Source organism: Acinonyx jubatus, chromosome A3 (assembly GCF_027475565.1).
Source record: "Acinonyx jubatus isolate Ajub_Pintada_27869175 chromosome A3, VMU_Ajub_asm_v1.0, whole genome shotgun sequence".
NCBI classification, from domain to species: domain Eukaryota; kingdom Metazoa; phylum Chordata; class Mammalia; order Carnivora; family Felidae; genus Acinonyx; species Acinonyx jubatus.
In genome coordinates, this window is record NC_069388.1 from 18530189 (window position 1) to 18818546 (window position 288358).

Consider the following 288358-nt stretch of genomic DNA (forward strand, 5'->3'; position numbering starts at 1 on the left):
GAGAACACCCAAGTTAAAAGGACACGGGGCCAATTTATGTGGCAGTAGATCTTAAGAGGCCAGCACAACTGGCAACTGAGGCCGAATGACGGCAGTGGGCTTGCGTGTGCCAAGTGCCAGCTGTGCCGAAGGGCACCCTTGTGCCCACGGGCCTGCACCCCTTCATGGGGCTGCCTTCCCAACCTTCCCGTCTCCTTTCCGGGGTCTTCTCACCAGCTCAATGGAAGCAGCCAGCTGCATGGTGACTGCTCCCTCACCTGCCCACAGCGGGCCGATCCTTAACCCTTTTCTGTCCCTAAGGGAACGCACACTGCGTTGTCTTTGCCTTCGAACAAAAACCACCTGACCAGAATAGGCTTTGCTGTTTTCCCCCCACCCCCGGCCCGTTCCCGACAGCCTTACCATCTGTAGCACAGCTGTCCCCACGTGTCGGGTGGTCGCCGGCCCCTCCCTGTGGCTCTGCTCCAAGGTTGCCCTCCAAACGTGAGGAGCAAGGAGTGTCACTAACTTTGTTACAATACTACTGAGAAGAAAAATAATACTGCTGTTCTTTTCAAAAGGAAAGCTTTTCTAATAAAATTTACGATTTTTGTTAATATTCTGATTATACACCAAACGTTGGCAGCCATATGTAGATATGTTTGCTATGGACAGGATTGCGAGGTCATACTTGCAAAGACAACTTTAGAATTAGTTTAAATAAACCAATACATTTTCTCAGAAATTGTATAATTTCCTTCGGTTTACAATCCATGATCTGGGAAGTTTAATGTAATGTTAAATAATTTACTTTCTACCCTAAAAGTAAACTATAGAAAACTGAATCACTATTAGGATTGAATAACAAGGCTTTAACGGCTCAGTGGTTTGTCTTAAGAGTATATAAATATATAAATCTTGAAAAGGTAACACTGTTAGTTGAGCTGTAAAATCCATAAAAATAACAGTTCTGCCACAGTGCACAGACCAGTTCATTCGTTTTGCTTCCCCCACCCCCCAACCAAGCAGCTTTCCGGTTAGAAGTGGAAGACAGAAAAAAATCATACATCCTATGTGAAATAATGAACATGGTAGGAAACGGTGTGCAAAAAATAACCTTTAAAATTCCATACTCCAACATCACAGATGCCCAGCAAAAGGACTTTCAACTGGTTTAATGAATATTTGGGCTGATCTCCACATCCTCCCACAGTGCTGTCCGCAGACTCAGAGCCCAGGTCTTATGCTGCAACGGGGAGAGTGGTCTTCGGTCTGGAACAGGACGGGGGTGGGGGGGGGGGGAGGGGTCCCCTAGCCGACCTGCTGAAGGGTGCCTTGAAGAAGGGCCTGTCAGTTGTGTGCAGGAGCTTCCCAAAGGTACTGGGGAAAATCCCCGGCGTGGCCTGCGACCTGCTCCTCCGTTCTGGCCACGCCGGCACCCATCTCCGACAAAGGCCTCAAGTCCGCTGACCTTGCTGTTAGACCTTCTGTTGCTCGGTGGCCTCTGCGTCAGAGCGAGGCACGCCCTCCCAACGTGGCAGGAGCTGCTGTGCTCGGCCAGCACGGCCACACACTCGTCTACCCTAGTGAGCAGGTCCGGATTCCAGGCTCACATCCCGAGTGTCAACCTTGGGCTGCCTCCCGGCTTTGGGCAGCAGGCAGGCAGGGCAGCCCAAGGCAGGGCAGGATATCCGGGTCCCCCTCATCCTCCCATGGTCCTGAGGGGCTGCTGTCCCCATTCCAGGCAGCGCCCTGGGCCTTGGCCTCCTCAGGCCCCTCACACAGTGACCTGCAGGGCGACCCTCCATGGCCCACAGCAGCCTGGCTTGCCCAATGCTGCTATTTCTAACACGATCCCCTGGATCTTGGAGGCTGGGCTGTGTTCCCAGCCACGGGCAACATGCCCTTGTGCTGTGTCCTCTTCCTTGAGCAGGGGGGGACCCTCTCCAGGCAGGTCCTGTGCTCCTCTGCCCTGGCTCCAGGGCCAAACCGTGGGGGCATCTACCCCCACCCCTGCCCGGCTGGGGTTTTAAAGCTACAGGACAATGTAAACTTGGGTTTGTTTCCCTGGCCCCATGAGGCTGCTGCGGTTCCTTAGAGCCTCCTGTGCCACAGGCTGAGGCAGCCTCTCTCCAAGGGGCTGCAGCCATGGTCCTGGCCCCATAGATGGAAAGCTCCATCTCCAGAAGTCAGGACCAGAGGTGTGTGCTTAATTAATTTGAGACACGGTACAGTGTTTGCCTTCCCCCAGAGCTGGGGCACGGAGGCCCCGAACAGTAAAACAACTCATTAATGGCTTGGTTTTGTCTAGCAGTCACTGCTGGAATCCAGGCTCCAGGCTACGGGGCCAGGAAGGCTGCCACGACAGGCCACTTCTCAAGAACCCGGCTCACGGCACTCCACGAGGTGCATGGCACCCGCTGCTCTCAACGAGGCTGGCACACAACTAGAGGCGGTTGTCCCCGTTGACCCGAGTCCTTCGTGGGGCCCTGGACACAAGGAGAGAGTGTCCTTACCAGCGGTGGGGCCTCAGAGTGCAGTGGGACAGCCCAAAGCCAGACAACTGTAACTTCCACCCACCCAGGAGGCAAGAGAAGGACCCGGAGGGGCAGCAACCACTTCTTCCCATCGCTCCCACCATCCCCCGCCTCCAAGCTGCACACTGGCCACCCATCCTCCAGCCCCTCACCTCCGTTCCCGACTGTCAAAATGGTCTGCCAGATGCTCTTGGGAGATACGAAAGTCCTCAAACGGCTGCTGGTAGCGGGCTTCAAAGGAACCTTCCCGGCCCCGGCCATGGAACAGCTGACCCGAGGCATCGGAGCCCCGCTCGCGCAGAGACATACTACTGAAGGGACTGACGTCACCGTTCTCCTGCTTCAACAAGGGCGGTGCACGAGAGATCAGTGCCTCTCCGGGGCCTTATGAGGCTGCTGCCTGGCTCCTCCCCAGCCCCCCTTCCTCGTACTCACCTTGGCAGGGAAAACCTCGATCTTGATGAGCAGGGAGGCCAGCTCCAGGTCCTCACTGTAGTTGTTCTTCAAAGGCACGGCTCTGTATCCTAGGAGAAGGCCTGGCCCTCAGCCCAGGAGGGAGCCAAGCAGGGGCCTGTGCCCCCCCACCCCCACCCCGTCCCCAAGCTAGATCCCGGGCACTGTCTCTAGGAAGGATCCTCACCTGCCTTCAAGCCCTTTACTGGGAAGGTGGCCTGAGCCAGGAAGTTCTGGTCACTGAACATGTCCTCCTCATACACCACAAAGCGCAGGAAGGCGAATTCCGGGTTACTGATCTGGAAGTGGAAGGGCTTGGCGGGCCAAACAGGGTTCAGTCCGTTGTCCACTGCAAAAGTCAGGGCAGAAGGCCTCAGGCCACCACCAAGAGAGGACAGGGTCACTGGCGTGGTTGAGTGGGGAAGGCAGACCTACCCACAAATTCTGTCTTCTGTTTGATGCTGTCATACTCTGCTCCGGCCACCTCAATCTCCACAAAAGGACACACGATGCCTCGGCCATTCTTCGGCAGGTGCCGGGCCCCCAGCACCTGTAAGGCAGGGTAGAGATGGGCTGGGGGACTGTCCTTTCCACTCCCTCCAAGTCCTCACTATGCAGTGGAGGCAGTGCGCCCTCTGCTGGGCCCCAAAGACACGGCCCACTAAGTGGCTTATGGCATCAGGGCCCTGAGCAGTGGTATTGGAAGAAGCTTCAGCCAAACTTCTCATGGGAGTTTCTGCAATCTACTTCATCAAACTCATGTCTGTTTCAATATGCAAATCTTTTAAGTTACTTCCCCACAAGGTAAAAAAAAAAAAAAATCGAAGTCTCTTCTCGGTAAAGCAGTACCCACTCACCTTGTGCTATCCTCACCTCCTTCAACACTGCTCAGCCCCACCCACCCCGCACCCCACAGCTTCTCACCAGGGGGCATCAAGTGCTCAGGGACTGTTCTAAAAGAGAGCTGGGGATGGGGGTCACTCTCCCTCAAGCCCCGTTCCAGTAAGTGCCGTCCCGCTGGCTCCTGCAGATAGCTCACCACGGGCCCTGGTTTCCTGTCCTGCCAGGCAGCGGCTACCCATGGCCTCACTGGACAGCCTGACTCTTCAGTGCCAAGAACTGGCTACATTTAGCCCACCTGCCTCGGGCTTTCGCCACTCTGGGCCCAGCCCCACGGTGGAAACTTGCAGCTGCCTTCCTATCTCAGAGGACGGTCACACCTTCCTCACGCTCAGGAGCCAGTTCGGTGCCCCCCACCAGTCACACAAACTGGTACCCCATCCCTGACTCCAGAAACGAGCCCCAGAAGAGCAACCCCTGCCCACCCTAAAGCCCACAGGCGAGCGCCACCCACCTCGATGCAGATGGCATATGGCTCCAGGCCTCGGAGGCTGCTCTTGTCAAAGGGATCAAAGGCCTCATCCCGCATGGTGCTCGGCTGCAGCACGTAGCCACAGTGGCCACCGGCCATGAAGAGGGCCTGGTTCATCTGCATAGGCTTGTCTGAAAGAGCCGAGTTACAGTGGACTCTGGCCCGATGGTGCCCCTCCCCACCCCACGGGGCACCTTCTCACCTGGGGTCTGGAAGTTGAGAGCCACGAGCTGACTGCCACAGATCCACATGGGCAAGGGGTCGTAATTGGAAGAGTCCAGCCGCTGGCCCTTGGGGTAGATGCGGGAGAGCTGCAGCCGGTTGTACTGGAGAAACTTCTTGCCTTTGGCCTTGTTCACGTATTTCTCAGCCTTGGTTTCCGGGAAGGACGACATGTCCCGGTAGCAGGCACGTTCTGTGCCAATCTCTGGGCCAAACAGGGAGAATGCTTACAGAGCCCACCCACCCGGACAGCTCCCCCACCCCCCATACAAAGGGACGAAATGTACGTCTTCCACCTGCCAGGGAGGGCGCCCAAACACACCCCCACCAGCCCTCGGCCCTTACTCTCTTCATCAAAGGGAACAGGCCGACAGTAGACAACCAGCTCAGAGAGCTCCAGGGCGATCTTCTTCCTCCGCTCCATCATCTTGCCCTCCGTGAGCTGGTGACACACACACATGGCCTGATGCCCCACCCGGAAGGATGCCCCTGCCAGCTTAGGCATACCCACAGTGCAGGTGCTCTCTGGGCCCTGCCCTGTCCCCCGAATCTCCCACACCCCACTGGACAGTACATCCCAGAATCCTCCTTCCTTTTCTCTGCCCCCAAGGCCACACTTGCCCTCCTAAGACTCTTAGAGGCTGATGTCCTCAGCACCCACACCCCAGTGACAGCTCAGGGTCCTGGGGTTGGCTGCACTCTTTGGTGATGCTTTGTGACCATCGGGTACCCAGCCTCCCTTAAGCAAGGCAGCCTCCTGTGACTTCAGTGGGGACTTAGGTCTCTGGCTTGGTCTCAGGTCTCGGTGCTGAGGAGACTCCTCCCACCTTGCGGGCCTAATGGCTTCACACCCTCAGATGCCCCCCTGCCCGACACAGCCACCTACCCACCGTGGCCGCTCACAAGCGCATCCCGTCCTGTCCTCATAGCTCCGGAGGCCCACTTTCTTCCATCAAGGGCTCTTACACTCACATTCTTACTTCCTCTTCCAGCCCAGACCCCAGAATCCATCCCCTCAACCAGCCAGTCTGCCAATAAAATCCTCAGCACCTTCTGTTCTCTGTGCGGCTCACAGGCACCCATCCTCCAAAGCAGCCACAGACCTGCCTTGTCGCCCTCCACCCTCACCAACCACCTGGGGAATGGCCGTCACACAGAATTCCCTTAACCCCTGTGAATACATCCTTCCCTCCGCTCCCCCAGGCTCAGCGGAAGTGGCCTCCCTCCTCTCTGCTGGCTCCTCCTACAGCCAAGCGTGAAAGCTGGCCCCAGCTCTAGCCCTGTGGAGACCCACCACCATGGTTCCCAGTAGTGACACTGGGGCCATTTGCTGCTGCCAAAACCCCGGGCACTTTCAGGTTATCGTGCCCATTGGTACCTCTGCAGCCCTCACACATCAGATACCATCCACCCCTGGCCACCGCCAGCCTCTCGGCCCTGCCCTTCCGGGCTCCCCCTGCCACCAACACCCTCCAAAGTTAAACCCTCTCCCCACTCCACACCACCCATTCCTCCCAAGCCTCTGGGCACCCGCTCCTGCTTCCAGCACAAGACTGCTCTTGCTCGGCCCCTGTGTGTCCAACTGCCGACCATGCAGATCCACAGGGCGGCCCACGGCCGCTATCCATCTCTGTCCTAAACGAGCCACATGGCCTGCTGTGTGTGTGTGTGTGTGTGTGTGTGTGTGTGTGTGTGTGTGTGGTTTCCTCCAGGTCCCAGCCTAGAGGCAGGCCTGGTGCTGCAGGCCTCACCCCCAACAGGTTCACATGCTGCCCACCTGCACCCCACAGATGCCCCTTACCCTGGCGTCTGCCGTCTGGGCCACTTCTCGGATCTTCTTCACCCAGTCCTGCAGCTCCTCTTGTGAGTCAGCAGCGACATCCAGGGACCAGTGCGCCACGGAAGCCATACTGATGGAGAAGACGAACAGCCGGTTGTTCTTGCCCTCGGGACGGATGGCTGGGAGAGCAAGAGAAACAGCGCTTGGAAAGACGTCCCCGTCCCCCACACTACAGCCCAGGCACTGGCTCGGAGCCCCTCACCACCTGCCCTCCACCCCACGGGGTGTGAGGGAGGTGATGCTGCACTGCCAGGAGAGGCGACCAGGGCTCAAACCCCAGTCTCGTGCGGGTCACGTGCCCCACCCTGTCTCCAAGGTCCCGTCACACCGTGGCCCAACCTACAAGGACTGTGGAGGTCAGCTAGCCTTCCGCATCACCCAGTGCCTGGCTCAGGGTAAGCATGAAGGGGGTCAGAGCTGGAGGTGAAGAATCGAGACTGGGGTGTCAAGAGAGTATCCAAGCAGAGGGAGAGCTCAGAGTGAGGACAGCCTTTGGGAGGCCAGCCACTGGCTTCTTCCCACAGAACACAAAGGGAGCCACAAGGGAGAGCCTGACCCTGCAGAACCGTGGGCTGGAGAAAGGGGCGGGGGCTCACCAATCTGACAAGCTGGCACATCCAAGACCCCCCGGAGCAAATCCCCCAAGGGGCTGTTCTCGTCCAAGTGCTGTGGAAAGCAAAGCCCATGGGTCATCAGCACATCTGCTTTATATAGATGCATGGGAGGAGATGTCTGTGTGCGTGCAACAAACACACCTTAGGCACACACCCATGACAACACAAACACAGCAGGTGTACTGGAAACTGCGGACCCCACAGGGGTGTGACAGGACCGCAGGTGACTGGTGGCTGTGCATGCACAGGTACACCCGACACTGTGTGTGATGGGCATATGCACAGGAAGAGTCTGGGGACGGGGATTCTGTCGCACCAACATGGCTCTGCTCTCACCTCCCTCTCAGGCTCCAGGGCTGCGGGGCTGACCATCTCTTCCACGTAGTTTGACGGGAACCACAGCTGCTTCTTCCCACCATAGTCCCCCCGCCACCTGTGGAAGCCACAGGGTGCTGACCCCAGCAACCACTCCAAACTCCCACAAGGAGGGTATCCCTTGTCAGAGTCCCTGCACCTACGCCAGGCTGCAGGAGCAACGCTGGTGCGCAGGTATGTGGGACAGACACACCACGACAGCACAGTGGCAGGTGCACAGGGGGGCCCCCGCCTCCCAGCCCGCCACACATCCCAGAGGCTTTGGCTCTGGGGACCAGGCTCACCAGCCACCTTCTTGCTTCTCCACGTTCTGGATGATGGCGCTCTTAGTGAAAGTCAGCTCATCCTCTCTCTGGGCCTTGTAGTCAAAGAGTGCTTTGACTGCACACTGCAGAGGGGGAGACACTGGTTAGAGCAGGCAGTCTATCCTCGCCACTCTGCTGACATGGGGCAGCCCACCCAGCATAGTCCTCGCCATCAGCCCTACAGGAGGCTCCAGGACACATGTGACCCAGGGCCTCTGCCACAGAAGCTCCTCAGGGTCCAGGTGGAACATTGCAAGCCCCTCAGCCCGGGCCACAGGGAGATTCTTGAATCTCCCCCAGAAGCCAGGGCTCACAGGCTAGGAGTGTCTGTAGGTGCCCTGGGTGCCTCCCCCAGGACTTGAAAGCCTATGGGCATGACTGGGACCCCATCATTCCTCATCTGGAAAGTAGGAGAAAAAACCTTGTCCCAGGCTCCCTGGCTGCTGAGGGACAAAACACAACTCCTTACTCCTTAGAGAAAAAAGCAGAGAGAGAAAGGTCCTTTCCGAGGGATCTGCACGAGATAAGGGAGTGAGCAGCAAAGAACAAAGTTTCTGGCCCTTGTGGCCGACCCCCGCCCTGCTGCCACCCAGGAAGTAAATGAGACTTACCCTGAGGAGCAGTTTGGAGGGGTCAGTGTTGACCCCTAGGGACAGGGACTGGGAGGGGGTCAGCCCCAGGAGAGCTGTGGTCAGACACCAACCACACATCTCTCACAAGCTCTAAGGACTCGGAAAACCACAAACACCACTTCTCCACAACGACCACAGATGCACCCCTCCACCCCCAGCAGAGAAATACAAGCCCAGAGCAGCCAGGAGCCTCTCTAGCTTCCTGTGCCCAGACACCCGAGGACGTACCTTGAAAGTTGGCATAGGATTCGCCTCCACATAGAAGCCTGGGTTGCGGCCCTCATACAGGGCCCCGTAGTCTGGCTCCTGGAAACAGGACCGAATGGTAGACGTTAACACCCAGAGAACAGGGGCTGCTGGCTTCCCTGTGCCCCTCAGTCGGTGAGGCAGGCCTCCACATGGCCTTCCTCTCCAAGCCAAGTCTGCCCCCTCCCCTGGCACCTGGTCCACCGGCATCTTGGACCTTAGCAGCACGGCTTTGCCCTTCTCTCTCTCCCAAGTTCTTAACCCTTGAGGCCCACCCCGTGATTCCGAAACCTCTCTGTTCCCGAAGGCCCAAGGTGCTGCCCGACATTCTTGCTTAGTGGCTCGCTCACTCCCCACTGGGCGCCCCCACCCCACGCTGCCTATCCATCAGCCCAGCCCCAGGCCCCAGTGTGCACAGTCCTCTCTCTGGTCACCTGTGCTCACCAATGCCAAGTCTCAAGCAGACCTCCCGCCCTAGTCCCCATCAGTCCAAGTCCTGAGCCCTCTCTGTCCCCGTGCCGTCTGTGTAGCCTTCTACCTCACATGCCTCACCCTCATGCCTCTGCCTCCTGGAGCCAACTCCCCTGCCCTGGCGACAGTCCAGTTCACACCTCCTGAGTAAGCTTCTGGCCTTGGGCCTACCCTTCCCTGCATGAGCTCCTGGACCGCCTTACCCCACACCCCGGCTCGCGGGGGCTCTCTGCTCGAATGCCTTCACCTAATGCGTGCCCATCCTCGCAGACACGTTCTTGTGGAGGACATTCCCTCTGGGACACCGTCCCGGCACCCACACCATGGCCCCTAGCTGGGCAGAGTGACCCTCCCAGGAGCTCCTACAACATCCCTGGCTTCTGTGTCCCACATACCGACTGTCCTGCCACTGCCCAGCAGCTAGCCCAGGGTCACCCTGTCCACCACGCCCCCTCAAGCACTGGGCCCTCACAGCTGTGCCGATCTTCTCCAGCGCCTCCTCGTTGATGGGATAGCGCAGCTTCATCTTGCGGTACAGTGGGTGCTTCTCATAGTAGCTGATGAGGTCCACGAGGCTGTCGAACTCTGAGTTGCCCAGGACCACCGTCTGGCCCTCCTGCTGGACGCGGCAATGCTTGATCTTGCCCTCAGCCCTTAACACAACAGCCACACAGGGTCAGGGCAGCCCAGACTCAGGCATAACCCCACACCACCTACAGTACCCCGAGGCCACACCCCTCACCGGAAGGAGATGGCGTAGGAGTTGGGCTCATTCCGTTTCCTCACCAGGAAGGCCCCATCCCGGGGGACGCGCATCAGCATGTGCTCGGCCTGAGCTCTGGTCAGGCTGGCATGGTACCACCTGAAGATAGGCCCAAGTCAAGCCCTGGCCATCACCTCTCACGTCCCCCACCCAGCCCTCGGCCCCTCCCTCACTCTTTGCTCTCGTGGGCATTGGTCTGCGGGACTGGCTCTGAGAGGCGCATCTCAAATTCGTTGCAGCGTAGGGGCACCTGCTGGTAGTGTGTGATGAGGTCATAGAGCGAGTCAAAGACCAGGTTGTCTGTCAAGAAGAACTTGGGGGCCCCAGCGTCCTGCCGAGAGTGGATCCGGCAGTGCTGGACTTTCCCATTCCGCCTGAGGGAAGACAGGGAGGCAGTGAGGAGCAGGCCAGGCCCAAGCGAGGTACCTAAGTTGTTCGGGTGTGGGTGGCCCTGCAGGAGGGCTTCAAAGCACCCTGAAAAGTATATGTGTGTGCATGCATGTGATGAGATCACATTCCATGGGAGAGCCTGTGACAGAGACCAACTATGGACCGTGGTGGTCTCTGGGAGGTGCTGCGTCAAGAGTATACACACGCCAGGAGTGGGTTACCAGAAAGAGAGGGTATAGTCGCCCACGAAGGTCTCGCTCTCTCGCACGAGGAAGGAGCCATCAGGGGCCCCGGTCTCGATGCAGTACTCGGTAAGCAGGCGCTCAGCGATGTGCCGCCCATCCCGTCCTGCCCCGAGCTTCCCGTGGAACCATTTCTCACTGGAGTGCAGCTCTGTGCTGCCACTGGCCTGTGGGGGGAGGGCAACAGCAAAGACACTCAGTGGCTCTGACCCCAGCCCAGCCCCCAGCCCTGGGCTGGCCCCTCACCTCCTTGGGCTCCTCCTCATCCTCGTTGCCTTGGTCACTGCTCGTCTCCTCAGAGTAGTAGATTTTGCTGCTGGTCAGGACGAAGTAGTGGGGATACCACTCCTAGAAGACAGAAGTGGGGCCCATGAACGGAGCCCTCCTCCCACGGTGCCCCTCCCCATGCTTGGCCTAGCCTGGCCCTCACGTGGTTCACAGGGTCCTCCAGGTAGAGGATGCCATTCTTGATGGAGTTGCTGATATCGTTCTCGGAGTACATCACTGATGTAGGCACCTCTTCATAGGCACTGCCCTCTGCCAGCTTCTTGTGCTATGGGGACAGGCCAGGACATGGCAGTGCCCCCTAGTCCCAGCGTCCCTCCTCCTCACCCAGGCTGCAATGGCCTGGGAGAGGTGCTGGGAAGTGTGGGGGGCTCACCCCTACCTTGATAAGGATCTTCCTCTTGAGCTGGTTGGGTGAGGGGAGTCCATCGGCAGCGATGTCCACAGGCTTGGTAAGGAGTGTGTCCCCAAGCACCTTCTTGAAGTACTGTGCCATGTTCCTCTGCTGGGCAATGCTGCAATGGTCCTCAATGGACAGGATGACCGGGTACCTAAAGGGTAAGGAGCCAGTGCAGTGACAGAGGCCTTATAATTCTGAGGGATCAATGCTTAGTCCAAACACCCCCTCAGAGAAGGAGGTGTTAGGGACCAAGGCCCTGGAGGCCCTGTCTGTAAGAAAGCTACCCAGAGAAGATGCTGGCCTTGGTTGCTGGAAGGGTTAAGAAGGTTCCACAGGGCACCAAAGGGTGCAACAGGAACAAAGGGGTGGAACCCCTGCAGACAGAGGTCCCCAGAGTTGGTCCAGCTATGGGGGCTCTCCCAGCAGTGCAAGAGACATCCCACACCAAGAAGGTAAGGAGAGACAGGAATCACCCTCCAGTTAGTTGCCAGGGCCCCCGATGATCCCTTCAGTGAGGCATGAGAGACTAGTGAGCACAGGTAGGGGTGAACAGGAATTGCAGGACAGCAGGTAGGGATGTGGACAACTCTCTGGGCTGTGAAGGGAAAGGGGTTGGTCAGACAATGGCCTAAAGAGACCACTGGGGTTAAGGAAGTGTTTTTTGCGGACGGGTAGAGCTTTAGTTTGCTCCACAGGCTAGAGAAAAACCATTGAAGAGGGTGGACCATGGATGTAAGAAACAGGGAGGGGCTTAGGAAGAATGGGTCAAGCAAACGGCAAGAGGACGAAAGAAAAATGGGGCATGGGGACAGGGCACTGGAGGGGACCCTCTGTCACAGGACAGAGCTGGAGCCAAGCTGACCCCAGCCCTCCTCCCTTCTCTCCCACTCACTCTGAGGCCACAAAGGCGTGCTCCTTGATAGTGTGCAGGACGTCTGAGAACTTGATCTTGGTGGTAAGGGTGTGTCCATGGTAAATGACTGGCATCCCATCTGGGCCATCCCAGCAGTCCACTGGGGAGCAACATGACCACAGTCAAGAGGGCAGGCCCCCCCAACCTCCTCCCCCAGCCCTGGCCCTCACGCACACTCAATGCAGCGACAGCCCATCCGCAGGCAGCGAGCGTAGGCTTCCAGGGAGGACTCGCTGGAGAACTGATCCCCGGTCAGGTATCTGGACAGGGAAGGAGAGGCAAGCGTGGTTGGGTGAATGCCTCCCTCCCAAGGGTGGGCCAGGTGGGGCCCAAGGGAGGCACTCACGTGTTGTGGGAGGAGGAGATCCAGTAGTGGGAGAGGGGGTTGTTCATGGTTTCTGGGCACACTGCATCCAGCTGTGAGTTCCACACACTGTTCTCTTTGGAGAACAGGAAGGTGACAAACTGTCCAGGAATGGGCAGGAAAAGAAAGCCAGAGTGAGCCCCTACCCCAATCTGCTGGCATGGCAGTGGTGGGAAGGAGAGGATGCTCACGGTCTACTGTGGTGGGCCAGGAAACCAGTGTGTGTTGGGGGGGGGGGGGGGTAAGGGGAACGAGGTAGCTAGCACCCCTAAGGAGAATCTGGCTCCTGGGACCCGGGTGGGCTTCTGGTCTGCAACCCCCATTCTGGCGAGTAAAAGGCAGGGCTCACCTCATCCAGGAAGAAGTACGGCTCTTCAATCTCTCGCAAGGGGTCTCGGAGAAAGCTGAGCATAAATTCTTGCACCTGAAGCCGGTCGATGGCCCACAGCTCCTGGTGGGGGTGGGGTGGTGAGGAGCGCACGAGACGCGGCCCGTGACGAGCCCAGTCCCTACCCCCCAGCCAGGCACCCTGGCACCGCCGAGCCCAGCCATACCCCCTGGTACTCGAGGAGGAACTGCTGGAACTCAGGAAGGGACACGCGACAGAGCTCCGGCCGTTCCACCGCCCTGTGGGGAAGAAGGAAAGTACCTGGCAGCCAGCTGGCTGGCACAGCCCACAGACAGTGAGGGGCCCCTCGGAAGGCAGAGCCCAGCTCCCAGCCAGCACAGCTGCCCCAAAGGGTCCCGCATGGCTCACCCCCTCCCAATGCCTCCCACCTATACGGGGAGGGACCAGGGGAGAACCCTACCGCCCCACTTCAAACCAAACCTCAGGGCACTGGCTTCCAAGAAGGGGAGGTCCATCTGCAGGAGACAGAACCTGGTCAGAGTGAGAGCCCCTGGGGAGGCCACGTGGGAAAAGGGCTTTCAGGAAGAAAGGCTGGGGCAACAGACAGGGGTGGGCCTCAAGAGGAGAAGAGCTGGAGAAATGGCACCCAAAAGCCCTCAAGCGGGGCAGCAGGGCTGAGGCAAGCAGGGCGGGGGCTGGGGTGGGAAAGCAGGGGCAGAGGGCAGGTGGCTCATGCACCGTCTTCTGGGCGCTGTACATGAGGCTGCGGTACAGCTGAGCAAACTGCCCATAGGTGATGTCACTGCTGCGCTGCTCCAGGTCCTGCATGGCACAGGACAGGGCTCCGGTCAGGCCCACAGCAAGAGGCTCCCGGGCTGCCCCCACTGCCTGCCTGTGGATGGCCTGAGAATTCCCTACCGTCAGACGCTCTCGGAGGAAGCGCATGTTGGGGACCCGGTAGTTGACCTGGGACAGCATGTTCTTCAGGTCCTTGGCTGATATACTGAGGAAAGAGAGACATCCCCAGTGGCATCACCCAACCTCTCATGACCTCTGACCTATGGGCTGAGTCCACCTGGGGTTGGACAGGTAAGCACTACCCTTGGACCTATGTTTCTGATGGGGAGACTAAATCAGAACCCTTGGGGTGACCAAGAGAAGTCCCCTCCTTTCTCTGGGCCTCAGTTTCCTCATCTGAGCAAAGAAAAAGGTCATGATTCTGGCAAGAAAGGAGCAAACAGGCCCAGGGAGGTGGGTCAGGATGGGGGAGGGGAGCCAATCTTTAGGTGTCAGGCACTCAAGCCTGTACCTCTAGTCCCCCAGGTTCTCCCAGAGGCTGTTGGTCCACCCAGAACACAGGGAGGCAGCCTCCCCCTGCTGAACTTCCAGGCCCCGCACAGCTTGCTCACATATTCCCTGTGAGGGGCAGCTCAACAGTGATTCCTCCCCAGTCACCCTGGAATGCTGGGAGTTTGTGCCTCAATACCCAGAACTGGTGGCGGTAGCAGGGGCGGGGGAGGGCCTGCTCAGTGAACTACCACTGCTGGTGACTGGGCACTCTCCTGGGGTCTGACGGGAAAGTGTCCCTGCCCTCCGGGGCCCAGGATTTGGGGATAGGGGACACTGCTGGGCCCTGGCAGCAGAATGGAAAAGATGGGGGAAAGGGGGGCTTTCCCCTCCTCCTCCTGCTCAGGAGCCTGGCAGGCAGCAGCAAAACTTCCTTCCAGGATCCACCTCTGTACTGAGTGGTCTTAGCTGGTGCTGGCAAGTGCTGTTGAGCAAGTGCCTGCTCTCTGCAGGCACCGGCTCATCTCTGACCCCCAGTCACCAGGAGGGAGACTGTCAGGGTCCTTGCTTTGCAGGTTAGGAAACTTGCTGCATCACCAAGCTTTCCCTCTGTGGACTCTTTGCCATTAGCATTACAAGCGAAGCAAGCTATCTCTCTGACCAAAACACTTGTCTTGACCCAGCTAACCTCTCCAGCTACCACCCCCTTCTCTGCTCCCCTTCACAGCAACACCTTGAAGGAGCCATCCACACTCCCTTTCCTTCCCTGAACTCGCTTCTCCACTCCTCAAGGTCACCAACAACCTCTGTGCTGTCAAGTCCAAAGGGCACCTCTCTGTCTTCAACACACTTGACAAGGCCTGGCACAGCCGACCATTCCCTCCTCCCCAGGCTTCCAAAACTCCACCCCACCCCACCCCACCCCCGGCCAGGTTTTCCTCTTACCTCACGAGTTGCTACTTCCCTTGGCCAGCACCTCTTCACCTCTCAAATCCCCAGTGTCCGAGCAGCCTGGGATCAGATGCTAGCCCTCTTCCCTTTACGGGCTATGCTTACCCCCACCCCCCACCTCAGGTGATCTCCAGCCTCATGGCTTGTAGAAGAAACATCTCTATACTCCTGAGGTAACATCTCCTGCCCCAACTTCTCCCTTAAACTCACTCCTGCCAACTCCATGGCTCTACCTGGACATCTAAGGGCATCATAAAACTTAATACACCCCAAATGAACCCGTAAGCTCCTCAAATGTGCTCCTCCCATGGCCTTCCCCATTTCAGTCAATGGCAACCCCACCTTTTCAGATGCTCCAGCCAAAAAGCTTACTGTTATCCTGGACTCCTCTTTCTTTTGCATGCCAAAATCAATGGTAGGAAATTCTATTGGATTCTATCTTCAAAATACAGCAGAGCTCAGGGGCGCCTGGCTGGCTCAGTCAGTTAAACATCCAACTCTTAATCTCAGCTCGGGTCACGATCTCAGGGTTTTTGAGACCGAGCCCCATGTCGGGGTCTGCGCTAACAGCGCGGAGCCTGCTTAGGATTCTCTCTCCCTCTTTCTCTCTCAAAATAAACAAACTTAAAAAAAAATAAAACATTAGAGCCCAAATCCAACCGCTTCCTTCCCCCCGCCCACTCAAACTCTCTCATCTTCTACCTGGAGTGCTGAAGCGGCTCCCTGGCCAAGCTCTCCGGCTCTGCCCTGCCCTGGACTCTTCAGAGGCACCAGCATTCCTGTGCAACTCAAGTCAGGTCACCAGATGCCTCCCTTCAAAACCCTCTGTGGTTTTCCAGCTCTTTCACAGCAGCAGTCAAATGCCCTTACCATGACCTGATCTCTGTCCTCCACCTCTCCTTGGCCCCTCTGTCACAGGACAGCTTCAAAGGCATGAGCTTCAGAAGGCACCCCCTTACACACTACAGGCCCCTGACCCTCTCTGTAGGACACCCAGAGCCAGTTCTCCATGTCCTGTCTCTGTCCCCAGTGGCAGGGCACACAGCTTATAGTCCCTGGCCTCTCTCACCAGCCTGCACCAAGGCCATTAGAGGGCTTACTGCAGGAAGTTACTTGTGCCAGAACCACTCGCCTGCCCCCCAGCTCTGCTAAAGGCAGGCCTCCCTGGGTCCTCTGGTTCTCCAGCAGCTGCTCAGAGACATGGCTACTGTTCTGGCTGCCCCAAACCACCTGCTGGGCTACAGGCACAGCTCAAAACCTACCGATCCTCACGATTCCGATCCACCGAATAGAACTGCTTCCTCAGCCACCTAGAGGGAGAGAAGCCTGAAGTGAGAACACTTCTCCAGCCAGACTAGTTCTGGGGAAGTCAGTAGGCAGTGTCCGGGCACACAAAGGCCTGTGTCCCTGCCTCTGCTCCCTAGAACCTAATGCCTCCAACCCTAACCACATCAGGGGTGGTTCTTACCTTTCAATCTGCAGAGGTGTGGCCGCCTGCAATGTATCTTCCATCAGCCAAGTTAACCCCTTGATCCACATGTTCACTTCATCCTCAGATGTAGCTGTGATCAAGGGGTAAAAAGCTGAACTGAGGACACATACTTCCTGCCGAGCCAGGAGCCAGTAGATATTCCCTCTAACTACCCCCTACACCTCCTCCAGACCCTGGACTCCTACCTTGCAGGCTCAGGGTCTTCAGGCGGAACTCCATCCCATACAGTATGACAAAGCAGTGTGACTGGTCTGTTCGGAAAGCAGGATCCTCTTGGTAGCGATCAAAATCCCGTGAGGTCTTCCCTGGGCGGATCTCCTTGATTTCTCGAATGTCAACTAGGAAGACAGAGAAGAGACCAAGATCAGGCTGGGGTCTCTGAGTCCACACCAAAATGAGGGCAGCCTGGTTTCCTCACTCATTCCCATACTCTCCCTCAGGGAAGAATGACAAAGAGAGACACCCTGTCCAGGGGCAGAGCCAGGAATGCTCACAGTCCCACTAGGTGGTAAAAGAGAGTTGGGCTAAGCCTAAGGACAGGCCTCTACTAAAAGCTGAGCTGTCTGAGGGAGCAGACAGCCCCATCCTGCGTACCTTCCCTTGCTGAGAATGTAGGCAGGTCACTCTGACCTGGAAAAAAGCTGGACTCTAAGAGAGAGAAATGGGGACTAAGGCTGTTCTTCTGTGAGGACCATTTCCTGATACAAAACACACAAACCAAACTGTAAAGTCCCAGGGCAGGGCTAGGAAGACCCAAATTGTCTCAGGATCCATGGGAGAAATGAGGGATCAGGCCCAGGGGACTGATGTACCCCTGAAAAGGCTCACCACCTAAAGACATGCCCAAGCAAGTCTCAGCAAGAGGCCTGGCAGTGGGTATCCAAAGGGATGTTTCCCCATCCTGACTGTCAAAGGGCCTTGGTGCTCCCCTGCCCTGACACAGTACACATCGGGGAAGCACAGGGGCCTGAATGGGAGACAACCTGCCTCAGCCACTAATAAGAGAGATGATGCCAAGTGACTCATTTAACTTCTTCCAGTCTCAGTTTTACCATATATAAGGCCAAGGGCTTGACTGAATTTCTCTAGTAAACAGGGTGGTAGAAAAACATACATGGACTCTGGGATCAGACTGCCTGGACTAGAATCCCAGCTCTACCTCCCACCAGCTGTGTGACCTCAGCACAATGACAAACGCTCTGACCCCACTGTTTCATCTGTTAACACAGGTAACAAGTAACAGTGAGGGTGCTAGTAAGATCAAAAGTCCTAAGAGCCAAAACTGCCCAGCCCTGTATGTGGCACACCGGAGCTCATTCAATGCAAGCTCCCTTCCTCTGCTCCCTCACCAAAGTATGCTTGGGGCACAGGTTCTAGCCCCAGGCCTGGAGAGGGCCCTAGCACTGCGCAGCACAGAGAAGGGCTGCCTCCCACCACACACCCACATGATCGCCCGGTGCTGGCTGCGACCCTGGAGAGGGCAGACTTTCCAAGCCAGATAGAGACGGCTTTAGGGAAGATCTCTTCAAACAGAAGAAGCCTGGCTTACCACCAGAGAGGACTCTCCCTGAGCACTGCCCTGGCACTACAGCCCCTTCAAATGCTCTCAACCCAGACTGGCCCAGAAGATCTGGAGCCCGGAGTAGCTCTAGCACACTATGGTCCACCCCAGTGCCCTCCCAGCTCCAACTGTACACCACTCTGGCTGAATGCCCTAAGGGGTCCAGAACCGGGCCCTCTTCCTCCCCTTCCAGCCACAGGTGTGCCTCATCTATCCCACCTGAAATAGAGGCACTGCTTCTAGCCCCAACCCCAGCTGCTCCCATCACAGCATTACTGGTTCTACCTGGACCTCACTCCCTGCTCCCTTGCCTTCATCAACCCCTTAGGCCTGGTCCTCCTGCTGAAACCCCTGCCCTCACCCCCAAGTCCTCTTTACCCATGAGCCACCCTTCCTAAGTTTTCTGAATCCTTAAAATAACATTGTTCTGATCCTTCCCAAAGTTGCTCACTGAGGAGAACATGCTCCTTCTCTGGCCTTCAAGGCCCTTCTTGGTGGGGCCCAGTGATTTACACCCCCAGCTTCTTCCCTCCCATCTTTTCTGCTCCATCTAAACTCAGCTGGACCAAGCGCAAGAATGGCCAGTGCTTCCTATCACCCATTGCGTCCCAGTCCGTAGGATGGACTGTCTACCTCCCAGGCTCCATCGTCTCCCTCCAAAGACCCAACTTGGAATCCTACAGCAATCACACCCATGACTCCTCGTGGCAATACGTGTGTGTGTGTGACAGAGAGAGAGAGAGAGAGAGAGAGAGAGAGAGAGAGAGAGAGAGAGAGAGAGAGGAGGGAGAGAGAGAACATTCCTCATCTCCCCCTAGGCCAGGCTTGCTGAAGGACTGAATGAACAAATGAAAAAAGCAGGCACACGGGTGGGGGAAGGGGCCACAAAAAGCGGGGGAGGGTTTAGAAACAAGGAGTTACACTCAGGTAGAAACAGGGAGGGTGGGGGGAACTGAGTCACAAAAACCCAGCCTGAGAAGATAGTTGCCAAGGATGGAAGGAGGAGCTGAACAGGGGAAATGCCCAGATCAGAAACTGCAGAATAACCACAAACCCTGCCCTTTGAAACAGAAACCAGCACATTTTTCCGGTGCAGAGCTGCTGTCATTCCCTCCCACACCTCTCACAAAGGCACACAACCTCACACACACAAATGCATCTATGCCAGGGCCTGCATGCTCCACAGCCTGGGCCCTTCCTCTCAGCTGCCCACCTATCACTAGAAGTAGTCCAGGACGTGCCTACTGCTCGGCAGGCAGCTAGAGGGTCAGTTAAAAGCTTGGGGCCAGGCCTCATGGAGCCCTGTGTGGGTGCACGAGCACATGTGCATGCACACGCAAGCACGCACACACACACACACACACTGCCAGCAGGCCCAGGAGAACTTCTGTCCTGTCCTGTGCTCCTGGGCACATTCCCCTGAGACTAGGCTGGAGGCAGAATGGGCTCCTAAGACAAGACCCAGGGAGGCCGAGCAGCTACAGAGCAGCTCCAGGCCAGGTGTCCAAGTCTCCCCAGCTCCCGCTTAGCCACACTTGATCCCTTATACTTCCCCCACATAAGGAAGTGCCAGCCTGGTCCTGATGCCTTCCAAGTGCATCAAGGCAACAGCAGGCTAAAAAGGATGTAACGCCTGGTGAGATGCTCTACTACGTTCTTAAAAGTCATATCCTATGTCACCTCCCAACCCCACTTCCCATCCTCCTGCCTCCCAGACAAACACAGAAAGGGTCTCCTTTCCTAAGAGAGCCAGGACTGGTCCCCCAGGGACTGCCATCAGGCGAGGAGACTCCCTGGGACAGGCATGGCCTCTGCCTTAGTTGGGGGGAGGGGGAGGCCGAGCCACCCCAGCTGTCTGGGTCAGAACTGCAGTAGAACAGGAAGGGCAAGGACAGAGACCCTCCCAGGACCTGGGAGCTTGGAGAGGAGAGGAGAACTACTTGGAAGAGCAGGAGAGTAGCACCCTGCTTCCAGAGACCCATGACCCAGCACTCATCACCCACTCACAACCATGGGAAAACAATGTTCAAGGAACACTGGGGAAAAGAAAAGCAAGGGTACTGAGAGGCCCTCGGTAGGCTGGAAACAAGGAAGTGAGACAGGACGGGGGCAGGATCTCACAACCAGGGGGACTGTGGCCAGGCCAGCCTGCTGCTGTGTGGCACAAGAGAGTGTAGGGCTTTCACCAATGACAAAGGCCCATCTTCCAGCTCACTCCAACCTGAGAGGGCCTGGGGTTCCATCAGCACAATGTGGCCAAGCTCAGCCTGTCCAGAGGCATGGTGTGCTGGAGGACCAGGTTCCTGAGGCCCATGCTTTAGGAATTGCATGAGTATCACCACTCCAAGCATGGCTGTGGTGGACAGTAACAAGATAAAACTATCCCGGGCATTTAATCACCCACACATCCTCACGAAGATATAGAGACTAACCCTTCTCCAGAGAGGCTTTGGGGTAACCTGCACCTGGGCCAGGGACTGGCATCACATGCCAGCTCTGCGGGCTGAGGATCTTCTGATGGCCAGGCTGCCTGGAACTCCGGGCAGAAGCCTGGGGGTCCTGTGGCAATCTGCCTCCTCCCACTCCCTCAGGAAAGCCTGCCCTGACCATCCCCTTCCTGAAGGCTTGCCCACACCTAGCAGAGGAGAACCACACAGGTCTTAAATTGCAGCCCTGGGCAGGCCCTCACTCTTTCGGCCTTGGTTTCCCCATTAGTAAACTGGCAATTCTTCTTACCTCACAGTGTTGCAGTAAGGGCTTTGCCAGGAACCAATGATCCCAGTGAGTCTGAAGGAGCTTTGACCCCTGCCTGCCTATGTGCCTAATGTGTTAACATGGAGTCCAAGGGGCCAGCAGCAGGGGAAACCAATGCAGCCATCTGCCAGGGCTTTGCTGGGAGTGAACCCAGACCTAGGAGAGGTAAAGCTAGGCCGCAGCTGCCTCGGCCAAAGGAAAAGAATACAAGCAGCCATTTCCCTAGCTCAAAAAAGGAGTTCACGGGGATGGGGCACCATGGAGGAGTGGGGCTCCTGGGACCAAAGTTCAGATCAGTGCACGCAGACATGCTCTAAGCCAGGAGCTGCTTCTTGAGCCTGCAGTCCCTGCAGCCACAGCAGCCACAGCACCCCACCTGCACACTCATCAAGAGTCTGAGGCATATGTACCCTATGGTGTGGCATCAGAATGGGAGACAAACAGATCTGAAATCACAAAGATCAATTTTCAAATCCTGTTTCCAAGCGTATAGCTGGGCTTCAGTCTGCTCTCCTCTCTGGCAGACCATGGATAAAATGAAGGTTTTTGTTAGGACAGCCAATTGACCATCACATGCAAACAGACTATGACTTTAAGATATTCACAGAGGAGACTCAACCTTGACCTGCCTTGACCACCCCAACCTTGGATTGATTTTTATGCAGAAGGAAACAGGCTCGTTGCCTGGTGGCAGGGGCCAGCTCTAAGCATTGAGGCAGAATGCCACAAGACTGAATCTGCAAAACCAAAGCTTGCATGACCAGACAAGGAAACCCCCGCCCTTCTCTCATCTTTTGGCCCAGGGACAGACTCCTTGCCACAGAGACTAAAGACCAGCAGTTACTCAATGCTGAATGGCTGGGTCAGGCAGGCTTGAAGAGCAACTGCCTTCTGGACATACCAGTAATGGCAGTCACTTTCCCTTTAAGAGCCTCAGTTTCCTCATCTGAGCCCCAGAACTGATCCCATGCACTTTGAGAGGTGGGTAGCTAGACAAACAACAAAGAGTACTGTTGCTGCTCTCAGGGCCAGCTTAGAACTTGCCTCTGTGGGAAAGTAGGTCCCTAACTCTGGGACAGCACCCAATCTACTGCATGAGGAGAGGAGAGGGTGCCATGAAGGGGACAAGCTAAATGACAGGCAGCCAGTTTGCAGCCTGAGAAGGGGTTGAAGACAATGACCATAGAGGACCTGTCTATGCTAGGCTCTTCTGAGGGAAGAGCTGCTTCCGGTCTTAGAATCCTGCTCCCCAACCCCTCCCAGACATCAGGTGGAGCCACAAGTGCCCCACCAGCCCTCCTCTTGCCCAGTACAGGAACAATAGAGAAGAGAAAGGGTATGGAGGGGAGGGGGAAGGGCGGGGAGGCACCAAACCTTTATCAGGGTATCTTAATGAATATGGCCCAGGAGAACCAGCCAATCCTGATCCATAGCAGATTTCATTCTACCCATGGTAGGCCCTGGGACAGGGAGAAGGGAGCCCAGCATCAAATCCAAGATTCTAAATTAGACCCAAGATTCTTGGTCAAGAACCAGTATCCTAACGTCCCCTGCCCCCAGTGAAGCCACTTTCCAAACAGCCCTACAAAGATAGAGGTCCTCCAAACCTACTGGTCAATTAACCACCCATCGGGCAAGGAGGATGTACAGAGAAGGATCATGAACACCAAACACTGGAAAGGCAGGCAGGAGGCACAGCCCCACCTCTGGGCCTCATTTTTCTCACCTGCAAATTGGGATCACCACTACTGGCCCCTTCTTCATTGGGCTACTATGAGATGTCAATAAGAGACACCAAAGTGATCTCACCAGAAAGAGACAGAAGGACATACTGAAAATTAAACCCCCCAAATGATGAACATATGGCCAAGAACACCAGCACAACAAAAAAAACAGAAGGAAGTGGCCCATATCACAAATTTCTGGATATGAAACATGCTTTCAGTGAAATATTTTTCCTTTTACAAGGCAAGCTAATTGATGAAACTGCAGAAATTATTCATATAGAAATATATTATACACACACACATTTTGCAATTTATAAGAATTACAACTCATGGTAAGTATGAACGTTTTGTTTGTTTGTTTTTCCAAATCCAGAGAGCTTGAAAGAGGTAAGTGAATGTTATCTGGTCAGGTCTGGGGGTTTTCATTACTCCCACCCATGGTATGTGGACTTCCAGATCTCCTCCAGGCCTGTGTGCCTAGCCTGCAGAGGGCGCTGGGGGAAGCTGGGGAAAGTCCAACCCTCCTCCAAACGGGCCAGGTCCAATCAAAGCAGCAAACTGCAAGGACCCCAGCCCATCAGCTCTCAGCCCACAATCCTCCCTCCAAGCTTCTGCACATGCCAGGCCCACCTTCTCTCCATCAGGCCCAATCCAGTGGCATACCCAGTGCTCTGCCACTCTTGTCACACTGTCTAGTGCTTCCAGGTACCGAGGTCACTGGCTGCGAGCTAGCTCCCCAAAGAAGATACTACATTTGGCTCTTTCCATTCCCAAAACCTAGGTCCTAGGAGGACTCAAAATGTTTACAGAGTGCTAAGGAGCAAGAATTAACACATGAGTTAGACTCCAAAGCTCGTTATCTAACAAAGGCAGCAAAGACCAAAGATGCTCCAAGATGGTATCAGGGATGGCTTCCTGGAAGAGGTGGTGCAGTGGGGCAACAGAGGCAGAGGAGCTACAACCAATATGCAAATACAGAAGTTGGTGAGGTTTACTACTGGGATAGAAGAAAGAAGGAGTGGTCACAGTTGGGAAGGAGGGGGGAGACATGGCCCCTGGGGGCCAGTGCTATCTGGAAATACTGGGAAGTCCCTACACAAAGGTTGCTGCAGCTGATGGGAACCACAGGAAGCTAGTGGAGCTCTGAGGAACAGAAAAAGCAGGGCTCCCTCAGCACTCTGCCCTCCTTGGCTCTAAGCCAAGGCCACCAGGAGATTCAGAAGAGCAAGTCCAGAGAGATGGACAATCTCCCCCAGTGGGGCACCTGGTTCATTCAGTACAACATGTGACTCTTGACCTCAGGGTCATAAGTTTTAGCACTGCACTGACTGTAGAGATTACTTAAAAATAAAATCTTTAAAAAAAAAATCTTCCCCCCAAATGCTCTTCCATCATTAGCCCTTCCAAGTACAGCCTGGGGTACACAAATGGGCCATTCCCAGTTGCCCCCACCCCACCCCCTCTTTCATTACCCTCTAAAGAAACTACACATGCAGGGAGAGGGAACACAAATGGAAACACAAATGGAACGGACCCTTCTCTTTCAGAGGATGCCAAGATGGAGGAAGGAAGCCACGAGGGGAAGCAACTGCTCTGTGCCCAATTCCTGGCCCCCTACTTCTGTCACCCCTACACAAGTTCCCGTGCAGCGCCCCAAGGATAGGGCAGGCACTGCAGTCCAGAGCCCCCTTCAGAGGGAGCCAGAGACAAAGACACTCTGCCCCCAGACAGCTGTAACTAGAAGATACAGCTTTCACAGCCTGCAGACCTCCGAAGGGGAAGGATGGAGGTGCCTGGAAGGGAGGCAAGGACAGAACCTAGGCACAGGTGGGAAAAACACCTGACAAAGCTGGAAGCAGGGGGCATGGAATGGGCCAGCAGTCACCACGCTGCTCAAGGCCACTGGAAGGAGAGTTCCCCTCAGATCCCCCAATCCCCTCTGTTCTGAGACTGTGACCTTCCCCCTCTTACTTTCCAACAGAAACAGTCAGAAGCAGCTCCCAGCTCCCACCAGAGAGGAAGTCAAAAGTGGGGATTGGGGGGGGGGGGGGGAGGGGTGGTAGCTATCTACCTCCATTTTACAGACAAGGTTTGAGGCTCGGAAACTTGGGGCCACAGGGTCACTCAACAAAGAAAAGGTGAGGATGGGGCTTATCTCTTCCCATTCCTGTGCAGCAGCTGCTTTCAAACCAGAGTAGCAGGGGAAAGAGGCCACAGCCCCTTCCCAGGGTGTACACAAGGAAACCCTGGTTGAATCTGGGAGTCCAGGATGTACCAGGGCAGAGTTTAGCCTCTGCTTCTGGCTGGGGTTTCATCAGTCACTCCTCCCCAAACACCTGACTGAGAAGGGCAGCCAGGTCTGACTCGGTGTCTGGGCCCTCTCCCACCTTGATAAACAGGAAAAGGCCATTCAGACAGCTGGATGGAGGTCTGCAGGGTCCTCCTACATGGGACCTTGAACCCATATGTACTAACTGCTTCAGGTTACAGCTGTAAAGGATCCTTGCCAGCACATGAATCATCCAAAGTCTAGATTCTAGATGAATCTCCTCTTTGGAGCAATGAGAAAATGGAGGTTCCAAAGGGTCTTATGCTGGTCGCATGGTGGTTCATGGCAGAACTAGGACCCTCTGCATGGCCCATAGCTTTCACACCACCCAGACAGGCAGCCTCTTGCCTATAATGCTAGACTAATCCCATCGATGTCAGAGATGGGAACACCATGCCTAGGCCACAAAGGAAGGAAAGGAAAGGAGGCCCCACCCAGAGAACTCAAAGCTGGGAGAGAGCTGAGCAGTTGCCTATTATGCTTATTCATTCATTCCATCATCTAATCAAACAAGTATTAGACACCTATCTACTCAGTATCAGGGCCTGGGTTGAGTCCTGGGTAAACAAAGATCAATAAGGCACTTGAGTTCCTGCCCTTCAGAAAAGCCCCTGGCTGATGGCGGAAACAGATGTGGAAGCAGATAACTGTAAGGTCGTGCAAAGATGGAACAACAGGGAGATGTCTGTGGTGTTGACAGCACAGAGAAAGTGAGCAGGGCTCTCAGGGACTTCTCAGACTGCTCTGTAGAAGGCAGGTCTGAAGGGCTGATCTGTCTGTGTCAGGCAGAGGGGATCATGGAAGCCAAGGCATCAGTGAAGCAGTTCGGATGTTGGAGGTGGGAGTGGGCATTCAGTTTCATGGAAGAGGGTAAGGGACAGCAGGCCTACACTGGCCTTCAATGCCACAACAGGGGAAAGCTGCACTATGGACAAGGGCTTGCTCCAACTTTCCTATCCAGACCTAAATAACTCCCCAGGCAGCCCATGGGTCAGCCCCCCAAGCAGAGGTCCTGTAAACTCTGACCTGTGCCACCACCACAGGCTGATTCTGTCCAAGTTTTTTTCTAGAGGTCTTGTGTCTGCCAGGCCCCAGCTACAGAAGAAGCTGAGGGCCCAGCAGGGCCAGGTCCCATAACTGTCCAGCACCTCAAAAGTCCAATGAACTGTTCCCCCTAGTATATTCAGGCCACCAGGAGAACCAGAGCACTGAGTTTAAGTCACTTTTCCATCGTCCTCTTTCCTGACCCTCAGAGCAGTCAACAAGGTTGACCACAGCCTGCCTCCTGCTTGGAGCTCTGCCCCTGGCTTCTCCTTCATAACTTCTCCTGAGTTTCCCCCTTCTTCTTGGGCTTCAGGCCTATCCGCATTAAACACTGGCTTTTCTCAAGGCTGAGGCCAAGGTCCTCTCCTCTCCCAATGTTCTACCTTTTCCCAGTTATTGATGCGCAGATTTCAGTTCCTCCTCTTACAGACACCACGGTCCTCACCTCTAAGCTTCAGACCCTTCGGTCCAACTACTACTTGCCATTTCCACGTGCTCACCTCAAAAACAACTCAAAGTAAACCCCTCAAGCCCAAAAACACTCTTCAACATTTCTCTCACCAAAACCCAGGCCTCCTGTCACACCTCATGGGTCAGCTAACAGCATCACCTCCCAACAGATACAAGAACTAGAAACATTGGAACCATTCTTAGCACTTCCTTTTCTCTCAACACCTGCAACCTAATCCTTGGACAAGCCCTACTAGCTTTATTTATTATCACAACAATGTTTACCAAGCACCTAGATGAGTAGGAATCCTATGCGTGTTTTGTCTTCTCCAATGGAGTGTGAGCTCCGTGAGGGCATGGATTGTGCCTGTCAACTTTTAGTCCCCAGGGCCTAGCAGGAAATGGAATGCCTTGGAAGACAAAAAAATCCAGGCCTCCCTCCCCCAAGGAAACAACAGGGGCCTCTGACTGGGGATCCAAACCACAGGGGCTGAGGTGGGAGGGCAGATGGGAGGGGGACAGCAGTGGCCTCCTCTGCGGAGCTCCTTGTGAAGCTCCATGCCAGCCCTGGCTCCCTGCCTCTTTGCTTTCCGTGTTACCACACAAGCCCTATTCCTTCTTGGGGGAAGCGGGGTGGAAGGGAGGTAGGGGGCTAGCCCTTAAACCCCCAGCAGAGTCAACCTTGACCAGGAGGTTGGAAATGTACTAAGTAATGAAAGAAGTCATGAAGGCAAGGCCTGCTCGCCCAGACACCCTCTTCTGAGCACCCCACTAGGCTCTCCTGTTTGAGCCAGCCTCTCCTCAGCATCTGGCCACACTCCCTCTGGGCCATGCCAGACCAAGCCAAGGCACTCTTCTTGTCCTCCTTTTACTTCCTGGGCAGGCAAGGCCTTGAGGCATTTTCTAGCCTCTGACCTCACTCCAAGGTGACGGGAACTCACTGCCTCCCCAGGAAGCCCAGCTAGGGGCTGGTCAACAGGAATGGCTACCTTGGGACCTCCCCCTCCTGATTTTAATTTCCTAGTTCTACCCACTTAAGACGGCTTCTGGCCTCACCTCCCCTAAAGGCTCCTCGCTGCCTCCCACCCCAGCCTGCAGAGTCTCATCCTCCCACTGTGGGCCAGTTCTCAGGCCAGGGACTAGGACATCCTTGTGGAAATGGTTCAGGCACCAGGCATTCTCTGGTCACTGGAGGGGATACTCTCTGTATTTCACTGCTGGTCTCAAGGGGCCCTGAGTAAAGTCCTGGACAAAGTGACATATGTTACCCTTTCTAACCTCCTCAGTGGATATGCTGAGAGCTTCCAAGAAAGGCCAACAGGCACATTATACTCAATTGCTACTTCTTTGGGTAGAGGAAGTGACTAGGGTAGGAAGAGGAAAGTTGCCTCCCAACAAGTGGAGGAAAATTAGCTGGAATTGGGGGAAGTGGTCTGCAGAGCCTCAGAGAATCTATCACCCCCCGCGCCCCACCACTGCCAACCCCACTGCTGAACTCCTGCCCCCAAGCAGGCTGAAAAGCCTTTGGAACCTGTGGCCAGCTCCTCTTCTCCTTCCCAGGGTTAGTCACTCCATGAACTCAGACACACACTCTTGGGCCTGAGGCTAAAGTCACTCAATCCTGTGGGGTTAGAATTTACCCACCACACACCCACACCTTCACAGCCAAAGGCCCAGTGTGGTCAATGCCCTACTCCCCCCACAGACAAGGCCAAGCCAAGGACACTGTGACCTGGGGCCATCCCTTAAACAACCACTTCCCTCAGCTCAGCCATATCTCCAGGTGTCCAAGAAAACAGGAAGCCAACCCCAAAGTGAACGGCCCACCCCTACTGAGTTAGAATTAGATCTCACACAAACAAGTGGTCAAACTTGCTGTGGCCCGGCCCCTCACCAGTCTGGTCAGTGTTCACTGCCAGGGCTTGGAGCTTCCGTCAGACCGCCCACTCTTCACCGTGCCCACGCCTTGCTCCCAGGCACCGCATAGCCTTTGTACAGATTCTCTAACCAATGCTGGCATGCCAGCCAGCAGGAGGAGGGACTCCACCAGGGCAAGATGGGCTGCTACAGAGGAAGCTGACTGTGTCTGGACCCTTGGGTTCAGCCTATAATGCCTTAGGTACAAATTGCCTCTTGCTGGCCCTGGGCTTTCACGGTTTTCTCCATGTTCTAGATTGCAAGCGTCCCAGGATCAAGGACCAAGTCACCTCCTTTACTTGCTTGCTACCCCCAGAGTCCTCTGTGCCAGGCATGGGCTCAGCAAAGGAGATGCCAGTCTTCTGCAGAAGAAAGCCCCACCCATTTATTCTGCATCCTGAGTCTTACTGAAGCCAGGGCCACCCGCCAACACCGGGAAGGGCCCGGAAGGAAGCAGCAGAGCCTATACACAAAGCCTACATGTGGCTATAAAAAGGAGCCCTCCCTGCTTCCCCCAGGATGGGCCCAGTTCCTAGGAGGTGATGAGTGGGGGAGAGAGCTAGTACTTGTGCCTGGGCACACAGCCACTGCAGCCTCTTAAAGGCTAGCCAAGCACCACCTCGAAAGGAACTAGTGTTACAAGGGGGGTGGAGGGGAATGTTAAGAGCTAAGTGAAAATGGTAAGCAGAGACTCTTAGAGTCCCATCTCCTGGGACCCCAGCCCCCTCCAAAGCAACCAACTCCATGTTCTCACTGCCTCTTCCCCCAACCCCAGAGTATTCAAGGAAGACCCATTTCCCACACTTCTTTACCTCTCCTCCTCCTCTCCCTCTCCTGAAGGCTCCCTGTGGAGGTGCCAGCATATCCAGCAAAAGGACTCTAGGAGCATCGGCGAGGAGGCAATGAGAGGCCCTACCTCCGGGAAAACAGCAGGAAGCTATGGCCACAACATCATAGGTTCAGGGGCAGCTCAAGGAGGGCACAGCAGGGAGGTAACAATGAGGCAGTGGCACAGCTATGGTACCTCAACTCTGAACACAAAGGCACCTTACTACAGAGAGCACGGCCACACGGGCAGCAGTCTATCTGCCCCAACAGCAGAGCCACCTGCACCACTGCCCATGCCAAGACACAGAAATGAATTCTTCCCCAGCCTCTGGTCTCCGAAGCCCTCTCCAGCCTGGTTTGCCCAGCGTTCGGGCCCTGCACCAGGAGGCTGACCCAGAGCCACTGAGGCCATTCTCTGAGAACCAGTGGAGCAGCTTGTCATGGTCACACACATATAGTAGAAGTGAAAAATGAGCCTCACTTGTTGTCTGCAACTGAGATCTGGGGTTACTCATTATCAGAACACACTCTCACCTCTCCTGACTGACAGAACAGCCTCTGGTTTCTTTCCTCCACAGCACTCCCCAGGTCCTGCAATTATTTTTTCTGTCTTTCTGGCTGTACCTACCTCGAACTTTACATTTATTACTGGACCCCATGGTGCTTGGCATGTCAGCAAATGCCAGAGCCCAAAGCCAGGGAAGCACGGTGCTGCCTTGCTTGTTCAGTGTGTCACAAGAGCCCAGGAAAGCTGGGGTTTGGGGGTTTTTTATTGTTGTTTTAAGGACAGAGTAGCTATAGTGATAAAACACACTGGCCTAGAGACCTACTACCACTGGGAACAAGGCAGAGTTTGCAGTTCTCACGTCTAGGTTAGCAGGCCTAACACACACCAGCTAGGCAGGCAAATGAAGGAACACCTGGATGAATCTTTGCATTTGAGCTTGTCATCAAGGAGAGGCCCTTCTCAGAGTACCTCAAGCACAGAGCCCCAGGTCCTCATTTCCCTGCAGAGGCTGAGGTGCAGTCATCATCGTGAGCCAGTGACAGCAAGTCAGAGCAGGGCTTTTTTGGCCCCCACCTCACATCACCTGCTATATTCACCCCCAGCCAAGAGTGTGGGAAAGCGTCTGCTGGAGGTGCCATGGCAAGATGAAGGTGGCAGATGATCTAGATGGAGGGTCTACGTCCAGTTTGTCCTCGGCCAGAAGCCTGGGCTGGTCCAACAGCACATCTGGCCAGAGGGCAGAGTGGATCAGATCACTCTGTCCACATTAAAAAACACGTTGGTCCTCCAGAATAGTCTATCTTTTTGTCATTTTCTCAAGAGTGGAAAAATAAACGGAATACTGTAGTGGAAATCAGAGATCCTACACTCTGGTCCCGGCACTGCCACGAACTTGCTGCACCTTACCCTGGCGGCCCTGGTTTCTCATCTATGAGAGAGGGCTAACCATTCTTGCCCTCCATTGATACATGAGCTGTGGCGGCACATAAACAATACCACAGATAAGAAAATGCTCCATAAACTCACTGCACTATTCAAATACCCAATTTTCCTCATTCTCCAGTCCTCCATGCACAAACTCAGAAAAGGAACAAAGAAAACAAGCAGGAAACAGATCTGTAGCCCAGGCTTTCAGAACAGCCACCAGTGGCCATGCTTGGTGGTGGAAAGAACTTGAGCTCTGTAGTTAGCTAAGGCGAAAGAATACTAAACAAATACTTATTAAGTGCCCACAAGTGCCAAATGCTATGCAGGGCACTTTCACATAAAATCTCCTACTCTCATATGCAACTTTATTTGACTATTGCTAATATACAGCTCTATGAGGAAGTGACTTTTACAGCTGAAAATCAGTTTCAGATAGGTTAAAGTAACTTACCCAAGGTCACAGGAAGAGCTGAGACTCGAACCCAAATCTGACTTGAGCCACAAATCTTCAGTCATATGGAGCCCAATTACCAATGGCTGCTCAAGGCCACTCAACACCCTTGGCTCTGCCTAGAGTCTTGTCATCTGTTCCCTTATTGTTCTCAAAGAGTTCCCTCTAGGGAAGCACAGGCACCATGCTTCTCCGAACAGAGCACTCTACACGGAGCACCAGCACATTCCCTTCTTCCTTTGTCACCCCCATTTCTCCCAGGACTCTCCTCAAAGTTGCCACTGACTTCTCCAGTTCTAAGGAAATAGAGAGGGGGCAAAAAGTCTCCTATCCCCTAATATCAGACCTTTGTGACATTAGGCCTCACTTCCTCCCTCTGACTTATTCATCTCTGACCTCTTTGAAGCCATATAAGAGGAAAAAGCACAAAATGGGAAGAGAGGCCATGACTTAACAAAGACTGACAAGAACAGTGACAGCAGAGGCAGAGACAGGCCCTATTATATTCAGGTGGTAGCATTAAAGCACTTCCAGAAAACACGGGTCTCCAATCAATGTGCTCAGATAGTATTTCTCTGGACTAGGCACACAGAAATAGGCCAATATGATACCAAGGCAGCTGCTTTCAGCCAACTACCCTGTCACCTTGCAAAAGTTGGCAGCAGGAAAGAGCCCTAACAACATCAGGGCTGCTGAGAGCTTGGAGAGAGAAAATGGGTAGGCCCCCTGGTCTCCAAACCAAAGGGGTTGGTGGCCAGGCACCACACCCTCAATACAATAGGTACATTAGCTGTCTTCCACTACTGGGTCCTCCTGGGGAACTTAATCCTCATCTTCCTCCTTGTCAGAACGCCCACTGTGCCACACTCCATGTGAAACACTTCATGAAGACTCTCCTCAAATGTTCACAATATCCTTACGAGACAAGTGCAGCTTATTCCTATAACCCTCTTTTGTAGACAAGGACCCCAGAGAGAAAGTCACAAGCTCAAAGTCACAGAGCAAGTTACTTACACAGCCTAAGTAGTGTGAGTTCAGAACCCAAATGCTAAATTATAAACTACTATGCTCCACTAGCTCATCCCTCCAGACCCCCTCCCGTCCACCACTGCTGTATCCCTGCCTTGCCTCAGCAAGGAAGTCTTGCCCCCACTCATCAGCTCTCTCCTGAAAAGTGCAGCAGCTCCACTGGTTTCCCTCAACTTCTCCCAGATAAAATGCAAGACAGCCCTGCTTCAGCCTCTACTGATAGGCACGGCCTATAAGACGGAGCGTAACCTATGACCATGGCACCCTGTGGCTGTCCCGGAACTGCTCCCCACCACCCCCAGCCTTACCTCTACCACACTAAATGCATACCCGACCCCCACATAAGGATCCCCAGTGCCTCAGCGTGGGCACAGGCAAGTTCTTCAATCAGTCAAGGCTCAGCTCACCGGTCACCTCCTCTGGGAAGTGTTCCCTGGCTCTCTCCTCTCAACCCCAGCTCACTTAGCCGAGCTCTTGGTATAGACCTTTATTATGGTACACAGGATACACGGTTATAATTACATGTTCCCAGTTCTGTCTCTTCTGAGAGTGTGGGAGTTCCTCAATGGCACAGTCCATGTGTTATTCACCTTTAGTGCCTAGCACGGGCAAAGAGGAGGTGTTCAAACATTTATTGAATAAATGCTCCTCATTCTAAGAGGCTACACAAAACAAGGTTAGTGGCCAAGATCTCTAACCAGTGACTCAAGCCTATGCATCTGTGTATGTACGTATATATGTACGTACGTATATGTACGTACATGTACACGTACGTGTACACACACACATTACACACACACACACACACAGAGTCTTAAAGTCAGATCTGACTGATTCTAGCCACAAACCTCTAGTTACTGTGGCTCAATTACCATTGGCTGCTCACGCCCATTCCTTACTCTTGTCTCTGCCTAGAATCTTGTCACCTATTACTATCCTTTTCTCAAAGATGTCCCCCCAGGGAAGCATGGGCGCCATGTACAAAACACTCTACAAGGTGCACAAGAACATTCCCCCTCCTCTTATCGCACCACCACGTCTCCTAGGGCTCTCCTCAGCTGAAGGTCTTGCGGGGGTGGGGGGGCCCAATGCTGGGTATGCTCAGCTTCTCCAGTCATCTGTGAAGCAGGCCCTTTCCTACATTCACAGGAAAGAGAGAGCCCCAGCTAAAAAGGGGGCCTGGCAGAGCTGGTCTGGAAACCCACACGTCAGGGCAAGCGTGGGGTGCTAAGGAAACACTAAGAGGTCTGACTTCCCCTGGAAAAACTACAGTCAGACAGGAAACACACAGGCAGGGATGGCTAGCTCTGGAGATCCGGACATGTGTTCTTGCCCATCTCTCACTGGGAGCAATCAGCCAGCACAAAGAAAACCCCCATGACACCCAGCCTGCCCACCTCAGGTGCCTTGGGCCCAGCCATCAGAGCAGGCCTTGTGGTCTGTCTCCCTGCCAGCCTGACAGCCACAGAGGTCAAGTCCAAGATAACTGGTCCCAATATCACCTCCTCTCTGAGCCTCACTGCCTAGTCTGGGCGGTTTACTCTCTGCTGCCACCATACTGACCCCTCCCTCCCTACCCCGGCCAACTCCCATCAAAGGTACCACTAGGAATTATCATTGTCTGTTTTAGTTTCCCTGAGAGCAAGGACCTGTTTTCATTTACCATCTAAGGGGCCTAGCATCTAGAAGGGTAGGCAAGAATCAAAGACGAAAGCCTGAGGCTCCAAAAGTTCCATAGAAGAGCATGGCTGTCATTCAGAGCCCTCCATGGAATCTTCACACAGGCCATTGTGCCCACAATGACCCTTGACTGAACCAGCTCACCCCAGAAAGGCACCAGAAGGAAAAATGTGAAGCCAGAACCTAGAGAGGCTGAGGCTGTCTGTAATGCAGGTCTAGGCACAAAAATCTGTCCTTAGAGGAGCAACAGAGACCACTGGGACATGGAGCCTGAGGCCCACTGTCAGCACAACCCTGGGGCTGAGTCCTCTTGGGATGGCTGGCCAGCCAATGACTGGAGAGCTGGGTCTAAGTGAGGCTGTCACAAACTAGGACTATCACTCCATGGCACAATTCACTCCCTATATTTCCATTTCCTCATCTATAAAATGGGATAGGACTCCAGACACACACACATACCCAGGACCCTTGTGAAGATTAGCCAAGAAAATATGATGAAAAGTCTCTGTAGCACTCAGCAGGAAGTCTATAATTGCTTTGTATTCATTTATGTCAGTATCTGCAACATAAAAAACCAAACATCAACCTGGTTCCTGTCACATCACCATGACAACAGACCCCAAAGCACTTCCCCACCCCTCTTTTTAGCCAAACTATCACCTTAGAAACCAGCAAGTGCCAGGTCCCATTTCACGAGTGGCAAAGTGAGAGAGCATGGAGTTGGGTCAGAATGAGGCCTGATGCATGAGCGGTGTGCATTTTCACTGAACCACAGCATCCCTCCTTCAGGTCCACAGACACCCTGAGGGTATGAGAAGTGCCTCTCTCCTTGGCCAGGCTACAAGCACTATACGGAACCCTAGCAGAGTCAGCAGGAAAAGGCCAGGTGGCAGGGATCACAGCTGGCAGCCCAAACTTCCTCAAAGCCTGCAGAGGGGGCTGCAGGGATCAGAACTCACCAACAAGGTACCCCCATGAATGGGCAGAAGTGGGGCAGCTTCAGCAAGAGGCTCCATTTACAAAGTGTGAACTCTACACAAGCATCTACTAGCATTTTTACTCAGACTTCTTCAACCTGGGCCTCCAAAATCAAAGGGCCTAGACTCCTTCTATAGTCTTTGCCTATGCTCCAAGCTGATAAGATCACTGAATCTGTATTTCTCTAGCTTATCTACCCTTGGGGGCTGGGGCCGTGGGTCCTCTGCATTCCTGCCACCAGCCCCCAAAGACCGGAGACACCATGGACTGGATTCTTCCCTCTTCACACCCCTCCCTTCTGTTCAGGCCCCATCTTACAAATAAGAAAGTCACACCCAGGAGTCAGATGTGCAAATCTCCATAGATTTACTCCGTAAGTTTTACTCTGTCATGTACTGTTCTATACGACAGGTGGGTGGGTGAGGAGAAGAGCTGAAGCAAAACAAAACCATTTCCTCCCTTTTTCCGGGTAGTGATCTAAGTGAAATGTGAACTTGGTCCCCATCCTCCTCCCTTCCTATACTCTCACCCTCTCCTAAAGCCACGCTCCACCACCCTCAACATTTCCAGTCCAGGGTTGAGGAGGACAGTCACAGTCTATTAATGCTATCATTATTAAAACCAGCTCACACTTATTAAACGTTTACAGTGTGTCAAGCACTGTGAGATGTTTTACATCAATTTTCCTATTTAATCCCCAGAGCAACCATATAAGGTGGATATATTACCACTCCCGTTTTACAGATAAGAAAACTAAGCTGAGAGTAGATAAACAATTGGCTAAGGAAAACACAACGAATATACAGGCTTCAAATCCAGCCTTGCCTTCAACCAGTGTGCTGCACTTACCCCTGCTGGTCACACACATGGTTTGAAGTGTTAGTTACCCAGGAAATCTCTATCGAGGAACCTCCAGCCAGTGCCACCAATTCAGCAGAGCAGAGGGAGCACCATAAAAGCAAGGATGGGGCTGTGCCTGGAGTCTATCTCAGCTCCCTGTAGTATCTGTCCTTCCTCTACTTTGGAATCCAGTCTCTCAAATCACTAAAATTTTCTCTTGATGGCTGACAGGGCTGATGGAGGCACAGAGGAAGGCAGCTGCCATTTCTAAGTTCAGCAGCTGCATCAGATCTGGAGCTTGTAGCTGAGGATGGCTGCCTCACCACAAGACTTTCCTTCCTCCCAATCTCCTCACCCATCTACACACGTGTACACCATACCCAAGGAGGTCTGTAGGACGTTCCTGTGGGGGTGTCACTTCCTGACCCCCCTCCTCCACATGGACCTGGTTCTAACACCAGTCTCTGGGGGGGAGGGTCCTTGCAGGAAGCAACCTACAACCTAGGGTAGCAGCACTATCTCTCACACTTGGAGGCGGGGGAATGGAGGGTAGAGCTGGGCGCCCATCCGGCCACAGCATAGGCATGGCGCTAAATGGAATAACATTGAAAGACCTGTGGGGTTTTTCAAAATCCCCTAACTCCCTCCTCCCAACTGAGACCTGCCCCAAAGCAGCCAAGCTCAGTCCTGAGAAGGCAAAGAGGCAGGAAACCAAAAGTAGCCGCTCCCGGCTCTCTGCAGCCATGGAATACAGGACGCAGTACACAAAGGGCTAGACCCCAAACTGGCTGCACGCTCTTGAAAAAAGTACCTGACTCCAAGGCACTGAGGCTGGCCTTTCTGGGCCAACCTCTTGAGAATGTGCTTCCAAGGGCAAGAGGAACCTGGACCCTTTACCAAGAGTCCTTGCCCTGGCTTTGGGTGACTGCCCACCCACGCAGACCTCTAAAATTCAGCTTCAGGACAAAAGCAGCAACAGGGGAAAAAAGCCACTGCCTTCTCTCAGGCTTTTCCAAACCAAACAGGACCACCTTCCACCCTCCCCAAGAGAGATGAGTAGAGCTGGCTCTGATCCAAAACCAACCCTACCCTAACATCTGCCTAACTTCTACTTAGGGAACCCAAAGGTTCCTTTGCAAATGGAGCCCAGCCTGGGGCCCAGAAAGTTTCACCAAGACTGTCTTTTGGGGGAAAAAGGTGGTGGGCGGTGACCGTCTGGTCTGGCCCCAGGTTCTGGGGCTGGGTGGGCTGACGCTGCCTTGGCTTCCCTCGCCTTGGCCAACACCACTCCCGAGCTAGGAAGAACCAGACCCCTGCCCCGCCGATCTTAGACCCACTAGGATTTTTAGGCCTCTGGGCCAAGCGCTTGGAACACTTCCCCCCCGCCCCAACCCCGGGCTGGGGGAGGGGGTGTCCTGTCAGGTGACTGAGGACCCGGATGCCCCCCGCCCCCAGTGACCACCCGGGCCGAGGCGGGGGCGGGGGCGGGGACCGGAGGGTGTGGGGGAGGGCCCGAAAGTTTATCCAAGTCACTCCAGCCGCGGGCCGCGGCGCGCGCAAGAGCCGGGCGCGGACCCCCGCGGCCCCCGCGCGCAGCGGGCCCCGGGAAGGGGGGGGCGCACTTACTGGCCCCCTCGATCTTGTCGGCGCCACGGCTCCACGTGATCTGCCGCGTCTCCAGCTTGACCTGGAAGGTCTTCCGTTCCGGCCGCTGCGACTTCTTGGAGTAGAACAAAGTCATGACGGTGCCCACCTCGAGGCTGCGGCAGAGGTGCAGCACCTCGGCGTCCGAGGGCGCGCCGGGCCCGCAGCCATTGGCGCAGGGGGACGCGGCGCCCGCCATGGCTCCGGCACTGGGGGTGGTGGTAAGGGGGAAGGGGGCGGCGGCGGAGGAGGCGGCGGCGGCGCAGGCCCGGCCGGCGGGAGCAGGCGGCTGTGGCTGAGGCGGCCGGCGAGCGGGCCCCGGCGGCTGCTCCTGCGGGCGGAGACGGGGCGGAGCCTGAGCGGGGGGCGGGGCGGCCCTGCAGGCTCCGCCCTGGCCCGCGCGCCGGGAACAAAGGCGCCCGCGCGCCCGTGGAAAGGACCCTCCGCCCGCCTGCCGCGCCTGCGCCCCGCGACCCCCAGACAGGCCCCGGGCGGGGGCGCGGGGCGCAATGGCGGCGGGAGCGCGCGCGCTGCTCGCGCTCAACCAGCTCGTCCTTCCGTCCCGCAAAGCTTCCTCACACTGCCCCCGTCGGCCCCGTCACGCGCGGCAGCCCCGCGCCGGCCCGTCAGTCAGTCGCACACGCATAGGCGGCTGCCCAGCCCACTGTCCCGCACAGGCCCAGATGCAGCCGTGTCCTCAACCCTGCTCCCTAAGCCCTACCCGCACAGCGGCCGGAAGAAGAGGTGAGGGTGCAGAGCGCCCCCAGGACCGCCGGCCAAACCCGGTTACCTGGGCGGGCTGCCCGGCGGAGGGAGCCAGCCAGGCCGGGCCGGGCCGCCTCACACCCGCGGCGGCAGCGGCGGCGGCGGCGGCGGCAGCGGAGGCGGGTCCTCTGCGCGCCCTCTCCGGGGCGGGGCGGGGGCGGAGCCGCCTGCGGATTGGCCGACGGTTTCTGACGGACAGCAGGCTTGTCCCGCCCCTCCCCTTCGGCCGCGCAGGGCTGGCCCGCAGGCCGCTCCTGCGACTGCCGAGACTCGTCCGCCCCGCCCCTGCGGCCAGTGTGGCTTTTGACAGTCCGGTCTTTTGGAGAAGCCCCCCAGTCCTGGGCGTCCCCTGTAGGGCCTTTAGACCCGTGGCCCCCAGTGGCCTAAATCTCTGCGCCTTCCACTCATCAGTCACTGCGCGCCCCACCTCGCTCTCTGCCTCCACGCGCCCTTGCAAACGCTCTCCGGAGCTTTGGTTATCCCAGACTAACTCCCCGCGTTTTCCTCCTTCCTTTCAGGTCGCTGCCTTTCAGCCCCAGAAATTTTTCTTCCTCTGGGCTGGGTCCTGAACCAGTTCCTAAGACGACCTGACCTTTCCCATGGCTTCACCCCCAGACCCAGGCACCCATAGCGCCAAATCTGTATCTCCCAAGCATCCCACTGCCGGCTCCACGTCCCTCTTCAAACTGCTCTTCCCGCTGTCGTTACTTTCTCAGAACATGGCCCCAGTTCTTCTAAGATGCTTGGGCCAAGACCCTTGGAGGTATCCTTGAGCCCTCAGTCAGCCTCCACCACCCAGCAGTCTTGTAAGGCCTGTTTACCACGGAATATCTCCACTCCTCCCACAAACCCAACATCTGTCTTTTCTCATCCAGACTATTTACCCTCCTTGGTCTGGCCTGCGTCTATTCTTCATGCTTCAGTCTTTAAAAAGAAATTTAAATTGTGATCCCCTACCTTTGGCTTCAAACCCTCCATGACTTCCCATTGCATGTAAAATTCACACTCACTCCTGTCCCAGCTGGTCCTGTGTGGTCTGGCCCCTTTCTTTCCCTCCCACTTCATCTCTCCCCACCTCCTCTTCACTCTCCATTCTCCAGCCACAAGGCCTTTAAGTGGTTATTTGAATAATTCACACTCCATCTTCCGGAAACCATTTCCCTAGACTTGCCCCTGCAATGTGGACACCCCTGTCACAGAAAAACTGAAGACACCTGTGGTCACAGTGGAGCCCATCTGACAGATTTTGAGTCAGGCAGAGCAGGACAACTTCAGAGGCGAGAGGCCCAGCAGAGCACCCAGCTGGTGCCAGAGAAAGATCCAGGCTTCTGGAATTTGTGAGTATGTGTGTGCTCAGACAACCTACCCAGCTGAGTGGTGACTAGTGCCTGGGGCTGCCTCTGACTTTGTCTTGGTGCAGTGGTAACTTGTGTGGGTTTGTGTTTTAATTCCCTCAAGTGTGGCTCCTAAGAAGCTGAGAATCCAGCATGAAGTTGAGACTCTTACAGGCTTCTGCCACTTGAAGGGAGGTGTAGTGGCTGAGATGGACTGCCACCTAGTGCCCACCCTTTAAAGTGGGAGGGAGGGCACTAAAGTTGACCTGGTACCCACCTGGCCTAGGCTTACACTTGTGGTTACACCTGATCCTCATAACCACCCTCTAATCAGGGATTATTGTCTCCAGTTTACTGATGAGGAAACTGAGATTCAGGTAAGTTCTACAACTTGCCCCAAGGCCACGTAAGAAACAAATGGGAATTTGAACCTAGGTCTGTCTGACTTAATACATTTTCTGCTTCACAAGGGAGCCTTAGTGGGTCCTGGTGGTCAGCAGTCAGTGGGCACAGAGGCTAGCTGGCCAGTCAGTACAGATGAGGGGAGGCTCTGGCCATGGTTGGTCCTGAGCACAGGGAACTTCACAGAACATGAGTGCTCCTAGAGTATGGCTTGGGCTGACTTGGGCTTAAAGTAGTGTGCCCCCTGAGCTTCCATGTGCTGGGCCTTGGTGCCATGTGTTGGAAGAAAAAGAGAAATCCAGCACCAGCCTTCCAGGAATTCAGACATTAAACAGAGAAATGGTGTTATGTAGGGACAGTGGTGATGGCGGGTAGGGAGGAAGAGCACATAGGGTTAGGAGATAAAACACAGGGAACACGTACTTTAGATCTCTCTTGGTAGAAATGGAAGGCGTTGCTAGGACTCAGCATAGGCCTACAGGATGTGAGTAGATGGCCAGGTGAATTATTAGGGGTGGGTTGGAGGAAAGTACTTATCAGGTGGATGTGACATCATATATAAAGGCCCTGAGGCCAGAAAGAACTTAAAGAGTGTAGGAATAGAAAGAAGGCTTGAGTTTACTAAGTGAGGGGGAGCATGGGAGGTGATGAAGCCAGGAAGATAGGCAGAGACTGGATGGGGCCTCTTCCTGCTTATCTGATCTTGTCCATATGTCCAGGACGCTCCCTCCTAAGTACTCCTGCCCCCCTCCTCCTTGTACTGACCTGGGCAGCCTGAAGGCTGTGATACACTTTTAAAATCTGTTTCTCCATTTTCCAAGAGCTTCCCAACACAGACCATGCTTCCTTGCTTTTGCTTTTGCCTCCAGGGCCAGGCCCCCAGGGGCTCCAGAAATCTCTGTCAACAGGAGCTCAAATTTTCAGCCTGCTGCCAGGCCCTTAATCAGAAAACAAGTCCCCAATTCCTCCTGGGACTTCTGAACCAGCATCCCAAGCCTCAGGTACCTCCCTCCACCCAAAGAGACTCAGGAAAAGCAGGGCATGCAGAGGGTGTGGTTGGTTTGGGCTTCCCCCAGCTCAGCATATATATGGGTACGTGGGTGTTACTGGCAAGGCGTGCAGCTGTGTTGGCTTGGAGGGAGCAGCCCAGAACCCACACAAGGCACACGCCCTGACATCACCCAGGCTAGCCCTGCTTGGGCCTATTTCTGTCAGCACTCATGCTTCAACATGCCCAGGTCTCCACCATCCCTGTGCCTGGATTCTGGGTAAGAGTCCCGGCTCGATGCCCCTCTGGCCCTGTGGGCCTGATCTGATAGGTGTTTCTTTATCGAAACAATTAGAGCAGCGCTTGGCATATAGTAAGTCCTCTATAACTGCTTTACCCACATTGGCTCACTTACTTATTATAGCATTATGAGATAAGTACTCTTATCTCTAATTTACAGATGAAAAAACTGAGACACAGAGAGATTAGGAGACATGTTTATGGACATAGAACTGAGAGGTGGCAGAGAGGGGATTCAAACCCAGGCATCCTGGCTGCAGAGTCAATGCTATGTTGCCTCTCATGTAGGTATGAACTATTTTGTTGTGTGTTCTCACCCTTTTCCTTAATACCCCTACCTGATGTGTTTTTTATTTTTAGTTATAGATATTCCTTGACTTACAATGGGGTTACAGCCCAATGAAACCATCGTAAGTTGAAAATACAGTAAGCCAAAAATGTATTTACTGGGCCTAACCTCCAGAACATCATAGTTTGGTCTAGCCTACTTTAAATGTGCTCAGAACACTTACACAGGCCCACAGTTGGGCAAAATCATCTAACACAAAGCCTGTCCTATACTAAAGTGTTGAATGGTTCCTGTAATTTACTGAATACTGTAGTGAAAGTGGAAAATAGAATGGTTGTACAGGTGCAGAGTGGTTGTTGACCTTGATCACACAGCTGACTGGGAGTCGTAGCCACTGCCCAGCATCATGAGAGAGGAGCATACTGCGGATGGCTAGCCAGGAAAAGATCAAAATCCAAAATACGGTTTCTACTGAATGCATATCGCTTTTGCACCATCATTAAGATGAAAAATTGTAAGTCAGACTGTCATAAATCAGGGACCATCTATAGTTGGTTAAATGATGTCACAGATTAGGTTCTTTGGGAAGCGGACTCTGGGGCAGAGATTAGTGTGCAGAATGTTTGTTAGGGAGTGCTCTTGGGACCAACACTGTGGAAAGGAGAGAAGGAAACAGGACAGGGCACAGGGAGAAGTTCAGCTGTGATGCAGGCCTGATGACAGCCACAGCCAACCTCCAGGGAGCTGTTTTGTCTGGTGCTGGCTTGAAAATGGCTGGGACTTCATAGCCCCACTTCAGTCAGCCCTGGGAAGAGCACAGCCTCAGTCACATGGCTCTCTGCAGCTGAGGTGATCTTTGAGAGCTGAGAGATCCTCCAGCAGTTGGGGCAACAAGTGCTTCCTTGAAGGAGAATCTGAGGGGCACATCGGTATACCTACCTCAAATGTATTCCTTTCCAGTCCTTTAAAAAAGTTTAGAGTATTTAAAACAAAGGACAAAAATATTGCACTCTAGAAATGGAATGTGCCATTAGAAGGAGGAATATAATATGGTTAGTATGGGTTAACGTGACTGCTGTTACTGAGAATTGAATGTGGCTGAGCTTCCTGGAAGGCAAAGCAAAAACTTTTTATTCTGGTAACATTCCCTGACGGAGAAAAATTTTCTTGGGTTTAAATTCTAAAAGAAGTTTCTTGGGGTGCCTGGGTGGCTCAGTTGGTGAAGTCCAATTTCGTCTCAGGTCATGATCTCATGATTCATGGGTTCCAGCCCCACATTGGTCTCTGTGCTGACAGCTCAGAGCCTGGAGCCTGCTTCAGATTCTGTGTGTCCCTCTCTCTGCCCCTCGCCTGCTCACGCTCTCTGTCTATCTCTCTCTCTCAAAAATAAACATTAAAAAAAATTTATGAAAGAAGTTTCTCAATTGGACACTTACTTGACTGATATAGTGTAGAATGTTCCCAGCAGATCAATAGCAAATGCTGATGCAGTTTTCATTTGTTCCTTGTAATGACTTTGCATGAATATAGAAGATATAATATACCTTCTATAGCTCAGTGAAGCCCTTCCACAATTGAGAGTAGGCAGAGTTATAGACTTGCAATCTTGTTTCCTCAAATAAAACTTTATCCTTTTTCTTTAAAATTTTTGCTTGGTAGTTTCTCATGTTAGGTGTCTGATCAGCCCATCTCTGACTCTGTAACCTGTACCTCAGTATATAGCTGGTACTCCATACTCACCTCAATGCACCCTGAGCTCCACCCCACAACTGCTTTTCAGACTCTTGACCTCTGGCCCCAATATCCATCTATGGCTCCAACTTAGTCGTTGGATCTCACACTTCTTAGGTCATGTTCTTCTGCTTCCCTCCGTACCTGGGATGGACTCCCAGCCCCAAGAGCCTCCTGTTTTCTATCACTCCAGGTAAAACCAGGCCTACCCAAGACTTGGCTTTCACTGCAGATTCTGCTTCCCCTTCGCTGAAGGGCTCCTGACGTAGGTCCCAGATGTTGAGGCAGGAGAGCCGGGCTCCAGATAAGGATTTTTCAGAGAGGTGGCAGGGAAACCATAATTGCTTCTCTGAAGAGAAGGGGAGAGCCCTTGCCAGCCATGGCCCAGGCTGACCTCTGTTTTTCCGCTTTCTCTTCCTTTCTTTAACAGACACTCCTGACGCTCCTCTATAGCAGTAAGACAGCAGAGATGAATCAGACCAAGTTCTTACTCTAGTTGTGGGTAAAGAAATGCCAACAGACATTTGTCAATAGATGACAATTCAGTGTGGTAAGGGCCCTTGGAGCACTGAGAAGGGACACTTGTTGGTGGGTGTGGGGGTAGAGCAAAGTGAGAGATAACATATATGCCTGAAGATATGGCAGCTCCAAATATAAGGCGATCAACTTGTTTATGCAATAAGGGCACTCCAGATATTTTGTGTTTTTTTGCAGCTAAAATATAAACCTTCTTAGAGATGCATGATTCAAATGCCCAATATAACAGTTTAAGAAAGAGGAGGGGGAGGAGCAGGAAAGGAGAGAGTCCTAAGCAGGCTCTGCACTATCAGTGTGGAGCTTGACATGGGGTTTGAACTCATATACTGCGAGATCATGACCTCAGTTGAAATCAAGTTGGACAATTAACCTACTGAGCCACCCAGGCGCCCCTGTGTGTGTGTGTATGTATACATACATATATATATGTATGTATGTATGTATACATATATGTATGTATATATACATATATGTATGTATATATGTGTGTGTGTATATACACACACACATATAGTATTTTAAATCATGTATTATTTAAAATAGTATATTGATGTATGAATATTGATTTTTCCCACTCTTGCCTGTCCAGTAATAAATTTATGTTCAAACTCTTTATGAGTCCTTGATTTCTATGTAAGGTTCACCATTAGGGCCACTTTGACTCATCTAATATAATTTCTGAAAGCATATCACCTTCACTGCCTTCTCAGTTGAGACCATTTTTGAAAAATCAGCTTTGAGGAATAACTTCCATACTAAAAAACGCATCCATTTTTTTATGTGTAAAGTTTGGTGAGATTTGACAAACGGATGCCCTCCTGTAACCTCCACCTAATCAAGATATGGAACATTTCCATCACCCTGAAGTTTCTTGGTGCCTCTTTGTAGTCCATCTCCGCTGCCCCCATCTGGCAGTCACTAACCTACTTTCCATCACTAGAGTAGTGGTGCCCATTCTGGAATTTCACATACTTGGAATCAAGGAGTGTGTACCCTTGGTCTCTGTTCAGCATGTTTTCGAGACTCATTCATGTTGTTGCAGAGAGAGTACTTTTCGGGTCAGTATGTTATGCTATTACTAGAAATTTTAATCTAAGCATCATTATCTTTCATATATAACATTAAAACAGGTTTCATTTCTCCCAGGGGTATATATTACTGCATAACTACTTAACTTTTATGGAAAATTTCAAATGGATCTAAGTGTAGACAGGACAGTATAGTGAGCTTCCTTGTGCCTACCAGCCACCTTCAATTATGAACTGATGGCCACTCTTGTTTCATGTCAAACTCCACCTACTAACCAGCCCCTTCCATACTGACACAAATCTTAATTCTGTTATATGTATTTCAGTGGTTTTCTGAAACTGTTTTAAAAATATATATGTATGATCTCTACCAAACCTAAAAAAAAATCAATACCGTATTGCTATTAAAGTGACCTTTGAGAGGCTTGTTTATACATAATACTTGGGATTGTGAGAAATAATTACTAAGTCTGTGGTAAATTTCTTTGCCTCTTTGTTTACTGATTTTGTCAGGGGACTACTTGTAATCGTCCAAAACTAGCTTGACTGAGGTCATTTCAGGGTAATGTGTTTTCTCCAAAAAGTGCTTTTTGGTTCAAAACAAGTTGAGAGAGCATCCCATTATATGAGGGATTCTGTAAAGACCAAAATGTAATAAGTAAATTCTTTTCTCAGAATACACGTTTGTTTTTTTTTTTGTTTTTTTTTTTAAGTTTTCTGAGGGGGAACTACCTATGTTTGGTGTATTTAGGAGAGGATTTCAGTTGGTAATTTACCAGGTGTGGAAGTGAGAGAAAGGAGTGAAGGATGGTGGCTCCACTAGACTCTGGTTGAGGGGGCAGAGTGGATGGAGGTGCCTTTCAGTAGGATGTGAAACAGCCCAGTGGCCGTGTAGTTGGTACTGAGCCGAGTTCCAGAAATTGGTAGATCTAATAGCCTGGGGACCTGGCCCACAGCTCCACCATGGGTCTGGAGCTCAGGAAAGGGGTCTAGGCTGGAGACAGAGGTCTGGGAGTCATCACCCTCACATGCAAATGAAATTGGCCAGGCCAAGGAGACAGTCACAGCAGCCAGGCCTGGGGGGGGGGGGGGGGGGGGGGGCGGTAACCAAGATGCAGCAGACTGGCGGAGACTGGAGTAAAACCAGGAGAGGGGGCCATCGTGGAAGCCAAAGAGAAGTGCTTGGAGAGGGGAGTGGGCGCGTATTGTACAATTCCATTTGTGTGTGTGATGTCCAGAAAAAGACAAAGGTATAGCGCAAGTAAATTTAGTGGAGGCTGGAGGTGGGAGTGGGGATTAACTCTTAAATGGGCACGAGGGATCTTACTGGGGAGGAGAATATGCTAAAAGTGACTTATGGTGACAGCCATAACCTTCAGTAGGTACAAATGTTACACTTGAAACAGGTGGATATTTATGGTATGTAAAATATATTTCAGTAGGGCTACTAAATCAAAGAATAGTCACATGCCCAGTGCCACAAAAAGCTTAAGATACACGGTACAAGCCCATCTATCGGTCACTCACTTGTTGGCGGTTGTGGTTGGAATGGAGGGAGGAATTGGGGGCAAGGTGGGACAGAAGCTGGTTACAGTGGGTGGGGAATGATCTGGTGGTGTGGATGACTGGCTCCAGGCACTCATATGTGAAATGGAGAGAGAGATGGTGAGGGAGAGGGAGATGGCTGGGAGCTGGGAGCTTCCTTTTTTCTTTCAAACGTGACATAAGTCCAGGGTGGATTTGATGGATGGAGGAGCTGCTGAGCAGCAAGCAAGCAAGCACCCAGGTACCTGGCTTGTGTTCCACTTTGCCTACAGCTGGACTTGAGCATTCCAGAAGACCCTGACAGGAGGGGCTTTTTCGGACCTTACACATCGGGCCTCTGCTCCTGGACAAAGCCAGAAGTGTGAGGAGGGAACCAAATCTACTGGAGGAATAAGTGAGGCGAGTTCTCTCCTGACTCCAGGCTCAAGTATTTCTCAGGGCCTTTCACAGCTGGCCCTCACCTACCTGTCCAGCCTCTTCCCTCATCCCCACTGGACAGGTCAGTTTCCCATCCTCTGGTTTGCTCTCCCAGGCCTGCCACCACTGAGGGAGCCCTTCACAATCGTTCTTGACCAGGATTTAGTTGCCATGCACCTGCCCTCAGAAGACCTGTAGGAAGATCCCTGCTGGGAAAGGTAGGCACGAGTTGCTGCTGCCCATGAATAAAATCTTATGCCTGTGAGGCCTCCTGTCCCTAATTCCTAGTTATGGACTAAGATTTGTCCCCTGGTTGTGGCAGGTCCTGCTCCAGTCCCAAACCTCGGGCCCATGTTCTCATCACTCACCCCCAAGCCATAAAGTACAGTGTACTGATCAGGTGTTGCAAGAGCCTCTGTTGCCATTTCTTATGTTCAATGCTTTAGCTACCTCTACACCACACGATTAAAAAAATACGTGGTTGTAATCTGCTCCAACGCACTGATGGTATATAACCTCCTTTATTCTTGGGGTGAATGCTACCTCCCTCACTGACCGATGAAATGCGGGCTGCCAAGGAGGACCTCCAGGGTTCTCTGCAGTGGGCCAACACCAGACCAGCACCCAGCCCCAGGGAGCTGAGAGACCATCCAGGAGATGGCTCTCCTCCCAGAACATACCTGTGCATGCATGCTAGCAAGCTAGAGGGCCCAGGGCTAAGTGGCCAATTCTGACCACTGACCTTCTTCCTGCTCCATTTGGCCAGGAAAGCTCTCTCTTCACCCTAAATTCCAGACTTAACAGTAACCTAGTATAAAGAAAGGAACAATTTTTTAGGGACCCTACAAATGTGGGTACAGGAGCCCTGGGGAGTGGCCACAGACCACACTTTTTCAATTAACCAATCTACACGAGGAGAAGCCTACAGCTGGGCCTCTGGGATCCAGTGTCCTAACTGGCTTAGTACTCTTAATTCCTGCCATCCTGACTGTAAGCTTACCCAGACAAGCAAACCCAGACAAGCTCCCTACTGCTTCTGGCCAATATGCTCAGAAAGCCTGTCTCCCAAATACATTCACTTTATCTTGCTCAATAAACAATACCTACGCTGGGCTCCAAATTCAGTTCTTGCACCCTCCCTTACTTCCTGGGCCCGCTTTTATCTTAGGATATGGACTTTGGCTCCCCTCTGACCTACACCCAAGGCAGCAAGACAGGTGCAGCCCCTTCCAGGCCCCACCCAACCCCTGGGGAGGGAGCCGCCAGTGCCGAGCTGAGCAATGAGAGCACATCCCACACAGAGCCGAGCCCTGCCCTCTCCCACCAACGCCCCCCACCCCAACTTTGCCCCAGTCAGGTCGGGGACCTTGTGTAACAAAGAGGCAGACACTAGGTTTCCGTTAAGTTGTAGGAATTTATTTTAAATAACCTACAGTTGATTAAAAGGGAATTCATGATAAAAATAGAAGATACTTGAGGAAAGATGTGGGAAATGGACTCTGCACACACGCTAAACTAACAATGCTTCTAAAACTAATGATTATAGCAAAAAATGTCTTCACATTAAAATTCTGCTTTTTATGTTTTTTTTTTCCATTTTTTACACAATTACAAAAGAAAAAATAAAAGCCCTAAATTCTTGATTATTTTTCCTTTTTTTGGACCAAATACTCATTTTCCTCTAAATTATTGACTTGTGGAACTTTTTACACAATAAAATCTTTCAAGTGAAAGATTGGGTTTAAAATGAAAAAGATGGATATATGAAGGGTACAGAGAATGCTCAGAACAAAGAATGATGGGAAAATGGTTTCAGTCACTGATTATTTCATTATCCTTAGACTCACTCACCCCCTCATCCCTCCCCAACCCCAATCTACACGATCTTTAAGATCAAGAAAAAGGTTTAAATATTTTAAAATAATTAAAAAGAAATAAAAATTCACATTTAAAAAGGAACACTCAAGTCAGGAAATATTTTCCCATCATGCTTTTCTGTGAACAGGTGTCTGAACCAAAACACTGCCGATGTCACGACTGCTTCAAGTTTAATGAAAATTGATTCCCATGACAATAGATAGTGACAATTCTCACTAACAGGTGCGCTGGGTTTTTGTTCTACTTAATTTTAAATTCCTGAAATGGGGGAGGGGGGAGGGCGTTTAGGAATTCATTTCTATTAAAATATAGAAGTTATTGCAAAACCCTAACTGTAAAAACGCACCAATATAATCGGACTTCGTATACAGTAGCTAAGAGAATCCAAATGCTTCAGTGAAACAGTGAATTTGCCTGGCAGAACTCTGACAAATTCCTATCCACTTGCTCTCTTGAAAATAAAAACAAAATTCAAAACAAATCATACAGCTAGAATTTTGATATCTGAAATATTTTTAAATAAGTTGTCCATAGGACAACTGGCTCAGCTCTCCCTTATAATATCTCCAGGTTTATCTTTTCGCAAAGATGTTCGTTTGTTAAGACTTGCCGCCTCTCTCCCTCAGCTGTGAGGGTAAGCAAGGCTCACAGTTTATCCACCTTCCCCAAACCACACTGTTCCTTTTCACAGAACCCTGCCCGCCCCTCGAGACTGGCTAGAACTCGTAGTCCTCATCAGCCATGTCGATGGCCCACGCAAACTTCTCCCGCTGGGTTTTGTTGTAAATTTTCTCAATTGGGACCCCCCACTTCTTGCACCTGTACACAAAGGAGAAAAAGGGGGATTAGTGTCTCAGGGAGCAACAGCCCAGACCCAGGGCAGGGACCTGAATATGCTTGCTTTGTGTCCATCTGCTGAGAATGAATTTTAAGAACATGCCAAACATATTCTAACAGTATCATGTGCTCGTGACCTCTAAAGTAGATGCTACTACAGATGTACTAATGAAAAAAACTTAATACAGGGAGTTGAGTAATTTGCTTACCTTGTCATGCAGCTAGTGAGATGGAGCTAAAAAGTTAACCCAAGCTGTCTGGCTCTGGTGTCCATGCTCTCAACCACAATGCATACTGCCCCTTAATCTAACTCAACCTCTAGCACCCAACAGGGCAAAAGAGCAAAAAGGGTACAAGAGCCGGGTGGAATCCCTGACCCATAGGAGCAGGTCAGGCTCAGAAAAATGCACATTAATTAATAAGCATCTTCCAAAAAATAAATAAATAAAACTCACTTATTTTGGATGTCATTTTATGACTGTGGGGTTAAAAGGGGACACAAACAATAGAGAATTTATCTTTGTTATAAGCTCCCTCTAACTCTTTCTGTACGTTGCTCAGATCTGCAGTCTTTTTTTTCCTGCTTGTTCCTTTCTTCCTTTACTTGTAAAAAAAATTTATCGAAAAGTTTTGTTCAAGTGTAGATAGATGGGCTCCTTTTAGATTTTTCCTTTAATAAGGGCCAAGAGTTCCTATTCTTGTCCTAAAGTTCCATAGGGGTAGAGGCTGCAACTGCCTTTTAAAAACAGACAAAAACACGCTCCAAGGCAGTATAACAACATTACTGACCATTTAGGGTCACTGAAGATGTTCTAGTGCAGTTGCAGTGTGCATAGTAGAAAGGCAAGGATTTCCCAAAGGACTTCCAAGTATGAGGTGAAGGGATGGCATGGGAAGGCCAACAGTGCTCTTGAACCCTCCACTACACTCTCAAGCCAGCAGCAGGACCCCAAGAAGGGCCCAAAGATTACTTACCAAGCCACTGTAATCCTTGGGTCCAGATAATTGAGTTTGGAGGTTCCCAAAGCAATTTGTTTATTTTCTTCTCGGTCTGTGGCCTGAACTTCGAGCTTCATTAACTGCTCCTCCAGTCTTTGCACAGCCTTCTTCTTTGACTCTACCACCCTGGAAGAATGGAAGTCATCAAGAACCAGGCCTAGCTTCTGGACAAAAACACTGCAACCCCACCCGGCCATGCAGGGGCAGCAAAAGCAGGAAAACCCTAAATACATACAGAGATTTCCAAAAGATACCACTCAGAAACTCTAGAAAAGCTGGGGCCCCTGGGCCTCTGATATTACCCCTGCTTTTCTCTCAACCAGTCCCCAGCTCTGCATAACAACCAGGTACATACTTCTTGGTCTTTGCATCCTTTAGGACCTTGGCATCAGCCTTAGCACTTTTCAAGTCTCTCCGGGCATCTGCTAGTTGTTCCTTCTTGGCATCAATCTAGGTGGGGAAGAACAGTAAGGTTTAAAAATAAAATCAGCCCGGAGAGAAAAGAGCTCCATCAGACATGAAACCTAGAAGCTGTCTCCACCAGGCAGGCTGCCTATGTCAGTGGCATGCCACATAAACCTCCCCCCTCTCCCAGGGTGGCTTCATGAAGGCACAGATTAGATGCACAGTGACTGCTGAATGCAAATGCTATTTCGTCACTTATGTTCTTCAGTGACCCTTCAAGAAATCGGTGATCCTTCTATAGGCAGTGACCCAGGGCCTGTCCCCTTAATGCAAAAGCTCAGGTTACAGAACCTGCCAGGACTGGGAATGTGAGTGCCAATCTTTCGATCACATAACGCTTTAGTTTTAGACACCTGGGAGGAGGGCTACAGATGAAAACTGTTTACTAAATGGATCCTGTGTCAGGTTATAGCCTTCCTTCTACAAATACTGCAGGAGATAACTCTTTATGAAGCTGAGACAGGATCCTTGCATCTACTGAACCCAGCTCATTCCTCAGATTCTGCCAGCACTCTGGGAAGGAGCTGCCAGCTTCTCAGGAAAAAAGGAAGCACTGGAGAGAATACCCAAGGGAACCCAGGAAGCTAAACAGCTCAGCCAGTCGGCTGAAACCTATATATGGCACAGCCTGGCTTTGGCCTTCTGTATTTTAAATGAAAGGGAGCTGAGACTGGAAGGAAATTAAAGCAGTTATCACTCAAAAACAGAGGTCTGAAAACATTTTTAGCTATGGAGCTCTTTTTTCCAAATAAAATCTCACGGAATCCCGGTTTATAAAGGATGAAACAAACAATTCCATCCTTTCTTGCTTAGAGAACCCTTGGAGGGCCTCTGGAAAACCTCAGTTCTTAGTTCTTGCTTAAGGACAGCAGCAGGCAACACCAGGAAACTAGAGCCCAAACCAGGGAGCTCATGCTGCTGGGGGCAGAACCTCAGATGTGCTATTACCTTTCCTAACCTACAAGGTCAAGGGAACCTCTGCAGAGTAAATAAATACTTGCCTGATTCAACACAGTCTGGGCTGTTGCTCTCAGCCTAGAATTGTCTGTTAAATATACACATATAGCCCAAGTTTGGAAACAGAGGCCACCATTGTGAGAGAATCATTAAATGTATTTTACTATGAATGGCTTACTTCCAACATCCATGTTGTCCAAAGTCAAGCTGAAGGAACTGATTCTATACACAAAAGCATCAGACACCACTAGCTAGATTCTTCTTGGGCTAGAAATTTAACAGACCATAATCTTTTAACCATTTCCATGGATGCTAAATTGGCAGGCTGTTTCAAATTCTCTCAAAGCATCAAAGACTCCTTTGATTCACTTGGCAAACAGGGGCGTGTGTTTGCTTTGTGGGCACACAGGAGAGGGTTCCTGGGCTTGGAGGGCTCGTCTGGCAGGCGGCCCTGGGCTGCCCAAACAGTGGTTCCAGAGTAAGATCAACAAAATACCTCCTCATGCTCCAGGGGGATGGGTAGCTTGAATTGGGTAAACAGCACCTGAATATTCATGCTTTTATTTCTGGCTTGGAACAACAACATGGGGAGAGTAGATGATTCCACATGACCACCATTTAACAGAGTGGCAGCGAACAGGAGCTGCTAGGATGGGTGGCCTATTGGGTTCTTTGCCTGCCAACCATATATTCTAAGGATTTGAGAGGTCTAGGGGTATATATTCATTTACTGTGTGTATGTGCATCCCTCTAGCACCTGTAGCATGAACTGTAGGTTGTGGGTATCTTTTGACCCAGACATACTACTACCGGGTATTTATCTTGAAGAAATTTCGACAGGAGGAAAATATATGGATCTGAAGATGTGTATGGAGCCTCACTTTATAGCAGTCATTTTTAGTTATTTTAAATTTATTTATTTATTTAAAAATTTTTTTTTCAACATTTTTTTTTTTTTTTTGGGACAGAGAGAAAGAGCATGAACGGGGGAGGGGCAGAGAGAGAGGGAGACACAGAATCGGAAACAGGCTCCAGGCTCTGAGCCATCAGCCCAGAGCCCGATGCGGGGCTCGAACTCACGGACCGCGAGATCGTGACCTGGCTGAAGTTGGACGCTTAACCGACTGTGCCACCCAGGCGCCCCTATTTATTTATTTAAGAGAGAGAGAGAGAGAGAGAGAGAGAGAGAGAGAAAGACAACAAGCAGGGGAGGAGCAGAGATAAGAGAGAGACAGAGGATCCAAAGTGGGCTCTGTGCCGACATCAGAGAGCCCAGTGTGGGGCTCAAGCTCACGAACCATGAGATCATAACCTGAGCCAAAGTTGGACACTTAGTCAACTGAGCCACCCAGGCACCCCTATAACAAGTCATGTTTAAACTCCACCTGTCCTAGTACAGAATTCTGTAAATGTGGATGGAAAAGAATTACATCTGTAATTTCACTAACCTCTGTTTGAAATTCATCATTTCGTCTTCAATTATGAATGTGGGCAACAAACCATAGTAGTATCAGTAGTACCTATGATATATTCGCCACCAATATAATACAGATATTTCCGGATCATTAAAATTGTTGCAGAAATCTTAAGTATTGTTTATGTATTCTTTACTACCCTTGAAATTTAGTGATTATTAGACCCACCTTCAGATCTTACTTAATAAGTTAATAAGGAAGCACATCACAGACTTTAAAATATACTTGGTAAGTGTATTTCAGGATAGTTGGTCCTTTGTGACAACCCTATGTGTCTGTTCTAGAGTGAAATACCTGCCAGTTCTCACTGAGAGTTAGTACGTTGGAATGGATTAGTTACGTAGCCATCACTAACACAGAAACGCTCACCACCGAAGTGTTTAGTGCCTTGTGGCTTGAAAGCGCAGTGCCAGACAGAGTCAGAAGGAAGAAAAGCACATGGAAGAGGAATAGCATCTACTTGTTTGCATGTCTCTCTCCCTCTAGGGCAGCAACTCTGGCACACAGCCAGAATTCAACAGATGTTTGATGATGAGCTACATAAAAATATGAGTCATGTGGAATGTGTAAAAATAAAAATAGTTGTGCTAGGATTAGGGGGAAATAAAATATCATTGTTCATCATCTTTTTAATTTGAAGCAATCTAATTTAGAAACAGTTGTATTTCTGGACTGTGGCAAGGAATGGTGAAGACCATCTTTATATCCATTATTCTCATGTATAATAAGGACAATAATATTTCAAAAGAGGGCACACATCAAACTCAGCTTTTCAAAATAGGAAGAGTGGCCAGTGCAGGAGTTCTGTCCACAGAATACAGACTTTATTTAAAAAAAAAAAAAAATTTTTTTTTTAATGTTTATTTTTGAGAGAGAGCAGGTGAGTGCGCACGTGCATGTGAGCCTAGCAGGGGAAGGGCAGAGAGGGGGGAGACACAGAATCTGAGGCAGGCTACAAGCTCTGAGCTGTCAGCACAGAGCCCGACACAGGACTCAAACCCATGAACCGCAAGATCATGACCTGAGCCGAAGTTGGAAATAGACTTTCTGAACAATGAGTACCTGATACTCAGTTATCTTCATCAGGGATAACTCCTATCATATTTCCATTTGTTTATCTTTAGCATGGACGTATCTTCCAGAACAGACCTAGAACTGGCCTTCTCATATCCCAGCCCAGAAGGCCTCTTATTTGCAGCTCATCTATCCACAGCAGATGTGGCTCCCTTCATTTTGTGACCACACCATCCAGATCCACATTACCTTAGACTGCAAGTTCATCATGGACTTCTCAAAAGTTTTGGGTGGTGCCCTCTGATGGTTACAAAGAATTGCAACAGCTCGGTTGGCACGGTTGTAAGACAGGATCTTTGCTGGGATGTTCTCATCAGCTGTGAAGAAAGAAACATGACAATAAAAGAGTTAGTTTGTATATCTGAGGAGAATACACCACATGGCTTCCCCAGCACTTCCTCATGATTCTGTCAGCCCTCATCTCACTAAGATGATCAAGTTCTCCTGAGACACAAGGTCAAAACTGAGAGTCAAGTCATCAGCTTGTCTGAAAGGCCACCCCCTGTCCCCCAATGTAGTCTGAAGAAAATGTAGAATTGGAACAGAAAATGTCTGTAGAGGAGGACAAGACAAAAGGATCACAAGCTTTATGTTTTAAAATTATAAGGTGGTATCTGTTTTACAAAGAAAAATTCAAAGTGTCATTGGAGGAATATTTTACTTATGTCACATGGCATCCTTTGTCCCACCCCAAAATACTGACCCTCAAAATACCCTCTTTGGATTTTCTGGCTTTTATATTCTAAAGCCATTTGACATAGAGGACAGAGGAAATTTAGCAGTGGCTGGGCTCTAGAAAAAGAAGTTTGTGGATGTTGGTCATACCTCCTGCACCTAGTTTTTAGGAGAATACTATCAACTCTTAAGGGGGTAAAAATGGCAGAAACTTCAGGGGAAGGATGTGCTCTCCTTTTGCAAAATAACATGACAACTTTGTTCTCTCCAATTTAACCAAACATTATAGCACTTTCATCCTATTACCTTTATTAACACATATAAAATATAAAATGCAGGCATTTTCAGAACAAATAAAAGCTCCTGTCAGCATTCCATGAAAATAAATCTTGACGTTGGGGTAGGAAAGGTGAAATAGCACTGACCTTCTGTTTATACAACTAAGCCTCAGCATTCTATTAGAGATACGGAAGGAAAAGTTTCCAGTCACAAAGTTAGGGAGAAAAAGCAAAACCGATCCAGGACTTAAGCTAGCTGAGCAAGGGCAATGGACGTACAAATAAGGGTACAGGCCTGCTTGGCCAAACAATACTTACGGGCTGTGAGTTCTTTCAACTGTTGCTGTAGCGTGATGGAGGCATTATATGTACGGAACACCTTGGCTGTCAAGCCCTCCATGAGATCCTGAAGATGCTTATTCAGAATACCAGTCTGGAGGAGACAAGGCACAGAGTATATTGGGATTTAGGTAAAAGCCCTACCACTCTGCCCCTTCTGGCAAGCAAGCCCTAGGACATTTATGCCAGTGCAATCTCAACTCTGCCAAGTTTACTGCCTTGCCAGTGAGAAGTTAGAAAAAAAAAGGAGAAAAGAATTCCAAATTACAGGCTTGCATGATACCTCCCTATGAAGTACTTTAATCTTAAGCAGGCCAATAAAACAAATGTGTCCTTCCCTATTAAGACCTTCCATGATAAGCTATCAGGCTTTGGTCTCCAGCAGAGGTGGCTGGGCATCCAGCAAGAGAAGACTCTGTTAAGAGCCAGAAGAGGATAAAAGGCAGGGTTTGTCTACCTGTCTCAGGACTTTGGTCGTGAATTCACTATGTGCCTGAGGGAGGAAGTGTGTCTAGGATAGGATGGCACAGGACAGACTAAAGGGAGAGTCCAAGCCACCCCTGGGCAAACCTCTCCTTTAGGAGCTTGAGTGGCTCTGGCTGGGCCCCTCCTCCAACCCACTGCACTTTGTCCACTCACATTGAGTCTATCAAAAAGATCATCCTCAGGCTGTTTGTTCTCCATAAATAGCTGTAAGTTCTTAAAAACCTAAAAGAAATAGAAGAACCTATTATTTGAAAAGCCTTTACTTTGGAAATAATTGCAAACGTACAAAAACTTGGAAAACAAAAAAGCACAAGGAACACTGACATCCTTTACCAGATTCACCCATTATTACCATTTTACATGTCATTTGCCACTCACATAGTACACATGTCTGCCCCATTTCTATGTGTGTGTATATACATGTTCATTGTTTGTTCTGAACCATTTATGGGTACTTGTATTATAGTCCTTTACCCTTAAATACCTCAAGGTATTTCCAAGAATTTTCTAAGGATAGAGATACTGCCTTACATATGCACTGTACTCATCAACTTTATAAATCTGCATGAGGACATACTTTAGTGGTCCAGTTTGGTCAGCTGACCTAGTGATGTCCTCTACCTCCCCAGTATGGAACCCAATCTAAGGTAAGGTATTATATTTGTCATGTTTCTTTAGCCTCATTTAATACGGACCACTGCCACAGCCAGCAAAGCCCAATTACCTGATTAGACATCAGGCTGTTAAAGGACTGGATTATGGGGGCCCTGCAGCACCGTCTTCAGCTGTGGGCTCAGAGGTTTGAGGATAACAGGCTACTGCTTTGCTCAGTCAGGAGTTGGGGACAGGCTGAGCAAAGCTACAAAAATGACAAATGTGCAACATGACCAGGGGATACTAAAACATGGTTGCATCATTACAACATGGTGAGTTAAATCTTATGCTGAAATTTGTCATAAGGGCCCACTCTCTACAGCATGCTCTGTTGAATACTACTACAGGATGTGGCCCCCTAATCCCAGAAAGGTAGCATGGAGCAGAGGAGGTGAGGGACAGGGACTAAAAGGAGGTACACAGGACAACCAACAACACCTCTCCCCTCCCTTTCAAATCATTTTCTTCTAGTGCTGAGCAAAATGCAGAGCATACAAAAAGCACTCAGTAACTGTTGAATGACTGAATGGAAGAAAGAAAAAACAGGCAAGGCACAGGCCACAGGAACTTACTCGTTTCTCAACAGGTACTTTGTTATAATATCTGATTGAATCTTTCCCAAGGAAGTCAAACTCTACCACGTATTCCTGACCATCCAACTCTGGGTGCAGATTGATATGCTCCACACGAAGTGAACAGCAACCCACAGTGTCTGCTGTTTCTCCTTCTTCCTTCTCATTGCCTGCTCTCAGAGCAAGCTGTCCAGGGAGGAGGGAAAAATGAGAACAAATGAAAATACTTCAATCTCACAGGATCTACAAGAAACCCAAATAAGTCTCCCAATTCTCTTTGGGACAGAGCATCAGTCTGCAAGGTCTGGGAATTCTGGATTCTACACTAGTGCTTCTTCTTCAAATAAAATGAAGTACAGAGAATCAAAATAGTATTATCCTTTCTCAGAAAACCAAGCTTCTCTTTATTCTGTTCTCTCAAATGGGGATGGAGGAAAGAACCTCTTTCTTTCTCTTTCTTTCTTTCTCTCTCTCTCTCTTTCCTTCCTTCCTTTCTCCCTCCCTCCCTTCCTGTTCCTTTCTTTCTTTCTTTTTTTTTTTTTAAACAAAGCAGGGGCACCTGGGTGGCTCAGTCTGTTAAGTATCCAACTTCGGCTCAAGTTATAATCTCATAGTTCATGGGTTCAAGCCGAGTCAGGCTCTGTGCTAACAGCTCAGAGCCTGGAGCCTGCTTCAGATTCCATGTCTCCCCCTCTGTTCCTCCCCTGCTTGTGTTCTCTCTCAAAAATAAACAAATATTAAAAAAGAAAAGAAAAGAAAAGAAAAAGAGTGGCTCTCTCAGCATTTTTTACTTAAAGAGATATATTTCAGTTTATAAAAAAGTAATAATAATAAAACAAAGCAACATTCCTATTCTGGGCAATCAGACTCAACATGCGAGTCTCTTAATTTTGCTTATTTTTTAGATAACTCAGAATTTGAGCTAATCAGCACTAAAATCTTCTAAAAGATACTGACAAACTGACCTCCCTCACAGTCTTTCAGGGGTGCCTGGGTGGCTCGGATGGTTAAAGCTTCAGACTCTTGGGTTTCAGATCAGGTCATGATCTCATGGTTCATGAGTTCAAGCCCCATGTCGGGCTCTGCATTGACAGTGCAGAACCTATTTGGGATTCTCTCTCTCTCTCAAAATAAATAAACTTATTAATAAAAATTTTTTTTAAACACAGTCTTTCAAACTGTAGTTGTGATACATTAGTGGTTTAACCAGTTTTAAGGGTTATAACCACCCTTTTTAAAAACAAGAAACAGAATTTAAAATGTCAGAATTCACTCCTTGTAGAAAGCTAAACATTGTTTTGTGCAACTTTTGTTTCAGTTATACACAAACACCTATATATATGTATACATATATACATATATATATACACACATATATATACACACATATACATATATATATACATACATACATATATATATATGTGTTGGGTCTGTGATGTAAAATAAAATTTTTTGGTAGCTTATAGTCAAAAAAGAATTTGAAAATGTCACAGTATTTCTGGCAGATTCAGATAGCAGTAGACTCTGAACGCCTCTCTCTCCACTTCTACCTTCCTTACTCAACCAGAGGTTGGTGCTTCTCTAGTACTTAGCACAGGGCCTGGAGGAGTAAACAAGCTCCACATCTTTGATAAGCTGAACATGTTAAGCAATGTGACAGGACGATGCTCACCTTGTCGATGAAGTACAGGGCTACAGCTCTCTGCCGAACTTTCATCTCTTTGGACTTCCAGTCTTCTCGATACTGGTTCCGGATCTTGTCCACACACTTCTTAAGCCGCCGAGCGGTCTCATATTTCTGCCAATCTTTCTCACCCTGCAGAGACCCAACCCCAAAGGTGGATTGCTTAGGAATGGTGGAGTAAAAACAGACTTTGAACACCCAAGTTCAGAGCTGTGAACCAAAGAAAAGAAGCCTGAGCTTAAGCAAGGTAGAAAAAGAGTACTGAAGAGAAACTATAAAGCATTTAACCTGATGAGAACTCATGCTGTCCTGTTTCACTGTCAAGCACACACACGACTCCTTTCTAATTGCTAAATTGTTTATGTTCTTGGGAAAAGCCCACATGGCACATCCCCAAAACGGACTTCTGTCAACACAAAGGGTATAAACATCCCCATTCCCACATCAGCATCATGGCTCTCTCTGCTCCTGAATCTGTGAGCCAATAGCAGTTTTCTGCTAAGACCGAATTTCATTACATTCAAGACAACCATGCACAATTTGATGGAAGTGTCAAGGAAATAGAGCCAAAGATTACAACTTGTAATTACTAAGGAACACAATGACTTCCAGGAACAGCTGTAATCATTCACCATTTTCTAACTTCTGCTTTTTTTTCCCCAATATATGAAATTTATTGTCAAATTGGTTTCCATACAACACCCAGTGCTCATCCCAAAAGGTGCCCTCCTCAATACCCATCACCCACCCTCCCCTCCCCCCCCACCCCCCATCAACCCTAACTTCTGCTTTTAAACGTATTCTTGATTAGATTGAGGAAAGCAATGTTACCAGGAAGACTTTTTTTTTTTTAAACATTAGAGCTTTTGATATAAGATTTTAAGATGGATTTTAAAACCAATGAAATGTTTTTGAAAGAGAGTGAAAAGATGGTCTCTACCCAACAGTGACAGGAGATTAGTCCTGCTGCCACGCTGAAAGGAAATTCACAAGCAAGGGCTGATACTAATGTCAAGTGAGAAAGGTAAGAAAGGGGGAAAAAAAAAATCCAAGGACTCCCAAGAGAGTCAGGGAGTATTCTAAGGTCTAAAACAGATTATATGACATGAATACAGGGACGGAATTCAAGAACCCAAGAATCTCTGCAATTAATTCCCCCACCTATGAGAGAGAGGGACATCGTGATTTTTACCCACATAAGCCTAGTTCCCGCCTATGCCATGGGACACATGGTCCTTGAAGTGTTCAGAACTGTGGTCAAAGTAACTAGCCTTCTGAGCATGCAGGAAAGTTGGCTAAGTGAAAGCAAGAAAGATCTACTTCTAGCTCCACCAGCACCCCGAACTGCAAGCTCACACGGCTGCACTAAGGGTTCATCACTCTGCCACAAATGTATGTGGCCAAGTTGTTTGTAAGTGAACTACTTGTTGTGGGTGGGTGATTTAGCAGTTGTTGATACAATACAGAAGAAATATCAAAGTTCTATTTCCTGACAATGGCAAGCTGAAAATTTCTCACTAGTTTTTCCAAGTATGTACTAACATTTAACAGGGTGAAGAAAAGGTGTGATACAGCTGTCCTCATATACAAGTAATCCATTTCCATGACAATCATGCGAGAGAGACACACATGCACAATCTTCAACAGCACAGCCTCCCGCTCAGGAGTGGGCTCTTGGCCATCACTCTAATGCATGCAGGCCTACTAAAGCCTAACTCCAAGTCTTCAAAGTCCTGTAGGGTCACATTTGCGCAATTCCTTAGTTATGCCACTGAAACAAGGTTTAGAAAAACCCAACAAATAAGCCATTCACAGAGGGTACCACAAGACCAACTTTTCCTCACAGGTTGGCTCGGCTCCTGACCCAAGGATCCAGGATTCTCTCAAGTAAGGACATAAGAGGCGGGGCGGAGGGGCAGAAGCCACCTTGTCTAGATCTGGGGGAAGGAAAGCTAGCCTCCAGGAAGTATGCTTAGCCCTGCCGTCAGTTTCCTTGAACGGAATCCAGACAGTAAAATGCACTTGAACAAGCTTTCTCAGACTACTCCCAGAAAAAAAAATATCCATTTAGGTCTTCCAGACAGGGTCCTCCTCAAAACCATCGCAGTGAAACAAGGTATCCACCACAGGGGAACTGCCTTTAACCCCCTCCCATCTTTCCCTACCCAGTCAACCCTCTCTATGGATGAGAATCTAATTTGATTACTTATAAGTGACATTCTTTGAGAGATTGTTTTTAACTAGTGGGCTCACCATATTTTCTGGTTCTAATATAACTGCTTACTCATTAAGCATACTGGATAGGGGCACCTGGATGGCTCAGTTGGTTTAAGTGTCTCTTGATCTCGGCTCAGGTCATGATCTCACGCTCATGGAATTGAGCCCCACATCGGGTTCTGTGCTGACTGTGTGAGCCTGCTTGGGATTCTCTCTCCCCCTCTCTCTCTGCCCTTTCCCCACTGGCACACTTGCTTTCTCTCTCAAAAATAAATAAACTTAAAAAAAAAAGTCTAAAAACAAAAATATATATATATATATATACTAGGTAAATGGGGTCAGGATCTGAATTCAGGATACAAAGTGGGAAATGAGCTGTTCCTGTTCTCCAATCCTCTCTCAGAGATTTGTATTGGGGAGCGATGACATTTGCCAATATTCTTAAGTGGCTCTTCTTTATTTGTTGGAAGATTTTTTAATTTTTTAAGGAATCTCTACACCCAACTTTGGGCTGGAACTTACACCCCTGAGATCAAGAGTCACACACTCCACCGACTGAGCCAGTCAGGAGGCCCATAAGTGGCTCTTCTCACTTAGCTGGTGATGCACCAAAAGAGGAATGACTAGCATTCTGAATTCCAAACATCTAACATTTAAACAAAAGATACAACAAACTGGCCTCATACATTTAATACCATGTTTAAAGATAAAATCCAACCAACTTTTCATATATGCTCATTTTTAGATGTTTGCCTTATTACTGATATGCAGAGGTTGTTATATATATTCAAATTCTTTTCCACATACAAGTAGTGCATTTTAGTCCACTATTTCCTATTCACCTTTTATTCTGAATAAATCTAAAAGAGATTTTATGTTATACAATTTTAAGTGTACTGTTTAATCCGTTTTAACAATTCATAACCCCTGTAACCTACATCTCATCAAGACAGAGAATATTCTCTATCATTTCAGAAAGTTTCCTCGTGCCCCTTCCCAGTTAATCACCAACTAAGCAAGCACTATTCCTTTAATCTGACTTGTATCATCATAGCTTGGTTTTGCCTAATTTAGAATATTGTAAGAATGGAATCCTACAGGGGTGCCTGGGTGGCTCAGTCGGTTAAGCGTCTAACTCTTGATCTGGGTTCAGGTCATGGTCTCACAGTTTGTGGGTTCGAGCCCCATGTAGGGCTCTATGCTGACAGCGTGGAACCTGCTTGGGATATATTCTCATTCTCTCTCTCTCTCTCTCCCCCCCCCTTTCTGCTCCTAACTCATGCTCATGCATGCGCTCTCAAAATGAATAAAATAAACTTAAAAAAAAAAAAATGGAATAATACAGTATAGGTTCTTGTGTCTGGGCTTCCCAATACGTTTTTAAGATTCATCCATGTTGTTGCATTTATCAGTAGCTTGCTCCTTTTAATTGCTGGTATATAGATACAATCCAGGACTATCCCTAATGTGTTTGATGAGACCATGTGTTTATTCTGTTGATGGACCCCCCTAGGATGTTTCCATTTTGAGACTTGCACGAATACAGCGCTGCTATAAACATTCTTGTACAACTCTTTTTGTGGACATAGGTTTTCAATTTCATTTAGGGCAAAAATACCTAGAACTGAAACTGAGATCTCATTGTGGTTTAAATCTCCTAGTAATTAGTGATGTTGAGAACTCTTTCGTGTGCTTATTTATTGGCCATACCTCTATCTTGTTAAGCATCTGTTCAAATCTTTCGCTTTTTATGGGAATGTTTGTCTTTTTTATTGAGTTATAGGAATTCTTTGTATATTCTCGATACAAGTTTTTTGTCAGATATACATGCTGCCAATATCTTCTCCCAGCCTGTAACATAAATTTAATTAACCTTGTCTTTTGTTGAACATAAGTTTTTAATTGTAATTATTTTTTTTTTACATTCATTTATTTTTGAGAGACAGAGAGAGACAGAGTACAAGTGGGGTAGGGGCAGAGAGAGAAGGAGACACAGAATCCGAAGCAGGCTCCAGGCTTTGAGCTGTCCGCACAGAGCCCAACACGGGGCTCGAACTCACAAACCGTGAGATCAGAACCTGAACCGAAGTCGGATGCTTAACTGACTGAGTCACCCAGGTGCCCCAATTTTAATTTTTTTAATGTCAATTTTTGAGAGAGAGAGAGCGAGCGAGCGAGCAGGGGAGACGCAGAGAGAGAGGGAGACACAGAATCTGAAACAGGATCTAGGCTCTGAGCTGTCAGCACAGAGCCCAATATGGGGCTCGAACTCACGAGCTGTGAGATCATGACCTAAGCCGAAGTCGGATGCCCAACCAACTGAGCTACCCAGGCGCCCCTACAAGTTTTTAGTTTTAATGAAGTCAACTTTATCAATTGTTTCTTTTATCATTAGTGCTTATTGTGTCCTAGGAAATCTACAACAAGGTCATGTAGATGTTCTATCACGATACCATCTACAAGTTCTAGTGTTTTATTCCTTCTACTTTAGAATTCAGAATTTTAAAGATTCAGAATATAACTTTTTAAAAAATAAGCGTTATGTCTTATTTTCCTTTTCTAATAAAACTCACCAAAATCAGAGCTTCCCAAGACTATAAAGTTTTATAAGGACATTTTCCTTCAATCCAGCTCTTTAATCCCCAGATGGTTACATTCAAAAGTTTGTAGGTATATACATCTTTGAAACCCCCCAAAATTATAAGCTCTAAAGATAGAAAAGTGTATTTCTCCCTAAGAATATTTTATTAGGATTGAATGCAATGTAATGTCAACACGGATTCTAAAGTTTGCTGTACTTAATTTAAAGAAAAAATGACAAATTTTGTTCATAAAGTTAAGACCGGTTGAAGAACCTCACTTTTACTAAGGGCTACTTTACAGGTAATGAGACTAGATCATGTTTCCAACCTTGGCAGTGGGCTGGACTTAGCAGTGAGTACCTTAATAAGCAGTCCTTTTAACCTCTGGATCTATGGTTTATCCAGGATCAGAGAGCTTTGTAGAAACCACTGGTTCCAGAAGGCTGACTGTCATTTTCCCGCTATTTCAGATTCCATGGGCACCAAAGTACAGAGTGGAAGAGGAAGGGAATGGAAACACTTGCAACAAGATGTCTATATAATGAAAATCCTGGAAGGTAAAGCAGAACTAACCAAGATGAGCACAGAAAGATGCGAATGAGCTCAGGACAGTCTTTACCTGAAACACACATTCCTGCGGCTCTCAAAAGTCCCTAATGTTTCGACGGCTTGTGAGGCTGTTTGTAGTATAAACCTGACTCTGACTGCAAATAGGCCAATTAAAGTTTCCGGAAAGGGAGACATTAAAAAGATACACTTCAGCTGTGTGTTTTTTTTGTTTTTTTTTTACCCTTGACTGTCCAACTTTAAAAAATTGCCAAAAGTCTCTTAGGGTGTCTGGGTGGCTCAGCTGGTTAAAGCATCAGGCTCAGGTCATGATCTCACAGTTTGTGAGATCTGCGCTGGGCTCTGGGCTGACAAGTGCAGAGCCTGCATGGGACTCTCTCGCCTTCTCTCTCTGCCCCTCCCCTGCTTGTGTTCTTTCTCTCTCTCAAAGTAAGTAAATAAATATTAAGAAATAAAAATAAAATTGTCAAAAATCTCTAAGTCACGTCATGCTTGAGCTAAATTTCTTAATGGAACAGAGATGGGGTAGAACAAAACAATAACATAACACAGGGGAAGTGAATAAGTAAAATAAAGACAAGCAAAAGAATCTCAGAATAGAAAAGTCTCTGGAGGCCGAGAAGAAAGGTATAGAACAAAGCCCCATCATGGTAGCCTCCCATGTTTTGGATCTAAAGTCCCTGATGAAGTACAACCATCAATTACCACTCAACACACTACTACAAAAACTTATTTATAGACTTTTGGGTTAGATGGGGTTAAGTGAAATCATACTTTAATCCTCAGGTTGCTTCACACAGCAATGAAAGTGCTCCAAGCAAGATGGGGAGACCTAAAGCCAGGGCCTGTGTTAGTTTAGGCTAAGCTGGGCTCGAAGACTGCTATGAGGAGGGAGCAGAGAAGTGGAGAGCAAAGAACAAATGAGAATGATAACATGGACAAAAACCACCTCCCAAAGTTTACAGACAGAAATTTCAGAAGACAAAAGAAAAATGACTTAGAAAAACTGCCAACAATAATTAGTACACAAATTCAGTTCAGGCAACATTTTAAAAAACAATCTAACAAAGGTTTCCTCATATATATCAATTATGAATAAAGAGAAAACAGATGTAACAGCCACAAAAAAGGACAAGAAATTATAAAACAAAACAACAGAAATGAAGTGAAATAAAATTCAGTACACATGAAATAATAATTAGAAATTCTGAAAGCAAAAATTAATAATTAAAATGAATTATAGGGGAGATACAAACTTCAGGATGCATATAATCAAAAGGAGAATTAGCAAATTGGAAGGGAGTCCTAAAGAACTTCCCCAAATAAAGACCAGAACTAGAGGTAAAGAATATGAAAATAGAGGGGCGCCTGGGTGGCGCAGTCGGTTAAACGTCCAACTTCAGCTTAGGTCATGATCTCACTGTTTGTGAGTCCGAGCCCCACATGGGGCTCTGTGCTGACAGCTCAGAGCCTGAAGCCTGCTTCAGGTTCTGTGTCTCCCTCTCTCTCTGCCCCTCTCCCACTCCCGCTCTGTCTCTTTTTCTCTCAAAAAGTAAATAAACAGTAAAAAAAAAAAAAAAAAAAAAAAAAAAAAGAATATGGAAAATAGAGCTTTAAAAAAAGTGTAGATGGAGAAGCTCCAATGTTCATCTAAGAGAATTCCAAAAGAAGCAAATGGAAGGAATGATCTAGAAGCTGTGGAAAAATGGCTGAGAGTTTTCTAGAATAAAAATACATTAGTCATCTGATTCAAAGTCTAGTCTGAGCATCTATACAAAAACAGCAAAACCTTGGTTTGTGGGCATAATTCATTCTGGAAATATGCTTGTAATCAAGCACTTGTATATCAAAACGAATTTCAAGAACCACTGGCTCAGTCGTGATCATGTGACATTTGGTGCCACATACTACTACTTCTATTGCAAGACATCGCTTACTAATCAAGTTAAAATTTATTAAAGTTTGTATGTCTTGAGGAACACTCAGAACAATCCAAAGTTTTACTGTATATCCATATTTAGATATACAGTAATAAAGACACTCTTTACTGGAGAAAAGATAGATTGTAAGAATGAAAATAAAGAAATTTTCAGATAAATAAATACCTAGAGAAAGGTATGGAGTGTAGAAACTAATCAAATATATCTCACTGTGATAACTGCTGAATGGACAGAGGGTTAGGATTTTATGTATGATTGTGGGTTCTTGTAAAAAAAAGAAGTAAAACTTAAGCAGAGGAAGTATGCGGTGTAAGAACTGGAAATGATTAGTTTAAAATGCCCTTATTTACAGGTAATTTAATTGTCTATGTAGAAAATACAAAGGACAGATGCTTTTAGAATAAGAGCTCAGCAACGTTGTCATATATTACCACTCTAGGAAGAACAGAAATGTAGTAGAAAAAAATCACATTCAGTAGCACTAAAAACTGTAAGGTCTCTAAGAAAAAAAGGCTTTAAACATAGGAAAAATTTCTGTGGAGAAGATTACAAAGCAATATTAGAGGGTATATTCAAAGACATGAATTAGTGAAGAAGTAGAATATGTTCATGGACTGGAGGACTCAAAATAATGTATCCTCCCACCCCCCCACTAATCTACACATACAATACAATACAAATCTCGGGACACCTTGATGGCTCAGTCGGTTAAGCATCCAACTCTTGATTTCAGCTTAGGTTATGATCTCACCAGTCGTGAGACTGAGCCCTAAGTTGCCTGTTTGGGATTCTCTCCCCCTCTCTCTGCCTCTCCCCTGGCTCATGCGCACGCACTTTCTCTCTCTCAAAATGAATAATAAACATTTAAAAAATTTAAAAAAATCTCAACAGTATCCATTAGAACATGACAGATTTATCTCAAAATGAATGCAGAACATCGGAGAGGAAAGAACAGTCAAGACAATTTTGAAGAACGAGATGAAGGAAACTTGTCCTATGCAGTAAAAACTTACCAAGCTACAGTAGTTAACACAGTAAGCTACTGATGAAGAAACAAACAGGACAGAGAGCCCAGAAACAGATTGACACACATGTAGAAATTTGATATATAAACAGAGAGGGTAATACAACTAAATAGTTCTGGAACAACTGGTTATTCATTTGAAAAAATGCATTAGATCTCAACTTCATACCATACACAAAAATACATCTGAATAGATCAAAGATCCAAATGCAAAAAGCAAAACTTGAGAAATGTTGACAAGGATACATGAGATAGAAATGTGTACATGCTGTTGGGGAAATGATGGTGATGTAAACTGGTTCAGGCACTTTAGAGAACTTAAAAGTATCTAATAAAGAATCTTTAAGGAAAATTTTCATCTATACAAGGAAAATGTGTTTATTCCAGAACTATTTATAATAGCAAAGTATCATAAATAACTCTAAATGTTTCTTGACAAGGGAATTTTTTTTTTTAACATTTATTTATTTTTGAGAGATGGAGAGAGACAGAGCAGGAGCAGGGTAAGGGCAGAGAGTGAGGGAGACACAGAATCTGAAACAGGCTCCAGGCTCTGAGCCGTCAGCACAGAGCCCGATGTGGGGCCTGAACTCATGAACCATGAGATCATGACCTGAGCCGAAGTTGCTTAATGGACTGAGCCACCCAGGCACCCCAAGAATAATTTTTTTTATAAAATAGAATACCGTGTAGCAAATAAAACAAATAAGTTAGAAGTATATGTCAAAAGAAAATCTCAATACAAAAGCTGAGTGAGAGAAGTTGCAGAATGATCTCAATAACTTACCTAGTTTAAAAGTGTGCCTTGTAAAACAATACTACATATTGTTTATGCACACAGAAATAAATTATGAAAAACAAAAATATACACAAGAATGAAAACATTAAGTTCAGTAATAGTAACCTCCAAGGAAGAAGGAGAATGGGGGGTGAGGTTCAATTGTGTTCATCAGAATACTTTTTAGGAAATGAAGTAACTGAACAAACAGGATACAATGTTAAGGTTTGACACAGCCAGATGGTGGACATAGTATTCAATACATTATCTATTCTTGTATATTTGAACTAGTTCATAAAAAATAAGACCCCTAATGCTTGTATCTATTTTTTTTTAATTTTTTTTCAACATTTATTTATTTTTGGGACAGAGAGAGACAGAGCATGAACGGGGGAGGGGCAGAGAGGGAGGGAGACACAGAATCGGAAACAGGCTCCAGGCTCTGAGCCATCAGCCCAGAGCCTGACGCGGGGCTCGAACTCACGGACCGCGAGATCGTGACCTGGCTGAAGTCGGACGCTTAACCGACTGCGCCACCCAGGTGCCCCCCCCCTTTTTTTTAAATTTTTTTTTCAACGTTTATTTATTTTTGGGACAGAGAGAGACAGAGCATGAACGGGGGAGGGGCAGAGAGAGAGGGAGACACAGAATCGGAAACAGTTGTATCTATTTTTTTAATTTTAATTTTATTACTTTTTAAATTTACATCCAAGTTAGTTAGCATATAGTGCAACAATGATTTCAGTAGATTCCTTAATGCCCCTTACCCATTTAGCCCAGTCCCCCTCCAGTAACCCTCTATTTGTTCTCCATATTTAAGTCTCTTATGTTTTGTCCCCCTCCCTGTTTTTATATTATTTTTGCTTCCCTTCCCTTATGTTCATCTGTTTTGTATCTTAAAGTCCTCATGAATGAAGTCATATATTTGTCTTTCTCGGACTGATTTTGCTTAGAATAATACCCTCTAGTTCCATCCACATAGTTGCAAATGTCTCTTTTAAATTTCTTTTTAATGTTTGTTTCTGAGAGAGAGAGAGAGAGCGAGCGCGCGCGAGCGTGCGCATACGAGCAGGGGAGGAGCAGAGAGAGAGGGAGACACAAAACCCAAAGCCGACTCCAGACTCCTGACCTGTCGGCACAGTGCCTGACTCAAGGCTCGAACTCACCAACCATGATATCATGACCTGAGCTGAAGTCAGACGTTTGACTGAGCCACCCAGGCGCCCTGGAGTTGTCTATTTTTATCTAGAGAATGCTTCTCCTACTGGCACTGCATTTAAAGACTATTCGAAATACTGTCAAACCCCAACCTCTGATGTTCTCAGTTTTGGTGAGTGGGAAACAGCCAACAAGGATTGGCAAAAAGCTGGAGAAATCACATTTCTTTTTCCCTTCCAACTTCCCAAGCCTTTAACCATCTTCATGACTCTTAGGATCCCAACCCAGCTGAGGAGAGTCAGCCACTCTGTGAGGGGTATAAGATTCTAGGCAGGCCTACCTGTGGGTGACTTCTAGGTTCATTACCATAACCATCATTCAGAAACTTGCACAAATCCCTACAGTATATGGGGGTTATCTGGATATTGTCAGGAATAAATTGGTGGCTCTCAGCTCTGGAGGGTCTCCACCTGGCCTATCAACAATGGAGATCTCAACCGGTGAAGGCTCTCCTATAATCAACTTGAATCCTGGATATTAAGAGAACGCAGTATACATTTATCTGGAATCTGTTCACCTCTCTCCACCCACACTGGCATCATTTTGTCCAGGCCACCACTATCCATTGCCTAGAATACAACAGCATCTGATCAATATCCATACTTCTGGTATGCATATAATCCAATCTTCACAGAGGTTAGTGCTCAGAATGATCAGTTATGTCACAAGTTTCTAAAATACGAATCTGGTATTGTTCCTCTTGTTAAAACCCAATAGCTTCCTACTGGATTTAGGAGAATATAAACAATTTTACGAAACAGCCTGAAAATCTGGCCTGCATCCCCCTGTAGCCTCCTCTTCCTGCCCCCTTCCTGCTCACTGTACGTCAACTACAATGACCTTCTCTCAGTCCTCAAGACCACCAAACTCTTTCTCACCTCAGGGATTTCAAAAGGCAATTTTCCTTATCTGGAACATCCATTCCCTTATCCTTTCCATGGATAAATCCTATTCATCTTGTAAGTCTTATCTTAAATGTCACTTCCTCAGAAAGGCCTTCCCTCCACCCCGGTCAAATCGAATGCCCTGATACATTCTTATATGGTACCCTGTACTTTCCCTTTGCATCATTTACAAGAGCTCGTGTTTACTGGTGTGACTGTGTGTAAAGCCTCGGAATCTTGTTGAAGCGGGTCTATGTTCCAGACACGCCTCTGTTCAAAGTCCTCCAATGGGTCCTCACCAGATGCAGAGCACAGACCAGTCTCTTTAGCATGGCACTTAAGGCTGGCCACAATTTGGCAGTAGGGTTATCACACGCAGGCAATCAGGAGGCTAAGGATTTAAGTCAGAGTGAGTAACTAACTACTGGATCATGAGGAAGTTTTTTGGCCTCCAAGAGACTAAATTTATTTCGCTATAAGACAGTGGCATTAGTACATGTGGTATGGTTAAGATAATCAAATATAAACTTATGTGAAAATACTTAACAGTAACCTGGTATCATTATTTTGCCTTTTTTTTTTTTTTAAGTAGGCTTCATGCCTAGTGCAGAGCCCAACACGGGGCTTGAACTCACGAACCACCCGAGATCAAGACCTGAGCTAAGACCAAGAGTTGGATGCTTAACCAGCTGACCCCACCCAGGTGTCCCAAATTTTTATTTTTTTTCCATGTGTAAAATACACATAAAATTTAGCACATTCACAATGTTGTGCAAGAATCACCACTTGCTAATTCTTTTTGTTACTTCTTTTTAACACTTCTCACTCTCCATCTATAATGACATAATTCTGTTTGGAATATCTCTCTTTTAACACCAACAGTAACCTAATTTCCTTCATAAAGTTGTTCCTCATCCGTAAGTGCTAGGAAGTAACTGCTGCATTTCTCTAAAGCACGTAATGCTTACCTTTCTTCTAATACAGTTGAATGCTTACCCAATTTGCCCACTAGCCTAGGAGTTGAGAGCTAAAACCACCATTTATCTACCTTTATTTCGGAAGAAAATAACATGCCCCTTTAGAAGACCTGACTTCTGCTCATGAGGGTTTTCTTTCTGATTCTATACTTAAACTAGGAAAAGTGACATTTTCCAACTGAATGGCAGGAAGTATCCGAGATTTTTCATATTAGAACAAAGAACTATGGGGCGCCTGAGTGGCGCAGTCGGTTGAGCGTCCGACTTCAGCCAGGTCACGATCTCGCGGTCCGTGAGTTCGAGCCCCGCGTTGGGCTCTGGGCTGATGGCTCGGAGCCTGGAGCCTGTTTCCGATTCTGTGTCTCCCTCTCTCTCTGCCCCTCCCCCGTTCATGCTCTGTCTCTCTGTCCCAAAAATAAAAATAAAAAAACGTTGAAAAAAAAATTTAAAAAAAACAAAAAAAAAGAACAAAGAACTATAAGCTAGAGAGTGTGCAGTTTATAGTGCTGGCAAAACACATAGCCTTTTTAGGTGTGGCTTTCATGTCTTACCATGTTCAATAACCTATAAACCAAAATTAAGAGTGTCTTTAGTGCCAGTCCTCTGTAAGTTAACAGTCATAGTCTACAAAGAACTCATTTCTTGGCTGCCTTTTTAGAGCTCATCTCTCTTTTAGGTTGTTATGCAAAGTTCCACAGTACATCTGAGGGAGGAAGTTCTCCCAAGCAGGGTATGCCTAGCAGGCTAACAAGAACGGACTGTCCTTCCAAGACAGTTTTCCCCTTTCAATAATAGTATTAACAAATAACAACACAGGGGTATACAATGGTTTATGATGTGCTTTCATATACATAATCTCACCTGGTCCTGGTGGAACCTATCCAGGTGTAACCTTAGGAAGCCGAAGTATGTAAGACTCTAGATTTTACAACTTCTGGATTCAGAGCAATTCTGCTCCCTTCTTCAGAGCCAAGAAAGGGGGGGAAGAAAGCAGCAGAAGCCAATTTACATTTACTGCATTTTTCATCACAACCCCACCACTGGATAGTAAGCAACACGAAGGTAGGGACTGCATCTGTTTTGTTTACCAACACAGTTCCTAACACCATGCATACATATGGTATGCCAGGCACATACTGGGATTTCAGTAAATATTTGTGAATAAATGAATCAGATTATAATGTGACGCAGAAGACAGATACACCTAAGGAAGGCATGAAAATACTTGATTTTGTGGAGAGTTTTTAATTTGTCACAGTGATTCTAGAGACCAGTAACACTACATTTCAACAAGAGATTATCAGCCCCACTAACTGGGGCAGCTCTTAGCTACCTCTTACCTTGATTCGTGAACTGGGGTTCAGCATGATGTATTTAATGGAACCTTGGATGTTCTCTGTCCAGGAGACCAGCCAAGTAACCTTGTTATCATGTCGGACCTCTTTCCATTTATGTCCTGTAGGAGGAGAAGGAACCTTGGCATCTCTGTGGAAATAACAAAGTAGGAGGGTAGTGAATTGAGGAGAAGTGAGGGACAGTTTCACCTTTTGTGACCTAAAGTGGGTAAATCTGCTGAGCATGTATTTCTAAATTTCCTCATCACCAGTCAGTAACTGAAAAATACTAGGAGATCTATATATATGGAAATACTGTGCTGTTCCCAAACAGACTTATGCAACCTAGGAAATACTCCCAGCAACAATATTCCCAAGAACAAATGAAGCCCCCAACTTTATTTCTGGCCCAAACAATGAGCTGTGCTCACTTGCTACAGTTGATGATTATATCCTCAGGCATGATCCGTCTCTTCAGCATGCCCATCTTGGGGTGGTTGCCACGGCCACGGAAAAGCCCAGGAGGTTCTATCTTGAAGTTGGCAATCCTCTCTCTGTGGTTATCCATAATACAGAAGCCATATTCTTTCAGTAATTTTTCATTCTCCTCTTTGATTTTCTGGAACAGAGCAAAGAAGTATTCAAAAGGGATTCAAATTGCTGTTCCCTATTCCTACTATTTTATCTCTTATTTGAGAACAGGTCAAGGTAGAGAAAAGTCTAAAAATCACTAAGAAATATGCAAATAGGGGTGCCTGGCTGGCTCAGTCAGAATAGCATGTGACTCCTGAACTTGGTTATGAGTTTGAGCCCCACCATAAGTGTAGAGAATAAATAAAACGTTTTTAAAAATTAAAAAAAAAAAAGGAAAGAAATGCAAATAAGGATAACCTCTAACAGTTTCCAAACATAAACACAATAAAAATTCCCCAAAATATCTATGCTTGACTTCTAATTACAGATTCAAAACTGATTCTATTCTCTTAAAGGATTTATGTGTGAACATGTTACATAGGTATTTCTAAATATAACTTTAAAAACTAACGTCATTTTGTTGAGTAGTGTCAAAATGGCAGAGGGGTATAACTCTCTGACAGGCCTCATAAAAAACATCTCCATGTTTTCTCATAGGTTCCAGACACATTTTAGTTGTACAGTACTTCAGATGGGTTTTCAACTCAAGCATACCTGTTACAGGTTCTTTCCTAGGTATATGGGTACATACATTGTCTACTTTGTGATCCTTGCTCCAAAAAAGGAGTGTGGGTGTAGAATTTGGAGCCTCCTTACCCTCTGCTGACTCTTTCGTATTATACTTAGAAATTCAACTTAACTAAGTCCTGTTGCCTTGTAGGTAGAAACAGATTCAGAACTTGCTGGCAGGTGTCCTTGGCCAGGGCTCTGACAAGGTGATACTTCTGAAACTGTCCTATCTTTGGATCACTATTTGCAAAAACAAAGCTCCAAAGTGGTTTAAGTTTTAAAATACCCCTGAAGTAAATAATAAACCAAGTTTCACTAACTGGGAATACTGAGAAGACTAAAATGGGACTGAAAAGTGGTGCATTTATCATTCTTACAGTAACTCGAATTTTAAACTAAAGGTCAAATAGGTACCATCAAACAATGAGTTATATAAATACAGTCGTCTAAACTGTATAAGCATGCACGTCCTTTAAAATATAGAAATTAAAGGGCTTTAAAATTCCTTACAGTCCTTAACATCTGGACCTCTAATTAAAGACAGAAAGATGGAAAGGAAAAGGAAAAGGAAAAGGAAAAGGAAAGGAAAGAGAATAAAAGAAAAAGAAACTTTGGCCTGAATTTCTGTAGATCAGGGTTTGGCAAACTTTCTCTGGACCGAAAATATTTTGGTCTTGAGAGCTACACGGTCTCTGCTGGACCTACTCAACTCTCTTACTGCCTCATAGAGGCAGCCACAGAGGATATCTAAACAGCTAGCTGTGGCTGTGTTCCAATAAAACTTTTTAATTAAAACAGACAGCCTATAGTTTGCCTACTGGTACCCTAGAAGAAAATGACATCTCACTGGATACTAGAAAGATCATTCTGGAATGAAGATGGAGATGGATGAGCATGCCTAGATCCCAGGGAGATCAAGAACAGGGAGGTATGGGAACAATATTATCTGTTTAAAACCCTAATATCCAGAAGTCACTGTGCAGGTCTGCCCGTCCTTAAATACTGTATTATTGGAATTACTGACTGGTTTTGGATCAAAAGAGCACCAGGTACTTACACTAAGTCATTCAATAAAGTGCCTATTATTCACAACATTCAGTATGTAAAGCCCTTAAGAAAATTTAAACTTTACTCGGCCAAGAATCCTAAATCTTCAGTACAGAGCCATGTAAAATTACTGAAGTCAAAGTTGTGTAGGAACCAAGAAGAAAATTAGATGAACTAATCACTATTCCAAAATTCTCCAGAGGTTTAAGACATTCTATAGTACCGGGGTGCCTGGGTGGCTCAGTACGTTAAGCATCCAACTTCAGCTCAGGTCATGATCTTGTGGTTTGTGAGTTCAAGCCCCGCATCGGGCTCTGGGCTGACAGCTCAGAACCTGGAGCCTGCTTCGGATTCTGTGTCTCCCTCTCTCTCTCCCTGTCCCTCCCCTGCTTGCACTCTGTCTCTGCCTCTCTCAAAAATAAATAAACATTAAAAAAAAAAAAAGAAATTCTATAGTACCAGTTTCTCTTCCTTGCTCATCTGTTTGCGAGCTTCTGACTGGGCTTTGAAATACTGGCTCATCTGGGTAAAATCACATTTGCTTAAGTTGGTGATAATATTCTTCTCTTCATTAGTCATTTCCTAGTCAAAAAAGGGGGGGGGGAGACAGAAGAAGAAGGTAAATACACTATTTAATACCCTAGGTATCTTTGTGATTACAGCAAAGCACCATTTTTTTCAGCCAAAGGTGTTTGGAGAGGTAGCCAATCTAAATTTGTGAGTTTCGAAAAAAAAGAAAACATAATTTTATTACTTTGTGCTATTATAAAATATTTAATAGAAAAAAAACTTTACATGATTTATCATTGAAAAAGCTCATGGAACTCTTATGTAATTTGAGCTCTTTACACCCTGCCATATCCACAGGCCTGTGTATCCCATAGTTGAGAAACATGAATACGTATCATTTCCTTTAGCAATAAGAGAAACATTTCCATACTTATTCTCTCTTAGAAACATCCCTACTCTACTCACTTAAAATGTTATTTTCAGGGCTATTCAGAATGTAAACTCCACCTCAGCCTCTGTCCACATTATTCAAATTGAGAGTAAGTAGATTGTTTAAAATCACCTAAACAGATGTAGGACATGTGATTTCAAGAGCAAAAAGTACCAAAAGCAAGGAAGTAAGAATAAAAAGGGAATGGGACATCACATTAACATCTCTCTTTGCAATAGGAGACAGAGGGGCAGGCAGTCTTGCAGAGACAAAGTTTCCTTTGCTCAACCAGAATTGAGGTTTTTTTGTTTGGTCTGATAAAGTCCCTCCTGCAGCCATATGAAAGTGAGAGGAAAGAAATATACATATTCTTGTTGGATAGAAAATCTATGTAACATAATGAACAAATAGGGAAAAAGGAAAAACTTTAAATACAATAAAATTCATAAAGCTCAAATTTTACATCAGAATTTTTTGTGAAGTTACAGTTTACTATTTAGTATTTGATTAATATCTTTGCGAGGTGCTAGGATATTAATACATGAGCTACAATACCTTTCTCCAGTCTTTAAAGAAATTTTTCCTAAATATTTCTTTAGTAGTATATTCATGGTCGAGCATTTTTGCAAAGAACGTAGCTACTTCTTCTGCTTTGGGGCTCAGCTTCATGACTTTACCTAGAGGAAAAAGTGGTTCCAAAAATTGAGGTGTATAATTCATGTTTTGAGTATAAATACTGAGCTCTGGAGAAGTCTTCTAACTAATGGTTTACCTTCCCAAGGTATACAAGGTCTGGTGACACATGGTAACAACAACAACAAAGACAATACACTGATTTATATCTAGTTGTAGAAGTTCTCCTTCTCTTTAGCAGATATTTACCTGGGTCATTCTCTGGAGACTATGCCAGTAAACTGTTCCCAGGTGCCTGCTCAGGACAGGGATGAGCTGGGAGAGGCCCAGCCACTCTTCCTTTTCCTTTCAGCAAGCAGGGTCCTTTACACCTCTTCAATGGTTTTTAAAAATCAAATCCTCAGAGGGACTCCTGCCACTGCTAAGCTAAGCAGCCTCTGTTCAAGAAGGGGAGGAAGGGATAGGGCAGGGAGTGGAAGAAAGGAATTGTGGGGAAAAGAAATAGGCATCTTTCTTCTTTAAAGTTAGGTGGGTGGAATATGAATAAAATAATATATATCCACAGCAGGCAAGCCCAGATATCCCACACGAAAAATCTAAGTAAGACCTTCCTCTAGAACTCTGATACTCAAAGTGTGGCTCACAGATCAGCAGCATTAGCATCACGTGGGAGTTCTGTTAGAAACGTAGAATCAAGCCCCAACCCAGATCTATAGATTCAGCAAGTGCATTTTAAGAGACCCTCAGGTGACTCGTGTGCATACTAGAGTTTGAGATGATTGCTCTGGAACACAGGCATTATGAAGTTGCCTCTTTCAGGGAAACAGACTCATCCAGAGCACAAGGGATGACTGGGATTCTTGGTAGCGTGCACGTTAGCAAAAGCTGTTCTAAAGGAATCCTGATGTTATACAATGAAAAATGCTAACTGTAACGTAAATCTGAATGAGGCCTAACGGGCTTTGTGTACCTTGATTAGATAATAAAGCAATAAGGGGAAGGACTTGGGAGTTTAATCTACTTTTAGAATAGAGTATCTTTAACCGTACTCTTAGGGACAATTTCCATTTTTTCTTGAACATCCAACTTTACGACACCATCTGGAACTAATCCACGGCATAATAATTTGACTATACCTAAAATGCGGTTAAATACCATCCCACTGTCTTGCTATTACATAGCTACTAAAATTCACCAAGGATTTTCACTTTCATTATAGAAAACTAAATCTTAACCAGAAATCCATTCATTTCAAAACTCAGAAGATAACTCATTTCATGATGGCTGGGAAATCATCATCCCTAATTGCGGGATATAGGGAATCATGGCACAAAACTGAAATCGTCAGGGTAGACAGAACTTGTGTGGAATCCGCAACTCGAAAGGCCAACAGGTGGCACCACATTCCCCATTCAAACCTCCTCCCCCTCCCCCCAACCTCCTGCCTTTGAAAGAAGTCATTTTCGGGACGACAGGGTTATTAGCTTTCAAGGCTTTCCGGCACTTCTTCAGCTCTCCCCAACTCAGGTCTGAACTAGAGTTGCCAGTAAAGCTGTAACATGTTTCTTTTTCTTTTTTAATGTTTATTTATTTTTGAGAGAGAGACAAAGCATGAGCAGGGGAGGAGCAGAGAGAGACAGAGGGAGGGAGACACAGAATCCAAAGCAGGCTCCAGGCTCCAAGCTGTCAACACAGAGCCCGATGCGGGGCTCGAACCCACAAACCACAAGATCACGCCCTGAGCTGAAGTCAGATACTTAACCGACTGAGCCACCCAGGCACCCTGTAATGTTTCTGATATAAAGGAAAATTTAAGTCACTAAATTTAAGTCACTATATTCAAGTCACTAAAAATAAAATAAATGAAATAAAATAAACGGCAAAAAAGAATGTAAACTGTTCTTAGGTCTGTTTGACATAAACCAGTATCAATAAATATTTGAAAAACAAAAAAATGGAGACTCTTTGGGCAATTTTACTGAATTCTGTACCAACAGAAGAAGGAATTTTGATGCCTCCTATTTTAGATGAGCTGTCAAAAGAGGAAATGACAGCTCCCCAGCAGCAGAGTGGTGGGAAGAGGACTAGAAGTTTCCTGGCAATGGGAGCACTTTGTGGAAAAGCATGAGCTCCAGGAAGAAGAAACTGCTGAGTCAGAGCTGAAAACTGGAGGTTCTCAAGAGAGACACAAATCACTGCTTCAGCAAGCGGGTGCCCTGCCTCCCTGGCAGTTCCAAAGGAGTCTGAGAACTCTTTTCCCTAGAGAGCAGGCAGGACTTACAGTATCAATTTGGACCAATAATTCAAATACAACATCCTAACTTACTGCACAATGCGAGTTTACGTAATCAAAGGGAAGAAATACCGGTGAGAAACCCAACTGAGAAAATGATACAGCTGGAGCTCCTATAATGGAGCACTGGCCAAGAACGAAGGAAAGGACCACAGTGACCAGTGATGACTGGTTCAGGCCTTGGCTTCCCATCTTGAAAAAGAGAAACCCAGAGACTAGAGAATCTAGCTTTCCTTCAAATCATTTTGAACCTCAAAATGGGGCTTTACTAGTTGAGCTTTCTAAAGCTCTTGGTAAGTCCAGACATGAGCTACAAAATACATGGCCTTTTAGGATTGTCTTCTTCCAAGGTTCTAGGCTCTTTTTCCTCATTGGAGTTTGGCTTTGGAGTTATATTTAAGTAACCAACTATGAGGGCTAATAGAACTGTGTCCTGTGTGCTCTGGTCAACACAAGTCAGAATGCAAGTAATTGTCATTCAGGCTATAGGGTCCTGGTAGACTGCAAATATTGTACAATCAGAGCGTGGTCAATATTGTCCATTGCTGGGTCTTGGTGTCTAACACAGGCACACTGGATAAAAAATGAATTCCAGCTTGCCAAGCTTGACACGTCCCCCACTTGCAAGACCCAGTATAAACTACTACTTTTATCTATAAATATCTGTGGCCCTAAGGCCATTACTGGCGGACAAAGAGATGTACGAGAATTTTCCTGAGTGTGTTCACCACTAATGCCCTTAGGCAGTTTTCCTGCCCAGTATTTCTCAAAGTTTGGTCAGCAGACCCCTTGGTTCAGAACCACCCAATACTATTCCACATCTATTAAATGAGTCCAGATCCACCTAGCAAATCTTAAGCATGTAAGGGTCTGGGGGAAAATGCTCTACCCATTAATGGATAGAACTCTTGGAATGAGGGAGATCAGTTGAACATTCCCATCTGCACAGTGCTACACTGCAAAGAGGAAGAATGTCAAAGGTACTCTTCAATTCTTCAGCCCAAGGACAGAAACACCAATGGTAGTTAATGGACAACTCTGAATGTTCTGAGAGAAGCGCGTAGGCAGGGCATTTCTTTACAGCAGCCTATGAAATCTGACTGCACATATAGTAAAGGCATATTGTTGTGCTATGTACAGAGTGATTGACACCGACCAGCCCTACCTAGAGGCTGATGGCTGACTAATCTTCAACTGAATACTAGTACTATTTCTCATGATGAGCAGCTTATCAGCTTGCATTACATTGCTAAGGTAAAATACTACCATTCAAGTAAGGCTTTTCTAATAAATCTTGCAAAGAGTGGCTTTCAGAAATGAAGTTCAGATAAAAACATTTAACTGGGGGACCAAGTGCTGTAAGCTATGTGGAGGGAACTTTTGGAGACCATGTAATTAAAACATTAACAGTCCCTTTTTCTCAAGGCAGTTCCTTCATCACCAAATGAGCCTTTAAGAGGTAAGTAAACACCTGATGACCATTCCCCCAAACCACACAATGACAATAAAACAAAATGAAATAAACAAAAAGGATTATATAGCACAAGATCCCTCCACGTTTTCTATTCGTAAGTAGAAGCAGGCTCTTTTCTTGGCCAACAATTAGACAACCTTGGAATAACTCACCATCATAGTAAAACTTGACATTCTCTGGAAGAGGCTCATATGGTGGAGCAAAAACAGGGCCTTTATGTTCTAGGAATTTCCACTTGATGCCTTCAGGGTAGCGTTCCTCTTCCCACCTTTAAAAGATAAAGTATAACACCGTTCAGTGATCACCTAGTATACAAAGTGTCATTTTTAAATGCCCAAAGAATTTATCGTTCAATTGGTTGATGCTCTAAAATAACTCTGGGTGCCACATTCAAGACCTGGATCAAAAGAACCAGTATTCTTCACCTTCAAAAAGCCAACACTCACAATAAATAAAATGGAATACTCAAGTGAACACAGGAAAATACAGTTCAACAGTTCAGTTCTACGAGTGGATACAAGGGATCCCAACTCAAGGACCTTGGCAATAACTGGGAGATATGGAAATGGAAGAGTTGTTTTACCACCATGGTATACATGACAGAGGTAGATGCCAGGTGAAGATGTAGGGAAAAACAACCCTATAAGAAAGTGCAAGACGAAACAGAAGACTGGGAAATAACAGTTCAGTTGGGGTACTGAGTTGAAGGTACTCATAGGTTACCTAGAGCTATCTAGCAGACACTGGTAACTAACTGAATGTAAAGTTTAGTGCAAAGAGTTTTTTAAAAACCTTAAAAATGATCAGACATACAGAAAAAGACAAATACAAGGAACACCATATCCCCATCACCTGCGTTCAACAACTGCTAATATTATGCTAAGTTTCCTATTTTTTGCTGAACCATTTCAGCAATGTAAACTGCAGTATGATACCTCACCTCTAAATAGTTCACCTGTAAAAATAAAGATATTCTCTCACATAACTATGATACTATCACATCTAATAAAATTAGCTTCATTCTAATACCTAGACCATACTAAAAACTTCCCAATTATACTCAAAATGTATTTTATAGGCCAGGATCCAATTAAGGATCATGCATTGAAATTGGCTGATAGGTCTCAAAGTCTTTCTTTTTCTGAATTAGACCCTCTCACCATCATCACCATTTTGTTTAAGAGTCAGTTGTCTTACAGATAGAATATTTTATTATTACTTTTTGTTTTATTTTAGAGGGAGAGAAAGAGCGCCAATGGGGGAGAGGGATGGAGGGAGGGAGTGGGACAGTGCGGGGGGGGGGGGGGGAGGAAGAGAGAGAGAGGGAAAGAGGGGGGGAGGCAGGGAGAGAGGGAGAGAACCTTAAGCAAGTTCCAGGCCAAGCACAGAGCCCAACACAAGGCTCAATCCCATGACCCTAGGATAATTACTTAAGCTGAAATCGAGGGTCAGATGCCTCAGAATAGGATATTTTAAAACTTCACAAATTTTAATCTTCACTATTTCTACTTTAAAATTAAAAAGCTCCAAAGTTCTACAGAATACTCCTAAAGGCTAACTATGCATATTATTTATCATCTTCTAACTACAATATTTTTTTCCAACTCCAATATTTTATTTTTTATAACTTTTAAAAAATGTTTATATATTTTTGAGAGAGTGAGAGAGCACAAGAGGGTTAGGAGCAGAGTCAGGGAGACACAGATTCCGAAGCAGGCTCCAGGCTCTGCTTGAACGTGCAACTGCCAAGATCATGACCTGAGCCAAAATTGAACACTTAACCGACTGAGCCACCCAGGCGCCCCTTATTTTTTTTTTAAGTATTTGTTTATCTTGAGATAGCAAGCGCACCCACAAGCCAGTGAAGGGCAGGGTGTGGGAATCCCAAGCAGGCCCCGTGCCCAGCACAGAGCCTGCTGTGGTGCTCGATCTCACAACTGTGAGACCATCCTGAGCTGAAATTGAGAGTCAGATGCTCAACTGACTGAGCCACCCAGGTGCCCCTAACTCCAATATTTTAAACGAAGTTCAGAAACATCAAATAAAAACTACACATACCAAATTACTGTAAAAAGAGCATCACTATAAAACCAAAGTCAACGGAGATGATCAAATGATTTTTGACAAGGGTACCAAGACCATTCAACGGAGTAAGTAGGTTTTTCAACAAATTCGCTGGGAAAACTAGACATTCACATGCAAAAGAATGAAATTGGGTCCTTACCTTACACTATATGCAAAAATAAGGTCAAAATGGATCAGAGACACAAACATACGGGCTAAAATTATAAAACTCGTAGAAGAAAACAGAAGGGCAAAAGCTTCATGACTCTGCATTAAGCCATGATTTCTTAGCTAAGACAACAAAAGTACAGGCCACAAAAGAAAAAGACCAACTGGACTACAAAGTTAAAAACTGCACATCAAAGGACACAATCAACAGAGTGACAAGACAACCCACAAATGAGAGAAAATAATTTGCAAAGCATTATTATCTGATAAAAGATTAATATCCAAAATAAAGAACTACAACAATAAAAACAACAAACAATCCAATTAGAAAATAGGCAAAGGAGGGGCGCCTGGGTGGCTCAGTCGGTTAGGCATCCGACTTCAGCTCAGGTGATGATCTCACACTCCGTGAGTTCGAGCCCCACGTCGGGCTCTGTGCTGACAGCTCAGAGAGTGGAGCCTGCTTCCGATTCTGTGTCTCCCTCTCTCTCTGCCCCTCCCCTGCTCATGCTCTGTCTCTGTCTCAAAAATTAAAAAAAAAAACGCTAAAAAAAATTTTTTTTTAAATAGGCAAAGGACCTGAATACACACTTCTCCAAAGATAGACAAATCTGAAAAAAAATGTTCCACATCACCAGTCATTAGGAAATATAAAAGAAAACTATGAGATTTCGCTCACACCTATTAGGATGACTATTATCAAAACATAAACAAACCAGAAAATAACAAGTGATGATGAGGATATGGAGAAATTAGAATCCTGTGCACCGCTGGTGAGAATGTAAACTGTGCAGCCACTGTAGAAAGCAGTATAGTGAATGAGTGCTTGAAAGTTAAACACAGAACTACCACATGGTCCAGCAATTCCACTCCTAGGAATATACCCAAAACAATTCAAAGCAGGTATTTAAACAAATTCACAGCAACATTCCATTCCAACATTCGTAGCACCACTATGCACAACTGCCAAAAGGTGGAAACAATCTAAGGATCCATCAATAGATGAATGGATAATCGAAATGTGGTCTATACATACAATGAAATATTATTCAGCCTTGGGAAAGACGGAAAATCTGACACATGCCACAACACAGATGAACCTTGAAGACATTTTCTTAAGTGAAATAAGCCAGTCACAAAAGGCCATACATTGTATATTTCCACTTACATGAGGTTATGTAATCAAATTCAAACAACAGAAAGCAGAAAGGTAGTTACCAGGAGCCAGGAGAAAGGGGAATGAGGGAGAGTTTCAGTTTTGTAAGATGAAAACAGTCCTGGAGATAGATGGGATGGTGCTAAGGGTTACACAACAACGTGAATGTACTTAGTACCACTTAACCGCACACTTAAATGGTTTTAATATGGCAAATTCTAGGTTTTTGTATTTTATAACTAAAAATAAAAAAAAAAACCTCAAAGATTTAACAGAATCTTAAATCTAGAAGGAGCACTGCATCAAAGATCCTCAATAACCAACCTACCACTTCCACATATGAAACTGGCAGAATCTCCCAACTAGACACTGGCACAGAAAGGCTTAGATGCAGGAACCCATCCAAATCCCAGAGTCTGTTACTCTCCAAATCATAAAAAAATCCACATGTACGTATATATGTATTATGTGTGTAGGCATGTATATGAAAGCAACTGCAAGACACCTATGTGCAGCACTGCCAGAGTGACAGTGAGGAGACTGAGACCACCACGTTTTCCCTTATACTGGGACTCGGTTCCATTCTTCTCATCAACTCCAGTGGTGGTGGTTATTGTTTGGGGGGGGAAGGGTTGGAGAAGAGAGGGAGGGAAAGAATCCCAAGCAGGCTCTGGGCTGACAGGGGAGCTGGATCCCACGAACCGTGAGATCAAGACCTGAGCCAAAACCAAGAGTGAGACACTTAAAACTGAGCCACCCAGGTACCCCAACTCCGGTGTTTTTTTTTTTTAAGTTCATTTATTTATTTTGAGAAAGACAGAGACAGCATGAGCAGGGGAGGGGTAGGCAGAGAGTGAGGGAGAGAGAGAGAGAATCCCAAGCAGGCTCCACACTGCCAGCTGTGGAGCCTGACCTTAGCCTTGATCCCATAATCTGTGAGATCATGACCTGAGATGAAACCAAGAACCCAGAGTCAGACGCTTAACCCACTGAGCCACCCACGCGCCCTCCAGTGGTTTTTAAATTAAGACTCCAAACTGTTTTTATAATTCTTCCTATTCCAGCATGTTCATCCTGAGGACTCACAGTAACTTCTCTACCATTTAAGTAAAATAAGAGATTCAGTGAATCACTCAACACTAAACCTCAGTTTAAACAGAAAGAGACCATATCCTTCAACAGGCTGATATCATCGGATCAACAACTATTACTGTAAATATGAAAACAGTAGTATTGCCCTTTTAGGCTTACATCAATGGCTCACCAATAAAATTAAGAAAAACATGTACCTAGACACCAAAATGACTTCTTTATGGCAGACTTATGAATTCAAGGTAGGTATCAATGGATAGTAAAATACGCTTGAAAAGGGGAAGGTGGAAATGTGCTAGAAATGTATTAAGACAGGAAGGTAAACATCCATGTGCTGTGTGAAATCAAGCTCCCTCGCAGTTAAGAAGCACCTCACAGTACACTGTAAATGCGTAATTTTTAAAATTTCAGAAATAAAGCTCAGTTACTACAGCTTTCTTGAAGCTAGTCTCTGGAATCAAGGACAGTTTCTCTGGTTTGAGGAGAGTATCAACTCATATTCCATAAATTTCATTATCACTATTACTGATTATATTTCTGAGTCCTGGTCTTTCAACACTAATTCCTTACATTACAATCCTAAATCCTTACAGCATTTTGCCTTTGTTGAAAAAGACTGAAAACTCCATTTAAAGTCATACCTAATACAGCAAATGAACACCCCAGTTTCTAGGTCTTTTTGTGAAGAATCATCTGTTTAGAACAAACACAGGACTTCTGTTCCGACAGGTCAGTCCTGACAGAAAAGTGTGTTTACCTCAAGAACTGAAACTCCATACACCTACAAAAAGTAACCCTCAAAAACAGGGGGGCTCCTGGGTAAATAGGTCTTCACAGACAAGCCTGAGCATACCACAAGCACTTGTAACATGATCTGTATGGGGGAAATGTGAAAAAATAAAACCCAGAGGGGATCTGAACCATTTTCCCCTCTCCACAATTACCAAAGTGAGGAAGATAAAGATCTAAGTTTTTCTGGTTTCTTTTCGGCAAGATTAACAAGTCTGCAGACTTTGCGGGGTGGGTAAGAGGGGTGGGGGAGAAAAAAGTTCTTCATGTGTGCCTGGTGAAGTGTGTAACACTTTCAGTGGGATGCCACGAGGAATAATAAAAATGAGAGCATCTTCCACTTAAGGTCCCTGACTATGCTGCCAGTGGCAGGCAGACACTGAGGACTAGAAAACTGACTTCAGAGCACATACAGTACGCAACCTACCATGAAAGGAAGAACGGGCAAGCTATCAGTTAAGAGGCCAATCATTTTTGTTCTCTACTTCTAAAAACTTACAGTGTGCCAACAAGCAATGTGCTTAAGAAAGCACAAAATTTAACAATGTATGAGGATAGCATGCATTGGAGGCTGTAGTAAAGACAGCTCACCCCCAAACCAACCATCTTCAGTGAAAGACTAAGCAGTCCCACTTAAGCCAAAATAAGAATATAAAAATCAAAGGTCATGGTCTCTCGGGATTAATGTGTGGCAACACTGATAAGGATTTCAACCACAGAAGCAAAACGAGACTATTACACTCTTCAAGGGTTATCTAATTCCACACATACAAGGCTGGACCAGGACAAGAGAATGTCTGCTTCAGGGCCCAATAAAAGCCCAGGCTCCACAGGAAGGGGGAAGACAGCAGGGAGCTAGTGATGACCAGGAAATAAACTTGTTCGTTCAGCAAACACTTAACTGATCACTACCTCACCATTCTCATGACTCCTAATAACAACCCCTAATTTACATAATCATTTCATTTTATCTTGCAACAGTCAACAGTCTATCTCTGAAAAACTCTGAAGAAAATAAAAACACACATCCTTTTGTTTCCTGACTCTGGCCCAGGATTCCTTTGCTCTGTGACTTTCTGTTTCTAGACTTTCCTTTTAACCCCACATATGCTCAAACCAACTATGCCAATTACATAGCTGTGTTGAGCATTTCTGCCACTTTAGCTCTGCTCCTCTCAGTCACCTCCCTGGTGACTGATCCTTCCCTTTTCCTCAGACATGCTGGGTTGGGGAGATTACTGTTCCAAATTACAAAAGCCACAGAGGAAATGCATACTAGTGAGTCTAAAACTCTACACACCAAACTATGAATGGTAGTTACTTCAGAGTTGGAAAGGAAAAACGAGAATGGGAAAAAGAACTCATTTTTTTCTAACTTGTACACCTCTGGATCATTCAAATTTTTTTCAACACAACTACAAATCATATATAATTATACAGTAGTTAAAAAGTTGTAAGAGGGGCGCCTCTTGGGTGGCTCAGTCGGTTAAGCGTCCGACTTCAGCTCAGGTCATGATGTCACAGTTCGTGAGTTCGAGCCCCGCGTCGGGCTCTGTGCTGACAGCTCAGAGCCTGGAGCGTGCTTCACACTGCGTCTCCCTCTCTCTCTCTGCCCCTTCCCTGCTCATGCTGTGTCTCTCTCTGTCTCAAAAATAAATAAACATTAAAAAAAAAATTTTTTTTTTAAAAAGTTGTAAGAAATATCAGTATTAGGGGCACTTGGGTGGCTCAGTCAGTTGGGCGTCCGACTCTTCGTTTTGGCTCAGGCCATGATCTCATGGTTCGTGGGATCAAGCACCACGTCGGGCTCCACACTGACAAGCATGGGGTCTGCTTAGGATTCTCTCTCTGCCCTTCCCCCCCATTCGTGCTCTCTCTCCCTCTCAAATAGCTTAAAAAACATATCAGTATTAAAAATACTTGTTTATTTCAAAATTCTAAATAGCTAAATTTATTAAAAAATAAAATTTCCCAACCTGAGAACATTTCAGAAGTACCCTGTTACTACTATACTCCTCCCATAAAGCCTAAATCTTCACTCCCATTGTCGATGACACTTGTTTTCTTAATTACAACCCTAGATATTTTGATACGCATTGTTTCCTAATCTGAAAGACATTAAACAAAAAGATGTATCATTGATTACTGTTCTTGGCATCTTTCTTTTCTCCTATCCTAAGATGTTTTACTGATCACTTTTCTAAGACCGTTCCTTTCATATTTATGTTAAAAGACCTTTTTTCATATTAAGAATCTCAGTCCTCTGCAAGTATTTTCCCATATGATTGTTTTTAATGCCATGAATTTGTCGGCCATATGCAACATTTTAATTTCGATAGACCAATTTTATAAATCTTTTCCTATGGCTCTGGTTATATATCCTGCTTCAAAAGGTCTTCGTTATTTTACAATTATAAAATATTCATCCAGATTTTCTTGTGGAGTTTATTTTTTAAACCTATAAATAGGCAGTTTCCTGAACCTGATTTATAGAATAATCCATCTTTTCTCTATCATTTTAAATGCAACTTTCTTCATATGCCAATTCCTCTAACACACACACACACACACACACTCACTCTCTCTCTCTCTCTCTCTCTCTCTCTCTCTCTCTCTCTCTCCTTCTGTAGTTCATTCTGTTCCAGGGTGGGACCAAATTTTGACAACCAGTACGTTGAAATGTAGTTAATGCTTTCACTAGGATGTTTGCTAGGACCTAGAAAACTTATTTCAGCATGTTATTCTGGAAAGATTTTAAGTACTTTCCTCCTCCTCCAAATATCAGGCTATTAAATTTTAATAACACTTTTGTTCAGTTAGGCCGTGGAACCCAAGAGTAGACACTGTAACCAGGGCTGCCATGTTACCATTTCCACTTCTGTTCCTCTTCTTTCTTCGGCTTCTTTTTCTTGCTATCTGGCTCAGGAACTTTTTTATCTTTATCTTTATTCTTGGGTTTTTTCAATTTACCATCCTACAAAGAAACATGGTGAGAAAGCACTTAAGTAAGTACCAATCACATTTTTAGAAGTAGTTCTGAGGGGCCATTAGGAAGAAAAACTGGAACCACAGAATATTACAAGTGGAGAGGTTCTTAAATCCAATCCTCTCAATTTAATAAGTGAATGAAAATTTACTGGTCCTTTTCTCTAGAGCAGTATTTCCCAAAACTCCCTGACAAATGATTACCTAAGAAAGTAGTTAAAAACATTCACCATGCATGGAAGAGTCTAGGAAATTATACGTATATTTTTTAGCCTCAGAGGAATGTTTGGGAGAACACTGTTAATAGAGAGTAATCCCAATGTATTACACTCACTTGTTTTTAAACCTCTCCCAACACCATCAAATAATGGGTATAGGCCTTGTATTAGACACTTACTATACAATTTGAAAGGAAATTCCTGATGGAGTCTAGTGGGGGAATATTAACTATCACTGTTGCTTGCATATAGAGTCACGAAGCAGTAAACAAGTATTTGAGAGGTCCTAAAATGATCACCAATTTCTAGTACAGTAATGTATTTCTCTATGGCTCTTCTTTGAACTGTGACCCTAGATGAGCTGTCATTGTGGCACAAACATAAACAAATACAACTCAGTAACACAGGAGATTAATCTCAAAACACACACATCCAGTAAAAAGTGTGTTATTCAACAGGTGGGGGTCCTGCTCCACAGGATCTAAACTCTTAAAGAATATTTTCCTTTGTCCTAACTATCCAAGATAACTTCTTACTCAGCAAGTTTTATGCAGCTTTGAAAGGTGGTTTTGAGTCCTCTTAAAATCAATTACAGAATGGCAGGGCTTGAATCAAGACCTTTATCGACAGTTTGACCTTTTCCAGTTATAATCAAGGAAAACTCCAAAACAGGGTTTGGTCACTTATTCAAGGTCCTATACAGCTGCTACTACCAGAAAAATAATAGTGTGACTCATGGGAATGACTGGAATATATAAACATTCTAGGACTACATGACAGGATATAACTATCAGGATAAACTCAGGATTTTTTTAAAACTCTTTTTTTAATGTTCATTTATTTTTGAGAGAGGGAGAGACAGAGAAACAAAGAGACAGAGCATGAGCGGGGGAGGGGCAGAGACAGGGGAAGACACAGAATCTGAAGCAAGCTCCAGGCTCTGAGCTGTCAGCACAGAGCCTGATGCAGGACTCGGACCCATGAACCGCGAGATCATGACCTGAGCTGGAGTCGGACATTTAACTGAGTCACCCAGGCGCCCCAAACTCAGGATTTTAAAGCAAATGATTTTTGGGGTAGAAGGAAGGGGAAGGACTATGATACCAAACTATTTTAAAATAGGAATGGAGAATATAAATGTATGTTTGGGAGGAGAAAGTACTAGAGGATCATATAATCCAGATAATGTTTACTATTTAGCCTGAAACACACCACAGGAAAGGGAAATGTTTTTCAGTTAAGACATTCTCCCTACAGCTTCTGAACACGCAAGCAGACGGTCCCATCAAGAAACCACTGGCTACACTGTATGTTTTCAAGCCTCAAAATGGGATAATCAGTCACTGAGAGACTTCCCAACAATTCCCAGAAATGAAAAAAAACCACAGCCAGTTAGTGAGGTTTCAGGACTGCTCCTGCCATCTAGGGTACTGGCCATAATAAGACTGTGTATTAACTCTAGGTCTTTCAGCCTGTGTGTTTTTTTTCCTCCCCTGTAGGGAGAGGGTTGCTGAAAAGGACAATAAAAAAATAAAATTAAGCGTCCTTTTTTCCAAACGGTTTAAAGCAGTTATTACTACCTCCTTCTAAACTGTGAAAAAGGTATTATTTTACATTAGTGCAGCAAAGGCCTAAGAGCAGTACAGAAAGCATTGAAAAGCTAAAGTTGTGTGTATTTCTTTACCCACTAGTCTGTACTGATAATCTACACAAAAGTGGGGTGACTACCACAACCACTCAGCATTTCACTCTCGATTCCTTGAGAGGGTGCTCATAAGCTGACACTGCTAAGAACGGGCTAGCTGTCAGGAAAACCAGTTTCCTAACTTAGGACCTGATCATCTCTCTCTATGGCTCTCCTTCTCATTAATAATCTTAATGTGATTTCACTTCAGACTCTTCTCCCCTCCCGTGGAGTTAAAAGATCAGCAAAGACATGCAGGAGACAAGATAACATGGTAGCTAGTGTAATGGTTCTGGAATCAGAGTGCATGGGACTGAATCCTGGCTTTACTACTTAGTAGTAAGTAGGACTCAAGCAAATGATTCAGCTTCTCTATACCTCAGTCTCTGCATCTGTAAAATGGAGACGATAGTAGCAGTATTTACCTTAAAGGTGATTGTAAGGATGAAATGAAATCAATCATTCATTTAAAGCACTAATAGTGTCTGACACACAGTAAGCATCTGTTATGTTTAATTTTAATTATTATAAATTTTACTACTACTATAATAGATTACACTCTTAAAACCCACTGCTCCTATTACTATCTTTACTGCTCATACTCTGATGTGCTAGTGACTTAATACCTGTGAATCCATCTTGCCCATGACCATGGCTAACCACAAACACAGCATAAGAGCCAAGAACTCATTCAACCCCTTCTGAGAATGCAAGATGTTAAGACTCCTGTGATCTTCTAACATCTTTCACTTGAATTACTTGCTAATAACTCTTTAGTATAAGAAATAGGAAGTGTCCAAAGAAGGGACCATATTATTTTAAATCTACTACAAGCATAAAACCAAACCCCTAGAAAAGTACTTGTGATGAGCTGAGATGTTAAGGAAGGTGATAAGCCAGGAGAAGAAGGGAGGAAGAGCATGTGTGTTCCAGACAGAGGGAACAGCATGTGCTACACAAAGCTGTGAAGCACAAAAGAATCCAGTGTGGAAAAGAAACAAAGGAATTCAGTGTGTCTGGAACAAGCTAAATTAGAGAAGAGGCACAAGATGAAGGGAGGTACCAGATGCAAGGGCCAGATCTGGAGGAGTTGTGGTAAAGAGCTTGGATTGCATCATATGTCCAAGCGGCACCCATTAAAGACCTTTAAACACGGAGAGTTACCCTAAGTAAGTGATGAGCAAGCTTTGTTAGATATGAGAGCACTAAAAAGCATTCTTAGGGAAAACTCTTCTGGGTTGTAAGCCAAAGTATGATTTCTTGTTAACACTTCCTCTGCAGGTATGAAGATGGTGTACTTTCTCCAAGAACATCAGCTAGCAGCAGAGCTATGGGCAGTCACCCACGAAGGCTAAGAAAGATCTTAAAACTTGCAGTGCCACAGCAACTGTTACACGTCTTTCTTAGCAGTTCCCCTACGAAAGACCAATAAATTCCTAAAATTCACCTGCCTTCAAAAGCTGTTTTATGGAAAACTCCCTATTCCAAACCCAAGCCTCCAAGGGCCACAGTCTCTTTACTAACCTCTTCTTCCTCCAGTTTTCGTTTCTTCTCTTTCTTGAGATCTTCTGTTTTAATTTTCTTAGGTTTATAATCAGCACTACAAAGGGGAACATGAATATGCAATTAACACAACTTTGACTCAGTAGTTCTCACCAACAGGATCAGGACCTCCAAACTCCTCTTGGAGGCTTCCAAAGCAGGCATGACTATTATTCTTGGCTGGGGACTGATTCCACAGTCAGAACAGGAATGGAGAAAGTCAAGAAGGCCTAACAAGGACTAATAGTTACAGTCCTACATAGAACAAAACATTTATATTATATACAGGCCTGGAAGAGATGGGGGATGGAGGGCTATCTACAGAAACAGACACCACTAGAAGATGAAAGTCTGGGGACCAAATGCCCAGCGCAACAACAGCTACCACAAAGTAATACCTACCTGGAAAGGGGAGGAAAGAAATACTATATGCATTCTAAGTGAATACAAATGAGTTCACTAAGTATTTTCCCTCCTCCCTTTCCACCCACTTTCTATCATAAATCTTTTATAGATTCCTGGAGTATAAGAAGCTATACAAGATTGAAATTATAATAAGTAGAACTTAACCTCACTGAATCTGAGAAAGAGGTACACACAAGCCTCAAATAATTATTTTAAGAGCAATTTTATTATCTCTATACACTGAAACTTCACTTAGAATGCATGGACAGGCACACACACACACAAAAAAAAAACCCAAAAAAGAATGCATGGACAGGCACAGAACCTAGGAAAAATTGCTTTAACAGTGAAAACTTATCTGTGGTAGGAGATAATAAATTTAAAGTAACTTGAATAATTTAAATGTTCTTGATGAACTCTATATTATTCGAAATTTGTACAATAAACAGGCATTACCTTTTTAAATATGAAAAAAAAAAATATTTCTGCATTAAGCATCAGTCAGGTACACTACTTATTTGCTTAGCAAAGCCTACATTTATAAATCAAAGATGACTAAGCTGCCCAGACCATTAATCACAAATTCCAAATGACTAAAGTCAATCAATGCCATTTTTCTGCAAACTGGAGAGACATACATCGCATTTACTGTTTAAACAAATCCTTTTTTGTTTCCAAAAATCAAGGAATAAGAAATACTCACTCATCCTCTTCTCGAGGTCTCTTTAATGGCTTTATATCCTCTTTAGGAGGAGCAAAATAGCCATCATCTTCAGGTTCATCTTTAATTCGTGGTGGACTGAAGAGGGAAAAAAGACTAGTTAATGAGACTGGGAATGTCTATAGTTTGTTAAGTACTGCAAAGTAGGGATAAATCATCTCACTGATAAGTAGTTAATACAAGGATAACAACATGTACTTGTACAAATTATAAAGGTTTTCACTTCCTTACACTTAATTCTCACTACTGTGAGAAGTAGAACAGTAGAAGTATCTACTGTGAAGTAGGCAGTATTGCCCGCCATTTTACAGGTGAACAGGCAATATCAAAATCTGGGATCAGGACTCCTTAATCTAAGTCAGTATTCTTTCCTACTGCATCTTCGCTGCCTTTGCCAGCATGACCCAAACCACAACATGAACATGTATCTAAACCTACCAATGATGCGAACTGATTATTCTAGTACCAAAAGCTAAATACAGCTTTTATAAGGAAGGGAATAAAAATTTATTTCTCAAACTTGTATCTTAAGATTCTAATGGAAAATAACCTTAGTTACATGGAAAAATAACTAAGCTCACATTACAACAAAAGAAGTGCATGTGCTAAATGACAAGAAACTGCAGCTATTCCAAGCCAAATCTATTCATTGTTCAACTTCCTCCCAGAGTTTACTTACTTTATACACAGGAGAGTGCCTTGCCCTATTTTTGTTAAGACTTTTTGCCTTCTGAATACAAAAAGATGATTCTCTTAGACAACTATTTTGAACCAGAAAGAGGAAGGAACAAGTTAAAAAAAAAAAAAACAAAACACACACACACACACACACACAAAACCATGGGACCAGCAATCACCAAACCTTGGGATGTTCCCTGGCCTGGCATAAGTCAGCAGAACCTCACAGTTCACAGACAGAAGCAACAACAAAGCTAACTCAGTACAGGGAATGCCTCCCAACATGAAACCATCTGTTTCTAAGGGGTCCAAGAGATAAGCATCCAGAGTCAGCTGCCAAGAACACTCAAGATATTCACAGGGTTTCAATGCTACCACCCCCCAATTCCCCAACCATACTGGATCCACTTGCTTGTAACAGAATCTGAATGTTTAAAGAGATCAGTTTTTCTTCCTTACACCTGCACACTCCTCAAATGCCAATCTCTATAGCTGCTTCTCCTCACCATGGAAATTACTAACATAGTGTCAAGAGTCCAGGATCTCCAAACACTTTGCACCAGAAGGAAAGAAACACTGTCATTCACCCAACTAGTTAAGTAAATGCTAGATCCTAGTACTATCACGGGTGAAGTTAACAACATGTGGGAAGGGTTACTAGGCCTGAAGGAAGAACTTGTAAAACAATTTACTGTAAAACTGTGTTCCACCCAGTAAAGTATCTGGTTTGGTCCACAAAAAAAACCTGCAAGCTAGCAAGCAGTCTGGCAAAGTGAATGGAAGGCTGCCTGGAAGGCTATGTTCCTGATCTTCTAACATGGAATTTCTGAAACTGAATCCTGGACTACACACCAAGTCCAGAGAGTCTATTCGTATCTTAGTGTTAGTTTAATGAAAGTCCTAGGTGGTCTCTTGGCAGCAAATAGCTACCCTGTACTCACTGTGAGAAATCAGAACACCTAGGGAAGCTTTCAGCTCTAATGCTTCTTGACTTGTATTATTCTGCATTCCTAGAACAGTTACAAAATGTGCCTGAAGAGGGCACCTGTTTCTCCTAGTCAATGGACTCAGAGTACACAGCAGAATTTTCAAAACTGTTCTCAAACGAAACTGAAAGTTCGAAGTTCCAAGGAGGCAAAATTCCCCAACACTGTGCTCTAGTTAATATGCAAACCCTTCCACCAATTCTCAGAAAAACCATTCTGTCATTCAATAGAACAAATGAGAATATATGACCATAAACTTTTTATTTTTTGAAACCAGAGGGGACTTTCATGTTTTTTTTTAGGGAGCTAAGGTTGATGAAGAGAATCAAAATGGCAAAAACAGTACAGGAAAACCAAACTCGAGAGTGCATTTTCCTCTTCTTCTTGAAAAGAAATCGTGTATCTCTACTCAAATCTACACCAATCCCTAAAACATATATCAAGTAAGCTTCTACAGATGAGCCTCAGAATACAGTAGTGCCCCCTTATCCACAGGGGATATATTCCAAGACCCTCAGTAGATGCCTCAAACCGCAGAGTACTGAACCCTATATATGCAATGTTTATTCCTATACATACATACTTGCAATAAAATTATAAGTTAGGCACAGCTAGAGATTAATAATAATAATGAAACAGAACAATTATGAAACACTTTAATAAAAGTTATTTATGTGAATGTGGTCTCTTCCTCACTAAAAATATCTTACTGTACTATACTCATCCTTCTTGTGCTGATGTGAGATGATAAATGCCTATGTGATAGGATGAAGTGAGGTGAATGATGTCAGCACTGTGCGTAGCATTAAGGCTACTACCGCCCTTCTGACGGTATGTCAGGAGGATCATCTACTTCCTGACCGTGGCTAAATGAAACCACAGAAAGCAAAACTGTGGCTAAGGGGGGATTACTGTATTACTAAGGAGGAATTCAGAGTAGAGTTTTCTTCAAGAAATCCGTAATTACTACTGACTGAATATGAAGTTTCTTTTTGGGGGTGATGAAAATGCTCTGAAATTAGAAAGTGGGGTAGGGGGAGGCTGTACAACCTTGTGAATACACTAAAAACCAATAAACTGTACACTTTTTTTTAAGAAATTTTTTTAATGTTTATTTTTCAGAGGTGGGGAGGGGCAGCGAGAGAGGGAGACACAGAATCTGAAGCAGGCTCCAGGCTCGGTCAGCACAGAGCCCAATGCGGGGCACAAACCCACAAACTGTGAGATCATGACCTGAGCCAAAGTCAGACGCTTAATCAACTGAGCCACCCAGGCACCCAAACTGTACACCTTTAAAGGGTGAATTTTATGGTATGTAAATTATATCTGAATTTTTAGAAATTTCTTCCTGTCAATTTTCTCCACTGAAAATAGCCTTCTGGACAATGTGCTGGTCAGTTTCACTAAATGACACTTTGGAAATGCTTAGATTGGCTTAGAGCAAGTCCTCTCACTACTGACCTCCTTGGGAACCTAGAGGTGGGTCAAGTCAGTATATTTTATTTAAGTTCAGACAACACTACAATATGCATGGCTGGCCAAGAGAAAGAACAGCCAAGGTAGCAGAGGAGTCTTACCTAGAGAAGCCATTTTCCTTCTCCTTTTTTATTTTTGCATCCCCAGAGGCTCTAACCTGAAAATAATAGTAACTGGTTAGTACCTTGACAGGACTAAATTTGAAGAAGCCTCGCTCTGATTTGAGAACATGTGGTCTCAATTCTTGATCACAGACGGACTTATTATTTAGCAAAACTGAACAGGTGAACTAAAGGTCTTGACATTTTCCTAAGACTCATTTTTTACAGTTCTTCAGGGTGAATTATCCAATTTACTAAGAAATGTTTCCCTTCAAAATGACAGTTTTTTATCATTAAATGATGGCAGGTCCCCCTCCCGCAATAAATATACTCCACCTCTCAAGGATTTGCCCTTGGCAGTGTGCAGAGAAAATAAAAAACAAAACAAAAGGTAACGATGAAGGACAATGAGCAAGAGGTGAAAGAAGGTGTAATTTTCATTACATTCTCTTTCATATTGTCTGAATTTACCAAGTACCAACACTATTTTGTCAGAAACTAAAATAAAAATGATTTTTTTTTTTTTAATGATTTACCACTCACATTTGCAGCCAGATGAGCCTAGCCATTTTGAGAAGGCCTATACTGGTTATGGAACCAAAAGCCACAAAGGGCACCAGCATCACTAAGTTTTCACTCAGGAAGGACCTTCATTCAACAAAAGACCAACATGGCATTATGCCTTCTCCCAAAAACAGAATTATTTTCCCCACGAAAGAAAGCTGACATTTCCAGAAACTCTACATTCTTCATTTATCCATATGCCATTTAAAGTAAGATAACGATATGGATAGATTTGGTTCTGTGAAATTCAGTGGTAAAGGGCTTTGGTCTTCATTGCTTAAGACTGTGACTGACGCCGAAGTCTCCTGACAGAGACCTTTTCACTCAAAGGCCAAGGGATTTTACTATGCAATGAAGGTACTTTCATTACCTGCTTTTATAGATAAAGAAAATGAAAAGTACATCTCACAGCTCTTCCTTCCTCATTGGAAAGAAAGTTCTGTACCTTTTCCTCCTTTCGTTTTTCCTTGTCTCTGTCTTTGTGTTTGTCTTTATGCTTTTCTGAACTTCCATCTTTGTGTTTGGTTTTCTCCTTCTCTTTGTGTTTCTTTTCAGAATCTTTATGTTCACTGTAAAAAGAAAAAAAAAGAAAAGAAAGAGTTAGCCCAGAGTAGGGACCACAAGGGTTCATTTCACAAGATCAACTCACAAGATACCCTAAGATGACATGAAACCATGGAAACTTACAATGCTTTAAACAAACAATCCTGACAGAAGGTTCAAGTAGAAGCTCTTGGCTACTGTACTTTCTTTATTCTTGTTTGATGTTTTTATGTTTTCGAAGGAGCAAAGAAACCAAAGAGAAACACAGTCATTCTAAACATACCAGGACTTTTTGTTAAGTGACTGATAATATACAGACTGGGCTTCTACAATATTCTACCAGCAAAAACTATGATGGAAGCTCCAAACTGAGCAATCACATCTGAGGTGAGAGGGTAGAAACAAATGACACAAAAATGCATTTGGTGACTATGTACACCCAACGACAGCCCAACACAGTAGATGTTTCCTGCTAGCTTAACTAGGAAAGGCTCGTCCCTTCTAAAAAAAAATTTTTTTAATGTGTATTTATTTTTGAGAGGGAGGGAAGGAGGAAGGGAGAGGGGGAGGGAGAGAGACAGAGCCCGTGCACGTGAGCACATGCGTGCAGGGGGGGGAAGGGCAGAGAGCATAGGGGGCGGACAGGACAGAGGATAGGAAGCAGGCTCTGCGTTGACAGCACAGAGCCTGATGTGGGGTCCGAGCTCACGTACCATGAGATTATGACCTGAGCCGAAATCAAAGTTGGGCGCTTAACCGACTGAGTCACCCAGGTGTTCCAAGGCTGGTCCCTTCCAGAGGTCGCTTATAAACCCTGCAATAAGAAAAGACCTAGCTAAAAGCAAAGACATATCCTGTGCTAAACGTTTAAAGCCTTGCTTTTAAAGGGGTTTGTAGACGGGGAACCTTGGTGACTCAGCTGGTTAAGCGTCCGACTTCGGCTTAGGTCATCATCTAGTGGTGAGTTTGAGCCCCACATCAGGATCACTGCTGTCAGTACAGAGCCCACTTCAGATCCTCTGTCTCCCACATTCTACCCCTCTCCTGCTTGTACTCTCTCAAAAATACATAAAATATTTTTTTTAATTCATTAAAAAATTAAAGGGTTTTGTGGACATACTGGTAACCACTGTAAAGGAACTGCTCCTCTGGAAAACTAAATATGACATTACAAAGCAAGAGCCATTAGAATGTTCATACCCTAGGAGCACCTGAGTGGCTCAGTTGGTTGAGCATCTGACTTCGGTTCAGGTTGTATTCTTGGGGTTCGTGAGTTCAAGCCTGATGGGACTCACTGCTGTCAATGCAGAACCCGTTTTGAATCCTCTTTCCCCCTGTCTGCCCCTCCCCCACTCGCACTCTCTCAAAAATAAAAACATTTAAAACAATGTTCATACCCTAGGATCTAGATCCTGGAAGTTTCTCTTTGGGAAATAACATTGCATAAAGATGTTATGCAGCTATCGTGTTATATAATTTGTAAGCCCTACAGATATATACATACAATGCCTATGACCACAGATGGAAAAAAGGAATATATAAAATGAGTGCAACTATATAAAAGCATGCATGTGGATAAAAACTAAAGAGGCAATAAGCAAAATCACATATTTAGGGTGGCAGAACATCAGATGACCTAGATGAGTGTTTTCTTCAGTGCGCTGGGCAGGTAGTTTATGAAACTTGTTTACTGCACCAACCAATATATTCCACAAGTTAACAAAAGGAGGGTGAACTCAAGTGCTATGCACTGGGGAGCCCACCTTAGACACAGGAAGCTGGCAGCAACCCCATCTCACAGGGACAGTCAGGCCTATAGGTAGCATCGGCTCCTGCCTACCCTGCCACCACACACTGAATTTCCCATCTGTCATATTTAGCCTCAGCCCAGAAAAAGGAGATTTTACCAACAATGATCTCATTAGGCTATGTTCATCCCATGGGGTTTGTTCTAAAGAGATTTGGCCAGCACACCTGGGTACATAAAAGGCCAAAAGGGAGAAACAAATGATGGCATCCAGTTAGGGGAGAGGCGCAGAAACTGGATCAAAAGGGCATCTTCTGTCACACACATCTCTTTGCTTGAAAGGAGCCTCAACTCGAGGTAGGCATTTGGGTGATAAATAAGCAAAAGCTTTGTGAAATCTAGCCAGGAGGACAGAGGAACTAGTAGGAACAGGATTACAGGGTTAGGAAGATCCAGGAACTGTCAGATAAAAGAAAATGATGTCAACTTCCACTTGTTTATATACTCCTCCCTCTGTTGCTCTCATCAGGTTGTTACTTAGATGTGCCACAAAATGAAGTAACAAGTTTCTCCATAGGCAAACTTTCTGTTAACTCATGAAGGCTGAGCCCAGTTCAGTGTACTTGGAGGCATATGGTGACAGTGTCCCACCATGCTTCTTGTGCTCAGCATGATAACGATGTCACCTCCACTTAGTGTGTTCTCCTAACTGGTTTTTACCAAGATGCAATGTTTTACCAAAATATTATTCTTTACTTTGTACAAAAACGGCTCCCGACTCCCTTAACACTCTTACTTCCAGTTCTCTCCCACTTTAGACTGACTAACCAAAGAGCAAAGATGCCAAGATTGCCATGAATTCTTCAGAAGCTTACACGTACAAAATCCCATTACAGCAAACCGTGTGAGCTTACTATTCCATTAGATGAGCACTGTAGTTTTAGTGCTTTTTAAACATTAATTATAAGAGGAATTAATGGCCATCTACACAAGTTTTTGCCTAAGAGCAAAAAATTTGGAACAATTACATCCATAATACCTATGGATAAATACCTCCCCCCCCCCACACACACACAGTAAGAAAAACTCCCACTTTCCAAAGAAGCATTGTGCTTGGTATTCTCACATACATTTCATGCAATCCTCACCTGTGAGGTGGCTTTTATTATCCTCTTAGACTGATGAAGAAACAGAGGAGTCAGTGTTTCAAAGTCTAATTCAAAGGTACAATGTTAGAAAGAAGGGAAGTTGGGATTTAATTCAGTATTTCCACCTCCAGTTCAAAGTACTTTCCACTAAATCAGTACCATTACATGTCCATGAAATTGATACCTACTACTTAAAGTAGACCGGTATTAGAGAAAGATGCATGGCCAGTCTGAGATTTGAAACACAAGTCAAAACTTTATTGTACCATCAAGGAGAAACTTTCTAGAATAGACATCTTGGATATCTGAAATGATAAGACCTTTGGGATAGTTGTTCCTTATTTTTTCTTCCCATGAAACTATAAACAGTTGATTTAGGAATCTAAGTTTAGGAACGCTCCATCTTCCTTTCCACTTTCCTTTCTTTCCCAATGAAAGCAATTCCTAGAAAGAACATCAGTCTGTTTCGCTAGGAAACTGGCTTTCTGGCCTTTTGGCCATCACAGCATGGGAACCTACCTGTAAGTGTACACACAGCCCTCCAGTTTTCAGCTTTGCTGTTCATTATCATACCAAACAGAGATCAAGGAAAAGAAGTCAGCAAACAACAAAGCAATGTGACAGTACCCAGGCCACCCCCAGGAAAGTGAAAAAAGTCAATGATACTTCCTCTACCTACATAACGAGAGGGAAATCTATTCAGGAAATTCAAAGTACCGGCTAGGTAATACCCCTTTTATAAGTCATAATTAAACCAAAGACCAGAATGAGATGGGAACTACTGATGTGACTTTCCAAAAGAAACTCACTTTCTTCCATTCCCAATCGTTTAGATGCAAGAGAGCCAGTAAGGATTTTTATACTAAGTGAGCTCAGATGACAATTTAGGACTGTTAAAAATTAGAGTTTATGAATCCCTGAACACAAGGCTAACAAGTCTACTTGTCAGGTGCTGTTCCTGTCCCTGTGTCCAAAAACAGAGAACAGAGTACTGGAGTCCTACCCCCTCATCCATAACTCCCATGCTGGCAGGAATGCTGGCAAGGAGCAAGACCCAGTGTCAGTCTTTCCTGGGAATCTACCTGAAGTGGCAAATGCACGTGGGGTACAAAGACCTGTGATACAGAAGCATGTCTAAGGCTGCGCCATGGAAGGTTAGAAGCAGGATTAGGTCAGTGGCAGATAAATGGAGCCAATGTGGGATCAGTTAGACTGACTCATCATCACTGAGGATTTCCTAACATGTACCTCTTTTTCCAGAAGGCTTAAAACTAGTTTGATTTTCATGGTGGCTTAATGAGCAGCATCTTTTCCACTGATAGTGAGTTGATACAAATTCTGACCAGTGTAGAATGTTCAGTTCATATGTTCATATGTTCAGTTCATATGCTGACTGCTTGTCGAGAGAAATTACCTTCATCTTTATTCTGATCCTTCCAACTTTTCCACACATAATAGACACAATGTCAGGGGCACCTGGGTGGCTCAATCAGTCATAAGCATCTGCCTCTCGGTTTCAGCTCAGGTCATGATCTCGCAGTTTTGTGAATTCAAACCCTGCATCGGGGTCTGCGCTGGCAGCACGGAGCCTGCTTGGGATTCTCTCTCTTCCTCTCTGCCCCTCCCCCACTAGCATGGTCTCTGTCTCTCTCAAAATAAATAAACTTTAAAAAAATAGACACAATACGTCAAAGTCACAAAATAGACTTTAATATACTGGCCAATTCAGAGGCAGTGAACAGATGACTGAAACACTGAAGAAATTTCAGTGGGGTGACATAAGAGACATCAACTAGGAGAAAGGCTTACTACTGATCATAGTAAGAAACCCAAATATAAGAAAAAAATGTATTTTAAGAATGAGTTTAGTCTGGAGGAGCCCAGGTGGCTCAGTCGGTTAAAAGCGTCTGACTTCAGCTCGGGTCATGATCTGGCGGTTCGTGGGTTTGAGCCCCACGTCAGGGTCTGCACTGATAGCTCAGAGCCTGGAGCCTGCTTCGGATTCTGTGTCTCCCTCTCTCTCTCTGCTCCTCCCAGCTCACACTGTGTGTGTGTGTCTCTCTCTCAAAAATAAATAAATATTTAAAAAAAAAAAAAAAAAAAGGAAAAAATTTAAGAATGAGTTTAGTCTGGGGTATACTGAAGGCCAAAATACAGACAGTAGCTAACATTCCTAGAACTTCTGTAATGGTCACATTTTTGGATGAAATATTAATTTCACCATTAGAATTCTAGGAGAGAAAGCACCAATTATTGGCTAGGTACAGAAGCTGGCTCCTTGGCTTAGGGCTCCTGTCTGTCTGGGGTTTAGATCCACCACACTAGCAGAGCCTGGACAAGCAAAAGGCAATGCCAAAGAGAACAAATGGAAAGATTCAAAGCCACATCTCCAGATTCTACCAAAAAAAGTAACCCATGCTACACTATTTTTAAAGTGACAGTGAAACCTTTGGTCTGTACCTCCTGCTGGAGCTGAGTAGACAACAGAGAAGGTTGACCAGGGTTCTAAGGCACTGAGGCAGAAGTGTGGAAGTAGGGAGATGGCAGCAAGAAGCCAGGAGGAAAAAGTATTTTCCTTTTGTCCCGGGAAGGCACTTGGTACCTCTTTAGGGGAAAAAAACAACAACAAACTTGTGTCCGATATTCTGGGAAGCTAGGACGTTGGCAATGGGAAACCATTTAAATCTGTTAAAGAAAACAGAAACTGTCCTCTATCACCAATAAAAATATTTAACAGATGGGACATCTGGGTGGCTCAGTCAGTTAAGTGTCTGACTTTGGCTCAGGTCATGATCTCATAGCCTGTGAGTTCGAGCCCCACGTCGAGCTCTGTGCTGACAGCTCAGAGCGTGGCGCCTGCTTCAGATTCTGTATCTCTCTGCCCCTCCCCATCTCGTGCTGTCTCTCTCTCAAAAATAAACAAACAATAAAAAATATTAAAAAAAAAATTTAACAGCACTAGTGCCATCCCCCCTTCCAAGCAGTTTAAATCCTCATAACAAAACTCTTGAGATAAGTATTAGTATCTCCATTTTACAGATGTGGAAACTGAGACACAGAAAAGTAACTCATCAAGGAATACCTCTAATGAGAGTCATAAAGATTTAAACTCAGGCAGTCTAGCTTGAGTCAAGCACTCAATCACTGTTATGTCACCTCTCAAAACAAAAAAGAAAGACTGCTAGGGACAGAAGGAGGCTTTCTATCTTCTGAGAATAGGACTTAGCCACTAATGGCTAAGAGAACAAACTCATCCCTGCTACTGGGCCATTTCTCAAGGAAGCAGAGCACAGCCAATGGGGAATTCCTACGGGAGAGCCTAGAGAGCTTCAAAGCTATGGAAGGAGGACATTCATGGCCCCTTCAAGGAAAGCAGGCAATTATGGCTTAAGTAGCGTTTGCTAAATAAAAAATTCCAGGTAAATTCAAAAGTTGTCTCTGTATCAAGAACCCAGCAGTTTCTGAAAGCTTCTAAGAAACGAAGATTTCCTCACTATTACAAGTTACTAAACAAAATCACGAGAATTATCAAAACTTTGTATTAAATGGAATTTTAGAAAGCATTTATAGACCCCTCATACCATTTGTGGCTAAGTCCTGTATCTTCCTTTCTCAAGTGTTTTCAAATGGCTTCTAGCTCCCTTCAGAATCAAGTCCCAACTTTGCAAAATAACATTTAATAGTTTTGCTTCAAGCTGTTTTTTTGAGTCCCATTTTCTATCCCACCTTCTATTAACCCAAGGCCTACCTAAATGGATTCCTTCCAGAGCAAAGCACATTACAGCCTGTCCATGTTTGTATAAAACTTCTCGCTGTCTCATGTCATCTTTCTAGCCATCATCTTCCCTTGTCAAGACCTTAACAGTCTTTTTTAGTGGCTAGCTCAAATCCTCTTCCTACCATGAGATCTTTAAAAATAAATTATTACAGTTCATTATAATAGGGCTAGACAGAATTGAAAACTAGGGCTCCAAATTGGATGTTATCAATTAGCAACTACTAAACTAGATTCTAAGATTACGAAAACTGACAGCTCTACTTTATCTGAATGACACTCTACTAGGATTTAAGGTCACCGTCACCACCACCTCAATTATTTAGTATGTTAAACTTTCCAAAGACTTTTTATCTACCTAATTTCACTGACTTCTCCCCCCAACAAACCTGAAAGGCTTACCAGACCAATACTGCTATCAACAATTGACCAAAATGGAAAACAAGATCCAGAAAGAAAGAAAATGGTTTGAATCAGGACACACAACTAGTAAATGTAGGACACACAGTAAATGATAGAACCTGGACTCTCAACTTCTATTTTTTGTGTGCTTCTACTATATAACATTGACTCCCACGTGAATGGTGGTGGTACTTCAGTTTTGTTTCTCAACTACTCAACTTTACCTACCTACTTAGGTTAACTGTCCCCCCCCCCCCCCCCCACATGCTGATATAGGGATCTGCAGATAAGTGGCAGGGCGTTGGCAAATAGCTCACAAAAACGAAAGCAAAACGTCTTTTAAATTTGATTCCTTTAAGAAAACGTCCCCTGAGAAATGGATACTTAATCCCAGTGTATTTTCCTAAGATCATACATTCTCTCAATTCTAATTCAGGTAGAGTTTGAAACTGAGGAAAACAGAAACCAAAAGCATCCGTATCCTCACGTTTCTCACACTGTACAGATTAGCACTGCCAACATGGCTGGAAAAGCACTTCCCTTACTATTTCACAGCAAAGCTTTTCTATCTTCCCTGGCTTTCCACAAATTTGTCACTCCAGCCTGAGTGCCAGGCTTAAAATTGGCCAGAGACGCACAATCAAAAACCAGCAGGGACTGGGGTGGGGGGAGGGACTCTAGCAGGAGGAATCTTGTTTTTAATGTATGATAGTCCTTTATTTCTAAAAACCAACCCCCCCCCCCAACACACACAATTGCTTCTAATAATGTTGTTTACATAACAGGTCCAGTATTAAAGATAATTTATGGCTAAGATTGTAACTTTTCAAGAAAGTATCCAGTGAGATCCCACAAGCCCAGTGATTCCTCAGCATCTAGAAAGAATATTCCTTTTGTTTCTTTTGACAAGATTTATATATATATTTTTTAAAAGGACCTGACAGGCTCAATATTAATGCTAAAAGAAAGAAGCAGTGCCAGAGATAAATAATAGAATAAATTATTTTTATTTGACTTTGATATAAACTCTGTGTTATTACGGGCCAAAAAGGCAGTAGTCAGAGATGGGGTTTTCATAGGGTCAGAACTTAATGAGATTAATACTTCTATTACCAAAACTTTCAGGGATTTGAGGCCCAAAGAGAAGAGGCAGTGCCTGAAAGGTCTGGCATTTTAAAACCTGAGCTGCCAACCACTGCATATAAGAAAGAAGTGCTTGTGTTAACGCAGTTCAGCTATACAACTAACCTTTCTCAGGGAGTTTTTTTCTTTTTACTAGAAGGAATAATGTAGTGGGGAAAAAACACAACTCAGAAGCCCTGGTCTATCATCCTTACTCTGCTACCACACCACCTTGTGACTTCGGGCATGTCACCTCAGACTCTTGACCACACAAAGAGATAAGATGGAATGATCTTTCATACCCTCTCCCTTATTTTGTACCTTAAGTAAGAACAATACAGGAGAATGTATATGAATAAGATGGGATCTCCCGAGGGATGGGACGGGTCCACATCCCGTCCTGTCTCAGCAGAAAGGCTGGTTTCCCTTTCTCTGGCATTCCAAGTATGCAGCACATGTTACTGTGTGGGAGAAAGAGGTCTCCTGGACCTCCTTTGGGTCCTAAGTGTAGTCTGAGAAATAACTGACGCTAATATCTAACAGAAAAGAAAAGACACAGAAACACATTAGTGTAAAACTTGTTTCCTTATAACACCAACAAAATCATGCCAAACTGATTAGCGAATATTGGAATCAAATGAAGTTTTAAGAAAACATGTTAATAAATCTTAATTATTCTGGGCTTTTGCTACAGAAGGAAAATGAAGAAACCCAAAACTACTAGAAAGATCAGAAGTCACTTAAAAAAAAGGAACACAAAACTGAAACAGGGGCACACAGATGGCTCATCAGGTTAAGGGTCCGACTCTTGATTTCGGCTCAGGTCATGATCTCATGGTTCATGGGTTCAAGCCCTGAGTCAGGCTCCCCACTGACAGCACAGAGCCTGCTTGGGATTCTCTCTCTCTGCCCCTCCCCTGCGTGCATGCTCTCCTCAAAACAAATAAACTTTAAGAAAAAAAAAAAAAGGGAACACAGTGTACAGGATTTTAATGAAATATAAATATATAACCAATTCACTTGCTTTGTTGCAAAGAGGTAGTATGTCAGTAGAGGTCAAAACAGGAAGTATTTAGAAGTCTGCTTACAACACATCATCTGGTTAAACTGTCTTAAACTTACATGTGAATTAGAGATCCAGGGCTAGATTTAGTCATTTACTAGATTTAGTAAACAGAAACTTGGGCCAGGTTTTTCAATGCCTCTTGGCAAACACAGGCTATTATTTCTTAAGTATTTTGATAAAAATGAAGAAAATATTAAATGAATTAAATGAAATATTCAATGAATTTGCCTATGCTATAATCTTGGAAAAGTATGCTTGATAGATGTACAAAATACCACCTCCTCCTATTTGTGAAACTGTTCACAGTTAAAGAGCTCTCACAATTAAAGACTCCTCCTGACTCCTCTGAGTCCCCTCTGAAATGTGTATTGATGCACAGGAACTGAAGAGGAGTTAAGAAAGGTTAGGTGACCTAATGAGCAAGGTCATGGGAGACCTAAGCAGAGGGACCAGGATGAGGCCTTCTTCTAGACAGAGGCAATTAAGCTACATTGGGCTTTCCAAGAAAAAGGACACCAAAATAATATCTTTTATTTTTAGAAAGGAAGTTTTGGTAAAATGGAGCAGGGCCAAACGGATGTCCCAAAGCTTTTTATGCCACTTCTACCTAATCTTTTCTCACACAAGGATAAATTTTGGTTGGTGAAGTCAGATGTACCAGAGAAAAAGGGATTCATCTTAAAAAGCTTGTTTTAAACATTAACCTCCGTTTTCTCTTAAGATTTGTTGGTGGGGGGGGAGGGGGGGACAGATTCATGCTAACATAGAAATTAGCATTCTTTAACAGCATTTTCCTCAGGATGAAGTTCTTCGTGGTCAAGGATTTCTTTTCTTTTTCTTTTTCTTTTTTTTTTGGTATTTCATATCAACCAGCAGAAGAGAAGCACAGCAGGCAGGATAAAAATACTTGTTTCACATGAGCCAGCAATTCTACTCCTAAGTATTTACCCTAAGAATTGAAAGCAGGGACTCAAATAGAGACTTGTACACCCATGTTCACAGCAGTGTTCTTCACAACTGCCAAAAGGTACTAACAAACCAAGTATCCACCAACATAGGAAGAGATTTTTTTTAAATGTGGTACAGACACACAGTGGGAGTATTATTCAGCTATAAAAAGGAATGGAGGGGTGCCTGGGTGTCTCGGTCAGTTGGGCGTACGACTCTTGATTTTGGCTCAGGTCATGATCCCAGGGTCATGAGATCGGGCCGTGTGCTGGACTCTGAGCTGAGCATGGAGCCTGCCTGGGATTCTCTTTCTCCCTCTCACATTCTCTCTCTAAAAAAATTAAAAAAATAAAAATAAAAAAGGGTATGGAATCCTGATATGCAACAATATGGATGAACCTTGAAAACATCAGATTAAGGGAAATAAGCCAGACACAAAAAGGATAAATATTTTGTGATTCCACTTACATTAGTACTAGAATAGGCAAATTCAGAGACAGAAAGTAGAAAAGAAGTTGCCAAGGGATGGGGGTTGGAGAAGAATGGGAAGGAATGGTTTAGTGGGTTTGGGATAATGAAAAAGTTCTAGAGATGAACACTGGTGATGGTCGTACAATACTGTAAATATACTTAATGCCATTTTGAAAGCGCAAAACACATTATGTATATTTTACTAAAAACACAGAAAAAACCTGCTTGAAAAATGGAAGCGCCAGAGGGAACTATCTCGTCGAAGATTAAGAGTATGTGAAAAGAAGAGAGAAGATGGCAACTAGTGTACCCACAGGTCATCCATGCACTGATCCAATACATGCTAGGTAAGTGCCAGTTATCCACCAGGGACTATACAAAGCCTTGAGAATGCAGAACAAAACAGACTTCAGCTCTCTTCTGAGAGACTTTAAAGAGTCTAATGGGGAATACAAAGAAGTAAAGAGACAATTATAACACCAACACAACTTGGCAATTACTGTGATAGGAATGCATTCAAGGTGTCAGAGAGCACACTGAAGTCACACTCAATATGAGGGGATGGGCAGAAAGGATACCTGAAAGAAGTAAAGTCTAAGTTGTAACTAAAAGAATGACATTAAGAGGGCAACAGAGTACTCCAGAAACAGTAATCGCATATTTTAAGGCATATTTTAATAGCACGTTAAATTCAAATGAGATTAGGGGCACCTAGGTGGCTCAGTTGGTTAAACATCCAACTTCAGCTCAGGTCATGATTTACGGTTCTTAAGTTTGAGCCCCCTACCAGGCTCTGCGCTGACAGCATGGTGCCTGCCTCAGATCCTCTGTCTCCCTCTCTCTCTGCCCTTCCCCCACTTGCACGTGCCCATTCTCTCTCAAAAATAAACATTAAAAAAAAAAGTTTCCCAAGACTGGATATGGAATATGAGAGAAGGGTAAATGGCAAGAGAAGTAGCAGATGGAGAGCCAGAGAATTGCTACGTGCACTGGAAGGAGAGGAGAAAGGTGGCCAGAAAGGTGGAAAAGGACAGATGCATGAAAAGCAAGGAAGCTGGTTTTAAGGAGGAGGGCTGGGCCCAGAATATAGTGTATCTCAGAAAATGCTCTAGGTGTCAAGAATCTGTATTCTGCTGTTGTTGAGTGGAATATTCTATAAATTCCAATCAAATCAAGTTAGTTTGTGGTGTTCAAGTATTCTACATAATAATTTTTCTCTCCGCTTACACTATCAATTGAGAAAGACTTAGCAAAATCTGACTATAAATTGTCCATTTCTCTCTGTAGTTCCATCAGTTTTTATTTTGCGTATTTTAAGGCTCTGGTATTCATACATAAACATTTATAACTGTTATGCCCTCCTAATTGGTCCCTTTTTATCTTTATGAAATGAACTTCCTTATTCTTGGCAATATTCTCTGCTCTCAAATCTACTTTGGTAGATGTTAATACGGGCTGAACAACTATAAACTGGAGAAGAAAAGATACACGTGAATGGAGACTGGATTCAACTACTGATATTAAATTCACCAGAGTAATGAAAATGGAAACTAGATGATCGAATGGTAAGAAATTAGTGAGTGGTGGGGGGAAAAAAAGACCACAGGAGTGGTAGATGATACATAAAAGCAATGTCCCCACTAGAGAAAATTTATCTGGTTATTTAAAAAAAAAAAGTTTTTACATGTTTTTATTTATTTTTATGAGACAAAGAGAGAGAGAATGAACGAGCAGGGGAGGGGCAGAGAGAAGAGGGAGACACAGAATCCAAAGCAGGCTCCAGGGTTGGAGCTGTCAGCACAGAGCCCAATGCAGGACTCGAACTCGTGAACTGTGAGATCACAATCTGAGCTGAAGTTGGACACTAAATCGACTGAGCCACTCAGGCAGCGCCCTTAATCTGGTACTTTTAATGATTCATAGACTTATTCATAAAAGGAATTCATTAAAAATATCTTAACATTTTTTAGTGGCTCATAAAGAACAGACTTGGAAAAACAATTCTCACTTTTGACTTGTCTGTAGACAATATGCCAAGAATGATGCACTTCTAAGAAACTCTAGGCTAGAGGTACTTATTCCAACACACAATTGATCTTTACGTGCCCTTTTAACAAAACTTAGGCCACTCTGAGGATATCATATAGCACTGTTCCCCAACAACTGCCTTTAACTTAAAATGGAAGCGTAAGTCCCTAACAAGGGGTTCCATATCCAAAGATATGCAAAGTCTTTGGGCTTAACCACTTGCTTCCTACATCAAAAAATGGGAGCAAAGCAAAAATGAAAACATCTTTCTGAGGCTTGAATCCCTGAGGTAGCACTACTGAGTTTCATTTATATTGGTGGTCACTGGCTTCTGTAAGAGTTGAACCCTTCTGATAATCTCATGAAACTAAAAAATGCTCTCTCCAGGAAAATCTCATATATCCAACCTTTGCAAATGATTTCAGGGGCTCATAGACCATGGATGCTCAAGGTAAGAAATTTTAATTTATGCCTGCTTAAAGTACAGAAAGAATATATAGAGAGTCTCCAATCCAGTCACACCTTTTTATCAAGCAAAGTTCTCTGGACCTCATGTGTTACAATGAATCCATAGCGGACTTAGTTAAAAATTATATTTCTAATGAAATATATATTGAAAGAGGATTCACCATACTTGCTTTGTAAACCTTGATGTGAACAAAGCCTTCCCAGTAAGGCCGAATTATCAAGGCTATACTCTTAGCAACTCTGGAATCAAATGCAGTCTCTGCTTACTTTGCTATCCATGCTATTTACCCATGGCTCAAGTTAAGGCCTATTCCAGGTGAGCCAAGCCACAGTCAACCCACTGCCAAATGATGAAGGACTTGCTGGTTTAACCCTTACCTGTTGCTATGCTTGGACTTTTCTCGGTCCTTCTCCTTGTCTTTCTTGTGTTCTTTGTGCCGGTGTTCTCGATCTTTATGTTTATCTTTGTGTTTATGAGAATCTGCAACCGTAAGAGATGAGTCAGTTAAGAAGAGTCATAAGCTATCTCCTGCCCACCTATCTTGACAAGTTGGTCAAGAAGCACAATGATACGACTCAAATGGAAGGTAGCCATAATAGCACACTCCACTGGAAGGAAAGATTTCACAAAGCCGCCCAGACAAGGCATCCCATTACCCTGCCTCTAAAACCAAGACATGTGTTACAAACATGAAGGGGAAATGGGAATGAATTCTACTATAAAAGGAAGTAACAGTTTGGCATTCTTCTCCCTGTATCTGGTAGCATTGAGACTAAGTCATAAATGATACAAAAGGATAAATCTTGAACACTGACTCTCGAGATGGTTATCTACATAAGTTCTGGAAAATACAAACCTTAGGAGATATGCTTTTAAGTCAACTTTAATAACGTATAATTTCTATGCAGAAAACATACACATTTTTAAAGATACAGTGTGGTAAGTCTAACAAACATATGCACAGGTGTAATCCCCATCACAATCAAGATTTAGAACAATCCCATCACCCCAGAACGTTTCCCTTGCATCCATTCCCTGTCAATCCCCATCTTCCCCCCCAGCCCCCTCCTGCTGAAAGCAACCACTAATTTGCTAGCACTATGGATATGTCTAAAGTTTTATATAAATGAAATCATACAGGATTTACTGTTGTGTCTGACTTCTTAGCATGATACTTTTGACATTCATCCATGTTGCTGGATCTATCAGCAGCTGGTTAAAGATTTTACTGCTGAGTGGAATCCCACTGTTATGGATATACTGCAATTTACTTATTCACTTGTTGATGTACATCTGAGTCGTTTCTAGGTTATCATGAATGAATCTGCTATGAACATTCATATATAAGTCTTTTTGTAGACATGTTTGCACTTCTTTTGGGTACATACTTAGTAGTGAAATCACAGGGTTATATAAAAGTATATGTTTAACTTAAAAAAAATTTTTTTTAACATTTATTCATTCTTGAGAAAGAGACAGAGCATGAGCGGGGGAGAGGCACGGAGAGGGGGAGACACAGAATCTGAAGCAGGCTTTAGCCTCTAAGCTGTCAGCACACAGCCCAAAGTGGGGCTCGAACCCATGAACCGTGAGATCATGACTTGAGCTGAAGTCAGACACTTAACCAGCTGAGCCACCCAGGCACCCCAGTATATGTTTAACTTTATACAAAACTGCCAAATTGTTTTCCAAAGTGGTTGTACTATTATATATTCCCACCAATATGCGTTAAGAGCTCCAACTGCTATAAATTCTCTAACACTCAGTACTGTCTTTAATTTTAGCCATTCTAGCAGGTATGTAGTGGTATCTCACTGTTGTTTTAATCCAGCTTCCTAATTAAATAACGGGCATCTTTTCACATGCTTACTGGTCACTCACGTATCTTCTTTGGTGAAGTATCTCTTCGAATCCTTCCCTCATTTTAAAAACATTTGTCTTCTTGGGCATCTGGGTGGCTCAGTCAGTTAAGTGTCTGACTTCAGCTCAAGTCATGATCTCACGGTTTGTGGGTTCAAGCTCTGCACTGGGCTCCACACTGACAGTGCAGAGTTTGCTTGGGATTCTCACTCTCTCTGTGTCTCTCTCTCTCTCCTTTCCCCATGTGCACGTGTGCTCTCTCTTTCAAAATAAACTTAAAAAAAATATATACACACACATACGTACATATATACATATACACACACACATATGTATGTATATATACATGTATGTCCTCTTATTGAGTTTTATAAGAACTCTTTATACACTTTAGATTACAATTTTTTGGCTGGATATATGTATTGTGAATTTTTCCTAGGAATTTTACAGAGGTAAAGGATAGGGCACATTTTTAAAATTATAAAGATATCCAGTTGCTGTAGCGCCGTTTCTTAAAGAGATAGCCCTTTCCTCATTGAACTGCCTTGGCCTATATGTTGAAAATGAAGTGACCACATAATCTTAAGTCTTATTTCTGGACTCTATGACACAAACACACACTATTTTGACTACTATAGTTTCACAGTAATTTTCTTTTCACAGTATGTTCTAATATCGGGTCATAAAAGTAGTTTTGTTCTTTTTCAAAACTGTTTTGGCTACTCTACGTCTTCTGCATTTCCATGAAAGTTTTATATTCAGTTTGCCAAATTCCAAAAAGAAGAAAAAAACAGCTGAGAAGTTTGTTTTCACAGGACAATGTAGAGAAGTGACATAAAAAAATCATTAGGTCTTTTGATCTGTGAACATGGTATCTCTCTGCATATTTATGTTAGTGACTCTTAAATTTTATTGCATATGAGAATTATTCCAAGGGCCTATTAAAAATGTGGCTCACTGGGGTCAGGTCACACCAATGCTGAATATGAATCAATTGGAAGTTTATGTACCCAAAACATGTGTGGTGGTTTTTTAAAATCTGTCCAACAGATTCTCTGACACTTCTCTGTTCAAGAAGTGTAGCCTAATTTTCTTCTCCTTGAGTATAGGCTAGATCTGGTAACTCGTTCCTAAAAACCAGGATAAAATGGAAATGTCAGTATGAGACTTTTGCCACCAGGTCATGAATGGTGCTGGATCTTTCTTCTTGCTCTGGGGGGAGCCAGGTGCCATACTGTTAGGACACTCAAGCAACACTAGTGGAGAGGCCCATGCAGTGAGAAAGTGAAATTCTAAGAACAGCCATCGGAGAAAACAATCTCAGAAGTAGGTCCTCCAGTTTCAGTTATGTCTCCAGACAACTCCAATTTCATGACAGACCCTGAGCCAAAACCACCCAGCTAAGCTGCTCCCGGATTCCAGGCTCACAGAAACTACATGAGAAAACAAGTGTTTGTTGTTTTAAGCTATAAACTTTGAGGTAACATGTTTTGTGTAACACATGTTCTGTGTAACAATAGATAACTAACAATAATGTGCAGGCAATGTGCATGCTCATCCCATTCCTGGCTCACAGCAAAAAAAGCCACATTTGGCATAATCCACTAAGCATCTATCCTGTGCCAGGCCCTAGAGAAACAAAAATTTGATGACCATATCCCTAGCTATAAGAATTCTCATCCCAAAGAGATGGGAAAAATAAAATCATATGGTGTCCAAAAAAAAAAAAAAAGAACTTAAACCCAATCTTCCACTTAGCACACAGAACCCTCTAACTTCTCGAAGTCTCAAGTCTAGAATTATAAAATGCTGAGTTAATCCAATACACAAAGGTGGTGACCCCTGTTTACGACAGTAATAAATACCCACATTATGTCTGCCCCAAACTAACAACTTACGGTTAAAACCACAATAACAACAAAACATGCCACCAGCACTACAACCTGGAATGAAGTCTGTGTGTTTTGATTTTGTTTACGGGTCAGATTTAACAAATAAGAAACAGAAGATTAGGATCGGCTATTATGGCCAGAGTAATGGCAAGGACACAATATTTTTTTTTAATTGCTCTCTGTATAAGTTAACACATACATAAACAAACAATATTAAAAAGACTAGAAGACAGACACCCAAATGTTAAAAGTATCTCTCTGTGGTTGGTAAATATATGAGAAAACTGAGATTGTGTGTTGCTTTCTTTGCCTTGTTTTCCAATTTTTGCCCATGATGAATCACTTATATAATAAAAGCTATTTTTAAAAATCACCAAGATTTGCCAAATACTCATATGCACAAGGAAAAAGTAGTTTAATTCATTAAAAAGCACTAAACTTAAAAAAAAGGAAACTAAGTAAAAGATGAACTGAAAGTAATTCCAGGTAGGTTTCAGGGAACTGTTCTGCCAATAACATTATCTTTTTAAGGGCACCAAACTTCAAAACTGATTTTAAAGCCAGGTCAGGTCTTTTAAAGCAATTGCTAATCTAAAAACTCGTAACTAAAATGTCTGGTAAGAAACTTAAGGCTGTAGCTAATAATCCAATGATATAAATAAGACTCAGGTCAAAGATATAAAACCAAGTGCCTTAATTTCAAAAGACGTTATTACATATCTATCGTATCGATCATATGCTCAAACTGTGTTATGTGTGACATGACAGGTACCAGAAACTCTAATATGTGACAACTTCAAATATGTGAATGGCTATAGTATAGCTCCACATGGCAGGCTGGGTCCTCCGAGGAGAACTGACAGAGAGGTTAAATGAGACACCTGCAGAACATCAACAGTGTATAAACAAACACAATTACCAACTGACAGAGAAACTATAGAGATGATCTACACCAGGTAAATTGATAAATAACCTCTACAGATGCATACAGAAGTACTTCCAGGTAAATGCTATCTGGAATTTGCTTTAAAATATGCTCAAGGCAAGAAAAAAAATCAGGGGGATACGGGGAAAGATGAAACAAGATTGGCAAAAAGTTGAGTTACTGAAGTGGGGGTGTAAGATACATGGAGTTCATTATACTACTCTCTCTACTGCTGTTCATGTTTGAAAGTTTTAATAATAAAAAGCTGAACACTATCTTTAAGCTTCTTCCCTTCCAATCCCTTACTTTTTTATGACATAAGGATACAAGGAGAAGACTAGCTTAGCCCAAGAAAGGATTTGTGTTAAGGAGCAGAGAGAGAAAAGTTTGATAGATAACATTAACCCATGAGCCAGGGTGTCCTACTCTAAGGGTGACAGGGAGCCACTTCAAGCAGAAAAGGAACAAAATAGAAGCCATACTTAAAGAAGATTAGTTGAAGGGCAACATGAATGGAAAGGTAAAATCAAAATAACTAGCTAATGGTTTTTTAAGCAGTCTAGGAAAAAGTGATAGCAAGGAGTGGAGAAAGAAAGGGAAAATGTAAAAGCATGCTGAAGAAAATGGAAATAGAACCCAGTTCCAGGAACTCCACAGATTGTGTATAGTAAATACATTCAGAGGAAGAGTCAAAGAGAACTCAAAGACTGGGTGTAGGTGATTAGGGAAACAAGGTGCTTTCACAGACACAGGAAAGCTGTGCAGAACGAAGATGGGGGTCAGGGGGAAGAATGGAGAAATGATAAAACTAACTCAAGTCATATTATACTTAGGGTAACAGTAGACCATCCAACTACAGATGTTGGTCAGAAGAGAAGCCAGTAAGTGAAAAAGTGAAGCCAATAAGGGCAAACTGATCTATGTCCCTCATGGTGAAAATATTTATAGAAAGCAGACTAAAGGCCTTAAAGATCACTTCAATAAGTATGTACCCCTTCCCCTTAACTGGAATTCATCTAAGAATAGATACTGTTAAAATGTTTTAGAGATGGGCGCCTGGGTGGCGCAGTCGGTTAAGCATCCGATTTCAGCCAGGTCACCATCTCGCGGTCCGTGAGTTCGAGCCCCGCGTCGGGCTCTGGGCTGATGGCTCAGAGCTGATGGCTCAGAGCCTGGAGCCTGTTTCCGATTCTGTGTCTCCCTCTCTCTCTGCCCCTCCCCCGTTCATGCTCTGTCTCTCTCTGTCCCCCCAAAAAATAAATAAACGTTAAAAAAAATGTTTTAGAGAAAGGATCTTGCCACTTTAAGCATCTGTTAATGCAAAAAGAATGGTGTTGAACTTGACAGATTAGAAATAGATAGAAATAGAAATAGATAGAAACTTGACTGATAAGATGTAAACCACTACATATAAAATCCCTAGAAAACCTCATTGGTTGTAAAGTTAGGTCACCTAATAACTTGACAAAAACTGTTCCAAAGGCTAGCATTAAAAATTTTGAGAAGACATGGGGGGATGACCCCTGAAAGAAGGCAGCCTTGAGGAAACAGGCTAACTGCTAATTCCTTTCACTGACTTCACTGGAGTTATAAAGACAGATAAGTAAATGAACAAACAGAATAGCAATCAACATCTCTTGCCAATATTATCTAAGGTGTTCCTTAAAGTTAATAAAGATTTTAAGTAAAGACACTTCCAAATGACAAAAGAGGAAAATACCTGTGTGTCCTCAGGACATAATTCTCAGGATAAGTTGCTGGCTAGCATAACATAAGGATTTGATGGTTCGTGTGCAAAAGAAAAGGAAATCTTTTACTACTAGATTCAGAATTATATTCTTAGGGTTAATTCAGGTACAACCATTTTTAATATATTATTAAATCCAAAGCGTCCTGCTGAAGATTCATCAGACATGAGCTCAACCCTCAAGGAGTTTACAATCTAGTAAGATATTTAAGACACGGAGCCAAACAACCACGGCCCAAAGCAAGCAAGAAAAAAGGGGCACTAATATATGTGCCAGAACCATGCTAGAGTACTCAGAAACACAGTTTTATTCAATTTTCTTATGACTCTTCTAAGAAAATATTCTTGCCGTTTCACAGAAGATAATATTAATAGCTATCTCCTATTAGGTGAGTTCTCCATGCAAGTTAGTAGGCTTCACATGTCATCTCTGGTTTTTACAACTCTGGGTGGTGCCAATTTCCTCAAATCTGAGACACATTTTTGCCTCTTTTAACATCTTAAAAGTGCACATAGTTCATTAACCTCTGTGGAGGGGGAATTTGGCAATGTCTAACAAAACTAACTTATACACAACTTCTTTTAACCCAGCAACCCGTATCTAGGAATTCAGCCTGAAGACACACTCCCAAGAAAGAAAATTTATGCTGCTCCATCATATGTGAAGGCAGAGAAAACCTTTTTAAATTTGAGACTTGCTAAAATAGATTAAATTTCGTTTCTTAACCCCAAAAATCTCAAATGTCAAATGATTAACATTAAAGCAAGTGTTTTTATTGCATCATGATGCTCATATTCAGAAACTATGCAAACTTTTTATAAAGATAATAGACATTTTCCCCAGTCTACACATGAAACATATGGATGTCATGACCTCCCCATCTCTTAATTGATGGCAGAATTTTCTACTTTACTGCCCTCCTGCTATCTTTCATTAAGGGTAGTAAAGCAGAATTACTTAATTTATGGACATTTTGAAAAGACTCTTAAGGGTAAAGATAATTGGGGGTGCCTGGGTGGCTCAGTTGGTTGAGTATCCAGCTCTTGGTTTCAGTTCCAGTCATGATCCTGGGGTCATGAGATGGAGCCCCGGGTCAGGCTTCAGGATGAGCATGGAGCCTGCTTGAGAATCTCCCTCCCTCCCTCCCTCTCTCTCTCTCTCTCTCTCCCCCTCTGCCCCTCCCCCCAGCTTGAACACATGTGCTATTTCTCTACTTAAAAAAAAAAAAAAAAAAAAGTAAAAATAACTGACACAAGGCTTAATGACTCCTTTGTTTCCAAGTGAAAAGTAGAATGATGAGGGGAAACAACCAGGGAACAAGAAGAAATAAAGAGCCAGGGTCCAAGAGGGCAGTGAGGAGTAAACTTAGGCTCCCTGGAGGAGGCAGTGTGTGACCTAAGTCTTACTAAAGGCAAAAGGGTTAGGAAAGTAGAAGGAGAGAGGGCATTCTTGGCAGATGAACAATTGAAGTCAACTGTCAATTATTACTGTTTGATTTCGCTGAAAAATTCATCTTCTTCATGACTGAGCAAAAATTAAGTGCGATCTACTTTCTGCCAGCTAGGAAATGACAGAGTTGATTCTTGCAAGGGCATATTAAAAAAATAAAATTCCAGAGTTATATTTAATTTGCCTCTCGAAAGCCATGTGTTCCAAAAGCAGTGTCTTAAAAAAAGATATAGATGCACTCCTACTTCTTGTAGCTTTAGAGTCCGAATCTTCTGCTTAGATAGAAAGGAAACCAAATACCTAAGAATAAGAAACTTCAGTATCAAGTAAGTCCAGCAAAATTCAATCCAACTCTTATCAAGTCCCTGAAAGCTGGTCTAATCCCAGGCTCACAATGAAGCTGCAGGTTTGGAAACCAGGTAGAGAGTCAGCTCCATGTTGTCAAATCAGTGTCAAACCAGGCATAAGGAAAGAGTTCATTCCCCATTAAGAAAACCAGATACACACACACACACACACAATTATATGAAAAACAAAACCAAAAGACTTTGGTTAAATATGTTCAAGAATGATGCAGTAAGCACAAAAAATCATGGCTAAACCCTAATGCTGATTATGGACGTTACAGAGTAGCACAGAATGCTGGAAGACAACTTCTGAAGGAAGCTGGAGGAAGCCGACCAGTTTAACAGAATGAAAAATAGCTGATTCAAATTGTTGTCCACTTACTGTATGACCTGGGGTAAGTCACCTAACTAGGGGCGCCTGGGTGGCTCAGTCAGGTTAAGCGTCCAACTCTTGAGTTTGGCTCAGTTCGTAATTTCACGCTTCAGGAGTTTGAAGGCTCCTGTGCTGACAGCTCAGAGCCTGTTCGGGATTCATTCTCTCTCTCTCTCCCCCCCCCCCCCTTTCTCTATGGCCCTCCCCTGCTCACTGCTCATTCTCTCTCTCAAAATAAATAAATATATATATTTTTTACATCACTTGACTATTGGGTCTATAAGAAGGCAGCACAGGTCAGTGATTAAGAGCTTCAAATCTCTGTTGATCATCAACTCAGATACCTGTAGCCTTAGTAAATAAACTCACCTCTCTTACAGATGAAGAAACTGGGGTTCAGAATATTTAAGTGACCTTATTTTATCTCAAAAGTCAGTCAAATTCCTTGTGTATGGTTGTAATGGAATTCCTGGCTAAGCGCCACAAAATTACAAACTGTCAATTACGTACAACTATTACTGACCCCTCTTCATGATTAATTTACATAGAACTAAATCAAGCCTACTCAATCATTCCAAGTAACTCAGAGTTCAGGTTCTACACATGCATTTAAGGCAGCAATCATGCCCATTCATCTTGCACAACAAGCCAATGACAAATAAAAGCTTATCTGATTTTCTTACCTGTCTACAGATCCAGGTAAGAAAAGCACTTATGAAGAAATAACAAACCGACTTGCTCTAACAGTCCTGTACCCAGAAGTCTAAAAAACCTACAAGTTTTAAGGGATGTTAACACCAGTTAACACCACCTGCATGGAAACATTTGCATTAGTTTAGCTGCAATCAGTAGGTGGCTAACAGTATTTGCCAAGCTTATTCTGCTCAGGGTCTCTAATGCAATCACTATTCAACTCAAGCATAAACATTTACACTATGAAAAAAGGCTAAGGAATTGGCAAATGTTACTGATCATTTTGTCAACTATTCCATGACCTTAAAAAGCATTTACCACTCCACCATTCTCCTAAACTATTAGGGTAATCAGATCAGGGCAGGAGAGAAGAGTCCTCCACTTCCTTGTAAACAAAGGCAGAGACTTTTCTGGTATAAAGAGCTCTTTGCCATGTTTTGAGCCAGACCTCATTTTCGATGACCTTTAATGACAAGTTTTGAGACTTAATGCAGCTGTATAATATGATGGGCTCCTCCTCCAAAGACAGTCATCAAGTGTATGAAGGATGGGGATGAGGAATAGCTATTCAACCAAAAGCTGCCCTCCCCAAGGAGGCAGTCACAATACAACTTTGCCAAAGATAACCTCATCAGAGATGATACGTAAATATACAACCACTGCATTAGGAAGGTGGGCACTGGAATCATTTGGGTGAAAGCACGGGGTGAAGAAATTAATTTTTTTTTAAGTTTATTTATTTTGAGAGAGTGCGCACGCACATGCAAGTGAGCATGAAGGAGTGGCAGAGAGAGAGACAGACAGACAGAGAGAGAGAGAGAGAGAGAGAGAGAGAGAGAGAGAGAGAATCCCAAGGAGGCTCAGCACTGAACCTCAGTGCAGAGCCCAACTTGGGGCGTGAACTCACAGAACCAGTATATCATGACCTGAGCCAAAATCAAGAGCTGGATGCTTAACTGACTGAGCCACCCGGACGCCCCAAAGAAATTAATTTTCTAAAGAAGATATTCATCACCTGCTGCTCATTTATTAAATCACGTTTACTGGGATAAGTCCTTGCATCTTCTCCTTGCTCCCTCACTTTCAAACCTATGGATACCACATCTCCAGAAGCTGGAGTTTAAATAAAATCAACACTTCTACTTAATACTCTATACCCAGTATGTGCCAGCACTTTAAAAGTTTGTCTAGGACAGATAACAAGCTGGTTTTGGTGATAAAAGACTGGTATCCGGGAGTGTGGTCAGTATCAAGGGTGTGTGAATCTCCCCAGGAACTTAATGCCAAACTAAAAGCAGGAAGGAAAAATAACTGAGGGGTGCAAGAACTCTACCCTTCCCTCCCCCCCAGCTCTCTAAATTCAGACTTTACCAATGGTAATCTGGTTACAACCTGGGAAACCTGCTCTGTGATCCATCCTAACAGTGGCCGATTTAAATCTGTAGCCCACAGAAGAGTCCTTATCACTATTTTACAGCAATTCTCAATGAGAACATTTCCAAAATTCCAGGGCATAGTTAATAGCCTTTCAAAGTAAGGAGGACAGATGGTGTTCTGGCTAAAAGCTCAAAGAACTCTGGAATTTAAAAGAAAAATGTTGGGAGAATTCAGCTCTAAAGCAAATCAAGAATGAGGGAAGGGACTAGTAACATTTCCAATTTTTAAAGTCAAATTATCATTTGTATTTGTTTTCCCCAAATGTGTACTGTATATATACAAGACCTTTTGTCACAGACTTGGCTCAAACTTAAATAAATCTTACCGATTATTTTGCAAATTGCTTGTGTCTTTCTCCTCAATATTCAATACTTGGTAATACTTCATCATCAGAAATTCAGAAGTACACTGCATTAAAAAACTCAGAGTTGGAGCGCCTGGGTGGCTCAGTCTGTTTAAGCGTCCAACATCGGCTCAGGTCACAATCTCACAGTTTGTGAGTTTAAGCCCCGCGTCATGCTCTATGCTGACAGCTCAGAGCCTGGACCCTGCTTCAGATTCTATGTCTCCCTCTCTCTCTGCTCCTCCCCTGCTCTAGCTCTGTGTCTCTCTCTCAAAAATAAACATTAGGAAAAAAAAATTTTTAATAAAAAATAAATAACTCAGAGATGCTCAAAGATAGACATCTCGTATTTTCAACTTCTTTTATCAGCAACACAACTTCAAATTTCTAAAACCTTTCACATTTCCCAAAGTATCTACATATTCAGAAGAAATACTACACATTGACTTAAAAACCCTTAAGAGAACCTGCTGTGGTTCTTAAACATCAGCAACTCTGTTAGTGGCCAGATGTTGCCTTTAAGGAGCTTGTCAAGAAAAAGACACAAATGAAGCATCATCCAACTGGTTTGCTTTAGGCCTCAATCCCACACAAAAAAGGGGTTAAATGGTCAGAGGATGTTTTTCTTCCAGTCAGTCTACTTCCGCATTTAAATTTCTTGGACTCCTTTTATGCTTTTACAACACTACAATTACCTTAATCTGTCTTTTCAGGCTCTTCCTGTCTATGCACCCTATTTTAACTTATTTTACAACCTTCTCTCCCATCCTACTCCTTCCTTCCATTATGCTCCTTAAATTCAAGTTCATCTTCCTCTCTTCCTCTGGTTCTCATTCCCAATTAATTACATTAAAAAAATTTTTTAAAAGAATTCAGATTTCAGCAATAGGACCACCAAATTGTCTTCAAAAAAAAGTATGTTACCTAATTAACTATAAGGTCTTCTGAGCTGTGGTTTATAGACACAATCAGGGTCCAGAACAGGCTGCTCACATTATTATTATGCCGAGAACTAAATGACATATTTAAAAAGTCAATTCTTAGAGCAACTCTGAGTGTCCTTTATGCAATGTCCTAATGGGGTCCTTAATTTATTTCTCTGCTCTGGTCTGTTTCCCAATCTGTAAAATGACCTCTACTGACGCCTACACTTGCAGTCCAAAGAATTCTATGACCTTTAAAAATTGTTTTAGTTTAAACGGATTAAGGTATAAAGAAAAAAATTGAATGCTTGAGAGCAGTGGTTCTCAAACTTTCCTAACACCTGGGACTTATATCATCCCCAGATTATGTAGAGTTTAACACAAACTCTCCAGGTGACTATCATCTACATTGTCCAGAATCCTATTCTGAAAAATTCTGCCTTGTTGTTTCTTGGTCCTTTGAGCAATAATTAATACCAAACACCAGCCACCTGCAATAATAGACATGCTACTGATTTTATTTCCAGTTTCGGTTTCAATTGGGTTTCAGTGCCTTTAAAAGGCAGGCACAAGGTGCTGAGTCAGTCCCTGGGGACTTGATTCATTCATTCATTCATTCATTCATTCATTCATTCGCAGCTAAGAATACAGAGTCTCTACAACTGAGGAAGTAAAGAGGCTGTTTTCACCTGCTACTCTCCCAGCCCCTATTTGAGAGGAAGAGCTACATAAGGGGTGACACAGCTTACATAAGGAGTAAGACAGTCAAGTTCTTTAGAACAGAAATTTTCTTTGTTGTTTAGACATCACTGGGCAGAGCCATGCTTAGAGAAACAGGTAACCTGAGTCTGGCCAGTAGGACTCTGTTGGGAAAATGAGTAAGAAAAAAATGGATTAAGACCTAAAGAAGCTGCAAGTTCACAGTAAACTTCTGACACTTGGCTTATACAGATTTCTTTGGGGGCCAGAGGCTACCAAGTAATATGGAAAGAGTCTTGTGAGCTTCCTGTGATACATACATTCAGTCAGGTAAGCATCTGAGACTACTCACCAATCCAACAATCAGCAAAGTTTTTCTTTAAAGGGATGGGTGGTAAAGTGGTTTAGGCTTTGCACCCCATTCGATTCCTGCAACAGGTACTCAACTATGCCACTGTAGCACAAAAGCAGCCACAGATTATATGTAAATGGATGAACACAGACTGCAATAAAATTTTAGCTATAGACACCGAAATATGAATTTCATAGAATTTTCCTGTGTCATGAAATAACCTCTTTTTAAAAGTGAGGTATAACTGACATATACAATTAGTTTCAATAAAATAAATTGAAAATAAATTTAAAAGGTGGGGGGAGGGGCGGCGCCTGGGTGGCTCAGCCAGTTAAGCGTCCGACTCTATTTCAGCTCAGGTCATGATCACGGTTCATGAGTTCAACTCCCACGTCAGGCTTTGTGCTGTCAGATTCTCTCCCTCTCTCTCTTTGCCCCTCCTCCCACTCACACTCTCTCTCAGAAGAAATAAATATAATAAATAAAATTAGTTTCAGGTGTATTTAATTCTTTTTGAAACTAGCTCCAACGTACCCTGTGAAGAGAGGTGCCTTTCTCAAGGTCAGTGTGTAAGTGAAGAATATCCTCCTTACCTTTACTTGCAACCTCTCTCTAATTCCTAAGCTTTCTCCTAAAGGATATCCACACTAAACCCCACTCCCACCTCTCTCCTTCCTTCAAACAGCCCATGAATGGGCTAAGAGTCATTAGCAATATGATTTAAAAGCGGTTAAAATCTACTCCCGCTCTGCATAACTAGATGAAGTGAGTTGCATGAATGAGAACACTGAAGGGGAGGCCAATGCTGAGCCCACTGCTAATCCTGCTTCTTAAACAGCAAGTTAGTTTGATTTGTTATTTATCCCCCTTGAAGTGGGAACATCTTAACTTGTTCACATATTGCTAACCAACTCTGATGAAATTCCTTTGTAAATAAGCAGACTTCAGGATCCTTCAAAAAAAAGGGGGCCGGGTGGAAGTGAGGGGTCTAGTTAATCCTTGGCTAACAAAAAGAACCTTTTTCTTTAGTACTCAGATAAAAAGAAGTTTTACTGATTTCTGGAATAACTGGATCCAAGTACAAGCCAATCTGCTAAAAAAGAAATTACCATGGGGTCTTTGCTGCACAGGCAGGCAGACTTTCCTTAATAGGGAAGTTCAGCAAAGCCTACTAGTCAATGATATTAGTCTGGTAAAAATCCACTGTAAATTAAGGGGAGTGCTTTGAGAGCCCACAGTCTGATACTATATGGGTAGCTCCACTACAGCCCAGAATTCCCAGCAGGCAATGGAGTCACCCACCCAGGTTCCCCTTTACTTTTTTTGTCACATTTAAGAACTCAGGTTGTGGCATCAGGTAGGCCTAAATTAGCCTCCCAGCTCTGTGGCTTTCATACAAACTACACAGCCTTGAGTCTCAGTTTCTTCAAAAGTAAAGTGGAGACAGTAAATGTTCAAATATCTGTTATTTATTTCATCCCTAGTCCATTTCCTCTTCCCACTTCAAAAATAAATGACCGTAATTTGAAGCTAAAGCTGAAGGAAAATGGATCTGTCCCTGCTTTTTAAGCATTTTACCCAAGTTGTTCTCTGAGACTTCACATGTCCACTATTGTCAGTGGTCCTCACAGTGGCCAAGGCTACAACCCCACTCTGAGCCCTTGGACTAATACTGTCTAGCTGACTGCGGGCCAGAGTACGTATTAAGTGAGATGCAGTCTACATTCACTATGAGCATGAAAATGAGAGGAAGACTCCCAGATAAGTTGTAGAAACTGAGTTTTGATCTGTTTTTACTATAGCCAACACCTTGAGTGAGTTAACCTCTTGGTGCTATTTGTTTGCTTGTACTTTTTTTTTAAAGTAAACTCTACCCCCAGCATGAGGCTAGAACTCACGACCCTGAGATCAATAGTTGAATGTTCTACTAACTGAGCCAGCCAGGCACTCCTATCTGTACAATTTTAGATTTTCCACCACTTATAGTCATTAACTTATTTAACTGACTACAATTTAACAAATTAACTTCTTGTTATAACAACATGCTAAAAGCTTGCAATTTCAAATTAAGTTGAATACCAACCATTTTAAAGAATAATGATCCATAAAGGTGTATATAAAATGTAAGTTAATCTGTTTTGTTAACTACAAAAATAGACACGACTTAGCTCATAAGGCTGCTGAGATAAAATGAGAATTTATTCAATCCAAAGGACCTTAAATGTTCATCTTTGTGTAGCACTAAAGGGGCCAAGTAAAATGGAAACATGCCTAAACTCCCAGCTGTTCTTGTAAACACAACTGTATGTACCAGTCATTAAGTCCTCTTAGGTCACCCAGGATAAGGCAATGTAGATATCCAGAAGGAAGACTTGTTACTCACACTCATCAAATTCACACCACTTTCGGATTTTTAAGTTCCAAGTGCCCCAATCACCTATATTCCAAGGAAAACCTGAATCTCTTTGCTCTTATCTAAATTTTATCTGAAGCTGCGCTGTCAAGGACACCTGGGTGGCTCAGTCAGTTTTAAGCGTCTGACTCTTGATTTCAGCTCAGGTCCATGGTCTCAGTTTGTGGGTTTGAACCCTGAGTCAGGCTCCAGGCTGACAGTACGAAGTCTGTTTGGGATTTTCTCTCTTCCCCTCTGTCTGCCCCTCCCCCCTAGCACTCTCTCAAAATAAATAAACTTAAAAAAAATTAAGCTGTGTCGTCCAATTATGGCAGCCACTAGCCACATATAGCTATTTTAAATTTAAATAAAATAAAAAATTTTTAAGTTCTTTGGTCACACTAGCCACATTTCAAGGACTCAATAGTCTCATCTGGCTGGCAGCTACTATATGGGACAGCACAGATGCAGAACATTTCCATCATGATAGCAAGTTCTATTGGACAGTGTTGACTGAAAAGCTTGAATCCAAGTCAACAGCTTCTTCCTTTTACTGGTAGGAAGAACATAAGGCACCATGTTGTGTGATTTGCTCTGGTCACACCTGACGAGGCCAGGATTAAGACTTCCTTGTCCCAACACTACCCCACCACCAAGTCCTATGCTGGAGGCCAATCAAGGGCCTTTTCCCTACATGGCAAGGTACTATACTGTGTAGTTTTCTTAAGGCCAGCCAAAAGTTTTCCTGGCTAAACTGGCCATCTCAAAAGCAGGACACTTCTGCAGAGTCCCTGGAGAATCAGGGCCTCAATGAGTGCTGCCTAGAGAAGATTTCAACTAAGGATCAGTCCACTGAGGTGTAAGTCAAAGCTAGATAGAGCTATTATTTTAAGCATAAGGAGTATGACAAACAAATCCCATTTTACTAACTCACCTGTGTTGTCTAAATACAAGACAAAGTTAGAAAGCTTTACTCCTGCCTCTGAAAGTAATTAACCAGTTACAAGACCCTTAAAATTGGCATTTATATTTCATATACTCTTCTGCAGTGAGTCATGTTTTCACAAGGACATCCCTGCACTGAAAATGCTTCTTCTTTCCCAAGAGGCAGAACTTAAAAGGGAAAAAGGACTTGTCTAACCTGAAAATGTACCTTCTCAGGCAACTCAATTAGGACAGGCCCATTCCTGCAGGCTTGTCCTCCTTTGCTTCTATTAAGTGAGCTCTTAATGCTTGGGAAATAGTAAAAGTGACTATAAACCTCCTGTCTATGCTACATAGGAATCCACAGCTCAGCCTAAGTTGCCTTTGTTTACAACAGGCATGGGCCTCAAAATGCCCCCAAGTCCCAATCAAAAAGAATGAAATCTTGCCATTTGCAACTACGTGGATTATACTAAGTGAAATTAGTCAGAGAAAGACAAATATCATGACTTCACTCATATAAGGACTTTAAGACACAGAACAGATGAACATAGGGAAGGAAAGCAAAAATAATATAAAAACAGGGAGGGGGACAAACACGTAAGAGATTCTTAAATATGGAGAACAAACAGAGGACTACTGGAGGGGTTGTGGGAGGGGAGAAGGGATAAATGGGTAAGAGGCATTAAGAATCTACTCCTGAAATCACTGTTGCACTATATGCTAACTTGGATATAAATTAAAAAAATAAATAAAAAATTTTTTAAAAATGCACCCAAGTCCACACCTTGAGTGTGCTGATGCACCGCTTCATGCATCCTATTACTAATTCAACCAAGAAGCACAAGTCCACACCTTGTCTACCCATAAAGGAGTCAAGGGTGTTGATGCAGTGGTTTCATGCATCCTATTACCAATTCAACTAAGGGGCCCTCTTTGTCTAGAGTATCACTATTGACCACGCTTGAAATGCACAGGCCATTCTCTGGGCAACTAGCTGGAGAAAGACTAAGCCTGAATACATGTATTTCTTCTTCTGAAGAACACTTTCTAGTGCTAATCATTTAACAGGCTCCTTTTTACGCTTCAGTTATGAATTACTCCAACTTCAAAAATATAAGGAAGCACATGAATAAGTACGGAGGCCTAGCCATGGGCTTTGTAAAAAAAAAAAAAAAAAAAAGGAATACTGCTTAAGAGGATGAATTACTACACAAAACTAGTTCTAAGCTTCATATGAATGTCAAGACTAAAAGCTTATTTTGATCAACTTATCTTATTCTTGTCAATTATTTGACCTTGGGAATATAATAGTACCAGATACTATTAAATGTCCTCTCATATGACTGAGATAGCTATTATCCCTACTGTTACAGATGAGAAACTAAGATCAGAGTTGTGACTTGCTTAAGGCCACCCAGCTAACCAAGTTTATCTAACTCCAAAATCTAGATTTCAAGCATGTGGACTTTGTCAACTTTCATTCCTCCTAAAAATGTGAGGCTAAAAAAAATTTTTTTTCTTTAGTTAAAAAATAAAATAAAAATGTGAGGCTCAACAGAAGGGTGAATTTTAAGTCTTACTTTATTCCACTGGTTTTGTAACTTTAGTGTATATCATATCACCTGACTGGCTTGTTAAAATCTAGATGGCTAAGCCCCCACTCTCAAGAATTTAGGCCAGTAGGTCTGGATGAGCCCAATAATTTACATTTCCTACAAGTTCTCAAACAATGCTGATGCTGATCAGGAAACCATGCTAGAAGAACCACTGCTCTATTCACATCCTCCCATGTCAATCAGTGCCATCAGTAGCTAAAGACCACTAAATTATACCCATACCTCCACTTACCTTCTAAAAGTCCCTGTCTTAACCATTTTGGGGATATTAGTATGAAAACAACCTCTTGCTCTTTGTGCTTTGCTTAGTCACCCAATCCTAAAAGATGACATCAGGATCAAACGGCTTGTTAAACATGGGAGGAGGAGAAAGAATTAGGATTCTGATGAGATAAATAGGAAAACAGCTGCAAAGTCAGTTAACTATCTCTACTATTTAGGTGAATTACTCGTTGAAAGAAGGTATTTAGAGTAGGATAAATATAATCCTTTTATAAACATATACTGAAAAACACTGTTCTGGTCCTTAAAAAATACCATAAACTGAATAGCTTAACCAATGGAGTACCCTGAAAAATGAAGCAAAAACATACATCTTAACGCAAGTAAGATAGTAAAGTCCAGATAGATCAGTTTCTCCAAAGATGATCTGTGGTCTCATGTATTAATCAGAATCATCCAGGATTGTTAGATATGTATTAAAAATGCAGATTTCTCAGTCTGTGCCACTACAGAATCAACTTAAGAGGTTTAGGCCTAGAAATATGTATTTTTACCAAGTACTCCCAGGTGATTCTTAAGCATTTTAGCTTGACAACAATGAAAAGTTAGTGCAGGTGCGCTTGGCTGGTTCAGTTGGTGGAGCAGGTGACTCGATCTTGGGGCTGTGAGCTCCAGCCCCATGTTGGGTGTGGAGATTACTTAAAAATAAAATCTTTAGGGGTGGCTGGGTGGCTCAGTCAGTTAAGTGTCCGACTTTGGCTCAGGTCATGATCTCACCATTGTGTTCAAGCCCCGCGTTGGGCTCTGGGCTGACAGCCTGGAGTCTGGAGCCTGCTTCGAGTTCTGTGTCTCCCTCTCTCTCTGCCCCTCCCCCGTGCTCGCTCTCACTTTCTCTCTCAAAAATGAATAAATATTTTTAAAAATTAAAAAAATAAAATCTTTACAAAAGAAAGAAAGAAAACTTAGTGTAAAACTCTCAATTTTTCTCACTGGATTTTCAACCAGCAAATAAGCTAGGAGAGAGAGGGGTTCCCACTTCACAATTTAAACATTTGTTGAAAGCATCTGTACTGTCCACACAGGATGAGATCGTGCTCTTACACACTTCCTAGTAAATAAGCAGAACATGTAAATTTCTCCAGTCTAGAAAAAAAAAAAAATTGGAAAAAGAGGACAAGAAAGGCTCAAAGCCAGAGAAAAGTGACTACTTATGGCTTGGGATTAAGTGGTGTTTGCAGACAGACTGCACTTAGAAAGGAAAAGGAGTATCCAAAACTATGCCTTCAGTACTAAAATAGGCGGAGATGTTGCTAACCTTCAAGGAGTTTTTAATACTTAGTGCCTTCCCAAATAGGTAGTAAAATGGATACATACTGGGGATATGGGGATACTTATCCAACTGTACCAAATCCTAAAGACTAAGGTATTCCAGGGTAAAAAGAAATACTTTAACAAAACAGGACTATAGACTTGTGGGAGAAGAATACACACTGAACGTAATTTTTGGGAAATAGAGTTGTTGTGGAACGACTTTTTTTTTTTTTTTAAGGGGGAGCAAGGGGGCTGGGGGACAGAGAGAGAATACCAAGCAGACTCCACACTTTATGCAGTGCTCAATCCCATGAACCATGAGAGCCATGACCAAAGCTGAAATCAAGAGTCGGACACTCAACTAACTGAACCACCCAGGCACCCCAAATAAAGTTTTCAATAACAAAATTGCTTAACAAAATTATCTTCACCTTTGTACAATAGCACTGACTAGCATGCATATTTACATATGTGCAGTGAGTATAGATTCTGCTTAATATACTGGTAGTCTTACTGATGCAAACACTTTTACTGTTTTCAGTCTCTTATGGACCCAATTGAATCACACTGTACTGTAACTTTAAACTATTCCCCTAAAAACTGGAGCCTAGCATAAACACTATCTGACATCTAAATTCTACAGATGAGCTCCAGTCCTAAAGAAGTGCTATAGTGTTTTCAGGACTATAGGAGGAAAAATTTCAGCTTGTTTGCCCAACTAGAATCTGTTTTTCTACAGTTTGCTAGCAAACAAGCATTCTCTGCTAATATACAACTCTCCTGACATTCTGAGATTAGGAAGATGCTAACATTTATAAAGGACTATAAAGTTCTGCTTAAGTGTCTATTTTTATATCACACTGCATTCAAGGGAGAAAGGAGGTGATTTGATTTTTAAGGGGAAAAGGTAATAATTATGGTCAAATCACCACCAGCTGAACTTGCATTGAGGAAGCTAACTGGAGACCTCTCAGAGCTGGGGGTCTGGTCTGGCCTTGGAGAGCTTTCTGCTTGGAAGTCAAGTGTAACAAGCCAGCAGTTACAAAGCCTAGACAACTTCTGTTCCTCCTCCCTGCTTTTGTTTTCTTTTCTGGTTAACTGGAACCATGAAAAATTAACAAATAGTCTCAATTCTCTGAGAGACTCTTGTTTCTTCATTTCTGTTGTTAAATAGCAAGCACTAGTGACACTGCATTCATTCTTGTGAAAACTCACTGTAAGAATAAGCATGGTCAGTCTAACATTTAGTCTCAATCACTTTTCCAGTATTCAGATCACTGGAAGTAATACCATTATGTACTCTCAACCTTCTTCTGAGGAGTTTAATGGCTTTCATACCAAGACACTTCATGGATTAGGAAGCAGTAAAAATAGTAATATATTTAAACTGCTTCACAAAATTAGTTTCCCAGGACTTTAAGTACTAAGTCTAATCTCAAAGATCTTAGTTCTTCAAGTTTCTGAAGATGGTGATTTTACTCTACTTCAGGCAACTGAGTTCAAGAATTTTAACCATTTCAAGCAAATACTTGGATTGGCTATTGTCACACGGATCTCTTGCACACAATGTGAACATTGCTAGTCACTGATAAATCTACCAGTTTAGGGAAACCTGAAAACTACTTCTCTACAACTCATGCAATACTGTTGTCTAATAATGAGAAATCCATAAACAGAACTTTTAACTTCTTCTATTCCAGGTGAAAGGATTTAATGAGTTTACAGTTATCCTAAAAAAAACTTCAAATAGAGATGTCCCTCTTTCACGGACAGTTAAGTATTCACTGATAGAAAGTACCTTCCATCCCATTTAACCTATGTCAGGAGCCTTTATACTGTGGCCCCATGAAAAAGATGGCATCTCAACAGAGGAAGTGAGTGTACAGACCTACAAGTACTCACTTCAAAATGTTCATTCTGAGAGCCATATGGATTTGTCTCGTTCATCTGTGTCTAGTCGTTACTGGTATTTACTTTCCGAATGTTTGAACAAATGAATATGGCAGCTTAAATTTTCCATTTGCAATTAAACATGAAATTTTTAGTTTTCTGAGTAGATCTATAAATATTGCACCATCCCAAGTGCAAAGGGGGAAAAGTTACTGGCTGCCAAAGATTCTTAAACTGCAATTTAACTCTGAAAAACAAAGTGGTTTGTACACAAAGTCTTACTGTCCTGAGCCCATCTGGATTCACAGCAACAGTATCATATTCAAAGCTCCCTGGCGACCCTCCCCCTTGGGTACCCCAATTTAAAAATTAAAGATATTCCCTTTGCACAAAAGACTAAAATAAAGTAATCTCTGAAAAAGGTCTGGGTTTTGGATTTTTCTTTTTTAAGATGTGGCAAGGAACTAAGATTCTGTTTTAAGTGTCACCTTTTCTAAAGTGATCTTCACATGCTCTTTAATCCTCAATCTTGAGTTAAGTATTAGACCTAGTTTACAGGTAAGGAACTAAGGCTTGGAGATTAACTTGTTCAAAGATCTCACTATTGAAGCACAAGAACTTAAATTCAAATCCCCCTTGACTCAATCTCTGTCCTTTACACTCTATCATGATTTGATGGGGACACACACACATGACACAGATAGACACAATCACCCCTCTCCCCCAACCATTCACATTCTGAATCAGGAATAAAAAAAAAAAAAGGTAAGAGAAAGAAGCCCAAGCTTTGAAGACTTTAATCCAATCTTGGACATTCTCACATACCGAGGGCAAAAGAGCCATGCAGTATTAATAAACAGTCACTTACTCTAGGATTTTTTTTCACATACTTTAGGAACCATATGTTCCTGGGGCACCTAGGTAACTCAGTCAGTGACCAACTTCAGCTCAAGTCATGATCTTGTGGTTCGTGGGTTCAGGCCCTGCATTGGGCTCTGTGCTGACAGCTCGGAGCCTGGAGCCTGCTTCAGATTCTGTGTCTTCCTCTCTCTGACCCTCCCCTGTTCATGCACTCTCTCTCTCTCTCTCTCAAAAATAAACATTAAAAAACAAAACAAAACAACAACAACAACAAAAAGCCATGTTCCGGACACGTTTATCTTTTGAAAACTTTTAAAATGTTTATTTATTTGGGGGGGGGGGGGGGAGTGAGTAGGGGAGGGACAGATAGAGAAGAGAGAATCCCAAGCAGGTTCCATGCTGTCAGCACAGAGCCTGACATGGGACTCAAATTCACGAACCATGAGATCATGACCTGAGCGGAAATTAAGAGTCAGACACTTAACTGACTGAACCACCCAGACATCCTGAAAATTTTATCTTTGAAGACTCTTTAAATCAACACACATTTAAAAAAATAAAATAAAATAAGACCCTATTTTGTAATTTCTCTCCTATAAAATTATTTTCTCTGGCCCACGTTTAACTGAATATTAAGTCTGAAGTCTGCTCCTGTTGTGATGCTTCTGTGATACTTTTTTTCTTAATTTTTTTTAATGTTTTTTGGGTTTTTTTCTGTTTTTTGAGACAGAGAGAGAGAGAGAGAGCGAGCATTAGCAGGGGAGGGGCAGAGAGAGAGAGACACACAGAATCCAAAGCTCCAGGCTCTGAGCTATCAGCACAGAGCCCAACGGGGGGCTTGAACTCACAGACTGTGAGATCATGACCTGACGCCCAACCGACTGAGCCACCCAGGCGCCCCTGTGGTACTCCTTTTTTATCAATGGTGTATCTACTAAGATCCATCTGGCTGAATCTAACGGACATTTGTAAACATATCTGCAACTGACTTTGGTTTATTTTCTTTAAGGAGCACTTTCCAAGTAACAAATTCAAGGCAATTCAATAATCAGCATTAGCTAGACTTATGAGCCATTATCGAAATTTCTGCTTACTAAATAAACTTTTTCATGGACTCTCCCAAATGCCTATACTCCTGCGTAACTCTTAACATGGAGTTTACTATTTAAGTTCTCATACTTAAGTTTTATTATTTTTTTTAACTTTTTTTAATTTATTTTTGAGACAGAGAGAGACAGAGCATGAACGGGGGAGGGTCAGAGAGAGAGGGAGACACAGAATCTGAAACAGGCCCCAGGCTCTGAGCTGTCAGCAAAGAGCCCGACGCGGGGCTCGAACTCACAGACTGTGAGATCATGACCCGAGCTGAAGTCGGACGCTCAACCGACTGAGCCACCCAGGTGCCCCTTAAGTTTTATTATTTAAGGCATTCTGTTGCCAAGAATGAACTATTTCACAGGAAGTTGAGTTGGTCACTAAAAGCAGTATGTGAATAAATGAAAAATGTAGGTAACTCTTAGACACTTTCAGTCTTCTGAGTTTAAAATGTTTTGGGGCAAGAAGTAAAATAGTGGCATTTGAAAAAAAAAACATGTTGACACAAGAAATACTGAGTTTTGTTGTTAAGAAAAAAAAAATCGCAGGAACACCTGGACGGCTCAGTCGGTTGAGCATCTATCTGACTCTTGATATCAGCTCAGGTCATGATCCCGACAGGGACATGGGACCAAGCCCCTCATTGGGCTCCATGCTCAGCATGGAGCCTGCTTAAGATTCTCTCTCCCTCTGCCCCTCTCCCCTGCTCACACAGTCCCTCTCTAAAATAAAAAAATAAATAAATAAAATCATCAACAATGAACTTGGCATTTCACTTATTAAATGCATCTAATAAAGATAAAACTCTGGGTACCTTTTTTAAAATTGAAATATAATTGACATATAAGCTCTGGGTATCTTTAATAGAAAATCCATAGTTCTATTAAAGGGTTGAGAAATTAGCTACAGCAATATGTTTTTTTCATGTCTAAGCCCATCTCCCCTGAAAAAGTAGTTCTTTCAGCAATGACAACCTTGCCTTATTCTCAGAAAAGTAGGAACCAGATACACATTTGGCTCCTACTTAGCCCAAACCTACATATAGATACACCACCTTTCCTTTTATAGTGGTTGCTTAACAGTCAGAAGACATCAGTGTAGGCTGTGAAGTTCAGTTAGATAAAGACTCAACCAACTCTAGGTATATACTACTGTTCACTGTGTAAATGTCAGGAAGATTTAAAAGGTTATCAGGGAATACCAGTGAAGGAAGGAAGGAGTCACCAACAACAGTATGTCAAACCTAACATTCAAAATAAAGATCTATTTCATAATAGAAGCTGTCTGACCAAAGCTTAAATTGTAAAATATGGACAAAGAGGCACATTATATACTTATAAATTCTCAATAGCTGGTGAAGCATAGAAATACCATCCTTATCTACAGATAACAAAACAAAATTTGGCAGCCCAAGTTTCATACTAAGAATAGGGACTTACTTAGATTTTTCTACTCCAATTTTCTATTTTACCACAGGTGCTCAAGAAAGTACTCCCCACAGCCTCCCTCTTCATCACTTATACCCTTCAGTAGCACTCTGGTTCCAGCCTTTACACCAAATCATCTCTTGTAGCCCTCCAGGTGCAAGGGGTCTAAACTTTCTCTACCAGCACATAATTAAGAGAAGGCTGTGACATCTATACCAGAAGCTTACCAATTACAGTATGGGATTTCCATAATCTAGACCAGGTAATATGCTACCAAAAAGAGGAGTTGAGAAGGTATAAAAAGCAAAATTTTCCCTTCTTGGTCTCAGCTTCTCCCATAAACCTATACAATCTGTACTATTCCCATGAAATTCCTATTTAATGAATACAAAAATGTGATGTCTACTAAGCTCTCAAAACGTGTTTCTTTCCTTCCACTTCCCCTTCTACTGCCTAGCAAGAGCTCAGATAACGCACTACAAATGAAGAGGCTATCTTATAGGAGTTGGGTAAAGTAAAGGGTCTTAGCCAATGAGATCCCCTAATCCACTGATCTTGAAACCTGCGACGTTTAAGTTCTGCCCAGCCAGTATTCTGCTTACAAACCTTTCTAAATCTAGGCATTCGTATGGTAATAAGATTAAAATCTGGACTTTTTACAAAATAGCAAAAGGGTACATTTCTTTTTTCTTTTTTTTAAGTTTATTTATTTATTTAGACAGAGAGAGTGCAAGCAGGGATGGGGCAGAGAGAGGGGGAAAGAGAATCCCAAGCAGGCTTTGTGCTGTCAGCACAGAGTCCAATGTGGGGCTCCAACTCACGAACTGTGAGATCATGACCTGAGCCAAAACCAAACGTCAGATACCCAACCAACTGAGCCACCCAGGCACCCCCAAAGGGTGCATTTCTAGTGTACTCTAGTGCGGATTAACCTACACCTTAAAACTTTTCAGGGGGATGGGGGAAGGTGAATTCCAAACAGCCAAAGATATCTTCTCCAAGAAAGATCCCAGCATCTATCTTTGCTAGGCTGTGCTAAGAAAAATGCAAATATTGAGACCAAGAGTTGGCTGATTTGTTTTTGTTCTTAAAAAATAGGAAAATGTCAGATACCCAGGGATCTATTAAACCTGTTCTCAACAATATCAACAAAGACAAGAGAATTAAAGTCCCCAGTAATGCTGACTGCTTTAACATCTTTTGTTGGAGCTTCTCTAGGTATATCTCAGGAATGTTAATGAACTAGTTCTTTGGTTCCTCCAATCCACAGAAACAAAGTTAACTTCAAAGGCTCAGAGAGGAATGAACAGCCTGGTAGAGTTGCACCTCTACCCTAAATCTAATGCACCTCTACCCTAAATCTACCCTAAGCCCTAAGAGGGCATGGAAGGAGATGTAAATAAAAATATCTACTATAAATTTCAGAAAAATTACCAAGAACAGTATACAAAGGTAAAGGTGGCAGTGAGATAACTTAGATATAAAAACTTAAGCCAACAAATTAAAAAGAATACCATCCAAAAAGAAATTTAATACCTAAGTTGCTTATGTCCCTTTGAATTTCTTGATTAAAATTTTAGAGACATAAATGACAAAGACATTTAATAGCTTGATACTACAATCTATATACCTGAAGATATACTTGACATAATCAGCAAAATCACTTCAGTTTGAAAAATACTTAGCATCTTTCTTGAACATACAGAATAAAAATCATGTTAAATAATACCTGCTACTAAGCATACTGTCATTTCCTATAACCCTACCAAAAATAACCATTAATATCTAACATATTCTACGAGCTTTTTTCCACCTAATAATAAAGCCCAGGCTTCCATGCTACCCGTCCTCCCTCCCTCCCCCCGGCAATCTTTAACCCCCTCCACAGTACCCAAGCACTGGTGCTATCAACACAGAGCATACATACAACGCACACCTAGATAGGCAGGTTGTGGGGGAAGGGCAGAGGCTGGCAAAATGCTAATTATTCCTTGCCTCTCTTTAGATTTCCCACTTCGATGACTGGTCTGGTGCCATAGGGATAGAAAGCTTTATCTCAAACTTGGATTTACAAGACAAGGAAATAGAGAAAAGACTTGTGCCAACTATTACTACTCAAAGTTTAATCACAATCTGAATGAAAGCTTCCTTTAAACACAATACTTCATTCACTTCTTAAAATCCAGTTAGGAACTTCTCCCATCCCAACCTTTTTACCTTAAGAAGCCAATTCTCAATTCTCAATAGCCCAAATGCCCTTGTTATGCAAAGTTAATGGCTCTACATATTTAAGAGGCAGATTATCTGAACCACAGGACACGGAAAAGTCACTCAACTGACTCTCCCATATACAAAAGCGATGAATTGACTACCTTTTACCTTCTTTCAAAAGGGTTTTTTTTTTTTTTTAACCTCAGGGTTCCATATCAAATATTCAAGCATTTCCATAGCCTCATTCAAAACTAAACAATTACACTTGAATCCTTTTTTCCAAATATAGCTAGAACTTTATTGGAGTTCAACATAGTTTCATATGGGAAGGATGAAATCCCTCACAAAAACATACTTCTGGGGAAAGAACTCTGCATCTGATAAAAATCAGGTTTTATTTTGTACTAAAAATGTGGCTAAAGTTGTTAAAGATCCATAACATACATATGCATTAATACCCAATTAATACAACACGCACAAATTCAGTATAATCTGAAGCCTCCTAAAATGAAATATATCCATGAAGTACAATAGAATCATTTCGCATACGCTTAGCAGAGGATAACTGTTATAATTGATATATGACACCAAGCTTTCTAAAACATAGATATTTTTGCACCCCCCCCCCCCACACACATATGCTGAAAACAAACAAAAAACCCCAATGGCCTAATTTTGGAATAAAAGAGTTAAAACATGTGAAGAATCCCTGGCTCGCTCTTGTACATGGTATAAATGGATACCAATTCACTAGGACCCAGAACAAATTAATGAATCACTCCTTCAAACTCTCACAATTCCTCATTTTCATGCTGATGTTAAAAAAAGTCAGATAATTCTTTTTTTACTACAATTGGTAAGTGAGATTTGGGGACTAACTCTGGGTTTGTATTTTCCATTTTACCTACTTTGGTAGAAAAGTAGGAGCTGGTGTCATCAATATTACCTAGTTTCACCTTTCAAACTATGAGGTGTTTCTGATTCCTTTAATAACTCCTGGATTTTGTTTTACCAGCAACATCGGAATCTGAAATTTGTTTGGAAGTTCTGATATGCTAGTAATCTAAAAAACACATGTTGACAAGCAACTTTGTTTCAAGTCTAAATAAATAGTATTAAGATGCTACAGTAGTCACTAATTCTGAAAAGATGCCCCAAGGAGTCTAGCTGTAGAAAGAAAAACACTGGAGCCTGATACTTAAGTGCTTCTGGATTGAGCAAGAAGATGTGCCAGATGTCATTTGAAGGCGCCATCAGTTTGCAGTTTTAAAAATGTGATGGTAACTTTCAGATAGCCACATCATCAGTCTTCCCACCCCCCACCTCAACCTGCAACTAACAGCATAGAAATACATCTGTCTGCATCAGAAACAATTTATATTTAATTCTTCCATACAATCCGAATCTATTAAGCTAAACCAGAATCAACACAAGATGATGTCAAATTATGATCCCATATAACATTGCTTAGAATAGTCAGTCACTGATGGAATCAAGCATTATACTTTGCTCATCCCAAGGAGGGAAGAACCCCACAAATGCAAAGTGGATGGGCAAAAACTTGAAACAGCAGAAGGATCACTAACCCCCAACATGATGTTACCATTTTCAACTCTGCAGATAACCTAGCAGTTACTGTAATAATGACTCAGACCCACCACAGTTAGTGCTACCAACACCTAGGAAAAAGGTAGTCAAAAGATTATGGTTTCTACTACTGAAACTCCAAGCTCACCATCAATATTTTAAATGTAAAAGCATTTCACAAATAACAGATTTTCCCAGCAGTTAAGCATGGGCCAGAATGTTGTGAATTTCAAATGAACAGCAACAGTTTTAACTATTGTAAAGAATGAACTCCAAAGGGCATAAAACCTTTCAGATCTTAAGGGACGAGGGCAGGCAGAATGAGGGATGTTAGTATATATGAACTTCCACAGTTATCTGTAAGTTCAGCTAAGTCCACTTACAATCATGCTACAGCAAACTCTTCTTAATACAAAGATCAATAATGACATGTCTGTGTACAATTAAACACTGATTTTTATTTTTTAAAAACAGTCTTTCACGGTTACATAAATCAATCACTTGTTACCAGGCTATTACTTAATAGAGCAAGCACACAGTTACTAACACTACACCTTTCTTCTGAACAATATTTACAAAGATAATTAGTCCAGTGTCAGACACTTATGGTGGTAGGGAGGCAGTTAAAATGCTTTTTCTCTTGAAGGAGTAGGTTAGTTAAAAAGTAAGCAAATGACAAACTAGCAAATCCTTCCCTCCCACATTTTTCAGCTCTGTAAGAAAATAGAGATGTTCAGCTTTTAATTTTGTCACACTACAATCACATATATAGCATACTGGCTACACCTGGGAGCTTTGGAGTGCCCCACTCCCTGCCCTTGGGAAAGCTAGTAAACATACTAAGCCTCAGTTTCCCCATCCATAAAACAGAGATAATAGTATTTAACTCATAAGGTCCTTCCAAGGACTAAATTGAATTAGATAATCCATGCAAAGAGCTGAGATTCGTGCCAGGCAGACAGTAAGTATTCAACAAATATTAACAATTACTGCAATTACAAGTGATCACATTCTAGAAGTCAATATAGTCGGTTTCAATCTCTATAAAAACAGCATTAAAGATCAACAACCCACCCAGCCCACAATCATTCACATACTCAATAGTTCCTTTGTATAATTTAAGTGAGCAACATGGAGAATAACATTGATGAGAAAGGACTAAACTTTCTTTCACTACTAAATACATGACCTACTCAGCCTGGTCTTAAAGTCAAAAGAACACTTTTTCTATGTTTTGCTCCTACCTTCCCCGAAGAGGTCAAAAGGACTCTTTACAAATCCTCACCTGCCAGGTCCTTTCTTTGCTCCCACATCCCTAAGAAACATCTATACTCTTTTCGGTTTTCTGAACTGCAGGGGCCTCATCTCCCTTTTAAAACCCTGATAGGCTAGCTCAACATAGTTAAGAAATACTCCAACCCCTGACACTCAGCACCTAGTCTTGCACAACACTCAGAAGTCACCTCCTCTGAGAAATTTCCCCACCCCCAGACAAAATTAAGTCCCCTAGTTTCTCAAAGCATTTTGGGTATACATATGCCTTAGCACCCACCTTATAATTAACTAATTATGTCTCTCTCGATAGACTGAATTGAGGGCAAGAGAAGCGTTGTGGCCAAAGGTTCAGCTCTAGCACTATGCGCAGTGTTTGGCACATATCAGGTGCTCAAGAAATGCAACATGTGAATTTAACCAGAATCTTTCCTTTCAGAGTCCCATCTCTTGCTAGATGCCCCATTACAAAACCTGAACATAAGGCTGCTTTCAGTATACCAGGCTAACACGATGGACTGCTGATTACAACATCAGAAAACATACTCATCAGCTTCTCCCATTGGAGAGGTTCCCGGAACCCAAACTCAATTGAGCAGGATTATGTACCATCAGAATCAGTGGGAATTCCCAGCACACTACAGAGGGTACTTTTCTCCTTCAATAAGATTGTTGAAAAGCCCTCAGGGTGAGCTTTTTATTGGGGGAACTCTTCATTAAGTGAAGTGGAAATACTCAAAGATAAATAAATGCCTCGATTTGGCTGAAAAGGGGTCAAAATCATAAAGTTCTGGGAAAAGCAAGCTAGCTCTTGATTCCTGAAAAACAGAGACCTCCAAAAAAGAACAGGAAGCCGGGGAGGGTGCTGGTCACTCTTTGTTTCAATAAATAAAATCTCTTTTTCTTCCCTACAGCCCAAAAGAAAAGGCCAATACACCAAGTCCAGATGAGATGCTCAACAATCTTTCCTCCTGACAAGTACACTAAACTGAGGTTCTTTAAAAAATAAAAAAGGAAGAAAGAAAAAAGGGGGGGGGGGAAGTGCTGCCTTAGGAACCTCAGCCACAATGAAAAGTTCTAGTAATACTTTAATTAAAAAAAAAAAATCTATCTCCCTGGGTCCAACATTTACATTGGACGGCCCACACACTTGCAAACTTTCTGAAGGGAGGGACTACTACCTTCGCAAAGAACACAACTTGGGAAAAACAATCTCAAAATATGAAGAACTCCACAAAGGGCAGCTTTAGTTTTAGAACCATAATTCCCATCACAAACAACTTACACCATCACCACCCCCAACCACCACCAAATTCAACAGTTGCCGGAGGATATCTTTCATTCTGGAAACAGAAAAGGAAACAAACAAGCAGCAGAAAGGGAATAACCCCCAAAATAAAGTTCTCTTTGGAAAAAAATTGTAACAATTCAGTCTCCCACCCTTCCCTCTCTGGTGAAGTCTATGATTTATACGGCTTTGCTCTGCAGAAAGCTCTTTCTGGGCAGCTTAAGGAAAGAGCCGAGGGAGGGAGAGAAAGAGACACAGGCACAGAAAGGAGAGGAGAGAGAAAAAGAAAATGGCGCAGAGACTAAGTCCCGACTGTCGACAAGGCGACTTTCCCGGGAGGAATCCGGGCCGGGAAAGGCTGCCCGAAGCCCGGCGGAGGGCGACGCCGGGTCTCCGTTGCCCCCTCTTGGGAGGGCCGTGATCTGGGGGTGCTGGGGTCCCCGGAAAGGGGGTCCAGAGGCGGCCCGATGGGAACAATGGGGCCGGTGAGCGAGGAGCCGGGACTTAGTCTCTGGGACGCCATGTCTGTCCTCTGCCCGGCTCCAGCGGGGCGCGGGGTAGGCGGCCGGCGGCGGGAGGACCTGGGGTCGGGGCGGGGGGCACACTCACCATTCAATCGGAAATCCGCTTCAATCTGGAGAAAGAAAAGGGGGAAGATGAACAAAACAGGCACATTTAACCCCGCGGGCGGCGAGCGCACGGAGCCGGGGGCCTAGCCCACCCTGCGCCCCAGGGAGGAAGGGACCCCCGGGAACGGCCTTTAAGGGGCAGCCATTCCCACCCCCGCCACCCCAATATGTAACTTGGCGGCTTTCGTCCTAGGCCTAGCGAGCCCACCTCCGCCGGCCGGCCGGCCGCCCCTGGCCTGGGGCTCCGGCCTGTCAAAGCGGCCGGGCCGGGGCCTGCGCTGGGGGTCGCAGAGAGCCGGGGTGGGGCCGGGGCGCCCAGAGGACCGTGCCGAACTGTACCTGGGAATCGTTGTGGAGATGGTCCCCGCTCATGTCGGCCGGAGCGGTGAGAGCGGCGGGCGGCGAGTGGCGCCGAGGAGACGCAGACGGTCGAGACCGGCCTATGCGGGCGGACGGGAGCTCCCGGAGGCTCCCGAAGGCGCGGGTAAGCGGCGGCGGCTGCGGGCCTGAGACTCCCGGAACCGCTAAGGCGGCGACAGCGGCGGCGACGCTGACTGACTGCCGGGCGGGCGGCAAGAGCGGACCCCAGCAGTTGTGTAACAGCCTAAGTTCGCATTTCGGCTCACTGCGCCTGCGCGGCCGCTTTTAAACGAGACGTCGCGACGTCAGAGACTCGCGGAAGGAGGCCGAGGGTTGGGGGCCCGCCCCCTCGCGCTTCCAAAGGCGGACCAGGCTTTGCATCGCAAGCCCCGCCTCCTGGCCCTTGCGCGCCGCTGTGATTTGCATAAGGAGTCGACTCCTCCCAGGGCCGCCCACCCTAAGCAACCTTCCTTTCGTTTCCCCGCGCCTTTTCTCGGAACGCCGTACTCCTCTGCGAGGCAGTGCGCAGGCGCATCCCAGACACCGCCCCCGGACCGTGGCCGGCAGCGCGGCCACGTGGTGGGCCTTTAAAGGCCGCGGCGGGACCGCGCCAGTTCCCGGCCGAGTTGCTGTCCTCGTGCTCCTTTTCGTAGCAGCGAATATCCTGGTGGCCTGGGCTCTAGCCCTTACACCAACTCTTCTTTGCTCGCTAGCCGGGCGCCGAGGCAGCCAGGAGACAGGAGCTCCCGCCCTAGCCTTTGTCCATGCCTTTCAACCTTCTGAATTATTTCACACTATTATTAATTTTAATTTTTTAACAAACCAAAGGTCTGGTGCAGCTCCAGTTTCCAAACGAGTGCATGTAGTCCTGGGTCACAAGGGCCCTAATTTATTTCGTTAATTCAACAGACATTTATTGAGCGTCTACTGTGAGTCAGGAATTGTGCTGAAAAGGGGTGGTGGTGCAGGGGGCCAAAGGGAATGGGACCTCAGGGTTAACCCGACCTGGCTCTGTCCATCGTTGCATCCCTAGCACACTATAGGGCAGAAGTGAGATGCACAGGATAAAGAACTGCCATTTAGGGACCACCTACTATGTTCTCTGCTCTGAATCCAACACGACAGCTCTGTGGGGCTATTTTATCAAACTGTGTCAGAGATAAGTGACCTACAACCTTCTACCTGACATCTACATTTTGGATAACCTCACAAGCTTCTCCAGGGCCGAACTCAACATCTTCCTCCACCCAGCTAGAAAAGCTCCATCCTGGACAACTTCCTCCTTCCCTTCTCATTAGTCCAACCGGTTGCTTCTCTTCAACCCATCTACCTCTTCTGCCCACACATCTGTCGAAGTCTGCACTATCTCTTGCTTGCATTATCACAATACACTCCTAACAAGGGTCTCAGCCTCCATTCTGGCCCTCTCACAAGCTGATAGCCAACAGGAGCCAAAGTGAACTTTTCAACAGGCGGGTCTACCTTACCCCTTTCCCACAATACTTCCCATCACTCTTGGCATAAAGCTCAAATTTCCTAAAGTAGCTCCCAGGGTGCCACATAGCCTGCTTAATTCAAGTGTGACCTCTGTGAATTTTGCCATATCTACTTACCACTTCCACTATTTTACTTACTATTTTAATTGATCCCCTTCTTTACATAGCTTCCTCCTAAATAATAATATCTATGAAATAATAATGTCTATGAAGTCATTTACAAATAAATACAAAAAGTGTCCATCCATGGACCACTGAAATATCTCTATCACATCTAGTGGTAAACACTTTGGGATTAATTCTTGTGAATGCTCCAAAGCTCAACATTAATATCACTTTTTCAAAGTGATCCCCTTCCCCCACATTCTCTCACTCCCTCTTTCCTCACTGGGATCAAGTGCCCTTCATAGAGTGTCTTTTCCTTTGTAACACTTATCACAATTGTTATTAAGTTGCTAAGGGGGGCAATAAGTGATTTTATGTCTGTCTCCCCTATTGAACCCAAGGTCTGTCTTTGTTGAAACTTGATCCCCAGCACCTAGCAACAGATCCTACCAAAGAGGCATACAATAAATGAATGAAAGCAGGGTAATACAGTGGTTAGGAGTGCACACATGGAAGTCAAACCAATCTAGGTGTGAGTTCTGCTCTGCTGTTAATTAGCTGTGTAACCTCAGACAAGTTGCTTAAGTTCTCTGAGCCCTAGTTTCCTCATCTGGACAATGACAATAATGGTAGAATTTTATTAGACTATAAAAAAAAAGTTTCTTGAGAACAGACAGCTAGTAAGTACTGAATTTTGGATTTAAACTCCGATAGGCCTGACTCCAAAGCTATGCTCTTTCTCTCAGGCAAACTGCCAGAACGAGTTTCGCCTTGCTAATGGTGTCTTTCAATAGACTTCCCATCTCAGAATCAATCCTAGACCACCAAGTGAGACATTTCAATACTATCTGTTTGCTGCAGGTAGGCCAAGGTAATTCAAAGACCGCCTTAAGGAATAACAGAGTCTCTTACTACTACTCTACTGCCAACCCCCAAAGCCAAAGGAGAATCTGCATTTGATTTCCAGGTCCCTCCAAAGAAGATCTGGGTAGGCATAAAAACAGATCACAGACTCCAAAATTGCACAGTAAGCATGGTCCCAGGCACAAACCTGCAGGTGTGCAGGCATTTTGTCACATAGCCACCCTGACTCTTGACACCTTAAATCAGTGTCTCTGCAATGTGGTCCATCCACCCCTAGTACTTGAGAAGATTATAGATAAGCATGGACAAACACTTTTACTGTAATTGTTAAGGATGTATTTCCATATGTATGGGGGGAAAATATTTAACCACCACATCAAATCCATGATTTTAAGGATATAACTGTTTTCGATCAGGCTTTTAAAAAGTTGGTTGATTGGGGAGCCTGGGTGGCTCAGTCAGTTGGGCATCTGACCTTGGCTCAGGTCATGATCTTGCAGTTCAGGAGTTTGAACCCCGCGTTGGGCTCTGTGCTGACAGGTTAGGGCCTGGAGCCTGTTCCAGTTTCTGTGTCTCCCTTTCTGCCCTCCCCGACTCATGCTCTCGCTCTCAAAAATAAATAAACATGCAAAAAAAAATTGTACCTCTAAAAAGTTGGTCAGTTGATTTAGATAAAAATATCAAATAAGGGGCACCTGGGTGGCTCAGTTGGTTAAGTGTCTGACTCTTGATTTTGGCTCAGGTCGTGATCTCATGGATCATGTGATCAAGCCCCGCAACAGTCTCTGCATTCACAACACAGAGCCTGCTTGGGATTCTCTTTCCCTCTGTCTTTGACCCTCCCCCACTCACATGTGTTTGCGTTCTCTCTCTCTCTCTCTCTCTCTGTCTCTCAAAAATAAATAAACTTTAAAAATACAAATATCAAATAATAACAAGAGGGAACATATAAGACAAACTCCAGTGAGGTCATAGGCAAATAAATGTGGCTTGGGAAACACTGCTTTAAATCAAGGCCCATGGACCATCCCACTCCCTATAAAAATAACTAGCAGATGACAGCTGATGTTATGGGCCTGTTTCCAAAGTATGCACTGTGAAAGGTGGACGATTTATAGATATCCCAGTAAAAGAAGGGCTGCATACACGTTGTTATGATTTAAAGTGAAACAGGTCTTTTCTCACAGGACTTCTCAGATTTATCAATATTCTAATACATACGCAAATCTTAAATAGAGGGAAATGAAATGCAGTATCTCCAAAATGTATGTAAGCCCAGAAACATTTTTTTCCACACTGCCTTTTGAGACTGGGCTCTTTGGAATGATCAGACCTTAGGCCACCTGATCTAGGTTGTCACCCAAGATCCAGCCTGTACTTATTTGCTTCTCAGTCTCTTGGGATTCTTCTTATCACCTTGGCCCAACTCTTGGCTTCCAGAACTGAACACCTATGAGGTTGTCTTGAACAACCTCTACTTTTCAGGGACCTGTTCTTCTGCACAATGTACACATGTATACAACAAATATGCTGCTGTCCTTCTGGCTGCGGTTGTTTGACCCAGGCTGACTCAAGATGAGTCACTCAGATCGACTTCCTTGAGACTTTGGAACTGGGAAGGAGAGAGTGGTCTCTCTTCTTGTGGATGGATCTATAGGATGTACACTGGGGAGTTGCCCTGGTGGTATTTTCTGCCAAGAGGGCCCAAAAAAGCTGGGAAAGGGGGAGAGAAGGAGGAGGGGAAGAGAAGGCCCTGAATTCCATCAGCCCTTATTTCACTCCTGTTCCTGTACCTTTGAATAAATTCCCCCCTTTTGTTCAATTGAGCTCCAATGGGTCACTTAAGACCAAGAGTTCTGAATAGTCCTCAGTCCTAATCTACGTTTGACTCCTGGGCACTCTCAAACCCTCTGTCACCCTTTGAACCTGGCTCTGGACCCCTCGTGTTATGGCACCTGGATACACCTGCCAGCATTTTGACCATGGATGCTGACACAGTCTCGACTCTGCCAATTCTTGGGCAGCGGTATCTTCTGGAAGTCCCCCCTGCCTGTGGCACCTTGTCTAAGGACCCGCTGCCCTGTTGAGATTTGGACACCCTCAGAAAAGAGTCTACTTGACACACAGGAAGGAGACTCAGACTAGCAACCCCAGTAACAACCAGAAACACCCTTTTGCCTACTGGTAACAAACATCTCAGCAAAGGTTGAAATTTGTGGAATAAAAAGAAAAGAACTAACAGGAAAACTGGCAACTCTTGAGTCATGGAAGGATAGGATAGCGACAAGGATGGAGGAGCCTGGTTATGTGTCTCAGGGCAAGGAGGAGTGTTCACTTTCACATGCCTCCTTTATCTTACTGCCAGAAGGCATCCATTCTGTAATGAGGACATTTGTGCATTCAACCAATGGTCACTGAGGAATGAAGGAGGGCTATGTGGTAGATAGGAACTAGTTATTCCTTGGGAATATAGATATTAATAAGACCTAATCCTCATTTTGGAGGAATTCCTAATCTGACAACGAGACAGACATTCCCCAACTGTTACCATTAGGTACAAGGAATAACAGAGAAGAGGGGGCCAGCCACCAGTTGCTATGGGAATGCTGGAGGTGGGGGAAGCACATCCAACTCACCAGTGGTTGTAGTAGGGGCAATGTTGGGAAAGGCTTCCAGATGAATGCCATTCTTGAAAGATGAGGAGGGTCTGGCCTGTGGAAAAAAGGGAGGGCATTGCAGCAAGAAGAGCATTTTATGAAGAGGTGGAGAGTCACAGGCATGAGAGTAGGTTTGGTCAGAATGAAGCAAAGGGTACATGTGAAATACACCAGAGAAGGAGGCTGGGAGGGTGGGGAGGCCTCTCCCATGACCGTGGCACTACTTCAGGGTGAGAAATGACAGGGTTTGGAGCAGGGGTGAGAACAACCATGCGCAGCAGAGTGGGGACAGTGTGGCAGAGCTGACCCGGGAGATAGGCAAATTCATCAGTGGGCCCGTGGAAACACTTGCAAGTGCTTCCGAAGTGTCATCAACCATGGCAGGTCACATGGAATCAGGGTGAAGGTTCAGACTGTTAAAAGAGGGCAACCCACGGGGAAGTTGTGAAAGTGCTCTCTCTCTCTCTGACACTCCCTCTCACAGTGTATGCCTGCTGGGGACATCTTGGGGCTGCTCAGGTCCAGCTGCCTCCAACTCAAGAACAGAAGGTAGGGGGAGGCAAAGAGGCAGAAACCCGGGGCCCCAGGACATTCTGGAAAATTCTGGGAGCGAGAGACACCCCAGGCTGACTCAGCATGACTCTCTAAGAAAATGGAACAAAAGCAGCAGCCTCCCTTAACAACCAGCAGGTGACAGCTTAACCCAAATCAGGTTTTGACAAGATCTACCTCCCTGTGCTCCCTAGCAAGTCCTCCAAATACTCAGTCCCAATGCCAACACTGCCACCCCCCCGCCCCCGCCGCCAGAGTCTGGCTCACTCCATCATTTTCTCTCCCCCTCACACAGCAACTTTTCCACTTCTTCTCCTCTCCCATTCCCCCCCACCCCAACTACCACCTTGTTAAAGACAACGTGTTACATCAATTGGCAAGTTACTTGCTCTGCTAAGTGCTTCACTTACATTATCTCAGTTCTTAGGTCGCTGTTCCCCTCACCTGGGTTGACATGTTTGGAAAGGCTAGTCCACATTTGCTGCCTTGTCTGTCTTATTTCCCATCCTTCAAACACTGCTGATCTGGCTTCCATTTTAATCAGAGACTTCCTAGTTTCCAAATAATTTAGCCATATTCTCCTCTACCTTCTTGTAGCACTCAGTGATGTGGATGGGCACATTCTCTGGGCCCATTCCATTTGGCTCCAATGACCGTGAATTCTCTTGATTTCCCTCCTACCTCTGCAAATGCCATTTTCCTGCCTCCTCCTCATCTCCCAGCACATTGTAAGCATCCCCAAGGCTTCTGCCATCAACCTCTCTTCTCTCTCTACACCCTTCTCCTGGAAGCTTTATGGATTCTATATTGACTTCTGTAGAGAGCCTCTCAGATGGGTGTCTCTTGTCTTGACTTCTTTTTGGAGCTACAAAAATATCTACCCATCTGTCTATTGGTATGTGTGTTTCATAGCCCCCACAGTCCCCTGCTCCTGAATTCAACTTTTCCCTGAGCCTACCTTTCCCTTCTATGGTCACTGCTTGGTGAATAGCTCCATATGCTCCCAGTTGTTCAGGCTCAAACCATGGGAGCCTCTTGAGTTGATCCTGTCCTTCACATCCCATTAATGGCTATAATCTCTGAGAGTCAGCCAAGCCCTATAATAATTTGTCCCTCATTCTCCAGGGTTCTTATGGCATCTGCCCCTTCACTGCATCTCTCTCTCTCTCTCTCTCTCTCACACACACACACACACACACCATGAGCCAGGTACCATGCCTAGTGCTAGGGATTCAGCTGTGAACTAGACAGATATGGTTCCTACCCTCAGGGGCCTTGTAAGTGGGACAGACAAGAGGACAAGTAATTGCCATCTACTATGATAAATGCTTTGGGGATAAAGTACAGTATGTTTACTGTAGGAGCCCTTTAAAGGATCTTCCAGGCTAGAATTGAGGAGACAAGGCTTCTCCGTGGAAACAACATTTAAACTGAAGCCTCAAGGTGGAAACAGAAGTTGGCTAGGTGAAGGTTAGGGAGGATAAAGAAGACAACTGGAGATGAGCACTGGAGGTGAAGGAACAGATGGGCAAAGACTTGGAAACTGGGCAGAGAATGGCTCACTGGGGGAGCCTTGGATGATTCAGGATGGCTGAGGGGTAGAGTATAGCAGGGTGTTGAGAGATGAGGCTGGAGGGCTAGGCAAGGCCCAACTCATGCAGGGTCTTTTGTGTTGGTGAAGGAATTTGGAATTTATCCTGAGAGCAATGGGGAACCACTGATGAGTTTTAAGCAATGGAAGAATGTAATTAATATGCATTTTAGGAAATACTACTACGATATAGATTTGAGGTAGTCAATGGATTGAAGTAGTCGAGATTGGATGCTTGTTAAACCACAGATAAGGTTGATGTTGTCATGTAGGCAAAAATGATGGTGATGACAGTTCTGATCCAAAAAGCGATGAGGACAAAGAGAAGCGCACGCATCTGAGGGACATTCATGACATAGCAGTGATGTATGAACAATTGACTATATATGTCAGACAAAGGGAGAGGGGCAGATCAAGGATATGGATGGAGATGTCATTCACAAAGGCAAGGAACACTTAGGGGTGACCTGGTTTGGGGGAAAAATAATGAGTTCAGCTCTGTACATTAATTCTGAGGTTAGCCAAGTCAAGATGTCTACTATGTGGTTGGATATGTGGGTTTGGAGTTCAGGAGAGTGTCAGCATAATGGCAATAGCTGAAGTGATTGGACTAGATGAGATCATCCGGCAGGACCTGGAAGGAAAGCCTTACTTTAGGGATGAGTCTGAGTTAGGAAGTGAATAAAAAGTGAGGAAGTTGAGGATAGCAAGTTTAGACAAGTTGTTCAAGAGGTTTAGCTATAAACAGGAGGGGGAACATACAGTAATTAGAATAATCTAGGGTTAAGAGGCTTTTTGTTTTATGATGGGCAAAACATACTCATATCTAATAAGAACAAGAAAAAAATTATTTCTAGTTCAGGGTCTTTCAAACCGTCCCAATCCTTTTGACAAAATGCTAGCACAATTGAGCCTATATGCTTCCTTATCTTTCTGCGTGAGATAAGGAGGCAGGTCCCTTTGGAGGAGACACTTCTTTTTGCCTCTCAGAAGCCACAGGCTGCTTCAAATATTCTGGGCCCTTTCCCACCAGAACTCACTCAAGGGTTGACTCAGAGAACTCGTTTTTCAGGATGGCTCATCCAGGCGTCTGGGGATATTCTCCTCCCAAAGGGCAGAGTCCAGCGGTGCGTAATCTGTCTCTACCTTTTCAGGACTTAGCAGGTGCTAAGGAAAGGGTTCGCCAGAACAAATACCAGCTCTGGTGATAGAGCTAGAGAAAGATACCCACAATTTGGAGGATAGATGTTCCTCCTCAGGTTTTGCAATGATGTTGTTAAGTCCACTAACATTTCCAGATGCCTGTTTGGTGCCAGCCCCTGGTAGTGCTGTGATGGACTAGAGGAACCACAGTCCAGAAGAGGAGATATATAAGTAAAGCATCAATTACAAGACAGTGTTCTTAGAGCTTCATGAGACAGTCCTTGGGGCTGGGAAGCCAGGCAGACTCTTCTACAGGAGCCCAGCCTCAAAAGTTTGATGGCAGAAAGTAGAAAACTCTGAATGCCTCTACCAACCCAGAGCCTGGCTGTCCTATTATTTGGGGGGGGGGGGCGGGGGGGAGATGGCGACACAATCTATTTCAAATTGATTTTTTTTTTTGCCTCTGCAGATTTTTCCTTTCTGGTGAGCATGTGTATTCAGGATTGGGAGACAGAACATTGGGAAAACATTTGCACAAAACCTTATAGGATGTCCAAGTCTAGCCTTGGAACCTCCAAATTCAAAGCAGGTGAGGCCCCCATTGCTGGATATTGGAAAGCCCCTGAGCTCAATCCTCACACTTCTCTTCATTCCCTCATTCACTATCTCACCCTCTCCTGGTGGCTTTAAGCAGCAATTACATATGGAGAAGCCCTAAGTTCACATCTGTAATCAAGACCTTGCCCCCTGCCTTGTACTTGTATACCCAGCAGCGTACCCAACATCACTATTTGGGTTTCCAGTGGGCTTTTTTCCCCCAGTGGGCTTCTTAAACACACACCTCCAACCACACTTCTTTCTTCCCAAACCTGCCCCTCCCTGGTTTGCCCCCATCACAGTTAATGGTCCCCCATCTCCAGTCTGTCATCAAATCTAGGGGACACCCCCTTCAAATATCCAGATGCTAAATATCTCTCCCTTTTCCCTCTGCTTCCCCTTAGCCGGAGCCTTCATCATCTCTACCCGCTTTAGTGCAGGGGCCTCCTAACTGGTATCCTTGCTCCCATATTGTCTTTCCATGGAACATCCTCAGAACAACTGACTCTTCGAAAATGTCAGATCTCATCACCCCATAGCTCAAACATTCCCAGTGGCTCCCATCTCATTCAAGGTAGAATTCAAAAAACTTACAATGGCCCTTGAGGCCCCTCTCCTCTGCTAGTGCTCTTCACCTTGACCACCCCTCTCCAGCCACACTGGCCTTCTGACATTGCTTGTCAACACCACTCACCCTCCCGCCTCAGCACCTTTGCATCTGAGAGCTTTTCTGCCTGGAACATCCTTCCCCCAGACATCTCCACAGCCTACTTCCCACCTCTCTCAGATCCTTGCTAAAATATCTCCTTTCCAGTGAGACTTTTCTGACTACTCTGTTTAAAGTCACAACCCCCTCCCCTCATCACTTCCCCACCTTTAATCTAGGCTTTATTTGTCACCAAGGCACTTGTCACCATCGAACCTACTAAGTATTTTACTTATTTGCTTATTGTTGATTTTCCTTCTCCTAGAATATAATCTTGACGAAGGTAGGGATTTTTGTTTGCTTCACTTAATGCTGAGTTTCTAGCGTGTACAGCAGTGCCTGGCACACATAGGGTACTCAGTTAATATTTGTGGAATAAATTAATTAATCCCAGGTTGCAATGAGCTCCTGACATTTGTCAAACAGGGGCCTGGAATGTGCCAGAAAACCCCTTATAGTGAGCAACACAGTTCTCATTTAGCAGATAAGGAGACAGAAGCATGGAGGGTATGAGTGCCCTGCCTCTCTGTTCCCATAGCAACCTGCGCATGTCCCCAGTACCTATCGTTCTGCACTGTCATGGTCCATTTGCCCAGACAGCTGTAAGATTTTTGAAGTCAAGGACCATCTCTTAATCATTGTTGCATCTCCAGTACCTGGTAGAGCACTGGGCACATAGTAGATGCTTAAGAAATGTTTGTTGCATGCATGCATGAATGAAATCAGGACAGAAACCCATAACTGTCAGGTATACAGGTCTCTGCTCACCCACTCTGCCCTGGGGTGTCCCTAAGACAGCTACAGAACAGCTAAGTTCCCTTCCCCTGGCAGAGTGCCTGTCTTACACATCCTCACCCACAGAAACAGAAGTATTTCAGATGGAGAACACTGTATACTGGCTGAGAGTTTTTTCCCATCACACTAGGCAAATGGAAAGAATTTCTCCACTCAATCCCTATGCAGTTCCCCAGACACACAGGCAAGGTCTCTTTGTTCCACTCCCCACCCCCCACATCTGCAGTCTGCCCTACTATTTTCCCCAACTTCAGCTGCTGGGTTGGGCTGCCTGCCCATCCATCCACTCATCCAGCCTTCAGCCAACAGCCTCCGCAAACCTTCTCCAGGCTACGGTGGGGGGGTGGGGGGGCGGATCTAAGCCAACCCCCTACCTGCCCTTACCTCACTCCTCCCCGCCCTCCACTGTGTGTTCAGTAGGTTCTCCAAGTCTCTCCTTTGCCTCTTCTTTCTAGATTCTCCTCCAACCCCCAAACCCACGTCTTGGCTTCATGGTGATGGCTTGCTCCATCCCATGGATGATTGTGGGCCTCTTTTCCCATCTGTTTCCCCTTCTCTAGATCAGTAATTCTTTTTTTTTTTTTTTTTAATTTTTTTAAAGTTTATTTATTTTGAGAGAGGGAGAGAAACAGAGCACATGAGCAAGGGAGGAGCAGAGAGAGAGAGAGAGAAAATCCCAAGCAGGCTCTGCACTGTCTGCACCCAGCCCCATGTGGGAATCAAACTCATGAACCATGAGATCATGACCTAAGCTGAAGTCAAGAGCCAGATGCTTAACTGACTGAGCCACACAGGTGTTCCATCTAGATCAGTAATTCTTAAACAACTGTGGGGGAGGGGTCATAGACCCTTTTGAGAAACTGGTGTGGGCTATGGACCTTCTTCCCCCAAAAACCCATGTACATTTTTTTTTTTACATTTATTTATTTTTTGAGAGACAGAGACAGAGCATGAGCAGGGGAGGGGCAGAGAGAGAGGGAGACACAGAATCCAAAACAGGCTCCAGGCTGAGCTGTCAGCACAGAGCCCGACGCGGGACTCAAACCCACGAACCATGAGATCATGACCTGAGTTAAAGTTGGACGTTTAACGGACTGAGCCACCCAGGTGCCCCCAAAACCCATGTTCTCTTAAATGCAGCATTTTGCATAGATGTTCAAGTGCAGCCCGGTTAAGAACTCCTCCTGTAGATGGTCTCTCTTCTCCTTCTCCCCTCCCCTCTAGACTTCTGGTTGTCATTGGCTTCCACATCAATCTCCCCAGTCTCCTTTCAGAAGCAGAATCTTCTCCCTACCATATTATTACCAATGGTGTTATTGTTATTAACAGCAGCTACAAGGTTTGAACATTTGTCACGCATCATCTGATTTCATCCTCTCGACAACCCCAAGAGGAAGCAACTATTATTGTCCCATTTTTACAGATGACAGAACTCTTGGTCACGTCGTTTGCCAATCCCACAGAGCTCTCAGTCCACGGTGTCTTTCCTCTGCCCCACGGTGTGTTGCCTCTTTGTTATAAACTGCTGTTTGCTTTGACCTTCCCCCTTCTACCACGTGAAGCTGGCCTCCACCGCCCCACCCCATGGTGTGTTGCCTGTTATTCTTAACTACTGGGTTTTTTTTAAACCTCCTGTCTTTACCACCTGAAATGCACCTTTTTCATCACCTCCCCCACTCCTCGGAAGCTCCCTCTTTCTCCCCCATCCACCACTTCAAGTGACCACAGGTGGCTTCTTTGCAGTTGCTTGAGCATATGTGAGCCATGAAAAAGGTTTCGTTTCCCTTCCCACTCTCAGCCCAGCTGTGACAGCCTCTGTGACCCTTGCCGGCCCTAAATGGAGCACTTACAGCTGCTTCTGACAGAAGGCCTTGTCACTTCTGGGACTGGCAAAACTGACATCCAAGTAAGAGGAAGGGAGAGGACATCTAGTTGATAACTCACCTGTACCAGGCCTGTGCTTGGCACGGGGACACAGAACCTGAGCTATAAAGGCCCTAGCTTCTGGGTGTTTCCAGGCGTCCTACTGATGGACACTTGGAGGCTCTACTATGATTGGCCTCAATCCATCTACTGCCTGTCTCTGGATGGTCAGGGGTCCCTCTGCAGCATGACCAGCATCCAGCTGCCAGCGGAGCCAGCAAAAACACTGCTCAGACCCTACCCGAGAAACAGCTGGCTGCTGCATCTTTCTCCTCAGTTCAAATCTCAGAGCAGCCTGATAATTTTAGTTGTATTAATCATAGTCATACTTTTGTTCTTAGCATGATAAAGGAGTATACCATCACAAAAGCAATTTCTAAAACTGTGACTTGAAGGGCAATATACATACAGAAAGGTGCACATATCAAAACTGTGCGGCTTGAGGAATTTTCACATTTGTGTAACCTGCACCTAGTCAAGAAACAGAATTTGTCAGCACCCCCAAACCGCCCTAGTGCTTCCTTCCTGCCATTACCCCAGGGTAACCACTATCCTGATGACTTCCAACAGCACACGTTAGTCTTGCCTTTTTTGTGGACAAAAGCAATGTTAAAAGAAACAGACTATCCTCTTGTCCACCCTCCAGGCACACATTTTGATTGACTGAAGATTCATGGATTCAATTAGTGATTGACCAGAAGTTGACTGTATGCAAAACGGACCAAGAATCTTCTGAATTGAGGGGTGCCTGGGTGGCTCAGTCTATTAAGCATCCAACTTTGGCTCAGGTCATGATCTCGTGGTTCGTGAGTTCGATCCCCATGTCGGGCTCTGTGCTGACAGCTCGGAGCCTGGAGCCTGCCTCGGATTCTGTGTCTCTCTCACTCTCTACCCCTTCCCCCACTCATGCTCTGTTTTTCTCTCTCAAAAATACACATTGAAAAAAAGTAAAACAAACAAACAAACAAAAACAAGAATCTTTTGAATTGAACCAAGGGACTGTAGCCTCCAAGGGACTTAAACTGACCCTCTGCTGGGGCTCCAGAATCTCAAAGTATGTTCTCAACAAAGGGCCCGGCACCTGTCTGCATGCACACCTGATCACTTCCTCTACAGTTCAAGTTCTCATGCTCACTGCTGCTGGTTTTCTTTTTCCTTTTTCTTCTTAGTTCTGAAATAAGGATATTAGAGACTCTAGAAAGCACTGTCCTCCAGAACTCTGGCCTGATCACTCCTAATGATGGAGAAATCATGATCTCAAGAGCTTACCTATTCCAGGCAGATCTGACAAGTAAGTTTTAAACTGTTTAAACACACACACGCCTCTGGAAAACTTTCTTGTTTGAGCTAAAATATACTGCAATTTTTGCTCGTGGATTCTAGTCCTGCCTTCTGCAGCGCCCCAGAACTAGTCAATTCAGTAATCAGATTTGGGTGCTTTCTCTGTGCCAGGCTCAGAGGCATGTGAGGCTCCCTGAACCCCAAATCCTTTCTGTGGAGATCCTGGGATTTACTGAGTCAGGGATGTGGCTAAACTAGCATTTACCAAAGAACATTCTAGTGGATGCTAATCCCCAGAAATACTTTATGAAAATAGAGCTCTGAGCTCAAGTGAGTTGGGTAAGAGCTCCACACTCTCTGGTCTGTTTCTAGTGTCACATCCTACATGAGCTCAGATAAGACTCTGGGAGGTCTTGAAGCATAGAAACACTGTCTCACTTTGTCAGAGTTTTCAAGACTTACTTGACTTAGAATCCTTTCCTATAGAGTGCCTATGCATATTTCTCAGAATGAGTGTCCCTCAGAACAGGACCTAGGCCAGCTAGCTTTAAGCCTTCCCCAGAACTGCACTGTCCAATCTGGTAGCTGCTGGCACATGGGGATATCGAACACTTGAAATGTGACTTCAAACTGAGATGCGCAGTGAGTGTGAAATATACACCAGGTTTCGAAGTCTTAGTACAAAAAGAACACAAAGTGTCAATAATTTTGTGTTGACTCTGTGTGGGAATAAAATGCTGTTTTTGAAATATCAGGTTGAAATATACTATTAAAATGAATTTCTTTTTCTTCTCGAAAATGTGACTGCTGGGAAGTGTATGGTTATCCATGCAGCGTGCGTTATATTTCCGCTGGAAAGTGCTGCCCTAGCCTTCCCTGCTGGTCATGAAGGCTTAGTTGGCACAATGAGCGGGGGAGGGGTTGGTAGCGTCATGGAGGAAGTTCAGGGGAACTTCGGGAATTCATTGAAGGGACAGCTCACAAAGCTTACGGGGCGGGGGGGGGGGGGGGTGGGGGTGGGGGTGGTCAGGAAGTGGTGACAAAGCTGAGACCTGAAAGATGAGAAGGAGTTAGCCTAAGGAAGGCAGTGAAAATAGCATGTGCCTAGTCCTTGAAGTGAAAGAGGAACTGTGGGCATTCCAGGAGGGCTGAGGCATGGGAATGGAGAACAGAGAGGGCAGCATGGGCCAAGATTTGGGGGGCCTGGGAAGCTGTAGTAAGGGGTCTGTCTTGAGGACATTGGGAAGGCACTGAAGGCTTTTCAGTTGGGTGAGACTAGGCAGATTTGCATTTTAGAAAGATCTCCCTGATATTTGGATGAGACATAGATGGGGGTAAGGACAGACTGAAGGCAGAATGGCTGATTCTGAAGCTGTTGGAGTCATCTAGGAGGGAGGTGATGAAGGTCTGGACTATACCACACACCATGGAATTAAGGAAACCCAGTGTGTGGGAAATAGGGTCAGAGTTAGGACCACTGGTCCAGGCTGCTACTTGGAGATGAGACCAGGGGAGGGGTGGAGTCCAGGTTGATATCCTAGTTTCTGAGTCGTGAGGCGGTGATGGGACCACAGGAGGCTGTGGGAAGGGAAGATGGTGAGTTTAGGATCAGTCCAGTTGAGTTGGGGAGGTGTGGGGGTGTACAGATTGGGATGCCCGAGGCGAAGTGGATATCGAGGTCTGAGCTCAGAAGGGAGTTCCATGGTGAAGGAGAGTTGACACGAAACAGCTACCCTATGAGTCTGAGGTTCCTCATTGCAAGGTGGGGACATGATCTACTTCCCAGAATCAGTGTGATGATCAGATGATGTAACATGTTGAATGTGCCTGGCATTGCACAGGCACACAGAAGGTGCTAGGGGAATAGTGTGGTTCTTTGTTTCAGAGGGTCTATCATCCCTGTTTCCTACAGGGTCAAACCCACCATGATCTTTGCAGCTGCCATTTTGTCCTTCACTACCCATGGGCCCACAACTGTGTTTTTGAAGTTTCCAATGCAGCGATGGAGAGGTGTTGCCAGAAAAAGTTGGGGGAAAGGGGAGTGAAGGCAGCTCCCCCTTCCTGGGTGGCCCTAGAGTTAGAAGGGAGTGAGCAGTCGGTACTACAAAATGCAGACTGCACTGGCTGCTGGCTCCCACCCTGCCTAGCAAAGCAATAAACCTTGCCCTACTCTAAGCCTCAGTTTCTTCACGGGCTCAAGGAGAGGCCTGTCAGCTGGACCCTCCCTGGTCCTGTCCCTGCCTTCTTCTTGCTCCCAGAAAGCCTCTTTCCTTCTCTTGACCCACAGAAGACATCACTTCCTTGAAGACTTGGCTCACTGCAGGCCTCCTGGCGGCTCCTTCCTGGGGCAAAGGGCCAAAATCCTGACAAGATTAAGAGGCTTTGGGACTGTGCCAGGCTGGGAAAACAGGAAGGATGACGAAGTAACCCCCCCTTCTTCTGGGGCTTGTTTACTTCAGCTTCTCCTCAGCTGAGTTTTCTGGATACACAGTAACCCCTGACATTATCATCCCATGCCCAGCCTCTGGCCCCACAGCACTTAATGCACCCGTTGGACATGGAGTTCACGGGACAGGCTTGCTCCTGTGTCCACTTGGCCAACTGCACCGAACTCCTGGAAAGCAGGAAGAACATAGATACATCCTAACTGGATACCTACCATGTTCCACGGGAGGAACTGTCCTCTCAGCTCCCCAGGATAAGCAATGTTCCTACATTTCCAGCTGTGGAAACTGAGTCTCAGGGAGGTGACCCATGTCACCCAACATGTTTGTGTTGGACCCAGAAATAGGGAAAAGTGGAAGGGAGAAGGACCTCTTAGCAATTAAGAGCATATCTTTCTGGACGCCTGGCTGGCTCAGTTCGAGGAGTGAGCCACTCTTGATCTCGGGGTCATGGGTTCGAGCCCCATGCTGGGGGTAGAGATTACGTTAATAAATAAATACACTTAAAAAAACAAAACAGAGAGCATATCTTTTGGAAGCTGACCGAGCCTTGATTGATTCTTCCACTTCCTGCCTATGGAATTCGGACAGGTTCCTAGTGGAAGGCTGTGTGGGGTAGTGGTTCCAGAGCACAGGCTCTGGAATCAAATGTCGGTTCCCCCATCGGCTCGTTATGTGACCCTGGGAGAGTTTCTTCGCCCCTCTGCACTTCAGTTTCCACGGCTGTAAGACAGGTTAATAATAGCTCCTAACCACATTGACTTGTTATGCAGATTAAATGTGATAATCCACGTGGAACACTTAGCACAGTGTCTGGCCCATGGGCCAGCTCCATCAGTGCAGCTACGATAGGCACGGACACAGAGCTCGCTGACTCTAGCTGCCACCTGTCCCCCAGCCTGTCACCAGTCACCCTGGGGGCTCACTCAGCTCTTCCCGTATGGTAGGCGCTCACTGGCATGCCGACAGAAGGACGGGTTGGGAATTGACTCAGTGTTTCTGAAAACAGGCTTCTGACGATATGTGGGAATAGGATTCTGAAGGAAGACGGTTTTCAGGAGTTTCCCAACCAACCAGCAAGTGACAGCTTTTTGCACGCTAGTAGGAACTTAAAATATTTCCAGACTCCTTTTTTTTCTCTCTGATTGCAGGAGCAACTTATCCTCATTGTGCCCTGTTCAGATGTTACATAAAGATATAAAGCAGGCAAGTTAAAGTCCTAAGGAATCCTGCTTTGAAAGAGGTGCACACTGTTAATCTGAGGTGGGTCCTTCCAGACTTTTCCTATGCCTACGCCTAGTTTTTGAGCTCTGTTGTGTGGCCCACTCCGTGTCAGACATTGTGGGGAGGCCCCCGCAGAGTAGAGACGACTGTCTGTACCTCAGGGGCAGGCACAGTTGGGGCGGGACACAGAATTTCGCAGAACACTTCATCAGCAATTAAAGCCACCATTGTACTGATGACTCATTCTCTCACCACACACTTATCATTCAGGGATCTGGGACCCGGAAATGACGAATCAAGGTCCTACTTGGCTTCAGAGAAAGAATGGAGATTGAATTAGCAAGACCCTCTGGTGTACTTGTCCCCTGTCAAGCGAGAGGGCGGAGTGGGTAATACGACGCCCGATGCCCGCTCCAGAGAATAGCTCCCTCCCTTTGTGTAAGGAACTGAGTCTAAGGAGCCAGGCAGGCTGGGCTTACCACAGGCAGTTTCCGTGACCTTGGGCAAATCACTTCCCTCATCTGAGCCTCAGGTTCCTCACTGAGTGAGGACAATCTTCCTGCCTTGAAAGGTACATTTCCTCATTCATTCATTCATTCATTCATACACACTCTTACTTCCTAGGAGTATGGGGGGATTACTCATAAACATGGCCATCTAGGGGGAAAACAAGTGGGGTCCTGTGTAATTTGTGTTATTGTTGAGCAAATATTTACTTCCTCCAGCCCTCCTCAGTGTGGAAAGAATATACTTCCGCCCTCTGTTGATATTGGACTTAGCCATGTGACTTATTTTGGCTAAAAGAATGTGTGTGGAAGTGACAGAGGCCAGCCCCAAGACACCGAGTATTCCATTCACCCATCTTTTTTCAACGTTTTATTTTTATTTTTGGGACAGAGAGAGACAGAGCATGAACGGGGGAGGGGCAGAGAGAGAGGGAGACACAGAATCCGAAACAGGCTCCAGGCTCTGAGCCATCAGCCCAGAGCCTGACACGGGGCTCGAACTCACAGACTGCAAGATCGTGACCTGGCTGAAGTCAGACGCTTAACCAACTGCGCCACCCAGGCGCCCCTCCATTCACCCATCTTGAGCAACCGTCCTCAGCCATGAGAACCATGAGTCCCAGGCAGCAGGGGCTCCTTCAGCCCGGACCCAGAGTGACAAGACCGGTGAGGCAGCCCAGCTCAGCTGGGGGAGCCCCGAGGAGCCCTGGCCACCCCGCAGACCCCTGGGTGAGAAATGAATGTTTTCTCAGAAAGCATGGAGTTTCTGGAAGCTGTTTTTTTATGCAGCATTGTTGTAGCAAAACCTGATCCCTAGTGTGGATCCCTTACGCTGATGTCAGCTTGGATCTGAGGAAAGATTCTCTGATTTGGTGATACTTGACCTGAGATGGGAATGTTAAGAAGGAGCTAGTTGTGGAGCCGTCTCAGGGGAAGTGTTCCAGGCAGAGGGAACAGCAGCACCATAGTCCTGAGGCTGGAGGAAACTGGGTCTCTTCAGGAATAGAATTAAGGCCAGTTGGCTGGATTGTCTGCTAAGGGAGAGTACAGAGGTCTGAGCCCTAGACCCGTACGTTCGATGGGGCACTTTACGTTTCTACTCGGACATCCATCAGACGCTTCAAACTCAAAACATTGCCTCCAGAGCTGAGCTTGCGGTTTTTCCCCAAATCTGTCCTTCCTTTCTCATTTCCCCATCTCAGTCAGTGACACCACCACCTTCCTAGCCAGTCACCCAAGCTGGAAGGCTGGACCTCATCCCTAACTCCTCCCTCTCCCTAACCCACCTAATCTGTCCTCAGATCCTGCCCGTTCTACCCTGCTCGTTCTCTCCTATCTGTCCACTGCTCTCCACTTCCATAGAGACTACCCCAGTTGAAGCTGCTTAGACGACAGCATTAGCCACTTCCCAGCTTCCCGGCCTCCCTGCTTAGCCCTCCTCCAGCTGGTCCTCCACATGGCAGCCAGTGGTCTTATTTAAAAACAAACCATCTTGGGGCGCCTGGGTGGCTCAGTCGGTTAAGCGTCCGACTTCAGCTCAGGTCACGATCTCGCGGTCCATGAGTTCGAGCCCCGCGTCGGGCTCTGGGCTGATGGCTCAGAGCCTGGAGCCTGTTTCCGATTCTGTGTCTCCCTCTCTCTCTGCCCCTCCCCCGTTCATGCTCTGTCTCTCTCTGTCTCAAAAATAAAATAAAAAAACGTTAAAAAAAAAAGTCTCTCCATAAGCGAGTGGCTAGCACTACAGATAGCATAGCCATGCGATGGAATATTATTCAGCAATAAAAAGGAGTGAGCTAAGTTCTGGAGATGGACAGTGGTAGTGGCTGCACGACGTGTGAATGTACCGAATTCCACTGGACTGTGCACCTAGAAATGGTTAAAATGATAAACTTTATGTGAGGAAAAAACCCACAGAAGAACCTTGCATGCGTGTTGCTAAATGAAAGAGACCAGTCTGAAGAGATTATGTACCATCTGATTCCAACTCTACGACATTCTGGAAGAGGTGAAAGAAACTCTGGGGACAGTGGAAAGACCTGCTGGGAGGGACAAGGGAAGGATAACTAGGTCAAGCACAGGGTATTGTTAGGGCAGTAAAGCTGTTCTGTATGACATGTAGTGGCGAACTCATGTCGTTATGCGTTTGCCAAAACTCAGTGAACTGTGCAGTACAAAGAGGGAGACTGGATGTACACCGTGGACTTTGGTCAATAAAAACCTCCGCAAAAACAAAGACAACACATCAAGTTTCACGAGTCCTCTGTTTAGACCTTCCGATGCTTGTCCCTTTGATCTGGGCCGGAAGGTTTGCCAAGCTTCCCCCCGGAGTATTCCCCGGCATTCTTTAGGGATCAGTTGAAATGCCACTTCTTTTGAGAAGCTTTCCTTCATCCCCCAAAGTAGCCAGCCCCCCTCATCTTACCAGCCCCGTAGAGTCTGTTCTTAACCCTGTAACATTTGCACATTTAAAAAAAATTTTTTTGTTTTATGTTTATTTATTTTTGAGACAGAGAGAGACAGAGCATGAATGGGGGAGGGTCAGAGAGAGAGGCAAACACAGAATCTGAAACAGGCCTCAGGCTCTGAGCTGTCAGCACAGAGCCCGATGTGGGGCTCGAACTGACGACTGCGAGATCATGACCTGAGACGAAGTCGGTCGCCCAACCGACTGAGCCACCCAGGCGCCCCTGCACATTTTTAATGAGATAGTTGACTATTTATTTGGGTAATGGCAGTCTCTTAGGCCCCATGAAGGCAGAGATCACGTCTGTCCTTTCACCATCTTATCTCTAGTCCTTAGCCAGTGCCTGGTCCATAACAGAACTTGGCAAATGTGTGGCTGGACACAGTTTCACATAAAAAGGTCACATATTATATGATTCCATTTATATGAAATATCTAGAATAGGTAAATCATTGGAGACAGAAAGCAGACAGGTTGTTGACAGTGGCTGGGGAGTGAGGGACTGCCTATGAGAGTATAGGGTGTCCTTTTGGGGGAGATAAAAATATTTTGGAACTTGACAGAGGTGGTGGTTGTACAATATTGTGAATATACTAAATGCTGCTGGACTATATATATATATAATTAAAAATTTTTAATGTTATTTTATTTCTTGAGGGACAGAGCACGAGCAGGGGAGGGGTAGAGAGAGAGAGAGAGAGAGAGAGAGGGAGACAGAGAATTTGAAGCAGGCTTCAGGCTCTGAGCTGTCAGCACAGAGCCCGACACGGGGCTTGAACCCACGAGTGCAAGATCATGACCTGAGCCAAAGTCTGATGCTCAACCGACTGAACCACTCAGGAGCCCCTGGACTGTATATTTTTAAAGTTTATTTATTTTTTTAGTAATCTCTACACCCAACGTGGGGCTTGAATTCACGACCCCCAACATCAAGAGTCGCATGCTCTTCCTACTGAGCCAGCCAGGCACCCCTGAACTGAATATTTTTAAAATGGTTCATTTTATGTTAGTTGAACTCCATCTCAATTTAAAAAAATGTTTGGAGTATTAGCCCATGTCTGTCTTTCTTTCTTTCTTTCTTTCTTTCTTTCTTTCTTTCTTTCTTTCTTCAAAATCTCTTATTCCTTTACCTTTCTCGGGTTTACACTAGTACCTTTGGCCTCAGAGGTAGTTTTGACAGAAGAAATGCACAAGGAATAAAAATAAATTAATGTTACTTTTTTTCCCTTAAAACTTTATTATAGGAAATTTTAAGTATATGCAACAGTAGGGAAAATAATATAATGAAATGTACCAATCACCTAGCTTCAACAGTTATAAACCCAGGGATGAACTTATTATACGCCCATCTGTTCTTCTGCTTTCTTGGGTTATTTGGAGGTAGGTATCAGACATCATATAATTTCATCTGTAAATGTTTCCTTCTCTCTAAAAGAGAAGAACTTGAGGGGCACCTGGGTGGCTCCGTTGGTTAAGCGTCCAACTTTGGCTCAGGTCATGATCTCACGGCCTGTGAGTTCAAGCCCCACGTCAGGCTCTGTGCTGGCAGCTCAGAGCCTGGAGCCTGCTTCGGATTCTGTGTCTCTTTCTCTCTCTGCCCCCCCACCCCCACTCATGCTGGCTCTCTCTGTCTTTCAATAATAAATGTTAAAATTTTTTTTTAAATAAAATAAATAAAAGAACTTGAAACATGTAACCACAAAATCATTATCACCTAAAAAATCAACAACAAATTCTTAATATTATCAAACATGCAGTCAGTGTAGAAATATACGCAGTTGTTGCCTAAGTTTAAAACATAGGATGCACTGCAATATATACATTGCATTGATATGTCTCTTAAGTCTCTTTCAACCTATAGGTTTTCCCTCCCCTTCTCTCTTTTTATTTTATTTTTTTAACATTTATTTATTTATTTTGAGAGAGAGAAAGATAGAGGGAGGGAGAGGGAGAGAGAGAGAATCCCAAGCAGGCTCCAAGCTGTCAGTGCAGAGCTCGGCCCAGGGCTCGAACTCACTAACTGTGAGATCATGACCTGAGCCAAAATCAAGAGCCTTTCACTTAACTGACTGAGCCACCCAGGTGCCCCAAACGCTCTCTCTTTATAAAGTGGAATGTGTGGGAGTGGAATAGACAGGAATTCTCCCTTTCTTTGTCTTCAATTTATTTTTTGAAGGAATGAGGTATTTGTCCTGTGGAGTTTCCCACATTCTGGATTTTGCTAATTGTATCCCTGTGGTATCATTTAATATACTCCCTAAGCCCTTTATTCCACGTGACTAGACTCTTGCTAGGGTCAGGTTAAGTGTTTCTTCAGCAAAAATACCTCACAGGTGACGTTGTATACCTGTATCAGGAGACACATCACATATTTATCTTTCTTTCTGTGAAACTCCTAGCGATTGATAAGCGTGGCCCAAATCCAATGTTTTGTTAAAGTTTGCAAAATACAAAATGCAAAATTCTAATTGTTAAAATTTTGTTTTCATTTATTAGCAGAAACACTTTGATCAGGGAACTTTTCTCTAACCAATTATTTGATTACAATGAGATTCAGTTACAGTGAAATTCAGTTCATATAGGAAAAGTAGGAAAATGCTTGATTTTTTCATTGACCAATTTTCAAATGATGAGTAGGTTTCCTAACATGTTCAAGGGAAATCCAATGAGGTTTTCTTTCTCTCTCTCTTTCTTTCCCTTTTTCTTTTTCCTTCCTTCCTTCCTCCCTTCCTCCTTTCCTCCCCTCTTTCTTTCTTTCTTTCTTTCTTTCTTTCTTTCTTTCTTTCTTTTTTCTCTTTCATATGAATTCATGGATTTTAAACTGGTTTGATTTTAAACCATATTGTTGCTTAAATAGTCTCATCTTTGGCCAGCTAGAGCTTCTTCACATTGGCTTCTGAGCTCTTTTGACATGACCCTATAGCTTCCTTGCTTTCTGGAATGACAAGATGTTCCAGGTTTATCTTGTACATTTTTTTGCCCCAGACCTCAAGGCAGCCATTTCTCCAAGGAGCCCTGGTTCTTTTATGGGAAATGGTATTTTGACCTTTCACACTTTTTTACCTAGGGTTGCTCATAGCTACTATATTGGTAATTGTTTCTAGGCCTTTTCAGTGGATACAGAATTTATTTATTTATTTATTTATTTATTTAGAACATGAGAGTGTGAGAGCAGGAGCAAGGGGAGAGGGGCAGAGGGAGAAAGAGAGAGAGAATCTCAGGCAGTTTCTACACTCAGCATGGGGCTCTATCCCACTACCCTAGGATCATGACCTAAGCTGAAATCAAGAGTCGGATGCTCCTCAGACTGAGCCACCCAGGTGCCCCCAGAATGTTTTAAAAAGAGATCTTGAGTTCACACTGATAGTTCCTTTTCAGAGTTTTTACTAAATTTCTTCCTTTTTATATTTCTTTTCTCTTAGCCCAAGAGTTTTTGTTTCTTTTTTCTTTCTTTTTATAAATGTTTTTATTTATTTTTGAAGGAGAGAGAGAGAGACAGAGCATAAGCAGGGGAGGAGCAGAGAGAGAGGGAGACACAGAATCTGAAGCAGGCTCCAGGCTCTGAGCTGTCAGCACAGAGCCTGACGTGGGCCTCGAACCCACAAACTGTGAGATCATGATCTGAGCTGAAGTCAGATGCTTACCTGACTGAGCCACCCAGGGATCCCCAAGAGTTTTGGTTTCTAAAGTCAATAAACATTAGATTTATTTGCTTTAGCCTCTGATGTATAAAAATAACAATTTTATTAACAATATGATATCTGGAAACATTTTAATATTAAAAACCTTTCTTTCTTTCTCTTTTTCTTTTTTTGCTCTTCTTCATGTCCTTTGACTACATTCCGATAGGAATAGACAATCAAACTATTGTGTCTAAAGCTACTCAAAATAATTCTTTTCTAAGTGGTTACACTTCCGAGCGCCTTGGGTGGCTCAGTCGTTTGAGTGTCCGACTTCGGCTCAGGCCATGATCTTGCGGTTTGTGGGTTCGAGCCCTGCGTCGGGCTCTGTGCTGACAGCTTGGAGCCTGGAGCCTGCTTTAGATTCTGTGTCAACCTCTCTCTCTGCCCCTCCCCTGCTTATGCTCTCTCTCTGTTTCAAAAATAAATAAATGTAAAAAAAATTTTTTAAGTGGTTATACTACCATATTTAATTCATAGTTTGATACATCTGTTTCATTTTGCTTTTAAGTTTTAGGGATTACTTTACTTAAAATTCAATTTTGCTTTAATAATTATGTAGAACATTTATACCATTCCATAGCCGAATCTTCAAAATAAGGTATATTCAGGTAAGTATAGCTTCTATACCTGTTCCCTCCCCTCCAGGTCTTCCTCTCCCATTGGTAATCATTTTGTTTTAAGTTTTTTGTTGTTGTTGTTGGGGCACCTGGGTGGCTCAGTTGGTTAAGCGTCCAACACTTGATCTCAGCTCAGGTCATGATCTCAGGGTTGTGAGTTCAGGCCTCATGTTGGGCTCTGTGGTGGGCGTGAAGGCTACTTAAAAAAAGGTGTTTTTTTTCCTGTAATTAAAAAATCTATAAGTTTTTATGTATATATGTATATTTATATCCCACCTTTCTTACATAAATTGTAACATATCATATATACTTTTATTTAACAATGTATTCTGGGGGCGCCTGGGTGGCTCAGTTGGTTAAGTATCCAACTTCAGCTTGGGTCATGATCTCACAGTCTGTGAGTTTGAGCCCCGCATCGGGCTCTGGGCGGACAGCTCAGAGCCTGGAGCCTGCTTCGGATTCCGTGTCTCCCTCTCTCTGCCCCTCCCCTGGTCATGCTCTCTCTCTGTCTCAAAAATAAATAAAAACATTTAAAAAGATAAAAGAAAACAATGTATTCTGAAGATTGCTCTATGACAGTGTATAGAGATAGCTCTCATTCCTTTTTACAGCCACAAAGTATTTCTTGTGTAGATGCACCACTATTTATTTGCCTACTCCTCTGTTGATGAACATGTGGGTAGTTCCTAAACATTTGCTATTACTACGAGTGCTATAACAAGCTATATCTTGTCCATAGCTTTTGGGATCAACTCCCAGAAGTAGTGTTTTTGGGTAAGTTTATCCGGAATTTATTTTGAAGTCCTGGCCCTTTAATGTTTTCTGCGTGGTTTTTTTCACATTTCCTATCTGTACCTCAGTTTCTCACCTGCAAAATGGGTATGATAACAGTAATTACCTTCGAGAGTGGCTGGGAAGATGCTTTGTAGTGCTTAGAATGTGCCAGGTACATAGGAGGTATTCGATCACCCTTAACAAGGGATAGGAAGTAGCAGAGTGTGTGGGCAGGTGGGAACAATTGGGTTCAATGCTGGGATGCATTTCAAGAAGGGATTCTGTGCCTGTCCCTCCTGCCCCTGCAGGAACGGTAGGGATAGTAGAACCCAGAGATGAAGTTTGGAGATTAAAGAAGAGATTGAATGAATGAGACATGGACTTATAGTAGCTGGATGCCAGCATGGACAATGGCCCCCACAGGCTCCAAGTGTCGCCCCCCTCCTAGGGCTTGAGGCCCACCTATACACTCTGTCCTGCCCTGAGCCTGAGAGGTACTCTGAGAGAAAAGAGGGAGGAAACGCTCACTTGACTGCATTTAGCCTGAATGGATACTTGGGATAGATATTACCTTCAATTATAGAAAAATAAAGAATTTTGTATATTCATTTTTGTTCATGGCCTGTGAAATTCAAACCCATTACAACGTGGTTATTGACTGAGAGCTTGAGGGATAAGAGGAAGAATTGAATGTGAGTGTGGGAAGAGGGAGAAGGAGAAAAGATGACTTTGCTCATCCTACGCTGAGTCTAGAGCTATGCTGGCCAGTAGAGTAGCTACTGGTCTGTGTGGCTAGTGGCTATCATGCTGGAGGGCCTAGCTTGAGAACATCTCCATCATTGCAGGAAGTTCCATTGGACCATGCTGGCCCACTCTAACCCCCGTGGAGCAGCATGTGCAGATGTGATTGGAAAGGCGTGGGGCAGCAGAATGAAGACCCCAATGCTGGAAGCCCCATGCTAACACCCCCATCCCTGGTGCCCAAGGAAACAGGCCCAAACTGGTCATCTGAAGGTCCAGGGTAGCTGCCCGCATCCATGTGGCCATCCAAGCCTGTGTCTCAGGCTCTCACTCCCTCCTCCCTCTTCTAGGTAGCACCTGCCTACAGCTCCAGCTCTTCACCCCCTTCCCTCCGGCCTGTTTCCCCCAAAGTCATGATCTGCCTCATTCCCCAGGTCTTTCCCCCGAGGTCCTAGCAGGCCCCAATCCAGCTGGTCCATCTGCCCTTTATCACCTGCCAAGCTTGGATCGACGTGGCTTGTAGGCTGCTGAGAGGCTGAGGAAGGCAGGGCACCCCCAGCTGGCTCCTACTTAATCTCTGCTGGCTCATATTTCCTGTTCCTGCAGCCTGGTCGCTGGCCCATCAGGGGGTGGTGCGGAAGCCTGCCCCTTCCCTCCCCCACCATGTTTACTTTTGAAAAAGGGGAAGTGGAACAGCCCTAGGGTCTGTGAGCCAGGCTGACAGCACTGTTCTTCTGTGGCCTGGAAACCTCCAGCTCTCAGTCTTATTCAGGCACTCACACCCACCCTGTGAACCGTCCTGTCAGAGGCTTCCTTCAGAATCACAAGATTTGGGGAGCCTGGTTCCCCAGACCACAAGATGCCTCCTGCTCTGTTCTGCTTGGTTGCACAGGAAACCATCTGAACCATTTCCATCCAACAAATATTTATTGGTCATCTACTCCAGGCCAGACCCTGAGAACACCAGGGTCTACAAGGCAGATGAGGCCGCTGCCCTTTGGACATGTATCCTAATGGGAAAGACACACATATCCTAATGGGAGAGGTGGTTTGAACTGAGAAGCTTGTTGGCAGGTGGATGCTAGTACTAGGAGTTCTTCTGGGCTTGGAGAGCAGTGTGGACGCTGGGCAGGGAGATGTGTTCAGAGAGACCAGGAAAGGAGAGAGGAGGTGTGAATATCACGTGAGCTCTGTGATGACAGGGACTGTGGCCCATTTGCTCTCCTTGAATCCTCAATGCTGGGCCCAGAGCAGGGGCTCAATAATAGTTGAATGAATGAATGAAGGAAGGAGTGAATGAGTGGATGAAATAACGTTGACTGAGGTAGGGGACAAAGCTAGGGCTTGTGAGCAGGCCTTGCCTCTGCGTTCTCCTCTACTGCTGCCCACTGTTCCACGTGGCCTGGACCTCAGCCCCAGACTGGCCAGCTCTGCTCTAGTTGGATTAATTCTCTGGTGTTTCCCAGGCATGCTCTGTGCTGTGGCCTCCAACCTCGCCCAGCTCAGGGCCATTATGGGTCCAGGCAGCTCTATCCAGCCTGGTCTCCTCCTTCAGCAGTTTGTTGAGTGGAGACATCAAGTGGTCAGACCTGGGAATGGCAGCGGTCAAGCTGATGTCAGGGAGAGAGAAGCCCTCATGCTAGGGTGAGCCGTGATCCAGCCACAGGTGGGTCTTGACCCTGGGTCCACCCTAAATCTTATCTCAGCTGAGCCTAGACTTCAGCCCTAGAATGATCTCTAAACTTGATCACAGATTGAGGCCTTGTCCCCCCAAACACCACCCCTAATGTTAAATTTGTGCTATAACGACTTGAGAGCACTTTAAAAAACCTTTTATGGAAGTGGTATAACATACATCGAGAGAAGTGCCCGTATCACAAGAATTTTCACAAACTAAGCATGTCCGTGTATCAAACACCTACTGTCAGCATCCCAGAAGCTTTCACACTCCCCCTGGTCACTATTCCCAAAGTTATCCACTATTCTGACTGCTAAAAGGGTATTTTAGTTGTCTCAGCTTTTATACTTCTAAGTACTTGAAATCATACAGTACATACATTTTGGTGTCTGGTTTCTTTATTTCTTTAAAAAATTTTTTAAAAAAATGTTTATTCATTTTTGAGCGACAGAGAGAGACAGAGCATGAGCAGGGGAGGGGCAGAGAGAGAGGGAAACACAGAATCTGAAGCAGGCTCCAGGCTCCGAGTGTCAGCACAGAGCCTGATGCAGGGCTCAAACCCATGAACCATGAGATCACGACCTGAGCCGAAGTCGGACGCTCAACCGACTGAGCCACCCAGGCGCCCTAGTTTCTTTTGATCAACATTATGTGGGTGAACTTCATCCATATTTCTGTGTGGTTGTTGATAGTTCATATCCATCCGTGTCTGTTTCACAAGCTCACTGAGAATGTAGCCAAGAGGATTGAACCCAACTCTAATCAAGCATCTGGAACCAGCTTCCAACTTGCAGGAAGCATGGAGACAAACATTTATGCATCTGCCAAACTCATAAACTCATAAAGGACCATTTCTATCACTTAACTGCTTATTCTTAGTAACCCTTATCTGAACAGGTGTTTCATAGCACTCAATCTTGGAGGATGGACCAGGAAGTAACTGTTTTTCACTAAATGATACTTCAAATTTATACTGTGGACCTTCATCAGGAGGAGTTATAAATCTGAGGTGCCTGGGTGGCTCAGTGGCTAAGCATCTGACTTTGGCTTAGGTCATGATCTCACTGTTGGTGGGTTTGAGTCCCACGCTGGGCTCTGTGCTGACAGCTCAGAGCCTGGAGCCTGCTTCAGATTCTGTGTCTTCCTCTCTCTGCCCCCCCCCCCCCCCATTTGTGCATACACACACTCTCTCTCAAAAAATAAAAATAAAATAAAAATAAAAAAAAAGAAGAAGAGTTATAAATAACAACTCTAGGAAACCGGCTTCTGGATTTACGGTCAGGATCTTGCTGAGGATAGTGTTCATTTTGTCTGCAGTGGCCTATTCATGAGAACTCCAGAACAAATTTCTTCCACATTTTAATGATGGGAAAAGGCATTTTCGTCAGGGGGAAACGATTTCGCTTTTAGCTGACAGACCTTATGAATCATGTGTTTCCCTTTTCACAATGGTTTCTAGGAAGCTCAGAGTCCAGATTTGTGGCCCATGCTTTCTAAGTGCCTAGGATGCTAAGCTGTGTTGTCTGTACTAACCTCACCTCTGGTTGCTATTACTTTTCCTGTTCCCATTTCCCGTTTGTCCCTATTTCTTCACCTTCCTAATTTTTTTTTTTTTTTTTTACTTTTTTTACTCTTGAATTGTTGGTTCTTGAGGGACACGGTGAAGTGGGCATCTCAAGAACATGGAAGTGAGAGTAACAAGATTGCCTTTGAGAGTTAAATGGAGGGGTCAGCCCAGTCTGTTTGGAGCAGGGTGGAGACACGACAGTTTCTGGGTGTCAAACCTGGGTTTGAGTCCCTAGAGGGGTCTCCACTCCACAGCATGGCCTTCTCTCCACACTCCTGACCAGTGATTAATAGGTTTGGTTTTGATCTTGGTATTTGACCAACTTTCTCCTTCAGACCATGAAGCTTGATCTTCCTATAGATTTGTCTCCTGCGAGCAAGGCAACAATCAACCTGTCACTTAAACAAGAGGAGATTTATGACTTACAACTAAAAGAACCGTTTTTACGAGAGGGATATTTGATTGGTTCCCGGCTGTGCTGGCTTTCACAGGCTGGGGGCTGGAGGGTCTCCTGAGCCCCTCTGCCTCACTGGTCCTTCACTGTGACTTGAAGTCCAGACCCAGAGCCAGCAAGTCAGACAAAGTGGGACACAGGACATGGATCAGGGACCCTAGGCACTCGACACCTTTTTTTGTTTGGGTCTGGCTTATACTTTTTGCAGAGCTGGAAAGCAGCCTCTCAGAATGACTCACAGGCCACTCACTGTTCCTTTGGGCCATCTTGGTTGGTAAAGAACTGCTGTTTTTATATATATTTTTTTCAACGTTTATTTATTTATTTTTTTTGGGACAGAGAGAGACAGAGCATGAACGGGGGAGGGGCAGAGAGAGAAGGAGACACAGAATCGGAAGCAGGCTCCAGGCTCTGAGCCATCAGCCCAGAGCCTGACACGGGGCTCGAACTCACGGACCGTGAGATCGTGACCTGGCTGAAGTCGGACGCTTAACCGACTGTGCCACCCAGGCGCCCCGGAACTGATGTTTTTAATCATAAGTGAGCGAAGAGGTATGGCGAAGTCTTTCACGGCGCCTGGACTTCCCCCAGCAGGTGAAAACTGATACCGGATTGCTGTCATTTACCCTCGCCTCTGGGCTGGTGTCACAGGTGAATGTTGCGACCACAGGGAGTGGGTGTAATATTTTGTCCAAACTCTAGAAGGATCCAAATAGGTGATTCACCCCCTTCTCGCTTTTTTAAAATCTTCTCATGTGGCATTTTACCGAAATTTCTTTGAATTGAGAGGCAGGGCTTGTTTTGTTCCAAAGTTTCCCCTCTCGATAGAGCAGAGAGCAGGGGATTTACAACATCCTAGGAACTTTTAACACTAGGCTCCTGTGCTAGGCAGAATAATGTCCCCGCCAAAGATGTCCCTGTCCTCATCCCCAGAACCTATGGATATGTTACCTCATGCAAAAGGAACTTTTGTGATTAAGGATTTTGAAATGGAAAGCGTATCCTGGATTATCCAGGTGGGCCCAATGTAATTGCAAGGCTATGATAAGAGAGAGACAGGGTCAGAGTCAGAGGAGGAGATGTGAAGACAGGAAACAGAATCATGTTATGGGACGCCTGGGTGGCTCAGCTGGTTAAGCGTTGGACTCTTGCTTTTGGCTCAGGTCGTCATCTCACTGTTCTTGGGGTTGAGTCCCGTATGGAGCTCACATTGATAGCGTGGAGCTTGCTTGGGATTCTCTCTCCTTTTTCTCTCTGCCCGTGCCCCTCACCCCCCCACATGCACGTTCTCTCTCAAAATAAATAAATCAACTAAAAAAAGAAAGAGAGAATCATGTGTTGTGATTGCAGGCTTAAAGATGCAGGAGGGCCATGAGCCATGGAATGCAGGCAGCTGCTAGAAGCAAGGAAAAGATTCTCCCCTCCAGCCTCCAGACAGTTCTGCTGACACCTTGAGTTGAGCTCAGGTCCGACTTGCAGAACTATAAGATACCATGCGTTGTTTAAGTGATTCGGTTGTTACAATACACACAGAAAGCTAATACAACCCCAAACACACCCGTGCATGGTCATTGCGGATCATGTCTTGTGGACTTTTCCTCATCTGGCCAAATACATTCAGCAGTATGAAGAAAAAGAGGCTCCCTGAGGGTTGAGGTCAGTCTGGCAGGGTCCATCCGGGCACCTTCTAAGGAGAGGGGGTTGGAGCCAGCGGGCTTCTGTGATCCCTGGAGCTGCTGGTCAGGGCAGCTTTGATGGAGTGGATGTGGCCATCCCAGCCTGATGCAATTGAACATCTTCTGGCTCTGATTTGGGGGTGGGGGCTGCTCATGGGGGAAAGATGTGCTGGTTTGGCCAGTGAGAAAATGCCAGTCCACATTGCTCGTTGTCCCTTCCAAACGGGCCCTCGGGTCCACCTTAGCCCTGTGTTCTGACCACACTAGCGAACATTTATTGAGAACTTGCTCTGTGCCAGGATGTTGCATGGGTTAACTCAGGGGATTCTCACCAGAACCCTGAGAGGCAGGCTCTGCCTAACCTGGGGCTGTCAGTGTAGTGTAGACCTCGGAGTCGCCAGAGGGTCCTGGGATTTGGTTATGCTGTCGTGGCTATCTGCTGAAAGAGCCCTTGGTGGCAGCATGGATGCCCCAGCCCAGGATCATATTCACAAGCCCAGGATCATATTCACAACCATCTCTCTTCCCTGACTTCTGCAGTCCATATTCCTTAAAGTTGTCTCAAGTCCTTTTGGAAAAATGTGGAGAGAAATAAACAAATAGATGGCTAATTAAAAAATCTGCTGGGGTGCCTGGGTGGCTCAGTCACTTGAGCATCGGACTTCGGCTCAGGTCATGATCTCACAGTTCGTGGGTTCAAGCCCCGCGTCAGGATCTGGGCTGACAGCTTGGAGCCTGCTTTGGATTCTTTGTATCCCTCTCTCTCTGCCCCTCCCCCAGTTGTGCGTGCTCTCTCTCAAAAATAAATAAACATTAAAAGTATGTGCTCACTGGCCACAAACTGGTCCTTTTTTTAAAAAAAAGTTTTTTTTAACATTTATTTATTTTTGAGACAGAGGGAGACAGAGCATGAATGGGGGAGGGTCAGAGAGAGGGAGACACAGAATCTGAAACAGGCTCCAGGCTCTGAGCTGTCAGCACAGAGCCCGATGCGGGGCTCGAACTCACGGACCATAAGATCATGACCTGAGCCGAAGTCAGCCGCTTAACCGACTGAGCCACCCAGGTGCCCCATGGTCCTTTAATCCTAACTACTTTGTCCTAAACTAGCTCTCTCCGCCTCCTGACTTCTGACCCTGGCCCCATACTGACCACTAATCCCACACTGACTGTATCCTAACTTTAAACAAACTTCTCTCATTTTACAGGAGTAACTTATTGAAGACTCAGTATGTGCCAGATACTAGTCTAAGGGTTTTATGTTCATTTATGGATTCAATCTTTTCGATGACCCTAGGGGGAGGCATCAGCATAACTCCAATTTTTAAGTGAAAGATGATGTGTCTTTTGACAAATTTTTTAATGTTTATTTATTTTTGAGAGACAGACACAGTGTGAGCTGGGGAGGGGCAGAGAGAGGGGGAGACACAGAATCCAAAGCAAGCTGAGAGCCCGACGTGGGGCTCGAACTCATGAACCGCGAGATCGTGACCTGAGCCGAAGTCTGACACTTGATTGACTGAGCCACCCAGGCACCCCAAGATGATGTATTTTTAGAGTATTAGTTGAACCTTGGACTCTGTGAAATAAAGAAAAAATGATATGTCAAATTCATGCATTCATTCAACAAACATGTGCTCCTGCTTTTTTAAAAAAAGTTTATTTGAGAGAGAGAGAGAGAGGGAGCATGTGCACGAGCTCTCGGGAGGGGGAGGGGTAGAGAGAGGGAGGGAGAATCCCGAGCAGGTTCTGTGCTGTCAGTGCAGAGCCCGACTTGGGGCTCAAACCCACAAACTGTGAGATCAAGACCTGAGGTGAAATCAAAAGCTGGTTGCCACCCAGGCGCCCCTGTGCTCCTGCCCTCTATGACACCGAGTGTTAGATGCCTGGGGTACTAGAAACCAAGGCAGATAAGGGAGGGGCTCCAGCTTGCAGGGCTGAAGGCACAGTTTCATCTTCTGCCCACTTGCCCCAACTCACTGATGGACCCCTCCCCAGCCAGATGAAGTAGCAGGAGGGGTCAAGCTGACCTCTTAGTTTCAGGCCAGGATCTTTCCCAGACCCTCCCTTCTCTCCGGGGGACAGAACAATCTGGGAGGTGTTGAGAAACAGAAGTGAAATTTCATCGGATACATGGTCAGGTGAAGTCCAATACATTTCCATGCTCAGAGACCGGAGTGAGTGGGTGTGGGCCCTGCACAGGAGAAGGGCCCTGGGGCATGCTATGGCTCCACCCAGGCAGGCTCCAAGACCAGCATTGTTCCCTACAACAACCCCCCCCCCCCCCCGCCCCCGCCACTCCCTTGCAGCATGGGGAACCTCAAGTCTGGCTATTGTCACTCAGCTGTCTTGCAGTCAACTCAGTAGGTGTCTGCAACTGTTTGTCAATGCACAGATGAAACTCTGGGGTTTGGAGCCCAGCTGGGAAGCTCAGCAGCTGTGGGGCCTTTGGCAAACTGCTTTCCTCTCTGATTTTTCCTGTTGTCGTCCATCAAAAGAGAACAGTGAGACCTTCTAGGGCTCTTCATTCAGTCATTTCAGTCTTGTTTTCTTTTTTGTTCTTTTGAAATTCTTTGTTGTAAAATAAACGTGAATACAGAAAATCACGCAAAACAAATGTATGGTTTAATGAGCTATCTCATGGCAAACATCTTTGTAACCGCAACCGAAGTCGAGAAATAGATCTTTGCAAGCACTCCCCTCCCCAACTCCTTCCAGGTGCCCCTTCTCCATCTGAGCCATCTCATCACCCCCACCCCCCCATGACCAAATTAACTACTAGCCTGAGTTTGTAATGATTTTCTTGCAGTACTTTATCACCTAAGTGTTATCTTTGGATACTATTGCTTAGACTTACCATTAAGAAAAGAAAATGATACATCTTTAAGGTCTCTTTTAATCCACAGGTCACCGTCTACCTACCCCCCACCCCCACCCTTACAAGCTATTTGTTGAAGGATTTCTATCTGACTTGTAGAGTTTCCCACAGTCAGGATTTTGCTGACTCTGTCCTCATCATGCAGATCAACGTGCTCCTGGATCCTCTGTGCATTCTGCAAGTTGGCAGACGGATCCAGAGGCTTGATCAGATGTAATATTCAATCCCTTTGGCTAGATTCTCGGTGTCCTTGTGTTCTTTCGTCTGACAGCACGTGATGCTGGGTGGTCCCTCTTTCTTATTTGGCAAGTATTGATGCTGATTATCAGTGAGTCCATTAATTCACTGAGGGTTGCAAGTGGTAACATTCCAATCTTATCCATTTTTCCCATTTATCAGTGGGAAAGAGACTTTTGGAAAAGAGACACTTGCCCTCATTTACTCTTTGTTACTCAATGGTACAGCTCATAGAACACATGAAGCAGGGCATATGCTTCATTCTTTCTCTTTATTTACCAGTTTTCAAAAGAACAAATTGTTTTTTTATCATCCTCTGAAGGAGACCAATTGATTTCTTTTCAATATCATTTTGAACGCTAGGATTTAAACACACTTGATGCTAATAATCAGTTGTAAGTATTATTCTTCTTGAAGCTCAAACGATCCCATTCCATTGTACCATGCCAGCGAGAGCCTCGTCAAGTTGGCTCTTGAGTCCTTTCAATATAACCCTAATCATCTCTGAGAGATGCCTTGCTTTCTGTGTGACAGGAAGGACCAGACTCATACTGCACATTTTCTGCTCCAGACCTGGAATCAGCCTTTTCTCCAAGAAGGTCTTTTATTGTTATTTGAAAAATGGAAAACGATATTTCAAAACCACTGTCTGGGTGCTAGAGATGTACATTGCTAACAGTTTGGTTATGAAGAAATAGATACATACAAATAAATTTTATATAAAGTTTATTTATTTTGAGAGATAGAGAGGGCATGTGCACATGAGCAGCACAGAGAGAGGGAGAGAGAGAGAGAGAGAGAGAGAGAGAGAGAGAGAGAATCCCAAGCAGGCTGCACTGTCATCATGGAACCCGATGCAGGGTTCGATACCATGAACCACAAGATCATGACCTGAGCTGAAACTAAGAGTTGAACGCTCAACTGACTGAGCCACCCAGGTGCCCCATGAAGAAATATATTTTATCACCTCAGCCAGAAATCAAGAGGACAGAACCCTGCATGCATACTGATAATTTCAATTTGCATTTAAGATTTTTACTTGATTTCTTTCCTATGACATCTCTCTTTTCTCTCTTGTGTGTTACGGCTACATTACAGCTCTCCTTTCTCCTACCCTGAGAATTGAGCTCTCAAGGGTACGGGGGATAATAGAATTAGAATCTCTCATAATCACTTATCTACTTTACCCTACATTACACACATGATAGTCTCAAAATTACAACAGTAATACCACCAGCAATACAATTACTGAGAACATTTAAAAACATTTTTTTCTTGGCATATGAGCTTTCTGTATTTTAATCGTGGTCTTTTTTTTTTTTTAACATTTATTTATTTTTGAGACAGAGAGAGACAGAGCATGAGCAGGGGAGGGTCAGAGACAGGGGGGGACACAGAATCCGAAACAGGCTCCAGGCTCTGAGCTGTCAGCCCAGAGCCTGATGCGGGGCTCAAACTCACGGACCACAAGATCACGACCTGAGCCGAAGTCGGACGCCCGACCGACTGAGCCACCCAGGCGCCCCTTAATCGTGGTCTTGTAGCTACATGTCAGACCACCCTCACCATTACCTCCTTTTGATCCCAGGCTAGCTTTGGTTTTACCAGTAACTGTACATTTTATGTTCATTGACTCTCTCTCTCTCTCTCTTTTAGGCTTTCTGGTTATTTAGGCAGAAGCTTGTTCTCTAGCAGGCTCTTCAAGAAAGGCTCATGAGAGCAACATTCCCTGAGTCAGTAACCATTTGTCTGAGTCCATTATACTTACAACGGACATTTTCTGATGGACAGAAAATGACCCACTTACATTTTCCTGTTTTGAATATCTTAAATATGTTACTTCATTTTTCTCTTGGCATAAAGCATGACTCTTGAAAAACCTGGTAACAATCTATTTTATTTTCCTTATCAGTCAGTTATTTATTGGTAGTGTTATTTTTGCCTAGATGACTGAAGGATTTTTTCCCCTCTTTCCTCAAAGTATCGTAATTTTATTAAAATGTCTCGAATATGTCTGATTATTTTGGGTTGAGATTTTCAGGTACTGCAGTGTGTTCTTTCAATATGTAATTTCAATTTTTAAACATGTCAGTAAGTTTTCTTGAATGGTACTTTTTAGTATTTGTTCTGTTCTCTGGCTCTGATTTTCTTTTCAGGGGCTCATTATTTGTGTGTTGGAACTTCTTTGCCTGACTTCAATATCTGTCCCTTCCTCACAAATATTTTAAAATATCTCTTCCTTCATTTCTTGTTGATTCAAAATATTTCCCCCCTTTTTGCCTTTGTGAACAGCATCATCTTAAGGTTGAGTTAATGTGCTCTTGTGTTTTTTCCCATTTTAGACTTTCTAGAAATATTTCTTTTCATGTATTTCTAAGTCTTCCTTGACTTTTGCCACTTCATAAGACTGTTTTGATTCTGATTAATGTTGTTCTTTCATCTAGGGTTGGATCATTAAAAAATGCCTTTTAGGTCGTTTTGAAATAAAAGGTTATGGTTTCGATCTGTTCTGAAGCAATGTCTTTCTGGAATATGTTTACTCTTCAGAGAGATGCCATTTTGCTCCTGACACTTCTTTTGCTCAAACTCAATTTGTGTGGGATCTGACCTCAACACTTTTCTGTTGTTCGCCCTTGTGTGAAATTAGCCTTCCTAAACCTGAGGATGTTCAGGTCAGCATTTCTAACCTCCTGAGCTCCCTCTCTTGTTTTTACATGGTGTATGCACATTTGGTGGCTGGTGTCCTGAAGTTTCCGGCTCAATCTCCTTCTGCCAGTTTATCTGGATCTTCTCCTTCCTTCCTCTTGATGGTTTTGATCAGCCCTCCTCCATTCTGATCCCACTCCAAGCAATTTCCCCTCAGTATGGGAGCCTGTCCTGGGAGGGAACCCAAGTGGGTCAGCTTCAAGGGTTGAAGGGCTCTGGCCCATCAGTCCTTCCTCTTGATCTCACCGACTATGGGAAGGGGCAAGACCCCTCTGAGCCCCATTTGCTTTTCTCAGATCATCCCTCCCTGTTCTTCTCAGGTCCATCAGATACCCTCTTACTTCCCTGTGCTGGCCATCAGACAGGGTGCCAAAGGCCAGAGGCCAAGCCAGGAATGGCACCCCATCTCCCCCCAACCCCCCAGGGCATCTTGATAACATACAGGTGGCTACCGGTGATTGTGCTCCCCCACTCATCTTTTGGTGCTCATGGGGACACCTTTGCCATCTAATTTTGAAGCAGATGCTGTCTGTGGGCTTTGCTTTTCCTAATTTGCCCTGCTTTTTTCTTTCTTTAAGTAGGATCCACACCCAGTGTGGGACTTGAACTCATGGCTCCAGGACCAAGAGTCTCATGCTCCACTGACTGAGCCAGCCAGGTGTCCCTACCTTGCTTATTTTTATGTGGGAATTTGGAGAGATTAAAAAAAGTTGCTGGCATTGCTACTATCTCCCCAGACAGTTCATGATTTTTAATGCTGGGTCCTGTGCTGGGACCACAGGGAAGATGAAATGAAATAATAAATGTGCATATAAGTATGCAAGATACCTGGCTATCTGAAGCATCCTGTAAACTAGCTGCGCCTCCCTTCTGCTGCCCTGTGACCAAGCCATTCAACTTGTGGAGACTTGATCTCTGGTCTTTGTGCCTGGTTCGGGGCATGGGGCACGAGGTAGTGCAGGCCCCCAAACTGGCTTCCCTGAGGTTGGGTGACTCTCTGGACTTTGTGCCTTTGCTCTACCCTGCTGGGACTCCTCTGGACATTTCCTCCTAGAGTGGGTTTTGGAGAAAAGAAGAGAAAGACCTCTACACCTGATATCCTTGCACCCGGTAAGAGGGATGGGACAGGGGAGTGAGAAGTCTGCTGTGGGCCTGCCCCGCCATCTGCTGGCCATTTGTTTAATTGCAGAGAAAAGCCTCATTAAGTTCGGTGGCGGAGCGTCATGCCCAACCCCCAACCCTAGCCAATAAGGTGGGTTAATCCTTTCTTTCCCTAGATGAAAAAGAAATGTTTATGTCAACAGAAAGACAATAAAGGGAAATAAAATGAAAGTTTTGCACGTGTTCCCACTGCCTAGACAAGCATGAATTAAAAAAAAAAAAAGCCCTAAATGGAAGTATGTATTTGTTCTAAGGGGCTGGGCTGATATGTCTTGCCCTTCTGGTTCCTGAAAAGGGGTCTAGAGACCCTAGGTGGTTACATGGAAAGGCAACAAGGGGAGAAGGAGCTCAGATTCTGCAGCCTGAAAGACTTGGGTTTGACCCCTACTTCGCCAGTCACAAGCAGGGAGGGTGGGGCAAGTTAATTCACCTGTGTTTTTGAATCTGCGTGTGCTAGGGTGATAACAACCTCTGCGCCCACACCCCCCAGACAGATGTCCATGTCCTAATCCCTGGAACCTGTGAATGTTATCTCACATGGAAAAGAGAACTTTGCAGTTGTGCTTAAGGTTGCAGATCTTGAGATTGGGAGATGATCCCACATTATACAGGTGGGCCCAATCTAATTGCACGAGGCTTGAAAAGCAGAGAACCTTTCCTGGCTTCATTGAGGGCGATGGGACATTGCTGGCTTTGGAGATGGAGGAAAGGGGCCAAGAGCCAAGGCATGTGGGCAGCCTCTAGAAGCCGGAAGAGGCACAGAAATGAGTTCTCCCCTGGAGCCTCCAGAAGGAACACAGCCCTGCCGACAGCTCGATTTCAGCCCTTGGGACCTGTGTTGGGCTTCTGACCTCCCAAACTGTGAGACCATAAGGCTGTGTTGTTTTGGCCACTAAGTTTATGGCTGTTCCTGAAGTAATAGGGAATGAATATGCTGTAATGTGGGGGTGGTTACAGAAGCTACCCAGTAGGTTGGTGGGGAGGATGAGGTGGAATCACTGTGGGAAGTACTTCTTCTGGGAAGACATCCATTTATTCTTTTATTATTCAACAGTTACTTTCTGAGCACCTACTATGTGCCAGGCCCTGTCCTCAGTGCAGGGATTATACGGGTGAACATGGCCCCTCCTTTTATGGAGCTTACAGGTTAGGAGGGCACAGAACATTAAAAGGTCACCCAGGCACGCGTGTCATGGAGTTATGATCACCATGCTCGTGACGAAGGGATTGTGCAGGCAGCTGTGAGTGTGGAGCTGGGAACCTGCCCGACCTCAGGCTTCAGACCTTGGGCTGTGGGCCAGCCCTCCAGGCTGTGGCCAGTCCTTGTCGACCTTCCCATCCAGGCTGGTCTGCCTGACTGGAGAGTGGGGGGCTAGGGGCTGGAAGCCAGGCCAGGGACAGCCTCTCAGGGGCCATCGGATGAGTCTGTGCTGGTTCAGAGATCCAGGGCCACACGTGGGGCCCGCCTGTGTTAATGCATAAGTTGTAGGGGTCTGAGGCTGGTGAGGTCAGGGCTGCCTGGAATGGTGGGTAGAGAAGAAGGCAGGGCTTGGAACGTGGCCACAGACCACTGACCCCTGGGCTTGTATCTATCTATCTCCCTCGGTGAGGCTGGGCTCAAGACTACCCTGTTTGTGGGAGTGAAGCTAAGCCAGGGTCAAGGCCCTATGGCCACAGGTGAAGGGACAGAACTTGGGGCAGGGAGAGAAATATGTTATTGGGCTCTGGAAGTCCTCTCTCTGTTTCACTCTGGTGTGAGCCTCCTCATGTGGCCTCCTGGGTTTTCCTGGGCTGTCTGGTAGCCCCGCCCTAGGCATCCAAAATGATGGAACAGAACAGGCTCCTTTGCAACAGACCCTCAGGGGCGCAGGAGATTCTCTGTGCCTCAGCTGACTGCGCTGTCTTATCCAGCTAAAGGGGTTTTGCGATGGGGCCAGCGGGGCCAGAATGAATCACACAGCTGAGACAGGCGGTGGAACCACAAGGCAGGGTCTGGGTGCCGATGTGAGAGTCCCAGTGGACCCCCAGCCAGTGAGGGACCTGGGCCAGGAACGGTGCTTCCACCTGGTGGCAAGTTTTGAAACTGCTTCTGGATCAGATGCCAGGTCTCCTGGAAAGGGGCTGTCACCCCTCATCCCCTACCCCACCCACAGACCAGCATGGACTTCAAGATCTCCCTCAGACCTGGCACTCTAGAACCCTCCAATATGGAGTGTGCACATACACCTGGAGCCACGTACAGGGGCCGTGACTCATGATAGGGATCGACAGGAAGTATGGTGCTGGTTAACTCAGGTTATCCTATGTGGCTCCTCACAGACTGGGCACCGTGCAAACTGGTCCAACATGCAAATGCACAAGCTCCTTCCCCAGGCACTACTGATTTTTAGCTACTAGACCATGGTCATGTGGTATAGCCACAGCAGAGGGTTGGAGGTGGGGGCACGAGGAGTGTGTAGGGGGTGGGGGTGGAGGCAGTCACCAACCTTGAGACCAGCCAACCTGAAAGCCAGAGTACTCACCTGAAATCCTGAACTCAGGCTTGCAAAGGTTATTCTGTTTAACGAAACAAGTGACCTAAAAAAAAAATTCTTTGAAACCCATTACGTATGTCTCCCAAGCAGTTGTCTGTCTTGGACAAGTTCTAGAAGGAAAGGAAAGAAAGAACAAGATCTACAGAAACACTGGTAACATTGTGGCCAATGTTTTCCAGAACCTTAACTTGGCTTCAGCCAGGGTAAATGAAGTAGTAAATGAATTTGTTTTTGTATACATTTTTCATTAATAGAAACGTGTGCTCTCCTTACTCCCATCAAAATGATGGTGAAATGTCTTGAAAGAATGCGGTCGCATACCTCAGGGGAGCTCGAACATGCGTCACTTTGAGATGCATATGCACCGGGAAGGTTATGGCTGTTTGTAGGAGTGAAACTTTGGAAACCACTCGGGCTTGGGTAAATAAACTGTGTGTGGCCAGTGTCAATGGTATGATGGCCTCCTTAGTTAAAGCAAATGGCTCCATGTATCGACGGGCAAAAATCTGAAGAGGGATATGGAGTTGGAGTGTTGCAAAAGCATATATCCAGCATACTGGTTATGGGTTTATCTATGTGTAGTAAAAAGTGAAAACCTGGCCGTGTGACACATCCATTTGCTGATGAACACATAAGCGTCTCTTTGCCGGGTTAAGGCCTCGTCACCTTTGGGATCCCAGCTTAATACATCACTTTTCCAGGAAAGACTCCCCGGACCCCCAGGCCAGGTAAGCACCCTGATATCTGGTCTCAGAACCCATTCCTATCCAGTGACATCTTTTGTCACTGCTGTGTATTTATCCGTGTGATCCTTTGACTCCTGTCCCTCTTCCCTGCAAACTTCATTCAGGCAGGGACCCTGGCCGCCTTCTTCCTAGCCCAGCATCGAGTGCCCAGAGATCACCTAAAAAATACATTTGTGATTCCTGTTCCCCAGTGAGAATGGAAGCTTCATGAGACGAGGGAGAGGGTCTGTTTTCTTTCTCACCAGATCCCCTGAGGCTTAGCGATTGGGAGGGAAGGCTGTGGCACCAAAGCTCAAATCCTGGCTCTGCTACTTCCTAGCTGTGTGTCTGTGGGCAAGTCACTTTGTGTCTCTGGACCTCAGTGCCTTCATCTGTAAAAAGGATGACAATCCCTTCTTTGGAGTGTTGCTAGAAGTCAATGATATGAAAACAACTCATTGAAGTGTGGGGATGGGGTGGGGTGGGGGTGGCCTGGACACTCTCTGCCCTCTGGGGCCTGCTGGGCCATCTCCCATACTACCACCAGGTGGCGCTGTAATCATTCACAAAGGTGATGCTCAGCCCATCAGCTCGCAAAGCTTCAGAGCGGTTTCCAGCCTCCCTCCCAGTGGGAATCCTATTTGTGGGTCTTCAAGTGGCCATCCCGCGTTTGCCGTAACCTCTCAGTGATGGGGAGCTCACTGTTCCCAGGCTGGAGACCCTTGTGGGGTTGGTTTCTGAAAGCCCCTGTCCTCTGGGTGGGGGCAGCCAGACCCTAGGGGACTGGGGAGCTCAGATGCAAAGTAGCTGGCAGATGTGGGTGGGGCCAGGGTGAGGCAGATGAGACACCCAGGGTGCAAAGCTTAAGGAGGCTTGTGCATGTGTGGAATCTGACCACTGCTGGTGGCCTCAGCAGGACGCCTTGGGCCGTGCTGTGGGCCAGTCCAAAGCTTTAGCCTGCCCTCCACTCACCCACACTGGCTCACGAGGTGCCCCGCTGCATAGTGAATCACTTGCTTCTCTGAAGAGCCTTAACTGGTAATAGCTATTATTACTTGTCATTTTCAGGTAAGAAAATTGACACAGAGACAGGTTAAGCTTGCACCTAAAAAGTGACAAAGCTGGGGTCGGAACCCTGAGCCAACCCTGGCAGTTTGGCTCTGGACGCCTGCCTCTTGACCATATCCTCCACTGCTGTGCTAACCTGTCATCCTTCTCTCCTGTGACTGGGTCCCCTTTCCGCCCATCATGTATTTATTGATCCGTCTCTGCGTCCCAGCACTGTGTCAGTGGGGCCCAGTGGGGAACAGGGCCAGACCCTGCCCTGCCCTGGGGAGTTTATAGGCTGTCTCCTTCAGTCCCTTTTTCCTAGGACATCCTTAGACCTTTGAGTATGGGTGTCACAGGCCTGGCCTCCGGGGTTTTGGGGAGGATGGTGCGACTCACACCTGGGGAGCTGCGGCCTGGCATCCAGGGAGGGGCGGGGGAGTGTCCCCACAGTGAAGCTCCCTCCAGCCCGCGTGCCCCGATCCCTGGAGCTGGGTGCCTGGCTGCCGAGTGGAGAGTGGAAGAAGCAGTTCAGACCCTGCTGCTACTGGCCTTGAATCTTGCTTTGGCACTGTGACCGTCCTGGACACGGGATTTCGAGCAAGCCTTTCCGAGTTCTCTGTCTGTAAAACAGGAATGACTAATACCATTCTTGGGGGGTCCTTGGGGCTGCCATGTGAAGGAACAAGGTTGAGCACTTGGCACATGAGAGGGGCCTTTGTCAAATCTCGTTTCCTGTCCTCAAGAGGAATCGAAGTCCACACAGACCCAGGGATCAGCACCTCTGGAGGTCTGGCCTCTTGCCTTCTCCCAAGGAGGGCATGGACCCAGGAGGTTACTTCTTTTGGTTCCTTTCTTTGTTCCTTGAGCGAGAGGGGTGCGTTTCCCAGCCTCTGGGCAGCGGCCTCGATGTTGGATGTCCTGGTGCCCCACAGAGGGCTATGTCTGGTCTCTCGTCATCCAGGTGTGGGGTCCCTGAGCTTCCTCTCTGCGCCTGAGGCCTCCCCAGAAACCAGAGGCCCAGCGGGGAGCTGAGGGCTGGGTGGCTGCCAATGGCTGGGAAGCCGTGTCTGACCCAGCCCCCTCCAAGGTCTGGGGATGTCCTGGCTCCCCCTCTGTCCCCTCCCCTCCCCTGCTGCTCCTGCCCACAGACCAGAAGTGAGGGCAGAGCTGTGGCCCTGCCCTGGGCTGTTGGGACCGGGTGAGGCAGGCAGTGTGTGGTGCCCAGGGACCAGCATGAGGGCAGCTGGACAGTGAGAAGCGGCTGTCACTCTGACCTAGCAGGTGACATCATCCCTCTCCCATAACTCCCCCACAAGGTCGTGGTGCCCGGGGCCTCATATTGGTCAGCAATGCTTATGCTTCTCCACTGGGTGCTTGCATTGCACATTGTTACCGACACCGTGGTCACTCCTGCCCCTCCATTTTGGAGATGGGGAAACTGAGTCTCAGCAGCAATGAGACGTGACCGAACCAAGGTCTTGCAGCAAGAAGGTGTCTGAGTCCGGCGGAGATTCCTGCCCAGCTCCGCCTGCCCATCCCCCTTCTACCCTTCCTTCCCCCTCCTTGTCCCCTGCCCCCCCTCCTCCTGCACTTAATTTTAATGGCCCTTTGATTGCATGCTTCTTCTCGAGGAGAGACTAATCATTATTAATGAATTTGGGCTGCTCCAGTGTAAATGAGCCAATGGGGCTGGGGGCAGATGGCGTGAGGAGCAAGGGACAGGCAGTGGGCATCTCCCTTTGGGCCAGAGAACCCAACAGAGTAGCCTGTCTTTAGCCATTTACTTCTCTTCCCAGTTAAACCACACCCTTGGCTAGAAAGGAGGGTGCTTAGTCTGTCTGCCCGCCGCCTGCTGGTGGAGAGGGGGTGGCTCATGGAGCACGGGGAGGACCCAGCCTGAGAACAGAGGCCCCAGAACGGGCTGGGTCCCCCCCCCCCCCATCCAGCAGCCCTCCTTTCAGCCTGGGGGGGGGCGCGTGGGCAGCTGCAGTGGGGTTCCACTTCTCACCCCACACACTGAGCCGGTCTCTTGGCAGCAGCAGATTTTAGGAAGGCTCACATGACTCCCATGGTTTGGGATTTGTTTTCCAAAATCAAGAGGAGAAATAATCCCAGTGGGGAAACAAAACAAAACAATGGCAAATAAAACCCAAACCTCTCTTAGGATCTTTGAGTCCCCAGCCCTAGCCTGGCTCTGTGTGGACTTCCTGGCGTGTGACCTCCTTCGGCACCAGCCCCCTGGGTCACACAGAGCAGGACTTGCCCCCACTCTAAGGGTGGGCTCGTAGCCAGCCCCAGACCTCTCTGCGCCTCGGTTTCCCCAGCCTTGTGTCAAACGGGGATCATGCTGTGCATACACCCGGGTTTGGGAGGCAATCGACCAGATGGGGGGGATGGATGCATTTTGCAAACGAGGTCTTCTGATGATAATTTTATCATAGGCAAGAGACAGACACGCTCACTCACACACCCCCACATCACTAATGGGGCCTCCCTCGGAAGGTGCTCCTCGATTCTTGAGACGGCGTGATTACTCGCTGGGTTCTGTGCAATTATTTAATCAAGCCCGACCAAGTCCTCAGTGTGGAGCTGGGCGGCTGACCAGACCCCGTCCTCCCCGCCTCCCCCAGGAGGTGCAATCAGTTCGAGCTGCTGAGAGGGAGCCAGACCTCAGGCTTCTTTGTGAAACTGCTGGGGTGAGGGAGGGAGGGGTCTGGGTCACCTTGGGCTTGCTGGCTGAAGAGGGCCAGAGGGCTCCTGCACCCCTCGTTTCACTTTGAGGACGCTGGGGACCAGAGACGACAAGTAGCACAGGACTCCCCCAGCCCCTCAGCCAGACTCGGCTTCTGGGCTCTTTCCCCCTTTTGCTCCCTCCTCCTTCTTTCCCTCCTACCTTCTCCCCTTCCTTCCTTCCTTCCTTCCTTCCTTCCTTCCTTCCTTCCCTCCTTCCTTCTCCCCTCCCTCTCTCCTTATTCCTCCCTTCCTTATTTCTTCCTTCTCCCCTCTCTTTTCTGCTCCCTTCCTTCCCTCTCTCCTCCCTCCTTTCCTCCCTGCCTTCCTTCCTTCCTCTCCTCCTTCCCCTTCTTCTCTCTTCCCCTCCCTTCCTCTCCCCTTCCCTCTCCTCCTCCTTTCCTTTCCTGTCACTGGTAAGCAAACAGATAAAACACATCAGGTGACAGTCCCCCTTGACCCTCCTCTCCCCTCCACTCTCCAGAGGCAATCCCAGCTCCCTGTCTAGAGGGAGCCATCCAGCCAGTCCAAGATGCCATCTTGCCAACCAGACTTTTCTCTGTGCACTCAGAACCTTAGAAATAGTTTTGGTGCTTGCTTTGTTCACATACACACTCCTGATGCTGTCTAGACCAGTGGTTTTCATGTGGCGGGGTGGGGGCGCTTTACCCCCCCCCCCCCCACGGGGACATTTGGCAATGCCTAGAGACACCTTTTCGTCATCACGACTTATAGGGCAGCTGCTACAGACATCCAGTGGGTGGAGAAAAGGGGCCATGCTAACACCTGCAGTGCCCAGGGAATGATCTGGCCCCAAAGTGTCAGCAGTGCCGAGGTTGAGAATTCCCTGCTCTAGAACGTTCCTTCTAAAAAGCATTGTATCGTGCACATCTTGGCAGGCGAGTAGGTATCTCTCCCTCATTCTTTGTACCTCAGCAGAGTCTGAGCATCACTGTCCACTTACCTAATTCTGTCTTGACAACTTTCAGAGCGCCTCTGATGTTTTTGGATTAATGGAACACCTTGCTCACACAGCGTGTGTGAGTGGAGGGGTTCCCACTGTGGACGCTGGAGAGGGTGATGGCTCAGCCAAAGAGCTGGTTGTTGGTTGATAGACTCCTAAGTACTCACCTGGAACTTCTGCGTGCCAGAAGCGGCTTGTGCTTATTTCAATTTTTATTTTCAATTTTAACACTACCCCATGCTCTCCCACAAAGGCTGTGCCAGCTTAGCTTCTGACTTTCTCTACCACAAACCCAAAGCTCGGGACAGATAATAATAAAAAAAAAAAGTTGGTAGTTATAGCTGTTATTTCCCCAAGAGGACTAAAAGGAAACCTATCTTTTCAGGGTGGGTGGGAGCCACAGCCCTGTGACAGTCCCATCCCTGCCATGGACCCCTCATACAGTCATTGTTCAGACTCATACCCCACCCCCCCCCCCCAGCTCTGCATAGCCCCTGGGGAAGGACAGGGGCAGGGTGAGGGTCCCCATTTTGCAGATAAGGTTTGGTGAGATTGAGTGGTTTGCCCAGTAGCTCTGGAAAGTCACGGCCTCCTGGAGCCCCCGGGGGGAGGCCCTCAGGACCCAGGGACATCTAGCAGGTGGAGAACAGGTGGGCAGAGTGAGGCTGGCCATGGTTGTGGACCCTGGGAGTTCCTGTAAGTCTAGTCTGTTGGACACCCTACGAGCTCCCTCACAGCCCTGGGGGTTGGGGTGCCAGATTTTGCAGGACATCTGTGCAATATTTGGGACGTTCTTGAGCTGAAAAATTATTCATTGTTTTCTGAGATTCAGACTTGTATTTTAACTGCAACTCTACCTGGGGCTGCAAGGAAGGGGAAGGAGGGCCCTCTGGAAGGTTCTCACCAGCCTGAGATCTCCTCCTTGGGCTGTTGCTGCTGGCTTTTCATCTTTCCTCTCCCCGAGCCATCAGCACCCCCGGGATCTTGCCTTAAGGCTCCCTTTCCCTCCAGAGAACCAGGAGGAAGATGGGGGAGCAGATATGCTTGGTGCACTGTCTTCTCTGGGGGCAAGGAGTGAATGGCTGGGACCAGGCAGCCCCTCCATTTCTCCCCTGTCCCCTTCTTCTCCTCTCCCTTCTCTCAGAGCCCCAGGAGCCACATCTGAGAGCTCGGGCTTGCCCGTGGATGAGCGGCGAGGCTGGAAGCAGAGGGTGGTGAGCAGCCCCGATGGCCACACTGACCCCACCTCCCCACATCATCCATACTTAGAGCCAGCGGCCACTGCAAGTGTAATTAGTTAATAAATCACCCCGAGTGATAAATAGAATGATAGATGCAGGTTTCACTTGATCACTTTTTTATTAAGGGGAAATAAATCAGCACCACATTGTTGCTATAAACCTTTCAAACTGGTCAGATCCTGGCTGGTAGGAGCTGATTAACATGGCCACATGTAGGGACCATTTATAGCTGATCATTGAGATCAATCAATCCCTGTCATTTTCCCTCCTTGGAGGAGGTGGCAGAAGACAGATGCTGTTCCATCGTTCACTGTTCCCCCAGCTTCCTGCTGCATGGCGGTGAAAGGAGAGCGTGTGAGCCTTGGTGATGGACAGCCCAGGTCCAAATTCCAGCTGTGCCACTGACCAGCTGGGTGAGCCCAGGTGGCTACGGCCTTGTCTTTGAGCTGCAGGATCCTTCTCCCTAACAGGCGGTTGACCGCAATGGTTCCAGTTCCGATCGTGGGTAGAGATCACTGCCCTGGGCGTCCGATAGAGCAGCGGATCTTACTTCATGGTCTTATGACCCCTTTCCACACTTAAAAATGATTGAGGACCCCAAAGAGCTTTTGTTCACGTGGTCTACATCTATCCCTATTTACTGTATTAGAAATTAAAACAGAAAGTTAAAAGAATGTTTTTCGAATGCGTTTATGGTAACAAGAACCAACCCGTTACATGTCTGTATAAATCACATTTTCAACAGAAAATATCTGTATTTTCCCAAACAAGGAAAGTGCCAGAAGAATGGCATTGTTTTACGTTTTTGCAAATTAAAAAACACTTCTGGCTTAGGGGCGCCTGGCTGGCTCAGTCGGTTAAGCGTCCGACTCTTTGGTTTCAGCTCAGGTCACGATCTCACGGTTGGTGAGTTTGAGCCCTGTTGTCGGACTCTGTGCTGACAGCAGGGAGGCTGCTTGGGCTTTTCTCTCTCCCTCTCTCTCCGCCTCTCTCTCTCTCTCTCTCTCTCAAAAATAAATAAATAAACATGAAAACATTTTTTCTGGCTTAGGGGTACCTGAGTGGCTCAGTCGGTTGAGCGTCTGACTTTAGCTCAGGTCATGATCTCACGGTTTGTGGGTCTGAGTCCTGCATTGGGCTCACTGCTCTCAGTGCAGAACCCGCTTCAGATCCTCTCTCTCTCTGTCTCTCTCTCTGTCTCTCTCATTCTCTCTCTCTCTCTCTCTCCCCTCCCCTACTCACACTCTTTCTCTCAAAAATAAATAAACATTTACAAAAATTTAAAAGATTTCTGGCTTATGGTGAGATCACAACCGGAGCCAAAATCAAGAGTCAGACACTTAACTGACTGAGCCACCCAGGCGCCCGGGGATAAGTTGTTTTGGTTCAAATGTATGAAGGATGCCTCTCTCAGATACACAGCTGGATAAGGGAGGAGTATTTTAGTAAACTTTTCAGGGGATTGTGGCTTCCTCACATAAGTACCCTTTGGAAATTCCCACCGTATATACTTGGGAGTGAAGGAAAGTAAAAAGACAAATAACATCTTAGCATTATTACGAAAATAGGCTTGACCTTGTGGATCTCCTGAACCGATCCCAGGGATCCCTAGGGGTCTTCAGACCATACTCATCTCAGAACCACTGGGATGAGGCCAGATGGAGAAGGGGTTGGGTTGTGGAGGTCGTAATCCTGTCTCTGGTGGATGTCATGGCAGGTCTCACAGAGTTCTGCCTCCTCTCCTGCAGCCCACCTAGCCTCTGTGGACGTGGTGCTGGACACCTCCCAGTGCCCCCAGGTTCCCTGGCTATTTTCCCCCCTGCTCAAACCCTGCGCACTGACCCATTAGGGACCATGTCACGGAGCTCCTTGCCATCCGCTCTCTGGAGGGGTTCAACCAATCAGAAGTTCTGGCTGGAGACTGTAGTGGGGAGGAGCAGGAGGCTGGGGCATTTATTTCTCCCACGTCTCCCCTGCATCGTCCCTACCGGGGCAGGGACGGGAGCCACGTCTGTCATCAGTTTCCCCTTTTCCCTTTCTATCTCAGTAACCATTTCCCTTCTCTTCTCGTCCCTTGGGTCTCCTCACTGCTGCTATCCTTGGGGGCATGTCACCACGGTTGGTTTTTCTATATCCTGCTCACTTAAAAGAATTATACTCCCCTTGATTACCACCTATTTCCTGTAGCATACCCATTAATGCACAGTTTTCTGGGAAAATTTCCTTTTCTGGATTAAACTGAAGGAAACGCACTGGGAGAAGAAGAGAATACTCCCCCTCCCCCCATCTGAGTACCTGGGCTTTCTAGTTCACGAAGCGCCTCCCCAGATGTCATTTCATGAGCTCCTTGCCGCTGAGAAGCCAGGCTGTGCAGGAAACAGGCTCACCTAGGACGGATCTGCCTGAGGCCACACAGCAGGGGGAAGTGGTCTTGTGTTGGGGTCCCATATCCACCTTGTGACCTGCCTCAATTCCAGGAGTTGTGTGAGCCCAGTGCAGGGGCTGTGCTTCCCCCCAACCCTCCAGCCCTGACAGCACCAGGCGTGAAGCCCCGTCCAAGCCCCTCACCTTGTCTTCTGCAGCCAGAGCAGGAGCACCTCCTTCCAGCTGGGTGCTCCCTAGCTGGGTGCTCCAGCTTTAACTCTGCCCCCTTGCGTGTCCCAGGGGAGCCTGAAGCTCCCTGCTTTTGACCAAACACCCTCTCTTTTCACGACTTCATGCTTTTGCCCATTTCCTTCCTTCTAGCTGGTGGACTTCTCCCACCTGCTCTCCCTGGACACACACGTGCTCATTTTTTCCTCTTTCCAAAAGCTTCCTCTGACAGCGGCTCTTTTTATTTTCCTGCAGAAGTTAAGTCCTCCCTCCTGTGTGTTCCCATTGCTCTGTGCATATCTTGGGTCTGTCAGCACCTCACGTGTCATAGCAGCCCCCACCTCACGATGCCCAATTCCCTTGCCTACCAAGTGTGTATATCAGCAAGCTACGGCTGTGTAACAAATCAATCCAAAACGTAGTGGGTTAAAACAACAACTATTTATCAAACTCATAATTCTGCAGGCCAGCTGATGGTTTGCTGAGGAGTTCTACACCTTTCAATTGGGGCCCTTCCATGTCAGTTGATTATTGACTAAATTTAATAATGGCCTTGGTCGGGATGACTCATTTTTGTCTCTGTGGTCTCTCATCCTCCAGCAGGTGAGGCCAAACTTGTTTTAATGGTGGCTGAGCAGTGCTCTAAGGGAACAGACAGAAGCATGCAATGCTGCTTGAGGCCAGACTCAGAACTGGCATGATGTCACTTCCAGCACATTCTGTTGGGCAAAGCAAGTCACAAGGCCAGCTCAGATTCAAGGAATGGAGAAGTGGACTTCATCCCTTGTTGGGAGTAGCTATTAAGTCACATTGTGAGGGATGTGGATATAAGGAGGGGGAAAATTGGGACCACATTTACAATGAATCTATCACAACTTTGATTATCCATACAATGTTTGTTCTTAGCACTATAAAGTGATCCCTATATGATACAGAGAAGCAACATCACTGTATGAAATTCACACTGTGTACTATTTTTTTAAAAAGTATCTTCATTTGAGAGAGAGAGAGAGAGAGAGAGAGAGAGGGTGAGCAGGGGAGGGGCAGAGAGAGGGGGACAGAGGATATGAAGCACACTCTGTGCTGACAGCAGAAAGCCTGATGCAGGGCTTGAACTCATGAACCACAAGATCATGACCGGAGCCGAAGTCAGAAGCTTAATGGACTGAGCCACCCAGGCGCCCCTACACTGTGTATTATTATTATTTACTAGCATCTTAAGTATAATAATTGAAGTAAATCACTCTCTTTTTTTAAATGTTTATTTATTTTTGAGAGAGAGAGAGAGAGAGAGAGAGAGAGAGAGAGAGAGATGAACTATGAGCGGGGGAGGGACAGAGAGAGAGGGAGTTGCCGAACTCTAAGTGTGCTCTAGGCTCCACACTGTCAGCACAGAGCCCAACTCACAAACTGTGAGATCATGACCTGAGCCAAAGTCAGATGCTTAACTGACTGAGCCACCCAGGCACCCCTGAAGTAAATATCTCATACAAACATGAATAAAATAAAACATTGAGGCAAAAATTGCAACAAATGAGAAATAATGCTTTTATGATTCTAGTGCACATGGGTAATTTTTATAGTCCAAACTCTTGACCAAGGCCTACAAGGGTCTACATGGACTGGACCTGCCAGCTTCTTTTTCAGTTTGCACTGTTCTAGCCACATTGGCCTTTTGTTCAGTACCTTGCCATTAAAATGCTTCCTCCAGCCACAGGGCCTTTGCACATGATGCTTTCCTGTGCTAAGACCACTCTTTGCTGGTGTTTCTGTTAACTAATGTCTCCCCTTTCTTCACATTTTAACTCAACCTCTTCTCATCTTGCCTGACTAGATTGACTTCTCCTAGTAATAGGCTTTCAGGGTACTCCATTCTGCTTCTTACAGTTGTAATTTTTAATTTGTATTTATTTAACAAACACTTACATGGAGCCTACCAAGCACTGTTCCAAGTGTGTCACAAATGTTAAATCCTTAACACCACCATAAGGTAAGTACTGGCATTCTCTCCACCTTACAGATGATGAAGCTGCGGCACCAAGAGGTCCAGGGCCTTAGTCATGGTCACGCAGCTTTGACATGCTGGAGCACGGATGGGTGTAGACTCAGGAAGCCTGGCTCCACTACCCCTCCTGCCCCGGTCACCATTCTGTGACTCTTTTGGTGTAACTCTGTTTCTCCAAGCACAGTGTGAACCTGAGGCAGGCAGGGACCACAGTTGTCTGATACTATTTTGCAGCCTCTGGGTCGAGCACCATGTTCAGCACACTAGATGCTCAGGAAATATTTGCAGAAGCAAAGAACGGGAGACATTAGCTGCTTGAAGCCACAGCTGAGAGGAATTTTCTGGAGCACCTCTGAACTGCAAGGCTGGGATGTTTCTCTGCCACCGATCTCTCCCTTGAGGGGGTCCTTTCCACGCCCTGGGGACCCTCCCGCAGCCCCCAGCCTCCACTTTGCAGAACCCCTGGGTCCCGGGCATCTCCTTTTCCACGTGCATCTCTGGCAGGTGTTTTCTCTGCAGGGGCCCTGAGGACATTTCCACGGTGCCAATTCCCACTGGCTTTCCAGCCATCCCTGAATGAATGACCCTGCTAAGGGTGCAGTTTTTTCTCCCCCTTGCCCTAACTTTGATTTGATCAGGCCAAATCTGAAATGATGTGTGAAAGTAATGATATTTTGTAATTAAATCTCTGGTGACGGCCGCTGCAATTTGTGCTACATGCATTGTTCATAAGGAAAAAACGCATCAATTCATTTTCTGACTGGCTACTCCAGGGACTGGCAATTAGAAGCAGCTCATCTCTGGTTGCCTCGCATATTAAAGAGCTACTGAGACGCAAAGAGAATTTGGGAGGGTTTTTTTTTTTTTTCTCTCTCAACCTTCTAATAATGTTAGCTTAATTAGGGAGGCTCAGTGATAAAGGGAAAGTTTTGGATGATTTGAGCATATTGTGGTGGACGGAAAAAGAGCAAATAAAGAGAAACGAAGGTGTCGTGCAGAGACTGAGGGCTAGAAAATCGGGACCGTCCATCCCGAAGGGCTTGATTTTGCTGGACCAGGGCTGGCTATGGCTAAGTACAAGGGCATCCGGGACGGCTGGGCCTGTGGATTTAAGCCAAGTGCTTTTGCCTTCCCCTTCTGGTTGGGTCTTTTCTCTCTGTTCTTAGTTTTGCAATTATGAGTCAGAATGTGTCTCTTTCATTTGTGGTCCTTCCTCCCCTCCTGACATGATGACTCTTCCTTAAGAAGTTTTTTTTTAACATTTATTTATTTTTGAGAGACAGAGCACAAGTCGGGGAGGGGCAGAGAGAGAGGGAGACACAGAATCGGAAGCAGGCTCTAGGCTCTGAGCTGTCAGCACAGAGCCTGATGCGGGGCTCAAACCCACGAACCGTAAGATCATGACCTGAGCTGGAGCCAGTTGCTTAACTGACTGAGCCACCCAGGCACTCCTTTGATGGATCTTCTAATATGGTTACTGTTGTTGGCATTTGCTCTGGACCAAGGTACTGAAAGACTGTTCTTTTTCTCTTCTTTTCTTTTCTTTTCTTTCTTTTCTTTTCTGTTTTTTCTTTTCTCTTTTCTTTTTTCCCTTTCCTTTTCTCTTTTCTTTCTTTTCTTTTCTATAGACTTTGTAGAGCAGGGTTAGGCTCACAGAAAAACAGAGAGGAATATACAGAGTTCCCATATTCCCTGCTATAAGGAAGCCTCTCTTGATATCAACATCCCTTCCCAGAGTGGTAGGTTTGTTACAATTGGCGAACCCACCTGGACAGTCAGCATCACCCAAAGTCCATAGGTGATTTTAGGGTTCACTCTCATGTTGTACATCCTGTGAGTTTGGACAAGTGTATCATGCCATATGTCCATCATTATAGTGTTAAAAATGTTTTCAATATTTATTCATTTTTGACAGAAAGAGACAGACAGAGCATGAGCGGGGCAGGGGCAGAGACACAGAATCTGAAGCAGGCTCCAGGCTCTGAGGTGTCAGCACAGAGCCTGACAAGGGGCTCGAACCCACGAACCGTGAGATCATGACCTGAGCTGAAGTTGGACGCTTAACCAACTGAGCCACCCAGGCGCCCCATCCCCATCATTATAGTATTATACAGAATAGTTTCACTGCCCCCAAAATCTCTATGCTCCCTCTGTTCCTCCCTCCTTCCCACCAAACCCCTGACAACTCCTGATCTTTTTACTTTTTCTACATTTTGCCTTTACCAGAATGTCATACAGTTGGAATCATACAGTATGTAGTCCCCTCAGATGGACCAATAATTCACTTAGCAATATGCATTTAAGGCCATCCCTTTTTTAAGGCTTATCTCAGACCCCAGGAAAGCCATTCTCCATGACACCCCACCTGCCATGCTTTGGAGCCTTTGGTTCAGTCTGTGCAGGCCCCCAGGGACTGTTTGATGGTGTGGGCAGAGAGGTGTGTGTGAGAGACACAGATGATGGGGGATGGACTGGGAGGAAGGTGCAGCTAAGGCCCAAAGATCGAAGAGGAAGAAAGGCAAAACTAAATGCTGAAGTAGATTCGGTCAACATTTTTTGTGCCCCTAGGGTCTGCCAGACAAGGTGCTGGGCTAGGTGGTTTCATATATAACTTTTAAGTTGCCCCTTGGGATAACCCCCCTGCCCAGAGTGAGATGGCTAATAGAGCTCATTTTACAGAAGGAGAAACTGAAGCTCAGAGAGGTCAGGTGCCCTGTCCAAATCTTACAAAGGCCGTGCCAGGTCTAAGCCCGGGTTTATCTGACTCTGGGCCAGTGTTGAATTTCCTGTAATGACAGGAATGTTCTACATCTGTGCTGCCCAGGGTGGTCATGGCTTAGCCTGTTTGGGCTGCTTTCACAAAATACCAGCATCTATTTATAAACAACAGAAACTTATTTCTCACAGTTCTGGAGGCTAGGAGGTCCAGGATCAAGGCGTTGGCCTTATGTGATGAGGGCCCGCATCTTGGTTCACAGATGGCCATCTTCTCACTGTGTCCTCACTTGGCAGAATGGGCAAAGGAGCTCACTGAGGTCTCTTTAATAAAACCACTGACTCCATTCATGGGGTCTCCACCCTTATGACTAATCACCTCCCGAACACCCCATTCTGAATACCAACACATTGGGAATAGGTTTCCCCGTATGAAATGTTTTTTTTTTTGGGGGGGGGCACAAACATGCAGCCTATAGCAGTGACTCGTAAGCACTTGAAATGTGGCTAGTGCGACCGAGGAGCTGAATTTTAATTGTATTTAATTTTAATTAATTAAAATTTAGATAACCACATATGATTACCGGCTTTCATAGTGGACAGCCCCTCAGCTGCCACCAGCCCACTGGTTTCCCAGCGTGGTGAATGGCAACACCATGACTGACTTGTCTTCTTAACTCTTCTCTCCCCAGGAGCAACTCTGCCTCCGTACTGTGCCATTCTCTGAGCGCGTCCTGGAATAAGTCTTCCACTAAAAGTTGTGGGATAAATACCTGCTTGTGCCAAGGGCTTAACCTGCATGCAATCATGACTCTTTTCAACAAGCATGTGCAGTGGCTCCATTATTATTCCCCTTTCACAGTAAAGAAAAGAAAGGCTCAGCAAGGCTGACGGCTCCTGAGTCACACAGCTGGTAAATGTCTGGGCCCGATTCGGAGCGCAGGCATGTGTGTTCCAAAAGCCCATACGTTTTCCCGCGCAGCATGTTCAGGGCCAGTTTGGGTGGATCTCCATTACAACTGCTAATCTGCTGACCCCCAAAATGCTGTTCTTACTCTGTCTCGTAGACATGGATTCAAATGCAAGGAGATGAACTTGGGAGGTGAAGACACCATAGGGGGCGAGGAAGTGAGATAGGTAGGGGGAGACGGCCAGTGAAGGGTGCATGATCATGCCGGTTCCCAGCCAGTGAGACTGTAGGAAGCTGCACAGCATACCACACACAGGCTTATCCAGAGGGAGCTGGGGGTATTTATCAATCTACTCAAACTGCTCCTTGGTTGAGAGCTATCCTCGGTGTGTGGGTGTCACCTCCGTCCTGTCACACAATGGACAAAGTGGATGCAATGGCCAGAGGAAAGTCCTCAGGCAAAGAAGTGGCAAAAACAGAATACCGTGGAAGTCCCTTACACCTGCAAAGATCCTGGGGTCACTGTGTGTCTGGGGTCCCAGTTCATCAGAAGGTGAGGTGGTGCTTCTCCTGGTTCCAAAGGTCTCTACTAAACTTAGAGAACAGAGTTGCCTTTTAAGGGGTTTAGCCGTTAACAAAGCAGATGGGTGCTTTGCCGGTGATCTTTGAAAATTGGAATCTATTTGCAATTCAGAAAGGGGTGGGGTAGCGATCTTTGCATATGTATAAAGGATGTGTTTTCTAAGAATCTTAATGGTGTAAATAAGGTTTAGGTGCATCTTTAAACCTACTTTGTGAGCATTCCCAAGGTCTTTAGAATTGCTTGTCAGCATATAAACAACTCGTGGATTACAAATTAGTCTTCTATTTCACTAAAGCATGCCCCCTAATCACTGATCACAGGCAACCCTCAGCTCAGTTTGAGTAACTGCAAAGCCCTTGAAAAAAATGTGGTTTTTGTGTATATTCAATAAAGCAGATTTGGTTCTAAACCCAGCATGACCTCTGCATTCTGAGTTCAAGTTGGAACACAGCCCTTTCGACCAGAGCATCTTCACTGTTAAATTGTTCAGATTTAGTTTTTCCCACAGATTTTAACAGAGTAGAAGCTATGGTTAAGACTTGCTAGACATTTCATCTTGGGTTCTTACTGCTTGCTGCCCTCCATTTGGAAACTAGCATTTGTTTAGCATCTATTTGGTGCCCGGCTCTCAATGAGTCTCTCTTAGCCCCTTCCATCCTGAATATTTGCACTGCTGTTTTGCGGTGAGCCCTCCTGCCATGGGGAAATGGACAGGAAGACTCCAGGGAATGTCCACGGGGTAAAATGTGCTACAGAACTGGGGGCTACTCCACTGGTTCTCAATTCTGGACAGTTTAAAAGGAAACTGATGCCCAGGCTACTCCCCAGACCAACGAAGTCAGCGTGTCTGGAAGTGGAACCTGGGGCAGGTCTTTCAAAGCCGAGAACCACAACATCTGAGAGCACAGGGCCTCTTTTTCAATGCTGAGTCCTAGCAGCCAATGTAGAGGAATCAACAAGGACACCAGAGCCAGGTGGAGCTAGGGTGGAGTCTTGGCTCTGTTGCCTGTTAGTTGTGATATCGGACAAGGTATCTTGTCACCAGGAATCCTCTTTTTGAATGGATGATGATAATGCTCCTAATAATAACTAATACTAAGACTTGACTTGCAGGGTTATCCTGAGGACTAACTGGGACACTCAGGCATTCGAGATGCCTGAACAGTGATGCCCCCATTAAGTGTCACAGCCCCAACCTCTTGCAGCCCCATCCGAGGTGGCCCGGCTCTCACCCTGCATGGAAGCCCCTGGCTGACCCCAAGCCCCAGTGCTGGCCACCACTTTGGAAGCCGCCCCGTGTGCTGGTGCCCGAGCCGTGCTCAGCCGGGCCCATCTTCTCCCGAGGAGGATGGCATCGACATCTCAAAACAGTTTAATTATTCTGCGGCTGCCTGGCTATTAGCTGCGACAAGAGAGCTCAGGGCTATTTTTCAGCATTAATTTTCCATTTGAAATGAATTCCTTTTGGTTACACTTTTTAAATGTTTCTTTTAATTAGACGCAATTACTTCAGAAGAATTGCTTTTATTCCTCAGCCTGAGATCCCAGTGATAAAGTCGCTATCTGGCCCCACCGAACGGCCGGGACGGCTCATTTAGTTGCCGCACTAAAGTATATTGAACTAGGAAATTATACAGCGAATCAACTATTAATTCCTTTTATGATCGCTCACTCTAACATCTTGAATGAGATCTTCAGGGGGAAATTTAGTCACAATAGAGATCATTGTTCTCCACCTTCAGCCGTGGGCCCAGTTCGAGGGGGGGCTGGCAGCTGGGGGGCTGCCCTGGTACTGGGGGACAGGATAGCACGAGGGCTCCTGGCTTTCCTGAGGTTTGGGGGCTGGGGCTGGTATGGGACCAGGGCAGCTAAAGCCCCTTGGCCAGACTGGAGGGGGTGTCCCTTGGCCCCATGCAAGGGGAGGGGGCTGTGGCTATGCAAAGGGACAGTACAGACAAGGGCTCACATTGAAGGGTGCATATTTTGAGGATTGCTTTGGTTCGTTGTTCAGTGTTCCTGGAGGGAGTCTGGGAGTCAGTAGGTGGCACTGTTCCCTCTGTGTTGGTAACTTGGAAGGCCCTGGAAGAGCTTTCGCGGCCAGAGTCAGAGAAGCCTTTCTTTAGAGGCTTTAGTCCAACCCACTCTTAACAGATGAGGAAACTGAGGCACAGAGGGGTACACAGTCACATGCAGACCAAGGCTGAACCAGGCCTGTTGATCCCTGGCCAGGTCTCCAAACATGGCCCCTGGGATTCTCTTAGTGTGGCAAGCCTCCCCCACGGTGCTGGTTGGCTGATGGCTTCTCCTGGAATGGGTGTTGGTGAAGGCTACAGGTTCACTCATCTAGGACTAGTCGGCCACCTGTGCACCTGAAGATATTGCACTCGCAGCTGGCCAGATGAGGTAGGGGTGGGCAGGACCACAGGGTGCCCCTCTGCACTTGGAAACCACGGGGCTGCAGGGGCTGGGGTTGGGGTGGGCAGAGGAGGGCCCGGATGATGCCAGTGACCACAGGGCAGTCATCCCTGCCTCCACCAACCCTATTGGACACCAGCTGGAAGCTAGGCACTGGGATGGTGGTTGGAGGGATGGGACAAAAGAAATACTGCCCCTGACCTCTAGAACACATTCACCCCAAATCACAACATGGTGAACGTGTGGTATTGCTCCTACAGGAGCTGGGCTTTGAAGGATGGCTAGGAGTTTGCAGGGGAAAGGGCATTCTGGGTAGGAGGTGCTGCAAGGTGTTGGGGGAGTGTCCTGGCCCTAATACCCTGGGCCTTCTGAGCTGGTGGGGCTACCCTGCAGCACGTAGGGCTGCTGGCCTGACCCAGGCCACGGTCACCTCAAGAGCAGGGGCACAGAAGCCCAGACAATGAGCTGAGGAGATCATCCTGGTAGGTGCTTAGGGGGCTCTACAGACTGTGTGAGTGCTCCGTAAATGCTAGCTGTTTTTAAGCACTTCCTGCCTGCTGTGACCCAGGCCTGCTCAGAACTGGTCCATCGTCCTTCCCCTCCATCTTTTCTTTCCCCTGTGCAGCCCTCCCCTCCCCCATTGTTGTGTGGCCTTGGTTTTCTCATCTACCAAGTGGGAAGAATAATCATCCCCACCTCAAAGAAGGGTGGTGAGCAGTAAAAGGAACAAGGCACATAAAATGCTTTGGACATAGTAAGTGCTCAATAAGCGGTCATTAGTATTATCCTTCAGGGCACCAGGCAGTGGGAGGGGCTGAAGGAGGAAGGGGGAGAAGTGTCTCACATCCACCCTCCGCCATCAAAAGCACACGATGTGTGCTTCCTCGAAACCAGCACCAACTTCTCCATTAGGCTCAGGAGCACCATGCTAATACCTTAGGGGCCAAAATGTTTTAATTTCTTTTTATCTTATTATTATTTTTTTACTGTGGTCATAACACTAACATGAGATCTACCCTCAACAAATTTTTGAGTGTCCAATATATTGTTGACAACAGGCACAATGTTGAACAGTAGAGTTCTAGAGATTATTCATCTTAACTGAAACTTTTTGTTGAAATATATTGGATATATAACATTGCATAAATTTAAGGTGTACTTACCTAAAACTTTGTGCCGGTTAAATAGTAACTCCTCCTTTCTCCCTCCCCACCCCGCCCCTGGCAAACACCATTCCATTCTTTGATTCAATGTATTTGACTACTTTAGATACCTTTTATTAAATGGGATCATGCAATATTTCTTCCTGTGACTGGTCTATTTCACTTAGCACAATGTCCCCAAGGGTCATCATGTTGACATACAGCAGGATTTTCATATTTTAAAATTTCTTTTAAAATCAGAAAAAAATTAACTTTTAGAGAAAACAAAAACATTTCACTTTTTTTCTCTTATCAGAAACAAGATTTGGGGGCACTTGGGTGGCTCAGTCGGTTGAGCACCCGACTTTGGTTTTGGCTCAGGTCATGATCCCAGGGTCTCAACCCAGGGTCTTGAGATCGAGCCCCACGTCAGGCTCTGAGCTGACAGCACAGAGCCTGCTTGGGATTCTCTCTCTCCCTCTCTCTCTGCCCCTCCCCCACCTTGTCTTTCTCTGTCTCTCAAAATAAATAACCTTAAAAAAAAAGAAACACTATTTCTAGGACCCATGAAAATATCTATTATTGGGGGAGGGGCCAAGAAAAGCAAAAGTGTCTCGGGTCCACAGAAGTCATAAGGCAGCCCTGCTGGAAACTTCACCGGGGCCTGCCTTTCTGCATCCCCTCCCCCCCGCCCCCAGTTCATTCCTAACGCAGGCTGTGTTTGCCTCTCTCCTGGACAGTGGGGAGGGGCTCCCAGTGGGTGTCCCAACCCGTCCTCTCAAATCCTCATGCATGTGCTTCACAGTCTGTCAAGATCACAAATCTGACTATGAGCTATGTCTCCTCCCTGCTGGAAATCCTCCGTGGCTCCCCACTGCCCTCAGGACAGAGTCTGAACTCCCAGGCAGGGCCCACAAGCCCCAGGTGGGCAGTCCCGAGCACACCTCCTGCCACGCCCCTCTGCAAACCCAACCTCCATGGCCTGGGCGAAGACATACCCCTTTTGCGAGCAGCCATTCAACACTGGTCCTGGCCAGGATATTGTGTCCCATGGGGAGCCATGGGCCATCTCTCAGAGCCCTAGGACCAGGCCTGAGGCTGGCTGAAGCGAAGCCTCTTACTCCTTCCCATGCACAGTGAGGCGAGCCAGGCATGGTGTCGTGAGGGCAACTGTTTCCTGGGATGCAAAATTTCCTGTGCTAACATCAGGACAGTCCCAGGCAGGGACGGCTTGTCACCCTAGGCTGCCTGTGTGTGATCGGAACACAGACACATCAATCATTTCTCCTGCTAAAGACACCAGCTAGCTATCACCTTGCCTTTGAATAATCTTTGTCCTGTAGCACATTTCTGGGGGGAGCCAAGTTTTGACCAGTTCAGCCACCTGGGACTGCTGGGGTGACTGGATGATTAAAACACCTTTAGCTGTGAGTCCCAGGCTTCCAGGTGAACTGAGTTCCGCAAGGTCCACAGCAGGACAATGCGTAACATGTTAGGGTCATCAACAGATAATTTTAAGCAGCTCAAAAACTGAAGCTCAAGTTTTTTTTTTTAATGTTATTTTTTTTCCAAATGAATTCTAGCTTTAGAAAGCGAATATCTGGGTAGGAAAAAGGGATGAGATGTTAAAATCTTACACAATGGAGGTGTCGACACAAGCGTGGGCAGTTATTGTTTGGGAAAGGCAGGGTGAGGTGGGAAAGAGCCCTACCCACCTGGGTTTGCCATTTAACAGGTGGGCAGAAATCCTCAACCTCTCTGCCTTTTAGCTTCCTTATCCATAAAGTAGATTAAACGAGTATTGGGTTGTTCTGATCATTGAACAAGATCAGTAATGTGAGGTTCCTGGCACCTAGGAAGCTTATTATTATTATTATTATTATTATTATTTTAAAGTTTATTCATTTATTTTGAGAGAGAGAGAAAGCGTGAGTGGAGGAGGCACAGGCAGAGGGAGAGAGGGAGAATCCCAAGCAGGCTTCATACTGTCAGTGTGGAGCCCGATGCGTGGTTCAAATTCACAAACTATGAGAACATGACCCGAGCCAAGGTTGGTCGCTTAACCGACTGAGCCACCCCAGTGCCCCTGCATATGCTCTATTTTTTAAATGAAAAAAAAAAAAAAATACAAATGATCAGAGTCAGTAGGGTCCTGAATAGTTCAAATAGTCAACTGACACACTTTCTCTAAGCCAGTGGTTTGAAAATTCACGAGTTCACCGGAGACTCTTGGGTGGCTTGTTTGTACACAGATGCCTGAGGTCCAGTTCCAGAGGATTCTGGTTCAGCAGGCCTGGGAACCTGCACTTCTAACACGTTCCCAGGTGATGTGCATTCTGAGAGCCACTGTTGTGCTACAAACTTGGTAAACAAGGGACAGAGATTGCCTGTTCTGAAGCACCTCGGTCATCAGGCACCCAGCAGTTACAGTAGGAACTTGTATGATGGAGGTATGAGCTTCCCGGACCTCTACCTCTAGAAAGGGGCAGCTGGACGCTATTTTCTTCTTTGGCCTGGGAGAAAGAAGCAGAGTTTGATTAAAGAGAATTTGTGAACAGCGAGGTTTAATGAGGAGGAGAAGTACATAGCCACTTGAATTTGGTAAACCTCGCTCTAATTCAGTGGTTCTCACAGAGGGGTTCCCAGACCAGCAGCATCAGCATCACCTTGTGGTGAGAAATTAAAACCTGTGGGACCCGGCAATCTGTGTCTTCATAGGCCGTTGGGTGTCTGATTCTGATGTGTGCTCAAGTTTGAGAAGCACTGAGAGACTCTCAATGATATGTCCCTTCTCTTTTTGTTTTTAATTTTTTTAATGTTTATTTATTTTTGAAGGAGAGAGAGACAGAGCATGAATGAGAAAGAGGCAGAGAGAGAGGGAGACACAGAATCCGAAGCAGGCTTCAGGCTCCGAGCTGTCAGCACAGAGCCCGATGCGGGGCTAGAACTCACGAACCATGAGGTCATGACCTGAGCCAATGTCAGATGCTTACCTGACTGAGCCTCCCAGGTGCTCCGATGTGTCACTTCTTTATACACGGGAAGCAGAGTCTCTAATGTGAGTTCATCTCATTTAAACAGAGAATTTATAAAAGGCACAATGGGTTGATCATACCGTCAAAACCCTGTGGGGAAGGTAACTCCTGATGGCAGCCGCGCAGGTACGGGTCTCATCCCTGCCTGCACATTAGCATCACCTGGGGAATTAAAAAAAAAATACTGCTGCCCAGGCTCTACCCACAGAGATTCTGCTTGAATGTGTCTGGGGTGAGACCTGAGTGTTGTACTTTTTTTTTAATGTTTATTTATTTTGGGGAGAGAGACAGAGGGCAAGCAGAGGAGGGGCAGAGAGAGAGGGAGACACAGAATTGGAAGCAGGCTCCAGGCTCTGAGCTGTCAGCACAGAGCCCGACGTGGGGCTCAACTCACATACCCTGAGATCATGACCTGAGTCAAAGTCAGACGCTTAACCAACTGAGCCACGCAGGTGCCCCGAGCATTATACTTTCAAAAGCTACCCCGGTGATTCTAATGGACTGAGAACCACTGTTCTATGTAATCATGGATCTGTTTAATGTCTGTCTGTCCCAAAGGGCTGGAAGCCACACAATGATAGGGACTGTAAATACTTATTGAATCAAAAATGATTGAATGGAAAGTATTGTAGGCAAGCATTGCATATGGCGCCGGGGTGGGGAGGTGACTGGAATCTGCTGGCCTCTCCTGTACCCCTGACTGATGGAGCTGGCCTTCCCAGTATAGGAAATGGCACTTATGGGGGAGGGGGAGGCTGAAGCATGTTCATGCAAAATCAATCAGCCCAGGCCGATAAACGCAGGTCAAGGGAGCAATGAACAACGCTGGAGAGCAGCCTTGAATGCCAGGTTAGGGAGTTTGGGCCTCTTCCTCTGGTTACCTTTTCTGGGATCACTGCTTCTGTTTTCTCACTTCTCCCCTCTTGGAGCTTAGCTTCAGGGTAGAGGAGGATTCGGGGGCAGGGTCTCCTATTGGTGCCTGCCCCATGTCCACTGAAGCCGGGGCAGAAAAGAAACCCAAGCTCCAGCTGGACTCCTGGGAACATATGGGCCTTGGAAATCATAATAAGAGTAAACCATCTTCTTCATTAATTGATTAATGTAATTAAAGAAAGATCAGTACATCGATGCCGACGACATTAGAGTTAATTTGTACAGGCAATTAGCTGTACTCCCTCCTTCATGCTAACTGTTCCAGACGGGCTTGTGGCCTGGGGGATGTTAGTGGTTGCTCAGTTCAAACCCAGCCCTGGTGACCCTTATTCTGGGCATCTTGCTGCTCAAAAGGAGTGCTTGATCCCCCAGATGTGGGTTAAATACAAGCTATGTGACCTTGAGAGACGTCTTCTGACTTCTCTGACACTCAGTTTTCTTGTCTGTCCAATGGGGATAATTACACCTATCTCATGAGGGGGCTGTGAGCATTCAATGTGGAGATATATGTCCCAGGTCCTGGGAGATTAGGACATCCCCTTCCTTCCAGTTTCCTTCCAAGGGTATCTCCTTTGTTAGGCCTGGGGACCAGCCCTGGGCGCTGCCTGCTTTGGATCGTTGGCCTGAGATGCTCCTGTAAGGCCTTTGGGGACTGGGTCTGGTTCTTACACCCCTACCCACCCCAGCGACCACCCCCCCCCCCCCGGCCCTGAATGTATCACCAGCCTCACTTGCACTCTGGGGGTTTCTGCTTCTCCACCCCATCTCTTCACTCCCAGGGAAGCTCTAAATGCCTCTTTCCAGCCCAGACCTCTCCTCGCTCATCCAGATCCAAGAATCCAGCTGCCTGTGGAATGTCTCCACCCGATGCCATAGCCCCCAAACTGACTCCCCCATTTGTCCTGTCCCAACACCCAAATAGGTCCCCTTTCTGGGGCTCCTAATTTCTAGCATCCTCTCTGCCTTGACTGTGAATCCAGCAGGTCCCACAGAGGCCGCTGGGTGCCTCTCTCTCAGCTCACCCTCCCACTGGCCCTACAGAAAGTCCCCCACTTAAGGTGACTTCTGCCTCGTTTCCTCCACCTGCCTACCCACTTCTGTCCACCCACCCACATCCTCTCCCACCGCGGGTTCCTGTCTCATTTTCTCCTGCCTGTTTCCATCCTCCACACCTTAGCTTACTGTTCTTTCCACATGGAGTGCCTTGTCCCTGTTCTCGAGCCGTGACCTCTCCCTTCAATTACAGACTTATGTGCACAACCAACTTCTTTACATTTCCATGGGACGTCGACCGTAACATGTCTTAACCCGAGTTCTTGACCTCTCTCCCTCCCGCCGGCCTACAGTGGCCCCTCCTACCTTTGCCAGTCATCTTCTTTCTTAGGTATTCCTGTGTCAGGACATGGCAACTCCACCCACCAGTGGCTGAAGCCAGAGACTTGGGGGTTACACCTGACATTTCTCTTCCCCTCACCAGCACATCCAATCCATCAATAAGTCCTCCTAATTTTTTACGGCTTTATTGAGGTATAATTGGCATACAATAGATTGCATGTATATAAAGTGTACAATTTGAAAAGTTTTCACATATTTATACACCTGGAAAACCATCACCACATTCAAGACCATGAACACTCACTATCGCTCTCAAAAGTTTCCTCAGGCTCCTTTGAAATACTCCCTCCTCCCTCTCCCAGTCTCTCTCCTCCTATACCCAGTCAACCACTGACCTGCTTTCTGTCACTATAGTTTGCTTTTCCTAGAATTTCATATAAATGGAAATATACATTATGCGCTCTTTCTTTTTCTTTCTCTCAGCACAATAATTCTGAGATACACCCATGTTGTTGGGTGTGTCTAGAGTTCATTCCTTCTTATTTTTGAATAGTATTCTGTTGTATAAATATGCTACAAATCTGTTTCTCCATTCACCTATTGATGGGCATTTGGATTATTTCCAGTTTTTGGCTATCACAACTAATGTTGCTATGCACATTCCTGCACAAGTGTTTGCATGAGCATATGTTTTTGTTTCTTTTAGGTAAATACGTAGGAGTGAAATGTCTGGATTGCTTATTGGTATATGTTTAACTTTTTAAGAAAACTGCTAACCTTTTTCCAAAATGGTAGTACCATTTTATAGTCTTCCCTGCATTATATGAGAGTCCAGTTCCACTCTTGTAATCCATTATCCATTCAACAGGCCAGAGGGAATTTTTATCAGGTCACTGCCATGCTCAACACCCTTTGATAGCTTCCCACTGTCTTTAAATGAAACAAATGAATGGGGACAACCTAAATGTCCAAGACCAAGCTTGTATGCAAACGATTATAGCAGCACTATTCATAACAGACAAAACATAGGAGCAACACAAATGTCCATCAACTGATGAGTAGATAAACACAATACACTCTATCCATAGAACAGAATATTAGTCAGCAACAAAAAAGAATGAAGTACTGATACATGCTACGACCTGGATGGACCTTGGAAACATGATGCTAATTGAGAGAAGCCAGACACAGGAGACCACATATGCTATGACTCCATTTATACGAAATTTCTGGAAGGGGCAAATCTGTAGAGACAGAAAGGATATCAGTGGTTTTCAAGGGCTGGGGAAAGAGGAGAATAGGAAGTGACTGCTAATGTGTGTGTGAGGTTTCGTTTTGGGGTGATGGGAATGTTCTGGAATTAGAGAGTAACAGTGATTGTACAACCCCAAATTTACTAAAACCCACAAAATTGTTAAACAATTAAAATGGGTGAATTGTATTGTGTGTGAATTTTCAGTAAAAATCATAGCACTACATGTGAAACCTAGAACCAAGAGGTCTGCATGTTCTTTTTTAATTCTTTTTCTCAACTTCCTTTCTGATCTGATCTCCTGACAGATCCTGACAAATCCCCTTTATTTCCAGTCTTTTTTGACTTCTTGGAGTGTATTCTGCTCTTCTTCACCAGAGGGCCTTTGCATATGCTTTTCCCTCTGGTTTTAAAGCTCTCCTCACCACTTCTGTACTCTTGTGTCTAGGAGTTACTCATATTTCTGTTTAAATTTTTCTTTTCCAGGGAGTTTGATTCTCTTATCTGCATCTAGTCTTTCTTTATAGCCTATCTTCCTGTCTTGTTATCTATCATCACATTCTGCATTGGTCAGCTGTTGTTGTGTAACAAAAAAAAAGGCACAGAATTTCAGTGGTATTCCATAATAAATATTTGTCTCAATCATGAGCTGGGGCTCTCCTTTCATCCATCTCCTGGGATCAGCAGGCTAGCTAGGGTATGTCCTCACAGCTATGGCTGAAGTATAAGAGGACAAGCCTCATTGGGCAAGCACATTCCAAATTCCTGCTTATGTCATGACTACTCACATTCCACTGGTCAAAATATTGCCCCAAATGCATGGATGCCCCAATGTTGTACGGTAAAGTCTTGACATAAAGAAGAGTGGAGACTTGTGGCCAATCATTCAACCTACTCCATATCCTGCACCTGATCACATTGAATACTTGATGATTTATTTCATTATTTAATTATTTGTTAATTGCTTGTTTCCCCCCAGACTGCATGCTTTGTGTGGTCAGGGTACACCTGGCCCATTTACAATTATATTCCTCAGTGCTTAGCACCATACCTGGCACATATTATATGATCAATATTAAAGTAATTGGTTGAGTGAATGAATGAATGAATGAATGAAGTAACTTCATTTCTTGTAGCTTCTTTTCCTTATCTATAAAATGGGAATTATAATATTCAGATCACTGAGTTGTTTGGGAGGGTTCCATTTAAGTGAGGCTTTCCTCTCTGAAAGGCCCCTAGTTCAAGGTCCAGCTCAAACTGAAGGTCCCATCCTGACCCAGGGAACTTTACTGTCTAAGGGGCCCAGCGCATCCTTCCTCCCCATTCACCAGGGAGCACAACTTGTGCTCCTTCTGCAGCTCAGTGAATTGCATCCAGGCTCCTGGAATTCTGAGCACTCCCAGGTCCCCCTGGAGCTGGGATGCCGTGATCCCGATATGGAGCATGTGCTTACGTGTCCAACTACCACATCCCAGGGGGTCCTGCCCTGCTCCCTCTGCAGATATACCTGGTGGGGGTGTGAAGAATGTTCTTCTCAGTATCACTGAACAGAGGGCATCTTTAAAGGACGGGACACATCACACCTACAAGAATGTCTTCCGATATTTCCCCAGTATAACCTAGTGGGCTGCACAAGAAGACTTCTCTGCAGTAGAAGCAAGAGCTGAGGTAGGAGCCGTGCTGGGCTGGGGGCTTACTTGCCCAAGCCCTTCCTCCTTCTCTTGCTCACCTGGGAGCAGCCACTCTTTCCTGCTGGGTAAGGTCAAAGACCTCTCTGACCAAGCCAGCTTATTCATAACCCCGCCATCTGGGCTTTAACGTCTCATCTTCTCTGGCTTTTACATCACTGATGGTCTTTTTTCTTACTTGTAGCTTGAAAATAATCATCAAAACTAACTTTCCTTGGCAATGTTCGTGGTCCTTTCAATCCTCATTCGTCCTCCCAACAACCTCAGGAGGTAGATACCATTGTTGTCTTCACTATACAGATGAAGAGACTGAGGTTCAGAGAGGTTAGGTCACTTGTTTGAGGTTGTGTGGTTCTATGTTCCTTCCCATGGAAATGCGTGTGTTTGGAGATTAGAACTCTTCACCACACCAGTGGCTGGTTCCACTGAATCTTGCCCTTCTGGGCTTGTCATCACTCCACAGGGCATGAGACAAGATGGTCCTGTGGCATGGTTTTCCAGAATTCCAGGGCTTTGCTAGCTACAGGGGAAGAAGAGGCAGCCCACCTCCAGGGACTGTTTCTAGGCAATGAACTTGAGCTTACTTTATTCAAATGTCACAGAGGCCAAGACCCCCATAGGCTGACACACTGAGTCTGGGCTCTGGATCTCTTAGAAGCACTCAGCACCTCTGTTGCTATAAAACTCATGTTTTTAGAGGATTTTTGAAAAAAAAATCCTAATGTGAAAGAAAAAAAGCTACGTGATAAAAAAAAAACCATCTGAGAGGCAACCGCTACCATCTGCTGTGTGTGCAGCTGCTTTTCAATTGCAGACCCCCCCCCCCCCGCCACTTCTCCTGATTAGCCTGGGGAGGGCTCCAGGCCCAAGACTGGTGTGTTGGACTGGACCCAACACTTCTGAGCAGGAAGCCTGAGGCATCAATACAAAGTGCTCCGAGAACCCCCATCCTGAGCCCAGCCTACCTCCCAGTTCCATAACCGCATGCTCTTGACTTAACAGAGTCAAGCTGTAATTCTTCCACCTGTAAAATGGCATAATATTTGTGCCATTGGCATAGAGAACTCACACACAGGGACCAGGTCTTGCTTTTGATTATAAAGCAAAACCTCCACCTGCCTTCAGGTCTCTGAACCACAAGGGTCCATCATTCATTCCCCTAATGTAAGCTATGGAGAGAGGGGAGATACATTTTCACCATTGCCATTTGGAAGCTTCCTGCTAGAGGAAGAGGAGGCTGTGGTGACTGAAAATGGTTTTTCCTGGCTGGATCTCCTCCATCTGGAGGGGGTCTTGATGGAGCGTTCAGTTGTAGACGTGCACCTAGTGGGCGAGTTCAAGCAGAATAAAGAGTACTTTTTGAACTGGGGGCTATCAGGAGATCCAGAATGCAGGCCCAGACCATCAGCACATAATCTCTGTGGCATATGGTTCCAATGAAGTCAAGCCCCCTTTAGCTGGCCTCTGTATTCCTTCCTCAGGTTCTTGGTGGCAGGTGTCATGACAGCTTGTGCCACATAGATGTGAGAGTTGACCATGGCAGTGAGGCAGTGAGGATGTCTCCAGAGGGCAGGAGCGGGATGGGATCTGACCACAGAACAGAAGTCTCCTTCTTTTTCTTCCTCCCCCTCCTCCTCCTTCTCTCCCTCTTCTCCTTCTTTTCCTCCTCCTCCCCCTTCTTCTCCTCATCTTCCTCATCCTCCTTATCCTCCTTGTCTTCCTCCTCCCTTACTCCTCTTCCTCCTTCTTCTCCTTCTTCTTCCTTTTCTTCTTCTTCTTCTTCTTCTTCTTCTTAATTTTATTTTTTTGGTTTACATCCAAATTAGTTAGCATATAGTGCAACAATGATTTCAGGAGTAGATTCCTTAATACCCCTTACCCATTTAGCCTATCCCCTCCCACATCCCCTCCAGTAACCCTCTGTTTGTTTTCCATATTTGAGTTTCTTATGTTTTGTCCCCTTCCCTGTTTTTATATTATTTTTGCTTCTCTTCCCTTATGTTCATCTGTTCTGTGTTGTAAAGTCCTCATACGAGTGAAGTCATATGATTTTTGTCTTTCTCTGACTAATTTCGCTTAGCATAATACCCTCTAGTTCCATCCACGTAGTTGCAAGTGGCAAGATTTCATTCTTTTTGATTGCCAAGTAATACTCCATTGTGTGTGTGTATATGTGTATATACATATATATATGTGTGTGTGTGTGTATATATATATATATATATATATATATACATATATATATATATATGTATACCACCTCTTCTTTATCCATTCATCCATCGATGGACATTTGGGCTCTTTCCATACTTTGGCTATTGTTGATAGTGCTGCTATAAACATGGGGGTACATGTGTCCCTTTGAAGCAGCATACCTGTATCCCTTGGATTAATACCTAGTAGTGCAATTGCTGGGTTGTAGGGTAGCTCCATTTTTAATTTTTTGAGGAACCTCCATACTGTTTTCCAGAGTGGGTGCACCAGCTTGCATTCTTACCAGCAGTGCAAAAGAGATCCTCTTTCTCTGCATCCTTGCCAACATCTGTTGTTGCCTGAGTTGTTCATGTTAGCATTCTGACAGGTGTCAGGTGGTATCTCATTGTGGTTTTGATTTGTATTTCCCTGATGATGAGTGACGTTGAGCATTTTTTCATGTGTCGGTTGGCCATCTGGATGTCTTCTTTGGAGAAGTGTCTCTTTATGTCTTTTGCGCATTTCTTCACTGGATTATTCGTTTTTTGGGTGTTGAGTTTGATAAGTTCTTTCTAGATTTTGGATACTAACCCTTTATCTGATATGTCGTTTGCAAATATCTTCTCCCATTCTGTCAGTGCCTTTTAGTTTTGCTGGTTCTTTCCTTCGCTGTGCAGAAGCTTTTTATTTTGATGAGGTCCCAATAGTTCATTTTTGCTTTTGTTTCCCCTGCCTCCGGAGATATGTCTAGTAACAAGTTGCTGTGGCCAAGGTCAAAGAGGTTTTTACCTGCTTTCTCCTCTACGATTTTTATGGCTTCCTGTCTTACATTGAGGACTTTCATCCATTTTGAGTTTATTTTTGTGTATGGTGTAAAAAAATGGTCCAGGTTCATTCTTCTGCATGTCACTATCCAATTTTCCCAGCACCACTTGCTGAAGAGACTGTCTTTATTCCATTGGATGTGCGTTCTTGCTTTGTCAAAGATTAGTTGACCATACGTTTGTGGGCCCATTTCTGGGTTCTCTATTCTGTTCCATTGATCTGAGTGTCTGTTTTTGTGCCAGTACCATACTGTCTTGATGATTACAGCTTTGTAGTATAGCTTGAAGTCCGGGATTGTGATGCCTCCTGCTTTGGTTTTCTTTTTCAAGATTGCTTTGGCTATTCAGGGTCTTTTCTGGTTCCATACAAATTTTAGGATTACTTGTTCTAGCTCTGTGAAGAATGCTGATGTTATTTTGATAGGTATTGCATTGAATATGTAGATTGCTTTGGGTAGTATCGACATTTTAACAATATTTTTTCTTCCTATCCAAGAGCACAGAATCTTTTTCCATTTTTTGTGTCTTCTTCAATTTCTTTCATAAGATTTCTATAGTTTTCAGTGTATAGATTTTCTACCTCTTTGGTTAGATTTATTCCTAGGTATTTTATGGTTTTTGGTGCAATTGTAAATGGGATCGATTCCTTGATTTCTCTTTCTGTTGCTTCATTGTTGGTGTATAGGAATGCAACTGATTTCTGTGCATTGATTTTATATCCTGCAACTTTGCTGAATTCATGAATCAGTTCTAGCAGTTTTTTGGTGGAATCTTTTGGGTTTTCCATATGGAGTATCACGTCATCTGCGAAGAGTGAAAGTTTGCCTCCTCCTGGCCTATTTGGATGCCTTTTATTTCTTTGTGTTGTCCGATTACAGAGGCTAAGACTTCCAATACTATGTTGAATAACGGTGGTGAGAGTGGACATTGCTGTCTTGTTCCTGACCTTAGGGAAAAGCTCTCAGTTCTTCCCCATTGAGGATGATATTAGTGTTGGGTCTTTTGTATATGGCTTTTATGATCTTGACGTATGCTCCTTCTATCCCTACTTTCTTGAGGTTTTTTTTTTTTTATCAAGAATGGATGCTATATTTTGTCAAATGCTTTCTCCACATCTATTGAGAGGATCATATGGTTCTTGTCCTTTCTTTTATTGATGTGATGAATCACATTGATTGTTTTGTGGCTATTGAACCAGCCCTGCATCCCAGGTATAAATCCCACTTGGTTGTGGTGAATAACTTTTTTAATGTATTGTCGGATCCGGTTGGCTAATGTCTTGCTGAGGATTTTTGCATCCATGTTCATCAGGGAAATTGGTCTGTAGTTCTTTTTAGTGGGGTCTCTGTCTGGTTTTGGAATCAAGGTAATGTTGGCTTCACAGAAAGTATTTGGAAGTTTTCTTTCCATTTCTATTTTTTGGAACAGCTTCAAGAGAATAGGTATTAATTTTTACTTAAATGTTTGGTAGAACTCCCCTGGAAAGCCATCTGGCCCTGGACTCTTGTTTTTTGGGAGATTTTTGATTACTAATTCAATTTCTTTACTGGTTATGGGTCTGTTCAAATTTTCTATTTCTTCCTGTTTCAGTTTTGGTAGTGTATATGTTTCTAGGAATTTGTCCATTTCTTCCAGATTGCCCATTTTATTGGCATATAATTGCTCATAATATTCTCTTATTATTATTTTTATTTCTGCTGTGTTGGTTGTGATCTCTCCTCTTTCATTCTTGATTTTATTTATTTGGGTCCTTTCCTTTTTCTTTTTGATCAAATTGGCTAGTGGTTTATCAATTTTGTTAATTCTTTCAAAGAACCAGCTTCTGGTTTCATTGATTTGTTCTACTGTTGTTTTGGTTTTGATAGCATTAATTTCTGCTCTAATCTTTATTATTTCCTGTCTTCTGCTGGTTTTGGGTTTTATTTGCTATTCTTTTTCCAGCTGTTTAAGATGTAAGGTTAGGTTGTGTATCTGAGATCTTTCTTCCTTCTTTAGGAAGGATTGCTATATACTTTCCTCTTATGACCGCCTTTGCTGCGTCCCAGAGGTTTTGGGTTGTGGTGTTATCATTTTCATTGACTTCCATATACTTTCTAATTTCCTCTTTAACTGCTTGGTTAGCCCATTCATTCTTTAGTAGGATTTCTTCAGTCCCCAAGTAGTTGTTACCTTTCCAAATTTTTTCTTGTGGTTGATTTAGAGTTTCATAGCATTGTGGTCTGAAAATATGCACAGTATGATCTCGATCTTTTTGTACTTACTTGGGGCTGATTTGTGTCCCAGTACATGGTCTATTCTGGAGAATGTTCCATGTGAATTGGAGAAGAATGTATATTCCAGTGCTTTAGGATGAAATGTTCCGAATATATCTGTTAAGTCCATCTGGTCCAGTGTGTCATTCAAAGCCATTGTTTCCTTGTTGATTTTTTGATTAGATGATCTGTCCATTGTTGTGAGTGGGGTGTTGAAGTCTCCTACTATTATGGTATTACTGTCAATGAGTTTCTTGATGTTTGTGATTAATTGTTTTATATATTTGGGTGCTTCCACATTTGGTGCATAAATGTTTACAATTGTTAGGTCTTCTTGGTGGATAGACCCCTTGATTATGATATAATTCCCTTCTGCATCTCTCAATACAGTCTTTATTTTAAAGTCTAGATTGTCTGATATAAGTATGGCTACTCCGGCTTGCTTTTGTTGACCATTAGCACGATAGAGAGTTCTCCATCCCCTTATTTTCAATCTGAAGGGGTCTTTAGGTCTAAAGTGGGTCTCTTGTAAACAGCATATAGATGGATCTTGTTTTCTTATCCATTCTGTTACCCTATGTCTTTTGATTGGAGCATTGAGTCCATTGACATTTAGAGTGAGTACTGAAAGATATGAATTTATTGCCATTGTTGTCTGTAGAGTTAGAGTTTCTGGTGGGGTTCTCTGGTCCTTTCTAGTCTTTGTTGCTTTTGGTCTTTATTCATTTTTTTTTTTCATCTTTTCTCCCCTCAGAGAGTCCCCGTTAAAATTTCTTGCAGGGCTGGTTTAGTGGTCACAAACTCCTTTAATTTTTGTTTGTCTGGGAAACTTTTATCTCTCCTTCTATTTTGAATGACAGCCTTGCTGGATAAAGAATTCTTGGCTGCATATTTTTCTGATTCAGCACATTGAATATATCCTGCCACTCCTTTCTGGCCTGCCAAGTTTCTGTGGATAGGTCTGCTGCAAACCTGATCTGTCATCCCTTGTAGGTTAAGGACTTTTTTCCCTTGTTGCTTTAATGATTCTCTCCTTGCCTGAGTATTTTGTGAATTTGACTATGATATGCCTTGTTGATGGTCAGTTTTTCTTGTATCTAATGGGAGTCCTCTGTGCTTCCTGAATTTTGATGTCTGTGTCTTTCCCCAGGTCAGGAAAGTTTTTCACTATGATTTTCTCACATAACCCTTCTACCCTTATTTCTCTCTCTTGCTCTTCTGGGACCCCTATGATTCTGATGTTGTTCCTTTTTAATGAGTCACTGATTTCTCTAAATCGTGCTCTTTTGCCTTAATCTCCTTTTTTTCTGCTTCATTATTCTCCATAAGTTTGTCCTCTATATCGCTGATTCTCTGTTCTGCCTCATCCATCCTTGCCACCGTGGCATCTATTTGAGATTGTAGTTCAGTTTTAGCATTTTTTATTTCATCCTGACTAGCTTTTATTTCTTTTATCTCTGCAGAAAGGGATTCTAATCTATTTTCAACTCCAGCTAGTATTCTTATTATTGTGATTCTAAATTCTGGTTCAGACATCTTGCTTGTATCTGTGTTGGTTAAGTTCCTGGCTGTCATTTTTTCGTGCTCTTTCTTTTGGGGTGAATTCCTTCACTTCATCATTTTGAAGGGAGAAAAGGAATTAATGAGGTCAAAAAAATTAAAATTAAAAAATATTAAAATTAAAAAAATTAAAAACACACACACACACACACACAAACACAAAATCGAATAAATGATGCTAGATCCTAGGTGTGTTTTGGTCTGGGTGTTGAAAGGGGCTTGATAAATTAGAGGAAAAAGGGGAAAGAAAAAAAAGAGGAAATCATCTGAAAATTTGAAAAAATGAATACACTGAAGTGGACTAAAATGAAATGATGGAAGTAAAATAGAATTTGAAAAAAATTACACCAAAGTAAAAAATATAGTAGAAAAAAATTAAAAAAATATTTTAGAAATCAAAAATAAAAATGAATTTTTTCTCTTCCTGTATTCAAGAAAAAGAAATGAAAAAGAGAAAAAAAGAAAAAAGAAAAAAGAAAAAAAAAGGAAAAAAATTGAATAGATGGACCAGTGAACAGACTGAAATACGACTGAAATTGCTTTGTTTTCCCCTAGAAGTCAAACTATGAAGCGCTTTGTCATCCATAAACTAAACATGCGGAGACTTGTGTTGCTGAAGAGCGAGGTTGGCCCAGTTGGGAGGGACTTAGTGCAATGGCTCCGTTCTCCACTAGGTGGCGCTGCTTAGCTTACGGGGGTAGATTGTTGTGGCGCTTGTAGGTGCCTACGCGCATGCGCGGTAGCGGTGAAAATGGCATCACTCAGCTTCCCCAGCTCTCCTATCAGAACTCTGTTCTCTCCGATCAGCAATCCGCACCTGTCCTTGTCTTTGGCTTTCATCCACTCCCCGCTTTTACACAGTCTGTGACCAAGCCCCAGGCAGCACCTCCTTTCCGAGTTTTGTCTCAGATGCGGCTGTGTTTCCAGACCCCTTACTTCTGAGGGACTGCGGCTTTGACCCGTTCTGCCCCTCTGTGGAGGGTCTCACCGAGCAGCCGCCAGATGCGGCCGCACCCAGGAACGTTGGCGGGATTGTGCTGTTGCCGAAGCCCAGAGACCGCGGCCGGGTGCCAGCCCGCCCCAGAAAGAGTTCACGCGGTTGTGTAGCAGCAGCGCTTCAGGGAATACGGAAAAACACAACACGCGTCTGGCACCAGGCTTCACCCCCAGCGACCTTGTTCCAGCACCAGCGAATGTGGTTGTTCTCCCGGGCCCATTGGTGCCTTGCCTTTGGGGGACCCACTCAGCCTCTACCAGGTGTCCTCCCGGCAGGGGAACTGCCTCTCCCCGTGTGGCCTGAAGACCCCCGGACTCCACTCTGCTCCTGGGGATTCGCCCTTCCCACCAGAGCACCGCCAGGTATCGAGCTGCAGAGCTGCAGACCCTGTGCTCCCCGTTTATAGTCTTCATGGAATTTAAACCCTCTCCTTTCTCCTTTCTCCCTTTTTAGTTCAGCCCTGCGGCTGTTTCCACTTTTCCACTCTCTCTCCCGCTGCTTTGGGGGGGGGGTGCTTTTCCTGTCTTCCTCCTCCCCCCATCGTCTCTCCACATGCAAAAGTGGCTCCCTGCCCTCTGCAGCTTTTCTCTCCCCAAGTTCACCTCTCCGCGCCACGTACCTGCCGAGTTCTGTGGTTCAGGTTGTGCAGATTGTTGCGTTAATCCTCAGATCAGTTTTCTAGGTGTGCAGGATGGTTTAGTGTTGGTCTGGCTGTATTTATTTCATGGACGTGAAACTTCCATGCTGTTCTTCCATCTTGGCTCCTCCTCCTGTATGATTCCATTTATACGAAATGTCCATAATGGGAAAATCCATAGAGACGGAAAGTAGATCGGTGGTTTGCAGGCTGTGTGTGTGAGATGGCTGGGGACTGATGGCTAAGGGGTGAGGGGTTTCTTTGGGGTGTGATTAAAATGCTCTAAACTTGATTGTGGTCATGGTTGCACAACTCTGTGAATATTCTAAAAACCATTAAATGGGTGAATAGTATGGTATAAAGCTGTTAAAAACAAAGCAAAATAAAACAGTAAAGGGAAACGCCATTTAATGGCTTAAAACTAGAGGAATGGCCTGATCGTATTATGTTTTTAAGCACTCTGACAGCTGTGTGGACCAGGGGCAGGGATGGAATCAGGAAGCGTTTTGGGAAAATGTTACTAGGTACGGCACAAGGTCTTGGACTAAGCCGTGGTGGTGAAGAAGGGGAGAAGTGTCTGAGTCTCATTTGCAGGGCTGGGATGAACGGTCTAGGGAGTCTGCACTGAGGTGCAGGGTTTCTGAAGGGCTGGGCCAGGTGGGGCCTTCCCCAGAGATCGGCTCTTGTGTGCTGTCTATCATGGATGCCAGGATGGGATCTTGTGTCCCTTGGTGGGTGTCCCAGCCCACCTGTTGCATAGAGCAGTCCCTGTGTGGTATCGGGGATTTAACTCCCAGTGCAGAAGATTCTCAGACTCAGACACAATTGTTCGTTGTTCCCACTCGTCTTCACCACTATCTCTGCAGCTCCTGTTATTTCTACCCTCAACGGAAAAAGAATCTAGAGGAACCTTTTTTTTCCCATGAGACGGCGGGCAGGACCTGCCTCTGGTTATTTCCACTCAAGAGTGAGGTCTCTCTCCCTCCTTCCCTCTGATCTGTTCCGTGTGTCTGCCTGCTGAGTTGTCACCAAGGGAAAGGGTTTGATGATGCCCCCAATGTTTTAGTGGGAAGATGAACCTCCAGACTGGATCCAACTTGAAGCGGTTTCCCCACTGTGCAGAAGGCATGGACCTTTGGTGCATTGCGAGTCACTCACTGCGTATGCGCTTCTGACCTTGGCCTCTGTCGTGACCGTTCACCCTAACCACACACGCTCTTCTTCCACTGCTACCACGTCTCTCGAGGTGTTTAAGGGAAACAGATTATGCGGTTAAAAAGCGAGAGATACACTGGCTAAACCGACTTAACAGGTTTTTTCTTTGCAGGACTCCTCGGAACTTTAAATGTGTTAATGTGCATTGAGGTCTTCACTTCTGGGTCCACAGGATCTTTCTTCCTGGACTGGGCTATGAGCTCTCTTACTTTGGTCACTCTTTGAGGAGGTGGACATTCACATTGACTGGACTGATGCTGGCAGATGCTGGCACCCAGTAGGGACAAAATCAGTAGCCTTTTTTTTTTTTTTTTTTTGAAAATGGGCCACGTGACTTTTGTTCAGGTGCAATCCCAGTTATACTAGGTTGGAGGCCTGTCCAGGATGCCATGAGAAGGCAGAGAAGGGGGATTAATTCTCCTTGGGGAGGTCAGAGAAGGCTACACTCTGGGAGTCATATTTGTTCTGGGTCTTGGAAGATGAGTAAGCCTGTGTAGGGCAAATGAAAGTGAGGGAGGCATTCCAGGCACAGAAAACAGTAAGTGCAAAGGTCCTGAGGTGTGAAAAAGCATGGTGCATTTGGGAGAAGTGAGAATTCAGTATGTTTACAGAGGAGTGTTTTAAGGGTGGTGTGTCAGGGGACCAAGGAGAATAGGCTAAAATCAAACCCAAAAGAAGTCTGGGTGTTAGGCCAAGAGGTCTGATTCTTGGATAAGAGAAGCTAACAGAGGCTTTAGAAATTATTACTAACCAATTAGAATTGATTATACACCCACATGGTAAACAGTGAACAATGAGCCTCCCTCCCTCTTTGCTCCCAGCCCCCAGAACCTTTTTCCCTCTACAGAACGAAACATTGCAAAGACTGTCATCTTTCCAGAGGGATGCTCTGCATCTCTAACTGTAGATGTATATGTGTCTATATCCTTAAAAAACCCTCACAAATAGCAACATTCTAATCACACTGTTCAGCACTTTGCTTTTTCTCACTTAACAATATATCTTGGAGATTGTTTCATATCCGTACATAAAGAGCTGCCTCATTCTTTTTTAACAGCCGTAAAGATTTCCATTGTATGGATGTATGGCAATTTATTTAAGCAGTCCCCAGTTGATGGACACTCAGGCTGTCTCCAATCTTCAGTTATTATAAACCGTGCTGCAGTGAATAGCCTTGTACATCCAACTTTGCATACATATATGCAAGTATGGCTGTGGAATACATTCTAGAAATGTAGAATTTATGGGTCAATGGGTATGTGCATCAAACATTTTGACAGAGAATGCTGAATTGCCATCTACTGCTCTCAAAGGCTGGTGGTTTCTCCACACTCAGGCCAGTTCAGTGTGTGATCAAACATCTTGGTCTTTGTTAATTCAATAAATAAAAAATGGCATCTCCCTGTGGTTTTCATTTGTATTTCCTTTTTTTTAAAGCCCAAGGTTAAGCATCTTTTTGTATGTTTAGAGGCTACATAAGCTTCCTAATCTGAGAACTGCTTGTTCACATCCTTTGCCCATTTTTTATCAAACTGTTGGCCTTTTTTTCTTGTTGGATTGTTAGCACACTGGTAGAGTGGTGTAACTCTTGCCTGTTGGTAAACTTCCTCCAGCCCATGACCCATTCCCATGGTGATGCCTATGCATACAAATATCCCTCCTCTGCGCTGAAGCAACAGTGGCAGTGGCCAGGAACGATGGAGGCTGGGAGAGTGGGGATTCTGGTTAGTTCCCCCATGGAGATTTGACTAATGGGATTGAGCAACAGTACTCCTTGGCAGGGGAGCAGACCCTCCAGAAGCCTCTGACTGGGGCAGCGCCCCTTTCTTCTGCTCCCCACCAGCTCTCTTCTTTTCTCCCTGGTCCGACCAATCCCACTTTCCCTCCCCATGCCCCAGGAGTCCTCTCTGCTCAGCTTCCTCTTTCCAAATATTAGCACAGGCACAGCCCTGCCCCCCTGTCACAGCCAGTGATTATATAGCAAATTAACCACAAGCTGTTCGGTCCTCGTCCGGTGGCAGTTGGGGAGATGCTACTCTGAGTAATGACTTGTGTAGTCGATGCTCTCATCTGTAATTTGCGAGTGCAATAAATGCAGAAATAAAAACCCAATCCATATGAAAAAGGGACCAAGTAGAAGGAGCGGGGGTGGGGGAAGAAATCATGAATTTTGTGGACTGCATCTTACAGTCTGGCTTCAATTTCCTCTTGAGTAATGCAGTCATTGCCTACATTTGATTGATGGCTGTATTTGCCTAACGGATGGAGGCAGACAGAGGGAGAGCCAGGGAGCAGAGCTTGCATCCTGAATTCTCAAAGTGTATCTTTGAGAACAGGATAGTTATTCTCTGAGCCTCAGTTTCTTCATCTATAAAATGGGGATAATAATAATATGTATCTCCAGCCAGGTGTTAAAGAGCCTGGATTCTACAACAAGGCAAATCCATAGCAAATGTTACTTTTCTTCCTTTCCTCTGTCTTTCTCCCTCTTTCCCTCCCTCCCTCACTCCCTCCTTTCCTTCCACCGTTCCTTCCACCATATCAGGTAGAGGGTTTTAAAATTAAACTTTTTTTTGTCTTAAGTTAATTGTTGATTCATATGCAGTTGTAAGAAATAACACAGAGAGATCTTATGTACCCTTTACCCATATTCCTATAGTGGTAACATCTCCTAAAATTGTAGTACAATATTACAACTAGGATATTGACATTGATACAATTTATAGATCTTACTAATATTTCCCCACTTTTACTTGTACTTATGTGTGTGTGTATGTATTTAGTTCTGTACATTTTTTTTATTTGAGAAGGGTAGGGAGGGGGGAGAGAGAGAGAGAGAGAGTGAGAGAGAGAGTGAGAGAATCTCAAGCAGGCTCCACATTCAGCTTGAAGCCTGATGTGGGGCTTGATTCCATGACCCTGGGATCATGACCTGAGCTGAAATCAAGTCAGACTCAACCGACTGGGCCACCCTTTAGTTCTCTACAATTTTAATACATGGGTAGGTTAAGGTATCCACCACCACAGTCAAGGTAGATGGATTACTGTAAGGATCCCTTATGTTGCCCTTAAATAATCATCCCCACCTCCCTCCTATTCCCCAGCCCCCAGTTTACAACTCCTGGCAATCTCTAATCCATTCTTCATTTCTAAGCTTCCCCTATCCCCAAATCTTACATAAATGGAATAATACAGTATGCAGCCTTTTGGGAAGCTTTTGAAAACTCAGCATACTTCTCTGGAGATGCATCCAGGTTGTGTCTATCAACAATTCATTCCTTTTTCTTGCTAAGTAGTATTCCATGCTATGGGCGTACCAGAGTTTACTCATCCATTGAAGGCTATGTGGGTTATTTCCAGTTTTGCACTATTACTAATAAAGCTATCACAGCATTCATGTATAGGGTTTCATACATTTCACCTGTGTGTGAAAGTAAAATTTCATTTCTTAGGGATAATTACCCAAGAATAAAATTGCTAGGTCATACGATAATTGTATGCTTAATTTTTTATAACAAACTGCCAAATGGTTTTCCAGGATGATTTTTTATCATTTTACAGTCCCACTAGCAATGTAAGGGTGTTCCAGTTTCTCTGCATCCTTGTCAGCATTTGGTGTTGTTACTACTTTTTATTTTTGTCATCCTAATGGGTTCCATTGTGGTTTTAATTTGCATTTTCCTAATGGCTAATGATGTTGAACATCTTTTCATGTGCTTCTCTGCCACCTGTATATCATCTTCTGCGAAATGTCTCTTTATAGCTTTTGCCCATTTTCTAATTGGATTGTTTGCTTTCTTACTGAGTTTGTTTTGACCTCCTTTTTTTTTTTAAAAAAAAAACAGCTTTATTGGGGTATAATTCACATATCATAAAATTCATTCTTTTAAAGGGTACAATTGAGTAATTTTTGGTATATTAGCAAAGTTGTACACTGAGCATCACTATCTAATTTCAGAACATTTCATCAACTCAGAATGAAACCCCATGCCCGTTCAGTCACTTTCTATTCCCCTTTCCCCAGTCCCTGGCAAACACTATATGAATTTTATAATATATAACTTTTGGTATTTGACTTCTTTCACTTTTTATAATGTTTTCAAGTTTCATCCATGTTGAAGCATGTTTCAGAACTTCACCCATTTTCATTTTATTATTTATTTATTTATTTATTTATTTATTTATTTATGAAATTTATTGTCACATTGGTTTCCATACAACACCCAGTGCTCATCCCAACAGGTGTCCTCCTCAATGCCCATTAAATGTTTATTTATTTATTTTTTAGAGACAGAGAAGGGGGGAGAGAGAGAGAGAGAGAGAGGAGGCAGAGAGGGAATTCCAAACAGGCTCTGTGCCATCAGCACGGAGACTGATGTGGGCTTGATCTCATGAACCATGAGATCATGACCTGAGCCGAAATCAAGAGTTGGATGCTCCAATGACTGAGTCACCTAGGCACCCCAGAACTTTATCCATTTTTATAGGTGAATAATATTCCACTAAGTGGATCTATCACATTTTGTTTATCCATTCAACAGTGGATAGACATTTGTGTTGTTTCCGTTTTTGGGCTCTGATGAATATCTGTGTACAAATTTTTGTGCCAGCATGTTTTCATTTCTCTTGTGTATACGTGTAAGAATAGAATTGCTGGGTTTTATGAAAACTCCATGTTTTGAGGAAATACCAAGCTGTTTTCCAGAGTGGATGCACCATTTTATCTTCTTGCCAGCAAAGTATGCGGCCTCAATCCCTCCACATCCTCCCTAACATTTGTTGTTCCATATTTTTGATTATGGCCATCCCAGTGGGCATGAAGTGGCATCTCATTGTAGTTTTGATTTCAATTTCCCTAATGACTAATAATGTTCAGCATCTTTGCATGTGCTAATTGGCAATCTGTATAAATTATTTGGAGAAATGTCTATTCCACATCCTTAAACTGGGTTGTTTCTCTTTTTTGTTGTCATTGAGTTGTAGAGTTCTTTATATACTCTAAACACAAGTCTCTTGTCGAATATATGATTTGCAGATATTTTCTCCCATTCTGTGGATTGCCTTTTTACTTTCTTGATAGTGTCTCTTGGTGCATAAAAGTTCTTAATGTTGATGAAACCTAATGTATCTATTTTTCTTCTTTGGTTGTTTGTGCTTGTGGTGTCATATCGAAGAAACCATTACCCAGTCCAAGGACATGAAGATTTACTCCTGTGTTTTCTCTCAGGAGTGTTACAGACTTAGCTCTTACATTTAGGTCACTGATCAATTTTGAGTTAATTTTCATAGAATGTGTGGTAGGGGCCCAACTTCATTCTTTTGCATGTGGATACCCAGTTGTCTCAGCATCACTTTCTGAAAAGGCCATTCTTTCTCTATTGAATTTTCTTGGTATCATTCTTGAAAATAAATTGACCATAAGTGGAAGGGTTTATTTTTGGATTTTGAATTCTAGTTCATTGATCTAGACTTCTATCGTTATACCAGTACCACAGTGTCCTGATTACTGTAGCTATAGTGTAAGTTTTCAAATTGGGAAGTGTGAGTCCTTCAATCTTGTTCTTTTCCAAGATGATTTTGTCTCTTCTGTCCATTGTTTTTGTCTTTTCTTGCACTTCCATATATATTTTTAGGATCAGCTTGTCAATTTCTGCAAAAAAAAAAAAAGCAACTGAAAGTTTTGGCAGGGATCCTATTCGTCTATCTGAGGAGTATTTGCCATTTTAACATTAAATCTTACAATACATTGACATTAGCTATCTTTCTATTTATTTAGGTCTTCAACTTTTTTCAATGATACCTTTATAGTTTCTGCATAGGAGTCTTACACTTCTTTTGCTAGATTTATTCTTGAGTATTTTATTCTTTTTGATGCAATTGTAAATAAAATTGTTTTCTCAATTTCATTTTTGGATTGTTCATTGCAAGTGTATAGAAACACAGTCTATTTTTGTATATTGATCTTGTATCCTGTAAGATTGCTGAACTCGTTACTTTTTCTAACACATTTTTAGTGAACTCCTTAGGATTTTCTACATGTAAGATCATGTCATCTGTGCATAGAGATAATTTTACTTCTTGTTTCCCAATCTGGAAAATATGGCTTTTGTTTCTATCTTCCTTTTATTTCTTTTTCTTGCTTAATGATCCTGGCTAGAACTTCTAGTACAATGCTGAAGAGAATTGGCAAGAGCAGACATCCTTGTCTTGTTCCTGATCTCAGAAGGAAAACACCTAGTTTGTCACCGTTAAGTATGATGGTAGCTGTTTTTTTTCTTTCTTCTAGATGGTCATTATTAGGTTGAGAGGTTTCAGTTATATTACTGGTTTGTTAAGTACATTTTTAGTTTGTTAATAAATGGGTATTGGATTTTTCAAGTGCTTTTTGTGTGTCTGTTGAGATGATCATGTGGTTTTTGTCTTTGTCTTTTATTCTATTAATATGATATTGCATTGGTTGATTTTTGTAAGTTCAGCCAAACTTGCGCTCTGGGATACGTGCCATTTGGTCAATGTTGCTGTAACATTTTTATTTTCTTGGTGTTTTTTTGTGTCTCACTCTTGAGTTTTGAGAGTTCTTTTTATATTGTAGATACTGGCCCTTTTAGGTAGGGTCAAGTTGCAAACTAAATTGAGCAAACTCTGGCTAACCCAGGCAAAACTAGGAATTTTATGGTACAGGTAAAGCCAATAGGTTCAGCCCTGAGGAGTTATCAGGAGAGTCCAGTTATCAGGAATCAAAAACGAGTTGGATCAAGGGGCCTCTGTCCTTTCTGTGCTTGTATCACCCACTTGAAATTCCAAGTCCTGGAAATGAGCATGATTGACTTGGCTGGGGTCCCCTGACCAGGAAAGGTGGCATACCTTGTGTGATAGCCCCAGAGATGCTGCCTGCAATGAGGTTCAGGTGTCTCCCAAGGCAATATTCAGTTGCTGCTGTCAGAAGAAGAAATGAATACTTGGCTGGATTTGCCCAGGAGAAAGACTCTCTGATTCTGAGTTGCATAACGGGAAAGAGTTCAGCATTTCATAGTAGTTGAGATTATGGTCTTTGAAATCACTGAACTAATTCTGAGACCTCATGCTACCATTATTGTTTGCAAGATCCCGAGTAAGTAACTGGGTTCCTCTGTGCCTCAGTTTGCTCAACTCTATGATTTTTTTTTTTAACATTTATTCACTTTTGAGAGACAGAGAGAGACAGAGCACAAGCAGGGGAGAGGCAGAGAGAGAGGGAGACACAGAAACTGAAGCAGGCTCCAGGCTCTGAGCTGTTAGCACAGAGCCTGACGTGGGGCTCCAACTCACAAACCATGAGATCATGACCTGAGCCAAAGTTGGATGCTTAACCGACTGAGCCACCCAGGCGCCCCTCAACTCTCTGATTTATAGAGGCTTTGTCATAGGGTTGTTGTGAAGATTGAGTGACTGAATGGGTGTAATAGGTTTAGCAGAAAGCGTGGGACAAAATGGCAGGTGTTGTTAATAAATTTAAAATACTTTTACAGTACAGTAGCTAACTGGAGACTGGAGAGAGGTGTCCACACCGTGTCCTAAGAAAGCAGAGGAGGTGGTATCAGGGAAGACTGCCTAGATGTGGTGGGCTTTGAAGGCTTGATGGATTTAAAGGAGCTGCTATAGCTTTCTGCTGGAAACAGAGGTAGTGGTTTTAGCCAAAAACATGTGGGGAAGAATTACAGGTGATATCAAGGGGACAGAACATCTGTCTTCCTTTTCCCATGGGAAACGTGACTCCCATGGGACTGAGACATGGCCTCTAATTGGGATGACTGAGTCTTTCACCCAAGATTAGGCTGGCCCCCAAACAATCCCCCACTAGAACTCAGTCTTTTTATTTAATAAAGGCAGACCCTAAGCCCCATGGAGTGTCTAGGAACTTGGTATCCATCTAAGTGGAAATCAATTTCTTTTTCATACAATGTTAGTGGGCCAGTGGAAATTTATGTTTTTTTCATATAACATTTAATGCCTTTTTATTACAAAATTAATATTTCTTCATAGGAAATGTGGAATATATAGAAAGTATGAACTTTAGCATGAAGTTAGCAGTATGAAGTATGAAGTATGGAGCTAGCATGGCTGCTAACATGTGGGGAATACCCTTTCAATCTCATAACCATTTCTGTGTGTGTGTGTGTGTGTGTGTGTGTGTGTGTGTGTGTGTGTTTGAAAAAAATCAGGATCATACCACACATACTATTTTGTACCTGATTTTTTCCCCCACAATATCTCATGATCGTTTTCTCACCTCCTAAGTCATTCTTTATTTTTTAAAGCTTATTTTATTTTATTTTTATTTGAGAAAGAGAGAGCGTTGGTGGGGGAGAGGGACAGAAGGAGAGGGAGAGAGAATCCCAAGCAGTCTCCACACCCAGCACAGAGCTTAATGTGGAGCTTGATCTCATAACCTTGAGATCATGACCTGAGCTGAAACAAGAGTCAGATGTTTAACAGACTGAGCCGCCCAGGCGCCCCGTTGTCATTCTTTATGAATGTGATTTTCGATGGTTGAAAATAGTCTACTGCATGGATATATTAGAATTTATTTAAATCCATCTTCTATAATTAGGTATTTCTGATTTTTTACTATTAGAAATAAAATTATAATACATATTTTGGAGCATAAATTTTAGCACCTGTCTCCAGTTAATTCCACAGAACAAATTTCTTTAAGTGCAATTGGGTATTTTTTATTAAAAAATTTTTAAGTATTTCATTTTGAAAAGTTACATGCACATGATAAAAAAATATCTAACCAGTTCAAAAGAGTATTCATTAAAAAGTAAGTCTTGTTTTCATCTTTCATTCCGTGTCTTTATAGTCACTTCCCAGAGAAAATCTGCATAACCAGGTTTGTGTGCATAGCTCCGCAAAATAGGATATGGACATGAAAGGCATATTTGTATATCCCTGTTTCCTTAGTATCCTCTACACATCTTTGTTTTTTTTCACTTATCTTGGAGATCATTCCTTACCACTGCATTTTCAACAGCCATCCCTTATTTCTTAACTGCTGCCTAGCATTTCTTTTCATGGATGTATCATTATCTGTGTAAGAAGTTTGTAGTGGTGGACATCCAGCTTGTTCACAAACTTTTCTATAAACAGAATGCTTTCATGAACAGTCTTGTTGATGTATCTTTGTGCCCATAGATGAGAATATCTGTGGAATAAATACCCAACGTGGACTTCCATATTTAAAATCTGAATACATACTGCCAAAATGCCTTCCAAGGGTGAACACCAGTGCACCTGTTTCTAACAGCACTATCTGTGTCTATTTCCTCCAGCTTTTACCAACAGCACATTATTAAACATTTTGATCTTTGCCCACCTGATAGATAAAACAGGTTTAAAACTGTGGTTTTGGGGTGTCTGGGTAGCTCAATTGATTAAGCGTCCGACTTTGGCTTGGGTCATGATTTCATGGTTCACGAGTTTGAGCCCTGTGTTGGGCTCTGTGCTGACAGCTCAGAGCCTGGAGCCTGCTTCGGATTCTGTGTCTCCCTCTCTGTCTCTCTCTCTCTCTCTCTCTCTCTCTCTGCCCCTCCGCTGCTCATGCTCTGTCTCTCTCCCTCTCGAAAATAAATAAACATTAAAAAAAAGTTTTAGAATTAAAATGGAAGAAACTCTCAATGGAAGAATCGAGTCCTCTGAAGAACTGGATTTTTTCATTTTTTTATTAAGGACAGTAAGACCTAAGTAAACTGATTTTATTCCCCTTTTCTCTTTGACTCTCAGGAAACTCAGACCGGATTGTGGGACCTTACTTGACTGCATACATATTTTACTTCTTCATTTTGGACTTGCTGTTCTGGGCTGATTTGCATTCCCCTGGTCCTCATTCTTGTTCTCTATTCATTTTTTATTTTATCTTTTTACTGTTTCCTGTTAATCATCCAAATCCCTCATGGGGTAAAGTGTGACACACACATGCACAGATAGACATGTTCAGATATATATTTGAACACGGAGCTTACTGGACATTTGACAAGGGCCTGCCCAGTCCCTTCTCCACCCTCTTGTCGGTCTCAGGCCCAGGGCTTAGAACACCTGTGGGACTTGCCCTCCAAAACCAGAGCTGCCGTGAGACTGAATCTCAGGTAACGGGAGAGTGGACACTGGCTTCCTCCAGCTTGATCTTGGGAGGCAAGGGAGGTCCTTCCTGCTGCCCGCAAAGTGAGGGGCCCTGGGCAGAGGCCCTGCGATGGCCCACGCAGACACACACACTGGGAACGAGATTGCATCTTCCCCCAGACCAGCGAGATTCTATAAACATAATCAAAATGTAATAGAAACTTTTTGGAAATGCTGTTATGAGGAGAAAGCATCAATCTTGATGGAACTCCGCTCAACAGGCTTTGCGGAGCTAATCAATCATGGTCAGGACTCGGCCTCCCCATCTGTCTGCGCCGGGGACCGCGCCGAGCTCGCTCACTCCCCGGCTGGGGCTGCGTCCCCTCACCAGGCAATCCATCATGCGGCAGGGGGACGGCGGGAGGGGAATAATAGCACGCTAATAAACTAGGGGCTTTTTTCATTCCCAACTAATTTTTAGTAAATGAGCCCAATCCAGGCAGAGCAGGAAAAAGAGCCCGAGGACATGGTGCGTCCGAGATGCGCCTCGCTGGCCGGGGACAATGGCTTCTGGGCTCGAGGGGAAGTGAAGAGACAGCCCAGACCAGGGATAAGTGTTTCGGTTCAGCTGGGGCGGCAAGCAGTCCGTGGAGGTGCCGGGAAGAATGGGGCCCGAGCGACTTCCAGACTGGTGGCCTAGACTTACAGCGCTGGCTCACGGTGGTGCTGCCATACCTGACTCTTCCCCCCTATGGGGGGAAGCCAGAGGTCAGAGAGCTAGGTCCAAGCAATGGGGCAGAGGGCGGCCCTTTACAAGAAATGACCCCAGGGATGAAGAGCAGAGAGCAAGGTGGGCTTAGTCAGAGGCTGTGAATGATCAAAGCTGCCTGGGGACCCAGTACCAGCCTGCGGGGTGTACCTTCCAGGTTACAGAGCAGGACAGGGCCCAGAATGGGATATTCTCATAGAGGTCTGCAAATTGGGGGACCATGTCTATTTTTACTCATCCTTCTGTCTCTACCACTTTGCTTAGTGCATGGCACATGGTGGGCACTCATAAATATTTGTTAAATGAATACATGAATGAGAATTGTCCCTGAGATAGCAGATTTTGAAGATCTGGTCTGATAATTTCCTTGAAGTTCTTATCCTAAAATACATCACAAGTTCAGTCCCTGGTTGCCTTCTATCCAGGATTTGGTTTTGGACAAGACAGTTTGGTGAAGGCACCCGTCTTTATAATCTGTTGCTATGTAACACATGACCCCCAAACTAAGTGGCTTTAAACACCAATAAACATATGTTATCTCTCACAGTTGCCATGGGTCAGGGATTCAGGAGTTGCTTTCCCTGGACTGGTCCCAGTCCTGGTAAGTCTTTCTGGAGGTGTGGTCATTGGTTCTGCACCAGGAATTTATGAATGGCTGCGATTATTTTGACATTCACCTCATCAAGAGATGGAGTCTATTTTTTCTCCCCTTGGATCTGGGCTGGCTTGTGACTGATTTGACCAAAAATGTGTATGGAGGAAGTGCTGCCATGCCAGTTCTCAGTCTAGTTTTTAAAAGGACTGGCAACATTCAGCTTGGTCTCCTGGAGCCTGAGCTGCTGTTGAAGTCTGACCACACTTCTGGACACACTTCATGGACAGGCTTTGAGTCTACACAGAGAAGGGGAGGTGCTCAGCTGAGTCTAGCCTTCTAGTCCTTGCCAGTGTCCAGATCTGTGAGTGATGTCATCTTGGATCCTCCAGCCCAGCCCAGATGACTGAATACCAACCACCAAGTGCCCACAGTCAGTGCCACAGAGAACAGAAAAATGGTCCAGGTGAACCTTGCCACCAAATCATGAAACATAATTAAATGGCTGCTGTTGTAAGCCACTAAGTTATCAGGGTACTTTGTTGCATCAAGAGATAATTAGAACACCCATAATCCAAGGAAAGATCATAGACTGTAGCTTGTCTGACTACACATTCTGTGTTTGAATGATTTCTGTTTTTTTTTTTTTTCTGAGACATCATTCAGTCTTTTGCTTAAATACCTAGAGGGGCAGGACAATGATCACTTCTGGGGTTAGTTCCTTCTATAGCATGATGGTTATAGCTCTCCTCCCTTCATCCTTCTCTCCCTCCATATTCCCTTCCCTTTGCCATTCTCCTTCCTTTATTTTCTCCCCAAATATTTACTGGTTCCCAGAGGAGGTGTGTTAGTTTGGGTTTTCCAAAAAAACAGAACCTATAGGATGGATGGGTGGATGGATGGATAGATAGATAGATAGATAGATGGGTAGATAGATAGATGGATGGGTAAATAGATGGATGGATAGATGGATGGATGGGTAGATAGATGGATGGGTAGACAGATAGATGGATGGATAGATAGGTAGATAGGTAGATGATAAATAGATAGGTAGGTAGATAGATAGATAGATAGATAGATATGAGACATTTATTAAAGGAATTGACTTACATGGTTATAGAGGCTGAAAAGTCCCGCTGTCTGCTGCCAGTTGGGATACCCGGAGATCTAGCAGTATAATTCAGTCTCAGGTCACAGGCCTGAGAACTGAGGAGCTGTTGGTATAAGTCTTAGAGTCCTAAGGCCTGAGAATCGGAAGCTCCAATGTGTGAGGTAGGAAAAGATGGATGTCCCAAGTAAGAGGGAGAGAGCAAGAGTGAGAAAGACAGCGAGAGAGAGAGATCAGTCTTCCCTTCCTTCATCTTTTTGTTTCATTTATGTCCCCAGTGGATTGGCTGAGGCCTGCACACATTCGTGGAGGCAGATCTCTTTACTTAGCCTACTGAATCAACTACTAATGTCTTCCAGAAACACCCTCACAGATACACCCAGATATAATGTTTTGCCAGCTCTCTGGGCTATACATGATTGACCCAGGCATCTTCCATCTGTTGGACCCCCTTGCTCAAACCTCAACTCTGGTCCTCTGAACCATACATCAGCAGGGCAGGCTGATGTGACAGAGAAGGAGATAGGACATATTAGTAGTCAAGTTGCCTCATAAAACTAGCCATCACAGGGGGTGATTCCTGAGATGGTTCTGGATTGGAGTGTAGGAGTTGAGCAGGCACTCAGGAAGTAGCTCATTCTAGGCAGGGCTGGAATTGAGAGTGCATGGTGTAGGGATGGTAACAGTGGGACACAGAGAGAGGAGAGGTAGTTGTGGCCATAACACAATAGGCCTTAATGCCACTTGGCAGTTCAGACTCTATGGCTGGGCGGAGCAGGAAGAGAGTTCCCTTTCAGATGGGACTCTGGTTGCCATGTGGGTGGTCAGTGTGGCAGTGGGGACACCAGTTACAGGTGGATTGGGTGAAAGATGGTAGCAGCTTGGACTGAGGTGGAGGTGATGGAGTGGCAGGAATGTGGGTAGTTTGGAAAATGTAACATGTGTTTACTGTATTCCTTGAGAATATGTAATTCTGCCAACAAGGATAAGAAAAACAAATAAGATGGATGAACCTTCTCCAAAGTGTTTGGTGTAGATAGTACATAAGCTTCTAGCTTAAGCAACAGAGTGAAAACTTGGAGGATGTGTTAAGTACACACAATGAGTAAGCTTCTGAGACTCCGGCAGAATTCATAAGATGTGTTGAATACAGATAGTAAGAATGTTAGCAATCTGCTTGTCAGAGATGGATTCAATGGTTTCTATGGTAAAACAAACAAGAGTACTATTAATAGAAATGGGTGGAAAGATCAAGTCATGATTGTACCATTTCCAACAGGTCCTCCCTAAATTGTTCACCCATTGGTGTTACCAATCCTGGTCTTGTTCTGTCCCCACCTATGCTCTGTCCAAGAAATAAGAATAAAACCCAGCGATGTTCAGAAGTGAGTGGTAAGACTGAGGCAGTGGCCAGGCATACGCTCTTGCCTTGTCTCTTCCATAGAGTCTATGTATGATTGACCCAGGCACCTTCCATCTGTTGGACACCCCGTGCTCAAACCTGAACTCTGGTCCTCTGAACCACACATCAGCGGGGCAGACTGATGTGATAGAGAAGGACATGGGACATATGAAAATTACATACTCCTATCTCAAATGTGTCAACTAACCTCATGTCTTATTTTTGATTTTTTTGCTTTGTGTCTTATTTGGTTTAGCAAATAGCATGGTTCGAGCATCTCAATTTGGTCTGTGAGCCTTCCTGTTCTGTGGCCTGTGAGTTCATTGCCTGGTGGTATTCTTGTGATGGGAGAAGGCAGACCTTTGGCTGGGATAAGATGGGTTATCAAGAGCTCTCTTAAGCTAAGAGCCTCCATCTTAAATGGGAAGAACACATTTAATGCATCTAGAGAGGGCTCTGGGCAGGGATGGGATTGCGGGGGAATAATCATCAGATTCCCCTCCTCAGCTCTGTGGGTCTGGAGCACAGGAAGCCAAGGCAAGCTATGCAAGCATATATAAAGATCCTGCATGCGTCCCATCCTTCTGCTAACATTTCATTGGCCAAAGCAAGTCACAAGGCTAAGCCCAACACCAGTAGGAGTACTATTCAGCCTTAAAAAGGAAGGAGATTCTGACACATCCTACAGCATGAGAGCACCTTGAGGACATGATGCTGAGTGAAATAGGCCAGACACAAAAGGACAAATACTGGATGATTCCACTTATATGAAGTATGTACAGTGGTCAAGTTCATAGAGATAGAAAGTAGAATGGTGGTTGCCAGGGGCTGAGAGGAGGGAGGAATGGGGAGTGGTTGGTTGATTGATGTCGTTTCAGTTTTACAAGAGGAAAGCTTCTGGAGTTTTGCTGTACAACAACATGAATGTACTGGGGCACCTGGGTGGCTCCGTCGGTTAAGCGTCCGACTTCGGCTCAGGTCATGATCTCATGGTTCGTGGGTTCGAGCCCCGTGTTGGGCTCTGTGCTGACAGCTCAGAGCGTGGGGCCTGCTTCTGATTCTGTCTCTCTCTGTCTCTGCCTCTCCCTTACTCATGCTCTGTCTCTGTCTCTCAAAAATAAATAAATGTAAAAAAAAAAATTAAAAAAACAACAACATGAATGTACTTAACACTAATGGACTGAACAGTTAAAAATGGTTAAGTTGGTAATTTTGTTGTTTTGACTTAAAGAACTTTAATTCAAATAAAAAAGAAAATTCAATTTAAATATTAGATGGTATAAAATAAGTGCAAAGACAAAAATAATATATTGTCCACAAGCCCACCACACAAGGATAGACACTGTTAACCACTGCAGTCCCCCCGGACATTTCTCTGTACCTGAATACCCATGTACTAATTTTCTTTAACAGAAAGAACACTGCTGTTCATACATTATTGCGACCGATTCTTCTTAAGCAACACTGCTTTTGAGTAAGTCATTGTTCTGGAGGCGATACACAGAGTCCCATCATCATTTTTAATGGCTGGATGGTATTCCACCTGTTACGTGCTCTAATTGTATCAGTTATTAATGCCATGTAACAAAACGCCTCAGAACTCAGTGGCTTAAGACAACCACCATTTATTACGCTCATGAGGATTATTGGGAACATGTTTTACTGTTTACTTCTCCACTTTCAGGAGAAGGGAAGCTAAGGAAACACAATAAAACAGAGGAAGAAAGTTAAGTCAGGACGTGGTATTGGCTGGAGAGAGGCTTCAGCTGGTTCGGTGGAGAGTTTTGGAGCAAAACGTGTACCTCTGCTTTGGATCCACCTTAATCCCCTTTGATACACCCCTCCCTTGTCAATCAATCACTGGCTACAAGCTGACAGATCCCGTTTAGCCAATGGCAATTCTCCAGAGCAGGGTGGAGGTGAAATCTATTAGCAGTCAATATTGATAGCAGCCAATACCAAGAGAAGATGGTAAATTTTATGTGTATTTAACTACAATTAAACAAAGAAACGAAAAATATCAGAGGGGTGGGGAAGTACACTCCATGTACAGTAGGAGGCCCTGCAAAGTTACAAGGTGAAGGATATGGATGTATAATCCTGATGTAGTAGAGGAATAACTGGGACCAGTGATCTAGTTCACTAAATGCTCAGATTTGCATGGTGGGAACACTTCTCTGGCAATCCCAGTGGGGGATGGGCTGGCTCTCAGTGAAGAGGCAACGGTCCAGGTGAGGGGGAGTGGGCCTGTAGATGGAAATGGAGTAAGAGATGTACTAAGAGCCCTGTTTGTTGATGACTTGATATCTGAAGTACTGTGCCCAAGACCATGCATTTATCATCTCCCTTAAGCTTTCAACCACGGCATGACTTAAGTCTACTGTGAATCCCATTTTATAGATGAAGAAACCGAGGTAGTGAGACGGGAAGTGTCTTGCCTAAGGATGCGCAGCTGGGAGGAACTCAACCTGGCCATGAAACCCACATTGGCCTGCCTCCAGGGCCTAAGTCTTTAACCACCATGCCCAGCACCTTGGTTGAGGGAGCGAGGCAGGCGATTTGACAATCAAGTTTGGGTGACAGGTGGATGGAGATCCCGTCAACTAAGGCTGAGTCCTGCACTTTTGAGATCAACTGGGTGGGGGATGGTCATGTGCGAAAGAAAAGTGGCGGGAGACTGATTTCAAAAGGAAAAGGAACTGCTCGACTCCAAAATGGCAGCGCCTTCCTTTGGTCTTGCTTTTCTCCACTTGTTTACCTGCAACTTCTCCTGACTCTGGTTGCAGGGGACAGAGAGAAGGGGAGGACGGGAATCCTCCAGGGGCTCAGGCGCTGCTCAGCTCGCAATGTAGCCTGACAAATCAAGTGGGTAAAACCCATTAATTAGCAGTTTTGGAAACAGTTGCAAAGTTAATTATTCCGTTTTCTGATGAAAGAAAGCTAATTTTTGGCATTTACACCGACAGTGACATGAACTAACATTTTTCGAGTTGACATCCCTCAAGATAAATGATGCTGTGAGGCATTTGTGCAAACATCCTGACCCACAGTCCTCCGATGAAGATTGTCTGCAATGGGTGCCTTCGCCACAGTTTTTGCCTGGCAAGTTTGGGGGGTGGGCGAACCAAGAAAGAGAGTTTATCTGGTGGGGGCAGTGAAGAGGAGAGAGCTGGTGACATACAGAGAAGACTCAAAGCCAGAGAGAAGATTTGCATATTCAGAAGGCTTTGCTGTAATGGAGAGAGCAGAGGAGTGCGGTTAATGGCTCTGTTTGTCTGTCTGTCTGGTGAGATTCATACACAGAAGGGGGACCTAGTTTTTCCAAATGATTGCTTCCAAATTTAGGTGTTCTCCCCAGACTTTGCTTCTGAATATTCTAGGCTGGTGTATCCAATTGTCTGTTTGACGTCTTGACTTGGCATCTCGGAGGCGTCTCAAACTCACTTTGTCCCAGAGGAACTCACTGCTCCTCCTGTTGTCTTCCCTCCTCATCCAAGGAAATGACACCACTGTCCATCCAAGTGCTCAGACCAGACCCACAGCCATCATCTCTGATATCCCCCTTTCCCTTGCTCCTTCCCGACATCCAGTTTATCAGCGAGACCTGCCAATACTACCTCTGACCCACACCTCAGACACGGCTTCTCCTTTCTCATTTACCGCTGCTAACGACCCTGGTCTAAATAACCACCATCCCTTCTAACTCACCGCCAGCCTGTAGAGCCATAGTGACAGCCACACCTGAGAGGTCGTATTTCCTTGCTGCCACATTAAAATAAGTGAACAGAAACAGGTGAATTTAATGTTTTAAAAAATTTTTATGTTTATTTTTGAGAGAGAGATAGTGGGGTAGGGGCAGAGAGAGAGGGAGACAGGATCGGAAGCAGGCTCCTCGTTGAGGGCAGTGAAACCAATGAGGGGCTCGAACTCACGAACTGTGAGATCATGACCTGAGCTAAAGTCGGACGCTTAACCAACTGAGCCACCCAGGTGCCCATGGTTTTTAAATATTTTTGGATTAATAGTTTTTATCTTGTAGAGCAGTTTTAGGTTTTGCAACACTGAATGCGAAGTAGAGGTTTCCCACACACCCCTGTCCCCACGCAGGCACAATCTCCCCCCCCGCCGGGGCACATTTGTTACAGTCGATGAACTTGCAAGTGACACATCATCGCCCGACATCCGTAATTTACGTTAGGGCTCTCTCTCGGTGTTGTACGTTCTATGGGTCTGGATGAACATATAGTGACACGGGTCCATCCTTACAGTGTCAGACTAGTTCAACTGCCCTAAAAATCCTCTGTGCTCCACCTGTTTCTCTCCTCCTTCCCCTGAACCCTGGGCACTGCTGGTCTTTTTACTGTCTCCACAGTTTTGCCTTTTCCAGTGTCGTTTGAAACGATGTTCCCCTTCTACTCTTGGCTTTGTCCAACCCGTTCTCCGTGGAGAGGCTGGATCTCTTAAATATGCAAACTGGACCATCTCAGTTCCCACCAGGCCTAGAAAAAAAAATGGGAGTCCTCCTTTCAGCCTCTAAGACTTTGCGAGATCTGGCCCCTGCCTACCTGCCCACCTACCTCATGCCAGTCTCTGCTCAGTATATCCGAGACCTTGGCTTTGCTTTTAGTTCTTCAAACTCATCATGCCCCTTATGGCTGAAGTGTAAATTGCAGAGAGAGGAGTGGAGCTCATCCTCACGCACCTCGCAGGCCAGGTTCCCGGGGGTATTTGGGAGCCCCTGGGGGTGTGAGTGGGAGGGAGCCAGTGCACTGGCTTTGCATTGTCTTTAAGGCTGCCTCCCTCTGCCTCTCGAACTGAGCTTGAATCCTGTGCTCCGGGCAGCATCCCTCTTAACACGGGCAGATTAATTGGAAACAGATGTCAAGTGGTGGGATTTAAATACAGACATCTCACCAAATGTCAGCCCTTCCCCTGGGCTATGATGGAGTTCTCACTTCTCATCCTCACCGGGGAACTGGGAACAAGCCTCTTAGATGTGCTGGTGGCATGCTTGACCCAGGCAGTCTTTCAGGCAAAAACTTCTCAAAAACTCAAGGCAAATTATGACTCTGAAAATCCGAATCTACGTGATGAATTTACTTGTACTGGATTCACAGAAACGAAAGGTACTCTCAGAACAGCTGACTCTTACAATAACCACAGAGCCCTCAGATTATAAGGACGGGAGGGGAATAGTCTCATTTCCCCACTCAGAGGGCTGAAACTGAGGCCCAGAGCAAGGAAGGGACTTAGTGTCAAAGCTGGGGCTGGAACGCACAGCCGAAACTATTTTCTTTCTTAAATGTTTATTATTTATTTATTTTTTTTTGGGGGGTGGGGGAGAGATGTTATGCCCAGAATTCGTGATCCCCAAAGACCACTAGGGAGCCGAGTCCGATGCAAAAGCAAAGAGCCTTTATTCGAGCTAGCTCGAGCTCAATCCCCTACCTGCACCGACGCAGCGGTGAGATACCAGGGAAAGAGAGCGAGTTTCAAAAGGACAAAGGTTTTATTGGGGCCTGGGGGCAGTTGGTGAGGTAATGGCTATGGCCTCAGCCGATTGGCTGGGGAAGGGTCCTGGGGAAGGGTCGAGTCCTGTTAGGCAGGTGAGGGGGGGGGTTACTCAAGGGGAGGAGGTGTGGTCAAGGTGAAGGACACAGAACAAGATGGAGTCGGCTGGCGTAGGCCCGCCCTTTCATTCCCCCCTTGTCATGTAGCTTAGGGACCCAATCATGGGACCGGCTGCATTTATGGTGACAAGGGGAACAGAGTTTGGAGGTTTACGCAAAGTTCTGGGAACCAAGTGTCCCTGGGGTGGCTCTGGGACGTCTGATTAAGTATTGTCCCCGAGCTGGTGTCTATGATCTGCCAGGTGATGTTTTGGGGGGTGTGGGGACTCCCGGCAGCATGAGCAATGACAAGCAGAGTTAACAGAGTTACCAATATTAGGTAGGTCAAATGCGCTGTAGCTTGAGCTTGAGCGGGTTGTGTTGGTCCCGACTGATGGCCCATCGCGTGACAACGTCCTTCCGGATCGAGGAGGGGTCCGCTGGCTGAGCGTGGGTGTGATGGACCCAGGTCGCGATGCCGTCTACCTTGAGAGCGGTGGGGGTTGTCAACACCACGATGTAGGGTCCCTTCCAGCACGGCTCGAGAGTCTCTCGGTGGTGCCTCTTGATGTAGACCCAGTCTCCTGGCCTGTACTGATGAGGTGTCGGGATCGGGCCAGCCTCGTAGATGGCACGGAGGCGCGGCCAAATGTCCTCGTGCGCCCTCTGGAGCCCGCTCAAGGAAAGAAAAAGTTCTTGATCTTTAAACTCAGCAATAAGTTCAGCTCGAAGGCTGGGAATAACAGGGGGTGGCCTGCCAAACATGATCTCGTAGGGAGTAAAACCCAGAGTGTAAGGAGTGTTTCTAACCCGGTAAAGGGCGTACGGTAGGAGAGTCACCCAGTCCCCGCCAGTCTCCATGGTTAATTTGGTAAGGGTCTCTTTTAGGGTTCTATTCATTCTTTCTACCTGTCCTGAGCTCTGGGGCCTATAAGCACAATGTAATTTGCAGTTTGCCCCCACCGCCTTGGCTACTGCCTGTGTTACCTGCGAGATAAAAGCTGGTCCCTTGTCTGATCCTACCATGGCAGGAAAACCATACCTGAGTAAGATGTCTTCTAGTAGCTTCTTAGCCACCGTCTGAGCCGTTTCATGCTTGGTTGGGTAGGCCTCCACCCAGCCAGAGAAGGTGTCTGTAAATACCAGGTCCTCGTGTAGAGCCTCGTCGAAGATGGTGGGTGAATTTTTGAATCCCTGAGGTAGCCGTGTCCAGGTGAGTTGCCCACTGGAGCCCTCCTCCAGATCATGCCACTCAAAGGCGAACAAGGGTTGGCTCTGGGGTGCCAGCGGCAGACTGAAGAAGGCGTCCTTTAAATCTAGTACAGTATACCAGACCCTGGAGGGCGCCAAGGAGCTCAAGAGAGTATATGGGTTGGGAACAGTTGGGTGTATGTCCACGACCCTCTTATTTACTTCCCGGAGGTCTTGTACCGGTCGGTAGTCATTTGTGTGAGGCTTTCTGACCGGCAGTAAGGGCGTGTTCCAGGCAGACTGGCAAGGAACTAGTACCCCTAGGCTTCGTAGTCTCCGGATGTGTGGCTGGATCCCCTTCCCGGCCTCCTGAGACATGGGGTATTGTTTGATCCTTACCGGACTCTCTCCTGGCTTGAGCTCTACCAGGACTGGGGTCCTGTGAGCGGCTAGTCCCATCCCCCTGTCTCTGCCCAAACCGAGGGGAATTCTCGTAGCCATCTGTCTATATTATCCTCTCTCGGGAGCGCCTCCTGGTGGAGGAGGTATTCATCCTCCAGTTTCATGGTCAGGACCTGGATGGGGTGGCCCTTGCCATCGGTGACCTGAGGCCCCCCTTGTCTGAAAGTTATCTGAGCTCCAATCTTGGTCAGTAAGTCCCGTCCTAACAGCGGGTAGGGGCATTCTGGTATTACCATAAAGGAGTGGGATACCCGGCCCGTTCCCAAATCGACTGTTCTTCGGGTAGTCCATGAATACTGGCTCATACCAGTTGCCCCTTGTACCCAGGACTTCTTGCTGGCTAGTTTTCCTTGTGGGGTGCGGAGGACCGAATGTTGTGCTCCGGTGTCGACAAGGAAGTCAATAGGGGTCCCCTCCACTTTAAGAGTTACCCTGGGTTCGGGGAGAGGGTCCGAACCCTGACTCCCCTAATCACTTAGTTCATCCAGCTCTAGGACTTTTACTCGATCAGTCTTGCTTCCCTTCCCGCCAGCTCTTTTTGGACAATCTCGGGCCCAATGCCCTATCTCCTTGCAGTATGCGCACTGATCCTTCTGCAGCCTCTGCTTCCCCCCTTGGTGCTTTTACCTTTTCTTGTGTCGTCTGCCAGCTGCCGGAGACGGCGGTCTCGTTCCTCGGGGAAGTCAGCAGTGGTAGCTAGTAGTATTCTGGCCAGGTCTCGAGTCTGCTTACTGCTGGCAGCCGCCATGGCGCGAGCCTGCTTGTCCTCAGGAGGCTCCCGGTTATTATATACCTTTTCGGCTACCACCAGTAAGTCCTGCAGACTTTTTTCTCCTAGTCTATCTATTTTCTGTAATTTTTTCCTAATGTCTATGGCCGATTGGTTTACAAAGGCCATGAGAACAGCTGCCTTGCTTTCCGGAGCCTCTGGATCCATGGGGGTGTAGGTACGGAATGCCTCCATGATCCGTTCTAAAAAGGCAGCCGGAGATTCATCTTTTCCCTGTTGTACATTTCCTACCTTGGCCAAATTGGTTGGCTTTCTAGCAGCCATTCGGAGACCCCCCATTAGAGTCTGGCGGTAGACCCGGAGCCTCTCCTTACCTTCTGCCGTGTTGAAATCCCACTGGGGCCGAGTTAAGGGGAAGGAGGCATCTATCTGAGCCTGGTTGGTGGTGGGATTCCCGTCTGCGCCTGGAACTAGTTTTCGGGCCCCACTGAGGATTCTTTCTCTTTCTTCAGTCGTGAACAGGACCTGCAAAAGCTGCTGGCAATCATCCCACGTGGGCTGATGGGTAAAAAGAACAGAGTCTAATAAATCAATAAGCCCTGCCGGTTTCTCGGAAAACTTAGGATTCTGAGCTTTCCAATTGTAGAGGTCACTAGTGGCGAAAGGCCAATAGTGATGGGGCTGATTCCCCTCCGCGTCTGGGGGTCCGGTGGCTCGCAGGGGCAGAATAGTGGAGTCGGCGGCGGAGGCGGATTGCTCCCTCTGAGCCCTTTGTCTGGTAAAGGGCGGGCTTCCCCCTGGAGCGTTTCCGCCTCCCGCTCTCGGAACAGCGTCTGCCTCCCCCCGAGGGGGAGGATGGTGTTCTTCCGGCATCCTAGAGGGGTTATACGGGGGAGGAAAAATTAATTCTTCTTCAGTACCCCCCTGTAGGACAGGGTAGAGGGGTGCTGAAGGCTGGGTAAGACTTTTCCTCTTCTCTGTCTCCTGCAAAGCAAGAATGGGTTTTGGCTCCGGAGGGAGCAGGGTTAGGAAGGGCTTAAGCCAAGAGGGTGGGTCTTCTACAAGGTCCTGCCAAGTGATAATGTAAGGGAGCTGATCAAGATGGCCCATCTTAGGCTGAGAGACGATACTCCTGACTCGGTGGATGGTAGGGAGGTCGAAGGTCCCCTCTGGTGGCCATCCGACATTGAAAGTTGGCCACTCGCTGGAACAAAAAAAACTGCAACCGACCCTTTCGGACTTCCACACTGAGGTTGTTAGCTCTTCCCCTCACATCCTTAAAGTGATCAATCATAATACTTAGAGGAGTAGTCTGAGTCTGTCCCATAACGTCCGTCCAGCAAGTCCACAGAACAAAATAGAGAAACACAAAAACAGACAAACAGAGGGCCCCTAGAAAGTCTTCCAACTCCATGGAAGCAAAACTGCAAGCTAGCTTAGACCTTTGAGGGGATTCCATGTCCCTCCAAAACCGATGAGGGGATTCCACGTCCCTCCAAAACCGATGAGGGGATTCCACGTCCCTCCAAAGACGACGGCCTCACGCCGACCAGCGGGAGCGACCCGCCTCGTCTCAGACCTTTGAGGGGATTCCACGTCCCTCCAGAAGGGAGAATCAGAACGTCTTCCGAAACTCCCGGCCCGTGGTCCTCCAGTGCGTCCACTTAGACCGCGTCGGGCACTACCAGAATTCCAGAAATGAGCTCACACAGAAAAGACAGAACAAACAGACACTAACCGTGGCCAGTCAGGCTCTCCGGGTCGGGGTCCCTCGGGGTTCTTGGGGATCCGAGGGCCGAGCCCCCAAATGTTATGCCCAGAATTCGTGATCCCCAAAGACCACTAGGGAGCCGAGTCCGATGCAAAAGCAAAGAGCCTTTATTCGAGCTAGCTCGAGCTCAATCCCCTACCTGCACCGACGCAGCGGTGAGATACCAGGGAAAGAGAGCGAGTTTCAAAAGGACAAAGGTTTTATTGGGGCCTGGGGGCAGTTGGTGAGGTAATGGCTATGGCCTCAGCCGATTGGCTGGGGAAGGGTCCTGGGGAAGGGTCGAGTCCTGTTAGGCAGGTGAGGGGGGGGGGTTACTCAAGGGGAGGAGGTGTGGTCAAGGTGAAGGACACAGAACAAGATGGAGTCGGCTGGCGTAGGCCCGCCCTTTCAGAGAGAGAGAGAGAGAGAGAGAGAGAGAGAATATGAACTAGTAGGGGAGGGACAGAGAAAGAGAGAGAAAATCCCAAGCAGGCTCTGTGCTGTCAGTGCAGAGCCTGATGTGGGGCTTGAACTCACACACCGTGAGATCGTGACCTGAGCCGAAATCAAGAGTCGGACACTTAACCTACTGAACCACCCAGGCGCCCCGAGACTATTTTCTAAGGTGCAAACTGGGTACTGCCTCCCTCCACGCTGCTCTGTTGCCTGGAGAATAAACCCAGACTCCTTGGCAGGGCCCGGGGGGTCCTTTACCACCACCCTTCTCCCCAGCCTTGTCTCCTCGCTCTCCCAGGGTAAGGGACCTCCCTGCATTCCTGAGCATATGCCTCTGCTGCTTGCCTCAGGATGTTTCCTCTGTCTCTCTACCTATCTAGTAAACTCCTATTCACTCATCACAACCCAAATCACATGTGCCCTGCTCTCACAAGAACCCTCAACTCCCCAGCTAGAGTTCCTCTGCTCCTCTTGTAGGATCCCATAGCATTGTACTCATATCACTGTAATGATTTTAATATTTCTCTGCTCCCCAACCCCTCTCCTTAAACCCCTTTGTTTTATTTTATCTCCTTCCCTGGAACTTGGCACAGAACTTCGTCCACAGTAGGCACTTAATAACTGTGACTTTGACATTGTCAAAGACAAGGGACCCCTTTCTTACTCAGTTTTTCTGTACTATCTGACACTACTGAGCTTTGTCTTCCTGAGATGCCCCCTGCCTCATCATGCATACTTCCCTCCGGCCTGGTTTTCCCTCCCAGCTTTCTGTTCTGTTTCTGTCTCCTTTCTGGACATTCCCTCCTCCGCCTGTTTCTTCTAGTCTGGTGTTCCAGGATTTGTCCTCGCCATCTCCTCTCCTCTCTGGAAAGCCTTTTCTGGCTGGGTAAAGTGTCACAGGATTCAAGGCCTCTGTCCATGCCCTTCCATCTCCCTGGGACACTCTTCCCTTCATTTCTGGCATTAGCAGCTTCTTCTCTTCTCAACTTTCAGATTTCACCCTCTCAGAGAGCTCTTCCCTGACCACCTGAGCACCCATCCTGGGGTTGGGCCCAGAGCATATGGCAGGATGGACAGATGGAAGAAGGAATGGTGGGCTGGGCCGAGGAAAAGCAGAGCAAGGGGGAAGGGGGGACGCATGCGTCCATGGCACGAGTGCTCATAGCACCTCTGACATCACCAGCTGGGTGTTCCACTGCTCCTCAATCCGGAGACGGGCAGGCCACAGTGTTTTTGGGTTATTAACTCTCCTCAGTAAACTTCTAGTGAGTGTGATAAAACACTCAGCAGAAAGTAGCAAGAGCTCATAAAAGCAGGATTTAGTGCCATTTTATAGATGTCAGGGCTGACTTCCACACTCAAGCTAGTGTATATTTAAAATTCATGCCTGACTCACCACTTCGGAGAAGAGGCCCAAGGCCTGGGGGGAAGGAGATGACCTGGCTCCCTGCTGATCCCCCAGGTCTAGCACACCTGGAGTGGGCACCAGTGTGTGAGGCCTCCCAGTGGGGATTGGACCAAGATGAACTGGGCTTCCTGCTGGCCATGAGGATGGGCTTTGGTGTCAGACAGACCTGTGCTTGAGTTCTGGGTGGTGACCCATTGTGCAGGATGGATGTGGGACTTTTGGTGCTGAACCCGGGAAAGTCCCAGCAAACCTGGAGCTATGGTCATCTTAGACCCGGCTCTACCATTTCCTTGCTTTGTAAACTTGGGAGGATCACTTCCCTCTTGGAACCTCATTTTTCTCAGCTGTCACAAAGGAACAATTGTCCAAGGCCAGTGGTGTGGAATAAGCTGTAGGACTGTGTGGACGCAAGGCTATTGTCCAGTTCAGGGATAATGCATAGTTGGGTCTATACTGGGTGAGCTCTCACTGAATTATAACCTCCCCCAAAAGTGGATAAAGCCAGTTATCTGGGCTGGAAAGAGGTGGACAATTATATACAAGGAACAATTAAACCTAATTTGTTAATTCCGCTAATTAATGCAAGAGGGCATGACAGACACTCCCCAGATCTCTGTAGCTTGAACACCACGCAAGTAATTTCTTGCTTCAGTTGCAATACAATTTGGATTAGGTGGCCCCCTTACATCAGTGACTTGGGGAGCTAGGCTCTTCCATTTTGCAGCTCTGTCATCCCCTCCTCAGGGTTCTCTGCTGGATCCTCTGTATTAAGCCAGCCAAGGATGAGGATTTAGTGGGATGTTTTAGAACAGAGGTTGGCAAACTACACCCATGAGCCAAATGTAGTCTCTGACTGGTTTTGTAAATACAGTTTTATTGGAACAGGCATACCCATTAGGTTACTTTTTGTCAATGGTTGCTTTCGCTCTGCAGTGGCAGAGTTGAGTCAGTTGTTGACAGACCATAGAGTCTGCAAAGCCTCACATATTTACTATCTGACCCTTTGCAGAAAGTGTTTGCAGACCTTGGCTTTAGGACTTCAGCCACAGAGTGGTATCCATCCCGTCTGCCTATAGTCCACTGGCTACAGCTCAGGCTGATGACCTCAGACTAGCTGCTGGGGAGGAAGTATAGAGGAACACATGGGTATCGGCACTTGGTGATGGTCCCCCCCCGCCCCCCCACCCATACCTACCTCTCAGGGTCATTAAGAAGATGTAATATAATAATGCCTACAGAGTGTTTCTTAGAAGGGCTGGCACATGGAAAGTCTTCCATAATGATAACCATAGCTCCTTAGTTCTCGGTAATATACCAAGTGTCTGGGATGCAGGATTTTGTGGGAGGACCCTCTCTCTACCCTTGAGAAGAAAGAACAGGGTTGCTCTTGTCTCTTGGTAACTAGGACATACACTGATTGCCTGGTTCCCTTTGATCTGGATTTGGGGTTATTTCCATGTGACCAGCTGGGGCAGGTATCGAGAAGAACTCAGGGGTGCTTATTTGGGCCCTGACCCTAACATGCCCCAGCCAGATGTTTTTCTTTTCTTTTTTTTTTAATTTTAGAGAAAGAGAGCATGAGTGGGGGAGGGGCAGAAGGGGAGAGAGACACAGAGAACGAGAGAGAGTGGGAGGTTGAGGGAGAGAGAGAAAGAATCTCAAGCAGGCTCCATGCTTAGAATGGAGCCTGACACAGGGTTCGATTCTTTGACTCTGGGATCATGACCTGAGCCAAAATCGAGAGTCAGATGCTCAACCAACTGAGCCACCCAGGTGCCCCCAGATGTTTTTCTGATGGACAAACAGTGCGGCTACCGTGTGTTCACCAGGCCTAGCCCTCAGGACGTTGCCCAGTGTCAGTGTGACCTGGCTGGACATCCATGATCTGACTTCTGCTCTTCCCCACCATCCCCATCCTTAATATCATTTTAAAACAGCGAGTTTGGAAAATTAAAGAACTACTTTCTATTAGTCACAGTATATGGAAGATGACAACATGGAACATGTTGTGTTATTAATGATATTTTTACTTTGTAAAGTAACTACAATAAAATTTATTTAAAGCATCGATTGAAGGTTAATTAGGAGTTAAGCTTGATATTTTAAAGTTAGTTCACTAATGTGAGGGTGATTATTCATTAATGATAATGAAGCGATTCTCACTTTAGGTTCAAGTTTGCTAAGTTTTCTTGTTTTTGTATTTGATTTTAATAAGGGTTGAGATGCCTAATGCAGAGAAATGAGATACTGAAATCACATAGCAGAATTGTCAAGGCTTTTTTTCTTTTAACAGTGGGAGATTTCTTTCTTTCTTTTTTTTTCTTTTAGAGAGAGAGAGAGAGATTGCGTGTGTGCATGCTTGTGCATGTATGAGAGGAGGAGGAGATGGAGAGAAAGAATCTTAAGCAGGCTCCATGCTCAGTGCAGAGCCTGATGTGGGGCTTGATCCCATGACTGTGAGATCATGACCTGAGCTGAAATCAAGAGTTGGATGCTCAACTGGCTGAGCCACCAGGCACCCCTGGAGATTTCTTTTTGTAACAGAAATCCAGAAGTACTCATCAAGAGAGATGCCTGAATGTTTTATCTTAAGTATGTAGCCTAGAAATAGATGTTAATTCTTATAAAATTTAAATCAAAATAAAAAACAAAACCAAAAACCAAAATCAGCAATACCAGCACCCCAATCATGACTGTAATTCAGGAATCACCTGTCTTGGTCCTCCCCAAGCCCTGTGAGCCTATTTTTTCTTCTGCTGTCTCAGTGAAAAACTGTGTGAACACTTTGATTATGACACTTACCACATTGCATCAAAATTGCTTAAGAGTCTGTATCTGTCAGAATGCCTTTGGCTGCAAGTAGCATGTAATCAAATTCAAACTGGCTTAGTCAATGGGGGAATTAATTATGTCAAGGAACACAAAGACTAAAGGAGCTGGACTCCATCTCTGGGGCTGAGTGAGTGTCAAGGGAGAGAGAGGAACTCTGAATGGAAAGGTGTTGGCCTTCCTCTCTTTTAAAAGGTGGGGTCTAATCCTTCTATACTTGAATGAATGTTCCTAACTACTGGAACATGGTGGAGGCAGTGGTGTGACTTCTGAGGCTGGGTCATAAAGGTCATGTCAGCTGTCCTTGGTTTCTTGGATGGCTCACTTTGAAAAGCCAAGAGCCATGCTGTGAGAACACTCAGTCAGCTCTGTGGGGGGGCCCATGAGGAACTGAAGCTTCCCACCAACAGCCTGTACCACTTTGTTAGGCATGCGAGTGAGCCTCCTTGGAAGCAGATCTTCCAGCTCCAGTCAAGTTTTCAGATGATAACAGCCTCAGTTGATATCAGACTTCAACCTCATGAGACACCCTGAGCTGGAATGTCTCAATCAGGCCACTTGTAAATTCCTGACTTGGAGAAATCTTGAGACATAATATATGGTTGTTGCTGTTTTAAACCACTAAGTTTTGGGATAATTTGTTACACAGCATTAGATAGCTCATACAGAGGGAAAAAGGGATTGGGCCAACCTTTGTCATGTGCCCATCATCCCTGGACCCATAATAGTTAGCAGGAGAATGCCAGGTGTTGACTGGCTCAGGCTACTCAGCCTCTGGTTCTGGAACTTGCGGTGGGTGAAAACCTTGAGAGTTGTTTGCTGTAGGGCCTCAGAGATTGGGCTCAGGCCAGCTCCTGCCCCTTGATGTTCACCTCTTGCCCTGAGTCTGACCTCCTCACATCTTCTCTGCTTCTTTTGAAGTGGATAAGAGAGGCTGGTCTATGTTTGGCTACCCTCAGGCCTGATCAGGAGGTGAAATAAACCAATGCATGAAATACATCACAATTCAGGCAAACCTCCAGATTGCAGCAACTAGAAAGATGCTTGGAAGCAGATACTGTTGATGAGACTATTCACAAGACTCCTTGGGGGAGATTATGTCAGTATTCAGAACCCACTGTGGCGTTCTTCCCGTCTTTCATCCTTTCTCGTTTCCTGACATTGAGCAGGTTCTATATCAAGTCCAGAAAATGCTACTTTCTTTCCTCGCTTCTGATGGGGATGGTGTCTATTTTCTGTAAGCTTATTTCTCACATTGCCTCAAAAGTCAGATGGTCAGGTAACCCATTTAGTAGTCAGACAAATCCCAGCTCTGCTAGGTACTGGCTGTAGAAACTTGAGACAATTCACTCAACTTTCTAGAGCTTCATGACCTTGATCTGTCTAATGGGATAATAATTATACTCACCTAGAGTAATTATTGGTATAGAGTGAGATCACATAGGCAATGTGCCTTGTATGTTTCTAGGAATGTTGATGGGCATTCTACATAAGAAAGAGCTCAGCTGTCTGTCAAGTAAGTTTGGGAAGCCCTGGGTTTATCAAGTTTGTTTACCGTAGGATTCCTCAGAGCCCAGAATAAGCTGATCTTCATTGTGGCCCTCTAAGAAAGGAGTTTTGTTTTAACAAGCTGTGCTTCCCTAATGTATTTGACCATAGGAGGCCTAATGTATTTGACCATATTTTGGAGGGCATTCCATGGGACTATGTCCATTGTCTCACCTCGGTATTTGGGAAGCCACCAGTGGCCACCTGTGTCCTGTGGTAGGCCCACACGTGGCTCTTCTTCTGTCTTAGAGGTGGCTCCCTATTTGAAGTGGGGGTGCAGAGTGAGGGAAGCCCCTCCATTTCTCCTGCATTGTGTGAATTCTGGGGAACAGTAGACTTAGCAATGCCTCATGTGTGCCTTCACATATCTCCCACAATACACAGGGGTTCATAACATGCAAAGAGTCTCAAGATAGCCCCTGGGATTCTGGTCCCTGGGCAGGTGTGGAAATGCAGCTGGAAGGTGGTCTCGAGGGGCCCTGGCACACATGAGGTCACCATGCTCTTCTCACATCCCTTGCCTTGCAGCTCTTCTGTCACTAAACCGAAAACCTCTTGAAGGTCACCTCAGTGATGAAATGAGTAGCACTTTTCTGAATGAAAGCCATCTTACTATTGAACATGCCAATGAGGTAGCTTACGGAGCAGCCCCACCGCGTGGAGCCCATCTTCAGCTTCCTCAGCTGCCGGGCTGAAGAGGGCTCTGACAAAGACAGGACAGTACGTGGCCCTGTCCTGCTCCCAAAGGAAACAGCATTTCTCCCGGAGTCGGGAATGCCAATGGAGCATTCCTTTCTGAGGGGGTTCTGGCTCCTGTTATCGTTGGCTGTCCCCATGTGGCTCCCTCTTAGGCAGTTGGTGACGGAGGCGACCCACTTGGATGGAGGCCTCCGACACGGGCGTGGTCTGTCTCAATAGTGTGGCTTTGATACCGCAGTGTGGAGCTAGTTTGGGATTTCCGGTGCTGCTGGGCCCTCTTGGGATGAGCAGAGCCTCTGAGCAGTACTTTTTGGTCCATTTTGGGGAATCTGATGGACTCTTTGTTCTTCTCCTCAGAGTAACACAGCCCAGACTCAGCCGAATACGAAATAGCCTGGCATTTGGGGTAAAAACTCTTGTTTTTGCCATGCGTCTGCTCTCTTCTCATTTACTTTTTGGGGTTCCTGTTTGGTTTTGCCTTCCTTCCCTTTAGGACTACCTACACGGTGCCGGTGGGACACAGTGATGGCAAGTTCCCGTATCTGGGGTCGACTGTGCTGGGGGTGACAGTATGGATCATGGGGGCAAGGAGTGTGAGCTTCCTCTGCCCAGGGACTGGGATGGGGTGAGTCAGGGCTGGAGGAGGGGATGGGGGAGGGGAGGGGAGGAGGGAGTGGGGGAGAGGAAGGGTGGGCAGGTGGGAGGCAGGGGGCAGCAGGAGCAAGGGTCTCTGACTGGGGGGCATTCAGGAAAAGGGGACACGTGAGTGACACTCAGTGGCTTAAGAGAGAAGAAGTTGGCGGCCTGAAAGGGAGGGAGACAGAAAGCAGGGCTCTTCAATATGGGCATTCATGTCGTGCTGACAGTAGTCATTTATCATGCCCTGAATGGGAGCCCAGGGCCCAGTGCACCGCCAAAGGCCTCTGGTTAAAGTTTTACCTGAGTGTGAAAGGGGCTGGGGCTTTCCTAGGCTGCGGGGGCGGCCCCTGGGGGCCCATCTATTTGGAGCAGAGAGACTCTGACACCAGAGGAGGGGACACACGACAGGACGTTTCCGGGTGCGGGGACCCCTCTGGGCGTCCCAGGCGGGCAGGGGAAGGGGGTCTGCCTCATACAGGGGCCTGGAGACGCCTGCTCCAGTCACCGAATTAGGAGCCTAGCCCCAAATCAATCTGTGAGCCTCCCATGGGGTGTGCTCTGGGCAAGTCCGGGCAAGGGCATGTTTGGGCAAGTGATGTCACTGGTGCCCAGCACAGGCTTAAAAAAAAAAAATTATTTAGCACTTACCATATGTCAGGCACCTTGTACATAAATGTACATGTATATCTAGTTAGGGTGACCACCCCTATTTGTTGTCCAGGGGGTGAGCGGTTCGTGGGGTGCAGGACTTTCAGTGCTAATCTGGGAACAGTCCCAAGCAAAACAGGACAGATGGGTATTAACCCGAACATTAATTCAAACATTAATTCTTTTGATCTCACAGCAGCTCTTGGGAAAGAGGCATTGCATTTACCTCCATTTATGAGTGAGAGGGAAGCAATGTGCTAAGGCCACAAAGCTGGGGGTGGGGGTGGGGCAAGAGAGCTTGGATCTGGAGCTATGTAGTCTGGTTTCCAAGTCTGAGCTCTCAGCCCTGCACCGCGCTGCCTGGGGCCTGGAACAGACGCCAGTGTGGCGAGTGGGTTTTCTGAACTGAAAACCAGGATGATGAAGTCTGACATGTTCACTGTTCAACATGGTGGTCTTTAGGGCCATGTGTTTAAGATGGGGCCTGTCCTGGACCTCTTGGTCTGTCTGGTCCACAGAGGGGCTGGCAACAAGGAGCCAGTCTGTCCTTAAGGTGGGCAGTACTTCTGGTGTGTGGGGCCCTGCTGTTTGTCCAGGAACATAGCTAATGACCCCTGAGGTACTTGCCAAGATTCCCAGGCCAGTGAGGACCAGAGTGGGAGGTCAGGGAGGGAGGATATACATTTTGGAACTTGCAGCCCAGGATGCTTTGCCAAGCGGCCCCACACCGCAGCCACAAGCAGGCACCTGGGTGATGGCAGAGGAGTAAGGACCAGAGATAAGGCTGAGTTCCCAGGCAGGAACCACTTTGGCCTATTTTCCATCTTGGGTTGTGGGACAGCTCGATCATCTGCAAGTGCCAGGCTCCTTGCAGAGAAAGGATGCACATCCAGATCCTAGGAGTCAAATCTGCTGCTATGAGACCATTTGGGAGAGAAATGAAATTTGCCCAAATTCTCTCCTTTGGGAGCCCCACGGGCTGTGCTGACGAAGGCTTTTAGTGCAAATATTTTCTGGATACAGCACTGTGGACTGAGGTCTTGGTCCTGGGAAAATGAGTGTGTGTGTGTGTGTGTGTGTGTGTGTACACGTATGTGTGTACATGTATATGTGTGTGGTGGGGGTGGAGAGGCACAAGGACACTGGAAGATCTCTCGTTTCTGTTAAGAGAATGCACAGCCAAGAGCACGGGACCATTAGCCGCTCTCTCTTGGCCCATCCCAAAAGCCCAGCCACTGAGGGCTGCTGGCCTGGGCTTCCACCCCAAGCTGTGACTCTGTCTCCTGCAATGCCATCTCAGCTCCTACCGGAAGCCTTGCTCACTGACCCACTCCAGCCCCAACCAGACACCTTGGTTCTCCGCACGGTGGTGGGACCTTGCTGGGTGTGGTAATCACACTTGGAGAGGCCGCACTGTAATGTCCCAGAGCTGGCTGAGGGGGTATAAGTGATGGGAATGCAGAGGTCTCGGGTGGCAGAGAGAAAGGCCACTAGCAGGAGGTGTGAATCTCCTCAAGGGCCAGGTGGTGGGGTATCCAGGGAAACGTGTGATGGAGGAGGCTGGAGGGGGGGTTGAGCCGGAATGTGGGGCCACCGCTGCTTACCACCCTTCTCTCCTCTGGAGCCATCCATCCATTCGACATATGTGAAGTGCTTTCACTGATGCCTACTGTGTGCTTGTTCTGTGTTAGGCTCGGGGTACGCAGGAGAAAATAGGACACGGTCCCTGCCCCATGGAGTTTGGGAATAGAAGTAAGTTACATACTGTGGCTGTGAAGTAGATACGTGGGGAGCTGGGAGAGTGAGTGGCGGCGGGGAGGCCTATCTGAGGAGGTGATGTGTGAATGAAGCCTGAGGATGGATGGGAGATAGCCCTGGAGGAGCTGGGGCAGTGTCCAGGCAGAGGGAAAACATGAGCCAAGCCCCTGAGCTTGTGAGGTTAGAGCCCGGTGCATGGCCTGTGGCCTGGGATGGAAGTGCAGATGGGGACCAGGTCCCTCAGGGCCAGAGGGCTGTGAGGAGCAGGTGGGTTGAGTGGGTGGGTTGTTTTATTAGAACAGGGCTGTGAATCTATTCCAGATCTCAGTGTTAACATAAAACAGTAGGTGCCCAATAGATGTGTGTTGGAGAACGAGGCGGGGCATCAGGCGGAGCTGGGTCAGGGCTGAAGGACAGTGGGATGTGAAAATGGCCATGTTGGTGGGGGGAAGGGCCAGGGGCTGTCCTCGAGCCAGCTCCGTCCCCTCAGGACTGGCCCCTGCCTTTCCCCCCCTCCCTCCTTGTCCCTCTGGCTTATTTTAATTGCCTTGGGGGAGCTGAACGGGGAGCCCATGAGGGGTCTGCATTTGTGCCTTGCACAGGGGACATTAAGCGAACAGAGTCCCTCTCGGTTTTTCATGTCATTAATTGGTGATCTTCAGACTCTGAAATAGCATTTTCCCTCTTCCATCCCTTATTTCATTATCCTCAGCTCAATACACATCAGTGCCGCACGGGCAGCCGGCTTGGATATATTAGGAATTATTTAAATGAGATGGGGATGTATGGGTAGTTAAAAATGCAGTCTTCTATTCTGCCCTAATTATGTATCAAATTACGTTACAATTATTCCCAAATATAAACTTGCTGAGAACCTCCAAAGGGGAGGAGAGCATCAGAAGGAAAGTGAAATAGAGCACAGTGGGCACGATGGCTCTTGGCCCCAAATGGGCTCTGGAACCCAGGCAGCGTGTGTGTGTGTGTGTGTCTGTGTGTGTGTGTGTGTGTGTGTGTGTGTGTGTGTCTGTTGTCAACTCCACTGCCATGCTGTGTCCATTTGAGGTGTTCCTGACTCAGCAGCCAGCAATGAGCAGAAAGAAGTCTTGTGCAGCCTCTGTGTCAGGTGATGTACTAGGACTCCACGATGCCTCAGCTTGCGAGGCCCTGACTCAGGGCTCAGGCTCCAGCAAGCCTCCAGCCTCAGGCCTTCCCTGGGAGACTCAGCAAACACAGAGCGGCCATCTGCACGGGCACCTCGCCTCTCATGCAGGGCTCACTCGATCCTGGGAGGACAGTTTGGGCCTGCTCAAGGTGTCTCCGCCAAAAAGTGACAGTGTGGGATTCATGCCCAGGTCTGCTTCTGAGGCCGTGTGCCCCAGGAGGCGATACGGGGGCACTCGGTCCCCGGGCTAGTGGACAGGTTTCTTCTGAGCTGTTTTTATCCATTTGTTTCATGCAAGGAGCCAGCCTCCTCTGCAGCTCTTAAGAGGGATCCAGATTAATCTTTATTAATAACTTAATAATTATTAATCATCATGAGGCTACTGATGTTGGAGGGCTCCAGTTTGGCTGCTCCCATTCCTCTTCTCACACACCTGTCTCCCACAGCCACTCCTCCCGGGCCTGGGGAGGGGACGTGGGGCGTTCCTGTCAGAAGAGCTTGCTCCCTTCTCTCTGGCTGGTGGGCAGGTGGGAAGAGCCCAGGGCTGTGAAGACCTCAGAGCATGCTGGGACCCTGTTTTGGGTTGAATTGTGCCCTCCTTGCCCATCCCTGAATGTTGAAGTCCCATCCACAGTACCTGTGAATGTGACCTTATTTAGACATAGGGGCTTGGCAGATAATCAAGTTAAAATGAGGTGATTAGGGTGGGCCCCAATCCAATACGACTGTGTCCTTACAAAGAGGGAATCTGGACTCAGAGACACGCACAGAGGGAAGATGGTGTGAAAGGAAGTAGGGAGAATGCCAAGGGAAGCTGATGGGTTGGCATCTACAAGCCAAGGAACACCAAGATTGCCAGCACATGACCAGAAGCTGGGAGAGAGAGACCGGCCTGGACCACAGTCTCCCTCCCAACCCTCAAGAGGCGTCAGCCCTGCTGAGATCATGGGTTCTGAAACAGTGAAACAGTCAGTTTGTGTTGTTTAAGCCTCTCTGTTTGTAACAGTTTTAGGTAATGAATGCAGAACTCAGCCATGGGGGGCAGGCAGGGTGGAGGAGTAGATGGTGATCAGGAGCTTCATCCTGACCTGCCTTCCCAGGCAGGTGGCTACCTGAGGAGTTGTTGGAGTCTGGACCAGGAATCCAGCCAATGGATGATGGGGGGAGGGGGCCAACTTCAGTCAGTGGGGGGCGGACTGTAGGACCTGGTACTGTGCTGAGATTTGGGGCAGACATGTCTGGGGCTCACCATTGTCTGTCTCTTGTGCATATCAAGAACGTTCCTTGGGGCACCTGGGTGGCTCAGTTGGTTAAGTGTCTGACTTTGGCTCAGGTCATGATCTTATGGTTTGTGGGTTCAAACCCCGCACCGGGCTCTGTGCTGACAGCTCAGAGCCTGGAGTCTGCTTCGGTTTCTATGTCTCCCTCTCTCTGTGCCCCTCCCCTGCTTGTGCTCCCTCTCTCCTACAAATAAACAAACATTAAAAAAATTAAAAAAAAAGAATGTTTCAAGGCTCACTGGGAATGTTCTAGCTCTGTTCTCTCTGCCGTTTGGTTCTGACTACTTATTGACAGTGGAATATCGGAGAAGGGATGGGAACCACCTCTGAGTTGAGGTTGTTAAGAGGGAGTGTGCATTCTGTACACGTCCTCTCCTTTCCTGTCTGCTGCCTGAATGAGGGGACTCAGGGTGGAGCCTTGGCATAAAAGGTGTCTGGACCCTGAAGTCTTTGCTTGGAGAACAACCGCCCTGGAGAAGGCCCTGAAGAAGACCACATTATCTATGTCGAGGTGTTTAACCCAGTGCACAGTGCCTGACATAAAGGATATGCCTGGTCACTATTTATGTTTCTTTCCCTTCTGGGGTACAACTCCCCAACACTAGAAGCGAGGTCATCTTGGGTGACCTTCTCTTTCCCAAATAGGAAACCTTTTCCCAATGAGATCTCTCTTCCAAGCACCTCCTGGATTCCCCAAGAGAGGCTGGGGTCCCTAAGCGTGACCTTGGAGTCCCTTCGATTTGCAAGATTGCTTATTTCCATTTTAAAGGAAGCATTTCTAATTAAGGCAACCAAAACCCACGTGCTATTTTTGGATGTAACTTTTTTTCCTTTTTTTGGTGAGACAATTTGTGCTAATTAGATGTAAAAATCATTCCTGGGAAAATTATATAATTTACACGCAATTTACAAAATAGGCCTTTGATATTATTTGTGCTGCTACTTTGCTGTGAAGTTAGTAAACAGCATAAACACTGGACCTGGGTGAAGACGCTCCAAGGGAAAGAGACCCAGTGGCTCCTGATCTGAGGTGTGGCTCACCAGATGACAGATACATCAGGTTCTCACCTTAGAGGCCCATTCTCCCCAGAGGCAACCCAAGCTGTGCCAGCTGACACCGGCCATGCCCCACTTGTGCTGGATTACAGTTTCAGGATGATTCACATGTGGCTTTCCATGTGTCTCAGCTCTGATGTGATTTGTGAGGACCCAGGTGAGAGTGAGGCCTCTTGGAAGGTGCTTCGGGGGAGGCAGGAAGGGAGGGAGCCCTCCAGTGCTGCCCAGAGGTCTCCACCCTGGGTGGTGTTTTGATTAGTGACTTAGATGAGGGCTCTAGGTCATTTGAGCACACTGGCAGATGGCATGGAACTGGGAGGGATAGTAAATGGGTTGAAGACAGGATCCAACAGTCTCTAGACAGGTGGGAGCTAGGTTCCAAACTCACAGGAGGGAATCTAACAGTTGCATCTAGAAAATCACCCATTAGGTACACAGTGGGGGAAGGTGACACTTAGCAGGAGTCCATCAGTCGGGTCCAATCAGGAGGTGGAAACCACAGCAGGTATTTTCACAGGAAGTGTTTCATACAAAGGACAGCTGGTCATCAGCAAACGGAAAAGGTAAAAAATGAACACTGAGGCATCACAGGGGGTGGGGGTGGAGGGGGTGCCCCGGAAGTTAGAAGCTGGGAGGGGGAGCCTCAAGGAGATGGGACTCAGACCACCCCCAGGAGGAAACGCCAGCTGGCAAGGGCAGCAAGGGGACACGAAGACCCGTTCTGTAAGTGTTGAAAAAACCCCCACAAACCGGATCCAGTTTCTGTGACTGGGATGCAACACTGTTGCTGGGGTGAAGCAGTGTGCTGGGCAACACTACCAGACAAGAATTCAAGTCATTGGGGCAGTTAGTGCCATCTTCACTCCCCTCAGGCTGCGGGTGAGACACACAGCCAACTTGCTCTGGATGGTTCCAGGTGGGTAACAATTGGGGATGGCTCCAGAAAGGCAGGTTCCAGGTTGGGATCAAGAAGGCTTTGTTTTCCTTAACAAAGAAAAATAAAACTTTCATTTTCTTTCTGACTTTAGAAATAATACCTGTTATTGTGGAACACTTGGAACATACAGGGTCCTGAGGTGTTGGCAGGGGTGCAGGGAGAGATATCACCTCTCAGAGTTCCAGGTGGAAGGAGCTAGCCCCTCCGTCCCCAAAGCAGGGGGCACACAAAACTCTTGCCTGGAGTTCTGGGTGTTCCCCTCTGGTGTACGTTCTCCAAGCCTCCCCCACTTCTTAGACCCAGCCCACATTGCCCTGAGATGTGGCTGGGCTGGCCTCACTTTCCCCTGGGGCCAGGCCCTCAAGGATTCAGTTTCTAGCCCAGGTAGGTATCAAGGTGTTTCTCCAAAGGCAGATTCTTTCCAAGAGGAATTTTGGCAGCAGCTCTTAAGATAATTACATTTTTTTCCACCTTCTTGCATGTAGAACAGTTTAAAGAAGCAAATAAAAATCATTTGTAATTATACCTTCTGAAGATGACCACTGTTAACATTTTGGCCTTTTCCCCCCTGTACAAATGGATTCATTTTTAAGATAATTGGGATCATATTGAATATTATAATTTTGTATCTTGCTTCCCCTTCCCCCATCACTTAATATATGAACATTTTCCAAAGGCCAATATGTGTGTTTTTTTTTTTTTAATATCTTTTTACAACAGTGGCCCAATATATTCTCTGGTTGTTTTACAACTTGTGATGTGATATTTGGCTTTAATGGATTTTTTTTTTCCTTTTGTGACCAGTTTTCTTGTTGATATCTTTGTGTATAAATCTTTGTGCACATTTTTGAAAATGTCATTGGGACAGATATATTAAAAACACCTTTTATTATGGAGGGGAGCCTGGGTGGCTCAGTCGGTTAAGCATCTGACTTAGTCTCGGCTCAGGTCATGATCTCCTGGTTCATGAGTTCAAGCCCTGCATCAGCTCTCTGATGACAGCATGGAGCCTGGTTTGGATTCTTTATCTCCCTCTCATTCTCTATCCCTCCCCACTCGTATTCTCTCTCTCTCTCTCCCTCAAAAATAAAAAAAGTAAAATAAAAACACCTTTTATTATGGAAAAATTTCAAATACATGTAGGAGGGAATCATGAACTGGACACCCTGTGTTATCATTCAGCTTTCAAGATGGCTGACATTCTGACAGTTTTATCTAACCCTCCTTATTTTTTTGTTGGAATAATTAATTGACTAACTACTTAATTTATCTGAGATTTTATTTTTAAATAATCTCTACACCCAATGTGGGGTTCGAACTCACAATCCCGAGATCAAGAGTTGCATACTCTTCCAACTGAACCAACCAGGCGCCCCATTGCTGGAATGTTTTAAAGCAAGACCTCGGTGTTGTAGCATTTCCCCTGTAAAAGTTAAGTTTTGCGTCTCAAATTGGTATAGTAACTTCTTACAGCGTAACCGGAATGCCATTTGCACACCTAAAAAAATGAACGGTAATTCCTAAGTATTGTCATATCTGGCCAGGTCGGGTTTTCTTCAGTTGTCTCAAAAATGTCTTCCCACAGGCAACTTGTTTCAATTGGGATCCAAACAAAAGTCCATGCTCTGCCTTTGGTTGATAAGTCTTGGTAAGTCTCTCGCCACACTACCTCTCTCTTTTTGCAACCTGGCTCTTTGTGTGTTGAGGAAGCAGGTATACAAAGTTTTACAGTTCTCAATCCATGTTAGAAAACCGATTTCCAGGAAGGTTGTAACAATTTGCGCCCGTCTGCCAGCAACGTGAGGGAGTGCACATCTCATGCACAGCATTGAATAGCATTACGTGGTTTAAGAATCAGTTTGATAGGTGAGAGCTGACACCTTATGGCTGCTTTAACTTGCATTGCTGTGATTATGAACGTGATCGGACATTCCCACCCCCCCCCGCCCATGCATATTAGCTGTTTATATTTCTTCTTTTGTGAATTCTCTCCTTTGATATTTGCCCCCTTTTAAAAGGGGTATATTTATTATTATGCTTGAGTCTATAACGTAGAGAAATGTAAAATTTTTATGCAGTCGTATTCATTGTCTCTTCCTTGGTGAAACTTCTATTGCTTTTATGCTTAGAAAATCCTTTCCCAAATTCCATTCACCCATGTGTTTTGTCTTGTTTGGTTTTTACTGAGTTTCTAAGTCCGTTTTGCAATCTCATATAGTTAGATCATTGATCTAGGACTGTGGATTGAATAATCCTTTATCCTTTGTCTCTTTGCTAGTTTGTGATATGCCTTTAAGTATGCTCTGAGTTCATTTTCACACCCACACTGGTCTGTTCAAGAAGAATTTGTGCAGTCATAGCCATGAGTTTTCTGGGTGCCTTGAGAGGTGGTGAGTGCCCTGTGATGGGAGATATGTAAGTGGGTAAAGCACCACCTCAGGCTGGGATCGTCTGCCCCTGACAGACTGGAGGTTTCTGATTTGTCTGCCCTGGAAGGCCTTTGCACCCCCCCTTCAGCTCCGGGGAGCAATGATAAGTCCCTTTCCTTCCCCTCCTTCTCCTGCTCTTTCTACCTCCAGGAAGGACCTTCAGACTCCTGTTTCTGTGGGGGCTCATGGTGGGGTGTGCGCAGCCAGGACTTTACCAGAGAGGCTGGACCCGAAGGCCTCTCAGTCGGCCACCTACTGCTCACACTGCCGACCTGCACGGTGACCGGGGGCTAGGCTCATCTCTGAGGAGAAGTGGGTTTTGTCTTCTTTCCTGGATATTCTTTGTTCTTATAGCATTTCCCCCAGTTTACAGTCACAGCCAATTTTGTTGTTTGCTTCTCCACTGGACCGTTAGCTCCCAAAGACAGAGGACTTGTATTCCCATGTCTGGCGCATGGCAGGTACCTGGGGGTTGAAAGTATGGATGACCGTCCTTTGGAACTGGAGGGTGACTTCATAATCTAAGCAAAAATGAGAGACTATCCTCTGGCCAGAACAAATGCTCTTGTGGGGACAAAAGGACAGCATATCTGAAATTGAGGTCCGTCTCAGAAAATCCAGAACAGCTGGTTGTCACAGAGAGGGCCTGTGTCTCCTGAATCTTGGGAGCTGTGTGGAGCCGTGAAAGTCACCCATTTTGACTCTGACCTGACATCTGACCTCCAGAGCTGATTATTTCTCCTCTCTGTGAGCACATTCCTGACAAAATGGGGTCGGGAGACATTTGCATCCAAACCACCAAGCTCTTTCAGTGCAGGGGCCCGCAGGCCCGATGGGTTTATTAGATTATCATTGCGGAAGTTAATAAAGAATTAATTTCTCTTCATGTGACATCCAAAGGCAGTTATTTCAGGAGCCTGTCCATTTGCACAAAGCCAAGTATTTGTCAAGTGTCAGAGGCAATTCCCAGGTCCCAGCCCCCCCTCAATAATTCTGGATTAGGGACAGCCTGAAATGACATTACACAAATTTTCTTTCAAGATGCATTGAGCTCTGGGGACCACTCAGGAATTTCAGGTTCCTGAAGGTTATACTGTCAGCAAAAGGGCTTGGGGGTGGGGGGGCATGGGGGGGAGAGCTGGAGCTTTCCAGCTGGGCCAGCTCTGGAAGGGGGAGGCCTAGGGAGGGGGAGGGAGGAAGCCATGGACACCCATTAGTCTATGGGGGCCCGTTTGCGGCCTCCTGAAAACAACTTACTTACTGTCATTTGTATGGCAAACCTCGTGCTCAGCTTGATGGTTTTTCCTTGTTCTTTGCTCAGGGCCAGGGAGGGGCTGTGGCTGGCCGGGGACTGCAGGACTGGCCTGCGTCACATTGTGGCAATATATTAGGGAAGGTCACGGCCTCATCAATACCTGTCTTGAGTTAAGTGCTGGGAAGGCGGGGGGCACTGAGGGGATGGACTCACTACTAGAGCCTAAAAGCAAGTTGTCCAGCAGCCGGGTGCCCCTCAGAGTCATGGGGTAGAAGTCTCTGGGGCTGGGCTGGTGGGAGGGGAACCCGAGTCTGGTCTGTGCCAGGCTGCTGGAGGGGCGTCTGGAGGCTGGTGTGGAACAGCCCAGACCTCTTGCCAGGCCTCTTTGCTTCCCCATGAATGTCAACAGGCCCTTCAGACTCTGCAGGTCCCAAAGGGAGCCCCACACCTCTGGATCCCCTGCCCTCAAACATACCTGCTGCTCCAGCCGGTGGGGCTTCTTCATCTTCCTCCAGGTGCATCAGGCTCCTCAGACTTCTGTGCCATCCTCTTTCCTCGGAATGGCTTCCTCTTTCCTTCCCCATTTGCTGTTTATGAGCTAGCTCAGGTATCTCTGATTCTGTGAAGCCCTTCCTGACTACTTCAGGAAGACTCAAAGTCTCCAGCCAGGGCCACAGTTACAGGTGCAAATTAAAGACCCCCACCCACTCCCCTCAGTCACATCTTTTGGCAAATGGAAAGTGCCTGTGTATGAATTAGAAAAAGGTGTTTTCTACCCCCTCCTGCACCCCCACAGCCATAGTCCTCACAAGGGCTCATGGTTAGGTAAGAGGCCTATGGGTCAAATTTCAGCCCAATGACCTTCCTCATTGACTATTTTTGAGTAGCGCATTACCTGGACAACCATACATGGCAGCCCTCCTCCTTCCTCTGAGATTCTCCATGCCCCTCTGCATAACTGTGTGACTGTTTGTATTAGTTCCCGTTGCTGCTGTAACAAACTACCACAAACTAAGTGGCTTCTCTTATGGTTCTGGAGGTCAGAAATCTGGAGTGGGTCTTACTGGGCTGAAATTCTGATGTTTGCAGGGATGCGTTCCTTCTGGAGGGTCTAGGGGAATTTCCTTGCCTTTTCCGGCTTCTAGAGGCCACCTGCATTCCTTTGGTGGTGGCTCTTTCTTCCACCTTGAAAGCCAGTGTTGTAGATCTTCATCACTCCCTGACTCTGACTGCTCCTTCTGTCATCACACCTCCTTTTTTTTCCACTCCCCTTTTTTGACTCCGACTCACCTGCTTCCCTCTTTCATTTATAAGGAGGCTTGTGATTACATTGGACTCACTTGGATAATCCAGGGCAACCTCTTTAGCTCAGAACCATTGATTTAATCACATTTGCAAAGCTCCCCCTCTTGCCATGTGGGGTAACATATTCACAAGTTCTCGGGATTAGGTTGTCGGCATCTTTGGGGGCCGTTACCCTGCCCACCATCCCATGTGATCCCATATATAAACATGGTTCCTCCTGCTGACTGTAAAATCCCTGAGAGCAGAGTCACTGTTCTGCTCAGTCTGGCACAGACTAAGTATTCAGAGGATGTCTGTGGGTCAGGTGCATGGGGGCCCTGGGCACAAAGGACCTCCTCTGGGAGACAAGACACAATTCCTCTCCTTGCACACAGCTTTCCTGAAAGGGTTGGTTACAGACCTGTGTGGTTGCCTTAGCAGTTTTTCCCTGCAGGGAACACTCAGCAATGTCTGGAGACAGTTTTGGCTCCCAGAGATGGCACTAAACATCCTACAATGCATGTGGGCATTAAAGACATAGCCAGCTCTGAGATGCCCAGGTGGCTCAATCGGTTGAGTGTCCGACTTCCATTCAGGTCACGATCTCGCAGTTCGTAGGTTGGAGCCCTGCTTTGGGCTCTCTGCTGACAGTGTGGAGCATGGAGCCTGCTTCGGATTCTGTGTTTCTCCCTCTCTATCCCTCCCCTACTCAGACTCTGTCTGTCTCTCTCTCTCAAAAATAAATAAACGTTAAAAATAATAATAATAAAAAAGACTTACCCAGCTCCTAAAATCTACAGGGCTAAGGGTGAGAAATCCTGAGATACACCAGGACTGTGTGGCCAGAGAGCCCCAGAGGGAGCTGTGGGCTGGGCCCTGGGCTGGAGATCTCAACGTGTCTATGAATACATGCCGTATTCTTCAACAGGCTTACCCAGTTCCGATTTGCAGATGACAAAGGAGAGCACTGGAGATGCAGTCATTTGCCCAGGTTTTACAGCCAGTCCCTGATAGGGTTGGACATTGAAAACAGGTCCCCTGACCCACAAAGTGGGCAGATACAAGAATGACCCGAGTGCCTCCCTCCTAGCGCACTGGGGCTGCTGGCTTTCCTCCTCCTTCTCAGGTCATTCCTTCTCTGCTTTCCTGATCATGCTGCTCTACTGAATCCCAGGGCTACAGGAGTCCCCAGAATGAGTGTCATTTCCCCCTTTTCTGCTCTCCCCCAGTGACCTTGATTGCCCTTCCTGTGGGGCGGCTCGTGAACTTTTGCGTTAGCAAAATCCCCTTTCCTGACTTTTGGTCTTGCATTTTGCACTGTCGTGTGGACGCACCTGCTCTGCCTATCAGTGTTCAAAAACTTTCGGTGACGCCCAAGCCCAGCATTCAAGCCCTGCTCTGTCCGAACCGAAATGCTCACTGTTCTCCAAACCCACTTTGCACATCCCAACTGTCTTGTCTTTGCCCAAGCTCTTCCCGCCAACCCCGAACACCATCCCTCTTGTTCTTCATCTTTATCCCCCTTGGTGCCCTCGGGAATGGCATAGACTTGCCCCAAGCCCCCAGGTCAGCTTGTGGCTTTGGGAGAAGTAGGAGGTTGATTAAATAATCAATTATTTTGTTTATTTATTCGGCCAATGTTTACCAACCACTACCATGTCATGGGCACGGGCTTGGATTTGGGGCATGTGGAAGTGGATGGGAAAACTGTGTCTGTTGTCAGAAAGCTTGTGGCCTCCAGGGGACACGGACACAGAACAGCTAATTTTGCAATCCATTATTTAGTTTCAGTTGTGCTTAGGGTGCTGAGGAGAGGTTTGGGGTCGGGGGTGCCGGGGGAGTCTGGTCAGCAAGGTTTCGCTGGGGCGGTGACAGTTGGGCCCAGGACCTGCTGATGGCCATCTGGACAGAGCGCCTCTTGAGCCGCAAACGCCTGGAGCACCGAAGGAGGGGCTCTCCACGGTGGAGGAGGGCGGTGCGGCCGGGACAGTGTAAATCAGGAAGACCTCTGCCAGGCCCCCTGAGCTCTGTGGAAAGGTTACCCTGAGCTGTGCTTCCTGGCCAGGCTTGCTCAGACGCTATTAATCTGGCTTCCAGGAAAGGCATCAGGCTGGGAGGATGCTAGGGGCCAGAAGGACAGGAGGATGTGGGGGTGGGGGTCAGCTGGACTGAACAAGAGCCCAGGGAAGCCAGGCCTGAGCCTCAGCTCTACTGCTTACCTGCAGCGTGACCTGGTGACCTGCGTCTCTAGCTGCCCACCCCTGGGCTTCAAGGCACCCACCAGAGATCGCAACTGCACATTTACTTGTGTGACTGACCCGTGCCTGCCTCCCTGCCACCTATGAGCCCAACGGGGCACCCTCCAGATCTTCACTGTGCACCAGCACCTCCTGCAGGGCCCGGTGGCGACGCCACACACATCTGTATCCCCAAATGAGGCAGGATCACTGGGCTTCACCTCTCCTGTGGCCCGAAGTGGGACTACTGTGGGCTGAATTATGTACCGCCCCCACCCCCATTCATATGTTGAAGACTTATTCCCCAGTGACTCAGAATGTGACTGCATTTGGAGATGATGTCTCCAAACAGGTGATTCAGTTCAAGTAGGCGATTTGGGTCATGACAGTGGGACCTAATCCAATACGACTGGGGTCCTTATAAAAGAGGACATTTGGACACAGACACACACATATGCAATGCCACGTGAAGATTGGAATTACGCCCTCCAGCCGCCAAGGAACTACTGGAGGCTGGGGACAGAGGCCCGGGACAGACCCTTTCTGAGGACCTTCAAAGGGATCTTGGTCTTGCTGACACCCTGATCATGGACTTCTGCCTCCAGAACTGTGAGACAATGAAGATTTGTTGCTTAAGCTGCTCAGTTTGTGGCACTTCCTTACTGCAACCCTGGCAAACTCCTACAGTGAGCTGGCCCTCTGGCGATCCTGCTTCTGGGTTGTGGCCTCTGCTGGCCCAGGGTGGCAAGCGCTAGATGTGTGAGGAAGGCTGAGCGCCAGCCCTGGGGAGGCAGAAAGGTCTCATTCCTTCTGCCAAGCTTCCACCAGGCTGGGGGTCCCGGCAGGGCAGGGTAAGGCAGTATTAAAGTGCCCTCTCATTCCTAGAATCTGGATTTGCAAATCAAAGGGTCTATTCCAGGCAAGTCCCTGAGCCACAGGGGTCTCAAGTGACAGTGTCATTCTCCAGGCCCTTGTAGGCCTTGCTTGGATGGATTTTGGGGGTCAGGGAAGCGGCCGGAAGGGAACCTCAGACGGGAGCCAGGTGCATTTCAAAGGGGCTTCCCCGGGGCCCTTCATTCCCTGCATGGTGGCTGCGGCCCCCACAGACAGACATCCTGGACCAGGTTAACCTTTAACCAGGCGGCTCCAGGCCTCAGCTGCTGGGCCTGGGGATCCTGCCGGCCGCGAGCAGGTCTGCTTTTCTGCTCTTGTCTCCAGCGAACCTGAGTCCCTGATGAATTGCCCACACTCCCCCGCCCTGAGCCCTGCCACCATGTTGAGTGCTGGTGTCCCCAGCAAAGATGAATGGGCCCCACTAATGAGCTGGAGGCGGCGGCACTGTGACCCCTGACCCTGCGCACACGGAGCCAGCGGCCTGGGGAATGGCTGCCCCAAGCCTGCTTAATGTGTCGGGCTGGCCTCTGAAAGGAAAACACATTTATTGCTACTTAGAGAAAATTGATCTAATTGGGCTGGAAGCATTCTGCTGATGGAACATGGAATTTTTATTAGGAGGATGACTCAAGTTCAGCCAAGGTATCCCAGCTGGGAGGAGGCAAGAGTGTGTTTCTAGGGATTTTACCCAAAAAGCTTTCTCTGGCTGATACTGAATATCTGGGGAGATCTGGGTTTGCGTCCTGGCTGTGCTGCTTCTACAGCCTGTGCCCTGGAAACCCTTGGCAGGTTCTTTCAGGCCTGAGGCCTTAACTGCAAAATGAGAAGAATAGTTCTCGTGTTGTCGTAGTCTTGTGCGCTGGAGAGGAGCTCATAGGCGTCAGGGCTGTGGCATCGCCCTTAGCAGGAGACCGGGTCCAACAGGACCTGCTCGAGCCAAGACTACGTGTGGTTTCAGCTCCTTTGGCCAAACCCCCCTGCGGTTCGGAAACAAACCAGCCAAATCCTTGTTGGCTCCGATTGAGGTGACTCATTTGAAAGCTATTTTTAGACGGAGCTCCGGTCCCTGGAATGTGGGGGCCACGTTCCCCAACAGCCTCTGCATCTCTCCCGCTAGCTTCTTCTCCTCCATGTCTGACTGTGACAGAGTCTGTTCAAGATCTCCTACATTTTTCTAAACTTCCCTTGATCCCACTACTGTTGTTCTGGCCTCAATACAGGCTGTCATGATCACTGACCACTCTGACAAGGGGACTGTCCCCAGGTCCTCCTTGGTTTCTCATCTTGTTCTACTCTGGTCAAGCCTCCACCCTCACTCCAAACCAGTCCACCTTCCATAGCAGTTCACCCTGCACACCAGTGCATTCTCTGCAAACGCATCTTTCCAAAACACAATTGGGATCAGGTCACTCCCCAGCTTAAAACCCTTCCATGGCTCCCCATTGCCTCTAGGGTAGGAGACGATTGCATCTAGGACAAACAGTAAATCGCATGGGATGCGTGGGTAATAGGCGTAAATCAGACTGTCCTGGGCAAACGGGGATGTATGCGTGCTCTGTCCATCCTGACCTGGCCCCTGACGCATCTTTAGGCACGCACTGTGGTGCCTCTTGAGGTGCTGCCAGCAAAGCCCGAAAATACCAGCTCACTGCACTCACCCATGCCTTAGCACATGCTGTTCCCTCTACCTGGAAAGAATGCCCTCTCTCCCCATTTTGGCCTGTGTTTCTCAAGCCTTGGCATCTGTCATGTGCAGCTCCTCCTGACTCTTATCAATGCTGAAAGCTGTTTCTCTGTGTTCGTCATCTGTTGCTGCTGCATAATGAATACCCCCAAACGTAGTTGCTTAAAGCCACAAACACTTATTATCCAACAGTTGAGTAAAACTGGGAAGCAACTTAACTGTGTGGCTGTGGCTCAGGATCTCTCAGGAGGTTGTATCAAGATGTCAGTGGAGGCTGGTGTGTCCAATTTCAAGATGGCCGACTCGCATGGTGGTGCTGACTGTTGTCAGGAAGCCTCAGCTCCTCTCACAGGTTGGTCTGAGTGTCCCCGCGGCACAGCCACTGGTCTCCCCAGCAAGGAGTGACCTGAGAGAGAGAGAGCAAAGGAGGAAGCTGCAGTCCTCTCAGGGCCGGCATGGTGCTTCTCGTACTCCAGCCGGCTAATGGGCTAGCGCTTGTCCTGCCCTTTCCTCTTGGGAGCCACACATCTCACCCATCCCTTCTGCTTTATTCCGTTTGTTAGAAGAACGTCACTAAATGCATCCCCTTCTCAAGGAGAGTGGGTTTAACTTCCATCTTTTAAAGGAGGGTATGTTGTGGAATTTGTGCACATTTTATTTTACTTTCTAAATTTTTTTAAGAGTTTATTTATTTGAAGAGAAAGAGAGAGAGAGAGAGAGTGAGCAGCATGAGTGAGGGAGGGGCAGAGAGAGGGAGAGACAATCCCAAGCAGGGTCCGTACTGACAGCACAGAGCCTGACACAGGACTTGACCTCATGAACCGTGAGAGCATGAGCTGAACCAAAATCAAGATGCTTAACCGACTGAGCCACCCAGGCGCCCCCTGTGGACACATTTTAAAACCACCACACTTTGTTTACAACCAGAGTCCCTCAGAGGACTGTCCTTAGGATACCCACATCAGAATCGCCTGCGACATGAAAAAAATGTAGGTTCCCGTGTCCCACCTCGGCTGACTGAACTGGAATCTGAGGGTGGCGGGGAGTGCAGTGAATGAGGTCAAGAATCTGTGTTTCGGTGCAAATCCCCCTAAGATTTAGAAGCCACTGCTGCAGAGACCAGCGGTTGGAAAGATGAATCCAATTCTCTGCGTGTGGATTCTAGCTCAGCCACTTGCTAGATGTTGTGACTTGACACAGGTTACTTAAGCTCTCTGTAGCTTCATCTGGAAAATGGGGCTAATGATGGTAACTTTCTCACTGTTGTTCCAAGTTCTAAATAAATTACATTTGTATAGTGCTTAGAACATTGCCCGACAACTGGCAAGTAATAGAAATGTGTGTTAAGTTAAAAACATTAACAAAAACCAACACCTGGAAAATAGTTCATTTTAATAATCCACGTACCTTCCTATTTCCCATATTAGGTAGAAGCTTCCAGAAGGCATATCCCTGGTCCTCAACCAGTGCTCCATATGTGTTTGTGGATCAAATATCAGTGGTTCTCAACTATGGCTGCCTGTTCTTTTCACAAATCAGAGAATATCAAAACTCAGCCCTACCGCGGGCCAACAGAATCAGTTTTTGGATGTGGGCGCTCCAGGAGATTCTCAGGTGCAGCCAGGGTCCAGAATGATGAGAATGAGCAAGTGAAATAGGGTTCCCTTGAACTTAAAATAAAGCTCTGGTTTCGATGAGTCTCTTCCGGAACACAGCAACTGGGTGCAGGGCTGCTGGGCAATATGGTAGGTGCTAAGGACTGTCCCACGCCCATCCTAGGAATCAGTGGCCAGTGAAGGATTTCTGCCGATGTTCCCAGAGTTAACTGGGTGTTGGAGTGGCGAGCTGTTTACAGGGAGTATGGAAATGCTTATTACAAGCAGAGACCGTGGGGCGTGGTGGGAATTGGGACCTATAGTTTTAATTGTGTTCATATGGCCTGGCATGGAGTCCTTGTGTCTGCCACGGTGGGGCCCCCACCTGTGGCTGAGGGTATCACACCCATCCCAAGGGGTTGGTGAAGAAGTCGTGACAGTACTGCCCCTGGAAACTCTCTGTAAAGGGAGCCATGAAGGCAAAGAGTGATATCATTATTATTACCATTAGTGAAGATGAAAATAACTGGTGACCAATAGCTAGGATATGCTGGGCTCTGCACACTGGGCTGTGTGACACCAGCTTCTTCGTCTGGGCTTACAGAGAGAGTGTGGGTGGTGCAGGGTGCAGGGCTGCCCCCTGCATCGCTGCGTGGCTCTCTCCTTGGAGGTCTGCAGCTGGCCTCGATCCGCAGGGCACCCAAGGACTACGTGCGTGCATGGCCGTCGCTGTTTCCTCTCCCTGCAGCAGAGCCCACAGTTTCGGGTGTGGGCTCTCCAGGAGATTCTCCTAGCCCATGACCGCTCTGGCTGGAGTGGAGTAGTGGAAGGGGGCTTGGCCTAGGACGAAAGAGGTAGAAAGAGAAGAAGCTGGATTTGAGGTGGGTCCTGGAGTGAGTGCAGAGGGGACCTGAGGACAAGAGGGGACGGGGTCACAGAGAGAGGAGTCAGGAAGGACTCCCTGGTGTTTGGTTCCAGTTGCGGGGTGAGGGGGTGTGCTGCTTACTGAGAGAGGAAACACGGAGAAGATTGGTTCATTTTGGCCACGGTGAGTTCGGCCTGTGGAAGTCCAGGTAAAGATGGAGTCTTGGAGTCAGCGGGGAAGCGGGGGTTGGACATGAAAATATTAGAAGTTGTCAGCATCGTGATGATATTTGAACCCTGGGAATGGATGAGATAATTTAAGGAGAGAAATGTGGGAAGAGAGAGAGAGAGAGAGAGAGAGAGATTGATTGAGAGCCCAAGATGGAGCCCTTGGGGCGCTCTGACACTTTAAAGGTGTGGGGTGACAGGGACCTCACAGAAACAGAGGGGTGGGAGGAGCACAAGGGGAGTGTGATGTCGTGGAAATCAAGAGAAGAAGATTCTACGAGGTGATGTGGCCAGCTGGGCAAAATGTGGCACAGGACACATGAGAGCTGAGTGTCCCATGGAGGGGACAGACGAGGCATGTAGGGAAAGTCTGTACACACACAGTGTGTTCTGTTTGGAGGGCTGGAAATGTTTCCCAGAGCAGGAGAGGTGGGACAGATGAGGGAAGAAGAGGACCAGGTTCTGGAGACAAAGGGCTGCCCCTGACTCAGGCTCTGGGTCACATGCTCATGCAGGAGATTCCTGGCAGTGGGGTTCCTCTTCTGCTGGGGCCCCTTGGGGATGCTAATCTGAGCCAGCTGGAGCTGGGGGTGAGGGAGGAAAAGGAAATTCCCAATTTTAATAAACTCACATGATTTCATTTCAAATCTGTTATTTTTAATGACTTTTATGAATGTCCTTCAGGGACTCAGTATCAGAAGTGGCTTCACTAGCAATTCCTCTGGGATAGATGCACTGTTAGCTATCAGGAGCCTGGACCAGCCTCATGGTTCATAGCTCTAAATGAGCTTATCCAGCCAGGGGCTCTGGATATCCAGCTGGATAAGCAGGATCCCAGACCCTGGAAGAGCCCTTACTTGGGACCCTTGGTCCCCAAGAAGCTTGAGCCTATTTTCTTAGACATCCTCATCCCTGTTCTGTGATGCTGTGTTATGGCGGAAAAGGGTGTGGAGGGCTGACTTTGTTTGTTCTGTGATTGGCTACATTTCTTGAGTGATAGGACCCTTTTGGTCGTTAGGTCAATTATTGACCCAATATATGGTTAGAGGACAGAGTTAGTACCTATCTTAGATTCCTAGACATGGACCATTTCTCCCTTCTTCTCTCTCTCTCCTCTTTATTCTATCCATCCATCCTATCCATCCATCCATCCATCCATCCATCCAACAAATATTTGATCAAATATACGATTTCCTTTCCTGCAACTCTTCCCCCCCTCCTCACTCTAGTCCATCTACATTGACCAGTATTCTTCCTTGAACTACTAAGCATATTCCTGCCTTAGAGCCTTTGCATGGCTATGCCCTCTGCCTGGAGTGTTCTTTCCCTAGAATCTCATATGGCTAATTCCTTCAAACCACTTTCTTGAAACCTTGTTGAAATGGCACCTGTCGACAAGGCCTTCTTGACCACCTAAGTTAATTTTTCAGTTTGTACTCTTCTATGCCAGTGCTCAATCTCCCTTATCCTGCCCTGCCCCTCACCCTGACCTCATCATCTTCTAACAGGATGTTAGGGTTATTTATTATGGTCCTTATTGAATGTGGAATGTGAACTCCATAAAGAGAAGACTGTATATTTTGTTCACTTAGAGCAAGATCAGCACATCATAGGCATCCATTAAATCTTTGTCAATAAGTGAACACTTATTTAGCACCTACTATGTACCAGGCCCCATAGGTACTGGGGCAGATACCAGGAACATAGTAAAGAACAAGGCAGGCAAGGCCTCTGCCCTCACTGGGCTCCTAGTCTAGCAAGTGACATGGGAAATTAACACAACACGTAAGGGTAATTGTACTTTGTTATTAGTGGCATGAAGGAGGGAGAAGGGAAGATGTGTGATAGAGGAGGCAAAGGAGATTTACCTTAGGGAAGGGTTTATTAACTTCCTAGAGCTGCTTCACCAGAGACCATGTGACTTAAAACAACAGAAGTTTATTTTCTCCCCAGTCTAGAAGCTCGAAGTCTGAAATCAAGGTATTGCATGGTCTCTGCAAAGGCTCTGGGGGAGAACCTTCCTTGTCTCTTGCAGCTTTTGGTGGCCCTAGGCCTTCCTTGGCTTGTGGCCCCAAACTTCCGTCTTCACATGGCACCCTCTCCTCTCTGGGTCCAAATTTCTCTCTTGTTACTGTGAGGGAGAAGTCACCGGATGGGTGCCCACCCCAATCCGCTTGGGTTGGTTACACCTGTAAAGATCCTATTTACAATAAATTCACATTCATGAGTACAAAGAGTTAGGACTTGAACCTGTCTTTTGGGGGGATACAATTCAACCCAGAGTAAGAGGTCAGGGAAGCACTTTCTGGGGAGATGACAGGTAGGCTGATACTGAACCTGGAGAATGGGCTGGCCACAGGAAAAGGAAGCCAAGAGTGGAGATGGAGAAGGGCTTAGGCAGGAGCCCCTGCAGGAGCCAAGCCCTGCCGCAGGAAGAGGGCAGCAGCGCCCTAGTCCCAGACCATAGCACCTGCATGTGGTTGTCGTGAGGAGTAGAGGAGGTCATGGAGGTAGAAGCCCAAGCCTGGCACTCAGTGGGCCTGCAGTCTGGTTGACTTCCTGTGCTCCTCCTGAACGACAGGCCTTCCCCTTCCCTCCAGGCCACCCTGCCCTGCGTGCAAGGCCGGAAGCTGGGAACACGCCTTTGCTCAGTGCTCTGGGGATGGAGAATCCAGATGTCTGTCCCTTCCCTCACACACGGATGTTTGTCAAATGCCTTTAGCTTCTCCCACAGCCTCTCCTCTCAAATGGGATTACACTGTGCCAACACCCAAATATCACACAGATGGCTAGAAGTCATCAGGGAAAGACAGAGACCAAGAAAAGCTGGAAAATCGATATGAACGTGACTGACAAGATCCCTTTCATTGGGCTGCGTTCACTGAGGGGCCCCACGTTTGCACCAGGGAGGGAGCTGAGGCCACAGGGCGACTCTGTCTGCAGGAGGGCACCACTTGGGCTGGTTTGACGGAAGTGAGAGCTGGTTACATTGCACCGTGGTTAGTGTCTCGTGACTGTGCCCCATGCGGTCTGGGAGCTCTTGGGGGTCCAGGAGTCAGATCTTGGGGGTCCTTTCTGGGTCCCCAGTCCCGTAGCACAGGGCTTCGCCCTGAGCGGGTCAGTGCTCAGTGGGAGATGAGGCTTGTGTCTTGTGTGCTCTGATAGTCCCCCACCTGGCTGTGGCATCACCTTAGTTTATGTCCCTGCAGAAGCAGCCCCAAGACCACGATGGGAATGCAGGCGGTTTGGTTGGGGGATAATCCCAGCCTGGGCTAGCAGGGGAGAGGGGACATGAGAGCAGAGAGGGAAAGGAAGCCCACCCATAAAGGCTGTGGGCAGCAGGAGCCCAGTCCCACTGGGGACCTCTGGGGCCAGTGTGGAACACGTACCCCTGAGCCATCCAGCACACGGGGCCAGGAAGCTAGGGCTGTTACGCATCAAGTCACAGCCCATCGTTGATGGAGATTTGCTTCAGGGGCATTTCCTCCCTGCCACTTCCAGCTCCCCGAGTGTGGACGGGACAGGAGCCTCTGCAGAGGGGCAGGTGGTGCGGGAGGCAGTGGCGGGGGGATGGAGGAGGGACAGGCTGGGTGTGGTGAAGGCTCCCAGGCTCCAGTGGCCAGTGACTCACAAGACTTTGGGTGATGGAGGACACCTCCCCAGGACCCACCTGGGCCTCGGCCCCAAGAGTCCCTGACGGGGGTCCTTGTCTCTTTCCCCAGCCCGGTCTGGCCTGGTGCCCTGCAGGGGAGGAGGGAAGGCATTAGGATGCCAGGCCTCGGACTTTGGCGCTCCCCCAGCCCAGAGCCAACTTGAGAGCTGAAGAGGGGATGACAAACGAGCAGCCTCGTGCACATTAAATATTTAATATTCTCTCCCGGGGAGGCGTCAGGGAAAGGACCCTGTAATAAATACCGTGCAGGACAATTCCATCACAGAGCTCGTCTGTTAATGGCCTCGTTTGCTCTGACAGGAACATTACGGACACTGGGTCTGTGCCGTGTTTCGGCTGTGTGCCTCCCTCGAGCCTTGGACCCACGGGGCCCAGGACGGGCTGGAGAAGAGGGTCCTCCGGGCTGCCAGGTTTTACTCGAATGCTTAGAGAATTAGTGGAGTGAGCGCTGTGTGGAACGGAGATCGTCTGACAAACACGTGACACTTGGTACCGGCCAGGCCGTGTTGTGCGCGTCCACGGACACCGATAACTCAGTCCTCCGTGCTGCTATATTGTGGTTATGATTTCCATTTTATAGGTGGGGAAACTGAGGCTGAACAACTCATCCAAAGTCCCAGTGCTGGTAAGTGGAAAAGGCAGGGTTTGAAGCCAGGCAGGCTGGCTCCCGGTCTGTGCCATGCCACTGGGGCTCTGGAGACCGCTGCGGGTTGGGATCCCAGCTCTATCACTTACCAGCTGTGTGACCATGGCCATTGTGGCTCAGCCTCTCTGAGCTTCAGTTGTTGTGTGTATACAATTGGGATGATACTAGTTCCATCTCATGAAAGTCCTGAGAATTGTCCGAGGAATCATTTAGAAAGCTTTAATTGCCACATGGATAAAGTTGGCTCTTGTCTCTGCTTAAAACCCAACCTTGTCGTTTATTGGCTGTGTGACCTTGTGACAAGGGACTTGGCCTCTCTGAGCATCAGTTTCCCTCCCTGTAAGTGGGCTTAAAAGTTCCTATCTCCCAGGGATACTGGGAGTGCCCTTTGACCTCTGAACTTTGGGCTAAGCAGCAAATGTTCTGTTTGGTCCCGAGAATGTCCCAGCATGCCTTATGGGCCAGGCCTGGGTCAGGTGGTCCCAGCATGTCCCAGTGGGCCAGTCCTGGGTTAGGTGGCTTCAGTGTGCCTAAGTGGGCCATCCTGAGTTAGGACACCTGTGGTCACCCATAGTCTCATCAGAGGCCTATTTGCTGGTACCGAACTGCCCTGTGCTACCTGATGGGCGGCTTTATATTCCTTGAATTATAACTGCACCGATGCGGTGGAGGAAAGGTCAGCCTGACTCAAACCCCTTGTAGGGACAGAATTCACAACTTGTGTGTTCAAACAAACATGCCAGTGCCCCGGGCAGCCTACAGTCCTAAGCAACATTCTGGTGGTTCTGGGTGGTTCTGGTTGCCAGGCATTGTTCTGTTTGTGGCCTTGGCTCTGGGCACAGACATGCAACCCTGCCGCTTCTGTGGTCCCGAGGGACAGTGTGAGATGGGGGAGGCAGGGGTCTGGCCTGTGGCTGAGCTCAAGACACCCTCTGCTCCTAATGGCAGTGATTCTCTGGGCGGCAATCTCCCAAAGGTTATTCCAAAGGTCACAGGCTCTGGGGGGCTGCCCCTGTTTTACACCTGTTTTACACCTCCAGAGCTGGATCCCGTAGTGGGGGCAGGGAGGGAGGCGGGGAGGAGTGCATGGTCAGCAGCAGTGTTATGGATGGCTGTGTGAATGTGAGGTGAAAGAAACCTCCATGCTGGCCCCGGCAGCCCCCTGCTCTGCCTGACTGGGAGCAGCCAAGATGTGCTCAACTAATTTATATTAATTCAAGACCATTAATGATGAGCTATTGTCTCTCTTTTCTCTCTCCTCTCTCTCTCCTCGCAAAAAGACAATGCTGAGATTCAAGTGCCAAGTTTTGCTGGCCCCCAATTCCTTGTGTAATAAGCCAAGGATAGGAGTCCGAATCAGGCAGCTCCAGCACCTGACTCCCACCCAGTCCCTCATCTTTATCTCAAGAAACAAGTCCTTAGGCTCTTTTCTTCTCTAAATTCGACCAGCTATTCTCCTAATGAAGAAAAGAGCTGTCAAAGTGTCATGAAAAGTCCTGCACTGATGTGGGGTGTGCAGGGCCTCCAAGGGACTCAGGTGCATTTGCAACAACCATGCAGTACAGCCTTCAAAACAGCCTCATTCCTTCTTCCTGCTTGTGCCTGACTGCTGGAGGGGCGAGTGGGCCTCCTGTTGCCCTGTTCTGAAGACTCCCTGCCCACAGCTTTTGTTCCCCATCTGACTGAAATTTTATAGCAGGCCTAGGAAGCAGAGACAGGGATGATGGAATGGTCCTCATTTTATAGGGGAAGGAAGTGAGGCCCACGGGAAAAGACCAAGCTGAGCCCAGGACCTGGGACTCCTGAATCCGGGCATACTGCCTCTTGTAGCCATGGAGAGAGCTTTCCTATGATTATCCAGACACAACTGTTCAGTTCCTATGGGGCCTGGGACAATGTCTGGTCATAGAGATGCCTGGCCTCAGGTCAGATATGACAGACACCTCATTTTTAGGGTGTCCACAGAGGCTATGCATAGAGGTAAATACAGCCACCCAGGTGCAGTCTTCAGAGAGCACAGCAGGTGCCGGGGCAAGCAGGGGCTATTGGGAGAAGGCCGGTGGGTAGGACATGGTCTGGAGGAGAGCAGGGGTGCAGATGAGTCAGGAAGCCTGACCAGTGCAGCCCCTTGGGCAGTGCCCTTCCCCTTGCAGGCCTCAGTTTTCCTATCTGGACACTGGGAACCGTCTGGGGGACATCTGTGAGCAACAGCCTGCAGACTCCTGAGGAAAGACCTTAAGGAAGGAAAGGAAGATCCCTCTAACACTGCTGGGGGATCCAGGTCGGGGGCTCTGCTGCTGTCTGAGTCTCAGACCCCAGACCCGGCTGGCTGAGACTGCTAGGGCAGGGCCGGGGTGGTTTGCAGACTCCCTCCAGCCCTCTAGCTCTCCTTTGCCTCCCCTGAACAGTGGCAGCTTAATTCCAGTGCTTTTGCTTTTTTGCTCCCAGTTGACGATGTTAAACTGTGGGGCTGCGGAAACACTCACACGCAAACCCACACAAATGATTTCTCCCAGCATTAACATATTTCCCTTTGAAACCCGGTGAGGCTTTTCTCCAAAGTAATGGATTTTTTCCCCCACCCCCTTGTCTGGGCCAAATGTATTCAAATCTGGTCCGAAGATTCCTATCAGCTCAGCAGGGCTTCCCTCCTGTTTCCTGGCAAATCAGCATCCTTTTTATTCCCCCCTCAGATCTCTGTGCAAAAGGGAGGCTTTCTATGCAAAAGTTTTACCGGGATGGACAGACAGACTCAGTGTTGCTGGGGCCTTTGATAGCCAAGAACACAAGATCTGACTTCAGGGAGCTCAGAAACTTCATCAGCCGAGAAGGAGGATCAGGAGAACAGGATCCTGCTGAAACAGCCCTTTGAAATCCCCCAAATGATGTTTGATGTACCGGTGCCTTTCAGCCTAAGCCATACCTTTGGCATCAAAAGCACCTTTTGAAAAAAAAAATTAGCTATTTTTTAAGGCACAGAAGGAGTAAATTTAATATTAAGTCCTAATGGCTGAAGTCTTTGAAAAGACATTTCTGGACTTGGGATCATTTAATACTCCCCTGATCTAGCAGCACAAGCCTTCCCCCTCCCCCCTTTCTTTTCTTTTCTTTTCTTTTTTTTTTTTGCCCTCTTCTTTAATTCTTAATCCTCCTCTTTCCAAATCCTGTGCCTCTGTGATGGCAGGTCAGAGCCTGGCATCCCCTAGGGGTGCAGTGACTTCTGGCAAACAGAGCAAGAGTTTCTTCCCTTTGGCTGCCCAGATCCCCCAGCTTTTAAGACTAGCCAACCCCTGAGACTTTCTGCCGGCTTTTCAAGGGATAGTTAGGCCTGGAGAGGAGTGGATGAAAGGTTTTTTAGTGCTGGAAGCTGGAGCCACAGCCTGGCTCCCCATGGTGAGAACGCTGACCACCCAAGGTGTCCTCCAGCCTGGATGGACTGGTGTGGGAGATGGAGAACAAGCCTTCGATGGGTCCTGGACCACTCCAGCCCCAGGGGCTCACCCAGCTTAGCCCAGCCCAGCTCTGCAAGAAGTGACTTGCCATGCCTTGATGCTGGAGGTGAACGCCCTTGACCTTCCCTGGACCCTCCTCTTCCTTGGACCAATGCTGCCAGGATCAGCGATAGCTCTGGGTGTGTCCAGGTCTGGTGCAGGGGACACTTGGCATCCTGGCTGCCCTCTCAGAGTGGTAAGGGGGTCTTGTTGGACTAAAAGCGAGTTTAAGTTAAGTTTTTGGGGATGGGACATCATGTCTTTCCACACAGGGTCCAGGTAGAAGGTGAATGATGGAATCCCAGGGATTGTGAGGAATGGAGAAGAAAAGTGTGCAGAAGGACTCCTGGTTTTCCTGCCTGGTGATAGAGGGACACTAATGATGGGAACAAGGAGGTTGGGAGTGTGTTCAGTGTGGGTAGAGGGCGGTTGGGGGGATGCCTGGAGGAACGGGGCTGTGTGGCGAGACCACCATGGCTACCACTGTATCTCACCTGAGTCCTTTCAACTGTCCCATCTCCACTAACCCAACTTTCCTGGGTGTGATTTTCCTCATATCAATCCTCTGCTTAAGACCTTCCATGGCTCCCCATTTCTCTTAGAGAAAAGGACAATCTCCTCAGCCTGGCAAGTGGGACCTTTGAAGATGAGGCTAAGCCCACCTGTTCCGTTCCATTTCCCAACTCCATTTCCAGCTGCACACCTTGCGTGTGTCCATCCTTGTCATCCTCCACGCCTCTGTCCTTATAGTCCCCTCCGCCCAGACATCCTCTCTTCTCTTCCTCACCTGGAAAATACTTGCTCTCTGGTCAAGACTCAGCTCAAGAGTCACCGCCCTGGTGAGGGCCCCTGTGATCCTTCAGGCACGGTTTCCAGCACTGGGTTCAGACATCTCTAACAACACTAGCGTCTTGCATTGTGGCTGTTTCACCCACTTTTCTCCAGTGCCTCTGAGTTCTTTCAAAATGGAGGCTGAATCTTATTACTCTTTGCAACCTTGCCACCCAGAGATCCAACCCAGCCTCCTTGCCCCGAGGGTCAATAAATGCTATCATCTCCAATTTACATATGGAGAAGCTAAAGCTCAGAGACCTGAAGTAACTTGCGCAGCATCACACCTAATAAGTTGAATACCCCCAAGAGAAAGAGGAGATCTGAAGTAGAAGAGGGGTTTCTTGCAGCTCAAAGATGGTTTTTAAAGCAAGAGCTTTCAGAGATAGTCAGGTGGAAGCCCTTTCCAGCAGAGCCTTCCTTACTTTGGACATTTTCTCCAACAGGGCGAGTAGCCCCGACAGCCTGAGTGGAACCACCTGGGTCCGGGGTGTCCCAGGCGCCTGGCTGGTGGAGTTGGACAAACCAAGACCTGGGAGGGAGAGACACCTACAGATAGCAGAAATGGGGAAGTGCATTCAGCATTTTCTGGGGCTTGAAAACACAGCCCATGACTAGCTCCGAGAAGGTATGGAAGCTCCAGGCCATGGCTCTCACTGATTCATGTCGCCACTCGCTACCCCCCAAAGCATTAGCCCTTTATGACTTCATATTAATCTGCAGGCACTTATTGCTCTGCAAGGCTGTTTTGACAAAAGTTCATTATCAAGACTGCTAAATGCTTTTAAAGCATTGATTGGGCGAATTATTACATCACTGGGGTAGACACTATGTTTGAAGATGGATGGTGTTGCTCAGACCATCTGAAATTTTCCTTCTTTTAATTGGATCGATCCCCAGAATAAACGAAGTTTAATTGAATTTTGAGGAAAATTGAGCAGTTGTTTGTGAGTCTCTGTCGATAGGCATTATTTCAATTACATGGTGATAAGTGAGCGGGGGCGGGGACAGGGCTGAGCCGGACTGGATTAAAATTTCCCTGAAGTGAATCCCACTTCTGGTTCCACTCATTCAGTAAATATTTACTGAACGTCCGCTTTGTGTCCCAGCCCAGTGTGGGGCCAATTCCCTCCTGGTGGCTGAACTCATTCACCTCACATCGTGTGTGGCCAGGAGCACAGGTTCTGGAACCCCATGTTCCTGGATCCAAATTCTGACTCCACTGCTCCCTAGTGATATAGCTTGGGGCAAGTTACACACATTTTCTAAGCCTCACCTTCCCCACATGTTACATAGGAATATGGTGGCTCCTATCCGTTGGGATTGATATAAACATGGAATAAGATTATGCAGATGGTACCCCTCACTTATATCTAGAAGGTTCTGCAAGTCTAGTTTTACGCTAGAAGGAAAGCAGTTGACAGCATACATACATATTCATGAGAAAAACCCAACTTATTGCATTGTCTTTTAATCTTCACATTTAAAAAAGTTTACTGTGGAATTCTTTCCCTCTTTCTCTGTCTCCTTGTTTCAATCTCTCTTTCTTTCTTGGACATGCTCTCTCAGGCTTACTTCTTTTTCTCTTTATCAAGAGAAAAAGTACCCCCTACAGTACTTTTTAAATTGTGAATAGCATGGGCTTCTGTGAAGTGAACACCACGAGAGGCTAAAAGTCCAGGCATCAGAGGAGTGAGCAGGGTGAGTGTACTAGCTGTGTGTGTGTGTGTGTGTGTGTGTGTGTGTGTGTGTGTGTGTGTTTATGGGTGTATGTGTCTGTGCTTATGTGTATGTGTATATATGGCAGGGGGTGAGAATGTTCTAGGCAGAGGTAACATCATGTGCAAAGGCCTTGAGGTTAAATGTAGGCTATATGAAAAGCTGCCAGCAGACCAAAGTGGCTCAAGCATAGTAAGGAAAGGAGTGTCCACCTTGGTGAAGGACAGACCACACCTGGCAAAGTGAAGAGCCTGGGTTTAAACCCAGGTCCTTAGAACTATAAATCCATTCTCATGCGATTAGTCCATGCCGTCTAGTCAGCTCTCCTGCAGGCTTTTTTGAAGTCCCAGACAGATCAAAGCTAAGGGACTCTGTGCTCCCTGCCCCCACCCAGGTCCATGGGAGGGCAGTGGTGGCTTTGTTGAGGTAAGCTGATGATCTTTAGATTCTTCAGAATGGAACATTTCTGAGCCATCAAACCTTTGTCTCACACACCCTGGACTCCTTCTCCATCTTGCCAAGATTTGGAACTGATAATCAAAGTCTAGGCCAGATGGGTCCAAACTGGGGGTGATTTGTCCTCATGGGAACATTTGGCAATGTCTGGAGCTGTTTTTTTAAATATTTTTTTATGAGAGAGAGAGAGAGAGAGAGAGACAGAGAGAGAGAGAGAGAGAGAGAGAGAGAGAGAGAGAGAGAGAGAATGAATATGAATGAGCAGGGGAGGGGAAGAGAGAGAGGGAGATATAGAATCCAAAGCAAGCTCCAGGTTCTGAGCTGTCAGCACAGAGCCTGATGCAGGGCTTGAACTCAGGAACCGCGAGATCATGACCTGAGCCAAAGTTAGATGCTTCATCAATCGACTGAGCCACCCAGGCGCCCCTGGAGCTATTTTTTGATTGTAATACCTGGGGGTGGGGTGCCACTGGCATCTAGTGGGTAGAAGCCAAGGATGTTGCTAAACATCCTTTAATGCCGTACTGTGCATTATCCAACCCAAGGATTATCCAACTCAAAATGTCAGTAGTGCTGAGGTTGAGGAACCCCACCTTGGGTGACACTGGACAGTAACCACTGGCTCTTTTACCACTCATGGCCAGTGAGCAGAGAAGTCAGAGGCCTCTCTTTTGCCAGCCACAGAAGATTTTGCTTGGCGAGGGCCTGGGCTCCCTAGACACCCAGTTTGTCCTGTCCCTGGAGAGAATTTCCTTCAGAGATGTTCTCTACATCCCAGCAGCCAGCTGTTCTTTTTTACTTTAAACAATGCCTCCACTCTTGTTAGGAGCTTGAAGACACCATGTCTTCAGCCTACTTTCTGGGATTCAGGTTCTTCATGGCTGCGTCCCCCAGCCCCCATCCTCCCATCAGAACGATGCACTTGGATAATACACACTCTGTGCAATATGGCACGATCTGAATATTTCCCTCACTTGTCACTAATTGCAAACAATAAAATAAAACATCAGATTGCTACCAAGACTGCATTGCCGTTCAAATCAAGTCCATTTTCATTTAAGCACGTTTGTGAAACATGCTCACTGGAGACAAATGTGTTCCCTGCATATGAATTCAGATGATGAAAGATGGGTTTTTTATTTTTCCAGAGTGCATCTCTTTCTTCACTGGTCACTGCAAACTTTGAGTGACCTCTGAAGTCTGCTGGAGCCTCAATTCCATTTCGCCTGGTCTCTTTGCTGGGGGTGGAATTCAGAAGAGGGAAGATGGCATTAGGGGTTGCAGCTTCTCTAGCAGGACGGTTGAGTGAATGACACCATGGGTGTGTCACTCCTGTGCTCCTAAGGCTGTCTGTTGACCACAGGATAAAGGCCAAGCTTCTCCTAATGGCGTTTGAGGACTTTCTCCAGGTGGCTCCTGTCCATCCATTGAGCTTTGTGGTGTCTTCTTTACCCCACCACAACTTTCACATTTCCCTGAACATGCTGTGTCTTTGCAGATATTATTTCTTCTACCAGAAATGCCCTTGCAATTCATGCCTGTAAGGTGATTATGTCCTTCTGGATCCAACTCAAACATTACCTCCTTTGAGGAAAGCCTTCTTTCCTCTTCTGGGATGCCTTGTTCTTTATATTCTCCAGGGACTGTGTCCACACCTCTATTGGAGCATGTTTCCCTGGGTATACCAAATTGTATTCACTCATGAAACCCGGATAAAACCAAGGCTTCATGTGGTCCAGTCTCAGCATGGAATTGCATTCAAAGAATCACATATAACAAAAGACTTTAAAGCAATTTCAATATTTTATTGGTATCTTTCAGAGTGTCAAAGAGGATCCAAATCATAAATCAAAGCAGTACTTAAAATTCTCTTTCCTCATTCTTCTGGCTTTTAATGTCCCCTTTCCTCCACAGGTGCCTTCTTAATTAACTCTAACTAAACTAACTCTAACTCTCTAGTCCAACCCATTCATGGCTCTTGATTTCCTGGTTACTCCTTTTCCTTTTTCAAGTCCTTCTTTTCTATTAAGTGTTTTTGCCTTACAATTTTCCAAATAGAAGAGAAAAAAAAATTCCAGGGAAATTATTGGCAGACTCAAGATCTCCCTGAGAGAGGGGAAGAGAAAGAAGTTCAGAATGGCCAAAGATTAACTTCTTTTTAGCAATCTGGGAGGTGGGGAGGTTGCAGACACTCACAATTTAATATGTCTTTTCACTCTGGTGCTTGTCTGTCTGTCTGTCCTGCTAGACTTCAAGGCTGGATCTGCATCCTGTTCATCTGAGTCATGAGTCCCATGCGAAGGGCTTTTCACCAAATATTCACTCAGTGTTTGTCCCCACAACACCTCGCACACACAGCATCTGAAGCATTGAATTGGCCAGCTTGAAAAGGCTTCAGGCTTTTCTGGGCTTTGCACAGACCCTTTGGATCCCACATCAGGGCACGGGGGCATGTTGCGCTACGACACATATTCTAGTCAACCATCCATTGGGGTCTGCATCCTGAAGGAGCTTGCTTTCTTTTCTTTTCTTTTTCCCATGGCTCACACTTACTTGTTTTTGTTTTTCATCTGTGAATGGATAAATTATTTTTACATGTTCTCTGCATTTTGAAACAGATTTTTAATTATACATTTTCAACTGTTTTAATGTGAACATATGAGCAGCTACTGAAAGTGCAGATAAATGCACCACATTTCCAATTGTTTGTCACAATATTTGCTTTTTGCCAAAACATTCTGTGGATATGGTCTCCTACATTCTCATTTTGTAGGCTGTTTTGGAATTTCTGCCAATGGCATGGCCAGTGTTGTGAAAGCTGGGAAAGAGAGGGTCTGTAGCTTGTAACAGTCATTGTTTGGGTGGGTGGGTTCTGGAGTCTGATATGATATTCCTGGCCAAGCTGTGTATACAGCAGGAATGGAGGTGGGATTGAGTTTAGGTAGAGGACATCCAATAGGCCAATGGATGGTGTCCAAGGGGTGGGCAGAAGATTCATTCATTCTATAAATGCTTCTTGCACATCTACTATGTGCAGCTGAGGCTCAGCTGAGGCCTATGATTTTGTGTAGTGACTATCTAAGCTTGGAAACAAGTACAGATGAGGGGCTTTGGAGCACAGCCAACCTGAGTCACCATGGGAGTCAGGTGGTGTGCAGAAAGTTTAGCATGTACACAGAATGGAGGTTTGTGGCCTAAACTTATTCACAGAATGAGGGGAGGTCCCTAGACCTTTTTCTCTATCCCAAGAAGAGAGGAATACTCTACTATACCCAGACAGAGTTTTAAGGTATGTGATGAATTACTTGGTGGTCAGATAAATATTTCCTCTTTTCCATGTCCATGGAAGGAGCATAATGATCTGCTCTATTGAATTGGGATTTGCAATATGCCCTGTTTCGGACTCAGGATGGGTAGAACACACTTCTTTATTTCCTGACTTGGGGCTTGGCTGTTTGGCTTGCTTTGGTCAATGGAATGTCAGAAGAGCCCAACCTCTGGCCTAGAGCCTAGCCCGGGAATTTTAGCCTAGAGCAGTCAAATCCCAAATGATCTTCAGACCCACAGTTGAAAGGTAAGTGATTATTCTTGTATACATTGAGATTTTGAGGTTCCTTGTTACACAGCAGTAGCTGGCTGATGCACAGTCTGGCAGACACACAAGGCTCCTTGAAGGCTATACCAAAGGGCCACACAATCATTTTAAACCCAGGCTTCTTTGACAAATACTCAAATCTCTTACACCCCTCACCCTAGCTCAGAGATGATGACATATCCTCAAGGAACTGTGTCCTCTTCCTCCCTATGATCATTACTGTCTTCTGGACATCTTCACTGGCTGGGATGTTTTGTTTTTGTTTTTGTTTTTAAAAAAAATTTTTTTTTCAACGTTTTTATTTATTTTTGGGACAGAGAGAGACAGAGCATGAACGGGGGAGGGGCAGAGAGAGAGGGAGACACAGAATTGGAAACAGGTTCCAGGCTCCGAGCCATCAGCCCAGAGCCTGACGCGGGGCTCGAACTCACAGACCGCGAGATCATGACCTGGCTGAAGTCGGACGCTTAACCGACTGCGCCACCCAGGCGCCCCTGGGATGTTTTTATCAAGCTTTACTTCCTATAGTTTGTGCTATGAAATGAATAGCTGGGATTTTATGTTTCTAAGAGATCAAATCATGTTAGGAGTTTGAGGATACTTCCAAAACTAGGCAAGTTCCCTGATATGATCTCCTTGAAGGCAAGCTGAGCCCAGGGATGGGCTGGAGGGAAGCTCTAACTAAGGTGACCACAGGAGGCCCAGATGTTATGGTTCAGGGTAGGGACTCTACCTTTCCAGATAGAACCTGTGCATTAAGGGTTAGGGCCCCCACACAAAGTCTGGCCTGATATTTGGAGTCAAATAAGGGTCCAACATCCAAGGGATAGGCTCACCCTTAAACAGATCAAGGTCATACTTGATCATTCCGTTTCCTGTTTGACAACCTGTGGCCAGTGTCTGTCTACCTTCCCAGAACCCACCATATGGGCATTTGTAGGCCTGGACAGAGTTACTCTTAGATTCCTCAGAGGCCTGAGCATAACCCCAGAGGTATAGGCAGAGTCTTTCCTCCCACAGCTTAGAAGAGTCCATGCTCTTATGGTCCCAGAGAACCAAATGTGCTGAAATATTTCAAGTCAGAAATATTTCAAGTCAGCTTATTCCAGGAAGCCTTCCTTGACCTCCCTGGATATATCTCTCCATTTTGTACTTCTTAGTATCTCTCAATCACACCGCTTGTCTGGGAGATTATTTAACATAAATATAATATAACATACCACATAATTATAATATTATAATATAGTAGAATCTAATTATACAATCTGGTCCATCTCCCCTACCATATTATAAACTCCATGAAGGTAGGTGCTGGGTCTCTTTTTTGCTTGCTATTTTATTCACTGTACCTGACATAGTAGTTTGCATACAGAAGTGATTAATAAATATCTAATGATTATATCAGTCTTTAATTTGGCTATATGCATCTTTTAAAAAAATGTTTATTTATTTTGAAAGAGAGAGAATCCCAAGCAGTCTCCATGCTCAGCACAGAGCTGGACGTGGGGCTCAGTCTCATGAACTGTGAGATTATGACCTGAGCCAAAATCAAGAGTCGGATGCTTAACAAACTGGGCCACCCAGGTGCTCTGGCTATATGTATCTTCTTATCAATTTTATTTTACTGGAAAGGTCTCAGGATCAGCATCAAGGGACAACAATGGCAACCACAGCCACAACACTAAGTGCTATTTACTGAGCCCTTACTATGCACTGAGCACTTTTCAGGCATTTGCTTATTTAATACTCATAAGAACCCCGTGAAGTAGGTTCTATTTTAGAGCTGCCTATTTTAGAGATGAAGAAATTGAGGTTGAGAGAAGTTCAGTGACTTATCCAAAGTCACACAGTGGGATGTAGTGAGGTCCGGGTGGGAACGCTGGGGACTCTATTAGTTTCCTACTGTAGCTGTAACAGATTACTTAGTGGCTTAAAGCAGCATAGATTTATTATTTTACAGTCCTGGAGGTCAAAGTCTGAAGGCTAATATCAGGTGTCGGCATCATTGCCTTCCTTTGGAGGCTTTATGAGAGGATCCATTTCCTTGCCTTTTCTACATTTTAGAGGTTGCCTGTATCCCTGACTTGTGGCCCTTCTTCCATCTTCAAAGCCAGGGGTGTAATATCTTCAAATCTCTTTCTTTCTCTCTGACCCTCTTGCCTCCCTCTTATAAGGACATTGTGATCACTTTGGGCCCACATGTAAAATTCAGGATAATCTCTCCATCTCGAGATCCTTAATCATAACTGCAAAGGCCCTCTTGTCATGTAAAGTTTTGGGGATTAGGATGTGGACATCTTTGGGGGCCCATTATTCTGCTGACCACAGACTTTGCTGTGTTGCCTTCCACTTGGAGACTTCTTTTTTTTTTTAGTGTTTATTTGAGAGAGAGAGAGAGAGCATGCACGAGTCGGGGAGGACATAGAGGGAGGGAGAGAGAATCCCAAGCAGGCTCTGTGCTGTCAGAGCAGAGCCCCACGTGGGGCTCGAACTCACAAACTCTGAGATCATGACCTCAGCCGAAATCAAGAGTCAGGCACCTAACCAACTGAGCCACCCAGGAGCCCCTATTTGGAATTTTCTTTGAGGGCCTCAACCAAACCCCAAAGGGCCCTCCCTCTCTCTGTCTGGATCCCTAAGGCTTAAATCTCAGAAAAGAAGTCCTCAAAAGGGCTGATTGGATGGGTCAGAAGTCACAGGCAGCCCTTACTTCTTCCTTGGGAGCCTGGAGCCTGTGACAGGAACCAAAAGTCAGTGAGCCCCTTCCTTCTGTGCCAGCACTGTGCTGAGTCTCAGCCCTGGAACCACAGTTTCCTTACTAGGCCCAGCTGATCTTCAAGGTAATGTCTGA

The 288358-nt window shown here is 46.1% G+C and overlaps 2 protein-coding genes across 5 annotated transcripts; both read right to left on the reverse strand.

Moving 5' to 3' along the window:
- Nucleotides 1–1083: 1083 nt before the first annotated feature.
- PLCG1 (phospholipase C gamma 1) lies at nt 1084–38054 on the reverse strand. Of its 4 annotated transcripts, none has more exons than XM_027070093.2 (33): nt 37940–38053; nt 37132–37480; nt 16668–16820; nt 16459–16552; nt 16253–16300; nt 13671–13755; nt 13491–13574; nt 13233–13267; nt 12958–13030; nt 12753–12854; nt 12386–12504; nt 12214–12299; nt 12019–12139; nt 11109–11277; nt 10872–10994; nt 10688–10789; nt 10421–10608; nt 9983–10183; nt 9789–9908; nt 9519–9699; nt 8558–8635; nt 7677–7780; nt 7354–7450; nt 7000–7069; nt 6365–6522; nt 4909–5005; nt 4544–4768; nt 4324–4472; nt 3405–3519; nt 3157–3318; nt 2952–3040; nt 2669–2856; nt 1084–2468 (listed from the first exon to the last, which is right to left on the reverse strand). In XM_027070093.2, exons 2-33 carry the CDS (start codon nt 37346–37348, stop codon nt 2426–2428), a joined length of 3876 nt encoding a protein of 1291 aa, XP_026925894.1. In that variant the 5' UTR covers nt 37349–37480; nt 37940–38053; the 3' UTR covers nt 1084–2425. The 4 variants fall into 4 exon arrangements, with proteins under 4 accessions (XP_026925894.1, XP_026925895.1, XP_053055925.1 ...); XM_027070094.2 differs by having other exon boundaries at nt 2669–2853; nt 37940–38052; XM_053199950.1 differs by lacking the exon at nt 37940–38053 and adding an exon at nt 21208–21243 and having other exon boundaries at nt 37132–37213.
- Nucleotides 38055–47879: 9825 nt separating this feature from the next.
- TOP1 (DNA topoisomerase I) lies at nt 47880–142719 on the reverse strand. The gene is made up of 21 exons (XM_027070092.2): nt 142429–142719; nt 142070–142094; nt 110698–110800; nt 97047–97170; nt 96038–96093; nt 92779–92874; nt 91653–91728; nt 88109–88215; nt 80125–80240; nt 76128–76249; nt 75092–75214; nt 72814–73001; nt 72389–72533; nt 58850–58993; nt 57175–57360; nt 56102–56170; nt 55442–55556; nt 54360–54487; nt 50555–50649; nt 50176–50325; nt 47880–49182 (listed from the first exon to the last, which is right to left on the reverse strand). Exons 1-21 carry the CDS (start codon nt 142459–142461, stop codon nt 49080–49082), a joined length of 2304 nt encoding a protein of 767 aa, XP_026925893.1. The 5' UTR covers nt 142462–142719; the 3' UTR covers nt 47880–49079.
- Between the last annotated feature and the right edge of the window lie 145639 nt (nt 142720–288358).

Excerpts from the sequence above, each read along its gene's own strand:
- TOP1 (XM_027070092.2), bottom strand. The coding sequence starts at position 142,461 with ATGAGCGGGGACCATCTCCACAACGATTCCCAG. Across the intron at positions 142,095-142,428 it reads ATCTCCACAACGATTCCCAG|ATTGAAGCGGATTTCCGATT; the intron begins GTACAGTTCGGC and ends TTCTTTCTCCAG. Across the intron at positions 97,171-110,697 it reads AAGTCCAAGCATAGCAACAG|TGAACATAAAGATTCTGAAA; the intron begins GTAAGGGTTAAA and ends TTCTTTTTACAG.
- PLCG1 (XM_027070093.2), bottom strand. The coding sequence starts at position 37,348 with ATGGCGGGCGCCGCGTCCCCCTGCGCCAATGGCTGCGGGCCCGGCGCG. Across the intron at positions 16,301-16,458 it reads ACACCTCTGCAGATTGAAAG|GTGGCTGAGGAAGCAGTTCT; the intron begins GTAAGAACCACC and ends CTCTCCCTCTAG. Across the intron at positions 10,790-10,871 it reads TGGAGGACCCTGTGAACCAC|GAGTGGTATCCCCACTACTT; the intron begins GTGAGGGCCAGG and ends TCTGTCTTCTAG.